The sequence below is a fragment of the Chenopodium album genome, chromosome 2, assembly GCF_948465745.1.
Source record: "Chenopodium album chromosome 2, dcCheAlbu1.1, whole genome shotgun sequence".
Lineage (NCBI taxonomy): Eukaryota > Viridiplantae > Streptophyta > Magnoliopsida > Caryophyllales > Amaranthaceae > Chenopodium > Chenopodium album.
The window spans coordinates 81,074,774-81,353,787 of record NC_137835.1 but is presented as its reverse complement, the minus strand read 5'-3'; the positions used below and the strand labels follow the sequence as shown (position 1 = coordinate 81,353,787).

Genomic DNA, 279,014 nt, shown 5'->3' with positions numbered 1-279,014 from the left:
AATTGTTCAACAATTAAAACTTATAATTATGATACACTTATTGAATAGCTCGTAACAACAAGAATTATAAGCATTTTTAACAAAGATTTTGTGCTAGATTGGGGGGTGAAGGGGGGGGGGGATCAAGAGAAGGGTGAACAAGTACTACCTATAATTTTATTTTATATCCAATTTTTAAAATAAAAAAAAAAGGAGAGAGGGAACTACGAGAAGAATAATTAGTAAAAAAAGAGGGAGTTTGGTTAAATAAAGGAAGGAATTGTGAAAGGTAAGCAAGTGTATATCAATAATTTTCAAAGAAAGAGTAAGTAGACAAGGTCAGGGGAAGAGAAACAAAAAAAGAGAGGAGAGCTTTGGGACAATAGAAAGAGTAGGTGAGAATAAAGCACTTTAAGAGATCATTTTTAGTATTTAAAATTAAGATACAACTGTCACAAAGGAGATACATAAATGAGAGAAATTAGGAATGTGAAAATGAAAAAAAGAAAAACAAGGAGGTGGTTCAATGACTATTTTTATAGATTGTAATCAAAGAAGTGATAAAAATTACTTTTTTAAAAAGATTCTAAGATTTTAAAAACCATACAGGTTAAGTGTAAAAATGTTAAGGAATATGGAAAAGGAGAGGAGAACAAGTGAGGGTTGGAGAAGTGGTTTGAATTGAACGCAAGTAAAGATTAACTTTATGAATTTTGTAAAATTATAAAGTAAGGAAGGATGGAGTAATGGAAGGAAGGAGTGAGGAAGAGAGATGTGGTCACTTAATTGCCAATTTTATGTGCTCAAACTCAATATTTGATACTTTGTATAGAAAGAAAATTGATCAATAATATTATAATTAGGAAAAAAAATCAACCTTAATGTAAAATTGTGATAGAGGGGGGGAGAGAGAGAGAGGGGGGGCGGAGGGCGGGGGGGTGATGAGGGAGAAGGAGAGAACATTAAGGGACATGCGAGAGAGCAATAGAGGAGGAGGAATAGAGGTATGTGTTGTTGGAGAAGAATCCAAGTTAGAGAAGGGATGTGGAAGAGAGAGGGGCCGAGAGAAAAAAAAGGGGTCAGGAGAAAGAAAAGGGCCAACGTAAAAAGGGTAGGCCAGGAGAGGAGAGGAGAGGAAAGGAGAAGGCATGTTGGGAGAAGTGAGGAGTCAAGAAAGACGAGAGAGCGGACATGAGAGAGATCAGGAGTGAGAAAAAAGACCCAAAGTGAAAAGCTACAAAAAAGAGACAAAGAAAGTTGAGGAGTTGGGAGAAAAGGAGAGCAATATTAAGAGACTAGGAGAGTGACGACCATGAGAAATCAAAAGAGAAAGAACTAAAGCAATACAGGAAGATAAGGGTTGAGAAAGAAAGATAGGTCGGTAGAAAGAGGGAAGGCCCGAGAGAGAAAGAGATTGAGAGAACAAAAGAAAAAGGGAGATAGAGAGAAGGCCCGAGAGAGAAAGAGATTGAGAGAACAAAAGAAAAACGGAAATAGAGAGAAAAGGGAAAAAAGGGAGAAAGTGTACACTACAACAAAAGTGACATAAGGTAACAACAATTGGTAAAACTTTAAAAGTTATAAGTTTAATCAATAATTGATGTTTATTTTTTAATTATTGAATTTCAATTTTAATTTGGCAAATTGGATGTTGTCAATCTTCCAATCTCCCTAATCGAAACACCCGATCTGCAATCTTCTTATCGCCCCGATCGCACTACTCAGTTCGCTAATCCTCCAATGGCCTTGATCGCACCACCCAATTTGTCATTCCTCCAATTGCCTTGATCACACCACTTAGCTTGTCAATCCTCCAATCGCCCTAATTGCACCACCCAGTTTGTTAATACTCCAATCACCTTGATTGTACCACCCAGTTTGGAAAACCTCCAATCGCCCTGATCTCAACACCCAGTTTACCAAATTTCTCCAATTGCCTTGATTGTACCACCCAATTTGCCAATTCTCACATCCTTTTTATCGCACCACCTAATTTTCCAATCCTCCAAACGCTCTTATCTTAACACCCAATTTGTCAATCTTCTAATCACCCTGATCACAATACCCAGTTTAAATTTACGAGGTGAATGTATGTATAGTGTTACAAAAGAATATAAGCCGTAATATTTGACTCCTAAAGCTGGAATGTCGTGACTCCTGAATATATTTCATTTAGCAACTCGGAATTATCAACCACTAATGCTTAGATGAATAAGTCATGTAAGCCTCAACATAGCTCAACCTTCTATATAAATAAACAATCTATAGCATTTAACGTTAATCAATCAATTTTATTCATAGTCTCCATTAATATTCCTATTGACTATATATTTCATTGACACTTTACTAACCAAGGTTGGTATTGTATTAAGTGAATGTTGACTCAATGTGTAATTGTTACATGAAAATTGAAACACCAATAGATTTGTTGCACAATAAGAAATTGAATTCATTTAATTCAGTCAACACAAACAATTGGTAAAACTTTCAAAGTTATAAGGTTAATCGATAATTGAAGTTTATTTTTCAATCATTAAATTTCAATTTTAATTTGGCAAATTGGATGTTGCCAATCTTCTAATCTCCTTAATCGCAACACTCAACTTACAATCCTCCAATCTCCCTAATCGCACTACTCAACTTTTAAAGTCATTCCTCTAATTGCCTTGATCGCACCACTTAGTTTGCTAATTCTCCAATCTCCCTGATCGCACCAGTTTTTCAATCCTCCAATCACCTTGATTACACCACCCAGTTTGTCAATCCTATAATGGCCCTGATCTCAACACTCAGTTTACAAATCCTCCAATTGCCTTGATTGTACCACATAGTTTGCCAATCCTCACATCCCCATCATTGCACCACCCAGTTTTCCAATCCTCTAAACGCTATGATCATAACACCCAGTTTTCGAATCTTCTAATCTCCTTAATCATAACAACCAATTAAAATTTATGAGAAGAATGTATGTATAGTGTTACAAAAGAATAAAACCCTTTTGATATTTGATTCCTAAAGCTGAAAGGTCTTAGATATTTGACTCCTGAATATATTTCATATGGCAACTCAGAATTATCAATCACTAATGCTTAGATGAATAAGTCATGCTCAACATAGCTCAACCTGCTATATAAATAAACAATTTATAACATTCAACATTAATCAATCAGTTTTAGTCACAGACTTACAATCACCATTAATATTCTTAATGACTATTTCATTGACTCTTAACTAACCTAGGTTGGTATTGTATTAAGTAAATGTTGACTGGAAGTGCAACTGCAACATGTAAGTTGAAACATCAATAAATTTGTTGCATAATAAGAAATTGAATTCATTCAAATTAATAAACACGCCCCAAAATAACATGTTTCCAAACAATACTAATTGTTCACAATATATATATATATATATATATATATATATACATATATATATATACATATATATATATATATATATATATATATATATATATATATATATACATATACATATATATATACATACATATATATATACATACATATACAATGAAGCCTCTGTCTACAAAACTGTAATTTATAATCGTATAATTTACTAAATCAAATTGTTTAGAGAAATTGGATATATATACACATTATAAAGAATTACATGTTCGATGATTTTTCAAAAATGTTTTAGCACTTATAAATACACATAACTTTATGACAAGTAAACTAATAAAGTAGTGATTAACATAAAATATAAGCTAATTAGATGATAAAAACCAATCAAATATCGCCAAATTGGGGGATCATACGCCATATTAATGATGATGCAAATTGTTGACAAAAACTTTTTGTATGCATATAGCTTTTCCATTTGAGTTAAACTGCTTCAATTTTAGTTGCATCATTAGTTTTGTGCACTTATTTATTAACTATAGCTAAAGTGATCATTATACACTAACCAATCAAAGCAAAGAAAAATCAACAATCAAAATGAGACCAATTACATGAACAGATAAACAACAACTAATTACACACTAATCACCGAAGCGAAATCACCATTGGGGGACCGCGCGCGTAGCGCGCGGGCCAACAACTAGTCAATATAAAAGTGTATGCCAATTTTAATATGGTATCAAATCCCGTTCACATTACAATATTTTGCGACTTTGTTTACCAACAGTCCCACACAAAAGATGCATGAAAAGGTAGAACACCACTAAAACATACCACGACACATTACTATTAAAGCAAATTAAATACAGTGCAGTCATCCCTGTAATTTGGTTGAGCCTGATAAACACGTTGTTTGTTTGCCTTGTAAATACTATATTGGTGGAAAAAAAAACCCTAAGAAATAAATCTGTCGAATCAGTCAAGGTAAATAGATGTCCCTGCGCCCGTCACCCAATAAAAGAGTAATCAGATTATAAGAATTAGTAGACACAAGTTATTAAATAAAAATTAGAATCGAAATATAGTTCGTATTATAGTCTCGTTAATTAGCATTATCAATTTCATGAAGATAATGATAGATGAAGATAATGATAGAGTATAATCCAATTTCATCCACCCTTTCTTTTAAATTGAAATATTTCACGTAGAGTCATAAACTTAAGCTGATTGGTGATGTCTAAAATTAAAATATGTTTTTTACCCTGTTATGTAATGAAGTATATTCGATTTGAAGAGAAAAAAAAAAAAAAAAAAAAAAAAAAAAAAAAAAAAAAAAAAAAAAAAAAACCTGGTCGAAAAGGCTGTAAAATCGAAAAAGAGGTAAAAGAAGTAGATGATGGTGTGGTGCGAGAATCGCGGAGACGTTGGAGTAAAATGAAGTTGGTTTTGATGGGGCCAATGCAAATGCAGATGGCAATGGTGCTGGTTTTATTTGTGCAGGGCCCAGATTATGTTAGTCTTTTCTTTGCAGAGTGGTGTGTAGTGTGTCCCAAAGATCAAGGCATACACTGCACTCACACAACGTACGCCAGAATCAAAGCACACCAGCACTTGGGACCCACTCCCAAAATTCATTAAAATGAAATATGGACCTACTACAACACAACTAGGATCGATCGGTGAACCGTAGGGAGCTTGTTTAAAGGGAGTCCTTTTATGCAAGAAGCCAAAAACATACAAGAACAATTGCATAATGAGGAGTAATTGTACGTAATTTAGTACTTGATTTTAGAGTAGTATCATTGGGTGATCAAATAGTACTATTGAATATTTCAGTGGTACTATGCATGCATTCATTGGTATTATATATGCATTAAGTGGTACTAACTACGTGTTTATATAGTATCACTAAATAACTAATGGTATTATATAAACTTTTAATGGTACGATTAGAAGTAGTCCCACACATCTTTCTCTTTCTTCCTTTCTCTCTTTTTCCATGTGACTTTTAATATTTAGTATTTGTTATGCATTTGCAAATGCATAACAACACTAAATTAGTACTTCTTCGAACCATAGCTACTAGCTACTCTCTCCCTAGTAGTCCGTCCCTTATTATTTTCTCTACTCCCATAGTGTTAAGCTATTAATATCTTTGATTATACTTTTGGCAAATTAATTTATAAAAAGTTGATATTTAAAAAGTAAATTTCGAGAAGATTCGGCCTACTTGATTATTATTTTTCTAATAGATAAATCACAAGTGATGGTTAAAGAAGATTTAGTGAATTGTGTGAAAGTCCTTACGGTACAATAAAATAAAAACGGAGGAAGTAGTAAAAATGAAAGTGAAAGAGAGTTGTGAATAGTGCATGAGTTGAAGTGATGTGATTAAAATCATGGAGAAGGTATCAAATATTATGATGTTGGTAGAACAATATTGTACTAATTGTTGTTAAATTTCGAAACAATATGAAATGGGCCTGGACAACCCGAACAAGGAGGAGGAGAGTTTGGTCCATAAACAAGGCCTTGGAGCTTCCATACTAAAACCAATTGACAATGGTAGGAGTAACTCCTCTACCTTATAAAGTGGAACCACCTCTCCTCTTTCTCCAATGTGGGATACTCACAAGTGGGCTACAATGGGTTTCAACAATTGTCCATTCAATAAATGCTTATTTTATCTTCTACTTGTATTTTCTAGTTTTAAACATAATGATTTTTTTGAAAATAATGATGGATATCGTATTATTCAAGTCTCTCACTAAAACAAATAGAGTCCATCTGAAAGATTTTTTTTTAGGGTCTATTCTCATATGTTTATTTTCTGTTCAGTTCAGTTCAGCTCCTAAATTCCTTTTCTTATAAAATATTCAGTTTAGTTCAGCTCAGCTCAGCTCAGCTCAGTTCAGTTTAGTTTAGTTCACCTCAGTTCAGTTCAGCTGAGTTCAGCCTATGAGAACAGACCCTTAATGTAGGATTTATTGTCGGCGATAATGTGAACAAATATGACAAGAAAATTTATAAAGAAAAATGAGACAAACTTTAAAAGACGACGTGATCAACATAGTAGGTAGTGGATGGCTAGTTGGTGCACAAGCATCAATTGTGGTGCGACTTACCGTACAGGGATTGATGAGTGACCCCTTTGATCACTCCTGTCAGCTGCCTATTTAATTTATTTATGTACAAGAGTGAGTAGTCAGTCACTTGTATCATTTCATTTCATTCTTTTTCCTACTTTCTTGCTTTTCAGTTTCCCTTCCCCTTTCTTTACGTTCTTTTCAGGAAATACTTCTCTTTTACTTGACTTTTCTTTTTATAGCCTATTTTATTTTATTTTTACAACCATTTTCTTTTTAATTTATTTAAAATAAGGAAGATTAAGGAAATTACCAAACACTCACATGTTAATTTAATCTATTGTTTATGAGAAATTCAAAGCACAAACTTAGGTTTAATAAACTGAGCATAATTATATTCAAGATTTACCTAGCACCGTGTGTGTGTATATATATATATATATATATATATATATATATATATATATATTCATGTTAGATTAGACTAATTATTAGGTTAGCATGTTTTATATGTTAATACTACATCCGTTACAGGTTATGTGCAACGTTTGATATAAAGCAGAAAAGAAAAATGTCTAATCGTTGCACATAACATGTAACGGAGGTAGTACATTCTTAAAACATTAATTGGATTTCTCTAGTCTACACATAGACCCTTAATACAAGTAGAAGATTAAATAAGTCATTTTGAAGTTAGTGAACAAATAATAAAAGTGAAAATGATAAGTTATTGGCGATGAGATGGGAAGCATAGTTGCTTAATACTAGCTAGGCGTTGTGGTAGTATCGTGTGCTACTCCATTGTCGATCTCCATATATAATATTTGCTTGATTATTACAAGTTGTTAATGATATACAGTATGCTCTCTTCTGTTTTACTCGTAGCAAAAAATTAATATATGCTTTAATTATATTGTTATAAGGGTTGCATATAATACGCTGAAATTATAATGCGTGATTATGTAAGTTTTTAATAAACATATGAGTATACCGTTTACCTTTAAGGTGCATGTAGAAAGTAGAATAATCGAAACCATAACATCTTATAATTAGGTTGGTAAAAGAAAAGAAAAAAATTGGGATAGATGTTAGTTCCAAGTTCCAACCGACACCCCACCATATATAATATACACGAAAGAGAAATCAGAAATGAAGCAGCCCACTAGTGTGTCCACGCACGCTCCCCCCACCCGCAAAATAATGAATGACATCAAAATAGACACTACCAACTGTTTTGCTAACAAGCTTCTCGTGATCTTATTTAGTCAAGAATCACTTTAACTTGCCCCATTCTTTATGTTCAATTCAAACTTGCCCCACTCTAAATTCCATCAACTTTGTGGACTGACTCTATACGTATAAGTGTACAACGTATCGTGGTGTTGTCATATACATAGTACTTTCTTAGTCCCTTTTTGTTTATTGCGATGTAATTACTATTTTTTATCATGTAGAGTTATCGAGAAAGAAGATTAGTGTAATCAAGTGTGGTGAATGCGAAAGTGAAGTAGTAGATTATTATAATTATTTATTATATAGGACTTTTTTTTTAAAAAAAAAAAACGATCAATAGAAAATGCGATATTTTTTAAGAAGGGGGTGGATGGGGGGTACTTATTTGCGGGTAGGGCATCAAATTTGTTAGGGTCAAAAACTAAAAATTCCAACCCGGCCTGTGCTGCACTCCTGCCACCCCACAATATGAGAAAAATGTAGCAAAGACCTGTTAATAGTTAGGTGAAATTTCGAAGTACAACCAATTTATTCCAAAAATTAAATAGAATTCCTTAAACATATACGGAGTACAAGCAAATTCAAGCTAGACGTAAGCAATAAAGTAAATATGGAGTAAAACATACTTCGTATATGTATTATAACATATATACGAGCATACAACGGTAACAATATTGAATTATTGACTTTCAAAACGTATATTTTTTTTTTTACACTAAACTATTACCATATGCGAAGTAATTGAATAATTATTACGGATGTATGCATAGCTTGGTAAGGCACATCAACTCATTGCGTAAGTGTTATTGTGCGTATACATATTCATGCACCAAGCAAAATTGGCTCGATCACTCAGTGAGAGACTGCTTTAGATCCCATGTTCCCTCCATTTTTTTTGTTCTTATTAAAAATTGAGAGAGGAACAAATGAAACTATGAAAGCATTGAAGAATGACAAGAATCCTCATTTTATATACGTACTCCGTAAAAAGGAATTAAAAAAAAAAGGTTTGATTTCAAATATTGAAAAGATAAAATTGAATTTGATACAATTTAAGATTGTAGATAACATAGATAATTAGAATGTTATTTCAAAATAAATACGAGTAGTATTTAAAACAAACTAAGGTTATTTCTATTAAAAAAATACGTAATATATAAAATTAGAAAGATTGATTGGAATAGAAGATATAGGGAGAAAAAAAAAAAGAAGTTAGAATATCATTTTTATGATGGCTTTAATGTATACCTATTCTATTTAAGACTTTGTGATTTTCTTTTTGACTTAATTTTATTTTATGCTAATGCATTCATATTGTTTTTCCCATGATGTTGCACTTGATATTGTTTCCAAATCTGTGAAGATTTTGTTCACATTATACACCCATTAGGCCATTATTATTTTAACTATGGCTTTTCTAACAATTATCAATGGGCAACTACATGGATTTGTATAGATAATTTTAGGTAATAATGGAACGGTGAGCACAAAGGGAAATTATTTAATTAATCTCTATTGACTTTTTAAAAAAAATTAACAATTTATAAAAGCATTTTTATATCTTTCAAAAAAAAAAAATTATAAAAATCATCTCAATGTGTATACATGAACTTTATTTTAAAAAATTATTCTTAATACTTATTCTTAGTACTTACATAGTATATATACTTGTTAATATCAGAATTAATTAGAAAATTTTAGACCACATTAGATCAGATTTTCTGAAGTTCGCTTGTTTTTTGTCATATTTATTTAATTTCACATTTGTAAAAATTATGAAAATAAATAGTTGAAAAATGCCCATTGAGACAAATCAATGAGACCTCCTTGATAATTTTTTTTCTTATACATTGATATACAATTAAGGTCAAAGTTTAATTAAGATCCTGTTCATTTCATCTTAAAAAAAAATATATGCAGTAAAAATAATTTCATTTCAGTAAAATAATCCAGTTCTGTAAAAATAATTTCAATTCAGTAAAAATATAATATAAGTTCAGTAAAATGTAGTAAATTTAAAGTAGAAATATAATAGTAAATCAGCAAAAATAATTTTAGTTCAATAAAAAATAATTTCAGCTTAGTAAAAATAATTTCAATTCTTAAAAATACGGGGAAGTGAATAAGGCTAAATTAGAGAATCCGAGTAAATCAAAGTAGAAAAATTCTAATCAGCCCAGATAAATAATTTTAAAAAATTAAGATTAAAACACCTTAAATTAAATGAAGAAAACATACCTAAAGCCAATTACGGTCAAGGTTTCGTCAAAACTACAAAAGCGTTTATGACAATTAAATTAAAACGGGCGGGACCATATGACACCCATCATGTCTAAACGTTTCTCCATAGCAGCAGTTAATTTCTCTGTAAGACAAGAAAATAAAAATCGGATAGTAACTGAAAAAATAGGAAAAATGAAAAGAAAGTTGCACAAATAAAGATTTCGTTCAAAAAAAGAGGAGAGAGAAAATTAGATATGGAGCGAATTTGCTTCTTCTCCCTTTCCTCCCGTACTGTGTGTTGTACAACTCGGATTTTCAATTTTTTTTTTTTTTTTTTTTTGGCACAATCAAAGCCCACTCCCTCTTCCCTCAACTTTTGCTGCTACATTCTGCTACTGCAGACGACAGTTTTTATTTATAATTATAATTATAATTTATTTATTTATTTATTTGTTCATAAATTTCTTTAACGTTTTGTTCTCTCTTTTTCCCCTGAAATCCTCCCGAAAAATCCAAATGATTCTTTCTCACCCTCCCTAATTTCTCTCTCTTCCGTACTACCTCTCCCTTAATACTTTAAACTACTCCTTACCCACTTCTTAAATCATCCATTTTCATCATCATTCGGTTGGTTTTTTCATTTCAAGGTGAACTTTTTCTTCCTTTTTTTTCTGGGTTTGTAATGAAATTATTGATTTTGTTTGTGGTTTTTGATGAAATTATGTTGTGGGGTTGTTTTGTTTTGATGTTTTTTAGATGGGTATCTTCTGTTTTCCTGTTTTTTCTCCTTAATCTGATTATGGTTTGATTATTATGATTGTTGGACCATAAATTTTTGATTTATATTGTTTTGCTTTGATTTCATTTTATGATGTTGAGAAATCCTGCAAATTTCGGAAGGAAATTTGTAATTTCATGAATGTCATCAACTTTAGCATAAGTTGATTAAGTTTGATGTCTTTGAGAATTGTGAGAATGCTTGTGATAAGGGTAATCCTGCTTTTTTCTATATTTCTTGAGGTGTTTATTTTCCTGGATTCTTAGTTTGTTTACTGGTCTTTTTGGTTGATTGATTTTCTGTTGAACTATATGAAGTTATTCATATTTACATTGTTTCATATGATACGTAGTTTTTGAGTTTTACTCATGAATCATGATATATGCTATGCTTTACTCATTTCATGATTCTTAGTTTGTTTACTGGTCTGTTTGGTTGATTGGCTTTTTTGTTGACCTTAATGAAGTTGTTCATATTTACATTGCTCTATATGATACGTAGTTTTTGTTTTGTACTCATGATATATGCTATGCTTTACTCATTTCATGGTGCTTGATTATAAGCACAATCAAAAGGTAGTGTGCAAATGGGTGTCACCGTTTCAAACTGTGTTTCTTTGATGGAAGGGGGGATGGTGGAGGCTGAGAGTTGTTTGACCAGTTCTGTTTTGGGTATTACAGCACATGAATCTGCAAGTAGCTCTTTCTCTTCCATTTGATGTAATGTGTTTGGAATATATCATAATATGTCCTTAATAATTGAGTATTTGAGTTTTAATACTTGTTTGGATGGATTTCGTGCAGGAGCATGTTTGGAGCTAATGATACAAATCCTATGCTTCCTGTTCATATGGAGAGTGTCAGGATGCCATACAATGCCAATGTAGTGCCGTCAATGCAATTGGATGGTCAGTTTCGTTTAGCTGATTTCTGTTTGCCTGAATGCTTGTTGGTATTCTTTATAATCGGATTACTAATATTTCTTGTTTAGTTAGACTCTTGATATGAGTGGTGAAGCGGTTGGTATTTATGTCTTATTCGTCGATTGAAGATTTGCTTCCTGTTGGTGTTTATGTAGGGACTTGGTTAAGGAGATAGTGGCTTTTGGTAGTTAGCATACTGCCGTTGGGTTAATGCTTGTATATTGATGTGATTTTCGCCCTCTATGCTTGGGTATTGGGAGTCAGTGATTAGTAGTGAGTTGGTTGTTTTTGTCAGTTTGCTTACTTTGGTTGGGGTGTTGGATAATGCTTGACAAGTAACCTTAAAATCACAATTGTCTTGTTGTTGATTGACAAGTTACCTCTAAAGCACAATTATCTTGTTGTTGGTTGATTGACAAGATTGTCACAATTAGTTCAGTATAAGAACAAAGTGGTTTTCAGTGTGGTTTTGCTAAGGTTGATGTAGTTGGTTGGAAGACTTGCAACAGCTTTTAATGGTTTTCATCAGTGTCATTTACATTTCACTGTCCTGCTTTAAATTAGATTTGCAGTTTTATGAATAATCCCGTTGTTGTTCTTCTGGTTGCTGCAATATTGGGATTAACACCAGTTTGTTGCATTGATCTATATGGCAGCTCTCTTTGGCTGTAATGATATAATGAACTTGAACATGGCTGGGGACAAGAACTTGTCCTTTGTGAATCTACCTGAGAAAGTAGGAAGGGGTACACCTGTATTCAGCCAGCAGCATAAGCTTCCTGTGACATCCTATGACAATTTTTGCCAGAATGAAGCAGGGCAAGCCAGGAATATGTTGAAGCAATTCCCTGTCTCCACTGGGCTCAAGCTTTCATATGGAGAAGAGGAGCACAATTCTTCCATCACATCTGCTGGTGAAGGCGTAGTTGTTAATCTTTCATCGATGCTGTCCCATAATGATAGTCTGCAAACAGAGCTTGTGCGGCAGAGTGATGAATTTGATCAGTATATCAGGATCCAGGTGCATTTTGCTATTCATTTTGTGTTTATTTAGTGGTTGCCACGTAACATCCTCCCCCCCCCCCCCCCTCCCCACCTCCTCCAGAATAAATTGTTACATAATCAACTTGGTTGTTATAATATTTAGCTGAACATAATGTATATGTCTGTTGATTGCTGATTATTAGTCAGAGTGGATGGTATACACTATTTTTCTCTGGTTGAACATATTTATAGGCATATGTAGTTAATCAAGCTATGTGCTTCTTTGATTGGATAGTGTTACACAATCAAATTATCAAATGGAAATAATTGATCAGATTTATGGTGTTATTATTGATTGCACAAGTAATAAGTTTTGGCGCTTTAGAAACACGCATGTACAATTTTTTTGTCTGACCATTATTTGTTCAAATAATCTGAGTGTTAGCTCTAAGTTTTTAACTGTTTGCCATCTTGAAAATCACATATAAGTTGGTTTGTACTTCAGGTCAGAAATTATCAGGAACTTGTGTGCTAATTGCTAGGTTTATGTGATTGCATTATATTATGCCTAATCTTGCCATTTAAAACAGGAGGAAAACATCAAGAAGGGCATTGCAGAACTGAAGCATCGGCACACAGTTTCTTTATTGAATGCTCTTGAGAAAGAAGTCAGTCACAAAATACATGAGAAAGATGTCGAGATAGAGAACTTGAACCAGAGAAACAAGGAGTTGATGGAGAAAATTAGGCAGATAGCTTTGGAAGCTCAGTCATGGCACTTGAGAGCAAAACAAAACGAGTCTCTGGTGAATGTCTTAAGGAACAACATCAATCAAGTCGTTCTACAAGGCGCTACCTTGATGAAGGAAGGTTGTGATGAGAATATGGCAGATGACGCTGTTTCTTGCTGTAATCAGAACCTTCAAGATCCATCAGCCAACCATCAAAACCATCTCCCCTCAGTGAAAGAGCTGGTGCATTGCAAAGTATGCAAAAGTAAGGAGGTTTCTGTTTTGTTGTTGCCTTGCCGGCACTTGTGCCTTTGTACAGATTGTGATGTTTTCATTGACATTTGCCCTGTTTGTCGAGTGAAAAAAGCAGGAAGCTTACAAGTATACATGTCTTGAAACTGAAAAAATAGACCTGATGAATTTGTTGATTAACCAAGTTATATATAAAAAATTCTTGTAGGAATTTTATTTTATACTGTCTTCTCATGTTGAATTATGGCGGCCTAAAGTCTTAGTCTAGACCTTCATTTTGAGTGATTTCTGTTGTGCATAAACAAATGATGATATACTTGGGGGTATCATCTTGTGCATTTTTAGGTATAAATACATATATAGTTGCATTGTATTACTAAAAAATGAGTGTCTGATTTGGTTCTAACCATAATTTCTTGCTAGTTGAGATAAATGGGAAAAGGTATATGTTAAACTGAAATGGGAAGATTGAAGTACTTTTAAGCTACTTGTGTGATGGTTCATATTCATGTCAATTGGCATTTTCAAGTTAGTGTTGACTATTGAGAAATAGATTTGCCCTTAATACAACAAATTTAATTCCCAACAAACATGAGACAATTGACAATAGATTATTTTGGGAAGGTTTTACCATTATAGAAATTGTTTGTGCATTATGAATTTTCATATTAGTTTGAAAAAGATAGACAAACCATGATACTCCTATTGATTATGTTACATTTGTTGTTATATTTATACTCAATATAACAACAATTTAACATAATCAATATTGAGTAATATACATGGTACTATTCTAGCATGAAATGAATCATTTTTGTACCACAAACATCGAAAATTATCAATCAAGATATGATTTTAAATGAAACAAGTGTAATTTTTTTCATAAAAATGGAAATACATTGTCATTAGTGTAATAATATTGTAAATTATACAAGTTTTTAGAAAATATATTATTATTATATGATATATCAATATGCCACTAGATGTCGTGGTGGAGTCAAGATAAAGCTACATTATAGGCTATACATTACTTATTCAGAATAAAATGATACTTTTGGAGTTGTTTTCAATTAAAGATGACAAATTTTTGTATGTGGCTGGCCACACCGTGTGGCCAGCTACAATAATTATTATTATTATTATTTTTTTTTTTAAATATCACAACTTTTCTCTCTCTTCTTTTCTTATCTTCTTCTCCAAACCATACATCACCAACAACCATATCTCTACTATACCCATTTTCTCTCTCCTCTTTTTTTAGCTTCTTCTTCAAGCCAAACCACACATCACCAACAACCATATATCTACTCCACCCATTTTTTCTCTCCTCTTTGTCAAATTGCTGCAATTAAAGCCGGAAATTGTAGAAATTGGGTGTTAAATTGCTGTGAAAAATTGTGCTTAATTATCCTTAAAATCATCAACAACATTTGAAGTAGTGAAATTGATGAGAACCAAAGAAATGTGAGCTCGTTTTCTTCGTGGAATCTTAAATCAAACATTCTACGTCAAAAATTGTAGGGTGTTACTAGTTTGGTTATGGGTACTTGTAGGTGTTACTGGTTTGATCAGGGGTTACATGTAGGGTGTTACTGGTTTAATTTGGTGATGGTGTTACTGGTTTGGTCAGGGGTTACATGTAGGATGGTCAGGGGTTACATGTAGGATGTTACTGGTTTGGTCAGGTGTTATTGGTTTGGTGAGGGTGTTACTGGTTTGGTCAGGGGTTACATGTAGGATGTTACTGGTTTGGTCAGGGGTTACTTGTAAGGTGTTACTGGTTTGGTCAGGTTACTTGTAGGGTGTTACTGGTTTGGTCAGGGGTTACTTGTAGGGTGTTACTGGTTTGGTGATGGTGTTACTGGTTTAGTCAGGGGTTACATGTAGGATGTTACTGGTTTGGTCAGGGGTTACTTGTAGGGTGTTACTGGTTTGGTGAGGGTGTTACTGGTTTGGTCAGGTTACTTGTAGGGTGTTACTGGTTTTGGTTAGGGGTTACTTGTAGGGTGTTACTGGTTTGGTTAGGGGTTACTTGTAGGGTGTTACTAGTTTTGTTCAAGAGTTACTTGTAGGGTGTTACTGGTTTGGTTAGGGATTGCTTGTAGAGTGTTACTAGTTTTGGTCCTGGGTTACTTGTAGGGTGTTACTGGTTTGGTTAGGGGTCACTTGTAGGGTGTTACTAGTTTTGTTCAAGAGTTACTTATAGGGTGTTACTGGTTTGGTTAGGGATTGCTTGTAGAGTGTTACTAGTTTTGCTCAAGGGTTACTTGTAGGGTGTTACTGGTTTGGTATGGGGCTTACAAGTAACCGTTGAATAAGTAACAAGTAACCCTTGAATAAGTAATTCGTACAAGTAACCTTTGAAATAACTCATATAAGTAACCCCTGAATAAGTAACTCATTCAAGTAACCCTTGAATAAATAACTCATACAAGTAACCCTTGAATTAACTCATACAAGTAACCCCTGAAAAAAATACAAGTAACCCCTGGAAAAAAAAATACAACTAAATCTTGAAAAAAAAAAAAATACAACTAAATCTTGAAAAAAAAAAAAATACAAGTAACCCCTGAAAAAAAAATACAAGTAACTCTTGAAAAAAAAAATACAAGTAACCCCTGAATAAGTAATCCATATAAGTAACCCTTGAAAAAAAATACGAGTAACCCCTGAAAAAAAAATACAAGTAACCCCTGAATAAGTAATCCATACAAGTAACCTCTGAAAAAAAAATACAATTAACATCTGAAAAAAAAAAAATTACAAGTAACCCCTGAATAAATAATCCATACAACTATACAAGTAACCCCTGAAAAAAAAAATACAAGTAACCCCTGAATAAGTAATCCATACAAGAAACCCCTGAAAAAAAAAATACAAGTAACCCCTGAAAAAAAAAAATACAAGTCCTGAAAAAAAAAATACAAGTAACCCCTGAAAAAAAAATACAAGTAACCCTGACAAAACCAGTAACCCCGTTATGCGAGTGAATAGTAACCCCGTTATACTGTATAATCCGTTATTTTCACTGATTTGGCAGCAGGCCACACGGTGTGGCCTGTTGCACCAAAAAAGCTCTGATTAAAGATTAGTTGAGAGTTAGCTCAAATGATTAGAGCTTTCCTTCCGATTCAAGGGGATTTTGAGATCAATTCTCATTTCCTGCCATTGTGGCTCTCGGGAAAAAAAAAAGAATAAAATAATACTTGTACAAGCCTATTACATTAAAAAATTCACCTTTTCTTGTAGTCTATAATATCACACACACACAAAAAAAACCCATCTAAAATCAGCAAAATTCCCTAATTTAAAAGATAACTCGATAACTAATAATCATAATTGCATGTTTAATTATCAAACTTTTTTTTAAACTCCTCATTTACCCCATTTATTTAACAACATTCAAAGTATTTCTTTTTTTAATCAAAATATCCACTCATTCCTTATTACACACCAAGTCACCAACCCACCAAAAAATCCCATCCAACTCCAAACCAAGAAAAAAGTAGAAGTATATTCCAATTTCCATATTGACAACACCATTCACCAACCCCAACAAAATAGAACCAAATTCATTTTATTCCTTCTTTCCCTCAAAATTAAGTCAAAATCTTACCAAAAATAAATCAATTAATCCCACATAATTTGGACATTACCAAAATTAATTAAATTAAAATTAAAATTAAAATTACTAGTAAATAAAAATAAAAATAATATTATTGTCATAATTCATAAATAAAACCACCAATAAAAAAGCAGAATAAACTCAACCATTTTTCATATTCTCTCTCACTCACTCCTCCTCTTCGGCGGAGCCTCCAACGCTTCTTCTTCATCTTCGTCTTCCCCAAATCTCCCAAAATGCAGAGCTCTGCAATTTCAATCTCACCCTCAATTCCCCACCTTAAACCTCTTCAAAACCCTAATTTTCAAAATCGTCGTCTTTTTTCGATCAATTCCCTCCCAATTCGACCTTCTCTCTCTTCCGCCGCCATTTCAGCTTCACGAAGATTAGCCGTTGTTAGCAGTTTGAGTGATGAGTCCAGTTTTGATCTGAGCCGTCGATCTTCTTCGTCGAGATTTGACGGGTTGGTTTCTTTGCCGTCGTTGAAGGGTAAGAAGCCGTCGGATGAGTTTGTTGTTAAAGCGACGTCGTTGCCTGAGAGTGCTGATGCTGATGAACCTCCTAAAGCTATTTCTCGGACTTTGGAACTTGGGATTTTGTTTGGGCTTTGGTATCTTTTTAATATCTACTTCAATATTTACAATAAGCAGGTTGTTATTTTTCGCCATTTTTGTTCATATTTGTTTACAATATGTTAATTTTTGTTTGATTTTTACGTGATCTTTGTCTAGTATATGCTAAATATATGAAAATTTACATGTATTTTGATTGGCTGATATATTTATGCTCATTTATAGAAAAGTTTTTTTTTAAAAAATAAAAATAAATTAATTAATAAGGAAATTTTAGGTTTGAAGTTGTTGTAATAGAAGGTGAGAAGAAAATGATGTGGAGGTTATACTGTTCTATTGATTTTATTTTCTTGTAATAAAAATTTGGGTAATGGAGTGAAATGGGTATATATATGTCAATACAGTGATACTAGATTGATGGGTTACAAAGCAATTTAGATAGCAATGATGGGTTTTGTTGATAGCAGCATTGTGTTCGGTGCTGCTCCGATGTGTACATCTTGGATTGTTCTTAAGTTTTGAAGCTTCTTGATGATTGCTTAAACCCTGTTTAGGTGTTTGAGTGGTGTTTTCATTTGGGTTTTGAAATGTAGGATTAATGGTTAGTTAATGTTGGTGGGAATTTGAGACTGTGACCGCGCTAGTTTAGAGGGTATCTCCTTTGAATGTATGGATTGTTAATGTGTTATATGGAGTACTTCGTATTGCATTTGGGTATTTGATGGTGTGGTGGAATTGTGGAAATATTTGGAGTGTTTGAGGATATGGTGGAGCTGTGGAAGTATGTGGCATTTAGAGTGCAGGATAAGGTTATAGTAGAGTAGTGTTGGTGATGTTTCCATTCGCTCCTTTTGCATTAGGTGATCAACTTAGTTTGGTAGTCTGGTTGAAACTTTGGATTTTGGCATCTTTGAAAAATATACAGCATACTGAAAATCAAGTGTTAATGATTAGTTTCGCTTAAATAATATGGATAATAAAAGTATTAAAAAAATGTAGTGAAGTGCTTTGAACTTTTGAAATATGAATCTAATCGTATATATTGTTAAAACTTTTCACTATTTAGAGAAGTTAATGCTCAAAGTCCATCCTTAAAATTATTAGGAGCCTTAATCATGAACTGGGGGTGTATAGTTTAAACTACAACTACCAAGTAGTAATATGGGCTTAATTTACATTAATTCATTTGGAGTACATGTTAGATTGCTTCTTTTCAATGAAATATATTTGTTTGAGACTTTGAGTTAGAGTGCAGGGATGCTCCACTTTGTTCTGCAGATTGTAAGTGGTCTTGTTGTATGTAATGTTAAAAATTCTCTAGTTAGTACATCTTTCATGGGGAAATATATTGATCTGAGGTACATTGGTATACAGCAGTGGCTCTCTACTTGCATCAGCTTTTGCTTTAGTAATGTATGCTGTTCTTTCCTACAGGTTCTGAAGGCATTTCATTATCCCGTGACTGTCACATTGATTCAATTTGCTGTTGGGTCAGTGCTCGTTATCTTCATGTGGATGTTTAATCTCTATAAGAAACCAAAAGTTAGCGCTGGGCAGGTAGTTTATCAGTCTGTTTGTAAAGCTATTAAGCTATTCTAGACAACTTTATTTTTGGGCTGCTGTTTTATCATGTTAAATATGTTTTTTACTGCTTCTCAGCTAGCTGCTATCCTGCCATTGGCAGTTGTACACACCTTGGGCAACCTCTTCACCAACATGAGTTTGGGTAAAGTGGCAGTATCGTTTACTCACACTATCAAAGCTATGGAGCCATTTTTCTCTGTTTTACTGTCTGCTGCCTTTTTGGGAGAGGTATACTTCACGTATTTGTCATTTGTTATTTTTTTACATACATAGAAATGTTGAACTGTGAAAGATTATCTGATGTGTAGGATAATCTACTATTCAGCCAGCAGTTGAAGTCTTTTTATGTTTTCGCTAGTGATTTTGGTTTCTGTGTTGGTTAATTTTCATGATTCTCATTGCAGAATCCGACTCCTTGGGTTGTGCTTTCACTTCTTCCCATTGTTGGAGGGGTGGCTCTTGCATCTGTGACTGAGGCCTCTTTTAACTGGTCAGTGAATTTACTTTCTGACAAGATTTTGTGCTTCCTGGTTCCAAGGGTCCATCTAGATTTTCAGCATGAGTTTTTTCTGAACCATTGTTCAATATGTTTTTGTTATAAAGGGCTGGTTTTTGGAGTGCTATGGCTTCTAATGTCACAAATCAATCCCGTAATGTCCTTAGTAAGAAGGTCATGGTAAAGAAAGAGGTAACTCTCTCTCTCTCTCTCTCTCTCTCTCTCGGGATTAATTTTTCATCCTTACTGAGAATGCTTCATGATGGGAATTATTGACTTTTTTTCTGTTGCTTGGTGTCAAAGTACTTTTCTTTATTTTGCACAGTTCATGCAACACATTGGTATTCTGATTAATTTTATTTCATTGATGTGTGAGTTAATTTCAATTATTTTCTTTGACAGGAATCAATGGACAATATAACACTCTTCTCTATTATAACAGTTATGTCCTTTATACTTTTAGCCCCAGCGACTATTTTCATGGAAGGTGTCAAATTCACTCCTACATATATAGAAGCTGCTGTAAGTTTATCCTTCTGTATCTTTTCTTTTTGGCCTGTTGGATTTTACAGACTAATCCTTGAAATGTATTTGCTTATATATTTTTCCTGTTGTGGCAGGGATTGAATGTCCAACAATTATACACAAGGTCCTTGTTGGCTGCTCTTTGCTTCCACGCTTACCAACAGGTAATACTCTGTCCATCCCCCTTCCTCCCTGATGTTGTATAACTGTGTTATGCCTTTGCTATTGCAGAATTTTTTCCATATTAAATGTAATGTTCTTATGAGTCTTGAAACGCTTTCAGCATCATATTTATACATTCTGTGTCTTAATCTCATGTAATTGATGATTTGCTGGTTCATGCTTATTGTGTTGACTTTTGTAACTTTTGTTTCTATTTGTGTCAGCAGAATTAGTTTTCATGGTGGAATGTAGATTGTAGGAACTTATAAATTGTTTATAATAGAATATAGGAGTATCTGCTTGGCCGGTCTCCGTATCCCTGTTGCTTTTAATACATGGATGCTATATGTTATTTTCCTTATTTTTACATTCCTGACTGTTGGAAGCTCAATGGGAGTAGGGATATATTCCCATGTTCCTGCCTCTTTGTATATCAGAAACCTTTCATCGTCATGCTCATCCTCCAATCTCCCCACTGTAGTAAATGATTATAAAGAGTGCCACTGCTGCCATTCCCTTCTCCACCTCCGCCTCCAACAATCAACATCCCTTCCCTTCCTTCTTGGTAATTCAAGCCACGTATATTGGCCTTGGGCCCTTGGCTTCAAAGGGGGCTTAGATGCCAAATTGCAATGCATATTGGTGATGGGAATATAGGGATCTTGCATCAAATGTTTGCTTCCCTTCTGCCCTTTGGTGTTTTGTAATCTAGCTAGTTAGGGTATCTGGTCCTTTGTCTAATTATATGATATTTGGAGAAAAAGAACTTTAGACAGTATACAGAGGATCACTACTTTTTTTTTGGTCCTCACTATAAAGTGTTCTTTTTATCATGGATGGCAAATGAGGACATTCTTTCATGGAATTTTCTTTGGCAACTTTACAGCCTTGTACTTTTTGGTGAAGATTAATTTTTGTTCTTTGTAAAATTTCGTTTTACTCTGGGGTTAAATAACATGACAGTTGCTTTATTGTCAACTTTGAAATTTCTATGTAATATGTATCACAAGGTCTTTCATCAAGTTCCTGAGAGGTAGGTTTAGCAGGGAAATATTCTGTTGTTGTAAATCTATAGTCATTGACCGTCCTAATTATTGTAAAAAGGGAGATCTAATTAGTGATTAAATGATAAATGTTGAGTGATCCTCGGGGATAGTTCAATTTGGTTTTTTGGAATTAGGTTTTGAAGCCTAATCTCAATGAGTCTAATTTTATACTTGACAAATTCCCAAGTCTAATCACCCTGCTTTAGAGAGACTATCAGTTGTCTTATGTTGTTTAAGTTTGTCTATTTTTTGTTTGAATCTTTCAGGTTTCTTACATGATATTGCAAAGGGTTTCCCCCGTTACCCATTCCGTTGGTAACTGTGTGAAGAGGGTGGTTGTCATTACCAGCTCCGTGTTATTTTTCAAGACACCAGTTTCACCTATCAATGCTCTGGGTAAAGTTTTGCTTTTGATGTGTTTATCATTGTTTTCTTAGTCTACTTACTTTTATAGCTGATTTCAAAGTCTGTTAGCATCCCTCATTCTTTTTCGCAAGAGGAGAAAAAAAAAAAAAAACCTTGAGTTATCCTTTGTCCGTTATGTTAATGCGTTGGTTTTCCCCAGTGCTTACATGCTCTGCTTTTATTTTTCTTTACAGGTACTGGAATTGCACTTGCCGGAGTTTTCTTGTATTCCCGGGTAAAGCGCATCAAGGCAAAGCCAAAGACCGCTTAATTTTGACTATTGGGAGTGGCTATTAACTTTGTCTCATACTGTCTTTAGGCAAAGATTTTCGTTTTCTAATTGGAAGGACTAAGTTGTAGGTCAGATTAGGCATTTGAATTTCTTCCTAATATTTTCCATTCAAATGCTTACGAGTTGTGTTTATTCCTTGTTGAGAATTCTTGAAATTTCTTATTGGCAAAATAGTCAATCTTGTAGTTTTTATTATTCATTTGAAAGTAGTTTTGATATGTAGAGTCCAAAGTGTTACACGCTGTTATTAATCGGAATCTATCTATGTTTATTCTTGCTCACTCTTTGCTATTCCTCTATGGAAATTTAACTATGTTGTAATCAAATTTTGATAAATCTATGTATCGTGATCGTGACAATGGAAAACAGACATTGTTATGTTACACTTAGTGCAAATCAACTTCTAATCAGGTCCATTGAAGCTCGTATTAGTTGAAGCCCTGAAGTCAGCACTGGTGTATTTGCATGTAATTTTCTGCTTTATATTCCCATTTTTGTGCTTAGGAATTTATGAAGATCAGTATTGCGTGGGATGATTCTATGGTAGTCATTTTTCAAACGATTAATATAGAATTTTCAGTATTGCGTGTTAGTTTTAAGCCTTCCACTCTTGTTTTAGATTTTTCTATGTTCATCTGGTTGTACCAAGTGCATGGTAGGGATGGTGAAATGTAGGTTATTCTTTCTTGCTCATATGCTAATAGGCATAATAGCATATAAGGACGAAAACATTAGCATTGGTTGCACCTTGCCAGTTTACGGCGCTCAATAACGAGCTTTGATCTGCTGTCATTAGCCTGCTATTTTTCCCTAAAACTGGGGCTATAATCTTTGTTCCCGAAGTTTGTGGTGCTGGTGGCTACTGGCCGGGCATCCAGAGTCTAGACCACATTGGGCGTAGCTAGAAGCAGAACGATTTGGGACAGGCTGGTGGTGGTTAGGGGCTTACGCTTTTTGGTGCTACAAGCAGTCTGTAAGAGGCAGTCATTAATCAAACTACTACTCCCGTTTCTTATTATAAGCTACAAATGAGTATTTTATGTCTCACCTTTGTTGTATATTAATAAGAAACGGAGGTAGTACAAGAAATAACAAAACCTTAATTTAAGTCTTAGTGATCTTACTCCATATGATGTAAGATTGCAAGACGCTCTTTATTCTAATGTTGAAGTTTGCGAATTAATATTAATATAAAAAAAATTATGAAAATTACTTGATTTATTACTAACTACAAATTTCTTGACATATTCGAATTAATTATTTTTAAAACTTAAAAAATATAACCTAAATGAAAAATGACGCAACTCTTCTGTAATTCAAGTTGTATTTGCTAATGCCTTACAGTATCATTTAGGAAAAGGGAAAAGATTTAGGTATTTAAGTTCATCAATAGGCTACGTAGCACCAAGAGGGATAAGGAAGTTGATCATTTATGATTTTATGAAGCATCTAATTTTGCGTATATCTGTCTTTAACTGGCTAATTACTAATTAGTGCTCCTATCTTGGCTGTGAATGAGGCACTTTGACTCGCTATTAAGTTGAGGAAATAGAGCTTAACAATGTTTAACTAATTTATTTAACGTAATTAATATGCAATTAGTGCCACATTTTAATCACAGTGTTGACTTATAAATTAATGAGACACTGTGAAGTACTACTACTAACATGGGAAAGGCTAGCTTTAAAGAATGGATTTAGTATTCAAGTGTATAATAGTGTGTTGAAATAAATAAAAATTTAATTTTAGTCATTAGGTATAAACGTATTCTTGAGGGAAAGAGTCCTAGAAGTGTTATGGAGTATTTGTTTGTTTTAAGTTTTAATTAACTCTTTTGTGTCAATTTTAAATACCAATGCAATAACTGACATCTTTTAAAAACTTGTGCATAACCTTAAACGATAATTAATAGAACCGAAAAAGGATCTTATACCTAATCTTACCTCATAGAGTGCACAACAATAATCTATAACATATATTATATTAATATTTTTTCAAGACAGCTAAAGTCTTGAACCATATAACAGAAATAACAACCAACAGTTTGCCACACAAAACAACACAGTACAATACCAGTCAAGACTCAAGAGTCAAGACTATCCCTTAATACATGACCATTGTTTGATCCACCAAATTTAGAAAATACTTATAAAAATAAAAGTTTTAATACTCCATCTTAATATAACATAATCACTTCTTTTAGAGACTAACATGATTAATCATCTCCACCAAATCGAACTCCATCTTCACCCCATTTTGCATCATATTTGCAACCAAATGACCCTCAGATTCATCCACAATCTCAGCTAAGCCATGTCCAACACTGCCGCGGTTGTCGCCAGGTGGTGCATAGTCAAGCAGGGAGTCAATGCTACTCTCCTCAAACATCTGAGCATCAAAGTTGAAGTCAGGAACTTCACTGAAGTCATACTCTGGCTGCACCAGCTCACCCAAGCTCGAATTCGAGGACCCGCCAGTTGGATGCTCAGTTGGTGATTCAGTATTAGTTTCCAAGGCAGCAGTAGGAGGATTGGCATAAGAAAGTGGCCTCTTCCTACAACCAGCATTGATTTTCTCAAGAGTTAAGCCTTGGATGTATTCTTGCAACAGATAACTCTGCTTTGGGTTCTTGGACTTGCATTTTCTCTTGGAAAATTGCTTTCTTTTGGTTGCATTCCAATGGTTTTTGATCGAGTTTTCGGTCCTTCCTGGTAGCAGCTTTGCAATTTCAGCCCATTTGTTGCCTATCTCTACATGGGCATTGATCAGGATCCTGTCTTCCTCTTCAGTCCAATCGTCTTTCTGTGTAAAATTAACAGTCACGCAGGTTATTTAGAATGTCCAGAAAAAGTTGTCACGTTTTAAAAAAAAATGTTACAGCATATATTTCTGTAAATTTATTTATTTAATTACTTTGTTAACCTTATAGGCTAAACCCAAATCTCTTTGTATATATTGTGAATAATGTTTAATGAGAAGCATGGCAAATATTTCTTTCAACTAGTACATAATATGTAAAATTAAAGATTTATGATTGTATTTAACTAAAATGTATTCCCTTATCAAGATCGAGTCACATAAAAGTATGTCAATGGTCCAACTATTATAAAAGGTCGTGTAAAATCATGTCATCATATGCTACAATATTAGATCAATATGGTCATTATTATTTCCCTAACATAGGATTATATGATTTTGAGGTGAAAACTATCATGCATGTTTCCTTATCTTGCTAAGTATGGTGAATCAATGTTTATGTCTCTTAGAATGGGTTTATTTGCTTGCTTTAAATGTCAACTTAAAAGATTGTCAACTTTTGCCATTTAAATTATAGAAGTATTCTATGTCGTTTGTAAGGGCACATATAAATTTGAATAAAATATGTACTTGCATTTTTGTTATTGCTCTTAAGTATGATTTGTCTTTAAAAAATAAGCTTTAGAAGAAAAATAAATTGCTTTAAGCTAGCTCAACGAAAATACATGTGGTTGGCAAAACCAGTCAAAAGTCGGCTGTTAGTATTGGAAACTAAAATGCTTTACTTTTTATAATTCGATAATAATCCGTGATAATAATAATAATAAAATCCGTAATAATAATAATAATAATAATAATAATAAAATAATAACAATTTTTTAAAAAAAATAGTAATATAAATAATAATAAATATCATCTCGACCTTTTATACCAATTTATTATTGTTTTGTTACATTTAACCTTAAGATTTATATCATTCAACGGTCCAAATATGTTTTTATTTTAAGGTAACTTTTATAATTATTTTTCATTAAATGTAATTATGTAAAGGATGACTCGTCATGAATAATATTCCAGTCTTAGGCTATAATAACAATAATGAGGAAAAATGATTCACGTTTTATTTTTAATTTTTTTTGTAAAAAAAACTTTTGAATTTTCACATTTTATCATCCCTAAGTTGACACTTGGCAGTATTTGAATAATTTTCGGCCTCTAATTGGATTACATGATAATGTGTGAATTTAAAATTTCATGTGAGATCTTGTAAAATTGGCACAATAATGTATATTTTTCATAATATTAATTTTCGTAATTTTTACTTTTTGAAGCCATAAATTATTGAACTTGTACATTGACAAATGCAATAAAAAAAAAAAAAAAAACGCGTCAACTAAAAAAAGAAGAAGAATGTATAAAAAAATGTTGTTTAATTTATTATTGTGCTGTTCCATTTAAGATCTATATCATTCAACGGTCCAAATTTGTTTTTATTTTAAGGTAACTTTTATAATTATTTTTCATTAAATGTGATTATGTAAGGATGACTCGGCTCATGAGTAATATGCTAGTCTTAGGCTGTAATAACAATAATGAGGAAGGATAATTCACATTTTTTTTTAATTGTTTTTTGATAAAACTTTTCAATTTTTACATTTTATTATCAGTTGGTTGACACTTGGCAGTATTTGAATAATTTTCGGCCTCTAATTGGATTACATGATAATGTGTGCAATTAAAATTTCATGTGAGATCTTATAAAATTGGCACAATAATATATTTTTTCATAATATTGATTTTTGTAATTTTTACTTTTTAAAGCCATAAGCGGTTGAACTTGTACATTGTTAGGTGCGATAAAAAAAAACGTGTCAACTAAATAAGAAGAAGAATGTATAAAAAAATTGTTTAATTTATTATTGTTCTTTTACATTTAACCTTAATATCTATATCATTCAACGGTCCAAATTTGTTTTTATTTTAAGGTAATTTTTATAATTATTTTTCATTAAATGTAATTATGTAAAGGATGACTCGCTCATGAATAATATGCCAGTCTTAGGCTGTAATAACAATAATGAGGAAGGATAATTCACGTTTTTTAAAATTGTTTTTTGATAAAACTTTTCAATTTTTACATTTTATTATCAGTTGATTGACACTTGGCAGTATTTGAATAATTTTCGACCTCTAATTAGATTACATGATGATGTGTGCATTAAAAAAATTTCATGTGAGATCTTGTAAAAATGGCACAATTTTTATAATATTAATTCATAATTTTTACTTTTTGAAGCCATAAATTGTTGAACTTGTACATTGACAAATGCGATAAAAAAAAAAGGTGTCAACTAAAAAAAAAGTATCAAAAATATATGGTTTAATTTATTATTGTGCTATTACATTTAACCTTAAGATCTATGTCATTCAACAGTCCACATTTGTTTTTATTTTAAGGTAACTTTTATAATTATTTTTCATTAAATGTAATTATGTACAGGATAACTCGGCTCGTTAATAATATGACAGTCTTAGGCTGTAATAACAATATTGAGGAAGGATAGTTCACATTTTATTTTATTTTATTTTATTTTTTTGTAAAAACTTTTCAATTTTTACATTTTATTATAAATAAGTTGACACTTGGCAGTATTTGAATATTTTTCGGCCTCTAATTGGATTACATGATGAATTGTGCATTTAAAATTTAAAATGTTTTACTAAATACCAAAATGCAAGGTTGAAAACATAGCATGCATGGATTTATTGCATGTATATTCAAACTGTTTTCCTCTTCTATGCTCTATATAGTAAAAAACTTAATTCCCTAAGTTCCCTAGGATACCATTTTTGACATACACTTGCACTTATTTTATATGGGTTTGTAACGTTTGTTGGACTAAATAAAAGGCGACATCTTATGTAGGAGGAAACAAATTTAGCAAACTTTCAAAAAAATAAAATAAATAATGTAATAAATGATTAATTAATTTCTTGTAAATTTAAATAAATGGTGAGAAATTAATTTACCTTAATATTTGGTTTTAAATGATTATGCCATCTCTCTCTACATTGTTTTCCTACTCTCCCATTGAGCAATTGAGCAATCTGAGACCATTTCCTTACGCCATAGCGGTCCACCAAATCAGTCAAGAGGCTACATTTGCATGCATAAAAAATCATTAAAAATGATAAATTGATAAATAAATAAAATTAAATTAAATTAATACCAAAAAAATGTACAGAGTTTAAAATTCATATTCAATTCGTAAAATAAAACATGTATACGTGCAAAAAATCCAACATAAATTTTATAATGAGAACGATAGAAGTAAAATTTTTTAAATCGAGTACATATATTTTTATTTTTTTTCCGTAAAAATAATCAAACATAATTTTTCTTTTTACGATAATCAAAATTAATATATTTTTTTGAAAACAATTTATATATGCTTATAGCGATTGAATAAAAAAAATGCACATTTGTTCAAAATATATACGTGTATAAAAAAAATTGAAAATAATGACAAGGAAAAAAACATGAAATATGTTGATCGCTACTTACTTATCCTCAGCCTTAGTCCATTGGCCCTTGACTGGAGTAGACTTCTTTTTGCGCCCCTTTCCTCCCTTTCTCACCACGGTTGTCGTAGAGAGGCGGTCCGAAACCAAGGTGGTTGTGGTCACCGGAGTTGTGCATGAGTCTTCATCCGAAGGCCGGTAATTTGTTGGCCCTAAATAATCATAGTAACAAAAAGGGTTAAAGCCTTGAGCATTAGGGCTTATCATGTTCATGGGGGTGATAATAGGAGAATGCCCTAAGACACCAATTCCCCCTTCATTTTGATTGAGGTTATCTATGAGAGGAACCAATGCAACATTATTTGTTGCATGATTCACTAAGGGTTTAGTCTCATAGAAATCAAAATTTGGAACACAATCAAATGGAGAATTATCATAGGGTTCCAAACAATTTGGTTGATGAATGGGATAAAAGGTATTTGAGGTTGAGGATGATCCATCATGGAGATCAAAGTTGAGATCAAAAAGGGGGTGAAGACCTTGGAGGAAATTGGTACCACCCTTTGATAACAAAGCACCCTCTAAGGAGAATTGATCATCTCTTGGGTTTGAGTGATTATTTTGAGGTAAGAATAATGAGGGATGAGGAGAAAACTTTTCCCTAAATTTTGCCTCAAAATCCATCAAAGAGGGTGTAAAGGGGTAAGAGGGAGGAAGAGGAGGAGCAAAAAGGAGAAAGTTTGGGTTGGTTTTAAGAGTTGGTTTCTACTATGCTCTTTTTTATTTCTCTCCTTTCAGCTTAAGGCAGAAGATATATAGAGGTGTTTATCTGGTGTGTATTAGGATTGAAGAATTGTGACTGTTGATCTCTAATGCATCCAATGGCTTAGCATGCTTATCAAATGTGAACATATTGAGATATCAGATGATTCTAAATCACATACAGTGCCTATTGTAATGTGTCACGTGGCAAAAAAATTTTATATATTTATATTTTAAATATAAACAATTAATTACTTTCTATGTTAATAAATGGGTTAATAATGGTTATTGATGTTATGATCACACTAAGTTTATTTTCCATAGCATTATGGTAATATTGGTCAAACAGAGTCGTTGACGAGATTAATTGCATTATTAAAATGATTAAGGATGAACTTGGTTAATTAAAACCGGCTAATGATAAAATAATATGATCGGTTCATTTTTTTAATATTAAAACATGTACATAATAAGTCTTTTAATATCATATCTACAATGCAAACATAATTTTTGAAAAATATAATTTAATCAAACACAAAAAATATTTTTCGAGAAATTGTAAAAGAAAAATAAAAATCATATAAATGTAACTAAAATATAGATATATTAAAAAATGTTATTAATACTACTCCGTATTTTATACCAAACTAAGAAATACGGAACTTGTTTAATTACTTAAAGAAAAATAAGTTAATCATAAACAATGTAATTATTAAAGTATTATGATAGTCGTATTTCAATTCACCACTATCAAATTTTTCACGGTATGGTATGCCTTTGCCTCTTATGGTTACACAGCAACACTAGCTACAAATACAGTGCAATTATATTTAATTTGCTTCTCACCTAAAAAAAAAAATAAAAAAAAAATAAAAATAAAATTGTTAAAACTTTAAAGTGCTTTTATTGCCCGCAATTTCCAAAATCCGAGAAGCAAAATCATTATTTGAGTTAGTGCCACAAAACATAAGGATGGAGATGAGATAAATTACGTATGACATTTAAGTTTTTACTCAAAGAAGTCTTCAAAGCAATTTTTATATAATTACAATATTACCCTTATTTATGCATTTAGTGGAACTTTACAAAGCTCCCTTTTATAGTTTTATAGGGTAGGCAATGGAAAGAATAATACAGATTGAAGAAGTGAGCACACAAAATAAAAATGGAAATACAAATACAGTACAACTAAAATTTAATAAATAGATGCGTTTTAAATACAAACATAAAGTAATATTTCGAGTTTAATAAATGATTTCTTTTTTCCCATAACAACTTATTTTCTTTTTCTAATATTTTCTTGTTTCTTTTAAGATTTGAACCTTCTAAAATAGGACGAAAGCTAAATATGGAGTAATAATTTTAGAGACGGTTCAAAGTAAATGTCACTTACAATTAATATAAGCAAGCAAAATGTTAGGAAAAATCAATTACATAGTACAAAATATAAGTACAAAGTTCAAAGTTCAAAGTTTACTTTATAGTTAGCAATATAATCTACTTTGAACTAATTAAAAAAATAATATAAAATTTTAATAAATACTACTCCGTAGTAGGTAAAAAAAAAAAAGGTCAAAAATAAAATAAAATTGGTATTACAAAAAACATTTGATCAAACCCGTCTCAATCAGCACGCTTAATTATATTAGACAGTTAGACCTTTTAAGTTATATACGTACTTAATAAATTAAAATACTTGTACATGCTTATGTTTATTGCATGGACATTTTCCACTTGACTAATATTCTTTCTTTTTATATACTATAACTTAAAAATTGTAGTTAGTTATTCAGTTAAAGTAAAAAAAGCTATCTTTATTCTTTCCCATTTTTGGTGTAGGAAAATCCAGCATAATATTGTTTCATAAATGGGGATACAACTCAAGTTTATCGGACATTTTATTCCTACTACGAATAAATGTCGAATTTACTAAATTAAGTTGTCAAATTCACGACCACCTTTGTCTTAAGTCAGCAAACATGTTAACAGAAATAATTAATGATCTCATTACATATACTTATTGAATCAAATTTAAAAGAAATTAATTATCTCATTACATATACTTATTGAATCAAATTGTAATGAATGCTTTATTTTTTCTTACGTTACATACTTACAATTTTATGATCTTCAATGCTCTATAAAGTATCAAATATATGACGAATTATCTTTGAATCACTTTCTTTAAATTGTCTTAAACATTATAACATTATTTATAACTTGTTAATGCACAACTTTGAACATATTTATCTTTGTTTTGATTTTTTATTACTCCATATTATTTATTTATTTATTTATATGGTTATTTTTTTTTTGGTGCAAATAAAGGTATATATACTGTGGTTATACCTGATGTATATAGAAATTACGCTTTGAACAAAGTTTAGTGATGAATAATGGAAGAGGATTTACGATTTGATTTAGTTGGTCATGGTATTTTTTTTTAAATATTGCTGAAAATTAATACTTTCTTTGTTTATAAATAATTGCAACACTTTGATTAGCAGTACACTTGTCAATGCACAAATTTGACCTTACATATTAATATATGCAATACTTATGTATTCGCATGTTAAAATTTTTATTTGTGTAGTATAAATTGAAACTAATGCAACATTATATCACAAGGTAGCATACTAGCATCTAGTTCTTTATACTCGTAGTTCAAAACTCGTTTATATATGACGTAGAAGACTAGAAGTCATTTAAATTGTTTGCACAAGTATTGAAAAATAGAGGGTGCTGACAAATTTTTTAAAGTTGTCAGTTTGTCACACAAACACACCGTATAACTTGGTTAGATTTGAAGAGGGAAGGAGGGAAAAGTATCAATTTTTCATTATATAAATGTTACATCGGGCAAGGGGAAAGAAGAAGAATAAGAGGGATCCTTTCAAAGCAAAAACAGCCTCAACAACGCCAACTATAAATTAGGTGCAATAAACAATACCACTTTTGACTTATCGCCAAAATAGCACCAAGTTTATCCCATGAGTGTACCATGATTTCTAATAGCCACAACAGCACCAACTATGTCTATTTATAGGGTTGATGGTGCATCATAAAGGTGATGATGTTTACTTTATTATAGTTACCAAAATCCTCACAATATTGAAATAATATTAAAGGAAATACCTTCATTTTTTCTTCCCTATCAACCAAAAAAAATTTAAATTACGCACAAGAAATCCTTAACTAATACTCTTTCAAGACACTTGTCATATTCAGGAAAGTATGAAAAAATACTATCAGATTGAAATGATAACTATAAGTGTATTTTTAAACCTCATGATCAGAAGTCATAGTTCTAGATACTAGTCAAAGAATATAATATAACCATGAAATATCCACAAAATCTCCATACACCTTTCCAATGAATCAGTGTAAAGAAAATACAATATTCAAGTTGTTGCAAATGAATGCATATACAGAGCATTATGAACACTGTATGGTAAAAGCTTTCTCAGGGTTCTCTGAATCAATTTCTGAATGATGAGGGAAATCATAAGGCATACTTGGAGCAGAAAGACCAGCCTGGTTAAAGACGCGAACTACCTCTTTATACACAACTGCATTGCCTTCGGATGTCAAATGCAACCCATCACTGTCAATGAGAGAAATTACTAAGATCAAGTATTTACTGTATATATATTTCAGATATAATTCCTCAAGGAAGGTGTAAGCATTGGTCAAAAAACAAATTCAAAATGAAACAGACCTCAAGTATTTTCTTTGCCAGCCCTCATTTTCTTGCATCTTGGACCATAGATTTATAGAGGGAATACTCAGTTCCTCCGCTAATGTAATACACTGATTTGCATATTTACCTGCTGTTTCATTTGTTCTTTCTGGAATCTTCATTGCCTTTTCACCATACATCGACCTAGCAGAAAAGTAAAAGTGCTGCTTTCAGATCCTCGTAAACTTACATGACAGATACATTTGCAGTTTGCACGATGTGAGTATAATAAAATTGAAAATAAAATAATAAAATTTGAGCCTAGCTGAGGAACAAAAGAAACAAACCAATACACAGTCTGAATACAATATGCCATTTCATCCTGCAAGTTAATGATCAAAGCACAATACAAGATCAAGCCACTAAAACAAAATATTAAGAAACTTGACGTTATTCCTTCTTCTACTCTTTCTCTCTCCCATAACTTGGATTACTTCTGGTAGGTCATCACACAAAAATTCCCGGGATTGATAAAATAATAGGAAACAAAGGAATGGATTTATAATCCAAAAGACACAATTTATTCATAAATTTAGCTTCCTCTTCCTACATAGGGCCATAGAGACATAAATTCTACATCACAGATGAGTGATTTGAATACAAGCTTCACAAGCATGAGTTAAAACTCGAAATTTAAGGCTTGCAGATTCATGAGCTTGAGTTTAACTTAAAAAATAAAAAAAATTTAAAAAACACTCAAGCTCTACTCATCTCAAATCTCAATATCACCAAACGCCCCAGGGAGAAACAATTAAATAAGACTTTAAAAAGATGGAATAGAGAGGAAGACAAGAGAGCAAAAAGTAGGTAAGTTTTATATTTCCCTAAGATACGAGGAAAATAAAATACGGCATGTGTATAACATTTTATGAAAAAAACCAGAATAGCCATTTAATAATAATAATAATAACAATAATATATATATATATATATATATATATATATATATATATATATATATATATATATATATATATATATATATTGAAAAAAGAAAAAATAAAACTGCATTTTAAGAATAACCAGAAGCAGAACAGGGAATATTTTTATTCTATCAGTAACCATCATTTGGGATAAAAAGACATTCTAAATTCTGGAGGGCTTATCGCCAAAAACTTCCTTGGACAAACAACCATTTTGAAAAAAAAAATCAGTGTATAAGTCTATATCACCTAACTCACAGTCACGACAAGTGAAGGAAAAAAACTTGCAAAGTGTGAGATAATATATACTAAACGACCTTGCAAGATTCAGTTTGGAAACAATCAAAGAAGCAAGATTAGAAGACGAATTTCCTCAAGTCCAAGGTGATGGGTCATACGTAAAGCGCGGGCTGTCCCTACTGATAACTATTCTAATATGGCCATTCGGCTAAAGTTAAATGGCTGCATCAAAGGTTAATGTATAATTTCTGCAATTTCAGCAAACAAGTCTACACCTAGAAAGGAATGAAATACAAGAATCTTCACAAACATCTAGAAGATGAGTAGACTTACTGAGCATATTCCATGCGGCCTTCCTCGTCAACAGGAGGAGGAGTTATAAGCACCACTAACATGTTAGGTGAGCATTTCTGCAATTTATTGAGACGGATTATAGAAGTAGACATTAATAAATCATACATGCTAGTCAGATCAAACAAAGGGAAAATTAAGAAGCAACTTATGAGAATGTTTTTAACAGTAATGGACATTTGACCTGTGTTGATAATTTCCAAACATGGAGTTACAAGCACTGATTACTCTTTGTAACCAAAAATGATACCTTCTCAGAGGCAAGGATACATTTCTAGTGACAGATACCACATATCTTAGTACTAAGGAAGATAGCACTATCTCTTCCACACAAATCACTTATGACAATCAAACAAAAAAAAAAATTAAAATGCAAGGATGAAAGCTTTCTAAGCAGACAAAAGAAAATGAGACCAACTGACTTGCAACAAATAAATAAGTTCATCAAATTTAGGAGATAAGATAACCTTCAAGTGCAGAACAATTTTTTTAAGGTTCTCCTTGAACTCCTCGATAGGAACATGTTGCCTTTCACCATTCCTCCCAAGCAAAGCCGCATCATTAGCTCCAAAAAATATGGTGGCAGCAGCAGGAGGACTAGCCAAACCCTGCAGGAATAATGGAGGCAAAAAAATAAAAGAAATTTTATGGTCATTATGAAGAATTGAAACAAGTTTAAGCTCAATCACAAAGTGTAACCACACCTTCAACCAAAGAGTTGGTTGATTATGAAGCATTATGTACTTAGGACTTAGGAGCCACTTATTTTCCCTCATTTTGAGTACCAACCCCCACCCCCCCTCCCCCCTTTCCCTTCCCTCTCAAAATCAGCTTAACATGAACTAACACCCACCTTTCACACACATTATTGATTACTCATATTGTTCTATGCTTCTATCTCATCTTAATTCTCATATATCCATGATAAATGCTTTACATCCCAACATGAATTTGAACACCGCAAGACTTCATTTTGGGTCAAAAACATGCAAACTTTACGTAAAAACTCAATGGTAGTCTCACATCTCAACAGAGAGTCAGAGAGCCCAAAACTTATAGACTCATAAGTTGTGTGCTTCAAAAATAACAAATAACTTAGCATTATGACATACTCTAATACTCTATACAATTCACATTCTGGTATTTCCAAATGCTCACCAACAAGCTCCTACTTTAAGGAACTGCAACAGTGCTACTTTCCAAAATCACAAGTAAGATGAAATCACTTTTCTTGATGAACCCTAATCTAGATTTCTCATGTAACCATTTTAAATTATACTCTAATCTAAAATACCTATTGACACTTAAAACACTTTCAATTATACCAAAACCCAAAAAAAGGATAAAGGGTTCATCGAAAATAACTCGTTAATGTGCAATCCTATCATCCAGACCAATTAACATAACAAAACTCTTTAGGGGTCGTTTGATTGGATCATTTGGAACTAATTGGAATAGAGTTAGAATCCATTCCATCTATTTTTTTGTTTGATTGAGTTTTTAAGTAATGGAATCTTATACCCAAGGGATTCTAACTCCACCCCCATACCCACCTCCCTTTCTAAAATTCACAATCCATTCTATTAATGAAGAATACAATCCATTCCAACATTAAACGAAACAACTTTAGGCTAGTATGAGTTTTAGAATCCATACCTTTCTAGTATGAGATTCCATTCCAATCCATTCCATATACTTCGTATATTGAACCAAACAACCCCCAATTTCTACAAAAAAAAGTCCTGAAGTTCAATTCTTTCACTACATTTACCCAACTCCATAACATGTAAACATAAAATTTAATTTGGGCACATTCAATTGTGTGCAAGTTTTAGACATACCCATCATTTTATTTTTTATACAGAAATTTAACTTTTCCATCATCAATCCTCCACCTTCACCAACTTCCACCAACATTACAATTTACAATTACTCTTCTCTATCAAAATTTCCATTTTTTTGGTTTTATTAGGATATTCAAACAAAAATATCACCATAAAAGATAAAAAATTAAATATAAAATTTAAAAAATCAAAAATTTAATAGAAACCCAAACTAAATCTGGGTTATGAACATACCAGTGGAAAAATGTGATGCAAGAGAAACAATGCCCATCTGGTGTTGTACCCACCATAGCCTCGATTCAGTATATCGGCCTACAAAGATAATTAATTAAATTAAAATGAGGAAATCTGAAATGTAGAAGAAAACATAGAGAAAATTAACACAATTAAAAATCAGGGAATTGTGCAAGAAACAAGGAATGATAATGGGGAAGAAAAAAAAAAATACCTTGCGAGAGAAATTGTCAGCAAGAGCAGAACCCCAGCCATTAGGAGCGAAGGATTGTTGTGTGATGGAATCCCCAAATAGTATGATCTGCGGCCTTATTCCCATCATTTTCACTCCACTTTAATAGAACTTCAACACAATTTAATGGAACTTGGATCTCTACCTACAATCTTCTTCTACTTGTGTAATGTAAATGTCAATGCGTTGATTATGGGACTAGGTGTAATTAGTTTGAGTTTTTTTTTTTTTTTTTTTTTTTTTTTTTTTTTTTTTTGAAAAATGTTACTTGTATGACTTATGAGTAGGCAAGAATATATGAAGTATAAATCAAGTTCCGCTAAAAGTAAAGATTTAGGCCCTATTCTCATCAAGTTATTTTCAATTCAGCTTCTAATTTCCTTCTCTAATAAAATATGCACTTCAGTTCAGCTTAATTCAGTCAATGAGAACAAACCCTTACATAAACGGATTCATATACACTTATACAGTAAATAAATTTCGAGCAACCACGAGTATTCAATCTTGCTATAAGGTGGGCTACTGTATTATCTGTCCTTTTGATAAGAAGAAATAAAAACAGTAAAAGGAAAAAAAAAAAAAAAAAAAAGACTTAGATAACATGGTAATATCAACATAAATTAACCAAATTGGTAAGAGACATCTGGAACAGTTGTTGACTGCAGGCATGCAGCACACATAAAAGAATAACCAAATTATTTCAATTTAGTAAAAATCAATAAATTTAAAGAAGAAAATATAATAGAGAATCAACAAAAATAATTTCAGTTCAATAAAAATATTTTGAGTTTAGTAAAAATAATATCATTTCAATAAATAGTTCTATTTCTCAACCTTATTTTTGTTGAAGTGAAATTATTTAGGTTATTTTTATTAAACTTGTATTGTATTATCTTACTGAATTAAACTAATACCCTTGAGTGGATGAGCATATATGGAAACAAATGTACACATGGTGTAGTTTTACTCATTTGATACTGTATTTTTTTTCTCATGTTAGAGTAGTATTTTAAAAATGAAAAAAAAAAAAAAAAATAGTAAATGAACAAAAATGCCTTGGGTCATACACCCAAGTATATGCTCCATCTGCCCTATTTTTTTTTACCTAATTACAACTAATTGAGTCAAATGTTTTTAAATCTTTGTTCGTAAATTCCCATTAATCTATAAGAGATAATATAATCAAGTAGGATGGATTCGTCTTATTGTATATTTTATAAAAATAGTTTTAAATTTTTTTTACAAGTATAGAAATGGAATTACTTACGTTTTACGACGCATTTTAAAGACCGTAAAATGTCAAACGAGGCACAAAAAAAGGAACAAAGGGAGTACTAAGGCCTAAGGGTCTGTTCACATTTACTGAATTGAGCTAAATTAAACTAAACTGAACTTAACAGAGGTGAAATGAATATTTTATGAGAGAAGGAAATTAGGAGTTAAACTGAACTAAACTGAACTGAACTGAAATTAAGCTGAAGTGAACCAGCCCTAAACCCCTAAAATTATTTTGTGGTTGAATCTTGTGAAAGGGACTTTTGGGTTTATGCTTAACAACTTCAGTGGTAGCCCCTAATATGGATTAATTCTCTTATTATATAGTGGGCTTTCTTTGTAAGAGGCCTAGAGTGGGAAACCATTTTGTCGAGGATTTCAAAACATTGTCGAAGGTACCATTCATTATCTTTGGATTTTTTTTTTCAATCAAAATTATGCATTACAATACAACTATTTTGTCTTGATAAAAGTTTGGGTCTCTTGAATCTTAATTTTAGCCAATTCATGTCATTTTGTTTGGCACACCAAATTGCTCGAATGAAGATGGTAAAATTTATACAGAAAAAAATATCCATACATTATTAATACTAACATCTTTAACCAAGGGAAGCAAAAATAATTATATCAATGGTGAGTATCCACTTAAGTTTAACTTAGGTATGAATTATGATAATGAGCAAAATATTTGCAAAAATAATTATATCAATGGTGAGTATCCACTTAAGTTTAACTTAGGTATGATAATGAGCAAAATCTTTTCAATGGGTATGGAGTCAAATTTGCATATCAAGAAAGAAATTACTTGTTGGGATAAAATTTGATCCTTGAGGCCTTGAGTTTAGCTAACTAGTTTAGTTGACATCATCAACTTGTTTAAAAATATGTCAAAATGAAAACATGTTATGGAGGTGACTTATGTAGTACTCCATATTCTTCCAACTAATTTTTATAAATAACACAGTAGATCTTGCATACAACGAGTGTATTGTATATGATAAGCTATGCATCTTTTGCATGCAAACTTCCTCTCTCCCTCCCTCACTTTCACAAGGTGTTCCTATTAATTATTGCATGCATTTTAGAGTAGCACACACAAGTTAATTAAACAACACATAAACACAACACATGCCTTTTTCACACGTGCACATCTTGCGCACATGCCAGCATGAGAGCACCATTCCCGATACTCTAGGATGCAAGTTAGACAAAGACGAAAACTATGAAACCCAATCAACAAGGAAATGGAAATCTAGTAAGATGAACATAGCTTAAAATAAGCAGCAAACCAAAGATAGGGGTTTATCCTACCTCACTCAAAGAATGACAAAAGAAAGACAGTTCACCAAAATAAGCTCAGCAAAGACCCTATAATGTAATATGGGGCTTCCTTAGTGGTTACCAATCTTTGTCACCACATCAGAAAACTATAGAATAAAAAGCAAATTATGGTGGAAGCAATGACATACGATGATACAATCATATTCCACTATTATGTGTTTCAATTGTACGATGACCCCATAATTTATCTTTTTTGTACATGTCAAAATCTTTAAGATTAATGTGACCCCTCTTTAATTATGTGACCCCTCTTATATTAGGTAATGGACCTTTTTGTACGGACCACAATCTTAATCTAAAAATCTTAATATTAATCCTGCATCATAACAGGATTACTGCACTTCAGTACCTAACTACCTACCGAACACCCAAGATGAGTGATGATCATCTTTCCGAGGAAGGGGCTGATGGGAGTAGATTGTAATAACTTTCCCTGCTGGAGAATGCTGTCGCGGCAAAGCAGTACACAACTGCTGCAACTGGCAAGATCTGGGGAAGTCCAAAAAGTATGAAAGAGACTAATTCAGGTTTCACAAAAATAAAACAAAAATTTGGATAGGATGTACAGTGAGGAAAACTCTACTTCTACATTCAATTGCACTGTAAAAAATATCACAATACAGAAAGAAAACTGGACTTATCTAATTATTGCATGAACATCAGGATGCAGTAGCCACTAGCCAGTAACTATCTAATTTGAAGGAAATCCAGGACCAGTCATTTACTGGCATCACCAAAATACAGATTCATGTATCACTCATACTAGATGATGATAATCTATATGTCAAATCATGGATATTTCAACCAACTACCCTGTATTTATTGGGATCATGTCAATATTATATCAAATACGAGTATAAAACTGAAGGAACTATTGCCACATATACTCAGTACAAATCATACGTTCATACTCCTAGGTGTACCTGCACCCAAGGTGGTGTGTGGCATGCAATTGCACGCGTTGCACGCGTTGCACATGACGTGTGAGGGCATATGCCGCTAGTGTACCTGTCCTTAAGGTATAACAAGGTGTCCAGGTTCATGTAGAAATTTGTGTTACAGCTATTTTGATCACTACAGTATGAAATCAATCATTCTAAGGTGAAGACAACTACAACATTCACAAGAGAAGTTAACATTTGTAAAATTGTAATCATGTAAGTATCAATAAAACAAACCAACCTAACAGAATATAAAAATATTAGGTCAGAAGAGAAAGAAACTATCAGCACATAGCTAACAAGATCAGGTAGGTGACAGATGCAGTGCATAGATATATTCCTTAACATTTGTCCTTTGCTTGTAATCATAGAAGGCTATGTAGGGCAATTTGTACACCCTACTCTCATACCTGGTTGAAAAGTTTCCCATGGTGTAGCTCATAGCCATTATTGGATAAATCATTCAGCAACTTGAAGATGTTTCGCCTTCCTGAGCACTCACTACAAAAGGGAACACATAGTCTTTGAGAAAAGATCAAAAAAGCATGAAACAAAACAGACAAGTGATGAGTAACGAGGCCAACTGATAAGACATGAACAGATTAGGACACGTATAGGACAATTATTTATCAGACTCACTAACTAGCATAACAACTTGCAAATGCCATGATGATGTTCTGAGTTTCGGGCTCCAAATGTTGTCTCCACCAGGTATTTCTCATTTGTCTGGTCACTGATTATGGAATTCATAAGAGTTCAGATAATTTCAGTAACAGCAATCAGCAACAGAAAGTACCAATGATTAATTACCTGAAATGCAAATACTGAGCTCATCAGGGCATTTTACCTAACACAAGGAATCAGGTCATAGTGCAATCCATTTCATGATCATATTCTTAGACTGCTGCATTTTTTTAAATCATGGATATGAGAGTAACAATTTAGATATTCAATCAAATCTTTAGGTAAATTTAACATATCTTATAGAAGATATAGTAGAAGCTAATATTCTATTACAGCATCTTCTATCATATCTTCTATCATTATCAATGCTGCTTACAGAGTTTCCAGACAAGAGATCATGTTTTTCTTTACATGATTACATCACAGGAAATCTTTTTAAGAAGTGCTTCTAGTAATACACAATGCATATTTGCGCATTAAAAATGATAGGCAGCGATTCTGATCTGTCATTCTGTGATATGTTATGCTAAAACAATGGTCGGAATTTTTGTAATGCAACTGCCACTCTCATTCTTCAATTCAAGCATAGCCAAACAAAAAAACGTAGGAATTCAGAATTCTTAGTATTAGGAGAGGTAATTTTGATAATTGCTTCTTCATTATCGTAATATTGACTGTCCATCATCCTTTTGACACAACATTACAACAGACAATCTACACAAAATGATTGGTTAGAATCAGAACTACAAGCACAAAACATAAATGTATATCTATATTTAATAGGCCTCTCGAGCACTTTCACAAACGGCTATACTATCAAGGGAAATAGACTTCTTAGCTTGAAGATGAAGCATGACCATTCCTTCCAAGCGGTGAAGGTCGAGAACTGGGAATTTCCATTATCTCAACCCCTTCTGGGCTCATTCCAGGACTTTTCCCCTTCCTTGGTTCAGTGATTCGAGGACTGTATACTCTATGAGACAACCCTGGGCTAGAAGCATGCCTTAAATTCTCTTGAGAAACTGGGGTAGAACTGCTTAACTTTGGACTTTGAATGTGGCGGATTTCACCTCTGCTCCTGGTCATAATATCGTCAAGGAATTCTCCTGATTCCATTTTAGTCACAGAAGCCTGGGGATCTTGATCCTATGCAGATAGTAATTAGCAAGCAGAACATAAATGGTTATCTAATTAGTCTGAAGAGAAAATCAGGTAGAAGGATTGGAAGAGCTTACTTCAAATGACATTTTGTAGGAAATGGCAGGTGCCTCTTCGTATTCAGCTGCATCCAAATCCTGAAGATGGGCTCCCTTGAAAAATCTAGGCAATACATACTGTCTTACTGGGACAAGTAGCATAATCAACAAGGGGAAAAGAACTCCTGCTATTGGGATCCATGTTATGCCAAAACACAGCAACAAGTATACAGTCTGAAAAATTGTAAAGAGTGCAATTGTTTTGAAGGGAACTGTCTCGATGAAGGTTGCATGCTGCTCATCAAGCAATCTGGAAAATGTCAACAAGAAATAAATGTAAGATAGCAAGAATAATGAGACACTCTGCATGAAAGTTGGAAGTTAGAAGTGCATACTTATATCGTCGACCAGGAGCAGTGAAGAGTAACAATATTCTATCCCAACACTGATTTCCAGGTAAGCTTTCAATGGCCATGAAAGCAAAGTATCCCCAAAGAACTGCTGTGGGGATTCTCTTTATGACAGGCATAGCTGCTACACAGCCACCAACCATTACAGCTTGAAGCAAATTGCTGAGGCGTTGCTCTTTTACTTCAATGGGTAAAAGGTCATCTACGTCCTTGTCTACATCAAAAACAGTTTCATCAACTGGTGTGTCAATGCTGCCACCCTCTGAGAACTTCTGTACTGTTGATTCTTTCAACTCCTTAAGCCCCTGTTAGGAATTCTGAGTTCAACATAAAGGAAGCAACACTATAATCATTGTTATTACTAATTAACAGATTTAGGTCAGCTAGTTTACCAGAGAAGATGGTATCTGATAGACAAGAGGTGTCTGCATATCCTGGTAAGCGTCTTGCATGTTTCTGTATAACTGACCCAAGTTTGAATTCTTCTGTATGCTATCTCTTGCTGCTGCTACAAGCTTGTTCCTTAAAAGCTGTTTCAAAAGCCAGTAAATCATCTTAGAACTGCATTTCATATACGTAGTAAACAGGTTTCAAAAATGTTTGTGGTAGTTTAACTATTAGCCAAGTTATGAGCAAATGATACCCGGTGTTTGAGAGTAGCCAAGCTTCTTGTATGCATGGGAGATTGAGGAATAACTCCATTTGAGGGGGGAATACCAATAAGACCACAGAATATGACCTGTGGAAGGTCAATTAGACAAATAATATTAAGCTTTATAAAACTTTAAACCAAAGTAGACAATTAAATTTTGCTTCAAACATCATAAGGAAATTAGTTCAATCTTGGGATAGAATGCTTACCAGAAAACCAAGGAGAAGGAGATCATAATGATAGGAGGAAGGTTTCTTCAGGTTAAACTCCTTTTGTTGAGCCAGTTGAGAAGCAACACTATGATCGAAATAATAGAGGACAGCAATCATGGTGGCTGGGATAAATGCTCCAACAATGTACAATGCAGGCACTTCCAGCATTTCCTGAAAGACAAGAAAGATGTACTTCTTACAAGGATCTGCAGCAAGGAAGCATAGATAAAACTGTGTCTTCATTCCGAAGCAAACACACTTTTATCATCTTTTCTATAAAATACAAGATTCAACACTCTAAAAACACCTTGATGACAGTCCAATTTGAATAAGCACCAGGAGACCATGGATTTGGACTGAAAAGACGCCTAGGAATCCCATCCGGAACATTATGAGTTGGTATGTACGATATAGCAGTCCATACCAGCACCATAAGTGGCACACCATAATCAGCGATTAACCCTCGTAACCAACCTGCTCATTTTGAATCAAGCAAAGATGTAAATGACCTAATAGAACTGAAGTACGAACAAAATTCAAGGTTATTCTGCATATAGCAGAAAACACCCAGCAGCAGCAGATCTAGTAACTAATGCAGGTAGACACTGGCAGTGAGAAATGTTAAACTACAACCAACAGTTAGGTTGGACATAGGAGAATAACTTACCGTAGCAGAAAAGTTTAATATTACGTCAAAGGACAATTTACATTCAGTAAACTTAAAACACCCTTTTCTATCCATGGGATCAAGAATAGAGATCCAAAGAATGAATGTATACCTGCACCATAGCGCCATGATCTAGCTTTACGACTTTTTAGTGCAGTTAATAGAAGGCCAAATGACAGAACCAACGCAAACATTCCATTGCCAAAGCGCCAAGAAGGAAGAAATGCAGTCTGATTAGGATTTTCCCTATCAGGTATACGGAACTCTTCCACCGCTCCCTACAATGAAAAGTTTGGTCAAGATCAACAAAGGTGCTTCTTCCAATTAAATATATGTGGGTTTTGTTTAAAAGCTGTCCTAGAAAAGTCAGAAAGGATCTGTACAGCATTGAACATGTCACAATGTAGAAATTCTGACAGAAAGCATTTTTATACACTTTAGATTGATTATGCTCTTAAAAAATCAATAAGAAGATATTACAAGCATATCATACTCACACGAATTGCCTGCTGCATGAAGAGCATTGCTATAAGCAGGCCGAACAGCTCACCGGCTATGCGTGTAAATCTATTGATGATAGAGCATGCTCCCAACACAGCCAACAAGAAAAGCAGAAAGGCTGTCCATACACAAACCCTGCATGCACAAATACAGACATTTGACAATAATTCAGCAAAGCTCTTCTCATATACTCCATATATTGTAGTTGAGCCTTCCAAACTACCTACCAGGCGGTCCAAGCTAAGTAAAGCTTGTGTCCCAATTCTGTCCTCTCCTTGGCAAAGTTGTACATAAATGTATACATAATAACTGTTGGTTCAGCAACGCCTAGAATAAGCAACGGTTGTCCTCCAATGATTGAATGGATGATGCCACATATTGCTGTTGATGCTAGAGTATGAACTGCTGTCAAAGATCCATCTGCAATAGTAATTGAACAAATCATGTCATTTTAAAGCTTGATTGACACAGCATCAATAAGGAATGTATTTGTTCCGCGGATAACTTAACAGTATGCCAGTACCAGTAGTTCTTTCCAGCTGTTCCCCAAAAGATATGACTGGAATTGAGGAAGCAAAGAAAACATAAGTTGTTGGAGCTAAAATCCTGAACCAAGAACATGGGCAGAGTGAATATAAGCTTCCTATTGAATTATAACTAGCATGTCTTTGATAAGTAGTATTACTCAGACACCCCCTAGTTGGAAATGACTATCAAAAGCACAAATAAAATGGCACAAGACCAGTAACTTATGGCAAAGAATAGTGTTACAAACCTAATTCCAGCACGAAGTCCCCCAGTCCAATCTTGCTTGTAGCAAAGAAGTCTTGCTTTAAGATCATTTTTAATTCCGCGAAAGGGAACAAAAGTTTCTTCCATGATCGATCAATCACGTCTACAAGCCCCCCCTCCTTCTAAGGGTATACTATAATATCCCAACTAGAACAAGGACACTTAAAAAAGGACTAAACTCACTCAAAAATATGGAAGTGACTCGAGAGGCAAAAGAATAATCAAGTTTCCATAAGAAGAGATAGGCCAAAGATTATTATGGATAGAAAGCTAATGGTAGGTGATCATTAATCAAGAAGCAAAATATTTGGTTCATCTTGCTCATTGGATGTGGTATAATGGTGAACTTTACATCTTAATGAACCTAAACCTATGCTCAAAATAGATTTGGTTAGTTGATATACAGCTATAAATGAATGAAAGAATAGTACTTGATCAAATTGATTTAAGAGGAAACAAGTATCTATTACTTACTTGAGCTCCATAACTATGTAAACAAAGATGACTAGCGAGTCGAATCCATAGATATACAAGAGTATATTTTAGCGGAATAGACCAGCAAATTCCATCAACTAATATACCAACTAGCGGCTAACTGCAACAGATTTCAGATTCATTCTAAAACTGATACTGAAAAATCATCCACAGAAAGCCCTCATCAACAACCACCCACCAAAAAACCACTCAAAACACAAACAATCAATTACATAATCAAGCTTAATACACTCAATAACACTGCCTCAAGTTCAAGAACACGAGTTTATAGGCAACAAATTTAACGAAACCCCATTATCTCAAACTCAATTAAGAATGGATTATGACAGCTTTGAACAAATGAGCATCCCACAAACGAAATGACAACTCATAAAAGAGAAATTAGCGAAACCCCATGACTGAAAAACAGCAATAAGGCTGATTTAAAGCGGATTTAGGCAAATGAGCATCACTCAGAATCAACTTCAAAGTAAAAATTAGCGAAAACCCATGATTATAAACTGCAGAAAGAGTACTCTAGAACAAGTTCAGGCAAATGGGCATCACCTAAACAAATGAAAGACAACTAAGAAATCAAATTTAGCGAAAACCCATGATTATAAACTGCAGAAAGAATGTTCTAGAACAAAATTAAGGGCAAATGGGCATCATCAAAAACAATCACAAAACGATAAATTAGCGAGAACCCATGTACGGAAACTGTATAAAGAAATGATTTTGAAGAGAATTTGGCAACTGGGTACTAAAATTGAAGCAGAAAAATAACAATTGACTGCAGAAAATGTAAAAACTGACAAATTAGAAACGGCAATGAAGGCAGAAAAGAACAGGGTAACACAGCTAATGCAGGCAATAAATGAGCAGAAAGTGAGAGTGAAAGAGAGAGAGAATTGAGGGAAATGAAATGGGGATGTTTGTGTTTGTGGTGAGAGAAATAATGTGAGCATAAATAAGAAAAGAATTTGAAAGAGTTGGGACTTTGAAATTGAGTTTGAGAAAAAATTAAAAAGAGGGGCCAAATTAAACGCAAGCTTATTAGGCGGGGAGAGAGACTGATTGAATTATTAAATCATAGAGTAAGCATAACACAAAATGAATGCACAACCAATGTGACATCCACTTATTTTTTTATCATTTTCTTTAGGTTTTAGGCTTTTGTGTGTAGCCTTTCTAATCACTTTGCTGAATCATTAAAGTTTTTTTTAATGATGATTATCTTTTTATTACTAAAACATCGTCATGTGTTGCAAAATATAAATGGCTTATTATTGTGGATCAGGTCCATATGCTAATAAATGTGATATTATTTGACACCGTTAAAAATTAAAGGGACAAATGACATTTTCGAAGTTACGGATAACCATTTACTATATGCTTAACATCAACCTATAATTTTATAGTATGCAAAGTTTTGTCTAGTATGTCTATTAACACCCTATATCGTACCATTCTACTGTTCTAGTAAGATCTAATGCATATGTAGATATAATTGCATTCAATTCACACTTCACATATATTTATAATTTAACCTAGAAGGCTTGGTTGATTTAATGGGGAACTTTTCTTGTGATTTTGTGATCACAAGTTTGAACCCCACTAACTATATTTACTTGAGAGTAGGTAGGACTAATCACATTGAGCCCAGCTTGCGGACTCAGTCCGATTTTGGGCAAAATTTTTCTGCCTGAATTTTAAAAAATTTTGGGTTGACTTGGGAAAGCAATTTTATGCACTTTTAGTTGATTTTTTTTGGCCCAGCCCACATGGCTCGGCTAGTTTGGGCACATATATTCCCGCCCGAAACTTGGCCTGGTCCGAGGAATAGCTAATTTTTTGCCTTGGCCCAACCCGCCCAATGATCACCTCTAATAGTAGGGGATTTCCCTAGAGGTGATCAATGGGCAGTTCGGGCCGGGCCAAGGTCAATAAAATCTGCCCATTCATTGGGCCGGAAAATGTGTGCCCAAACCCGCCCAAACTAGGCAGGCCATGCGGGCTTCTCTGGCCGGGCCAAAAGAATCAACTAACATTGCATAAAATCGATTTCCCAAGCCCATCACGGTCCCGAAACTAAGTCGGGCCAAGTCCTACCCGAATTTGGGCCGAAAAAAACTGCCCAATACTGGGTCGGGCTTAACTTGATTAGGTCAAGATTTCCCTATTGTCTCCTTTACTCTCAAACATTGATCAAATTGTAACATAACTAAGCTAGCTTAACATGTGAGAGGTGTTGGTGTAATAAGATTATTCATCTTTCGGTCTTACAAAAAAATCACAGATGTCTATTATTAAGAGTTCGTACAATATACCACCCTAGTATTGAGTTTGGGGGGCGGCCAAAGAGTGGGGGATATGCTTATGCGAGTTAGTAGTATTCTTATAGTTTAAAATTCCCAAGGTAAGTAACGGCTACCCACTCCAATCAAACTAAACACCGTACTTATTATAAAATATTATCGCATTAAAACAAATATATGATGCAAGTACTTGGATGCCTCATGCAAAACTATCTACTTTCTAACTTTCGATTTCTTATGTTCTTGTTTAATATTGTTTAATGATAAGTTGATTTTAACATAATACAAAGAACAGCCTAGCTTAGATAATAGTTAGTTAGATACGTTTATACACTTCAAACCAGCTTATCTTATTACATTGTCCTTGTCTTTCTCCACCTCCTTCTCTTTCTTTAACTTGCTTATGGGGTTATTTAATTAAGGTCAAATTATGACCATGCATCTTTGTTTTAAAATAGCAATTCCGTTGTCGATATATCATTGGATGTTCAAGGTTTTGTTCCCCTCGATTTATTTTTATTGAACTTAGCTTATTTTGGTTAAAGAACGAAAAAATAGACTTGATCAAATAATGAGTTGGATTTGTTCCAAACTCGTTAATAGGCTTAAAAACCATACTATTCCAACCAATAAATTGATGACTAGCTCTTACTAATTAAAACTCTATTGTTTTACCGCTCATACACTCGCAGGGTAAAAATAATCTAGATTGCATACCACACATCCAATTTAAATATAAAGTTTGTCTTCTAATTAAGATACTCAAGGCTCTTTTTTAGGCCTTTTGGCCGCTCAATCGCTCATACACTCTACAAGATACATGTAAAAGGGTAATAAAATACCCTAGAATTGTTCAACGCACAACCGATTGTAAAAATTAAGATTGTATTCTAATACGAAGTATTAAGATTGGCCACTCATATACTTACAAGGTAAGGTAGATGTAAACGGGTAAAAAAAAAATCTAAACTTACACAACACACAACTGATAGATTATAAATAATACGTAGTAGTATTAAGATTGTCTTCGAATATACTCTGTATATACTACATATAAATTAGGTTGTTTATGTCACAAAGGATTATTAATTATACTACATAGTACATTTGGACCCAAAAAAATGCATACAGAGAGACTTATGCAAGTTGAATTCTTTTTCTTTTTGACAAAAAAAAAAAAAAAACTTTTTCTTATCTACAAAAAATATCACGTCATCGAAGTATAAGTATGAAGACATAGACATGTTGCATGAAGATAAGATTGACAAAAACATGTACTCCGTACACGAATTAACACAATGCGCACATTTATCAATGGCATAGTTTAGTACGTCTTTCAAAATTCGCAACTCAAAATCTAGCTAAACCTCGATAAAGAAACCTCTAAAGATAAAAGATTTTTTTTTGGAATTGTTTAAGATGTTGTAAACTCTTTTTTACTCCATGACTTTTAAGTGCTTGAATTTATTTATATGTATCTCAATGTTGGTTAATCATAAACATGAATTTATTTAGTAATTAGGGCATGTTCACTCCATCTTAATTTTAATTTACTTCAACTCCAATCAGTTCAGTTCAGTTCAATTCAGCTTCTAATTTTCTTATCTCATAAAATATTTATTTCACTTCACTTCAACTCCAATCGATTCAGTCCAGTTCATTTCATTAAATGTGAGCAGGCCCATACTTCGTACTAAAAAAAAAAACGTGGGAATTTGGTATGGTGATGGACAACCAATCCTGTTTTGTTTGGTAGCTGATTATATATAATAGTAATAGCAATGAATTAGAATGTGAATTTGGAAGAACATTAATGATCATTCCTATTAATTATTACTCAAGATGACCCCTAACTTTGTCTAGCTTTCTTCATAAATTTTCATCTCCACTACCTCTCAAGTGGTAATGAATGATAATGGAACAATAATGAAGAAAATGCAAGCTCGGGGATGAAATTGTGCTCCCATAGCCTGATAACCCCATAGAGATTATATAGTTTGCTTCAATTTCCATATATTATATACGCAATACTAAATTGTATTTAAAATTTATTCCCTTTATCGAAATATATTATCAGCTACCAAATAGACTGGTATGTAGGTCATACGTCGTACAGTTGAGAATATGTTATCTTCATCTTATATAAGGTATTCAGATTCCATCTTATTCAACGAACTTTAAATTAGTTGACCTATTCTATTATAACATGGTCTAATACTATAATTCTAACAAGCATAAGCAATAAGAACAAGACAAGATCACAAAGCCAAAACCATGGTCCAATATAATGACAAAGAGCATCACTATTATTCTACATACGAACGTCAAGTACCTATTTACATCTCCCCTTTCTTAAAGAGGATTTAATTAAATTCAAGTATACATGCATAATAATCAAGCTTATGTAAGTCCGATGGGCAAAGTGAATAGTTTATGCCAAATTAATTAAATAAATTGGTGCTATAACTATAAGTGGGAAACAATAAAGGCCATAAGCTTGTTGGTAGTTTTTGGAGGTACATATAACAAATTGACATGATAATGATTTATGAATTGAATTAAATGAAACCTAATATTCTCATCTTCATCAACTTGTACTATAATAGTGGACTACCTTAGCTTAGTTTATCTTCAAGATAAGAGGACTAAAAGTGTATTGGTGCAAATCCCATCTAACCATCTAATCAAATTATAAAGAGCATGATAAACATTAAGCCCATGCAATTTCATCTAATAATTGATATTATGCATGAACCTAAACTTTTATGATGCATATATAAGACAAACCAACTACTTACATTGAGGTTCTTCTAATCTTCTTACATCATTCTTTTTTTTTTTTTTTTTTTTTGTTGGTTCCATACCTTATTGTTTATTACGTGAGTATACATCTATACTCTTAAATATAGTATGAAGTAGTTCTTTAATTCCACAAATATTGCACCATAGATGAGGGGACAAGAAACTTGATAGGAAACGGAGCGAGGCAAAATGACAAAAGTGTTCTTGTCTTCACAAAGAATTACTCTAATTAAAACGAAGTAAGTATATGTGCAACAAATTATATGCAAGTGAAGTGGGGACACTTCATGTAGTACACAACTTTACATGTGTTTAATTAAGGGCATATTAGTAAATGTATAAGGCAAAAGCTACATAAAAAGGAAATGGTTATAAATATGATATGAAATACTTCCTAAAAAGGTTAACAATACTTGAAATATTTGTGTAGCGAAATAATTAATTTTTTAATTAAATGGTTAGGACTGTCAATGTATCTATAGGTGATCATAGATCAAGCTTGACAAATACGTGGTACATTTTAGGTCAAGCTGTCGTATACTTGTGTTAGCTAGCCTTGTCGGGCTAAAAATGCATGTCTAAATCGAGTTTTTTGCCTGGCTGAGCTATGGTTCAAAATATGTTTTGGTTTATGGCAGAGTTGACTTGTAGGCCTAGTTGATATTTCTTCTTTACCTTCATGAAAAACAAACACGATTGTAAAAGTCTTAACGGAAACAAATATCTCGTACAACTCAATTAATAACCAAAAATGAAAAAAGGTCGTTTATAAATTTGTTTAATTGACACCAAGAAAACATATAATGAGATGTTTTCCCTTAGCAATTGTGACCACATTGGTAATAATACGTGTTTATGACCACATCAGTTAAATTGACCACCCAAAGGACTCCATTTGTCAGTAAAAGCTGCAGTTCTCCGTGAAGGAATCAAAAGTGCTATGACTATTGAGTGCAATATAAGGAACGATTTGGTGGTGATTAGCTCTATGAACTAAGTTTGACAAATCCTTTGTGAGATTAATGGGCTAATTGTGGATGCAAGGAAAGACTTTACAAACTTCAACTCGGTCTCGGTTACTCACCAGGAGATTAATGGGCTAATTGTGCAGCCGACAGGCTTCTTAGCGGCGAATGGAAGCTACTATAACACTTTGTCACTCTAGTTTTCATCTTTTGACCTCTCCTTCTCCCTTATACCATCCATAAGCATGAGTTAGATTCATCATTTCATATAGCTTAACCTAGATTTTCTTTCCTTACACCAAAAAAATAAAAATAAAATAAAAATATTGACAAATCATAATTCATATTCTCTTTCAACAAATAGTTTATGTCAAGCATATTGACTCTCTTTAAACAATTATTTTGACAGCTACCTCGATCTAATAATTTATTAGGAAACCGCTAATATAAACTCTAATCTACCTACACAGTTACCAGATGTATGGATGAAATTATCAAATTTAATTGAACAATGCCTACATAGATTTAACAAAATTCCACTTTCCACAATTCCAAATATTTGGGCAACATTTAGACACTTGGAGCAATATCCATAACCCTTAACACACCGCCAAATTTCCTTATTCTTCCAAACAACCGACTTACAAATATCTTCTTCTTTAACCACCCAAAAACCCCCAATTTCTCTCCTCCACTCTTCTTTCCACCAATTTTCAATCAACAAACATAACCTTTCACAAACCCTAATTCCTAAAAATGTTGCGTCAAACTTGCAAGAAGATCCTAGCGAATACCCAATTGCAGCCTCAGCTGCGCGCATCATCGTTGGGAATCGCGCGCCATTACCATGAAAGGGTTGTCGATCACTACAACAACCCTAGAAATGTTGGGTCTTTCGATAATAGCGACCCAGATGTTGGAACGGGTCTTGTTGGTGCTCCTGCTTGTGGGGATGTTATGAAGCTTCAAATTAGGGTTGATGATAAAACTGGGAAGATTGTTGATGCTCGTTTTAAGACCTTTGGTTGTGGGTCTGCTATTGCTTCTTCTTCTGTTGGTATGTTCAATTTCATGATTTGGGTGTTTTATTTTTTCATTTGAGCTGATTTGTGTTGAATTTGTTGGGAGTTTTGTTTAATTAGCTTGATTAATTTGCGTTATTTTACTTTATTTTATTTGTTATGTAGTTTTATACTTGATTGTTTATAATGTTATATACAAGGATTGATTTTATGCTAGTTATTGACTTACTGTGGATTTAGCTTATTTGAGATTCAATTAGATGTATGGTTTGTTGTGTTGAATTGTGTTCTAGGGTTTTGGCAAGGAATATACTTATCATTTGTATTTGGTAATCCTTATACTAATGGTTTCTTCTTTCATAATGATTTTCGGGGTCTGAATCTGTAAATCGATGTCGTGTTTATCAAGTATTTATAGCTATTCCCATGAATTTACTCTGTAGTTGTAGATTTCCTGTGGAAGTTCGTCGTGATTTATTAGCTAGTTTGACATAGAATATTATTGTGGGGATTGAAATTTAGGTTTGTGAGGTGACTTTCTTAGAGATCTTGCTCTCTTAGTGATTCTTTAGGTTTGTGAGATTTTTTTGTGGAAGTTCCTTTTGATTTGTTAGCTAGTTAGACATTGAATTTTATTGTGGGCCTTTAAATTTAGGTTTGTGAGGCGACTTTTTTAGAGCTCTTAATCTCTTAGTGATTTATGAAGATATCTAATTATTGAGCGTGCTATATTTGCCAACCAACCATCGCACATATCTTCCTTCATTATTTCCTTTTAAGATATGTTGAAACAAAGAGGAAATTGTGCTCTATGTTGTATCATATACACAATTAAGAGAACCAGCTAGCTCTGTCTTAACTCTTGAGTGGCATTTCACCCTTAATAATCAGCCACAACTACATGAATTTGTAGCAAGTAGCACTTTAGGAGTTAGGATGGCATAATATCAAAGTTGAGGGAAGGTTCAAGGTGTCAAGCCTTCTCGTTTATGTAAACTCTTGGACAATATCCGTAATTTAATAGAGACAATATCCCTATTTTAATCTGTTTCGGTTCATGGCAAATAGGGACAATCCCTATTTTAAATTTCATTGATGGCAAATAAGGACAATATCCCTAAGGACTGGATTCTGGAGATAATGTTAGATGCTACAAAATTTTTTATAAGTCTATCACTTGAGGATTGCTCATTGATCGTAAAACAATTGAGCAGCTAGTAGTCATGAACATTAATGTATAAGTATTTCAGGGCTTGCTCAGTTTGTTTTGTGGATTGAAGATGGATTTTTTTATTATCACACTCATGGGCACTGATCTAGTTGCTTTGTGCTGTTGTGCACTTGTGCATGCCCTTATTTGTTAAGAAGAGCTTAATCTAGGGCAGATGTTGAGTTGTCCTTGTCCCTACAGATGCTATATATAAAAAAGTATGTTGTAGTGGGTTTTGTATGCCATGATTTATTGATAGAGATGCTCATATCCGAGCTTGCAGTTGAATATGTGATGTGCTAGGATTTAATTATTTAGAAATGTCCTGGAGGAACCCACATAGGTTGATTTATTACATCCATAGCTTTATGAGAAGTTAGAATGTTGGAGAGTTATGCTTGGATACTTCAAAATGCAAGGTAATCTTCAAAAGTTGGAATTTTGCAAAATATACGCTTTTAGCTAGTTGATAATTACTTTGAAAGTCTGAATTTCAAGGCTTGATTGCGCTATACCTTTGCTAAGGATGTAATATTGTATACTTTGGTCCTACTCTTATATTAATGTGGATTTTAAAGTTTGAAACTACCTAAGCAGCCTCAGACCTAGGAATTAGTTACTCTGGAGTTTATCTTTTTGCTGTTTGTAGTCTATGTTACCTTGCTATTGAGAAATGGATAGAAAATTAGAGAGTTATAAATCTTATAATAGTTGGAGCCGTGGGTGCATTTGGCACCATCCTCCTTGCTTGTCATCTTAGTTAAAAGAGGCATTATTGTATCTGTCAGGCTGTCCTTTATATTTGAGGTCTAGTATCTTCTGAATATGTATGTTGAGAGTTGTAATGGTTTTGTAGAGAAGGCTCAAATGCATTGAGCTTCACGTGGATTAAGAAGCTAGAGTTTTAGAGGCAATTTTTCCCTTAAAATGCTGCCCTTATTTTGCTGATGCTGTTTTTTTTTTCTTTCTTTCTTTCTTTTTTTTTTTTTTTTTTTTTTTTTTTTTTTTTTTTTTTTTTTTTTTTTTTTTTTCTCCTGTGAGCATGAGTTGCTGTTCCAAAGTCTATTTGCTTTATTAATTAATTATGTGTCTTATGGAGCTTGACAAATCGTTTGCATCTATATAAAAAAATTCTGACTGGTGACTTGTTTTGTCTCTTTTTCATCAGCTACTGAGTGGGTCAAAGGGCAACAGATGGAGGATGTGGTGTCAATAAAAAACACGTAAGTTACACTCTTGATCTTATGTATTTATTGTGATCATATTAGACCCTTGTCTTATGTAGAGTATTATCTGCTTATCGGCTGTACTTGTGTGGAGTGAAACCCTTTTTTCCCTTTTGGGTGGCTGACGTTGGGGGTAAAAGTTTGGACTTGGTTGTTCTTTTCATTCTTTTGTACCACTTCCAGTCAGTACTCGGTACCTCAAATCCATCATATAAGCATTACAATTTTCACTGTCCCAAATATAATAGATGACCTATTGTGATGGCTATCTACTGTGATGGTGTGATACATAAAAGCCCATCATTTAGAATTTCCAATTTTGGATTAAGATGTTTCTGACCCAAATGTTAAAGTAAACTGTCATTTATTCCCCTCACCCCCTTGAAGTAGTAAGCTAGTATGCCTTGGACTTTGGAAAAGCCTCTGGCAGGTCCTGTTCATAGATGTGTAATGGCTGTGATGGGTGTAATATTAATATGCCAGGTTTGTGGTGTTTTTACTGCAATTTCATATGCCCCACTTTTGGGATTAAGGCTTTGATTGATTGATTGATTGATTGATGTATGCTGCGGAATAATAATTCGATAATTTATGCTTATATTTTTGGAAGAATAACATCTACTTGTATATAACTTGGCATGCTAGAAAACATCGTTGATAAATCAAGACCTTTTAGTGAAGTTTTCCATGTAGCCTGAACATGCAATCATATGTCATGACTAGGCCCCATATGTAAAATACAATGTAATGCAACATTTGCCTAATTTTCTATGTATGGGTTATTGAGAATTCAGTTTGTTGATCTACAATTATATGTTGTGGTCTTGTGGATATGTCTTTTAATTAAAATGGATGTTTACAGGGAAATTGCAAAACATTTGTCTCTCCCACCAGTGAAATTGCATTGCAGTATGCTTGCTGAAGACGCAATCAAAGCAGCAGTTAAAGACTACACAGCAAAGCGTGCAAAGTTGAATGGTAGCAACACAGAGGCTGCATCCAGCGAGAAGGCCGCTGAGGCTTGAAGTGGATGCATGCACCTCTGAGTTACTGCTAGAGTGCTAGTGTAATATGATTACCACCTTGTACTAATAAATGGTTGTACCAGCATTAGTTGGGTATACTTTGGGCATAGTTGTCTTCAAGACTTGAACTATTTACCTTACGCCTATGTAAATTAACTTTGCTGTCACTGATTGTCTTGTCCAAAGTTTTTTTGTTTTCCCTTTTGATGATAATGAAGAAAAACACATTTGGAACTGAAGATTTGTATCATTGTGAGAGTTGCTCATGTGATGTTTAATTAACCTGCAACATGAAATAACTTTGTAAGTGGATCTTGTATTGTGCTAAGCATTTTCTTTATCTGTCTACTTTGGGCGTAGCGGCACTCCAAAATTCAGGATTTGCTGTTAACCTGGTATGGTTAGCCTCTTGGTGATCTTTCCATACAAGCTGTGAAGATTGCTATTGCTGGAATTCAATCAAATATCCCCTTCTGTTTCAATATTATTGTTGGTGCACAAGATTTATGTGATTTATATATGTCATAAATTATAATTCCTATGTACACTGTAAATGAGAATTCAGATTTTCCAAGTTCCAAGCTTCCAAGTTTCAACACAAAACTAGTTTTTGTGCCATAATTTTGTGTGTTTTTTATATAAAGTATTTTCATAGGCTGAAATATTTTGATTTTTTACATTGTTTACATATTCAAACTTTGTTAATTCTGTATAAAAATAGATGGGAAGAGTTATATGGAAGAATGGAAGATACTAGCAAGAATGATTGTTTGTGTATGATCTTCTGAAACCGAGTAGAAAACTCTAATCACTTGTGTTATCCCTCACTTATGATTGTTTGTATATTGTATTTGAAACATATCACATCTTTGACCGGTGTGAATATTTGGAGAATATTATCTTTTACTTGTGTAAAGAATTGAGTATATTATTTTAATTATATACTACAAAATATCCCTTTACAAGGATATTATTCCTTTCCATTGACTAGTGTTGTGTGACGACCATGAGCAAGTTATAAAAGGAATCATGACACATTTAAAAAAGCAATTAGAGCACCTCCAATGATCAATGGTAAAGGTATAATATCTTGTATCTTGGTTTTCATATCAACTTTCAAAAATACTACACATTTCAGATACGAAGTGCTCTAATGTCATGTCTTAGTATGATTAGAACTCACTCTCACTTACCCTACTAAATTTTCTTCCCCAGTACCATCCCGAAAAGAGTAGCTCGTCACTCACCAGCCACCAACACCGTCAACTGACACCCACTGCTCACATCATGGTCAACAAGTATCACTACACGTCTACACTCTTTCCCCCTTATAATGCCCACTCAATCACCACCACAAGCCACATCCATCGACCAACATTTAACCTTCCGATGACCAATTTCTTATATCGTCAACTTATGCAGGCCGTTACACCGGAGGTACGTGACTGTACCTCAATTTTGAATAATCTTTTCTTTAACATTTGAAAAGTACGTAAAAGGCTAAGTACGGGGCTAGAAGAATACAGTAAAAGACTAAAAACATTAGTCTTATTGCATGTTTGATCATGATCAAATTCATTGACCACCAAAACATGACCAAAATTTAAAACAAAAGATTAAAATTTTCAATTAAGTGACGTATTTACCTAAAATCTTCATAGTAATTACGTAGTACTCCACTACTCCGTGCTTATTTTCCAATCTCCATCATTATCATTCATCAATAATTCTGACATTAGTGTGTACTGTGAAGTCATTGATTTCCGCAGTAAAATTGGAGACTTTTCTCAATCTAATCTCAAAGTCAAACACCCAATTCAGCCATTTATTCATAATTCACTTCAATACAATACAATTCAATTCAAAGCCCTTTTTTTTCACAATTGGGCAAAAAATTAAGAAATCATCGGATCTTCCCATAATCCATTTTCATCACCAGTGACTAAATCAATACTGTATGAATAAATAATTCATAAAGTTTTGAAATTTGACCCAGATAAAATTATGGGTATTTCTTGAAACAGGACAAAATCTTGAAAGTGTGAATTACCCCAGAAAAATTATTGGTGGGGGTTAGCGGGGAGTTGGGGTTGGTTGGTGAGAGAAGAGAGAGAGAGAGAGCAAGTTTATTGGGAAACTTACAAGTATAAAATTCAGTGATGGCTGATTTAATCAAAAACCCAGTTGATGGTATAAAACCAGAGATTGAAGATAGAACTTCAACTAAAACTGAGGAGAGAGAAACGGAAATGGCTCCTCCGGCTGCCGGAAGTTCGATTCATCGTTCGGGTTCGAGGCCGCAGCTTGACCTTAGTGGTGCTGCAATTCAAGGCAATTTTGAGGAGAGAGACCCAACTATTTTGCTGCCTAACCAATCTGATGATATTTCTCATTTGGCTTTGGACATTGGAGGTCAATTCTAATGTTTCATTTTGTTGGCAATTTTTGCCATTTTTGGTTGTTTTTAATGTTTTTGCCATTTTTGGTTGTTTTTAATGTGGGTTTTGATGGTTTGATGTGAAAGTTTGTAAAATTGTGAATTTTTAAAGTTGTTGATGTTTATGGATTTTGAGTTGGTAGGAAATGGTTGTGGGATGTCATATTGATCATTTATGAGTGCAAGCTTCTTTGTAGGATCTTAGTGTGCTTATTGCTCAAGTGCTTCTTGGTGTTGACGGTTGAGCTTAGTTTGTTGTATTGCATGTTAATTAGTTGATGGGAATTGTGATCAGATTACTGTGTAATGTAGGTTGAAGTATGGAGGCCAAATTATACTGCCAATGTAGTAATACTAGTTGAAGTGTGTATCATGTATCAAGGATAAGGATATGAACTGGAGTTGTCTCTTGTCTGCATGTATGTGGAATTGTTTGTTTAGTGTGGATAGGTAGTGAGTGGATTTTATCAAGATCTCGCTCGTAGATTAGGTGCATTGTTCTATTTGATATTGTTTGATCTTGCAACCCTTTCCTCAGAACAACATATATGTTGTAACTTGTAAGGGCCTTGATTGAGAGAACCAAGTGAAAGAGAGTTGCATGTATATCATTTCTTTGGATGGATATCTTTGATAAGTTTAAAGTATTTTGCTCAATTTTTTCATTGTGCTGTATTTATAAAATTTAGTGTTGATGAATGATGATACTTTGCTTCCTATCACTGCTATATCAAAGGGTTTGCTTTAGGTTGCAACCACCAAAATGAAACCATGGCCAAAGCTTTTTTGCATGAATTTTAAAGCTTATTAATCATAGAATATCTCTATTCAGTTGGATCCTATAGATAGATAAAGTTTGGCTGAATGCTGTCTTCAATTCTTTCATTGTGATAATTGACATTCCTTTTATTTACTGGTCACTATTCTTGTATTAACTTGATCCTTCTCCATTGCATTTTATCTATTTTGATGTTAAAGGATCTGAATCCAGCTCACTAAAATGACTGATTGGGAATTTAATTTGTTGGTGTGCCAGGATCCCTCATCAAGCTTGTCTATTTTTCAAGACATGAGAATAAATCAGCTGAAGATAAGCGTAAGAGGTCAATGAAGCAGAGATTTGGAATCTCTAATGGTAATAGGAGAAGCTATCCAATACTTGGCGGAAGACTTCATTTTGTAAAGTTTGAAACTGCAAAGATAAATGAGTGTTTGGACTTCATTAAGTCAAAGCAACTACACTGTGGAGGTATCTGATTTTATCAAGCCTGGTTCCCCCCCTTTTTTTTTTCCTTTTGTTTTTCTTTGAGTGTGTGTCCTTAACACTGCTGTGGCTCTTTAAATAGCAATGCATGACTTTATATAACTTTTTTTGCTCGTGATTTTGTTGGAGGCCTTGGAGCTGCTGTATTTTTTTTTCACTATGCTCTTTAAGATGTATTAGTTATTATATTAAATGTCTTCCTTATGATGCAGGGATGGTTGCTCGCTGTTGGCCTACTGATGCTTTGTCAAATGAAAATGTTGTAGTCAAGGTAAATGTAGCTTTCGATTTGTCTTCAAAAGTACTCTGTATAAGAATTCACATTAGCTTATTGAGGATGTTGCACCTGTAGATTTGTATGATCCTTTTTTAAGGATGCTAGAAGTGGCTGAGTTGTGGAATTTCTTTGTAACCAAGCCTCAAATATCTTTCTTTTCGTCTTTTATAGACGAATAACAAGATAATTTGATCATCAACAATGATCGGCAATTTATGCTCTTTCATAAACCCTTTTTATTTAAATTACTTCAGCTCTTCATGCATCGAATTAGTGATATTTGTATACGAAGTATAATTTTCTATATTTGCTTGCATATGGGTGAAGGCCACAGGAGGTGGAGCATACAAATTTACAGACTTGTTTAAAGATAGACTTGGTGTTAGTCTTGACAAGGAGGATGAGATGGATTGTCTTGTTGCTGGAGCGAATTTTTTGCTCAAGGTGAACATGTAGTTCCTTTTATTTCTGCTGATTCTATAGTTATAAATCTCATTGCCAATGATTTGTATTTATATATAGTATAGACTATATGGGTAATGTGAGCGATAATATTTGTCTTTGCTTATTCTATATTATTTAGATAATTTGCTGAAATGGCTGGATGGCCTCCCTTGCTCTATGTCAGTGTAACTTATGGTTATTGGACAATGGAGGGACATTATCTAGTCTATAAGCATGTGCATAGCCAGATTGTTCCAATAGAGGGGTAGAAAGAAAAGTAAAGAAAGGAAATCATTCACAGTTTTATGTGAATTTTTTAGATCCAGAACCCATGTCATGGTTACCATCAAATTAGAGTAGTTGATATAAATCTACGGTAAGATACTAAGATATTATAAGGTTTAAAAAAGTATGTAGCTAGTTGTCTCAAGTAGGTTAAGTGCAATTATGTAGTTTCAAGATTTTACTAAATAATTTATGATGTGTTAAACATATTGTTATGATTTGCATACTTATGTTCCTGTTTGTTCAATAAAAAGAAAGGGGTACTTGGCATGCAAGTGTCTATCGGTGCATGATATCCCCTTAACATGTGTAAAATTAGATTCCATCATGATTGTTGAGATAATTGTATTGGATTAAAGTGGTTCAATCAAGATCCAAGAGTAAATGCTCTGAGTATTTTTTTGCTTTCTGCATAGGCTATTCGTCACGAGGCATTTACACATATGGAGGGTCAGAAAGAGTTTGTGCAGATAGATCAAAATGATTTATTTCCTTACCTTCTTGTAAACATTGGATCTGGTGTTAGTATGATAAAGGTAAAGCCATTTGTATAGACTACATTTTATTTAAAGTTTAATGTCTCACTACAATATATATGTTCTGATCTGGAATTGATATAGGTTGATGGTGATGGGAAGTTCGAACGTGTAAGTGGAACAAATGTTGGAGGTGGTACATATTGGGGTTTAGGGAAGCTTTTGACCCAATGCAAGAGGTCATATTGGGTGTATTCATTTCACTTTCCAAGTTCTTCTCATTTACGAAAAATTTCCTAACCTTTTAATTTTCCTCTTACTACAGCTTCGATGAGCTTCTGGAGTTGAGTCAACGTGGAGATAATAGAACCATAGACATGCTTGTTGGAGATATTTATGGTGGTATGGATTATTCCAAGGTAACATTAAGGTGTTCAATATCTTACTGATGTGCTATCTGATATTGGTACTTACCTTTCACTGATTTACTTCTAATTTTCACAGATTGGTCTATCTGCATCAACAATTGCTTCTAGTTTTGGCAAGACAATTTCTGAAAACAAGGAGCTTGAAGATTATAGACCTGAAGATATTTCTCTTTCACTCTTGCGAATGATTTCATATAACATTGGGCAGGTAGGTTACAGTGATCATTGAATAAGGATATGGATCTCTTGAACTGAGAATGATGTGATGGATTGAAAGTAATAATGTAGGATTTGCCTTTTTATGTAAAATAACGAAGGATTAGTTAAATTAGTTGCACTTATGAGGTCAACTGTGTGAGGGTTATGAACAGAAATCTATATTAAATGTCTGATTAGAAAAGCTATACAGACAATACAGTGGCATAACTCCTTGAGTCCTGAGCTGTAATAATGACCTCAGTTTTCATTTTATTACATCACTTGAAATATCTGGTGTCCTGAATTTGTTCTTTGCGCTTGGCTTGGCTAGTGTTTATGATTCTCGGGCTAATTCTTTTAATGCTGGTGAATGAACTTCATTGGTTGAATTTAAATCTACAATAACTGTGAACTCCTTCATTCATAGAGTTTTATAGTTTGGTTACAATTTTAGACAGATGTATATAGATATCGCTGAACTTTTGCTTTCCTGGGTAACTGAATTTCGTACCATGTGTGGCATTTTTCAGATAGCTTACTTAAATGCTCTTCGCTTTGGCCTCAAACGCATATTCTTTGGAGGCTTTTTCATCAGAGGACATGCATATACAATGGATACTATCTCCTTTGCTGTTCAGTTTTGGTGAGTAACTTAATATTGCTTTACTAGTTCAGATTTCAGAATGATTATTGTCTACTTACTTAGGCCATCTCCTCTTCCCTGCTTACCTGGCCATAGACAGGAGCCTCATGAAAGGCACGAGGGTGATGTTTATGTATGGCATGGTCATTTTGATAATTCCATTTTATGATTTTCATCTAGGTCTAAAGGTGATGCAAAAGCGATGTTCTTGAGGCATGAAGGATTTCTTGGAGCTTTGGGCGCATTTATGAGTTATGAAAAACATGGTCTTGACGATGTGATGGTCCATCAATTGGTGGAACGGTTTCCTATGGGTGCACCATATGTTGGAGGAAAGATCCATGGCCCACCTTTGGGAGATTTAAATGAGAAGGTAAATAAAGTGCAATACAAAATCTGTGAGACAATTTCATCTTATGCTTGGTCATGCCATTTTTTCCTCCCCCATGCTGATGCTGTTGCAATCCTTGCTGATATTGGAAGTAATCTGTTATAGGTGTACCACTTTATGTCTAATACCTTTTGTTTTGCCACATTATTCGTATTTATAAAAAAAAAAAACTATGTTGGTAAAATGGGGCACAATCTTGATCTCAACCCACATGATTAAGTCAGTAGACTGTGATGGATCGTCCTATGCAAGTCTACAAGCGACGGTTCAAGAGCAACAAGTCACAAGCACAAGTCAAGGGAAGTCAGCAGCAAGAGACTTGAGAAATGTGAGTCAACTAGCAACAAAGAACTAGTGACAAAAGTAATTAAGAAGAAGAGAAGGAAAGGAAAACAATCTCGGTATTGTAAGTGTAATTCATGTTGTTCTAAATTAGCTAAGTTCACATGTAAGTTTCAAGGTCATTGAGACCATCTTAGTATAAGAGTAGTAATTGTAGTAGTAGATGGTATCCAGAAATTGAGTGTTAACAATTGTGAGAGTAGTAGCCTCAAGCTACTTGGTGAGATTGATAGCCTCAAGCTATTGTTGTAACACTTCTATCATTAGTAATCAAGAATCAACCTTCCTTCTCTTATAATACTGTTCCAATTACAAGTAGTCTGTAACATAGACCCATAAAGCTTCATCCTTAATGCTCTCAGTTTGTTTTCATTTTTTTCAAGATTAGAGTTCAATTGTCAGCAGATTTCCTAGAAGCAATCTTTGAAGCATTTCTCTTTTTTTTTTTGGGAGTTGAGCCTTTAAATGTGAGTGAATATAGACTATATAGTAGCTAGCCATGTCCGGGAAGTTCTTTCGGTTTGGCGTTATGTTATAACTTTAGTTGTTAGTAGCATTAATTAGTGAAAATATGTGAACATATATTTTTGTAGGGGTATAAATGTCCACACACTATTCTTTAGAGTTAAAAAAAAATCAATTAACATTAATGAGGGCAAATATGTAAATAAATATTTTTGGGATATAATTGTTTCAACACTATTCATAAATTGTGGTCATACTTTAAAAGGGGTAAATACATTAATAAACATTTTTAGGGGCATAATCATCTCACACTATTCATAAAAATTTACTCGTGCTTTTAACAAGGTATTTAGGGGTATAAATGATTAAATGTCCACACGGCACACGCTATTCTTAAGAGTGAAAAAAAAATTAACACAAGTGAGGGCAAATATGTAAATAAGCATTTTACGGACATAATCGTTTCAACACTATTCATAAAAGTGTGATCATACTTTTAAAAGAGGTAAATACGTAAATAAACATTTTTAGGGGCATATTCTACTCAACATTATTCGTAATATTCTTACTTTTAAAAAGGTAGGGAAGCGAATCTGATTAGAATGCTTTTGCCACTTTTAACAGAACTCCTTTTTTAGTTTTTTGTATTATTCTTTGTAGTACACATGAAATATCATGAACTTAAATTCTTAGAATTATTCCTTTAGCTTTTTAACATTTTCTTGGCTATAAAATCGCAGATATCATGGATGGAAAAATTTGTACAGAAAGGAACTGAAATTATTGCTCCTGTTCCTATGATTCCTCCTGGAACGACTGGACTTGGGGGCTTTGAAGTTCCTTTATCACGAGGAGATACTCTGCGTTCCGATGCAAGCAGCTTGAATGTTGGAGTTTTGCACCTTGTTCCTACTTTGGATGTGTTTCCTTTGTTGGCGGACTCAAAAATGTAGGAGTAATCTTTAAGTCATCTTTGCTGCTGCTGAGTCAATGTTGATCCTATACAATTTTTAAAATTAGAATTACCTTTTGGAAGTTGATTTTTACTGGCGTGATTTAGGTCAATAGCTCTTGCTTTTCTTATTTAGTTAAAGATAATCTTTGGAAGCCTCATTTTGATACTAATTCCAAGCTTCAAGATAGTAGTTACTCCATATGGCTTGTTTGTGTTTCGTGCCAAAAAAAAAAAAAAAAACTTGCACTGATTATAGTTCTATAATATTTGTGCAGGTATGAACCTAACACCATTGATCTCTCAGACCATGGAGAGCTAGAGTAAGTAATGTGCTATAAATCCCTTCTTATCTGGTCCGTCAATCCAGATAACATCTCGAAGATTAGTATGTTAATATCACTTTTTTTATTGCTTGTATTGTAGGTATTGGCTTACAGTGCTGTCTGAGCATTTACCAGATCTTGTTGACAAGGTAAGTGGTTATAATTGTTAAGTGGTCTTTATATAATTATTGTCTATGCTGTCATTAGGATTCAGTGTCCCTAACTTTATTTTTTCCTCTAGATTGACAAAGAATATATATATATATTCATTATTTTCTGATTACCATTTTAATGTTTGTTCATAGGCTGTGGCAAGTGAAGGAGGTACTGATGATGCTAAAAGAAGGGGTGATGCTTTTTCTCGTGCATTTTCTGCCCACTTGGCCAGGTGAATATATTGAATGTGCGATGGTTACAAGTGGAGTCATATATTATTACTCTGGTCCCAAACTTGTGCATCAGGTGCTCCCCTCATGACGAGGGTCTCCTGTTCCTTTTTCCTTTACCCTATTTAAATTAAATAACTAGCGAAATGCATGTTATTTTTGAATTGCTTCCATGAATTTGATACTTCATAGCAAAATTTGTTAATATAATTCTGTATGTTGGATGAATCTGTTATGATATGCGTCTTTGGTTAAGCTTTTGTTGGAGAGCACAACTTTGTTTGGCAAGTGTCTTGGTTTCTACTGACACTGACACTGCTGATACTGATGTCAGTCTTCTGTTCATCCCCTCTGCCCAGGAACATTTAATGTCACTAGAAAGGAAATATCTGTGATCACATGTTACACTCAACCAATAAAATTTATTAGCAATAAAAAAGTAATAAAAATTAATGTGGAAAAAGGCTTCAAGCTTGTGAAAACTGATGGCTTATGGTCCTGTAAATAGGAACACAGTTTTAGCTGACTTTTGAACTTTTCATGTTGAACTGGATGAGTTGAGTTGCTTTTGGATCTTTAATTATAACCATTTCCAGTCATATCTGGCACAATTGTTACTATTGTTGCTCATTGTATGATTAGTATGCCAATATGCTCTCCAATGTTGTTCTTGAACTCCTTCTCATAAGTCATAACAGAAATTTTTGTCTTTAGCCACCTAGTAGGATAGTAGGTACTTAATCATTAGTCATATACTTGTATATTTCAAGATTGATGATTCTCAGATACTGAAGATTTTATCTGACAGTTTTATTTGTGAACTCCTTAATAGGTTGATGGAAGAGCCTGCTGCTTATGGGAAATTAGGACTTGCCAATCTTCTGGAACTGAGGGAGGAATGCTTGAGGGAATTTCAGTTTAATGATGCGTATAGAAGCATAAAGCAAAGGTACCTGCTTTCGTACTTTATCATATAGAAGCATAAACATATTAAGGTTAATGAATGGAATTTAAGAGCATCTAAATCTCTTAATCAATTATTGTCATCAACCAAATGATTATAATATTGCTCAGACCAATTCAAATGCTCTCCTTTATGAATCTTTATTATGCGTTCATGTATTGTAGGGAAAACGAGGCTTCCCTTGCTGTTTTACCTGACCTTCTTATGGAGCTTGATAGCATGTCTGAGGTATGTGTGACTGTGTGAGCCTTAGTATGATCAAACGTCATAGAACAAGAGCATGTGTGGTTTTTATAATGGTAATATTAATGAGTGTTTACCTTTGCTCTAGATCTTTGTATATAATACTCTTACTTATGCAGGAGGATAGACTGTTTACCTTGATTGAGGGAGTCCTTGCAGCAAACATTTTTGATTGGGGATCTCGTGCATGTGTGGACCTCTATCACAAAGGGACAATTATTGAGATTTATCGAATGAGTCGGAAAAAGATGCAAAGACCATGGCGGGTAAGTGTACTGATATGATTTTGATCATATTTAATTTTTTTATTGTGGCTAATTTCTACACCGCATTGTGTCATTCCTCACTTTATGGGATAGTCCTTGGATTGTTTTCCAATGTGCTGTCTGTTAATGATGTGATCTCATGTATCAGGTGGATGATTTTGATATGTTCAAGGAAAGAATGCTCGGATCAAGTGGCAAAAAGCCACCACCTCATAAACGAGCATTGCTCTTTGTGGATAATTCTGGTGCTGACGTTGTCTTAGGGATGCTTCCCCTTGCTAGAGAGCTTCTTCGACGAGGAACTGAAGTAAGTGTGATTGTAGGCTCTAGTAAATAACACGTACATTCGATATTTAGAGATGATAAGTCTGATTTTTTAGGGGGGGGGGGGGGGGGGAACCCTAAGCAGATATAAGTCAATGAAGATATTGTATTGCGTTTTTAGCCTTTATTTATCTTTCTGTTGCTGTTTGTATCAAGTACTGAAGCTCTTCATTCTTAAGCCAAATTGAATGTTTAAAATGATATTCTCGCTTTTCATTATGATTTTCATATTCATTTATGTTGGACGTTTTAATGTGATTCCCATAGCTTCTCCTTTTCTCTCTAAGTATTTGGTGTCCAGTCCTAGTAAAAGTTGTTTTTTCCTTGTGCCTTTTCATATAACTGTTTATGTACGGTGATTGCTTTGCAGGTTGTCCTGGTAGCAAACTCACTCCCTGCTCTTAATGATGTGACTGCCATGGAGCTTCCTGACATTGTTGCAGAGGCAGCAAAGGTATGTTTTTAATCTCGTGTTTGATTTGAGCATGAGGTCCATTGTGCGTGTTCTAAGTGAATTCGTGTTTCAATTTTCTCTTCCTAGAATTGTGATATTCTCCGAAGAGCAGCTGAAGCTGGTGGGCTTCTTGTGGATGCAATGATAAATGTCCAAGAAAGTTCTAAAGAAGAACTGCCTTCCGTGCCTTTAATGGTTGTTGAAAATGGATGTGGAAGTCCATGCATCGACTTACGACAAGTGAGCTCTGAGGTTGCTGCTGCTGCCAAAGATGCTGATTTGGTACGTTTACTGCACTTATTTTAGAGAGTTTATTCAGTTTATTCATAATTTGCAATGTCGTGTATCTATTGTGATGTTTTGTCTTGTTAAATTTTCTAGGCCTATAGCTTAAAATAAAAAAGAAGAATAAACATAAATAAAATAATAAATGAAAACGCAAATTTCATGAATGAATGATGTATGTTTGTGGCGTGTAGGTAATTTTGGAAGGCATGGGCCGAGCTATTCATACTAATTTCAATGCTAAGTTCAAATGCGATGCTCTGAAGGTGAGCATTGTAACCCTGCGTCTTACAAAGTTTTCATGAATAGAGGAATTTCATCCCCTTATCGAATCATTATTAAGTTATTGTGAATAATATTGTCTCACAGCTTGCAATGGTGAAGAACCAGAGATTGGCAGAAAAATTACTCAAGGGGAACATTTACGACTGTGTCTGCAGATTTGAACCAGCAAGTTGAAATGACATTCTGTTGTTCGAATAATGAATTGCTTACTGAAGCGTTCTTTAGCGCTAGAATACTGAGATTTCATGTAGATGTCCGAACTTTTTGGTTTGAAGAACATAAAATTGAGAATTATGTGATGTACATATTCATTGGATGTAAATTTGACATAGCCCATAATAGAGACTTCTGCCTTTTGATATAATTATGAATAATGTGTAGTTCAATTGAGCACAATTGAGATTATTAAAAGAGAACTAGCTAAAGTTGGAATTTATAAAACCATGCCATAAAGTCCCATCACATTGATTGGAATCCATTAAACATCTCCAATTTTTATTTTTATTTTTTTTACAAAAGCAAAGTAAAACCGCCCCCCTCCCTTCCCCCACCCCGAAACCCTCCACCTAGGGTGGGCGAAGACAGGGTTTGGAATGGCAATTTTGAGGGTCGGGGAAGGGAGGGTGGTCGTTTAACAGGGTTGGGGAAGGGACGGGGGTTGTTTGGTTGTGAGCTTTTTGGAGCAAAAAGAGCTAGTCACAAAAGGACAAAATAAAATAAAAATAATATTGGAGCACTTGTTAGACCAAAAAACTAAGTGCCAAACCTGTTCTCATTTCTCAAGGGTACTGATTTGTTATTTTCTTCCTGGTTCTTATTTCTTATTGTTAAAGACAGGAGTTGTTGGACCAAAAATATCAATAATATTCAGAACTTAGAAGAGAATCCCAGTTACAGCACAACTAACCAACATCAAAATCCCATCGAAAAATATGCCAAACTATTAATCTCTTCATTTCTCGTAGTAGCCGGAATAATTGTTGTCTATTAGAAGCGTAAAAAACACCAGAAGCTCCTGAAACCTATCCTTTTTCTTAATGGGTTTTGCTTTCTGTCTTCGTTCTGTTTTACTCCATTATTGCAGCTCCTCCAGCAGCCTTTATTTTCTCAATTATGCCTTCTGCCTCTTCTTTTGTGAGCCCTTGTTTAAGTACTACTGGTGCCTTTTCCACTAGCTCTTTGGCTTCCTTCAGTCCTAGACTGGTCAATGCCCTGACTTCCTTGATCACCTTAAGTTTGGAAGTAGCATCAAACTTCTCCAACTTCACGTCGAAAGCAGTTTTTTCTTCCTTTTTCTCCTCAGCCTGAGTGTTGGTTCCAGCAGCTGCAGCACCCAAGTCTAAGCCTTCTGTTGAAATCTTCTCCAATTTAGGATGTTTGAGAATCTCTCTGAGTGCTGGACCAATTTGAGCTCGTTCTTCAGCAGTTAGGGTAATAATTTGCTCTGCTAACTGATTGACTTTTTCCGATGGTGCTGGTCTTGATCCATATGGGTCGTAGACCGAGGGATATTTGTACTTCTTAGGCTTGGTATTCTGAGATACTCCAGTTTGCAGACAGCGAGCTTGAGACAAGACGTACTTTTTTTCAAAAATAGACCTTACATGTAAGTTTCTTAAATGCTTGATGAAATGCATATTCCACCAGAGAATTAGGAAAGGCAAGAAAAATTCTTCACAATAAAAAGAGCTGCCTCTTGGGAAGTACAAACACAGCTAATCTTGATTAATATCCTCTAACCTGAGAAGGAACAGCAGAAAACAGAAGGACAAAATATCACAAATACAATAGTAAGTCATGGAAAAGATATTAAAAAGTTTAATAGACATTGCATTTTAAAGTGTACACAGATTAAAAATATTCCCAACTCAAAAACTAACGAAGTTTCAGATTCAGCTAGAGTTCAAGACCAAACAACTGCAGGTCCCAGGCTCGGCTTTAGCAAGAACTGAAGTACTTTTTTTATTTATGTGTGCGTTTTTAATTTGTTTCCCCAAATCATGTCTTTCTCATTCAGATACAGCAAAAGTACAAATAATTCCAATTTTCCTGCTTCCTGAATTTGATTTAAGAAATTTTAACGTCTCCAGATAACATCATAAAAATCAAAGCCTCAAAGGCATCATATGTTCCAACTAATTCAAAGAATACTTCCCTAGTAAATGAGAATAGTACCTCTGTTTCATAATATGTGCAACAAATTAGCTTACACAGAATTCTAGGAAAAATTTGTTTGTGGGTATTGAATGGAAAAATAATAATGCATGTGATGAGGAGAGCAATAGAGAAAAATGACAGCTTAAAAGAATTCTTCCCTAGTTCAAAGAATCAAAGCCTCAAAGGAACGGAAAATAAGAGGAAAGATGCTTTCTGTTCAGGGCAAAGACAGTGGCAAAAAGTCGCTATCATAGTAGTGTTTAATCTAAGCAGACACAAGGCATAGATAGTTATAAGATGTTTCCTTGCCGAGCCCGTAGGTTGTAGGCCATTCACATATGATCAGTATATATAGCACTTTTTAGATTGGGAAAAAGAGCACAAACTCTTGGGTTGTACAAAGTCAATGTTCACCTCGTCAAAGGTGTAGCCTAATAATGCAAATATAAAGAAGCAAATAAATAAAAAATAGAATGAGGTATAAGCCTCCTACAAATGCAATCAGACGTTCCCCTCCACCACTTGGCTAGTGCAAAGTTAATTTTGATGCAGCTGTAAACTTTAAAGGATCGAAAGTGCAAGATTAGGCTTCACTAAATGAAACGAGGTAAGAGATATTCTAGTGACTGCTTGCAAGATGAACTTGGGTACACCACAGATCAGTGAACCCTCCTAAACTCTGCAAGTAGAAGCAAGAAGCAGAACCAGATTACGTTGCACCTCCAATATAATACACTGCAAATTACCAGCTTCAATTTCTCTCCTAAGATCGACATCCACACCAACTTTTCCACATTTTTAAACAAAATCTCTCCATAAGCCTCTAACATAATATTGACTTCATTCCAAAAAGAAAATGAGGGATCTTTTTATCATTGCCAAACACCTCTTTGAGTAGTTGAAGGCTTAAACTGAACAAAAAGGAATATATAGACCAACATCAATCGTTGAGTAAAGAGGGGTATCATGCATTGAATAGGTAACAGTGAACTTCAAATGATCTGTACTTCAATTAACAATAACAAACAAAGCAGGATCCCTTTTACATATATTGACCCTCTTCATCACATAGTGAATCTTAAACAAACTAAACACCCATTTTCAGATCTAGTAATCTTTTTGTATCAAAGTAACTCTATTCTCAGTATTCTGCCTAAAGGGACCCTCCGACTAAGAGGGGTCACTCTATTTCAAAAATTAACGAAACATAATATACAGTGACCTTTTTCTAGTTAAAATCACATTATCATTCAAAACACAAGATATCAGGGTTGCAACAGCCGTCATCTGCTTTATGCACCTATTGTGAGTTTCTCTCATAATTGTCATTAAGCATTGTTGAGAGCAGTGTTACCTAATTCACTAAAACCACCCCCCTCCCCCCGGGAACCATGCAAATCGGGACAAAGTCCACTTTTGGAGTAGTTTAATACAATCACTCAGCAAATTGTGTTTCTAGAATTTGTCCATGTACCACAACATAGATAACACTGGTTGAGAGCAATCTCTTTGTATTAGTCTAAATAATACTTTAAATAAAATCTATAACAAACAAATGTTAACTAGAAAGCACAAACAGGGGAATTTTGCAAACCATACTCAAAGTACAATTTTATTAAAGCCCCAATGAACTACTAACTAGTAACTGTAACATTATTAGTTGGAATTATAGGTAGTTAGTAGCAATGTCACATCAAAAACATCATAGATCACAATTTTTTCACCATTAGCAGCAAGCTATATAAATGCCCCTTCTGAATCAGAAGTTACACAAAAGAACAGCAAACAGCAGTCAGCATATCAAAGAGCAAAATTGGACAGACGATCCAACATTCTCACATAATTAAATAGTAACAAAATCATAGCTTTTATCATTACCATCAATCAACAAAAAAAGTAACCCCCATTTTAGCCAACTCAAATTCCTATAGCAGGTTCGAGGTTCTACAGCATAACAATGGAGCATCTACTTTCTTCCTCTCCAAATACCCCTATGCTTGGCACATATCATCGCCATCACCCACACTATATTCAGCACACACCTCTTCTCAAAGATCTCACAACTCACACCACTCTCTACCAATGAAATTGAAAAGACCAATTAAATTGCATTGTTCATAAACGGAAACGAAGATAGAATCTTGAAAATTCAAACCCCAGGAAGAACTTAACTAGCAGCATAAATCACAAATTGCAAAAAAAAAAAGGATTACAAATCACAGTAAGCTATGTTAAACGAAGGGAAATTTAGTTCTATCCGAAAACAAAAAATCGAAAACATCCAAGCTGGGGAGCTCTTTACACTTAAAAGCAACTAAATTCAACACCCAAATCACCAAATCACAAACACCATTTTAATCCAATCTGCTTTGATTAGCTTGAATTCATCCACACAAAACCCAGTTTCTAAAACACACTCCCATCCAAAATATCAGTAAATAAATTCCCGAAAACTAATTGAATCCAGTTTCTAATAGACAATTACTCGTCTAAATGTCTAATTGTAAACCAAAATAAAGTTACAGGTTACCAAATGAACTTACAGATTATCAAATATCCTTCTCGCTTAATGAGTAGCAAAATTCTAACATTGTTATAATCTTTCAGTAATTAAATTATAAGCAATAGTTCAGTAATCCACCTTTAGAGAAACCCTAAATTGAATTAAATTACCAATTAACACAGATTGTGAAATTGATTTCGATGATAGGCTAAATAAATAGATAAATAAATTAAAAAACATTTTACCTGAGAAGCTGCTTCAATGGAGGAGAGAAAGCTCACTAACCGCTTCAATGGAGAATTCAGAGTACGCTTCAATGGAGTAGAGAAAGAGGGAGGGGTGCCCGTGAAAATGCTCCAAAATCCTTTTACGGAGTAATTCACTTTCAGCAAGTACTCCGTAGTAAAATTGATTTACTACGTATTTTTTATAAAATGATGTACAGTACGCTTTTTTTTCTTTTTTTTTTTTTTTGGGGGGGGGGCTAAAGAGAAGAGCCCTACCGAACCGGAATCCCTCACAGAGTCACAGGTCTTTCCGACCCGAGTTAGCAGGTTAGACACTCTGAAAGGGAGGAAAAGGACAAGGGAATTTCCACCCCAAAGTGTCTGTAGTGAGGTTTGATCTCACACCACTAGACCAAGTTATGCTTGGTTACTATAAACCTTTAGATACAGAACGAGTATATATCTTTACGGGTAAAAGCTTGTTCATACCGTAGTTAATAATACTTCGTACAATAAACCCGCTACTACTCTGTATAATAGGCATTTCTATGACTACATTTTGCACTTCAGTTAATTTATTTGGGGATTCCTATACTCCATCTTGTATTCTTGTTCATTTTATTTTTTATGAACTTTTTGTCTTTTTAATTAAATACTACACTCACTAAACCATTTTATTCACTACGGAGTATTGTTTTATTATCTAAATAAAAACTTGTGCAAATGGCTATGATCAATACTCCGTAAATGGTAAAGTTTTGCACCAAAATATGTATGAACACTGAAACTCCAATTATTTGAAATGTTTGGCATCAAATATACGGAGTACAAAGTAATACTCCATACAAGAATATGAATTTGATTTTGTTCCTACTCAATTGAAAATAGTTGCTTCATTTTTTCCATGCCAACTTATTTATCCTCATTGATGTTTTAGAGGCCCTTTTTCACTCTAACAAAAATTCATCTGAAGTAAATAAATTGAATTAAAGAAGTGACTCTTTTAGAACGTTATCTTGTGAAAAATGGTAATGCACACAAGTAATGTCCGCCAATTATTTGGTAATGACATCCCCGAAATCTATATCTCAAATCCCCTTAAACTAGTGTATACGTGTTCAAAGGCTCAAAGTTTCATCATAGAAGTAACAAAACTCATGCATAGTTGCATAAACTCACAACAACTTCTATTTAGCAAAATAATCAAGGTTCAATCATTTTAAAATTTGTTAAATTAACAACAACTCAACTCATTATATCATTCAAAACTCAAAAGGAAATCATGTAATTCGTCCCAAATGATTATGATTTAAAGTGGATCTATAGGCTGAGGGTTGTCTTTTGACCCTTTGGCCCAACTAATTCACTTTTTGGCATTATCTTATAGCATGCTAAAAAGAGAGAAATTAATGGTTTACAAAACCCAAGATATTTGATAGATCAAACCTATAGGACCATTTACAAAATTTGCGCAAATACTACATTTTTTTCCTGGATTTAAAGTGTTTTTGTAATCACATGTTATTATGCTTTTGTACTCCTCATGAGAATTTTACTTTCTTCTTTCTGAAATTCTTGCTTTCTCTTTTTATTTTCCCAGGTTTCAAACTCTAACCACATTTAGGTCAAGTTACTTTTGTAATTTAATTAATTAATTAATTAATTATGTGTTGTAGTAGTAGTTCCCATCATTATCATGTTCACTAGCTGCGAAAAGAAAAGAAAGGTTGCATATTGTATATATATATATATATATATATATATATATATATATGGTCAAAATAAGATATTGTGATTACAAAAACTCAAATCAAAATGTTTAAGATATTGTGAGATGGGAAGAATATGCAATATAACGTTGGTGCATGAATTTAAATTGAGTATAACAAAGCACTATATATTATATAAGCACTATATATTATATATATTTCACATACGTAGTATGTATATATGATATGCCCTCGTGTGACAAACAAATCCCAACAACCTAAGTTTGTCTTCGGATCCAACCAATCTAAGGTAGACAACAAAATTGAATAAAAGCAAATTACATGGACTAATTATACTACTCTAGCTAAGGCATGCTATTATAGTGTACTCCCTTTTTGACTTAATGAAGCTCCCATAAGTCTCATTCACATTATCATGACATTTTCTTGCTATTCAAATTGGAGTACATCCATGACCCAGGCCACGTCAATATTACATGCATTTCATTAACCTTGCTCTTGAAAAAACTCGAGTTTACATTGTTACCGGATTGGGTACGATAGTTAATCAATACTATATTTAAAAGAAGGAAAAAATACCTAATTTACGCTATAAAGCGTTTCAGGGACAAATTATGATCATAATACTCTCAACATACATCAAAGTAGAGTCCGTCATGATTTTTTTAAAAAAAAGACAGGTCATCATAAGTAATAGCTATAACGATATTAGAGATCGAGTATATGTAAAAGTTAAGTACGACGTATTACTAAGATACTCATCATGAGCGCCCTATCGGATGCAAGCTCCATCCCTTGGTGTAGCTAGACTAGTGAATTGGTGGTAGGAGATTGAAAACCACCACCCATCAAGCCGGTCCACGAGCCAAGACTAGCACCATTACTATTCATGTTGTACCCAAAAGATGAGTCCTTGGCACCATTATGGTCAGAAGTTGTAGTAGCACAACCTTGGTCTTGCCAATCAAGGGACAAAAGCTTAGGGTTAGGCTTAACATCTACCCCACTTTGATGATGATGATGATGATCATTATTGTTCCCATCAAATGGGAGCAACAATCTTTGATCCATGAAACTAATTCCTGAACTTTGCATATCATTAGTATTAGACACTCCAAAAGGTGATGAATTAGAAGAATAAATACCACCAAAAGAAGTAGTAGTATTATTACCATTATACCCTCCAAATCCACCCATTAGACCAAATTGTTCATTAGTATTAGAATTGCCCCCCATAAAATCATGCCCTCTATTATTACCTCCTCCTACTAAACCCTCATACTTGCTTTCCATGAAGTCTATTGGCCTCATTAGACCACCACCCTCCATGAAACCACCCCCACCGGCGAGGCTCATTTGCGCGCCGATGAGGTTAGCAAGGTGAGGTGGGAATTGCACCTCATGAGGGAATGAGAGGTGGAGGTCAATAGGGTTGTTAGGGCTCGAGTTTGGTCCAAGGATGGAGTTACCACCACCATGATGAAGATGGACATTCAAGGGTTGGTTTTGGTTGTCATTGTTTGATTTTTTCGAGCTCGATTTCTTGTTGTTCTTTCTACAACCACCTCCAACAGGGATGTTCCTTAGGGTTCCTCCCTTAGTCCAATACCTCCTACATGTCTTGCAGAAGTACCTAGGCTGTGATAGGCTGTAGTTGTTGTAGTAGCAAAATTTGGTGTGAGTTGAGTCACACCTTGGACATTTCAGGTGTTGGTCATGTGGTGGCCTTAGCCTTCTCTCCATTAATGGCGCTCCCGCCCTCGACGAGCATGCTGCTGCTAGCATACACTCTGTTGTTGTTGTTCCTCCTGATGGCGAGGAGGATGAGTCTAGCCCTGTTGATATTTCCTCCGACATTGTGCCCTGCTAGTACATTATAGCATGTTACTACCTTCGTTTCTTATTATTTGCAATAAAGAGGTATTATCTGTCAATGCCACTCCAGCACAATGTGGGAGCACTAGCAACATCATGAATTTAGTGTACAAAATAAATTTAGTTAAACTACAACCAATTATAGTACAAGAGCAAGTTCTTACTACAGATGTAACACATATTGAGAAAACAGCATAAATTACACCAACATTTAAAAATTGAGTACTAATTATTTATTCCCTTAATAAGTAATCTTCTTATTCACTTTGCTTTCCCTCTTTAGAACAACAAGAAAAATTTTACAATTATACTAATTAATTAAATAGATATGTAGTATCTAATACTCCGTATAACATAATAATTGAGATTTGAAATTTCTTCATTTTAACATCTTAAAACAAATGTAAGAGAAATGACAAGATAAATTTATAACATTCACAACATTTAAAATGGTGAAAATGTAGGTGATATAAATAGACCTATAATGCTAATTATCATATAGTATTGGTTAATAAATTATGAAATAAAAATAAATAAAATGTATATACCTGAAGCCAGTCAGATGAATCCATGCAAACTTGCAAAGAAGAATGCGCCATCATCAAATAATATGAAGTATAAAGATAATATAAATTAAATTCTCAAATTTTGAAAGTAACCGAATTATAAAAGCTTGATTGGTGAATATATATATATAGTAGTACAGTAGTAAGAAATAGTTAGAGAGAGAAAATTGAAGAAGAAGAAGAATAGAAAGAGAGAGAAAGAAGAAGAAGAAGTGAGGAAAGGTGGGAGGTATTGAGTGGGTTTGGTCGTGAATAAGAAGGAAGAAAAAGGTGAGGTTTTGGGGTTAACATCATCATTATGGCCCACTTAACTATCCTTATATTAGCTGGTCCATTTTATATGTATTTTGTACTTGTAATTTATATTCTCATCAATCATCATTATTTCAGTAGTTTTCAATTATATTATTTCGTATAATAATTTATTCCATGATCTTATACACTACGACTACAAATCTACAATTATAACGTGTCTCTCTTGGCTAGCTCTTCTGGTACATGAGTGTACCAATTGATTGTTACTACAGTGGTTATTGGGACTATACTTGTTAAGGAGGACCTGTACGTATTCGACCCCCCGCAATAATAATTGGGAGGGGAGTGGAGTGGAACCTAACCACCCAGAACTAATCTCCGAATTCAGATTATTAACTCAAAAGGTGAACCGGGTTGAACACAAAAAAAAAAAATGTTAAGAGTGTTATTATATTCTATTTGTTTACTTAGTCTCTAGTGAAGCAAATTGAGCTACTAATTGGATTAAATTAGTAGGCGAATAGTTTTTTATAGCTCGATTTTTGATAAGATTCACTTCCAATATTGTTTTTATACAATGGATGATAGTAATTAAATAGTTAGAAGGGTTATTTAAGAATAGTACTATCTTTATTCAAAAGTTTAATTTATGAATTTTTCCATATATCATTATCAATATCTATTGTCGATCGTAATGCAAGGTGAATAGTGTATGTTTACAGTACAAGCAATAAAGTAAGTGAATGAATTTGCTACAGGGATTTTACATGGAATATGTACAGTTAGGTAATGAGTTATTTTTGTTATAATAATCTAGGGCAGCTCTCTCCTCTATTGTAAATGGCAACATATAGGTTAATCCCTTCTACAATGAGACACCTTGTAATAGAATATGTACCCCTACTATACCTTATTGTAGTCTAACATGCACATTCTACATCATCATTCATTTAGAGGGAATGAACACATGAGGTAACAAAATGGACTATTAGTATATGGTACTCGATCCGTAGATAATATATATGATCACTAAACAAAAATGATGATAGATTGTTCAATGTCAACGGTCAACTAATTATATAATTGTTTTTTTCTATATTAATTGCAACATACATCTTTTTTATATGTTTAAAATCAACATTTTTTCATTGACTATATTCCATTAGTATTGAATTGAACAATTAAATCTATTTTATAATTTATACTATCTATTCCATAAAATTCTTTCCATTCACATATCGTTCGTAATAGAGTATAAAATATATTACTAGACCTCAACCATCTAGGAATATATTTTATACTTTATCAATTTCATTCATACTCGTATAATTTAAATTTAAATTTTTATCGAGTATTATTCCATCTATCCATTATATTTTATTCTGTAAAAATTTTCAAAAGAAAAAAACATAATACTGCCATAATCTAATTTCAAAGTAGCCCACTTAAAACGCAGGGTCCAAAGACATGCAAATTAGGTGGTAATGATAGATATGGAGTGACTGTCCCAGATATGAGTAGCCCCTCTAGGGACCTTAAACTACGGTGTTCTTCGAAGCGTCGGCGGTGTGACATCTTTTTTGCTGGGTCCCCTATTTCTTGTCCCTGTCCCAAATAATTCTGGTCTATCTACAATCTCTTGGGTCCCACTCTCTTACATCACCTTGACTCACCTTTGTTACATTTTTGACGGCTGCGATGTCTTCATTACTACTTCCAGTGTGAAGTTGATTCGTACGATTATTAACTTCACATCACACCACTATCCATATTAACTAAACGACATGCATAGATTACACACCACATTAACAAAATTATTCTTTGGTCTTTGAATTGATTAATGTTTGTCTTGAATTAAACTCAATTGAATTGAACTAATTCGATTATATATACGAGTGTATGCACAATATTACACATTCAATTATACATTGATGTAACACATTCAGGGTAATTCGAAAATTAAAGAGCATGTTCATATCTTAGTGTTGCCTGTTATTTTTCAAAATGTACATGCTATGTGCATTGATCACAAATACATGAAAGCGATGGATATTTCAGATGGTTAAGGGATTTTAGAATCGATTTTCATCATCCATCCTCTCTAAACACCAAAAAAACAAAACATAATAAAACAAAACAAAACAAATATACACAATTCATTGCTCGAGAGCATGATGTGCATTTATACATCATGTCATTAAGCGTAAGATCACTTTGCTTCACCTTAATTCTAAGCTTTCATTCTTGGTACTAAAAAATATAATAAACAAACAAATGAATGCCTAGCTAGGTGAATAACTTCACATTTCGCTACGATGATTAAAAAAAACATGTGTTAATGATAGATCGTAAATGACATCTATCTTGATTCATTTGTATATGAAACTTAGAGTATGTTCACTTCACCTTATAATAATTTTCCGAAATACTATGTATTATTATAAATGTACCTAAATAATCTTCGCACAATGTATTAGACTTAAGAGTGCAAGTGTTTTAAGTTTAGTGGTTAAAATTTGTACTCGTAGACATAAAATTTATCGTTGATAACCTTACCCGAAAGAAAGGGGAAAGAAATTTTGGTGGTCGTTGTCTGACGTGACTTGAGCAAACGCATCCAAGAAGAGAGAGAATATTTTATCTGATGGGCTCCTCGTTCTTCGATAAAGAAACAGAGCCCAAATGACCGACCCAGGAGGGCCCAATCTTGTGGGGCCCTTATGGTTGCTTCTTACAAGCAAGGGATATATTCTCTCTTAAATCACGTGCCTTTCCACTTCACTCTTCACTTCTTCTATTAACACGTGATTGGCTCCTCAAATTTTCAACTACGAGAATCAACCATTAGTAATTTCATACGTATGCAAATGTGCAAATACGCAAATGGTGACGTTAGCAAGTGAACAACTACTACTTCCGAATCTATTTTACGTCAAATCATTGTAAATAAATGAAACGGGGTAGTATAAGTTTATAATAGCATAATTTAAGCCTCATTAATTGTATTTTGATTGTTGATTTCCATTTTTTCAAAGACGACAAATTTAGCCTTGTTAAACACTTGAAATCTAGGTATGTTTTATAAATGTATATCTGCGTGTGAAAATCAGTCTATTCAAGAATTTGAATAATTCGGAAATACTTAAGTACACTACCTATGAATAAATGCGTAAGATGATATATTACGGGGTATGTGGAATATAGAATATAAAGTAAGTTACAAGCATATAAAAGTTAAGATTTTAGTCAAAAGATTATATTACAATTAATTTAGAGAGGGATCAAACTAGCTTCTCTGATACCATGTTAAAGGACTAATTCAACTAAAAGTTTAAGTTGATGGTTGAATCTCAAAAATATGTTTTATTCTATATTATCGAGTATCCGGTATCCCTAATTAAGTAAACAAAAGAAACACTAAATGAACAACTCTAATTATGTGACAGCAATTTGACATAAGTTAATTTTTTAAAAAAGGTCTAAAGTAGTATGCGTCAAGGCATTTTAGTTGAAAATCCTCTCTTATGGACTTATGGTCATTAAGAAATACAAATTAAAATTACTAAAAACGTGATATTGATCGCTTAACAAAAAAGGCAAAGGCACATTAAGCAAACTAATAACAGGTTGAAAAAGGCCAATCAGATCTCGATGTGATGATCAAATTCAATTTTTTTAATTTTTTTTTATTTTAATAATAAGTAAAGCACACATTTTGATAGAGTAACTTAATCAAGAAATAATAAACATTATCATTTACAAGATTCCAAGTAATATACTACCTCTATTACATATTAGTTGCAACTTTTGGTATTATTTGTGAGAGATAAAATATTTCAAAATTGCAACTAATATGTAACGGAGGTAGTAACATAATAAAAAAAATAAAAAAAATAAAGTGAATGGCTATCACTTGAGCTAGCATGCATAAAGGTTAATGTAGTCTTGCTGTAAATAATAGTTTCATTAGATCCAATGTTTAAAATCTTTATCCTCCGATCCCATTGTAATTCACCCTTTTAATTACTTAGTAGCTAGAAATAATCAAAATAATCATGGTAATATAATTTCAAAATTATTCTAAGTTAAAGTTATTACGAGTATGATATTATACATACTATTAAATGAAAACTACTTTTCAACATACATTCTCCGTCTCTCCGTATATTTCTTTTGTTGATTATATTTACGATCATAATTTATTTTAGTACCCATACATAATACATACATGTTCGATATTTATATACTGTAATTGTAGATGAAGAGAGTGTTTAATAGTTTGTTTATATACTTTGTACAAAAAAACTCCCGCTTAAAGCTCCCATTATGCGTCTAATATAAAGTCATCATCTTTGCATTCAATTTGTTATACTGGCATATATTACGTATTATATACACACTACTATTGTATTAATTTCTTTTTTTCCTCCTTTTCAAATTTATAAATTGTTATAAAGTACATAAAATTTTGAGATCATAACAAAAAGAAAAAGATCAAAGTAAAATGTAAAAAGGGAATGGAGTAACGGAATATGTATAAAATACGTAATATTTTGAAAAATAAATCTGTCTTATTATGCATGTAATTTACCAAAGATTTTTTTAAGTTAAAAGACATGGATCAAAAGAGAGAAAAGGACATTTGATGTAAAGAAGGTTATCAACCTATAGCTTCTTAATCACATTACATCTATCCATTTAAATAATCAACTAGAGTTATTTTCAGCAAAATATATATCAACTTTATTTTTACAGAGTTCTGCAATCTGCATTTAGTCGGTAAATTAAAATTCAACTGTAAGTAACTTGTTGGGAAAGTAATACTACTCTTTTTAGCACAGATATACATGCAGTCAATATATACGAGTGTACTAATGAAACATATGACTACATGAGAATTGTACATCAGTACATGTGTTGACATTGTTATGGAATACTGTAAGTTTAAGCTCTAGAAAATTTAATTTTAATATTTCGAGTAGTTATTTAATTAAAAAATAGAGAATGAAATTATCTTACGAGTAGATACGAAGTAGTTCAGAAAGATATTCTTTCTCCTGTAAGTCCTACCCAATAAGCTAAGTAACAACGGTAACATCCTGAGTTTCATTTTAGTACTCCCTAGACCCTACCTATCTATTTGTTCCTCCTTTATGCCTTAGTTTATACGAGTACGAAGATAACAATTTGTGCCGGTATATTATATACAAGTATAATGTAATTATTGTCTAACACATAAAAGAAAATGTGACATCACAACCAAGGAATACAAGGTATGTAACAATTTAAGTGTGTAATATGAGGGAAAAAGTATAACACCAATGAGAACGGAACCATATACATAATACGATCGAGTACAATAAGTAAATGACAAGAATATGTAAGCGTGTAAAATGATGAAATCTAAGTACAATGAATGAACCCTAGCTACTATATACTTTTATTTATGATGTAATAATTCTGTAACATTATAACAATCAAGAACATGATAATGAAAATATTGAGTCTTGACTAATGACTACCAACAATTTTGGTCGTATATGCATGCAACGTGTACAAGTAGGGAAACATTGTTTTTGGTTACTATGAACAATTTGCTTTGCATTTTGATTTTGGATTTCACACATACAGTTAACAGTTTTGTACTGTACAAATCTCTTCTTCACTTTATGCAGCATTCTAGCTTTTGTGTCTTTATTTATAAATGGGGCCCATAATTAGTGGGCCCAAGATCCAACACTCTTTAAAGTGGGCCCACATTAAATTAAGGCTAGTGTAGTAGTAGTAGTGGTGGTGGCTTGGAATTGGACTATATCGTCCATTAGTCCGTAGATTGTAGGACAGGTGTGATTAGCAAGCTTCTATGCATCAAAGAATGTGCTTTATGTCTACACTCACCTTAATTATTACGGATTATTAATATTACTTGTGTGAATTCAAGATACTTTCCTTCTACTTTAAGAACCATTTTGATCCCTTGTTATCCATCTACTGTATGTAACATTGTAATTTATATGCACACAATTTTAATTTTTTTTAAAGTTTGAAATTTTTTAGCTTAGTATTGTAAGATAAGAGCATCTTCAATGGTATATTGGTATGCAAAAACAACTTGTTTATATTTATATTGATTGAAAATTACAAGAACATAACGGAGCTTAAAATTGGGGTGGAAAGATTGCTCAGTCAAGCTACATTGCTTGAATTTTCAAAGAATACATTGTTCACTTAAATTATGACATGTGTATGATATAAACATACTCAAACTACTCCCTTTGTTTTTATTTAAGTGCTCTCGTTTGACGGCACACTTAGCTTGCCAATTTACAACTTTGAATAATGATAGCTCTAATCCATAAGTATAAATTTATTTGGTCAAAAGAGTGTCAAAGTCAAACTGAGCACTTAAATATTTAAATATTAAGTGAGGGAGTACATTATTTACGAAGTATTTTATATCTATACAATCAATAAACTAGCTCATAATTCTAATCTTTCGAACAATCAAAATTATGATTATGAATATATATTAGTAAATTTGTATTCTTTTATAATTCGCATTAGTATTTGATGTTCCACTATAAACTATATAGTGCATCAAACTCATTCCAGCCCAACTATCTAGCATTCTAGCTTCATCAGCTCATATTTGCGCATTAATATATTTATTTTCATACAAAATTTTATCTTTAACATGTTTTTCCATTATACATACGTTTAGGGTGCTCAAAGCCCAAGGAATCCTAGTTCACTTGCTCGCTCTTTCTCAAATGTCTCGAAGTACTGATAAATGATGGTCACTGCAAGTAAAATTCCAGTTCCTGAGCCAATGGCACCCATGAGATCTGCCAAGACTGTCAATGCACCAATGCACATGCCTCCAAAGGCGGCAGCAGTGGGAATGTAACGGTTGAGTTCCTTCTGCAAGTTTGAATCACGGTGTCCAGGCATAACCATACCTTGCTCCTGCAAAGTCACAACTCAAATTAATAACACATTGCTGGAAAATTTAGAATATTATTGCAAGGTCAATGGATCATCTCACAATCACACGATATACCATGAGATAATCTTTCAATCAAACAGACTGCTTTTAACAGTCTCCTCTCCGATGACACCAAAAAAATATATAAAAATAAACAAGAAACAAATTTCACTGTTATTCTATATGTTACCTTGAGTTGTTTAGCCACATCCCTAGCAGATGATCCAGAAACCTCAATCCATGTCTTTGAGAATAGAGCACATGCGGAAAGCATGAAAATTATATAGAACATAGCATGGAAGGGGTGTGCTGCCATGTCTGCTAAGCTGCAAGTTCAACAAATGAATAATGAGACTTCTAATCAAACAACTGGCAGACATGAAACTAATCAAACTAAAATGGGAGCGATACACACCTGGCTGGGGCAGTAATATAGTAAGCAAGTCCACCAATTGGGATTGATTGACCACCATATTCAGACTCCTTCCACATGCCCAACAAATTTACAAAGAAGTTCCTGCCGTATTTCCTGTATAGCAACTGCACAAATCCACAAACATTTAAAATCTTGGGAATAAATCATAAGATAAGCAGTGAGAACATAATCAATTGCTAACTCCAGTACCTGTGAGCAGAAGTAAAGGTTGGACACAAGAGCAGATACAAGAATGATGGGCATGTTGGAGGTGTAAAACAACTTGATGGGATATGAGCCCTGTTGGCCACGAGCGCTCTTTGACCGCACAGCCAAGACAACACGATATCCCTGGATGTAGATGACAATAAGGAAGACCAAGACAGTGGCGAGCAAATTGGTTACATTGGGAAGGTTCTGCCTAAAAAATGCCTCACGAAGGGCCCTAACTTTGTCAGTTCTGGTAATTAAGAGATGGAACAAAGCAATTAAAGCACCCTCAAACTCAGGTCCACGGCCAGCATTGATGGTGGTTGGGCTGAATGCTTTCCAGATGATGTTCTCACTACAAATCAAGAAAACAAAATGTTTTAGCAAAAATAATCTACACCTTAATGAGATAGAATACCACAACACAATAAAGATTAAAGCTCACCAGATGTTGGTTGCAATGAAAAGTGAAATGCCAGAACCTAGACCATAACCCTTCTGAAGAAGTTCATCAAGGCAGATCACTACAATACCAGCAAAGCATAGTTGAAGAATGATAAGAATTGCGTTGCCAACACCAAGTTGTCCAACACTTCCATACATGCCAGAAAGAACATATGCTAAAGCCTCACCAACAGCAATCAGAATACCCAACAACTTTTGTGCACCATTCCTAAGTTTAAATAAAACATTATAAAGATTAGAAATTTATACAACTCCAACGAAAAAAAAAAACAAGCACAACTCACGACTAGGATACACAACTCATCCAATCTACAAGCTCCTGCAGCTAAAGGTTATAGTATTATAACAAAAACACTACATTCCTGCTGAAGTATTCAGTACAACTTGAGAAAAAAAAAAAAAAAAAAAAAACAGTCACATAACTTAAGACAGTCGTACATTTGCTCACACAATCTGAAATCAAGATACAGGAAGCTGTTGCATTTGCATGAATAAACAACATATTCCTGCTGTATCGTCTTTCACCGCATAATAAAAAATAAATAAATAAAAAAAATAAAAAAAAAATAAATCCCCTCCCACCCTCCAAGTTGACATTTTATAACAAATCAGTTATTGATACCTACAAGTAGATTACTAAATATGAAACTTGATAATTCTAAAAGAACACAGACACAAACCATAGCATTCAACAAAAGGATACAAAAGCAGACTATGATACTTACAAAAGTGCACGATCCTCTCGGACATTGTTGTCGACTTCAATAATCTTACACCCGGCCAAGAGTTGCATGACCAAGCCAGAAGTGACAATGGGAGTGATACCAAGCTCCATGACGGTTCCACGGTTGGAAGCAAGGATGACACGCATCCAATAGAACGGGTCAGCCCCGGTGGTGGAGTGTATTCCATAAAGCGGAAGCTGACTACACACCAGAAATACAAACAAGGAGATAACAGTGTAGATCACCTTTTCTCTGAAGGGTACCTTCCTGTCTGCTGTTTGCACCTCAGGAAGAAACGAAAGAAACGGTCGCACCAAATGCAATACTCTGAATCCTCCTCCCATTCTCAAAACTACTCAATTAAACCACAATTCTTAACACCTGACAAAACCAATTCCTTAAATTAGCCAACAAAATCACCTTGATACCTCATCAAAATCGATTGTGCAACAAACACTTATCACAAGGCATTTCCGTAAATAAAGGGTGATGCAATACATTAACAAAAACCGTTTTTATTCTATATGACAAGCAACACATAATTCAATTCTAACATTAAAGGTTTTGTAACACATTAGTAACCAAAATTGATTCAATGAAAAGATACATAAATAATTTCAGATAGAAAAGGGCATAATTGATTCAATCATCAAATTAGGCTCATAATTTTCTTTCTATCAACAATTTTCGCTGGTTATTAAATTTCATAAAACCTTAGTAATTATATTCGAACCCTAAACTTATAATTAAATTAATTTAGATCAACGATAAACCCTAGATTATGATGACATGATGATTACCAACAAAAAAAATAAAAAATAAAAAATAAAAATTTACCTCAGAAGCTGCTTCAATGCAGGATGCAAGTATCAGAAGACGCTAAGTTGAATGCGCTTCAATGGAGAAGTGAGAGAGAGGAGCGAGAAGAGGAGGAAGTCCGTTTTATGTTATTTCTTATTCACAAATCACAATTAAAGCTGATCGATATTAATTTGGAAGAAGATGATACGGAGTATATATTGATATGGTAGGAGAAATTTTAGGAAATAATGAAGACTATGTTGACTAGGAGAAGGAGAACATTCTTTAAATTTGAGGAAATAAAATCTTTTCAAAAAGATTCTCCTAGTACCAAGACTAATGTTGACTAAAGATTTGTTCGCATTGACAAAAAGACTTGTGTGGACATAGTCCATAATAATATTATTGTTGACTCGAGATTTATACACACGTAACTGACATTATATTGAAGAGTTAGTGACCCTTATTTTTAACATAGTAACCTTTATTAAAACTTGTATGACGTTTAATATTATTGTGAATTTTGAATACGATGTTATGTTTCTAATTTGAACATAGTGACCTTTATGATTCATATTAACCAGTATATAAAATATTTCATTAAAAAAATTAACCTCTTATAGCGTATATATTACTAAAATGACTTTTATTTCAACATAGTGACCTTGTTTTTATTATAGTGACTTTTTTTTATTAAAAAAACAACCATATTTTCTCTAATATTATTGGTCCACAATAAATTAGTGTGAACCAGGTTCATTTAAGAATTTGTGTCTCACTGATTGAACTGAACTGAATATTTTATAAGAGAAGGAAATTAGCACCTGAACTGAATTGAAAATAAACGAATGAGAATAGGCCCCAAGTTGGATGGAATATACTTATTTCGGTTCGTATTATATGCAATTTTGGAACTTTTTATATTATGTATCTCACAAATCTAATATATATATATATATTAGAGAGCCACGTAGGATTTAATTTTTTCAGTGCGCCATGTAGGATAATAAATTTTAATGGTTGCCAATTAAATACGAGATTATTAATTTCTTTTAGAATTAAATAATTTAAATGACACGACAAAATTGGCGAATGAGATTTCCCAATTTAAATTAATGAAATATAAAATATTATTTTTTAATATCAAGAATTTTATCTAAATATATAACAAATTTTAGCACATAAATATATATATAAAAAAAATATTATTTTACAAAATTCAAACAAACCGTGCATCGCACGGGCTTCATCTAGTAATACATTAAAATTGAATATAATACAATTTAGAAGTAATATTAGATATTCTTTAGGCTTTTAAATTGGGTCTTGTTGGGTTGAATCTATTTTTCCTTCAACGTGAAATTTCTTAGGAAATGGGTATTTGTTGTTGTGTTTGGTTAACCAAAAGAAAATAAAAACTGGAAACTTAAAATTTTAAAGTAATTGTTATTTTCCCTTTCCTTCTAACATTGAAATAAAGCATGTTGAGTCGAATTTCTTGTGTCAAGTTTTCAGGGAAATGACGATAATATCCTTAAATTTGATTAAAACGTGAAGTAAAAGTAGTTAAAATAGATATATATAATGTCATAGGAAATAGATGTCTACGCCAAACAGAATAGGGAAAGTGATTTCCTAGGCAATTAAATTTCTTACAATGTCAAACAAACAACGTTAGCCCAATTCCAAGGGGAATACAAAAGGAAAGTATTTCCCCGTAAAATTAGAATTCCCATGGGAAAATTATTTCCCATGTGAAGCAAACATCGCCTTAAGATTGCTACATGCCTTGAATTGATCTTGAATAAAACTGATTCTAAATCCAATTCATTCGATCGTGTGATGCAATTGAGGACTCCCATCAGTATGCGCAACAAGACTTTGAGTTGTATGCATGGTTTATTACATGATGCAAAACACCATTGTAATCAATGTCTCTAACTATGAAATGAAAATTTTCAATCCAATTCGATTATTATTTGTATTGGATTGGATTTCAGTTACAACCTAAATAATGGACACCCCTAGGCTCAACTCAACATGTTGAAGCTTCATGTACCACGATCACACCTAATTTCATCAAGTGAATTATGCTTTCTAACTAAATTTAAGCAATCAAATATTCGAATGCAATATGAAATTAGGGTATGTTCAGATTTACTGAAACTTAATTGATTGGAGCTGAACTGAAATGAACAGAGTTGAAATGAATTGTTTACGAGAAAAGGAAATTAAGAGCTGATCTGAACTGAAAATAAGCCGAAGAGAACAGATCCTTAGTGTTCCACAATAATATGAATAATAAACACATTAGTTTAGAAATTTTGTACTTCGTAAGTCATATGATTTTCAATTGCATGCACACCACCAAAAAAGTAAATGTGGATTGTCAAAAATAGTTTCGATTGAATTTTCGAGCCTGAGTGCCGGACTACCAATTTATAAACGGTTTTTAGATAATCTATAATACTTTTAGGCCAAAATGTGGTCAAAATTGAAAAATCCATTATAATAGTTTTAGGCCAAAATGTGGTAAAAATTGAAAAACCCATTCTATCCTAGACTGTTTTTGTGACTTTAAACATGCATATTTTGTCCGAACTTGACCTGACCAGACCCAACCTGACTTGATCTGACCCAACCTGACCTGACCGATCCCTCAAACCAAACTCACCTTATTCCGAAGCTAAGCCTGGTTCAGAGTTCAGACCATGCATTCCAATGTCAAATTACCCATTTACCCATGCAAGAAAAAAGAGAAATAATGGTGGACTTGGGACCCACCGCATGACCTCCAATTTGCAAACTTGCAATATTCAATTGAGAAAGGAATGTAAGGAATGTTCTTCACTTTCTCAGTCTAAAACCCTCACTAAACCCTTCCTTTCCTTTCTTCCTTCTTTCTATTTCCCGCCATTTCTCGATCTTCCATACATTCTTTGCAGTTACCAAACCACTCTCTTCTTCTTCCTCCTCCTCTCAATCGCCATTGATGCAACCATGGCGACAGTTAGTTCAAGAGACATACATGAGATCGTCTCCAAACTCTCTTCCGATAAAACAAAAATTCGAGAAGTATGTAAAACCTAATTATTCGTTGAATTTTGCTTATAATTGTTTGATTATGCTTTCAATTTGATGTTTTTTGATTTCAATTTGATGATCGGATGATTTTAGGAGGGGATGAAATTGTTGAATACGTGGTTAGCAGGCGAAAGGTCGATTAATTTCTGTCGATTTCTCAGTCGTAAGACTGCGATGCTTAGACCAGATGAAATTCCTGGCCGTAAGTCTCGTGTTTCGTCTTTCGAGTTCGTGTTGTGTCGTATTTTTGAATGTTTTAAGGTTTTTTAAGCGGTTTTGAATTTCAATGGTGTGTATGCAGCTGAAACTTGGCCGTTTCTTGTTACTTTGCTGATTGATTGTACAAATAAAGAGATATTGGCGAGTAAGAGGCGGTTGCCGAAGGTGATGTTTGCTAAAACTCTTCGGATTGTTGTGCAACGGGCACATGATAGTAAGAGTTATGGTAAGATTATGGATGGAAGTATAATATATCTATCATCTTTGTAGTGTATCATTAAAATGTTATGAATTTACGATCATGTTTGTGAATTTTGGAATTATAGACCGTTGGTTATTGGAATTGCATACTTGCATTAATGCATCCTATACATTGTTAGGAAGTTATGTTTTATTGTGTGGAGCAATGGTAAGCTTTGACAATTGACATGGTACACAGAAAGAGGCAATTAATCTGTTGTTTTGGATACTCATTGTGTGTAATTGCGTAGAAATTGTAAAATATATGCACCAACAAATGAAGCGCTGTTCACTTTGTTTTAGTCTTTTTATGCATGATCAAATATACAGTGTCACTGTCATACTCCCGAGGGATTCCAAAATTTGACCGTTTGCTCCCTCTTATTTTTCTATCTCCAGTAAATAATGCTGTATTTACGCTTCCATTGTGGAAAATAGCTTTAAGATTTTGATGAATTCTTTGCAAAATTGTCCTTATAATATTATATGACTGTGGTACTTATTGCAAGCGGAGAATTGTCATATTCCTTGCCTCCTTGGATGTGAGATAAATTTACTTTTACAGAACAACTTAGTCCAAGGGCTTGACCTATGTTTCTCTACTTTTATTTTGTTAGTAGTCTATGTATGTGGTGCTTTGCAGTGGAAGTAAAATTGTGGACTTGTTCCTCTTCAAGATTTTATTTATGTGTTCTTCGGGTGGGACAATCATTGTGTATTCAGTTTGGAAGTAGCTGACACAGAATGCTGAAGGCTTCTAATGATGTGTGTTCATGGTGGATGGTGATTATGTATGCTATTGCATGATTAGAGTTCACCAATTTCCATTTTTTTTTCCGTCTCTTATAACAGAATTTTCTTTATTTTTATGGTATAAAAACTTGCAGTATATATAAGGAACACCAATAACTCTAGGATGTATTTCTAGTGTGCATGTATGTATATAAACATGCAGGTCTTTACTTTTAATAGTAGAAATATAGAAAAAAGGGGATTATAGTCTAGTTTAATACTTTTTTTTTTCCACCTATTCACAAACACGCATAATTAAAATTTTTACTTGCTTCTACTCTTGCTAGGAAACAATCTGCCACTTATTGCAGCTGTGAAGTCTCTCTATAATCACATTTGGGATGTTTTAAAAGATGTTCCAAGCTTTCACTCTGAATACTCTATTATCCTGCGGCATATTCTGGCAGTACATGAATATTGTTTTCACATGAGGAATCGTGTCTACTCTGGTGAGTTGCTTTGTATCTTATTTGACATCTGTATCTCTCTTCAAAAAGATGTGGCCTTGTTTCTCTAGGGTATGTGATTTTTGTTATCTACTATATATTGGAAGGGCTTGTGCGTTTGTACATGGAAAAAGTTGAACCAAGTGTAATGGAGGAGGATTCTTGTCATTCCAATAATCCCAAAGAAGAAGTCTTTCGCTGTATCTTGACACTCCATTCTCTAATTGAAAATCCTCCTGGTGATTTTCCTGATCATCTAAGAGAAAAAGTAGTTGAGTTCTTTATCGAGATCTTTAAATCAATGAGGTACATCACTCAATCCTACAAAAATGCTTCATATTGTATTTGTTGCTTTATCTTATTTTGCTAGTGTCTCCCAGAATGTAGCCCTTTACCTTAACTGAAATTTGCAGGGAGGTTGGGAGGATTTCACGCAAGCTAATTGAGTGTCTGAATTCGTATTTGTTAAAAGATGGTCCAAATCTAGGCCGTCAGTCCCTGGATGTTCATAAGTCTGTGAAGCGATTTGTATTTGATAATTGGCATATTGCTGATCGTGATCTCAAGGTCTCAAACTAATTAACTTATGCCCTCTGCAACATTTACATGTGATTCCTTATATCTGCCAATTCAACTAATAGATTTGTATCTATTTTGTAGGATGGGTTTATTTTGTACATGAAGTTACAGCTACATTTGATGAGAGTTAATGAAGATGAAGAAGATAAAGATAAAAATAAAGATAAAGATGGCATCCCTTTAGTAGAACAACTTTTAGAGCTACTCAGTAAGGAGCTAGATCAATACAGTATCCCCAGCGTTTCTGCATCACGGTGAGATTTCAGTAATTTCTGTCCCTATTCCTCCTCTTGATTCTAGTTGCTTTAGTATTTTGAGGTATATGGAAGTGCTTGTTAGAGATCAAGAGGTAGATGGTCTTGTTTGTTAGAGGCGATTAGATTTCTTAGTGGAGCTTGATATCTGGATTTTCCATGGACATGCAAAGCCTCCAGAAAAATTCTGACTAGATACTGTCTAGAATCTCTAGATGTTATCTAACAAAATATTAAAGTAACATTTTGACTCACTTGTTGCTTTTCCATGGCTTCTTTGTCGTGGAAAGAACAATTTTTTTTACTCACCTTGGAAAAAATACCCACTCATGTATTATATCTAGGATTGATATTAGAATTGAGAAAATATTGTTTGCTTTTCTTTTGAAACAGGAGTAAAAATTTGATCATCTGTCAACCTAACCACAGAAACAATGCTGATTTAGCAATAAAATAATAATGGTTTATTGTCAATCTCAGGTCTGACGCATCAAAAGATGAAAAGTTCGGAATGTTAGCTAGCTCTTATCGTAGTCTACTGGAGCTAGCAGCACTTGTTTTCTACAGGGTAGTTATCCTGAAGCTCTCTTATTTGTCATACTACGCTGCATTGATATAGCTGCCACTTTTCTTGTTTAAATGATTCTATCATGTCGAGAAATTGTTTCTAGATAAGGTAGAACTTTTGATGAATTTCACTGTATATATTGAGGGACAATATTATTCCCTCTCTCTCTGTCTCTCTTGAAGTGAGAAAATTGACATTATACTCTTCCTCATTCATAATTATGTAATTGTCAATCTGTCGTTCAAGTGCTGTCAGCCTCATTCCATTGTGCTTAGACTCATCGATGAGTATTAGGGAGACGTGGGAGATGAACCTTTAAATCATTTATAGTTTTTTTTTTTCCCATTACTGAAATTTGTATTTGGAGAATGTAAACCTTAGGGCTCAAGGTATCCTGTTTAAAGAATCTAATATTTGAAATTAGTGCACCAACCACACAAGTCATCATCTTAGAAAAGGCCCAAGTTTAAACCTGGCCAAGTAAGGTAAAGTACTCTGTCCTGCAAAAAATCACATCACAGAAAAACAATCCTTATTTTTCCCTAGTTACAAAATTAAAAGTGTAGCTGGGCATGCTGATCTCCAAAGATTTGGATTAATTGCTCATTATTCCTTTCATAACTATACATAATTACATAGGCAACTAGCAAATGAGCCAATTTAGAAGGAAATGAAGCCCAACAAATCCCCATCTTTCAATGGATTTAGGGAAAAAATAAAAATATCTTATATCATGTTAATTTGATTGCTGCCTCACTGGACTAGTAGAAAATATTTTATAGACATTTTCATCCCTGCTATTTTTTTCAATATTCACTTAGAGAGTAGAGACAGGCTTGTAATCATGCCAGTACTATCTTGTTTGCTCTTCTTTGCAGGCATGTGTTGGTGTAATTAAAAGACCAGTGGCTGAAAAACGAGCAAGGAGGGAAAATGCTGCAGCCTACTTGCAAGAACAGTTGACAAGAGGAAAATGGCTGTGGTAAGCTTGAATGCTAAATTTATATATGCTTTATTGAGTAAATATTGTTATTATGTATATTAACGTGGCCTTTTGGGGATATAAATACATTTGTTTTTTCTTTTCGCGGGGCTATGTTGTTGACTATTTGACTTGTAAATTGATAACTGAAAGCAATGACATGCAGGGGAAGTGGTTGTTGTTACCTCCTATAAATCTACTCCCTCTTTACTACATACTACGTATGTTGATTCATATATTTAAGTAAATAGTGTCAAAAGATTGATGTTACCCTATAGCAAATTTATTGAAGTTTGGCCAGTTGGGCTACCTTTTAAGGCCCAGTTCTGTTAAAAAATTATTTTGATTAAAAGTTGAATCAAACAAATCCTAGAGTGTCTTGAGTTAATTAAAGCTCTCTCTCCGCAAGATAATTAAATAGTCTACTTAAGCTTACATTTACTCAGTAAACTCGAGCACAAATAACGGGACTATGATAGTTACGAACCTATAACTAATTGACCACTCAAGTTATTCAACTTAAAGATGACTACCATCTTGTCAATTTTCTACAACTTAAGCTACAGAAACATAATTTAGTCATTTGTTTTTCTCTATATCGCAATTTGTTGACATGGGTTTAGTTCATGCAATATCTCTTTGCATAGGACCTTTAATTTCATGATTTTTGACTTAAGTGATTTTGTTGCAATAAATTTTCTAAGTTTATCTTTGCTTCGTGTTTTGATTAGATTTAGTTCCGTTTTGTGCTTGTTGTTAATAAGGAATTATATACTAGCCTAATAACACATTCTTGTTGGTTAAATTTTTGTACTAGTATATATAAAAAATGAATATCCTCTTACTATGACTTATTTTAAGTAAAGTTTTGCCTACTACATTAAGAACTTTGTAAGACTTGTTTTACTGATCCAGAATACATGGCTCAATATACTTATACCTTATAGAGTTAATTTTATATGGAAGTTCAAGTTCAAGGTCTAGCACATTTTAACTTGTGATCTGATAACTTGGACCCAAATAAATGAAACAGTTCCAAAGTTGAATCAGTTTTTAGTCTCTGTATCCAACATGACCAATTCAATTGCCGGATCCATCTATGGTAATCATGGGTCAAGGTGGGTGAACTTTTATTAATGAATCTAATTAATTGCAGAGATTTGAAGAAATAGGAAGGTTTGTAAATTTTTTGATTTCTAATATATGCTTATGATGTTTGTTTTGATGAGTAATGGGTTCCTTGTGATTCTTATATACTGAGTGTACAATCTGGAATATATAAGATTCATATATCTAATGGGGATTTACAACAGGCATGCTGTCTTTTGTCATCTATGCCACAGTCACCAATCTCGCTTACCTAAGGAACTTTTTGCATATTGGTTTGACGGCATATGCTCCAGTTTGGAGAGGTATATTTTTTTTCTTCTTGATTCTCTTTCTTGATCTTTATACATCCCTCTTCCTTACCCCCTCCTGCTCTCCCATTTGAGAACTTATAACCTGGATCACTGGACAGGGTAATTCAACGGTTTTTAATTATGAACCCCCCTGCCCTGCCTAGAAATGGTCAAATCTTTGTTACGAAAAAATGGAAGATTGACTGCATAAGAATTCCACATCAAGGGCATCAACCCTGTTTTTCTTCTTGCTGACGCTCTCTGATGTGGTACTTCACTACTTTGGGGTTAGTGTCAGCCACTGGCATTGTTGTTGGTAGACTAAGCCCTTGCTGGTTTCACTAGGCGGATTTGTCAAGATTCCTCTCTTCACCTGCATAGCCACCTTCGAAACAACAACAAAGCCATTGTCCCAAAGTGACATGGGGTCGGCTAACATGAATCTTCATAAGGAACCGTCCACATAAAATGTAATAAAGACAGAAAAAAGATACAATGAAAGAGGAAAAAAACAAGAAATAACACAGCGAGCAAAAAATGGGGCGGAGTAAAGTGAATATTTTAAATAAAATCGAGAAAGTTTTATAGAAGGGGTTAGGGGAGATAAAAAAGAGAGGAAAAACATGTGCTTAAAAACACCAAACAGTTTGAGAAAACCTTAAAAAAGGAATTAAGTATAATTTGCAAATGAGTTTAGGTACGAAAAGTATGTATTTATATTGAAAGTCTGACATGTCTTCTACATAGAATTTCTCCCTCTACTTTTCCCTATCCAATGCTGTATTTGATGTATTGCAATAAGCTGGCTGCCAGATCTTGAGCACTTGTTTTGTCGTAGACTTCAGCAAGCTCTATGCCTTTTAATCTCTTGATTTTTTTTTTTTTTTTTTTTTTTTTTTTTTTTTTTCTGTAATGGTTGGCTGTGTACTGTTAGACTTAACCTGATTCTTGTTTGTTCCAACTTCTGAAATGCCTGGGTGTATCTTTTCTCTTTTTGAATAATCATCTTCTCATTTATCTTCTATATTTTTCTTCAAATCATTGTATCAGAATATTGGCTAAGGGGTGTATCTTAGTAGAAGCTATTTTCTTTTCGTTATTATACATCGTATATAATATCATTGTAATCAATGTATAAAAAAGCTGTGCGCTAGAGCGAATAAGTGATTAAGGTACGCACCTCATGTGCGCCTCATTGATGCGCCTCTCCTAGGAAACATGCCTAGGCGTGCTTTTATATGCTGTTCATAATAAATTAATAATAATACATTATTGCCTTTTCAATGTCTTTTTTGGGCTAGTTGGTTAGAGTTAAAACTGCAGTTACTTGGTCCACTAAGATCCAATCAATGGAATGGATGTATTCATGTTTGATTTGTTGCCATTATATTGTAATTTAAAGGTAAGGTAACAAATATTTAGCCTTTTTATCTCAGGGATAAACTTGAGTAGTTGCAGTTGTCAATGGCCTTTTAATATTTTTTTTTGCCTTACGTGTTGACTGATTCTTTGTTTATCTGGTCGTTGTTACATGTGCTATGTTGTAGAATCCTGTCTGATGCTAATGTGGAGCATTCTTATGATGGTCTGCTGTGGACACTACGGTATGCTGAACATAAAAAAATATCATTTAGCTCTGTGATCTTGTCAAGTTTCAACCTGGAATCTTTCTGTCAACTCTTTCTTAGCTTAAATTTAAGAAGTCTTTTTACAATTTTCACAACATATCTTCTTTATTTGTTTGATTACAATTTCTTTAATTTTCATCCCATGCATGAAGGAGCTTACATCACCTCTCAATTGTGCTTCTGCCCCTAGTGTCTGTGGAGAAAGACCTGCTGGAGTCGTCTTCAATCTCAAACAAGGTATACTATTATTATGATAACAATTCTGATTCTGGGTATAATCAACTGGTTCAGTCTCATATAAGTTATCTTTTCCTCTGTTCGAAAGAGAGCCTTTGTTTAATAAATAAGGGCTTACCTCTTCGCGTCCAATTTTTCAACAAATAATTATACGTAATCTTGTGGTGTAAGAAGTCAGATGTGAAAGTGAATCCTTGATATGTATATATTCTTTTTTTTAATCAGATATTTAATGAAGATAGGGCTTGACAAAGGGATGTATTGTGTATGAGCTACATTACATGCCTACATGGTCCTTTGGTCATAACGCATTGAGAACCCTAACTCCCTAAGTGAAATAAATAAAACAGAAATATTAAGGGAAAATTTTCTTGATAAACCCTAAGCTCTTCGATCTTGATCAAAAAAAGAAAAAAAGAGAAAAAAAAAAGATGCTAATGGATCTAATACTTGCTATGAAAGTGATGATTGTTCTATAGTGGTTCAATGATGATGGCCTGCTTCTAGATTAGCTTATAATTAGTTCATTTTCCACATAATCTATTGCTCAACAAGAATGCATTGGGGTCCTAAAAAGAGCCTCAAGATGGTTCTGGTTTAGCTTCTATGGATCGGCTGTGTTGCATGTCAATTGGAAATGAGTTGGGTTAATGTGTGTTGCTGGAGCATAGAGCTTTGACTTTTAGGAGTTTTTCGTAGTAAATATGCGAACTTGTAGATAGGTGTCTTATGTGAGTAATTCTTTTCTTTTGGTTGTATTTTCTCTTATTCTTTGCTATAACCACAAACTATTTTCCAAAAGGAGATAGGTTCAAACATTGTACGCTGGCTTACCTATGAGGCTATTAACCAAAATTAGCTGAGTGGCCATTTCTTTTATCTGTTTTTACCGTGATATTATAATGTGAGTTCTGAATTCATATAAGACACTGAGATTTTGGAAAATTTCAAACTAAAGCCATAGTTTAGTTCATACGAATATTTCACTTCAATTATCTAGTCTGTATTCATTGTTGGAAAATGGTGATATTGGTTGCATTCAATTTGGCAGATTTTCCGAGGTTGGCAAACAGTTTGGAGCTGCCTTGTTCATGGTTTCCCAAAGCTCAGCAGCATCACTTCTGTTGTAAGTACTAATTTGTAATGTAACAGACTACTTTACACAGTTACCTTTAATTCTATGGTTAATTTCATTAGAAAACTAATTTGTATAGATAGAAAACACATGATTCCGGTGTGCAGTTATTTATGCTAGAATAGTTACTAAATGCATGCTGATGAAGCAAATTTCTTTCTTTTATTATAAACAACGCGTTCTATACTTTTAGTAGTCTTAAATGTGCACTGCAAAAGATAAAGCTTAGCTGTCAAAAGTCCTATTGAAGTTACGAACCAATAAGTTGTTTTTTCCCCCCTTCTACAGTAGTCTATAGGGAAGTCACTATTTTTTCTTACATGTTATAGATTAGAACTCTTGGTTTCTTTAGCATTGCTCTTTATAACATTTAAATAAATACCCCTTTCACTAACCCCTTCTGGACCGACTTTGATGATGTGCAGGCAGACGCTGCGTTCAGACTGCTTGGATATTTGGTCTCACATGTGTGTCTGCATTCATATTACCTTAACATTACTGTTGAGAGTCAGCATTCTGCTATTGGTTGTTAATGGAAATCAGATAACCTCAGCAATTAAACTATTTAAGTAAGCTGCTAATTATCAATTTTCCAGGATATGCTGAATATGACAGAAGTACCGCAGGATGTTTGGGACCTCCAATGCTTCAGATGTATCTCATCTCCGTAAGCTTTTTTTACTTTTTAATAAGATTTTGCACTGCTACCCTCAACCCGCTAATCTACTACGAATTAGTGTATAATTACTTGACTCCTATAGAAAAAGCTGATAAAAAGGGTGTTGAACCTGGACAATGGGGAGCTCTACCCTTGATAATCCATTGGCTCTTTATTTCCTAGTGCACCACCAGATTGTGAAGGGAACATCTTCCATACTTAAGCTAGCCTAATGTTGTCATTGGGGCTCTACCCTTAATAATTAGCCTTTCTTAGAGTCAAACTCATGGGGATCCCCCTGGCTTGTCTCTTTCAGGCATAATTCAATCTTGGTGCACTTTTTTCCTTTTTGTCTCCTTTTAATCTATCTTTTGTTTTTAGTATGTATTTATATTAAAAATTAAAACTTTTGAGAGATAAAGTTGAGAGTGTTTTTTTAGGAATCAAGTGAATACATTGTGAAGTCAGTGTATAAAACCTAGTCCTGAGTAGTTTAGTGGCAAGTTATTAGTGGCTTTAGAAATTAGCAATTAAGCATATATTAAAGACATTAGACATAGCTTATCTTTGTGCTGCACTCTTCCCCCCACCGCCCTTTTCTTTCTATGCAACCTTATTTGCAGATTTATTTATTATTTAAATTTTTCTACAGGTCTGCTCTGTACTTCATTTCTTGTTATTTCTCCAGAAAAGGCTCTCAAGTAAGCTTGTTATCCAATAGTCTCCATGTTTTCATTGTTGTATTTTGTTCCTGATTCACATGTTCTTATATGGGCATTATTGCCATGCATCTGTCAGCAACTGTTTTATTATGCTCTTTTGCTATTCCCTTCTCTGTTTGTCAACATACTTTAATCTTGTCATGCCTTCACTGGGTTTGGAATTCTATTGCAAGCTCTAAAATCTTTTGTATTGGCGATGGTTACAACATTAAGGCTCTGTTTGGTAGGGCGTAAAACATTTTCACTCAAAAGTGTTTTCCCATTTTACATTGGTTGGTTTGGTGTAAACATTAAAATGTAAAATTTGGGGTGGAAAATCATTTTCCACCTTACTGAAAGCATTTTCCCCCCAATTTAGAAGGAAAACATTTTCCATCACAAGTGGAGGGAAAACATTTTCCTTCACAATTGAAGTAATTGATTTTCAGTTCAACTAAACAATGAAAAATATTCAAAATGAAAAATCATTTTACATGCAACCAAACAACGAAAAACCTTCATAAAAATGAATTTTCCAATGTAAAAGGTTTTCCATGAAAAATTATTTTCATCTGAAAATGTTTTACACCCTACCAAACGGGGCCTAACAACATTTGTCAGTTTTCACTTTCTAATTTCAATTTGCTAGAAGATCTACCATGGATAGTTCTGTGTAAAATGAGGTGATGTGCTCTTCTTTAGGGTGTTAACTCATACTCCTCTGTTCTAGTAATATTGCAACACCTGGACTTTTACACTATTCATCGCGCTTGTTTGACCACATATTATGATTTATACGTAAAGTAAAATATAGTCATGTGGGGTCTTGTTAGATTTGTCTCGTAAATTCTTTCACAATATCTACTTTTTATAATTTTTACTCATATAATTATAGATATTTAACATATAAAATGTGTTTTAGGGTGCGTAATTTCATCCTTGTTTCAATATTTGTGGAACAGAGGAAGTATATTGTATGCATACCTCAGCTGTTATTGTGTAATTGAGATAGAGAACTTGCAATGGTTACCAAAAGTAATATTTACTTACAAATAAGCTTCATTGAAATTACTTTGGTGGTAACAAGGTGACTCATGAGAATTTTGTAATGTGTCATCTTTTTTTGCAGGGTGATCTACGTGACAACTTATATCTCAGACAAAATATTTTGAGAGGAGTTATGAGTATTATCAACACAAGGGTTAGTGACATCATAGTAGCTAAACTTCAATGAGTGTGAATCATTATAAGCAATCTGATTAGTATCTTTATACTCCATATTACTGTATTGTGCTAAACACTTTGTCACGTAAATTTATTGGAATATGCTATAATGGAGTTTTAATTTATCTTGAGATGCAGGAGACTCTCACTTTGGATGAGCATGTGGTTATATTATTGCCAGCAGCACTGTATGCAATATGTGTGGGAGTTTCTATAATCAAGGATCATCGTGGAGGGTTTTCATCTTATTGTGATGATGAAGCTGCTGGAAAGGAAGTTGACTGGCTTAGAGTAATCTATGTAAGTGTATATCTACGGAAAGAAAAGTTGACTGAATTTTTCTGATACTGATTTCGAAAATTCTTCCTCCCAAAATATTATCATTCAATAAATGTGATTGCAACCTTTTTTTTTTGAAAATTTAATAAGTGAAATGCACCCTTGGCTGGGTATGCTAAATAGTTGAAGGATTTTGGTGCTATAAAATAATATATGGGAGCTTCTTTCCTGTATGTTTTCATGTCACCATTGTCATATCTGTCTGGGATGAACATATTGAAAAAATTTCATTGGTTTGGGCAATTAATATCTCAAAAGTTGCTATGATGGATTCCATTGGTTTTTAAGATCAAGTAGTTAATTTGAATTGTTGAGTGATCCTTGAATGATGATCATTTGTGTAGGGAGATCAACAAAAGCATGAGGAATCTGATGAATATTTTGATTGTTTTGTACATACCCTTGCAGAAATCAATTTTGATCACCAGGACAAGGTATCTGAATCTTACTTTGGCTATTGTTTGAGTTCTCTATGTGTTCGTAAACAATCTTTGCGGTTTGCCTGATTGATATGCATTGATCAGTTGATCCCTAGGACCTTGTCACTTTTTGTTGTAAATATTCAACATAATTCAACTATAATTTGGATTCACAAAACACAACAGTGGAACACGAACACCATACAACTTGGGTCCTATTTCTAATCTAAAACACTAACTTAGATATTAAGAAACTTCTTAGTGGCATGGGCTGTGAGATGGATCAGAAAAATTATAATTCTTGTAGGGTTCGGCCTAACATTAGTGATTCATTGCAGTAAGCGGCTGGTTCTGCTACCTAAGTGATAATGGTTGGACTATTTCCATAAATTTTTACTAATTTCCAAGCTGATGCTAGATATTTCAAAAGGTCCCATTATAGCTTGATAAGCTAAAAGATCTTTTTTGAAATCAAGCAATTCCCATGAAAGTTTTTATGCGCACCCTTTTAACACCTACTTTTAATACACCTATATATTATAAAGTAAGATTCGGACTTAGATTACAATGTTCGTGTACAACATGTACTCAAATAGTCTGGCTAGGCTAATTTCACAAAATTTTGATGTCTGAACTTTAAAGTGCTGTTGCAGCAAGTTTTACTGAATGTAACCCATTGAACTCCTCTGTTAAATTGGACAAAATTGAATTCTTAGAATATCGTGTAGTAGGGGGTGTTGGGAGTTAAGATTTACTTACTAATGGGAGCTGGCTGATAAAAGGACGTGATTGTATCATTATTAAATGAACTAGGCTGTTTTAGTTGACACAAGTGCACTAGAGGTAATTTTATTAGTGATTCTCTGTTTTTAGGTGCCATTATCTTGTAACTCTCGAGGTGTGCGCCTCCCACGTCAGCTAAGAGATCCATTGCTGAATGAGATGGAGAACTGCATTCTTTATGATTTGCTGGATAAAAAGACAGAAAAGAATCTGTCTGACATCTTTCTTCGTTGCTCGCTATTGTCTAATATCCTTTATGGCTCTGTTTTAACCAGGTCAGTCTCTCTCCTACTTAACAGTGTGTACCGCTTTTTGATCGCTTCTACTATTTCTAGAAATAGATTTCCACGTGTTGTTAAAATCAGCTGTTTATCTCCTTTTTGATGTTATTGTAATGTGGCATAGTCCAAGTGTTTCAAATTCTTCTTTTTTACTTTTTCATGTTGTGCATTTTTTAACATAAGATATTGTTGAGATTCAATTCTTATATTGTGGGCCTAGGATATCCGGATCCCTTGCATATTCTTTTTAGTATGCCTACATGTTCTTTATAAACCTCTTTGGTTTTTTTAGCATACCTTCATAATATACAATTATATTTCCACACTTCATAGTTTGCAGCATTTGACTTTTGCTTTATTATAACTTTAACTACATATTTTTACTTAAGTGTGAGGTACATATAATCTATGTTATTTTGTGAAATGTTGTTGGATTAAACTCAATGCCTATATATAAGATATCTAATTTTGTACATAGTAATTATTTTGATAGACAATCAAGATATTTATGGTCCAAGTTTTGTGTGTGGATTTAAAGAATTAAGGACGTAATTTTTTTTTCTTTTTTTTTTTTACAATATTAAAATGCACGTTCTGACCCCTTATGCCTGCATGTTGTTTTTACCATACATTCAGACTATGAATTCAGATTCTTTGAATTAGACATTCTTATTGTAAAGCGCATTCTGTTCTGTTGCATAATTTCTCATTATACCTATGGTTATACCTCTATGCTCATAATCTTTGAATTATATGTTCATGCGTGACCGGTAGATACATTTCAATTGAATTTTGTTATTCCATGTTCTCAGATATCTTTGACAACCAAACGTTTTTAGTAATTTTTCCCCATGTAAAAAGGGGAAAAAAAAAAGTAAGAACATACAAATTTCCATATATTGCTAGGAGTTAGCTATTTAGGTGCTATGTAATTGTAATACAGCATAGCCCAAAGGTTTCAAATTCACTTAGATCTTCCTATTTATTTTCAAGCTGTTCCTTTTCTACCAAATCTATTGTTGAATATTGTCATTTTTTGTTTTTGACTACATTTTCTTTGAACGTATGTGGAATTACTTCATTTGTGGGTAAATTTGATGGTATATACTAATGCAGACAAAAAGACGAGATATCCTCTTTCCGTGCAAAACTTGGCAACTGCCTGTCAGATCTGCTTGAATCAGCTGTTGCAATAGTTCAAGGATCAGTAAAGGATGTCAAAACTCATAGTTTCTGGAGTTCAAATCCCAGTCTTGATGGAACTTCTTCTGTTGTCTGCTTCAAGAGCTTTCTTAGCTGCCCAATTTTCAGCGATGTTGGAAAAGAAATTGCAGTTGATCCTGTATTCCGTAGTTCAATTGTTCTTTGTATTGAAAGGCTATTAAAGGCCTTTTCTAATTTGTACCTAGAATTTTCTAATGGTGACCAAAACCTACAAGGTGAGACTGTCTCCCCAGAGGTTTCCAGTTTTAGCTCCTCTGGTGATAAACCCTTTTCGTTGGAGGGAAGCAAAAGCAGGCTAATAGACATGGAGTTGGATGTGGCTGATGAGTCTAGTGATGTTGTTATTGATGGGACGACTGGGGCTGGAAATTTTCTTACTGGATCAAAGTTGAAAGTGGACACATTATCGTTAATGGCTAGTTGTTTCTCAGTTTTGCCTATGGCTACATGGGATATTTTGTTTGACATTCTAAGCTCCGAAAGAGATTCCAAGGTATTTTGTTTTTACACAGTATTCATTTCAAAATTTGAGGAAAGTTCCCTCAACCCTTAAAGATCTATGCTAAAATAATATTCCTGTTATTCTCTATGTTTTGGGCAGGTATGTGAAAGGATTTTGTACAGCCTTTGCCAGAGTCCTCACTGGTCTTCTTTGGCGAAGCTAACTAACTTGGTAATCTATTCTCCTCATTATCTTTATTGTAACAATACATTGTAAATTAGAGAATATATGTGCATTCATATCTTAGTCTGCAAAATAAAGAATCCCACTTTGAAATGGTATATATCTTCCTGGAAAATGTTTGTGAACTAGAAAACATTGTAATTACTTTTTATGAAAGTGGAAAGTGCAACCTTTATCTTGAGAGAGAAGGATCGCTTATTGTTTTTTACAAACTTTTTGGGTCAGGTTGCCTTGGTGGATGAAATCCTTGAGCTGAAACTGAGCCTGAGGCTTCCTTGCGTTGATGTCCTAACTACAATATGTTGCTTATTAGCAACCTTGCTATACTGGCGTTCCAATGGGAAAGATGAAGATGGATTTCAGTCTATGAAGGAAAGATTTGATGAGAAGGTATTCATAAAATTTGATCCTTTGCCTGTAAACAAATCTTGGATAACCCCCATTGGGCAGTGGAAATCTTATTGGCTTGATGATATGTTTGTCTTTGTCCTAATCCCTTTGTTTTGTTAAATTTTCTTGAGGATGCAGCAAAATATCCATTTATGTCGTTTTAGTAATTTTTTTCCCTTAAAATGTTCTTTTGTTTTGGGATTAAATGGGTAGAAAATGTACAGAGCTCCATGGGACTACATCAGGATGGTGTAATTTCATATTCTTGTTCAAATTCAGTTCTGCCCTTCTGCTGTAGTGGGGGATCTAGCTGAGCTGCTCTTTATTGCTTTGTTATTTATCAGCTCCTGAATGGTTGGCAGCTCTTTTTTTTTCCTCAAAATTGCTTGGTATGCTGTTCACTGATAGTTGCTGTTTTTTTTCTGAATTTGATTCATCTTCTGAAGTCTTGGGCATAAACTTATTTTAGCAGGTAGGTTTTTTAAGTTTACTCAGGAGATTACATGGAAAAAAATGCCATTTTTGTTAGTGTGGGAACACCTCAGTTCTTTTCCTCCTCCAACATCACCTCTTTACTACTCCTCAGACTTCGCTTCTAAATAATACATCACTTCTCTTCTTTCTCTCTCCTTGCCTCCACATGATTTATTACTTCTCGTTCTCCTCCAAATTGCCTCTGCATGACTTACCCCTACTCATGCTTTTATGACTTTCTGATTTCTGCATTGGAGGATAGGGGGGAGGGAACTGAATGAGTGATTGTTTATAGTGGTTCAACCCTTTAACCAAAATAACAAAGCGGGCTCCTTTTGAACTCAAGGGGTTTAGTCTATGTTCCCAAATGCTCAACTGCCCATTAGGTGTTTATTACTCAAAGTGGGTTGCTGAAGTGGTTGGATGTTACAATTGGTATCATTGTTTGACTTAGCCACATTGCTTTGGTAGAGTTCCAGGGGTTTGCAACTTGGTTGTGCTAATTTTCTTGAGTTTTAGTTTGTAAAACCTTTATGCTTGATACAGAAAATTGAAGAGAACTAATGATTTATTAGAGATCTAACCCTTCTACCAAAACTGAACCTCTTCTTTTTAAGAATACTCATCGTAGTGGGTTGTGTTGGGGGAAGGTATTTGGTTAAGCAGTTACACTTAGATAGGGAGTGGATCAGCACTCAGTACCTGTGGTTATTGGTTTAAATATGAGGAAAGTGAAATGGTGGAGAAGAGTTGGAGAGCATGTATAGAGTTGGGGTGGAGTGGGGCTTTGTTAAGCTAGATCAAATAATTTTTTTTCAGTCATTGTGTTTTAGGGATGATCCATTATAATTCATGGATTTACTCTATTATGTGATATGTGATGCAAATTGATAAACCAAACAAGAGCTTGCTAAATTGAATTTAAATGTACTTCCTTCGTACTTTTATCATTTCAACATTGGGTTTGTCACGCTTGCTAATGTACACTTTATACCATGAGCATTTGTCATTACGCTTCAGAAAAAATTATAAAAACTAATAACATATACATATATATCGAGATGAATTTAACTAGACTCTACGTGACTATGCTTTTTCAAACTTATTATTCACAAAAGATGGTCAAAGGAGTTTGTTTGAGTAGTGTAAAATTTCCAGCATTGCAATTTAAAAACAACGGAGGAAGCTTGATTGCTGAACAAAAGGTTTCCAAATCATGATATTCATATAAAGGAAGACATCCTACATATTAGACTACAACATGGCTTGTGGTACATCTAATATTTGCTGAGTATTGTCTTATAGAGGTGCTATGGAGACAATGTAAAATTAGCTGATATGTTTTCTTCCCCTTATTTTTGGTGATTGAAATATTTTTTACTAAATTGAAATTATTTTTACTGAATTGAAATTATTTTTGATCAATTTAAATTTTTGTTACTGAATTGAATTGACTTTTACAGATTAAAACTTAATTTACAGATTTAAACTTATTTTAAAATTATTTTTATTATTATTATTATTTTTTTTTTTTTTTTTTGGAGGTGAAGAGAACAGCCAAAAGCAAATTGAATTATTTTACGTATGCGGCATCTCTTTATTTTATTTATTTTTTCAGTAATAATATTAAGGAAAATTTAACAACAACAAACTAGCCTTTGCCCCATTCTCCCAAAATGGACCAATCTTTAAATTTTCCCTAAACAAACAGAAGTTTGTATTTTTTTTTTTTAATTTTCCTTTAATTATTTTTTTTTAATTAAAAACCTTTAATTATTTTTTACAAATTAACAAATAATTAAAAAAAATACAAATAAAAAAAAGACCACTCTCCCCTTACCCCACACTCCCGGCCACCCCTTCCTCCACTTCTTTGGCCACCACTCTTTCTCCCCCTTCACGACTCCACCTCCTATTTTCGACCATCCTTTTCCGGCCACCACTCGCCCTCCCCCTTCCTTTGCATTTTCCAACCGCACCTCGCTCCCCATGAAACCCCAAACCGACAATCCCTAAATCGTAAAAAAAAAGTGAAAAATTGATGTAAAAACAAAAGAAGAATTGGAAGATTGAAATATTAGACCATCTCCAATGGTGAGACTCAACTTTGAGTATTGAAATACAAAATGAGTTGTTTTTTTACATCCAATGGTGAGATCATACCCATTTCTCAATTTAGCAACTCATGTTAAGTCTAATTTTCCAATGGTGAGACTCTCTAAAATATAAAAATGTCACTTTCAATTTATGGCCTATAAATTATTGTAAGATTAAAAAATAATAAAAAAAAGGGGTAAAACTTAAATAAATTACAAAATATATTAGAATATTGACTTGGGCTCACACTTTTTGTCAAATGAGACTCAAAGTTGAGTATCTAAACTTAGCAATTTTCTTTTGGAGTTGCTAAGTTTAGATACCAACTTATTGGTATACATTGCAAAAAATACTCTCTCTCCTAAAAATACTCACTTGAGTCTCACCATTGGAGAGGGTCTTAAGGGTTTCGGTGGGGTGGGTTTCGGATCTTGGTGGTGGTGAGAGCGAGGATGGTTATGGCAGGCTTGGGTAAGGGGTTTTTGGATCTTGGTGATAGTGGGGTATGTGGGTTGGTATGGTGGTTTTGGTGGTTAGTATGGTGTTTTCGGTTGGTTGTTATGGTGGTATTGGTATTTTAGTGGTTAGTATGGTGTTTTTTCTTGGTTGGTATGGTGGTTTCGGTATTTTGGTGGGTTGGTAGGTGGTTCTGTGTTTTCGGTGGGTTGATATGGTGGTTTTCTTTGGTTGGTAGGGTTATTTCGTTGGTTGGTAAGTGGTTTCTATGGTGGTGGTGCAGTGGGTGGAAGTGATGGTGGTGAAGGTTAAGGGGGTGGCTGATTGGGAAGGGGACTGGCTGTGGTGGGAAAGGGTGGTTTGGTTTTTTTATTTTATTTTATTTTATTTTTATTTTTTTGTAAAAATTATCAAAATTAAAAAATAAAAAAAATTCTTGACCAATGATTTAATGACTAGTGGATCTTTACCTGGTATAACCGGTAGTGGTTCATTTTGGGAGAAAAAAATGCAAACTTCTGTCCATTTTGGGAGAAAAAATGCAAACTTCTGTCCATTTTGGGAGAATGGGGCAAAGGTTGGTTTGTTGTTGTTAAATTTTCCTAATATTAATTCATTAATAAAAAGTCATATAACATCTACAAAATTTTATATGATCTGTTTTCCTTTTTTGAATGATTCTGTTCAGACAAGAGATTCATTAATATGAATTATTCATTCATTGTGATTACAGAGCTTGTTGCCACTTGGAGATTTGTTGAACAAAGTTGCCGAGTCTAATTTGCTTGATTGGTTTGGACGTCGAAAGCTGGTTGATTGCATTTGTGATTTTATTCGTCTGAATCCTTTGATTGGTCAGGTAATTAACATTTTCATCACATATGTTAAAATAGCTGAACTAAGGAAGATTGGGAATGTATGTTGCTAAGAAGGGGTACCATTTATTTGCTTTTTAGTTCTCCCCTATTTGTTTTGTACTAGTATGATGACCTTTATTTTGCATGGGTACAATTTTATGATAAAGATGATACATTGAATTATAATGTATCAACCTTTCAATTTTCATTATCTCCAAGGCACCTTATCGACCATAAATAGTTTAACTTATGTATTAGTAAGAATTGTAAAAAATCGTACTTTGAAAACATGTTTTTTTCTTATACATTAGTGAGCATATGCGATATAATCTAAGTTCCCCCTAAAGTTCAAAGTGCTGCAATTTTTATGGATCGGATGAAGTATGTTTGTTCTTGGAAAAACCTAAATTTCAATCATCTAAATTAATGTTTGGGAAAGATATTATGAAATATAATCTCAAAATACTCTTGATTTCTAATAATAATAACTGAATTGTTTTAGTTTCCTTGACTGTATTATTCTGTGCATTTTAGCTTCCTATAATATGGTATGACTTATATGAACGCATTTTCCTAAAAAAAGGACAGGCACTTGGCTTTGAAAGGATAAGAAAATTGTTGATACCAAGGAACATTTTGTGCTTAGGTCCTTTTAGGCACTTGTCTGACTTTAAATTGCCATTAGCCTAAAACTTATCCCTTTTTTATTTTAACAGACTATGATCCAAAGGTTGTTTATATTGCTGAAGGATCCTGATTATCGAGTGAGATTTATATTGGCTAGAAGAATTGGTATTCTTTTCCTCACATGGGATGGTCATGATGTGCTTTTTCAGGATATCTGGTGGGTTTGCTTTCTTTCTTCTGATTGACTAATGCTTAGATTTTTTTTGTTTTTTTTATTTTTTTATTTTTAAATTTTTTTTTTTATTTTTATTATTATCTTTTTGTGGGGTTGCATGATTATGTGGGATTGATGTATTGTTGTAGTCCAAAATTTCGCAATGGTCTTTCTCACAATGGTAATTTAGTAAGCTTATGTAAGTAAATCAACTATATAGATACATCAGTGGTGATAGAATGTATAATTAAATCTTTAGCTATTGCGAGTGTCTTAACTAAACTGTTAGAATAACTTTGTCTTGTAAGTTGTTAGGAATCTCCTGTTATACGTATAGAAGTGTTCGCACTTTATAAAGTATGTATATGTAAGGTTTGATTGTGTCAAATCAATCTGTTGATGAAAAATCAAGGCCAATACAGAAAATTAAATAAATAAGCATAATAATTTTTTTTAACTACTTTAAGAATTTTAGCAAGCAGACATCATATTAGAAGCTGGAGCATGTCAAACAGAAATTGTGGATACATTAACCTAGGGAGTATATTTGTTTCAATAAAGTCAATCTGGTTTTTATCATTCACTTACCCTTCAGAATATCCACTCTTTGGAAACTGAAAAATGTAGGGAATATCCCAATTTAAGTTCTATCACATTGTTTGGGTGGACTAGTTCTAGGTTTTAGTTTTTTTCTTGCTAGTTCCTTTGTCAAATGCTTCTATCACATTCTTATTTGTTGGCTTTTTTGGCAAGTTTACTAAGACAATTTTTTTTTCTTGGTTTTCCTTGTAGCTCCAACTTTGGTCCGAAATTGATTATGTGTTCAAAAGAGAAAATTGTTACTGAAAAGGAGGTTTGGCCTGATGATTATGCTTCTCATCCTATTATGGAAACCATTGTCATTACTCTCATGCATGCTGCCTTTCACAGTGAGAAAGTAGAATCAGAGGTATTTATTATGCAACATTTATATATACAATTTATCTTGGATTTTTTTATTTTTATTTTGCCTTCTATAACCATGATAAATGCAGGCAATTTTCATGATATGTGTGATTTCTGCAATTGGTTGTTGTCAAAGGTAGTTATTGCTACCTTCTTTAAATTTACATGAAGTACAAGTGGGCAATCTTATGACTACAATTTTAATTCAGGCAATTGGTCAAAACAGTGTTAGATAATCTTGCAAGAAAGCTACATTATGCATGTCGGTCAAAGGTAATGATTGTCTTTGCCCTAGTAATAATTTCTGCTAGTGATTTTTTCTTTTTTTTTTGTTAAAATTATATTTATATCTTTTTTTGCATGGAATCAATGCACATTCTTGTTTATACTGTTTGATTTCCCCTTATCAGTAGTTTGTTAGTTACTTGCTTTGACAAATTATTATAATCAGGCTTGCATTAAGCTGGTTCGGTTCTTCATCTTTTTAAATTTGTATTTCATAGATTAATGTCTGCTTTCCTGCAGTACCTGGAAGAACTTATGGGTCCTATCTTATTTAGCTGGGTTACCTGTGGCATGAGCTTATTTGCATTTGTACAGGTGAACATTAAACTCTTATCTTCTTTTCCCCATTCAGTGTATCAGTACTTTTATGTGAGATGTAAGTATTTTACTGAGTATAGGTCATCTTTCATCTAACAAAGAAACTAAGGATAGCGTGATTAAAAAGGAAAAAAAATGGTAACCACAAAAGCCTTTTCTATTATATGTTTGTTGAGTTTTGCCATAATTTTAATTAGAAGATAAGTGATATGCCTTTTTCTGCAACAATCACGTCACAGTTAAAGGGTTTTCTTTTATAGTTTTAGTGTTGTAGCTGTGCTTTCTAACTTTAAAAATCTATCTTTACAGATAATGGATCTTTTTGGTTTAGATATTGAGCAAAATCATTTTCTACTTTTTTGTTGTCCGTGGCTTCTACCTGCCCTTGTCTTGCATGGTGATAGCGCCAACCTACAATGTTTAGCTGAGGTAACTAACCTATCCCTAACTTTTTTTCCTTGTGGTACACTTTTCTTTTCTGTTTGTCTGGGGTACCTCCTTCAGTTCCAAAAGCTTTAGGACATTCATGATGAAACTATCCTTTGAGCTTCTGACACTTTCCATCCCTTCCCTTGTTATTTAGGGTTGGCTTTGTTTGATTAGAATATATTATTATTTTTGTGATATTTTTTCACTTCTTTGTCTAACATCACTTTCTTTGTGTAAGCAGCTTACCAGGCAATCTGTACCTGTATTGGTTAGAAGTCACTTTGTCCCAGTCTTTTCTATCTGTATGGTGTTGTATTGTAGCAAAATGGCTGGCTGGGAAAAGGGTTCCGCTGCACTTCAGAGCAAAATTCTGCACTTTGCTGAGATTTCTGAGGATGAGAGAGACATGCTAATAAAGAAACACATGGTTTGAATGTTGTTTTTGCAAGTTTGCTTATCTTGTATTTTTAGTGATTTGAATTGTTTTGCCATACTTGTAGTTTTCATCAGTGCTTTAGAAATTACTCTTATGCCCCGTTTGGTAACTAATTATAAACAATGGTAATGGGAATGAATTACATGTAAATTTTAAAAGAAACTATATGTTCATTCCCATGGTCACTCAAGATTATCCCAAAATTGTCTATTTTTCTTCTAAATTTCCATTTCCACCTAATACTATCTCTCAAGTGGTTATAGAAGGCAAAATAAAAATTAAAAAAATAACTAGATTTCAATTAAGTATACATTGAAGGAAATCTAACAAGATTCAACATGGCTATGTTTTTTATGTATCTGTAAATCACAAATGTTAGTCAAAACAAAGTTTATGAATAGTGTCAAAAGTCAAAACGTGTCATCTAATTTGAAATGGAGGAAGTATTTCTTTTCTACTTTATTTTTGTAATGTGATAGAAATAATTGAAAATATTGATGTTTTAAAGTGGTGCTGAACTTATACCTACAGGTTACTATAGTTTGTCAAATCCTCAGTCTTGCTTCCTCTGCATCAGACACTATGGTTCCTCTGTTTTCCAGAAAGGTTGTTGAACTTGCAGTACGGACTGTAGTTGATGGTTTTATGGAGCTGTAAGATATCCTATTTGAGTTAGTTTTGTTTGTTCTTTTTTTGTTTGTTTTTTTGTTTGTTTTTTGTTTATATTTTTAAGTTAAAACATATCTGGTTATTGCAGTGATAATCATTCTTCAATTGAGGGTGTTGTTGATAAGATTAATGTTTTTCGTCCTGATAGAGTATTCATGGTATTTCCTCTTTCATTTCTATTTTGAAAGTTTCCTTTATTTGATGGTAAGAGATGCATCTGTTGGTTAATGTTTACTTAACACACTTCAGACAAGTGCAATATATCCAGGTAATAAGGCTTTTCTGTCTGACTGCTATTGCCAAATTTGCAGCTTTTGGTAGAGTTGCATTACAAAGTAACTGCCGCAGTTCATGGAAGACATAGGTCACACCGTTTAGCTGGAATCGAGGTGCTTATTAGTATCCTTGGCCATAGAGTAGCAGTTCCGAGCACATCATGGCAAGTTCTTATGGACCTTATCATTTTTTTATATTCATTCTATCTGTTAGAATCCTGATTTAGAATCTTCTCTTCTGGAATTTTGTCTGACAAATCTTGTTTTTGCTTTTGATTTTTCAGTTACCTGTTCAATTTGATCGGTCAATTAATCAGTTCTCCAGCTTTACAAGATCAATGTTGTCATATGATTTCCATTTTGCTCAAAATGTTTAAGACTAATCCCTCCAGAGAGACTACTCACATTCTTGGAGAACAACTGCAGGTTTCCATCTTTTTTTTTTTTTTTTTTATTTTTTTATTTTAAAAATTTTAATTAATGTGTTTGACTTGTTTCCAGAAGCAAGAAGTTTAACACATAAGCATTTATTCATGTTAAATTGCTATATGATTGAAACAAACTTACTGACTAGGCTCTTTGTCGAAGATTGTGCTTTTCACATTTTGTAGTGATCGAGTCTTTGATGTTAAAATCGTTTAATTTCATGGCTTCTTTACAGAAGCTTGTTACAACTGATGTCCTCTGTACCAGGGTTATTGTGGTGTTCATGTGTTGGGTTGGTGTCTTGACTTGTCTGGGTTGCTTGTTTTGTCCAAGGATTAAAATGGAATAAGAGGAATACGCCTTTTGACTTTTGAGAGTATTGTGCATCATTTGGTTTAAAATCTCTTTCAGATTTTAAGAATTCATAAGCGCTTGGACCTATGTTACTTGGACTTGGATACCCATGTCCAACCCAAATATGTGTCCAATTGGCTGACCTGGTTATCTTGTGAAATATTTCTTTGATTTTAGCCCAAAATAAAGTGTCGAAGTGTCCTATCCATGTCTGAGTATCAATGAGGATCCGAAACGGGTACTTAAGGCGAAATGAAGAGTTCAAATAACATAGGTTCAGTCTTGGAGTTACATTCCAAGTTATGTTGTATTTTTTGTTTCAAATATAAATGAGTTCAGGTCGTGTTGCTTACGCATTAATGTATGGTTTCCTTTTTAAAGATTTGTAATAAATCTGACTCATCCTTTCTCCTAGAAACTATATCTGTACATCACTTGAGGACAACAAATTCTGTAGGATTAGAAACTAATGGCAAACTGTGTTTGCTAACTGATACTCACACAGTCATAAATATCCTGGAGGCATAAGACCAAATAAGGTGAAGGGAAATTTATGTTATGATTGTTCATTGGTTTATTGTGGTGATGTTTAATACAAATTCTCAATTGGGCTTTTGCTGTTTTAACTTGTTTGAAGATTGCCTTTGTTTATTTATTATTATTATTATTTTAATATTCAATATATTGCATATCTTAACCCAAATTCTAGTGGTATCAGAAGCTTATGTAGCTTGATGCATCTCTTGGTTCTCTGCAGTTTCTGGTGTCAAAATTGGTTGCCTGTTGCATACCCTTGGGGTCTAATACAGATAATTCTTGTACTCCTTCATCCCAAGTATTGTCGTTGCTTCACCTTCTGACAGTGGATTCTGATCCATCTCTGCATGATTACATTAGAGTAAGGCTTTTTCCCCCCAACATTGTAGCTTTATTTGGTGTTTTCCTCTTCTTCTTTGGGATTTTTATATTGCTTTCTGTTGGTAGGGGTGTTTGTTGTTGTTGTTGGGGGGGGGGGGGGGGGGGGAGTTACTGTGATAATCTGATGGTTAACTGGGGTGCCTGCAAATTGCTGGTTTTTGTGATCTTTGGCTATTTGGTACTCTTTGGAAAAAGTATGCAAAAAACATGAAGAGTGTTCTGACAGAGTTTATATCATTACACTAAGGTCTTAAGGAGCAAGGATGTGAAATGTGTGTCTCTTGTAAACTTGTTGTTCATAGCATGTTTTCTGTTTCTTTATCTTTCAATGAAGGGCAGTGGCCTGCCATAAGGTAGGAGGTGGAAAGCTCTTGGCTGAAGCATCTATAATTATATATCATTGTTGTTGTGAATTATAATCCCCATGGTTTTAAATCGGATGTGGTCACAAATGCGGTAACAGTCACGTAACCACTTTTGTGGGCAATGTGGATTGAATGCGGATGTTGCAGGCCTTGCAGCTTAACTGCGGCTTAACAATGAGGTGATGCGGCTGAGATCTAATACCATGATGCCCCCTGCTTTCGTATTGTGTATTGTTATTTATGAGGATTTTTATAGCATGGCCAAGTACTGATAAGAATATTTAAAAGAAAAAAAAAAAACAAGTTCTGTGTCTTTTCTTCTCCTTTAATGAACATAAAGTTAGAATAAATTCCCTTTAACTTTTTGGTTTTGGCCCCCCCCCCCCCTTTTTCTAGGAATTTGAACCATTCCCCGAGCTAGAGATCTTTGACAGGATTAGGACTTTCCATCTTGAATTATGCAAAGATTACTCACCAAGAGATCACTTTTTGAAGGTACAATCTGCCTTCTGCTCTTTAAATATGTTGGTCTCTATGATTTTCTTCATGCTCATGCATTCAACTTCTTGGTTTACTACTCACTGGTTTGACGTATTTTATTGCAGTTTGTAAAGAGATCTTGCCATCTTCCACCTAGATTACTTCTATGGAGGTATGCTTTATCTTGTATATATTGGCTTTTCTTTAGCTGTCATGTGTGTGTATGTGTGCGTGCACGTCAAAGTGATAGACTTCTCCAACTTCTTTATTTAAAAAAGAGGAAACTGCCAAAGAGATTTAACCCATGGACTCAAATGTATGAGATGATAAGCATCCTCTTTCTTTTAGCAAAGGCTACAAACTTGGCAATTCTGTTATTTATACTTTTTAAAGATTGGCCCAGAATAAGGTGCTGAGTGTCCATACTTATGTCGGAGTCTGAAAATTTGATGCTAGTACTTGAGATGAAATATAGATTCTAAGTAACATAGTGGATAGCCAATATTTTTTTGAACCCTGTAACTTTTAGAAAACAAGAAAACCCTAAACTATATCATAAGTACATATTATTATTATTATTATTATTATTATTATTATTACTACTACTACTATTATTTTTATTATTATTTTTTTATTTTATTTTATTTTATTTTATTTTATTTTATTTTTTATTATTTTTTATTTTTTTTAGGATTGCTAGAGAATCGTATAAAGAATTGGCTTGTATGTTTAGTGTAATCAGATTCTTGCATTTTTACGCAACCTCTTCAACTCATTATTTGTGTGAAATCTTGTGAAATTTCTGAAAAACACCCTTTAATATTTTACAAGTGATGAAATTTGAATACAAGCACTGCAGTTTAACCTTCATTATTATGAGCATTTTAAACTATGTTTAAAATATTGTTGCAATGTACAATGTTGGTGAGCACTGTATCTCAAATAACAAATGCTGGTGATCTGAAGATAAAAATCATGAGGATGTACTATACTTGTATGGAAATACTATAGATTTCTGTTTCCACTAAATTTCCGTTAACATATTTGGCAGAATATTGTATTCTAGTAACAACTTGGTCTAATTGGTTCTTAAGCCATGTCTGTTGTTAGAGTGAAATCATCTGTTCTGTTTTGACACTCCTTAGATTTTTCAAATGCTATCAGATGTCGTGACATGAATTATGTCCAGAGGAAAGATTGTAATGTCATGTTTGAAATACTCCGTAATTAATCTGAAGTCCAGCCAAGTTTGATATCCTTGTGTCTGATTAGGAATGATTTTTGTATGTTGCTTGACTGATATCTATAGTTGATGGTAGGGGGAGTAAAAGAAAGGGAAATAACAGTGGAGTTAGTTACACTGCAATCCTGTGCTAATTTCAAATTGTTTGAAATACTTGTAGTCTCCAAGCATTTCACAGGAAGCTACTAGGTGGGGAGAGCTTCTGTGTTGAGGAGAATGGTGGAAGCAAATCTGTAGATAATTGTTGGCAATCTGACCTAGAGATTGTACAAGCTGTCTGGTCACTTGTTCGGATATGCGGTTCACAGGATGCGGATGCTCGGGCATTGGTGTCCGATCTGATTTCTAAGGTATTCTGGTTGGTTTAGCTTCATACTGTTTTTTGGCTGATCTGGATTTTATGTTTTTTTCCCCCCTGCTTTTAGGTTGGAATTGGAGATCCACGTTCGGTGGTTTTCCATCTACCTGGTAACTTACGCCATGTACATGTTTGTGGAGCATCTGATGGAAACTATGCCACTGTAATGAATTTTGAGTTGGATGCTGTCACATCTGAAGAACTGTTGATTGTCCTAATAAGGAATTTGAAGAAATATTTGATGGATGATTCAGTGAAAATAGTTGATTTATCATCTAGAACTCTCCGTGTAAGTTTATCAGTCATCTCTTGATTGACATATGGTTTAGCTGTATATAATCTGTTGTTTCATCTTTTTCACTTCCCTCCAAGTTTTGATCCGGATAATTGATTGTTTACAAGATGTATTGTTGGTCCATCTGAATCTTATAAGTTTATCAAGTTCTTTTTCTTTATTCAGGGTTTACTTTCAACAGAAAGAGGCAATAGAATTTTAGGATCTTTTGAGTCTTATGAAAGGTCTCTTATTGAGGTTAGTGCAGTGCTAAAACTTGTTTGATTTAGTGTCTGATTAAATTTGTACTAGTTTATATGGACTCTGGTCTTAAGTTGAAACACTGATTAAGTTCATATGTCAGATAATAGTGTACAGAGCTTACGATTATTATATTTTGTTATATTGGGCCGTAGGTTCATTCGAAGGGATTCAATATGCAACTGGTAGAGAGCATATTATTGGATCTGCAAAAGAAGTTTACTGGTAGGCTTTTGATCTAAGCTCCTCCTATGAAGCATATACCTCTTAAATCATCTACTTGTAGATTGTTGATGAATGCATATAGGGATCGTGCTAAATATATTGATTGATTATCTGATGCATCTAAATATTAACCTAGAAAACGAAATATGTTATCATTTATTTTCTGGCTGTGTGGTTACATGTTCTTTACTTGTACGCTTCACTCGTGGTGGGCCTTCTTTTACTTTTTTTACAAAAAAAGAGAATAGATACTATTGGCGGAAAAGAGAAGTACATAGAACGTGGACAAGATTTTCCCAATTTCCTTGAGCCTCCCAATTGAGTAATTCTTAAGATCCCAGCCTACTTATTGAACAGTGAGTAGTGACGATGGATAAGGTTGTGTTTCTTATTATTTGCACTTTCTGCTGTTCTGCTGCATTTGTTAGAATCTGGTAGATTATAGTTAGCACCATATTTTTTGTTCTATGATGCTATATTTTTTTTTCTTTTTTATGATACTGTTTTATTTATTAATTTGCACTCTAAAGCTTGTTTGTTATTTATGTGAAATTACTAGCTGAAGGAAAATCGTTAGAGGAGTCATCACTATGGAAAACAAGTGACAAAACGTTTGACTCCTGGATATGTCCACTTGTTTACTCACTGATTGGTCACTGCAGTGATATCACCCTTAGGTAATTTTCTGGGCCTTCAATGTTTAAGGCTTGAATTTACCCAAAACAATGACCTGTGGTACTGTATATTTGGCTTTAAGTCATTTTATATGAGTTGATTGCTGGCAGGTTATGTCAAGATATTGTGTTGCTAAAGGCTGAAATTGCTGAACTTTTACTGCCAAGTATCATGATCAATCTGGCTGGAAGAAAGGATTTGGCAACTGATTTTTGCCATCTTATCTCTGTCAAGGTTTCCTATTCATTCACTAAAGCATGTGTTTGTGTTAAAGGCCACTTCTAAGCCAGTAGGGCTAGGCCTCTCCAATATCTGTACTTTGTTTAAACTACAATAATCTCCAACTGAACGTGCAGGTAGAGCAGCATATACTTGTTGAGACGAATAAGCTAACCAAGTCTATTCAGGTGATGTTGGAAGTATTAAATGAATTACGACTGTGTCATGTGATGGAGAGAGCCAGTACAGGTTCAATATCTAATAAACAAGAAAATTCAAAGGTGAACTTTTAACTTACCTCCTTGTTTATTTGATTACCCCCCCCCCCCCCCAAACTTTTTAGTGGACAACCATCAAAGGAGGGTGGTGGAAGAGAATATGTTTGAGTGTTTAATTTTGGCATCTTCATGTAGCAAGTATTTGATGTCATGTAGGCTTCTCGGTCTTCTTCTGCACAAGGTGCAAAATCACGGGCATCTATGAAGGCCCAAGGATCATCCACCGCATTGTGGCATAAGGTACGGGATACATGTTGATGGGCAATTTTTATTTTTTTATTTATTTTATTTTTTTATTTTATTTTTGGTGAAGATGTTGATGGACATTGGAGTCAGTTGACTTAGTTTTATCCAAGATTTTGTCAGAATTATAAATTACAATTTAAACTTAAGTGTCGTTTGCCTTTCTGGTTAGAATGGTTGACAGGATCTAGTCGTATCACCTAATCAAAAGTAATTCCTAAAACCACTAACTAAAATAGATAAAGAAGTAGGGTCAAATTTACAGGGAAACAATATTCTTTTATTCTTAATTAATTATTATAATCTAAATTATCAAGTAAAAAAAAATGATTCTATGTGAATTAAAGTAAGGGAATTGATTAAACTAAGCAATAAGACTAAGAGAATATCAATAATATATAGTGCATAGGTTCACCAATAAATAATACTCCGAGATGAAAGACAATAATAAATTGTTAATGCATACATTAATCAGATTCTAAAGGGCTTTCGCTACGTATTACAATCACAGAATTAATCTAGCGGTATTAAATCACATCACTTGAATCTTGACTTAACCATTTATAAATTAACCAGCCTATTGAAACTAAGCCTAAACATCAATTCTCATATATCGAATCTCGAATCAATATTGCATAAATCATACAATTAAACCAATGCTAATCTAATTGCACAACATTATAACAATCAATAAGAAATTAACCCAAAACATTAATAATCAATAATAATAAATCATCCCTTGATATTATTCATGGATCCCAAAGGCCCTAGATAGTAAACTACTCACACATAATTAAATCTAAACTAATCAAAGCAATTAAAATAAGAATAATTAGAAAAATAATAATAAAACTAATATGAACGCAGTAAATTAAATAAAATAAAAGCATAAGAAAAGTTACGAAATCTAACTAATGAAAACTAAAAGAATATTACTAATGAAAAATTAATTAAATTTATAAAAGAACAAAAGCTAAAACTACCTAACCTAAAACAAAGCTTAATCTACCTACGTAAAAGCCTCCTTTAATAAGAAAGGAAATAGGAGTTTGACTCCTAATCAACTTCTAATCCCACTAAACAATAAAAACCAACTAAACAAAACCCAAATCAGCAACAACAACCCATAGCAGTAGGCCCAATAGTTGAAGAAAGTTGACAAATGAAGATATCCTCCCAAATCAGCCTATGTACCAATAATGGGCCCGAAAATCATTAAACTGACTTAATAACATGCTTGCATCTTTTTTATCCGATCGGGCATTGGGCCGCCTGATTGGGCCTCGTTAGCTGGAGCTACGAGCTGGGTTTCAAACCTACATTTCCCTTTTGTTCTTAGACTTGGTCTTTTAGAGTTTGTTAGCCCAAGTTTCTTCACCTGCTTGGTCCGTATTTCGCGTGGGAACTTTGGACCTCTTTTGCTTAATCGAGCCCTTAATCGTCGGACTAAATCTCTCTAATTAGGCTTTGGGCTTAAAATATCCGGTCATAAATTTCAATCTAACTCCAATATCTTCGCAGTGGCTCAATAAGCTCGGGATTTATCATAAATCTGCAAATTTTAACAAAATAATATCATTTCTACAAAAACACTAGAAAAGGTATATTAGTAATAAACTCCAGAAAATGTATATTAGTAATAAAAATTGCTCTCCATAGCTCAAATAAGCATAAATATGACTGGGACGGGGGATAAAAATATATATAAAATAGACTCATCAATGGTCAAAGAAACCCCTCCCCCCCCTAAATGGATTCTGTTTTGGTCATGAGAGAGTTTGGGAAGGTCCTGAGGTGACCATGATTGCTGTTATGTTTGCCCATTGAAAATATGTAGTCTATTTTTATATAGGTTGATAAGGCTATAGTGGACAACCCCACATGGCATGCATTTCTCATTAGTCATATGGTTATTAATTGCTGGAAAGCCAGGGCTTGGATTCATACCGGGTGAAGGATGAAAACGTCTGTTTTGGCTTCTTATGGATCGTATTGACTATTGTAAACTGATACATAATGGCCTTAGAAAATTCAAATTGGTTCACTAAAGAACTGATGTATCCACTGGTGCGTTGTGTACTTGTGGATAATTGTTTATCTGATTAGAAGTACTAAACCAATAAACCATTACTTGTAATAATGGTTATGGTAGAAACAAATAGTATCGATAATGTTAGTTGTATTTCGATTTGAATAATAGAAAGAACAAAAGAAAAAGTGGGGAAAGTGATCATGCTAGATGATTATTATGTCGTCATTCCCTTGATTTCGTGTTGAGAGGTATTGTTCTTGATATTGGTAGGTGTACTGGCTCAATGTTGATTACCTTACCGTGGCGAAGTCAGCAATTGTGAGTACCAATATAGCAATTTACAGAAGCCTTTTCAGTTTCTTTATTATTATTTTTTTAATATTTCTCCTAGCTAATATTGCTGATAAAAAACAGCTCTGTGGGTCTTACTTTACCGCTATGCTGTATGTTGAGCACTGGTGTGAAGACCATTTCAAGAACCTTACACTTGGAAAGCCTGACTTTTCCCATGTTGAAACAGTGAGTGAATGTTATAGAGATACTGCTTTAAGTTTTGCTGTGAAATGCATGAATTAGATATAAAAAAAAAAGGGATGAGAAAGAATTCTTTAATGTTAACCTCTTTAATATTTTGACATGCAGTTGCCCAAACATATTGAACTACTTCTCTCAGCTCTCACACGGATAAATGAACCTGACGGTTTATATGGAATTATTCAATCCCACAAGGTCTGTTAACAAAGTACATGGTTGCATAAAGTCTCTGTCTTTGAGTTGTATTTGGTTTGAAGGAAGCACAGCATGCTGCAGCCTTTGATAGTTTTTTTTTTTTTTCTTCTAATTTTGGAAACTTTATAACTGAGCTTGTTAATTCTGAAAATGTTTGTACTGCAAAGAATGCTGCCTTTTGTTTAGAGCATTGTTATTAATTAAATAGCTTGAGCTGTATTAGTATCATGCTAGATTATAGGTTTCTCAAGCGAATCGTTGGAGGCAACTGATGATCTTCCACTAATCTTTAGTGCAAAATTTTTCATCCATTTGTCAGAATTATAATTATATTATATGACTAGTGCCTCATTTGCTTATTGTGTTTGTATATATTATAGCTCGTACATACTAAAAGGTATGCTATACATTATTTCTTCCATTCAGATGTAAGGCCCTGTTCTCTTCACCTGATTTATACTGAACTGAAAAAAAGCTCTACAGAATAAACTGATTTCTGCTGAATAAAACTGGATTTTATTGATCAGAGCTAATTTTTACTGATCTTCAACTGTATGACATGTACTGCTTTACTGATTCAAAACTGATTTGTTCTGATCAAGACATTCTTTTTTTACTGCAGTGATATTATTTAGTTGAAGAGTACAGGGCCTGTGTTTTAGGATCTTTTTCTTTAGTTCAAATTAGTTTATATTTTCCAAGAGATTTATGTATTCAACCTCAAACAAAATCTCATAGCATGTCTCCCCCCCCCCCCCCCCCCCCCCAAACAAAACTGACCTGATTGAATACGGGAAATATGTCCTTTCCAACCTCTCATATTATGTCTTAGATTTGGGCAGTAATCCTAAAATTGCACTTATCTTCAACTGAAGGGAGTATATTGCTCAACATATGCATCTATTCTAAGATTAGAAGGAGAATGCTCATTATCTTTATAAGAAGCTTTGTCACAATTCTCACAAAACTTTGGCCTTACCTTTATCCAAAGATATATACTGGTAGAAATTGAAGAAATTGCTATGATGAAATGCTTTTTGATTATCTGAATTCTAGTTTAATCTCTCTGCCACCCTGCCTTCAATGTAAATTTCAAATACTGATGAAAGAGTGCAATTAGCTCATATGTAGAACTGATAAATATTTCCTGTTGTGGGATTTTGTGAAGCTGACCTCTCAAATTCTGACCTTCGAACATGAGGGCAACTGGAGCAAGGCTCTCAAATATTATGATTTGCAAGTGAGGCTAGAGTCATTGGAGAATTATCCAAAGTACTCAACTGATGAAAGCTGTAGGGCAACTTCTTGTGTGTCTTTATCGGAAGCAGAATTAGGGGTGAAGCGAAGAAAGCCATACAAAGGGGTCATTAAATCTCTGCAACAAATCGGGTGTGCCCATACACTTGATTTGTATTGTCAAGGGTTGGCTTCTTGTAGAGGGGAATTCCAACATGATTTGGAGTTTGTGGAACTGCAGGTTGACTGATTATATGAAGGAACTTGATGAGCTTTGAGATTGTTTTTAAAGTTGTTCTCTCATTATGCTTATTAATGCTAACTCTTTTAATTGATTTGCCTCTTTTAATTATATGTAGTATGAGGCTGCTTGGCGTTCTGGCAACTGGGACTTCTCTATGTTTAACATAGGAGACACTTCAATAGCTTCAAACCAGTTTACTAGAAGTGACCGTTTCAATCAAAACCTGCATAGGTAACTACTTTTCATCAAACCTGATAATGAATGTGAAGGTACTTGAATATTCTATATGACACCTGTCTAGTTTTTGGCGAATTGATACCCAATGATTATTACTTTTCACATGGTACACTTGGATTTGGGCTTCACCATGTTTTGCTGGTACTCATAATCTCTTTTTGCGCCGATTTATTCAAACTGTTAATGAAGTTGAACAAACAGTCCTCATTCATGTATTGGATGTCCAACATTATTGCTGAATATTCCTTCATATAGTAGCTAATAGAGCCCTTTTGGCATGTCTCTTGCAACTTCATCCAAGCAACAAATCTCTATTCTCTGGGTATAATTGTGTATTTGAGTTCCTACTTGAACTCAGCCCCTGTTTCTGTCTTCAATCTTCTTGCTTTAAAGTCAGTGTGCTTCGTGCACCGCAACTTAGCATCGTCCGATTAGTACATGACTGAGCAGTTCAAAAAAAATTGATGGGCTGATGGATGAAAGAGAAGCGCTCCGTGAGCAATTGAACATTTTTTAGGGGAAATATGAACAGTTCAAAGGGGTACCATGAGAACAATGTATTTCAGTTTGTACAAAATAGAATTGCCTTCCCAGTGAGACCTTTTTTTTTTGGTACAAGGATTCGTCTAGGCAGCACTCTTTAAAAGCCTAACTCAGGCCCCTCTATAAGCACATATTATTTCTGATAAAGTTCTAGGTATACATATTTATTATCTTAAGATTTTTTTTACTTTGGTTCTTTCCACCTAACTAAAAAGTTAATGAATATTTGAAAATTTTTTATTCCTTTTTCCTTATTATTTAAATATCAACAATCTTTCTGCTCATCAATGCAATAATGCATGCCATATGGATTTCTCTTTTTGATGTATTCAGTTGTGCACCCTTCCACACATGCACCAGCACATGCACACACTCATCATTGAACATACACACCCACTTGCCGCTCAATTATTCTTTCGATGTACATGTGTTTGTTGTAGCTACATTTTAACCCAACAGACTCTGGAATGTAAGATTTGCACAACCGTATCCTATATATACTGATGGGGTGCCCTGATTTGCAAACAAAGAGTAAGAGTTTTCATTCTCTTGATTAATGTTGTGCCTCTACTTTATATGATCAGCTGTTTAAGGGCATTGCAAGAAGGGGATTCCCGTGAATATTTTAAAGAACTGAAGGATTCCAAACAGGTCATAATTATGTCTGATTTTCTGTTATGACAGGCAGCATATTAATGTAATATAGGAACATAGGCAACTCACTTACGATTTTATGTGTTTAGGAGCTTGCATTGTCTCTTTATCATGCAAGTGAGGAGAGCACAGAGTACATCTACTCGACAATAGTTAAACTACAGGTATATGCTCTGGTAAAGTTAATTTACTGTTTTAGGGGCTGCACATCATAGAACAGCAGTTACAATGCCAAGTGGTATATACCTTAGTTATTTGATGCTCATCTTTCTTTCCATTTCCAATATTTCCACTGTTGTATATCTTCTTTTAACCCAATTTTGCTTCAAAGGTTTAGCCTCGTATTGTTGTGAAACTTTAACTAAGTTGTGCACATCGCAGAGTTAAAATTCCGTATTTTTTTTTATAAGTAGTTGAAGAGGAGAATTGGATAGACCCTAATATATGTATTCCCTATTCACACTATGCAGATCCTTGATCATCTGGGCATGACATGGGATTTGAGATGGAGACCAATGTGTAACAGTACAAGTTCCTGGCAAGATAAGTGTAATGTGCTTTCTGAACCCACTTTTCCAGTGCTGGATGAGGTACTTGAGGCTATCTTATTGTTCATTTTTTGGTTCTCTCTCAGACAAAAAGGTTAATGTGTGTGTTATACTCACCGTCAGTTCTTTGTAGTAAGATATTCCTGAAGACAATTGTTATTATAGCTTCTCGTCTATCCATGAGAAGTGTGAATGAAAGAATTTAGATGGATTAAAAACACATCATTTTCATTTAAACATATTATCCCGTAAATGTAATGCTTTGCCTTGATACATCAACTAGGTTCTTTCTCCTCTATACCCCCACAGTCTTCATCCTCATAGCATTATAGCTACTATGACTTGCAAGTCCAGCAATGCCTTCATATTAGGACACTCAGTGTAAACTATTCTCTCCGTCACTTTTTATTCTCTACGCTTTGGAGTCAACGGTCTCTAATGCTCCTCTTTGACCGTGTATTTATTCAATATGATATGAGTAAAAATTTTGGAAAATTGATATTTAGAAAATTCATTTCAAGCCGTATCTAACAAGATCCCACATGATATAATTTTGATATTTATAATAGTGAATTTTTAAAGTCAAAGTACTAAAAAGTTGAAGATATTAGTCAAAGCATAAGAATGAAAACTGGCGGAGGGAGTAGCATACTTTTGGAGGAGCATTTTTAACTTACATAATTTCTTTGTAAGAAAAGGGGGATCTTTTTCCAACTGGGTTGTAGTCATATATATGGTCATAAAACTGGTGATCACACTTTTCTATCTTATAATGTAGCTATCAAGTCTGAATGCACAGTGGAAGTACATTGTGAAGCAGACACAACTGCACATGAACTTGTTAGAGCCATTTGTAGCATTCAGAAAAGTCCTGCTCCAAATTTTGGGTTGTAAGGATTGTACAGTTCAGCATCTTCTGCAATCTTCATCTGTTCTTCGCAAGGTTTTACTCGTTAATTAAAATACTATGTTTTCTTGTCAGGATTTTTTGTCAATTTGTTTACTAACAATTTATTTATTGATAGGGTACTATGTTCTCTCAAGCTGCTGCATCTTTACATGAATTCAAATTCATGTGCATGGAATTGGGTGGCCAAAATACAAGTTTGTACTGGCATGGCAGGGTAAAAAGTTTAATTTACTCTTTTATTAAACTGAAGTGTTAAATGTGATTTGAAAGAAGAAAAAACACCGTATCAGTTTAGAATTTGCCAAGAAAGGAAGAGGGGGGGGGGGGGGGGGGGGAGACAAACTGTTGACTATTTATTAGATGCAGTAACTCAAAAAAAATTTGGAAATTAAACCCTTCACTTCTTCAACAGTATGTAGGTTGGGCTGGTTCATTTCTAAACTTACCAGTTACCGCTTGTGCTGAGAATTTGTTATAGAGACACTTTTCCTGATCAGGACCTAACCATATATCAGCTTAACTTTTGGAATATGGATAGTTGTATTGCCAGGCAAGAATGATGTGCTTGTTCTTATTAGTTCAAAAATATGAGAATTTGCCAGAGATACACTGAGTACGAGGGACACAGGGCAGTGGGAATTCTATGATTATGGGCAAAATAAGAAAATATATTTCCTGGGTATGGGAGAAAAAAATGTTAATAGAGTATATCATTATTTTATAAACCAAAACATGGGAAAATTGATTGCCCACAAACTTCTAGCCGACCTCTTTAAGTGAACATGGCAAGCTTCACAGGAGCTAGTAAGCATTAGGTGACGTCAAGAAGCATTATGAAGCTGTTAATAATAGAATTTTAACCATTGAGAGAGATGTTTTCGAGAGGAATGATGACAAGCATTTAATTGTGTTTCTCCAGAAGCCCTTAATGGCCTTTTTATGCTATTATTAGGCCTTGTTCTCTTCACTTTAAACATATAAAGCTTTTAAAAATATCAGTAAAAATTACTTGATCAGTAACTTCAAAGAATATGGTAACACTATGTCACAAGGTTACATTCGGGGACAGCGTGGAGTCTGATACCAAAAATCTAAGGTGTCATTGAAACCTGAAAGGTCATTACCTACAATTGTGTTTGCAGCTTGAAGAGGCCAAACTTCTGAGAGCACAAGGTCGGCAAGAGATGGCTATCAACCTTGCAAAATATATTGCAGAAGAGAACCAATCAAATGAAGATGCATCAGATGTACATCGTTTGGTTGGCAAGTGGCTTGCAGAAACTCGATCTAGCAAGTCGGTCATAATATCATGCATGTATCTCCTGTATATGAACATTTTCTATAATGTAGGCAACTTATAGTTGAACTGGATGCAGCTCAAGGACAATATTGGAAAAGTACTTGAAGCGTGCTGTGACATTTGCTGAGGAGCTCAAAGCTATCAACAGGAAATCTGTGGACAAAAAATGCCAGGCACATTTCCATCTTGCACATTATGCAGATGCACTATTTAGAAGTCATGAAGACAGGCTGAATTCCAGCGAATGGCAAGCTGGTTTGCGTTTAAGGAAACACAAGGTACTAATTTAATCTTGTTAGAACTTAAAATGCAATATACCAAGCAAAGTGAATTAACTCGTGAAATTTATCTTAATGCAGAAAATGGAATTGGACGCTCTCATTAAGAGATTCAGGAGTTCAACAAAGGCAAGTTAGCACTGTTTACTGGTCTATTGTACATATAGATGATAAATATAGAGTATAATCGTTCATTATCCCTTTCCTCAAGACTTATTTTTTCTGCTGTATAGGGGGAGAAAACAGACTATTCACTAAAAATACAGGATTTGCAAAAGCAACTTGCTTTGGACACTGAGGTTGCTGAAAAATTACAGGTATGTTGTAACCGGAAATTTTCAGATTTTTGTTTCTTCTTTGTCACTAAATGCTGTATGCTGTCATAACATGTACATGCTGTATTAATTCCATGCTTATAGTCAGAGCTTAAGGATATATGGAATTTAATATTGAATGTGATTAACAACTCATTTCGAGCTAAAATACTTTCCATTAGAGCACATCAAACACTCTTGTTAAGTGCAATTTGATGATGTAACTTGGTAGAAAAAAATGGATGTATTGACAATAGCAATGAGATGAAAGGAAAAGTACGTACACTCTTGTCTAATGTGAAAGTTCTACAAATATTTTCACTGTTGTACTTGTACTTCATCAGCCATATAACAGGTGGTTGTAACTATGAATTCCGCCATTTAATCTTCTGTAGTAATTTTGTTTCCGCCTTTATAAGCATAAACATTTGTATAGAAAGTGTGATTCATTCTCAATATCCAGCTTCTGAGACATTTTTATTTTATGTTTCAGGATGACAGAGATAAATTTTTGAACCTGGCACTTGATGGATATAAACATTGCCTCATCTTAGGGGAAAAATACGATGTCAGAGTGGTTAGTTTTCAATTTGTTGTGCTCTGGTACTTAATGCTTGGACGTTTCTATTCTTCTCTTCTTTTGTGATAAACATACATGTCAAACCCTATAGGAATTTCCGATGCTGGAGCTTGCCAGTGATAAAATTAGAACAAAAGATAAATATACTTTCTTAAATGCTATCTGCATAAATTTTATATATAAATGATACTCCCTCCGTCCCATAAAGATGTCCATGTACTCCTTTTCGGGTGTCCCAAAAGTTTTTGCCCATTTGTGAATCATTTCATTTTTGTCATGTGGTTTTAGACAATTATACCCTTAAAAATCTTGTCCTACCCTTTTGTACCAAAAATTGTACTATAACAAAGTTGTTGTTAATGGATTTTTGCACCATTTCACATTTTTCCATTTGCACCATTTCACATGTACCAAAAATTGTACTATAACAAAGTAGTAGCACATGTACTTGTCATTCAATGCAAACAAAGGGATCTTTCTTTTCCTTATTTCTCGTGCAAAGTGAGAAATGAACACATCATTATGGGACGAAGGGATTAATATAATTCAATTTATATGGTCTCATTGTTTTTCTATTCTTTTGAAAGTTTGATCCTGTAATTAAGATTTGTTAAGTAAATATACCATAAATAAATCTTGTTTCTAAATACATTTTAAATGAATCTATGATATGATGTAGAAATTATATCTGCTAAATGAATTTAAAGATACAAATAATTCAATTGTGACCCAAATTTTAGTTATAATTATATCTTAATCATTATCTAGCCTCTAATTATTACAAAATTATTTATATAGTTGCTGGCATGTTGTGTCGAGGCACACACTTTATTCTTTTCTCGTATGCCTGATTGACTCCTGCGTTAGCAGTAATTTATCTAGTTTCTATCATTATCTCAGGTATTCCGACTTGTTTCAATCTGGTTTGGCCTCTCTTCTAGGCAAAATGTTATTAAGGCAATGGTTAACACTGTTAATGAGGTATGTAAATGTTGTTGCAAAGCAAAATTAGTGTATTAATCATATGTCAGTGCTTAGAAGCTAGATGTTATACAAGTGAATGTTTGATTGTTTGACATCAAATCATTTCTTCTGTCTGGTATTCCAGTTTGTGCCCTCTCTTCCTAAGTTCCAAGGCCTGCAAATGGTGTAATCATGAGGGATCTAGACTTGTGCTTTGCCAGTTTTTTTCTGAAAACAATTTAGAATTCTCCAATGAATATCTGGAACTCAAAAGGTTAATTCAAAATGTATTAGAATCATTAGTTTTCATTTTATTATCTATCGATAGGCTGTCACAGTAAATATTAATTAACCCATAGAAAATTAGAGGGAACAAATACAAAAATGATCTGAGATGGCTACTTGTCTGTAAAATGGATTGTTTCAAATCATGATGTTTTATTGGCTTTCTCTTATTACCTAATCTCTCCTCTTACTAGGCCCTTTTGCTTCATCTCCAAGCAAATCCTAAAAGCCTTATCTGTATTTATGCTCAACTGAAATCATCCCATCCCCTATACTCAATGCTACCTGGAGATAGAAAGCCTACACGGAGTGAAAGTGATATCAAGAAAGACAGTTTCATTTTGCGTCGTTGTGTATCCATTCTTGTCATGATTCATGTGCATTGTGATTGACTGCCAGCTTTTTGATTTTGTATTTCAGTTTCCACAGGACTATTATTCTGTAATTTTAATCTGTCATAATTTGCAATCATATTTGTTAATTTTGAAATTCATGTTTGTAGGTTCAGTCGTACAAATTTATACCACTTGTCTACCAGATTGCATCTAGGATGGGCAGCACAAAAGAAGTTCAAGGTCCCCATAGCTTTCAGGTATACCAGAATGTATACTTCAGCAGCAACAACACTGTCTACTAGTTTTTTGGCTTTTGCAGATAGATTTTTGTATAATTGATGCCACAAGTCCTGGAGAGACCTATGATGCGAGGATATTTGATATCTTAGATTAATTTAGAGATTTGAACACTTCAAGGGAAAGCATCTTTGTAGAGATGATCAAAGGGTGAGTCAAAGAATAAAAAATCGTCTCACTAAATTGGGCCGGGCAGGGTTTGGACTGAAAATGTTTGCCCAAATAAGTCCAAAACCCATATATTTAGACCGGGCTTTTGGGCTATTTTGGACCAGCCAAAAGTATTAGATAAAAATGTTTAAAATGCATGTCCATAGCCCGCCAAAAGCCCGGCCCATCTTGATCACCTCTAGAGACTTGTAAGTTTGAACCATGCCCGCCGTACTAGGGTTGAGCATCATAAAGAGAGAATGATTCTTTGCAAAACAAAACAACCCAACCTTTGGAGAGACTTGTATTTTCAACGTGCATAGAAAAAGTCAGCTGCAATCATAATCACAGAAAAGGCTTCAGTTGAGTTAGTTCCATTAATGGCATCGTTGGGGTTACTGCATGTTATTAGTGATGCTACTTTTGCAGTAGCATCCCTTATTCTTTCTAAAGTAGCCGGTCTTTCTATTGATAACTTTGTTCAAGAGTGTCTATTTATCCTGATAACTTTATTCAAGAGAGTCTATTTCTAAAGAGAGAGAGAAAGTAATGTTAGCTGTTTAAATCTGCAGAAGAGAGAGGGCAGAGTAGAGTGTAAGATAGTTATGGCGATGGCGGATGTGATTTGATAGAAACTTCTGCTATGCTCTTAGTTTCATTATATATAAGGATTAATAGATTTGTAGATTCTATTTTCACTTATCTTACACTTCGCGCGCAGCATTGTTTAGAATTAGAACAGTCTCCTGTTCAAGTTAAGTCTAAGTATATGCTTCTGTTCAAAATCCAAATACAATTTGGCTTAATAAATTCTTGATGCGAAAGCTCTTTTTACGATATAGCTGACTGACTACCTAATAAATCATGCAGTTTGCTTTGGCTTCACTAGTGAAGAAAATGGCCATTGAGCACCCATATCACACCTTACTGCAGGTATATTGTATTTTGTATCCAGTATTCTCTGTAATGATATTATATAGGTTCAGGGAAAAGGGCAATGTTGTTTTCAGCCTTTCCATTTCATAGCATATTCTCAATTTCATATTCCTCTTTTTTTTTTTTTTTTTTTTTTTTTTTTTTTTTTTTTTTTTGGAGGGGGGAATAGGGAGGGGGAGGGGGTTCAATAATTTCCACTTAAGGTGATCACTTTTTTTTTTCCCTTCACCTCACCACTGCATCATTTATCTCTTGGAATCAGCTTTTGGCTCTTGCAAATGGTGACCGGATAAAGGACAAACAACGTAGTAGAAACTCGTATGTGGTTGATGTAGATAAAAAGGTTGCCGCAGAAAATCTTTTGAAAGAGTTACTTGCACATCATGGGAACGTTATTAGACAGGTAAACATGTACTATAATTAAGTAATGTAGGCGACCATTTTGTTGTTGGCCCTTTCAAGTTGCCAGTTTGGTTTGAGCTCCAAGGTTTGATTAAAGTACAATTATGTTGATGGCCACTATACAATAATGACCTGCTGTTTTGATGATCTATGTGGTTATTATGTGTCACGTAGATGAAACAACTGGTGGAGATTTATATTAGACTAGCCGAGTTAGAGACAAGGAGAGAGGTTAGTTCTTCTTCTTCCCCTTTGATATCCTAGATTTAAACCCTTGAATTTTTTGAGCCTTCTAACAATCTGAATATAAATTGTAATGGTAGCTTTTTATATCTTATTTTGTTAACAGGATACCAACAGGAAGGTTGGCCTTCCAAGAGACATTCGAAGTGTCCGGGAACTTGAACTTGTATGTTCAATTAGTCAATACCATGATTTTTTTTTTTTTTTTTTTTTTTTTTGAAGAAACAATACCAATACCTTAATCCTTGGTTGCATACAGTAAATATCATAGTCTTAGCACTTTATGTGGTTATAGGTTTGCTTAATAATAAATCTGCTACGCTGAATTTCAGGTACCAGTGTTGACATCCAATGTCTCTGTTGACCGTAGTTGTCAATATAGTGAAGGGACGTTTCCCTACTTCAAAGGATTGGGTGATTCTGTTGTGTATGTTCAATGAACTTTAAATCTCAAGTTTGTTGTTCCTGTTACTTCTGATCAGTATTTGAGCAATGTGTATAATCATTTAGTTGATGAACTTGCCTTGTGTAGAGTGATGAATGGTATCAATGCTCCAAAAGTGGTTGAGTGCTATGGTTCTGATGGTAAAATATATAGGCAATTGGCAAAATCTGGAAATGATGATCTGAGACAAGATGCGGTATTTTGTTTAACCTGAAGTTTCAGTTCTTTATCTCATCTTTTTGTACATCTTTCACTCGTAATTTATTGTTATCTTATCTGCTTCTTAAGTCTTGATTTGTCTATTTGATTTTCTTTTTCGTTCATAATTGTTTGCATGTGATGATGCTCTGTCCTCATCTCTTATCATTTAGCATATGTTTTCCCTGACATTGTCTTTTCTGTCATTGTAACATTGTTCCTGACTTCCAGGCTACTTTCTCAAAAAATAATTTGGGATTTTGTGTAGATAAAGATGAAGATAATGTTGGACTGAAAATCTTTAATTTTCGGTTCTTTCAGGGAAATACCAAGTTATTTCTCATAGTCCTTTATTGTGTGGTTGTTTTCTAATTTTGCAAAATTGTAATGAGCTTTTGGCAAGTACTTACAAAGTATATAATTTCCTGTTAAAAGAAGAACATAATATATAATTACTAATTATCCTTTTATCTCTCCTCTTCGATGTTGTAATTTGATTAAAAACAATCTCCTGTTTAATTAGGAGCATTTTGTCTTGAAATTTTTTCAGTTCTAGAAACATATATATTGGCAAACCTTGCTGAAGCAATCTTTGATACTAATCATGGAATCTGAAGTTTCTGCTGCAGATATCATTTACTTGCTACAATTCTTATTCCTGTGTTTATATATTTATTTGGTTTTTATTGTTAGACATCATTTTTTCTGTGGCTAACAGGTCATGGAGCAATTTTTTGGCTTGGTCAACACATTTTTACATAATAATCAAGACACGTGGAAAAGAAAATTAGGAGTACGCACATACAAGGTATGTACCTTCTATTCTAATGTTTCTTCTTCTCAAAATCAATGATATCATAGTGAGTCTCTTCATGAAGGTGATTTAGCTCATAAAATGACTAAAAGTTGAATGTAGTTGGCGAAGTATCTGGCTTACTGGTATCCGTAAGTGCAAAAGTTTAAGATGAGGTTCTCTTTGACTAATATTGGGAGGGCTGTGCAGGTTGTCCCTTTTACTCCTAGTGCGGGTATTATTGAGTGGGTAGATGGTACTCTTCCCCTGGGTGAATATCTTATAGGAAGGTAAGTTTGATGTGCAATAGATTATCCTACTCCATGTATGTTTTGAGTTATGGTACTCAAATGTTTATTGCTGGTCAGCTCACGTAATGGAGGTGCACATGGGCGCTATGGTGCAGGAGATTGGTCATTTTCTAAATGTCGGGAGCACATGATGAATGTAAGTCTTTTTTGCATCCTATTCTAAGTTTTCCTCCAGTTTCAACTTTCAAACGTTGAACATCTTGATTAAATCTATGTAATTGATTCTCATAGGTGAAAGACAAGCGCAAGGCATTTCAGGAAGTGTCTGAAAATTTCAGGTACTGGTCACCTTCAGATAATCCGCTTAGAAATTGGGGCTCTATCTGGCTGATGTGATGATTATTACAGGCCTGTCATGCATTTCTTCTTTCTGGAAAGATTTTTGCAGCCAGCTGATTGGTTTGAGAAAAGATTGGCTTACACTCGGAGTGTGGCAGCCAGCTCAATGGTGAGGAATTGAGGATTCCAATTTCTCGTTTTGGCATTTAAAATAAATTGATTAGTTGATAAAAAGTCATGGAAAATCAACAAGAGATAATCTATTAGCTACCTATCAATCAAATCAAATTTAAAAATTCCTTTACTGCAAAGCTACGATCATTGCAAAGCTACAATCATGGCCTAATATTCTTCATACCCTCTTTCATGTCATGTTTAATTGCTTTCTTCAACAAGGGGGTCTATAGCTCTATTGTATCAGTGAAGATGAACTCTTTCAGATCATCTGATTGTAGTAGAAAAAATTAACCTCTTTTTCTAATCCACATAAATCGTTACCGTATAAATAACTTAAGCCATCATAGTAACTATCTTTAGTTGGGCCTTGGCTTCAAACCTTAATGAAAATCAATTGAAATGGAAAAATTCTCAAAAGATTCCAACAGAGTTGAAATGAAGGTGACATCATTGGATGAAAACATGTACGCACCAAGATTTTTGTTTTAACCCTGGGCCCTACCAGTGGAGTTGCTGATAAAAATAGTTATTATATGTTCAATCAACCTCTTAACTGCATTGACCTGATTGGCTTCAAAATATCTGTAGTTATGAAATTTCTATATACTTTCTAGGGTAAACTTCCACCAGACCAATTAAAAGATTAAGGAGATTCTTTCGCTTGCAAGTGCTGCAGTACACCTTAAATTTTCTCTTCGTTTACATACTTGAGTGTATTATTAACAATCTAGGCTGCTAATTGCTTCAGCTGCAAACAGTGAGTTTTATCTTCTATAGAGAATTTCCAATGCTCACAAAGTTTCTCTTTTATAGGTAGGCTACATAGTTGGACTGGGGGATCGACATTCTATGAATATATTAATTGATCAGGCTACTGCAGAAGTTGTTCATATTGATCTTGGTGTAGCTTTTGAACAGGGCTTGATGCTTAAAACACCAGAGAGGGTTTGTCTATGAATTCCATTGCCTTTTTTTTCATTAGTATGGTGTTACCTGTGTTACAATTCTCTGCTTGATTGTGTGAGTTCATCTATCTTTTCCAGGTACCATTCAGGCTTACACGAGACATCATAGATGGGATGGGCGTCACTGGAGTTGAAGGTGTTTTCAGAAGATGTTGTGAGGAAACACTTGCCGTGATGCGAACAAATAAAGAAGCTCTCCTGACTATCATTGAAGTACTGCCAACTCATAAATTCTCTTGTCTTCACGGATTTTAATAAGCAATTTAGTATTTTATAGTTACCTTCTTATCACCATCCAGGTTTTCATTCACGATCCTCTTTATAAATGGGCTCTATCTCCACTGAAGGCACTACAGAGGCAAAAGGTAATTTCTCTTATGCAAATCAAGAAAGCAGTCCAAAACTAAGTGAGGAATAGTAATAGTAGCTTTCAACTTTCCACAACTAAGTTAAACGTGCAATAGATAGTTTCATGGATGACATCAAGATCACACTTGCTAGTGCAATTATTAAGTTTTTGAAAAAAAAAAAAAAAAAAAAAAAAAAAAAAAAAAAAAAAAACTGAATAACACGCATCAGTTGATAAGGACGACCTGGCAAGAGGGTCATTCAGACTTCAGAGTCGTCATGCTGGGCTTAATTCAATTTGTCTGATTCTGGTCTTATCTGGGGTGATCAAACATTCCAGTCTTTTGTCAATTAGGTTATCGTAAACCATTAGTCAAATATTAGGCGTTTTAATAAGGATCATGTCATTTTTAAACTATCATCAGTTTGCATCAAATTCTGGTTATAATTGTTTGGGACAAGTTTAAATTGAGTAATTGGGCATGGATCATTTTTACCGGCTCTAAAAAAGACCATTTTAAGAAACCCCCCCCCCCCCCTAAAAACAGTGTTCATCACAGATGTGCTCACTCCCTAAATACCTTAGACTGTATCCTGGGTGTTCTGGCCTCCTGGGTGGGAACTATGCCTGATGTCGAGTGGACATGAGGTAACTGGCTGCTATTTCTGGTCTAGCTAACACTCAGAGTCTCAGACAGAGACCACATGTAACATAAGCTATCATCTTTTGTGAATCTTATCTTAACGTATTGTATCGTAGAAATCCTTTATACTTTGTATAAAGTAACCTTTTATATATTTATTTTTCCCCTTTGCGCAAGCATGTGCTGAAGTATAAATAAATGAAAAATATTGATAAATTAGAAATGAATTTGTGCATCAGTGTTTACAACGTGAAAGTGATGCTCATCCATCATGTATTTTGCCTTTGGCAGGAAACAGATGAAGATTTAGAGACTAGCTGGGAAGACTCGCAAGATGAATGCGAGGGGAATAAGGATGCTGCACGTGCACTGATGCGTGTTAAACAAAAACTAGATGGATATGAGGATGGTGAAATGAGAAGTGTGCATGGACAGGTAAATTGAGTTGGTAATAATTGACAATGTAGATCGATAATCAAGTATATTTACATCCATCCACTGTTGAGCCCAATCTTTCAGTCTTTCCTCCATATTCTCAGTCTTTCCTTTGTTTGTCTTATTCTTTTATATGAAGTCCATACTATTATATCCTTAATGCTGAACTTCCACTAACAAATCAAAGGCTAGTACAAGAACATCACCAAGCAGGATTTTTGTTTTTAATTTTTTGTGCTTTTATAAGTATAATACCATTTTCTGTTTTGTAACCAATTGTGAAATCAATTAGTGGGGTTCATTAGCTCACTGACATAAGTATTGCTAAATTGATACAGTTCATCAGAAACCTACAAGTTAAATTGCATCATGCCTTATGCTCAAGCCTCAGTTAATGTAGTTTATATATACGTGATACCTGCCTCGCAGATGACTTTACAGTCTACTTTGCATTAGATTATACTGAATATGTTCGGAAACCTTCTTTCTTAATAGAAATCAAAGGTTAGCTAATTTTAGGTCATTTGAAGATGGTTATGTCTATTAGAAATCTTAACATTTTGTCTCTGTGTTTTAGGTTCAACAGCTGATACAGGATGCGATTGACCCAGAGAGGTTATGCAACATGTTCCCTGGATGGGGTGCATGGATGTGAAGAAACAAGTAATTAGCCCTCAAAATTCTCTGTATAGTTGGTCTTATGCTCTCTCCTCTGTTTTTTCCTTTCTCTGTATATCCTTTGTTGTCGAATACTCGAATGTGTCCATATTGAGGCTGTACATGACTATATGTATATCAAGGTGTTGTGTTCAAGAATTGTACAGTGCGGCTCATTCAGTTTTGTGTACAAATCTTGTATCTGATATGTAAATGAATGCATAGTAATCAAAGTTAGTTTCTTCAAGAACGTTGTCCTTGCCTTTGTAACTTTAGACATCCTCAGTTCTAAAATTCTAATATAGTCTTGCAATATTTGTTCTGTAACATGATATTTTATATGGCAAAAAAAAAAAAAAAAAAAAAAAAATTGTTGCACATTTAAGTTAAGCTGTCAAATTAAAAAGAAATATTTATTTGGTTAATGAGATTAAAATACAGCATAATTAAACTTTACTTATGACATAAACCTTTTTATTGGACATTCGACCCTTTTACCTTCATTTTAGTATCGAATGATCTTCATGAACCGTGAGTTTGACGCTCCAATGTACTGTACATATAAAAAATGTGAATCTTCCATGATATAAAGGAAGATTCTAGATGGTTGGAGCTGCAACATTCTTGGAGAATAAGATACTTCAATAATTATATGGTGATCATGATATATATACATTTATACTATACAATATACATTTATATAGTTGGGAAAAGAAAATTAAAAAGGAGGGTTTGGAATATTTTTGGATGAAGCTTATGGTAGTAAGAAACACCTTAATGGTGAAGTATCCAACTCACCATAACAATGAATAGTTTGATTGACCAATTAAAAAGATTTTATTTTGAAAGAAAAAGGCTATGAAAATTTAAATAATGTCTAAAGAAACACATACAACATTTAAAAGGGAGGATGAAGATTTGATGTCCCTTTATTATTCCTTTCTCCTACATTCGGCTTTTGATAAAGTCTATTTTGGAATTCTTACCATCCTAAGAATCCAACGATGAGCGCATTTGGCTTAGGTTTGGCTATAATTGCAATATTTACAAGCTTTTCAAATTCATTATTATATCTCATAATTTTTTTTGTACGATTTGAGGTGTGGTTGATAGGTCGTAATAATTTATGGTAAAGATAGATGATAAGATGATTGGGCGTAATATTCTTTTAACATAAGAAAATGATAATGTCCATGGTGGTGTTATTCATTAATAATAATTCTTTCTTTATTTAGCTTATTATGAGCGTCTTAGCTTGTGCTACATGTTAATGGAAATTTTCAAAAAAAAAAAAAAAAAAAAGGAACATTATATTGCATTGCAGATACCATTATCTATTGCTATTGATAGGATGTTGGAATCAAAATTAAAGGAAATGAAGTTCAGTATATGTGGCCTAATTAATGTAATATACTACCTCTGTTACATATTATTTGCAACGATTTCACATAAAGTAGAGAGAAAAAATGTCTAATCGTTGCAAATAATATGAAACGGAGGTAGTACATATATTTATAAAAATAATGTCACTTTCAAAGTATAAATGGTGTAATATGAGTAATCAAGTTCTTTGACTATAAATGAAATTAGGTATGGACTATTGGACGAAGTACAGAGTTTATCACTTACAGAACAAGCTTGTACTAGCATTAATAATCCTATATATCTAACAAGTAAAGATAAATAAAGGCTCAAGGTTTAGAGAGATTAATAATGATCTACACCTACTAATTTAAGAGTAATACGGAGTAATTATGAAAAGAGAAATCAGATTACTTTATTTTCTTGGATGAGCTTATTACATTACATTTCTTATTGCTAAGTTTTGAAACTCCTACACTGTATGTTACAATTAATTTAAAAAGAAAAAAACATGATCTTTTCTGTTTCTGTGACCTCTAATTTCTTGCTGAATATATGATTATATTAAAATTAAGTGAGTCAATTTAACATTATGTTTTTCTTGTACAATCTATTGCTAACAATTCTAAGTGGTGAGAAAAGTGATGCTAAATTATCCGATCCAATCATAATCCTAAAAAAATAAAAACAAAAAAAAAGGATGTAAAAGAAGAAATAATACTACATATATAGTTTCATATTATATTATGATTGCATGTTAGACCTTTTAAATCCACTCAAGCCTAAATCAGTAACTGTTTGTTTCAGTTGGTATGCACCAATCATCCATCTAAATGAAGAAAAATAAAAATAAAGGGTGAATATCAGATCATTGCATTTTGGAAATAAACTTCACTTGGAAATTTCTTGTCCCCTACCTTCCACCTTTAATTTGGTTGATAAAGCTTTAGAAAAAGGTTAATTTGTTCACTTATATTTCAGACAATTAAAGGGGAGAAATTTACTGCAAAATCAGAGCATTATAACTTGTTTTGGAAGATGTCTAATTAGGGTTAGCACGCCTAACATTAGTTTTGGTATAATAAGAATAGAATGTACTTCCTCCGTCCCAAAAAGAACGACCCATTTGGCAAAAACTTTGTCCCAAAAAGAATGACCCATTTGCATTAACACACCACCAATTTGCAATAATATTTGTGCAAAATTAGCTTCCCCATATAAAAATTTGATTTTCCATGTTATTTTATTACTTTCTCTCTCTATTTCTTTACAACCCCATGTAAATTTATATTTCCAATATACTTTTACTTTTTTTTACTTAACTTCCTTAATACCCGCGTAATCAACCCAAATGGGTCGTTCTTTTTGGGACGGAGGGAGTAAAATGTTATACTCGAATATTGCTAAACATTTACAAAATAATATTGTCACGTGATTTTGTCATAAATTTTGGATTTGATATCAATGTTATATGTCAAAGGCTTAATTAGCTAGGATCAATGGATATAATTTGATGGATGGTACAATCAAAGTGATGATATGATATATAATGATGTTTCAATAAAAAGGGTCAAGTCAAATAATGCAAGACCCTCATGTGGTTTTTGCTCTTTGTTTCTTTCATGCATGAAAGTTTTCTCGTGTAAATAATTTAAAAGTAGATTGTATAAATTGATGTATCTACAGGCCGGGTAGAATGTCATAAGCAAAATGAATATAATACGGAATATGTATATTTTCGTAAGAAAAATGAAATTTTGTGTTATATTACTAAGTACTTGTAGTTTGTTTTCCAATCTTCCTTGGCTTCATTCATACTATATGAAGTATAACAAAATATCATGCAATCTAGATAGAGATCTTCGAGAAGGATTAAGGTTCGGTGGCGGTTACTATGATTGTGTCAGTCGGTGATTGTGACAGTGACTGTGACTGTGTCAGTGTCAGTGTCGGTGATTGTGATTGTAACTGTGTCGGCGTCGGTGACAAAAAGAGAGAATACGTATAAGATAAGTTACTTACCATATAAACATACGAGAACAAATCATACAAGAACAAAGATTATACTTGGAGCTAGTAAATCGGATTTACATCTTTTATGCCCTAGCTAGCTATCAATTAGTAATTTACTATATCAATAAATGACAAATAAAGATTTAAAGAAAATAATAATAAAATGACTTCACCATGTCACGAAACCTACATGAGATTTGAACTTTTTTTCTTGGAAGGTCAACTACTACCATGTTAAATCAACAAACCTAGCCATTATGTGGGCCATGATAAAACACTTAATACTTATTAATCCTTCTTTAAAAAAGGATTTTCAACGACTCAATTGCACAAAAACTACAAATTGCAACAGTTAAGTCACAGCTAACCCTTTTATTTTTTATCTATGGAATTGACAACATACGTGATAGATCATAGATGAAGGTCATGCCAAAAGAGCATCGAATCACATACAATCCCAAACAGTTTTTACCCTAAAACAATGGGTAATATGAGTAGTATACGTAGTCCAATGATATAGTAAGTTGACTACCATTCCTTTATTGTTTCAATATGGGAAAGGCATTCTCAAATTGTAGTTGAAAATCAAGGTTGGCCTACTGGTTGGAGGCCCTCCTTTCAAATCTGTGAGAGGGGTTCGATTCTCACCCCAAGTAAGTTGGATCCCTTATTTCCCCCCAACTCGCAAGGGAATTCTCCTTACCTTAAAAAAAAAAAAAAAAAAAAAAAAAAAAAAAAAAAAAAAACTCAAATCGTAGTTACATATTACCAATATTTCATTTGGAGAAACTATTATTAAGTTTCATTTATATTACTCCGTACTTAGTAATTTGGGGTGAGCAAACTCGGTATCCGGTTAAAAGTTTAGGAGATCCGAAATTGGTTGGGACCGAGTCTTAAAATTCGAAATTGGAATTTAAATCTTTGGACACCGATTTCGATTTCGATTTCGGGTACCCACTTTAGTACATAAATGTTAAAGTTAAATACAAATATACAATTATAATACTAGAATTTATTTTGATCCATTTTCATTTTTAGAGTTTAATATATATATATATATATATATATATATATATATATATATATATATATATATATATATATATATATATATATATATATATATATATATATATTTGAAACAAATTCTTATATTTATATATGCATAAAACTATTTTATTTATGTTAGGTTTTAATAATATACGGAGTATATTTTTATTTTACTAAATACAATATACATTCAACATATTTTTGATTTTTTAAATATATTTGGTTTAATATATAATGGGTAATCGGATACTTAACCGATTTTGAGTCCATAAAACTGAGAATTGGAATTAGAACCGATTGTTGTCTTGCAACCTGATCCTTAATTTATTACTTGGAATTAGAATCATCAGATCCATCAATTACAATTCCGGACCTGTCGGTTCCTAAACGATTCCGATTCCAATTACAGGTACCCGGAATTTTTGCTCACCCTTATTGATTACGTATTACTAGCTAGATTGTTAGAGTAATGTACTAATGTCATAATATTGTGCTCTTGAAAAAAAAAATATATGATAATTCTTTTAAATGCTTTGGTAAATCATGATATGATTGACATTATATTATTGGCATCTTTCCTCCAATTGTGTTACACGATTAACTTTCTTTCTTAAACGTGAAATTACTTGTTTTGCAATCCTATTTGTTTTCAGAAAAGGTAAAAGCTAGGGCTTGTTTGGCATTGTTTTTTGTTTTCAGTTTTCAGTTTTTTTTAAAACAAAAAACCAAAAACAGGAAACAAGAAAAAGGTGTTTTCACTTTTCTATTGTCAGTTTTCAAAATTAGCATGATTTTAATAAGTTTGACTAATTTTTAATTCATTATATGACATATATCATACACTTTTAAAATACAAAAAACCAAAAAACTGAAAACCGCAACAATGCCAAACGAACCCTAAGCTTCATTAATACTATACTAACCCTAAAAATAGCTCAAAATAAACGAACAACGCAAAGTCGGAAACCCACTGAATACCAGCCCCACGTTTCCTACGTGGCCATACTGGCCACAAAAAAAGTACGATCATTATTCAGCTTATATACTTCTTGTGCAAGGCAATTCTTATTTAATTAATTTGACTTAATTACATACCTTTTTTTAATTATTAATTAGAAAATTTTCTGCTAAAGAAGGCTATGAAGATTTAAAAAGTCTTTCATATTTGACAAATTTTCATTAAGTAACATAGCCAAATCTATGAATTAGGATCTGTTCTACACTCCAATGCTAAGCTACGTGCTTGTAATCTATTATACTACCTCCAATCCACTTTAGTTTCAACTTTGGGGGGGGTTTGCGGAGGCCGAGGCAAAATTTTCTAAGCATGTTTAATAAAAGATAAGGGTATATAATTAAGTATTAATCAAGTAATAAAAAAAAACCCACCACCACCAACCCAGCCACGACCACCAACCCAGCCACGACCACCAAACCACCGACCCCAAAAACACGACCCCCAACCCACCGATTCCACCAGCCACGACCACCAAACCACCGACCCCTAAAAACCCACCGACCCCAGAAACCCAACGACCCCCTTACCCACCGACACCGAAACACCAACCCCGAAACCCACCGATTTGAAAACCCAACCACCGATTTGAAACCCACCACCCCCAACCCACCAATTTGAAACCCCAACCCACCGATCCCCGCCGATTTTAAACCACGAGGAAGGAGAGGAGAGAGAAATCGCTGATTCACGCTCAATTCTTCGCCGTGAAACTTTGGAACTCGCCGGAATCGCCTCAATTGGACTCGATCAAGCGACAGGTTGAGGAAGAGAGAGAAAAAAAATTGGGGATGAGGAAGATTATGTAGAAATTTGATGAATAGTGGTGATGAGGAGGAAGATGAAGGAGGGTGAAGGTGGCTGGAATTTGTTTCGGTGGCTAAGGGGTTGATTTGGGTGAAAATAGGTAACTTAATTAATGTTCGGGTTTAAGCTAATTAGATAAAATCAGTTTTGTAATTAGGGTGTTTTTAAAAAAAGTAAGGGTAAAATGGTAATTTTACCACTAAAAAGTTACTAAAAAAGGAAAGAAATGGGAAAGTTACAAGTAATGTGGACCGGCCCACAAAGGAAATTGTTGCAAGTAAAGTGGACCGGAGGTAGTATAATTGCAGAGTCATTTTTGCAACACTAAACCATATCACTCCAAACCTCCAACTCTCAATTCTCATGCACTCCCTCTTTTTTTTTTTTTATATGTGTGTTTAATAAAATAATTTCCAAAAAATTGCATGCTATAACTCCAAATTAACACTTGTCAAAAAAAAAAAAAAAACAAAAAAAAAAAACACTTATTTATAACTTCCTTATAACTTCTACTTATACTCAGTACTATTTTTTTCTAAACATACATAAATCACGTGCAGTAACACGGGTACATTCTACTTTTAATTAATTTATAAGCGTAATACCTTTATTGTTAGTGTCGCTTAATCACAACATATTTAATTTGACAAATGGCAGCCTTACAATCTCATATTTGTTCGGTGGTTATGAAAATAAGAAAATCAAGCAGTAACGAAAATAAATACTACGTACAAAAAATACCCCGTATAATACAACCATTTTATGACTTAATTCCGACAATTTTGCGTCAATCGATCTCATGCATGCAAAACTTGCACTGATGTACGGTGAGACGGTATAATTGAAATACTAATTTTAGTCTTTATGAAGTTGCATGTAATATATTATCAATTTTTAGCTGCTATGATTAACAAATCAGTATACATCCAATGTATAATAATATTACTCTATATATTGAGATAACTTATATCAAATTTAGGATAACTTTTACAATTTTTGGATAACTTTTGTCAATAAATCATAGATAAATTGTACATCGGATTTTTATAAATGTTTATCATAGAGTATTCCATAAGATTCAAACCTCAAATCATATATAGATAAACATCAACATCGTCATTAAACTAATGTTTGATTTATCAACGTCTTAATTCCTAAAGTGTATACTACACAAATTAAACAACCCATTGTTTACTTAGCAACAAAGAGTCCGTATTTTCTCATTTACCATCAGGTATTCAGGTATTGAGATTCAAAGTCGTCACAAAATACCATTAAATCGAGTTGACAAAAACAATAAATTTTGCTAAAATAATTATGCAACCAACAAAAGTATTAACCTTAATCCTTTACACACCCTTGCCCCACGTTTCGTACGTGGCTCTAACAACATACAATTATCAACCAGATTATTCAACTAATTTACTTCTCATGCAAGGATGCATTATTTTCCAATAAACAATTATTTATCAAGTATAACAGTTGATAATTAATACGAGTACGTATTTTGTATATTTATATACTTCTCAGGCAAGCTAAGGATAATACATTATTTTCCAAGTATAACATACGGTTAATAATTACGGAGTTATACTTATTCCATGTATATACTACGTATTTTATTTACTTCTTATGCAAGGATACATTACTTCCCAATGAGCAATAAACAATTACTTTCCAAGTATATAACAACTACGGAGTAATAATTACTGAGTAATAATACTTATTTCTATATTTTATTTACTTCGCATGCAAGGATACAATACATCCTAGTTAATACGGAGTATGTACTTTCTAAGTATATCATTTAATAATTAATATGTATTTCACATTTATTATTAAGCAGTACGAGTATTTTTTAATTTCCTTAAATGTATTCTTAGAGTGTTACTCACTTTTCAAATTTGAACTATTTCCCATTAAAGACTTGATAAAACTTATCTATACCTGATTGCCTAAGCTAGGACTAAATATTTGATTTAAAACTCAAATTATACCCAATATCATTTAATTAATCTAATTCGATCTGCTGGTTTAAATTGACTCAATAATCAGTGAATATAATGATGTTATTTTATTAATTAGAACCAAACATATTTCAACTATACTAAGACTAGAAATAATATTTTGAATGAGAATTACTTGAATTTGTCCAAACCAAAATCATCTTATGCAAAACTAATCCAAATAATCTAATTACCACCCCAAAACTCAATTAATTTACGTAAATCTCTTAAACTCATGTAACCCAATTAATTTACTCATATGATTCAAATTCAATCCAAATAATCTACATAAAATCTCATAAACTCTATAACCCAGTTAATTTATGTAAAATCTCAAAACTCTATAACCCAATTAATTTACGTATTACTTCCTCCGTTCTTTATTACTTGACCCGCTTTGACTTTTACACTATTCACCACCCATTCTTTGCCTATATTTTGTGAATAATATGTAAGGAAAAATATATTCATGTACGATCTTTTTGGATTCGTCTCAATATGTACTATCATAATATATAACTTTTATAATTTTTACTTTCGGAGAATTTAAGTTATTGATTGTTAAAGTTTTGCATTGGCAAGCGTGATAAAAAAAAAACAGGTCAAGTAAAAAAACAGAGGAAGTATGCTATTAAATTCACTTTCTTAAAACTTACATCGTATTTTTTTTTTTTTTTAAGAAGTAAAATATAGGAATATTTTACCTTACCAAATAAAAAAAAATAAAAACAAGGGTAAAATAGTCAATTCACCTCAACCTCTACAGAGGCCCTACTAGAAAGTAGATACCGCCTCCCTCCCCAAGTTTCGAAGTCCATAATATTTTATTTTAAAACAACACTTTCTTAATTTAGTAAACCGACGGCAAACTCAGAGTTAGATATTTCCTATTATCCACCCAAAAAAAAAAAGAAACAATTTGCGAAATTAAACCGCCTAATTTAAAAAATCCATAAAACCGCCTCTAAAAAATAAAAACCGGAAACCAGTTACCTTTGAAGTCGGTTGATCTGTTACGTAAATTCTTTCCCTTTCTCTCTCCTCCTTATATAAATACAACCCCACTATTTTCATTCTTTTATTATTTCCGACAAATTCATATTTCTTTTATGAAAACTAATTTTCTGAAATAATCACAAATTTAGATGAAAATTTTTTGAATTTTATTTCATCATAAATTCTCAAATCAAAACTCTTTGATTTTGATTTTCTGCAAATTTGATAATAATGGAAGCTTACAATGTCCAACACCTTGAATTCCCCAAGAATTTCATCACCATCGATTACGACAATGATTCCTCCTCCGTCTCCGATTGCGAAAGCGGAATCACCGGCGGAACCGGCGGCGGTCCGGAGGCGGTGACGTCATCATCTTCCTCCGGTGACCGCCGGCGAGGAATCTTCGACGAATCTCTCGCAGTTGAGCTCAGTGACGATGAAAGATCCTCCGAGGTGATTCGCCGGAGATTCCTCTCGGCAATGGAGGATGAGACGGAGGTGGTTTCCGTTCATCGGAGGAATTGGTCGTCGGATTTTTCTGCTCAAGCTAGGGTTCAGTCGTTTCAGTTTCACTCCAAAGGTTTGGCTGCTAAGCTTGGCGGCGGCGTTAATGGCGGTGATTCAAACTCCGCCATTAAATTCGCTTGGTATGGCGGTTCTAAAGAGAGGATTCAGCGCATTTTAGCTCGCGGTTTTAGCTTCCTTGACCTCGAACACAACAATAATGCCGCCATTTTTCTCTCTCCTGATCATTCCCCTGCTCCAAGGTAATAATCAAAATCAACTGTTCATCTTAATTTGTACAATTATTACTCAAATTAATTCAATCCAATCACAATTGATTTCTAATTTTTCTGTTTATTCATTTTGATTGAATTTTGTAGTGTTGAGAAGGCGATTCCAGACGAAAATGGAGTTCGACATTTGCTACTATGCCGAGTTCTTCTCGGAAAATCGGAGTTAATTCTCCCAAACTCAGCTCAAACAGAACCAAGTTCCGATGAATTTGATTCAGGGGTTGATGATTTTGAGAATCCAAACAAGTACATAATCTGGAGTACGAATATGAATTCACACATTTTGCCTGAATATGTTGTTAGTTTCATAACTCCACCGCCTTCTTCTCCTTCAAGAGGTAAATCCCACCGCTCCTTTTTCGAGTAATAGTCACGTATACTATTTTGGGTCGTATTAATTAGATTTTCTTGTGTTAATTTATAACAGGGAATTCGCAAAATCGGGTGAAAATGCCAGCATCCCCTTGGATTTCTTTTCCAGCATTAATCTCAGTTTTGGGGAGATTCTTGCCTGCTGATGCTATTTCCTTGATCAGCAAGTATCATTTGGAGTATAAAGTATGTCTTTAACAACTTTAATTATTTATTTAATTTAATTAAATTTAATTTAAATCATTATTACTCTGTTTTTTTTTTTTATTAAGCTAATTGTATTTATTTTGTTGATTTATAATTTCCAGGAAAAGAGGATTTCAAGACCAGAGCTTATAAAAATAGTGAGACAGATAGCAGGGGATAAGCTGCTTATTGCTGTTATTAAATCTTGTAAAGGCGCTAAGGTAAACTTTTTTAATTTTCGGTCACTTCGGATTTATAGCTTATATCGAAATGCATGATAAAATCAATTAAAATCTTAATTTCATAAGTGGAGTCGACTTAGAGGTTAAGGAAAGCGTGATGAAAATATATGTCGATTTTTATGAATTCGGGATTACACGATAAAATCATGATTAGAGTTTATGGGTATTGGAATGTTATAATAAAATCATGTGTCATTTTTAACGGATTTTTGATATACGTGTATGTACATGCCGAATATCATTTAAAGATCCTATGTTTGGATTAAAAAATTGAAGTCGGTTAAGAGACGTTTAAATATATTAATAATAGGTCGGCATCTTGTTCATGTTCATTCAAATCCGTATAAAAATAAGTATTTATTATTATTAAGGGATCAAATTCGGGGTACTTATTCAACACACTTTTAAGAGTAGAATCAGATTCAGATTATATTTGACAAATGTACATGTATTTTTATAAATTATAGTACTCTCAATTTGACAAATTGTGCAAATTGGGAAAATGCGTAATTGTCGTGAGCCTGATACACCTTATCGATTACGTTTGGTGGTTGCTGCTTGCTTGCATGCTTTCCGTGTTCCTTTCGTTGTTTCGATCATTTCCGATTTTTTTCCCCACGTCTATATTCGGCGCGTCTTTATAATACTTCGTATAGAAGATAACTAACTTAGCTGGTAAAGTGTTGGGTGGACGAATGGACCAAATCTCATTTGTAACACCGAATTATATACATAGTATGATTTCATTATATTTGTTGGAATTTTAAATAAATTACATACAACCTACACTCAAATTATTTTGAGGTAGCCTGTATTTTGTGATTATATGCATATCAGTTATAAAAATCGCGTCATTATGAACTATGATAGTTTAGACCGTATTTATCAAAAGAAAAAAAAAAGATTGTTTAGACCGTAAGATTGCATATATTTAGACTTAGTCTAATAGAGTAAGATTTTTCTTAATTTTTGTACTAGCCAATTTGGTTATACATGGTCAATATGGAATTATAATAAGCTAATGTTTTTTTTTTCCCCTTCTTACGTTACGCAGGAATTGAAGATGCCATTTGGTTTCTTTCGCAGTAGGAACACTAACAAGGACTAGAAATTGAATTTTTTGGGGGGAAGGAGCAAAGTTGTAACGCATGAAGAGTGTTATAGGGTTTAATTCATGTCATTTTGATTTGTTACAGTTGTAAATTTGTATTTTCGGAAATGGGAGGGGCGATATGGATCGGATATGATATAGAAGAAGAAAAAGAAGAAGAATTAACATGAATGGATACATGATTAGCATTAGTTTGTAGTGATCCTAAATGCTCAAAGAGCGCATGATGTAGTGGTTGTTTTTGTATTGATAGATTAGAGCATATACTTGTTTCAAATCTTGTAATAGAACAATCTTTTCACTACTGTGAAAGAAAAGCAATGAAAGGGGTGGCTTAAATGATAACTCTTCAACTTTCTTCTACTTTCGTTTCTCATTTTTTTGGGTTTTGGCTATAGTTCGTATCTACTTCGTACAAGACAATTAATACGCGAAGTATTAATTATCTTACATTACATAATAAATAACGAATTTAAATATATACTCCTTAAGATTTAAGATATTCTCATTATCTTGCTATTAGAATGTCCCATATGTTGATTGAGATTGAGAAAACTTCTTGTATCTCAACTAAAGGGACTAAAATGATACTTGTACATGGTATTTGCATATCTTATATGAAACGATACATGAAGCATTATTATAGATTTAACAAATCTTTTCCAAGATGATACATACATAAATTATTATTGCATTATTGATAGACAAACATCTGTTTTATACGGCGATACATGAAATATTATGAGGAAAAAAAAAAAAACGTATTTGGTAATATCTTATCTAAAACGATACATAAAACATTAGTGATTGACAAGATTCACAAGAAGAGTCAATTTGAATAAACAAGACACATGACACTGCCATACAAGAGCATATGGGAGGTTTAACAAATTAATATAGTAATAGATAGAAGTAGACCTCAACACTTAAAGAAAGGATGATTAAAAATGTAGTAATATTATTAAAAGAAGTAAACATGAAAAAACGGTGAATGAACAAGCTTTACTCAACTCAAGGGGCACGTGAAGAGAGAGAGAGAGCAATGGCACTTGCACAACGGCCTGAGAAAGCGTCCACAATGTCGAGCCCACTACAACCCACCCGCACCCACAGCAGCTCACCAAAACCGTGGGTGGGGTGACTCGTGTTTCCCTCGTGTTAAAACCGTGTGTTTGTGTTAACTAGTTTTTTTATAAAAAAATTCATTGTTTATATTTTACTTGTATATTGTATGGTATTATTAGATATGAATATGATTTTTATGATTATGATCACTTGTGGTGTGGTCCAACTGAATCTAATTTTATTAGTTTTATTGGAGGGATCTAACAACGTCAATTATTTGCCCAACTTGGGTTGTCATATGTTCAATTGGATTGTTGGATAGCTGGATTATTAGCTATGCTTATTTATTGTTTTGTTGATTGTTCCAATATGGTATTGTAGATTTGGAGAATATGCTTTGTATGAGAGGTTTTCTTTTTTCTTTTTTTTTTCTTTGGCAATTACTATTAAAAAAGCAAAAGAAATTATTATATCGTGAAAATTCACTTATTTAATTGATAATCTTAAGCGTTTATGCAGTCACAAGTTTATAAAGTGGTGAAAATACCGTTTTAAAGTACATTCTATTTTGCCTCAAAAAAAAAAAAATGTACATTCTATTCACCTGATTCTCAATTTTTTTTTTTAAACTTATCTCAATTAACTAAAAGTTGTCACAACTTATTTGAAATTAAAATTTTTCTCTTCGCTTATTTATTACGGAGTAGAAGATATTAATCCTTACTTAAGGTTGTTCATCCTAAAATAAGTGATTGGCATAAACAGTAATAGACTTTAAATGATACACTCTCAATTTTGGTACAAGTGGGTTCATTCTTTTGCCTTTAATCTATCATACTCCGTAAATTATACTTTGTATGTGACAAACCATAGATAGATGATATGGTAATACTCAAAGAGGAGAACCAGAATTGGAGAGAAGAGATTACTTGGTAATTGCTATGAAGCCAACTCTAGCAAATCAATTTATAACATTGGGCTGAAAAGTAGACAATTATTCACATACAAGCCCATTGATACTTATAAGCCCATTCCAATTATAATTCTGCATTTGATGATTGGGTTTTCATCTTTCTAGCATAATATGCAGGCATGAAGCTATATTTTCTATTCTAATCTCTAAATATGTGCTCTTTTATCTCACATATTCTTCCACAATTCTAAGGACTAAGGAGAGCTATATAAAACCCTTCTTGTCCCTGAATTCAGAGCATAGAAATTTAAATTTTGAAAATAATGGATGAGTTATGTTAAGAGAGTCATAAATTATACTCCTATAACAATCTTCTCAACGTTAACTGGTACCAGTGAGAGCATGTGATAGTGTCTTCAAGTCCTTCACAAGGTGGATGAAATTTTTCAAAGAGAATAGTACTCTTCAAAGAAGCCTTGCAAGGTCAGCCTCAAAATCATTCAACTCGAGAAACCAGGTGTCGGCCATGGTTCAGGGTTCAAATTAACCATCTTGATTCTCATAGATGCTTTTAGGAACTGTCAATGAATCAGAACAAGATTAAATGAATATTTCTCAGAAAGCTAATTTGACAAACACATGAACTTGTTAATGGATGATTAATATCGTTTGATTATACATATGCCAACATTACAATAAATCGTGTATTCCCCTTCCTACTTTAAAGAAAATTTCACTTTACAAGTTCAATTGGTTCGCCATGGAAAAATGTAAAAGAAAAAAAAAAAAAAAGAAAAGAAAAAAAGAAAAGAAAAGGTATTGAACCAATAAAACTACTGCTTCAGAACACTGGGTACCTAACATAGTTGTGGGTTTTCCTAACTGTTTGCATTGTTGTTGATGGATTCTTTCTCCCTCCAAACTGCATGTACTTCATCAGTTCGAAATCTTTGAGTAAATGTTGATTCCTCGAGGGGGGTAGATAATCCATGAGCATAAGCAAGAAGACCAGTGTATGCAATCATGGCTCCATTGTCAATGCAATATCTATCATCAGTAGAATATAACCGCCCACCTCTCTCAGAACACATTATCCTCATCATTTCTTGCAATCGCTCATTACAACCAACACCCCCAACTATGAGAACATCTTTTGCATCACAATGAGCCATGGCTCTTTCTGTTATTTCAACAAGCATCGCGAAGAGAGTTTCCTAGTATACCAACCACCAGATACAAAGAAATTAATTCACAGATTTCAAACTTTGCAGATATAACAAATTTTTTAAAAAATAATAATAATAAAATAAAAAAAAAATTATGAGCCATCAAAGCAGACACGAAACAAGTACTTACTTGCAGAGAGTAGCACAAGTCAGCAGGTGTGCATTCATTGCTTTTAAGTTTCTCCTCAGCTGTAGTTTCAATGAAGCTCAATATGCCACTAAATGAAACATCCATTCCCTTTACAACATATGGTAGATCTATGAATTTTTCACCTTTCTTAGCAAGCTGGGCATAAACAGAAAAAAGGCCAGTTAACAATTTACAGATACAAAGCACAGAAAATGACAACCACATCCAGTTTGGACCCCTCTGTTATATTTAGAGATGTCTAATTGTATGCAATTTCACCCCTTAACTAATCAAAACAAAAACAAAAATGACTAAAAATTCAGAAATTAACAACAGAATAAAAATAAGATATCACGATGTAAAAGAGGAGCATGGCAAGTTGATTTTAGTATCCGAGTATCATACCACTCTATCTAGAGCACACCACCAAAGATGAGAATGCACGTCTTTTGCATATGCATGCAAAAAATTTCTTTGCTTCCATTCTAAACTCTCCTATTTAATTTGAGGTGGGAAAGTGTCTTGAGGAAAGTATTTGTAAATTGTTAGCATTCTCTGTTCTGTGCAAGTGACCACATAAAGTTGAGCAATGCAATAATGAAATGTTAATACAATGCTCAAATATTACACCAAAACTAAATACTAAAGTTCAAAACATTTGGCCACTTAACATGCAAGATAAGGAATCCTACCTGTAGATGACCTTATAAACTACAATTACTGTAATTCCACTAATGCAGTGTTGATATTTATCCATACAGAGCAACTAACCAACAAAATAAATCACAAATATTGACTATGTTAACATTATCACTAATAATGCGGTTGTTATACTCCTATATATCTTCAACACAAACAAAGAATGGGAGATAACACAATCAAGAGACATTTTGTTAACAAGAAGAGCGCATTCTACCTGTTCAATGTTATATCCTGGACTAGGATCATTTGAAAGTGTCAAAACTCGAGCAAAGCGATCCAAGCAATTACCAACAGCAATATCAATGGTCTCCCCAAAAATCCGATACCTGCCCTCACTATACGCGATCACTTGTGTATTACCCCCACTAACATACAGCACAACAGGATCAACTGCTCCTGTAACAATCCTCCCCATCTCAATATGTGCAACACAGTGATTAACACTAACAATCGGCTTCTTCCACAGCTGCGAAAGAACCCTTACCACAACCGCGGAAACTTGCAAGGGAGCACCCATTCCCGGGCCTTTGGTATAACACAGACAGTCAATATCATCTGGGGTAACTCCAGCCGTCGTAAGAGCAGATTTCACAAGGGGCAGGACATGTTCAAGGTGATGGTGGGCGGTTTCTCGGGGAAGAAACCCATGTCCTGGTGGGGTAATGTAGGTGTGTCTAGGGTTCGATAAAATGGTTCCATCTAGGGTTACAACACCAACACCAATCTTATTAGCTGAACCTTCAAAACCAATGGCAATCATTCTTTTGCTCATCTTTTACCCACAAATTAATGCCCACTAGAACCCTAAAAAATTGAAAATTTACACAAATGAGTTCTTCATCAAATCAATCACTGATAAATTACTCCACATTAGTTCCATAATTTGCAAAACACAAACAGATTAATTGCAATAGAATCCGGGAAAATGTTTTTTTTTTTTTTCCAAAATTATCAATCTAAGTTAACTGTTGAAACATCAAATCATGGGTTTAGCACCAATTTAAAGCAGTCAAGTTAAAAGGATGATTCTTGTGAATGAAATTATAGTACCAGATTACAAATTCAGATGATAATAAAACTAAAAAATGGAATGAATTATAGAAGAAAGATAGAGAAAGTAAAATACCCAGATGAATTGCTGAGCAGAGGAGGAGAAATGTGGGACGATAACGCCGCCGGCCAACTGAAGTGGTACAAGGCGGAGAACTGAGGAATGAAATTATGTCCGTTCTCTTTGGCTTATTTTCATTTCATTTCCATTATTAATTTCTTCTCTAGTAAAATATTTAGTTCCGTTCACTCGTTCAGCTCTAATCAGTTTAGTAAATCAAAACAGGCCCATAATAAATAAAATCTATGAGTAATTTGAAATTCAACTCTACAAGTGTCAAGTGTGGGTTACTTATTCTATTGGGAATATTCCCATTTTAGCTAGTATAACTCAAACACGTTAGGGTAATTACTAACCCCTTAAGCCCGTATTAACTTTGTATTGGAATCTCAACGACCACCCATCTTGCCTTAATGACCTAGCGTCTTGTCTAATTGCCCGTCAAAATACGAATCACATCGTGTTAACCTGAAATTTTGACACTTATAATCATCCATTACGAGATTTAATTTCTTAATACACCATTGAACTAACCAATAATGGAATCGATTATTTTCTTCTCGGAATAATTATTTTAGATTTATTAATTAATTTACATCATTCTAGACAAATTTCCATAATAGAACTTCCATTGTGAGGTGATTAGCATCGACCCAACCCACTAGCCTGGTCCGATTCGTCTCGAAAATAGGGTGGGTTTGGACTAGCCCAAAACGCATTTTTAGTTAAAATTCAAACCCGGTTCGAAAAAAACCGCTTTGATCCGACAAGCCCGCTACTTTGTGCGGGCTCGGACACGAGATATTATGTTAATGCCCGGCCTGACCCAATTTTTTGTTTTTTACCTCCATTGATGTATCGTTGGAGATCAAACTTGATTGTCCTCAAAAGCAACAAATTTGCAATATTGGAGTTTTTCAAATCAACATGCAACCATACACCAATAACAATCAATTCCGCAAATCTGCAAGATGAATCTTTTTCAAATTAATTTGTATCACGCGCGCACACAATGAGACAAAGCAACACAAACAAACAAATTTTACTAAACTAATTAATATTCGTCCCACCATGACTAACATAAACAAGGAAACTTGCTAATCAACTTTACTAATGACACCCCATGCCTTAGGTTTACCTATATGTAGAGATGCCAAAACTTGACCCAAGTGACCTAATTCGAAAAATACCAGATACAGATTTTGACTCGCATAAACACAATAGTTTAGCATAATTCAACTTTAATATAGACCCGATCTTGCCTTGCCTCACTAAACCCAAACCAGACACCTCTAAGGGCATGTTCTCTTACGTTGAAATGCAGTTCAGTTCAGTTCAGCTCCTAATTTCCTTCTCTTATAAAATATTCATTTCAGTTCAGTTCTTTCAGCTCAGTTCAGTATGTTCAGTTCAGTCCAGCTCAGTTCAGTTCAGTTCAGCTCAGCTGAGTTCAGTCAATGAGAACAGACCCTAACTTTATGATGTTTAGATTTGATGAGAGATTAGATTAGGGTTCCTAAAGTTTGATCATAGATTGGTCTTATCATGGACAAATTTATCGATGGTTTCCCTAAAATGTGTGCAATAGCTAGATCTGAAGAAAGAAGGGTCCAAAAATTAGAGGAGAAGTTTGTTTTTTTTTTTTTTTTTTTTTTTTTTTTTTTTTTTAAGACCGACAAATTATTGACAAATTTATCGATGACAACCTTATATGTGATTCGATTTAATAGAGAATACTCTAGAAGTCTAGAAGATAAGTTTTTATAAGTTTTTTTTTATCAAGTTTGATTTAGGCTAAATTTTAAAATTTTAAAATACAGTAATGAATATTCCTAATGACAATTTTTTTAATATAATTTATCAAAATTAAAAAAAATAATAAAATAAAAGTTTTTTTTTTTTTGAAACAAAAAAATAAATAAATTAGGAAACTAGAAGTTAAAGGATTTGGTTATTATTATAATCATATCATTATTGTATTGTTAATTATACACCAAGTATTTTTGCCTTCACATGCAAGTATGAAACTTTCTATATATATGGTACAGAACGTTAAAACATTAATCAATGACGTGTAAATTATTATACAAAAATAAATAAAAACAATCCGACAATTAGGAAATATTATCAAAGTCGGTCATATATGTCGACTTACGTGGTCCCACCGTTTCCTATTGGATAACCGCCTTATATAAATGCTTATTATTCGTATCGTCCAAGTCTAACTCGAATTGCATGCCTATGCTATGTATATATATATATATATGTTCTAATCTACAAATATGTTACAATATCTATCTTTTATGAACTTTGTAACATTTTGTTAACCCCTTTAAACGATCTAATACTTCTGTTTTTATTCACAAATATATATGGATGCTGAGGAAGTTCAATTCTACTACGATGATGACCAACTTTCGGATTGCGAAAGTTGTGTTAGTGGTGAATCCAACGATGAAAGCAACGACAACAATGATGGATCGTTATTTGGTGATGATGTGGTTAAACTGAATGACGATGTCGCGGTTTTTGATATTATTGGGCATAAGTTTTTGTCGACTTTGGTCGATTATGACCATGAAAAGAGAAGTTGTACAACTATTTCCGCGATTTTTACTATGAATTGGAAAAATTCTCGTATCAAGCGTGCAAGGTTTCAAAGTTTTGATATTTATCGCAATGCATTAGTGGGAATTAATAATAATAATAATAACAACAATTATGAAGATGGTTGTTTTGTGAAATATGCTTGGTATTGTGATTCAAAAGAAGAGATTCAAAGGATTGTTTCTGATGGTTTTGGTCATCATCAATTTCGTAATCGTGCTGGGATATGTTTAGCTCCCCTTAATTCTCTAGCAAAAAGGTAACAGATTTTTCCTATTTTTTGCATTATTTTTTGTATATATTTTTTTTAAGGTAGCATAATTTTTTTATATTGATTCTTGGATAATTTATTAGTTGTATGATAAACAGGGAAATTATGATTTTACCAAGATTAAATTATAAACTAATTCTTGATACTTTCAAGTATTTACTACTTTTGGTTTTCCATTAATATTTACTCCGTATAATAAACAGTAAATTTGTCAAAATAAATAAGTTTTTTTTTTTTCAATATTTATCTAACTTTTATCTACTCTTAAGTGTCCTAGATATTGTCTCAAAAAAAGTGTCCTAGATATAAAACAGATATAAGGCATTTTGCTATGTGCTTTTAGGATTGTTACTCTTAGATTTGTGAAGTGGACGGATTCTCTCACTTGGTTGGTGTGGCAGCCCAAACTCCTATTCATATTTGATATGGTACAAGAGATCAGACCCATAATTTGATAGCTTTACCGACTTGAATTGTATGATTTTTGAGCTAAAGATACCTTATATGTAAGGGGAGTGTTGAAATATATTGTACTCAAATAACACATATAAGTGTCACATGTTGATACAAGTTTAAAGCCTTAACCCGTATTTGACATGAAAAAAAAATAAAAATAAATCATAATTATATATATTGTGTACAATAATCTATATATTGTATTGAGTACTCATTGAAATTATTTTTTGTTATGCAGTGTGCAAAATTGTATAGTGGACGATGATGGGCTTAAACATGCATTACTTTGCCGAGTTTTATTCGAAAATGTGGGTGATGAATCTGATGATGATGTTGATGTTGTTTCTCAAAACGAGTATTTTGTTTGGAGTAACAAAATGAATACACATATTTTGCCAGAATATGTTGTTTCTTTCACGACTGTTCTATGCTTGGAGGGTAAGCAATTGACCCACTCTTTTATTCTTTAAATATTGTCTATTTGTTTTTATTATGTTCTCAAAGAAGTGTACAAATCTTTATTGATTGGAAAAATAATGGTTAGAATTTATTTTAACCTATTGGAATTGATATTTGGTAGTTGAAATTGATTGTTATATGAGATTATCGAGTTTTATAAAAATGTTGTATGCATATCAGAATTGATTATTAGTTGTCGAAACTTTATTTTTACTTCTTATGCATATTTGTTAGCGATTTGAAAGTTGAAACAATATAGTTGTAAACTTGTGACTCTTTAATTTATGTTGTTTTATATATGCTTAGGAGTTCCAAAGGATGAACACATACGGAGGAAACCGGAAACTTCTCTTTGGATGCCATTTTCAACTTTGATATCAGCATTGTCCAATGTCTTACCATCATATAGGATGGATTTGATTATTGAACGTCACAACGATTTTAAGGTAAAATTTGCAAAAAAGAATTTGTGTGTGGTTATATTGTTTGTTTTCTTGTTCTAATAACTTGTTACATGATTATTTTTGTAGGAAAGAAAGATATCACGTCAAGAATTTATAGGAACACTCAAAGAATGTGTTGGACGCGATTTCTTGATCAAATTACTCAAACATTGTGGAGCAAAGGTAGTGTTTTCTCATAAGAAAGGCGTAAGGCATCTAAAGATATAGCTACGCAATATATATATATATATATTTTTTCTCTAGTTTTTAATTGAACAAAAGAGTATTTTTGATAAATACTTCACCATTTTTGAAGAAAAAAAAATGAGTTAATTCTTCGATAGATTCGTGGCTCATTAAGGGACAAGTGCAAATTTTGGTCTCAATGGTTTGCAATTTTGCATTGTATTGTATGGAGAAGAACATGTAATATGTATATTTATGACATATTGTGTTTGTAATGCATATTGTATACAATAAATTATTATTTGTATAAAGCAAATTATATTGTTTAGAGTTGGGAAGCACACGAGTTCTTTTTTATTTTACAATCTCTTTGTTTGTTTGTTTGCAGGGAATGAAAAACACACTTGATTATAAGTGGAAAAAAGGTTTATTAGCGCTTGAAAAAAAATGTGGCTAGATGAACTTCGATGATGGACAACGAGAGAGAAGATGATAGATAGTTTTACTTTCAATTAAAGGTCTTATATAAATTTGTTAATGTTAGTTTTTTTTTTTTTTTTTTTTTTTTTTTTTTTTTTTTTTTTTTTAATAATTGTAATAAACTTTACATTGTATAATTATTGAATTCGTATCTATAGTTGAATCTCTCATTTTTCATGTATGCACTTTAGTGCAATTAATTTTTTTTCACAAGTAGTGCAAATAATCTTGATAATCTTAAGCGAGGATTTTAATTAATATATATATATATATATATATATATATATATATACGGGTGGTTCCGCTGAAAACAAGACTTATGTTGAAAACAAGATTTATGCTGAAAACAGCAAATCTCAACCATTCATTATTAGTACAAAAGATCAGACGGTTTAAAAGCTCTAAAGATCTTTCCAACCTTACATATAACCAATTCAACTGTTTTAAAGGGTACTACATACTAAAATAAGGTAACTTTATCTAAATTGACAACATTCACATAGAGTCACTATATATAAAAATAACGTAACTATATCAATTTTGACGATATTTACACAAAGGTCATTATATACAAAAATAAGTTAACTATATCAAATTTGACAACCTTTACATAAAGGTCACTATGTACAGAAATAAGGTAACTATATCAACTTTGAGTTTTCGACTCCATTTACATAAAGATCACTATGTATAGAAATAAAGTAACTATATCGACTTTGAGTTTTTGACTCCATTTACATAAAGGTGCTACACACAAAAATAAAGGTCACTATATATATAAAAATAAGTTAACTACATCAATGTTACAATATTTACATAAAGATGGCTATATACATATAGTAGCTACGCATTCCCGCAACAACCACGAGCCACCTTCATTCGCCTAGCCATTCATGTAGTTCATCCACCTCGCAACCTTCAAATACACAACCAACCTCCACCATTTCACATGATCAGTTATCACAATAACCACCGCAACACAATATTCCAAATGAAATGAATCTCAAAGAATGCCATACCATTAAGTTGAATCACACATAATTACCCAAAACCTAGGCATGCTAATCTTTCTCCTCCTATACTCAACACAAACACAAACACAAACACAATACAATCCATATGCAAAGTACTCTGAAATATATATTTGACAACCCACAACTTCAACAGAACCTTTGTTTTCTCACTGCTGCTTAAGATCATAATATTATTGGCAACAAACACAAAAATGTGCTCCAAATAAGGTTAAGAACAACATGAGTAAGAGTATCGAGAAAAACTTACGCTTACAACCTAATCTACCAAAATCAAGCAAAATTACACAAAATTCAACTCAAAACTACTACTGCAAAACTAAAATTTTAGCAGAATTACACTAAAAATTAACAAAATTCACACTGATGCAAAGAATCTAAACATCGCAGGAATTGAACAATCGACAAACAAATTGATTAACAATCAAAGGAAAGAAACAAATCGATTAACAGCGAAAAACAAATTGATCGATAAGTACGATAACCAGTAAAATCAAATTAACATGATAGTTAACCTAACCAAAATCGAAAAATAATTACAGAAAAAGAGGCGGATAAACTTACAACACTCTGGAAGTTAAATACAAGTTGAATCACAACAATCGCAGATAAAATTGTAGCAAATTAATCGCAAAATCGTACTCCAAAATTCTAGAATGGGTGAGGAGAGAGAAAATGTACAATTATATCTGCATAGTACTCCGTATATAATATCACGCTCAATAAATTCAGTTAAGTGATATATTAGCCATCAGATCATAATATACGGTCAGGATTTAATGTTTTTAGTTTTCAGCTTAAGCCTTGTTTTCACATGATCCACTCCCTATATATATATATATATATATATATATATATATATATATTTTTGAAAACAAGTAAGCATGATTATATTAAATCAATCTCCGCCAAAGTTTGAAGGCTTTGGGGAAAAGAGTTCGTACACACAACTTCCGAGTTAGGATTCGTAGCCCATCGTACAACTAAGTGAGCTAGAGAATTCCCTCCTCGTTTAACATACTTACATTGAAAAAAACTAAATAAAGAACTCATTCTAAATATGTCTTCAAAGATTAGAAAAATATATAGGAGCAGCACCTTTCTTTCTCGTCTGAATTGCCCGAGTTACTTGCAACGCATCACACTCTAAGATCACCTCCTCATACCCCATTCTTCGACCAAGCTCCACCCCAAATCGAGCAGCCCCTGCTTCAGCCATTTCAGGGCCCCAACGAGCCTCAAGATGCTTGACAGCAGCCACTAAAATCTGACCCCCAGTCCCTCTGATCACGGCACCAAAGCTAATACCACAACCTTGCTGAACATGGGCGTCAACATTAATCTTCACACGACCACCAGGAGGAGGACTCCATGAACTTCTCAGAGCAGGAGCTGCCCCATTACTTGATGGCAGAACCTTTACATTGTAAGCACAATAGTCATAGAACAATTTCACGAAGCCAACTCCCATCCTTACTGCATCAATACCAGCAAAACCCTCAAATATGTGCGTATTTATGCAATGCCATATGGCCCATGATAAAGGCGCAAAGATACTCAGCCTTTCCTTGCTCACCTTACTGGCCATCCACACCAATCTATCCGCAATAAGGTCTCCAAAGTCACTACTATTCCACACCCTCAATCCGTATGTACAATCAAACAAAGAGTGTATAATCGATTCCACATCACTACCACAATTAGGACACCTGCTAGAATCTCTAATATGGCATCTATTCAACTCACTCATAACAGACAAAGAGACCTTACACGCTGTCCACAAGAAATGATTGAGTTTGGGTGGTCCCCCAACACTCCAAATAATTTTCCACAGAGAGTTTGTGCTATCCCCATGGAATAAATCCCAAGCTCTTAACCTGCCTAATTGAAGAATTAGAAAGATAATTGCTTGATTTCTCATTAATCAACTTGGGAAATATATAGAGATACAATTCCAAGTCCTAGTATCATAAGATATCTTAGGATCTTTGGAAAAATAGGAAAGATAAATATATGGAAAATATTCTACTAAATCATAAAGATATGATATTATCTCAATACCCCCCCTCAAGTTGGAGCACTAGGATCGAAAGTGCCCAACTTGGAAAGAAGATAATCAAACTGTGCCTTCCCAAGAGCTTTTGTAAAAATATCCGCAAGCTGTGAAGAAGTCGGAACATGAGATGTAGAAATCCACCCATCTGTGATTGCATCACGAACAAAGTGACAATCAATCTCAATATGCTTTGTCCGTTCATGAAAAACCGGATTTTTCGCAATATGCAGAGCCGCCTCATTATCACAAAACAACTTAATTGCCTTTGGATGTTGTACACCAAGACTCAACAACAAAGCCTTCACCCATTTGAGCTCTTTAGAACACGAAGACATGGATCTATACTCGGCCTCTGAAGAAGAGAAAGAAACAGTAGGTTGCTTCTTTGTTTTCCAAGAAATAGGAGATTTTCCAAGGAAAACAAGCCAACCAGATAAAGAACGACGAGTCAGAGGGCAAGCAGCCCAATCTGAATCACACCAACCCTGCAGATGTAAATCACAATCAGAGCTCAATAAAATACCTTGTCCGGGAGTCCCTTTCAAGTATCGAACAACCCTCATTGCAGCATCCCAATGTTCACTACGGGGTTGTTGCATAAACTGAGATAAAATATGGACTGAGTAAGCTAAATCAGGACGAGTGACAGTGAGATAAATTAGACGACCAACGAGACGCCTATAAGACTCTGGATCAGGTAGAAGGGCGCCTGTGGCTAGGCCTAATTTGTGATTTTGCTCCATGGGAAAGCCACTAGGCTTAGCCCCCAATAAGCCTGCTTCAGAAATAATATCCAGAGTATATTTTCTCTGGCACAAAAATACACCTGCAGAACTACGAGCCACCTCAATTCCCAAAAAATATTTCAGCGGACCTAGATCCTTCATCTTAAAACAGTCACACAAATAAGCCTTAAACACAGACAATGCAGCGGAATCGTTCCCAGAAATAATGAGATCATCAACATATACTAAAACAGTAATCTGAGAATTACGAGTAGTATGAGTAAATAGGGAATAATCAGAGTAAGATTGGGTGAAACCATACTGTTTTAAGGTTGTGGTGAGTTTAGCAAACCAACATCTAGGAGCTTGCTTCAAACCATAAAGGGATTTCCTCAATCTGCAAACCAATGAAGGATCCGAACTCTGAAAGCCAGGTGGAAGCTTCATGTAGACTTCTTCATCCAAGTCACCATGAAGAAAAGCATTGTGAACATCCATTTGATGAATTTCCCAATTCTTGGCAGCCGCAATAGCAAGAACAGTGCGAACCGTTGTCATCTTAGCAACCGGAGAAAATGTCTCATCATAGTCCACACCTGCTTTCTGATGATTGCCATAGACCACCAAACGAGATTTAAGACGTTCAACCTCGCCATTAGAAAGAAACTTGGTCTTATAGACCCATTGACTACCCAGAGCCTTTTTACCCGGAGGAAGATGTTCCAAAGTCCAAGTATCATTATTCGCTAATGCTTGAATTTCTTCATTCATGGATTTTCTCCATCCTTCATATCGCATAGCTTCTTTGAAGGTGGACGGATCCTTGGTTTGAACAACTGCTGAAATAAACTTCTGATAATTTACAGAAAATTTATCACAATGTATATAATGCGCTAAAGGATAAGGAGTACCTGAAGAGTGATTGGAAGACGGAGACGGAGACGGACTATTGGCAAAAACCGAGTGCGTTACATAATCACGGAGCAAAACTGAAGGAATTTTGTCTCGAAAACCACGTCCCAAAGCTGGCTGCTGAGCTACGGGAGACGTGATGACAGTGGGGGGTTGCTGCGGGTCACTATGCGGCTGCTCTGTGGGCTGCTGTGACCCTGCACGCTGCTGCTGTGGCTCAGCAGTCTCGGCAGTAGCAGCGGGCTGCTGTGCAACCTCGCCAGTAGCTCCGTGCTGTTGTTCGACGTGCTGGGCAGGAGACTCCGCAGCTCCCCTGTGGCCAGCATCATGGTGCCGCAAGGGGGTTGCGGAGGGGGCTGCCTCAGTGCCTTCAAATGCTTCGACACCCTCAAAAATGTCCAAAAAATCACCATGAACATCATCTGACACATCATGCATACTCACATCAATATTAATGTCATCCGGACTATCAAACGGAAAGATTTCTTCCACAAATTTGACATCCCGAGACACAAAAAATTCTTTAGTTTCAAGATCATACAACCTCCAACCCTTCTTCCCAAATGGATACCCCAAAAATACACACTTTCGACTCCGACTAGCAAATTTATCCCCTTTAGTCTTTTTATTATGAGCAAAACACAAGCAACCGAAGGTACGAATGGCATTAAAGGAAGGGGGTTTATTAAAAAGAATTTCGAATGGGGTTTTGTTTTGAAGAAGAGGAGTTGGAGTACGGTTTATTAAGTGAGCGGCAGCCAAAACACATTCACCCCAAAAATAAATAGGCAATTTGGCTTGAAATCTCAAGGCTCTCCCAACATTAAGAATGTGTTTATGTTTTCGTTCAACTCTCCCATTCTGTTGAGGGGTTCCCACACAAGAAGTTTGAAAAATAATTCCAGAAGCAGTAAAGAAATCAATCAAACAATTAAATTCGGTACCATTATCACTTTGAATAGTTTTAATGGTTTGATTAAATTGTCTATCAACCATAGCAACAAAAGCCATAAACATCTGAAAAACCTCGGTTTTATCGATCAACAAATAAATCCAAACAGCCCTTGAATAATCATCAACAATGGTTAAAAAATAACGAGCCCCACAAGACGAAACATGACGATATGGACCCCATAAATCACAATGTATTTTCTCAAATATTCTAGAAGATTTATTGTCACTCAAGGGAAATTTGTCTCTAGAATGTTTAGCACGAAAACATACTTCACAACTTTTATTTAAACTTCTTGCATTGTTACTAACATGCGGAATTAACTTAACTACTTTCTCCGAAGGATGCCCCATTCTTCTATGCCAAAGTTCCAAATCTGTCGTTGCCTCAACAGCAGAAACCCGTTGCACCACTGTCGGTTTGCCAAAGAAATAATATAGTCCGTCTCGCCTAATTCCCGTTCCAATCAGCCGCTTCAGTCGGTCCTGTATAGCACACATATATGAGTTAAATTGAACAACAACTTCTAATTGATCACTGAGTTGAGTAACAGAAAGCAAATTGCAATTAAGATTAGGCACGTAAAGAACTCCAGTGATAGTTATTTGATCGGACAATGTGACCGATCCTTCCAAAGTAGCAAGCACACTGTCACCGTTTGGCAATCCGACGGGGCATTCAACATAACGTGTGTCAAATAACCAAGATTGATTACCGGTAACGTGATGAGTCGCACCGGTATCAATAATCCAACAAGAATCATCAAACTTACCATGTAGGCGATTGTCAGGAATTTTAGCATTACCAATAAAACCCGACAGTGCCTTCCATTGCTCGGCGGTGAAAGCTTGAGACGAAGAAGATGTGGGAGACTGAGAATCGGCTGCTGTCAGATTAGCCCGAGGCCCCCCCTTGCTCTGACCAGGCGTTCCGGTCTTCGGGCCTGCTGTCCAACCCGCAGGAAACCCAACAACTTCAAAACATCGAGATGGATCGTGCCCCTTTCTCTTGCAATGTGGACAAGGAGCCTTGAACCAACAATTTGAGAAATCGTGTCCCTGCTTTTTGCAATGAGAGCAAATAGAACCACGACCACTTGTATGAGCCCGTAAGGCGAAACCAACAGCATCGGATGTCGACGCTGCAGCCTCCTTCCGAGCATTGCGAACCCGCTCCTCTTGAACGGCTAGCTGATAAGCCCTATCAAGAGTAGGTAAGGGATCTTGAGAAAGAATATAAGACCGGAGAGAAGAATAGTAATCTGGGTACAAACCCATGAGAAAATCATGTAAGCGTGACTGATCTCGGCGTTGCTCGTGGAGACGACCTGCCGTACAAGCCGAGCAACACGAGCAGGAGATTAAAGGCTCGTGGTGATCTAATTCGAGCCAAAGAGCGTGCAATTTACCATAGTATACAGAGACTGCCATGGACTTGCTCTGTTCACACCGCGCAAGAGATGATCGGAGTTGTTGAATTCGAGGGCCATTGGTCTGAGCAAAACGTTGTTGTAGATGGTCCCAAAACGGCTTGATTTCTCTAAATTTTGACAGGGAAGACTTAATCTCAGGGGCAATAGTATTGGAAAGCCAAGAAATTAACATAGCATTCAAGGCTGTCCAATCGGACTTTGAGCAGGGGGGCTGTGGTACCGTAATAGTACCATCAAGAAACTCGAATTTACGTCTGGCTTCCAAGGCAGTCCGAATATCGGCCGCCCATTCATCAAAGTTGTCGCCTTTGAGACGAGTAGGAGTAATGTAATCTCCAGGCCTGTCTTGAGGACCTAGATAATAAGGTGAATTTGATTCAATTTTGGTCGGTGGTGGTGGCACATCATCACCAGCCATGGTGGTTTAGAAAAAAAATCAAGAAAAATATCCTGCTCTTGATACCATGAAGAATTAGAAAGATAATTGCTTGATTTCTCATTAATCAACTTGGGAAATATATAGAGATACAATTCCAAGTCCTAATATCATAAGATATCTTAGGATCTTTGGAAAAATAGGAAAGATAAATATATGGAAAATATTCTACTAAATCATAAAGATATGATATTATCTCAATACTAATCGACCCAACCAATAACCACTTTTCACAGAATATACACCATCATTTGTCGGCCACCAATAGCGAGAGTCCCTTTGGGTAGTATGAGGGAGGGGGATTTCAAGTATAGTCATTCTGTCCGATGCACTAAAGTTCGACACCAACATCGAATCATCCCAGCAATTTAGAGAACTATCAATTAGATCACTAACCTTTAAGTTCGGACCGCTTCCACTAATAGGCAGAGGGACCCCCGGAGAACCTAAATCTAGCAGCCACGCATCCTCCCACACCTTAATGAGAGAGCCATCACCAACCCGCCACCTTAAACCATCAAGCAGTAAATTCTTTGCACCCCAAATACTCCTCCAACTGTAGCTCGGATCAAAGCCCCTTCTCGCCTCAATAAAATCAGAATGCTTGAAATATCTTGCTTTCAAAATGCAATGTAGCAGCGACTTATCATCCTTAATCAAGCGCCAACCTTGCTTAGCCAATAAAGCATGGTTAAAAACTCGTAAGTCCCTAAACCCCATGCCTCCTTTTGATTTCGGAAGGCAAAGATCATCCCACTTGTGTCAATCCATCTTCCTTTTCGCCCCATTCACCCCCACCAAAACTTGGCTAGTAATGAATGAATTTCATCAATCAAACCATCGTGAATTTTAAAGATGCTCATCATGTAAGTAGAGATAGCTTGGGCCACCGCTTTGATCAAGATTTCCTTCCCCGGACGAGATAGCAATTTTTCTTTCCATCCTTGAAGTTTCTTCCATATTCGCTCCTTCAAACATGCAAAAATCACTTTTTTAGATTTACCAATAATCGTCAGTAAACCCAAGTACTTTTCATGCCTATCAACCTCTCTAACGCCAAGGGTCGCAACAATATCACTTCTCCTTTCTGCAGTCACACATTTGCTAAAAGCCACCTCCGTCTTGCTTAGATTAATTTTCTGACCCGATGCTCTTTCATAGATACTGATAATATCAGCAATTTTAGAACATTCTTGCAAAGTAGATTTCGTAAAAAGAATACTGTCATCAGCAAAAAATGCGACACTCTTGGAGTAAATCATCAATTAATTGCACATTAAAAATTAAAGAGGCTTTGACGACCTATTCATGGTCTGTAATACTTTGCTATTGCGAGTGGTATTTTACATTGATAATACCTTTTTGGTTTTAAAGTAGCCCAAATTCCGTAAACCTAGAATTCCAAATAATTCTAAAACTAATTAATGCCCGAGCCATGCTCGTATTTTTCAAATATATATTTATTGGGTTATTATTATTATGTATAATATGGTAAATATGTATTGTATTTTGATTTACTTAGTTCTTTTTTCAATTTGATCAAATTGAACATAGGATTATGTATGTTAAAATTGAAATTTTCTAGCTTATCTTGTACTCTGATAAAATTAATTTTTAGTTATTGATTGCTTTTAAATTTCAAGCTTTATAACTAACTTTAAATTATTTATTTTTTAATGAAAAAAAAACAATGTTTTTGGCGGAATTTTTTTTTATGTGGTGTTGACATGTGTAATCTAAGAATATTCCTGGAAAATACTTTAGTATAATACTAGTTTTTGACCCCGTGCATTCGGTGCAATGCACGGATTTATAAAGATTTATTAATAATAATAGTCAATTGAAATAGAGTTAATTGAAATTAAATGAGTAACATTTTTTTTTTCAAATTTGAATTTATTAATGTATATCATTTAAATTATTATGTGTTTCATATTATATATATATAAATAAAATTTATTAAAAGAATTTATTAGTAGAATATTTTTAAGAAATTAAATAAATAACATTTTGGAGGGAAATTTTTTTACAAAATTGTGCCAAGTGTCCCCTTTGGTGATTATTTTAGTATATAGTATAGATATATATAGATATATAGATATTAACGTATTATTGGCAGAAAAATATGGAAGAATTTAAAATTGGTGAAACCTCATGAAGATTCCAGATTTATATGACAATTTATATATAGATATTTCTACACACTTCTTCCACCTCCATGTGTCGTGTATAAATATTTTTCTGACCAGAAGGAAAAAAAGGTTTCATTATTAATAAACAATAGCTAAAAGGCACTTACAAACAAAACCTAAGAAGCCTAAAATTCCTAACCCAACGATCGTTTTAATAAAAAAAAAAAAAAAAACTTCATCCAAGATTGCTTTAATAAAAAAAACTTCATCCAAAGCATTATAGTACAATTTATGAGTTAGCACTAATTCAGCTTGAAATTTGATGCATAAAAAGAGTGAAATAACTTTTTTTTTTTTTAAATAAAAAATCTAGCAGTGGAGGCATAATTTTTAAATCTTTAATCCTCGTCTATAAATATTAATGTAATCATAATTTTTTACTTTCCAATCTTGATATAAAATCAAGCAATGACAAAGTTTTCATGCCTATTAATTAATGATGAAATTTTTACGTTTATATATGACGAATTATTTTGCAATTTATAATAACAAAGATATACAAAGTGAGTGAACTTTTTTTGGATACAAATGAGGCAAATAAGTCAGAAGAAGAAAAGCAAAAATAACAACTACAAACTAACAAACAAAAACAAAGTCTACGGAGATACTAAGCGTGGCAAGGTTACACCTCGAACATCCTCCCCTAAAATACTATTAAAACCATCAGGAATAAAATTAAGAATATCTAAATTGGTGACTTCGCGCCTTCGCGGTTGGCCAACCAATCCGCCGTGCGATTTCCCTCTCAAAAAACATGAGTAATTTTGACTTCTCATCTATGATTCTTGAGCATGTTGATGCATCTAGTAAGTTCATGGTATCTCGAAAAACATGAGTAATCTAGTATCTAATTTCTCCTGACTCTCATTGTTAAATCACCATATAAATACATATATTATTTTTATTTTTTTATGTTACGATCATGAGATTTATGGTCTTTTAAGATAAAAATATAATTCAACTTTTTTTTAAAACAAATTATAATTTAATTTGTATATATAAAATATTGTTATTTTATTGAAATAAATTATAAATAACAATAAACCAAATTTGATAGAAAATAGAATTCTAAATTAACCTTTTATACTACAAAGTCTATTTATATCTATCCAACGTGTTACAACACTTGACAAAAAGTTGAAACGCTAAATGTTGTCTTGACCTAATTATAAGTTTATTATTTGGTATTTTATCGAAAATAAAACTCTAAATTAACAATCTTATTCTAAAATTCTATCCTAATTTGATTGAAAATAGAATTCTTAACTAACTTTTTTTATCTTATGAAATCTATCTAAATTTGTCCAAGGCAGCGCGACCTTGGTGAAAAGTTGGAATGCCTAGTGTCGTTGTCTCGTGACCTGGCTAAAAGTCTTGCTTGTACAATAATTTTTGTTCAATCGTGTGACGAGATAAATCCTTTATGCTACTAAACTTAATATGATCTCCTATAAATACCGTTATAATTATCATCACCTTTACATGGTAAATGAGTAGAGAAAGATCTAAATTTTTCCCTCTCCCCTTTTCACTCAAACTCATCCTACCACATGGCTTCAAATACCCTGCTTAGGCCCCGTTCTTTAGAGCTGCTCTGCTATGCTCTACTCTGCTGAGCCCTGCTCTGCTCTGCTCAGATCAAATATGCTCTTCTCTACTCTGCTCAAAAGAAATCTGCTCTGCTCTGCTCTGCTTAATTTTCAAATAATAATTAATAATAACAACAACAATAATTAATATTCAATAATAATAATAATTAATATTGTATTGATGATAATAATTTATTATTTTGAATAATTATAATAACTATTAATATTAAAAATAATTTTAATAATTAATAATAATAATAATTTTAATAATTATTATTAATAATAATAATTTTAATAATAATAATAATTTTGATAATAATAATAATTTTAATAATAATAATAATAATAATAATATTAATATTAATAATTAATAATAATAATATTAATAATTAATAATAATAATAATAAATATTATTAATAATAATATTAATTAATTAATAATAATAATAATAATAACAACATTAATAATAATAACATTAATAATAGTATTAATAATAATGTTGAAATCGGCTCTGCTCTGCTCGGCTCGGCTCTACTCTGCTCGGCTATCCTGAAATCTGCTCTGCTCTGCCCAGAAGCTCAAAAGAACAGGGCCTTAGTTTGACTTGCCCTAGTAATACATCCGTAATAAAAGTCAACTTAATTAGAGATGATGTAGGAGACCGTGTTTACACATAAAATAAAATAAAATAGTTGTGCCATGAGGAAGAGAGATGGAGGAATTATTATCCTCATAATGAGAGTAATAATTACCCACCCTCCCCCTAATGTAACTATTACCCAAAATGAGTTATTAGTTTCTCTTTTATTATCTCATACCACAAAATCAGTACATAATTTTTCTTACAATCACACCATCAGCCAACATTATGACTAGTGGCTTTTTGATACCGGCATCACTCATCATACAACATGACCAATCTATTAACTATTACTAAAACAAAATATTGCTGAAATCATCAGCGTCTAAACTATCCTATGTGTCATTCTCACATTAAAAAGTTTCCTTCCATTTCTAAGTATGATGTCATTAATTATTATTATTATTATTTTTTAATCTACACTATATTTTTCAAACACAAAATGATTGCCACTCTTTTTTACACAAATGATAAAAACTAATTTTATATATAATAATACTCCGCAAAAAAATTTAAATCGTGCACGCACATGTCTAATCTAGTTTATCTCTACAACAACCTTATAATAGCACCGAAGAAATTGCACAAATTTACAATTTCTTAAAACTATTAAGATTCAAAATAAACTGGACCCAATCAATTAATTATAGCCGAATCCAACTTCATATTGAATTGGGCCAAGGAGATAACGCTTCGGCCTTTAGCCCAAATTGCTGGCATGTTGCCCTTTCTTTTCTCTAAACTATAGGTGTAGCCATCAACATCAAGCAAGGAGACTCCTTTTATATTCCCAAATATCGAATTATGATTCTACTATACATCCGTTTCATATTATGTGCAACAAAAGATTATTTTATGTCTCACAAATAATACCCCTTTGTTGCACATGATACGAAACGGAGGTAGTATTACTCTATTAGTGACTTCTAGTATTTGACTTAATTCTATTACCCTTGGCATTTTTCAAGGGTACTCCGATGGCCTACCGAACACTTCATAAATCTATATAACATGAGCCTAACCGGTAAAAGTACTTTTTGACGGGAATCATATGCCATGTTCAACCACCGCTGTACTAGGCATTACCAGACGCAAAAATAAATATTCCGGCTACACGTGAATTGTGTAGTGATTATTATCTTTTAAAAATGATTTGGGCATTCATTTTCAGGTCGTGTCTAACCAACACCAAAACATTACTAAGTACAAGCACAACACATTATAATAGCTACTCCCTTGCTTCGTTTTGGGATTAGATAGGCATGTTGTATGACCTCTTATGAAGTCATCAAATCACTCACTAATGTTCTTTGAGTTTTAATTTAAACATTTCCCTATATTTACGAATGTGTATTTGTGTTGGTTTGAAAGGATTTTATTAAGTTGTTATCACACATTATAAATATTATACCCGCTAAAAAAAATTATCCAGGTAAATTAATTAACATACTATACACTTATAATTGATTCAAACTACACTTGTATTGCATTAAAAAAAATAATAATAATTAAACACACACTTGTTTACTCAGTGATACTTATTTTGGGGCTAATTAGTAGTTTGACTATTGAACACAAAGGTGTGAGTGTGTGTGTGAAACATCTATAAATGGACAAATGGGAATGTTGGGAACTTGACTATGTATGGCATCAACATGAAATTAAAATTAAATATACTGTGGTCTACCTATTCCATGACATATTTGGGTTATTATACTGTTAGTGACATCCTTAAAATCATAATTTCTTTTTGACCTAGAATGGATCAACACCTATTCTGGAAGACTTGACATAATTTTTTTTTTTTTTTTGGGTGTTTAGAGAGCCACAAGGGCGGGGGTGAGAATCGATCCCATGATCTCCCGGAATCAGAAGGGAAGCTCTAAGCCTCTAACCACTTGAGCTGTCCCTCACTCTCATACTTGACATAAGATATTACACGTATTTAATTTATACTTAATTATTTTGTTTATATGTAACTTTATTTTAGGAAATTTTGTATTACTAATATACCATAAAGAAATTTGACAATGTTTATAGATTGAGCTAGAATATCTTTTGTTATTAATATACTCCGTATTATGTAATCATATGAGATTAAATGTATGAGCGAGTTTATTCCATATTTATCCCTTTTTCATCACTTAGTTTATCAATATATACGAAGTACTATACAAATAAATGTAATTAATTATATAAACGATTACAGTATTACATGCTTTACAAATTAAAGAAACGGTACATTTTCTCGAGTATTTGTGTCCATCTAACTATGTTAATACTAGTGTTTAAAAGATGTTATAATATAAACCCGTGTAAAATTGACTCAAAGCTTGTGAAGTATGGTTTGAAAAGACTAGTAGGTGGTCGCTTAATTCCTTAACATCCTTCTCGTATGGTTGCGGACTCATTCTTCACAATTCACATATTTTCCTTGCAAAATTATAAAATGAACTTCTAGAAAGGTCAAACCTAAATTAAGCCGTCAAATATAATTATTAGGTAAACGATAAGATTTTTAAGTAATGTTTTTCAATTATTCTATTGGTTTGGCAATATGCATGACATATATATGTAATAAATAATTGTCGAAACTATTAACATCATAAATCTTTTTGGCCAAGCAATAAGAATTTCTTGGGGACAAAGATTTGGCGTTTTTCATTGACTTTGACATTTTCATAGCCTTATGAGCTGCTCATCCTTGTATCTAGGAAAATATATCTCATGCTAACAACAAATAATATTCCAACTATAGTTTATTGTTAATTTTATGTGCTTAAAATGGCTAAAAAAAATTGTAAAAAAAATATTCGGGGGATACACTGTTTTCTTTTATTTTTAAAATGAAAACTAATCTTCCATGAAATAGATATGGAGAGAAAGTGAGCAATAATTCTCTAACAACAATAAATCACCCAATCAAAATAATTATTTAAAAACATTTAATAAGATTTTGACACATCCTAAATCTTTAGCTGTGGAGTATAAATTTAATTATTTTTAACAATAATAATGAGTAAATTTTCAAATAATTTCAATATTTTATTTTATAAGTCAATTTATGAATACCTTAATTTGGTGCCCACCTAGCTAAAATACAATAATTGCTTTTATTACTCAATAATTGTTTTATTGAGTAGTAGATGTTGGTAGTTGTTACGATAGAAATATCCTAAAAGCAAGCAATTAATCTCATACATACTCTCACCTTGTATTCAGGTATAAGCCTGAGGATCAAGAAGTGAAAGGATGGTCAGTCCCTCTATCCTCCCCCCAGCACCCCGAAGTGTCGGGGGTTCAATCCTCTCCCCTCTCATAATAAGGAGGGCCCTCCGTATCTTACGCTTAAAAAAATCACGTATAAATCTAATATAACCAATTAAAAATTTATATTTAATTTATATTTTAACAACATTTTTGTATTCTAGAACTCGAAATCGAAACTTTTAATTGATCTAGAACTACTTGACTATTTTCCTTTCTCTTATTCTTTACCATCTTATCCAATATGCGTACGTTGTAGTTCATTTGGTCTCACACATACACATTGAACAACAATTGAGCATTACCTACTAATTCCATGACTCGCAGGATATACTCATACTATTGTAGTTAGGGGTGAGCAAAAAATCAGGGTACCCTGAATTGAAACCGAAACCTGTTAGGAACCGCAGGTTCCGGAACCAGAACCTATACAAGAGGTTCCGGTTCCGGGTAGCAACCTGGAGAACCTGTTGTAATAGGTTCCGGTTCAGGTTCTCAATTTTTTGGAACCGGAACCTGTAGGGTACCCTGTACCTGATAAAAGTATCACTTAATTTCAAATTATACACTAATTCTTACTCAATTTTTAAATAATAAATATCAAAATTACAATTATAAAAATATATATATTAAATTTGTTAGACAACTACTATTAGTTTGTCTTATTTGCAAGATGCAAACATTATAAATTAGTGACCAACCAGTTTTTTTATTAAAAATTCCGCGAAAAAGTTAGTGAGTATATTATAATACAGGGTACCCTGAATCGGAACCGAAACCTACAGGTTCCGGTTCCAGTTCCCAATTTCCAGGAACCTGTTCAACAGGTTCTGGTTCCGGTTCTCATTTTGAAGAATCTATTGCAACAGGTTTCGGTTCCTGAAATTTTTATAGGGTACCCTGTTATGCTCACCCCTAATTGTAGTAGGAGATCGAATGAAATATTCATTCATTGTCTTCACAAAATAAAATTAAAAAAAGAAAAAAAATATATATTCATTGATTACAGATTTACAAGTGTTTGGCCAATTGGCATCACACGTGCGACATGGCCAACAGTTGTAGGTAAAGCTTAATGTTGCATCCATTTACAAGTTTCATGGAAATTTAATTTAGTGGCCAGCTCACCGTCCAATCCCATGCATCATGATTAACATATGTTGCGTTAGTTATTACGGATTTCTTTTGTTGTCCGTTCATCGAACCATCTTCATGTACTACATACCTCTAGCTAAACAACCACCTATTTGCACACATTATGTTCTATTGCTCTAGCTCTATGCCTCAAATCGGAATCCCGGCTGTATATAAACATTAAATATATTTCGTGACATGAAATTAATCTTTTCTCTTTAAGTGGAGACAACAACATATTTATTTTCCACCGAACTTAAAAGTTAATGTATCAAGTTACAAATTTGATTGCACCTATAATATTGTTGTGGCATACTTATATTTAGTTAATTCTAGTTAGTATGTGAAATACTTGAACCCACGTGGAATACTCAACAATCTCCTACTCGCATGAATTCTTTCACCTACTTGCCTTTAAATAGTTATATCAGTGATACTCATCAAGTAATGATTTTAACTACCTAGTTATGGGTGATTATTTTTAATAATAATATTAAAAACATTTCCATTATTATTTATGGATGATGAGATGAACATGGTTCAATAGCTCACATTCCACCTAACCACCCACATAATTGCACACCTAAGTTGTTTCATTGGCTTTATGGCTTTTGTTGAGCTCTGTTGGATATGCCCTGGCTATCTAACTTACTCAGTACTGTATTACATTACTACTTTTACAACCACATTCATGTAATTTATTTAATTGTTTATGTTTAAAATTATAGGCCTTTTTGTTGTAGATCGATGATGAGCAATCGACCACAAAATGATACAAATAACATTAACCATTCTAATAATACAACTTATTTGCGTATGAATAATACGCCACATTTATTTAGTTGTATGTTATTTAATTTATAACCTAATTGTTCTTTGTCAATAATACAAGTAATAAAAAAGAAAAGAAATGACAAGAAAAGTTCATAGATGATAAATCATAGCAAGTGGCAGAAAAATAAAAGTAAAACGTTTGATAAATAACGTTCTACAAATTTCTTCAAAAAAAAAAAATAACGTTCTACAAATGTTCTAGATGGATCACCAAAACAAAGAAACTGAGTTCATACATAATGTGAATAGCCCCCTAATTAAATTATAAAATTAATGTATTAAATAAAATTAAATAAACCTTAATAGTTACACCTTACACTTTCAACTTCTAACCTAATCAATAATCATCCTCTCTTCCCCTCCCACCCAAATTGATTCTCATATCTCAACCCCACGTGTCACCGTATAAACGAAGCAATATGTTTTGGAGTTTGCATATGATCGTTGATTAAGACGTCTACTTCTAAAAGTAACTCTTGCAACTTGCCTTACACACTCTTCAGAAAATTGTACTAGGATTTTTTTTTTTAAAAAAAAAAAATTAATTAATACAATTAACTTCAATATCATATTATTTGTAAATATTGATTCAGGGTATGTTCTTTTCAGCTGATTTTCAGTTCAGTTTAATTAACCTCCAATAAATTCAGTTCAGTTTAATTCTTAATTTCCTTCTCTCATAAAATATTCAGTTCAATTTAGCTTCAATAAGTTCAGTTCAGCTCAGTAAATCAGAATACGCCCTTAGACTCGAAAGATTCGACATTTTCAACAAAACATTCAGAGTAACAAATTAAACTTTATTCTTAAAAAAATATTGAGTAATGTTATAAAAAATCCTAAAACATTAAGTATCAGTTTAGAGATAAAATCACTCGAAAAACAATGTAATTAATGAACATTTTATTAATAATTTTTGTCTTTTTTAAACATAATCCTTAAGGTTATGTGTAATATTTTTCTTAATGATTTTATTTTATATGTAAAAATTTATACTCCATAGTGAACAGAGTTCAACATGAGTTTAATCGGGTTGGACCCGTTGGAGACTTTTCTTTCCATAGTTTGTTTGATATGCCCTATCCAAAATTATTCGTTTTTTGCTCCAATTAATTTATCTACCAAATAGGTTTAGCTTATCCTATCCAAAACACACATATATAGATCATTAGGATGTAACTCATTTCAGATAACTTCCAATTACTATCAAAACTGTCTAATATCGCATATTTGATTTATTGGTGACAAAATAGGTTACTAGTCGATTTATTAATTGATCAAACACAATAAGACTAGTAGACTACATTTAGTAGGTCATTATCACTCAAAATTACATGTCCAATTAAGTGTTCGAACTATTCCGTAACAGCATAGGATGTCACACCCTAAGGGTGAGTCATATTCATCTAACTCTTACTTTATTTGAACTTATATTAAAATTTATTGTATTTATAATTTAAAACTTCATGATCCTATATAATCTTTATTAACACTTATTTTTTTCCTTAATTAAACATATAAAATAAGTAAAAATAAAATGAACAAATTCGTATCTTCTTTTTTAGGGAAACAAATCCGTACCCAAACACATGAGTACACAACACAACTTGAGTGTAGTACTCCGTAAATTTTAGTATTTTTTTTTACACAACAACAGTGTAGTAAATTGTTGGTACATTAGTAAAACTAGGAATTCATCGAATATTACTTCTTCCGTTCTATTAATATCGTAATAGTAGACTTTTTTGCACTATTCATCACTCTTGTTTTACCATATAATATGATTTATACGTTAAGCAAAATATATTCATATGAAGTCTTATTGGATTCGTCTCATAAAATACTTTCACAATATCAACTTATATGATTTTTAATCTTACACAATTATAAATACTTAACATATAACATGTGTTTCAAAATGCATAATTTTATCCTTACTACAATATTAATAGAACGGAGAAAGTATCGGTTTGTCATTCTAAATTCCACCTCCTTAGTTCCATAACCGCGTAATAATTCTAACAATTTCATCATAACTTGTTTAGAAATGGGAGTCTCGCGTCATTGATGCCGTCCTCACCTTTTTAATTTTCTCTCTCATCCACCAACCCTCTATAAAACCCCCACTTTACCCACTCAAATCCTTTCAAAAATTAATCTCTCTCTTCTCCCATTTTCTCTCTCCTAAAAAATACTGTAAAAATGACCACAAAAATGCACCCAAATATCGGCGGCGCGTCTTTCTCACTCTCCTCTCAATCACCCAGTTTCACTTCTTACTCCTCCGAAAACATCGCTGATATTGCTGCTCGTGTTGTTAAGGAGCTCAATTTATCTCAAAACGACCCGTTTGATGATGATTATTACTCCTCCGTCACCTTCAACGACGCGTTTCATGATACCCCTCTAAACGACACCGTTCAACCCCAAAACGACAACAACAACAATGACGATGAAGTCGATGACGATGATAATGATGATGATGAGGAGAGTGAGTTCGAGTTTGCGATTTTGACAGGGGAAGAGAATTCATCCCCAATTTCAGCTGATCAGATCTTCGACAACGGTCAAATAAAGCCGATGTATCCAGTATTCAACACCGATTTAGTTTACGGCGAAAGTAGCTGTGGTTTTTCGACTACAACTTCTCCTCCAACAACCATCCGCGTACCGCTGCGGAAGCTGTTGGAGGAGAGGGAAACGAGCGGGAATGGGGCCGCATCGTGTTCGTCATCGGAAGCGGATGATCTCGAAGGGGTCCCACCAGGTACGTACTGCGTGTGGACCCCAAAGAAGAAGGAAGAGGTGATGATGATGAAGAAGAAGAGTAAATCAACGGGGTCTTCTAAAAGGTGGAGGTTTAGAGATTTGTTACATAGGAGTAATAGTGATGGGAAGGATACTTTCGTCTTTTTGACACCCTCAAATAATCATAAAAGTATCGGTGTCGGTGTCGGTGGTGGTAGTGGTGGCGGAGATGGGAGGAGGAGAGAGAGAACGGTGACGGTTGGAGGGAGGAAAAAAAGTGGTGTGGAAGCGGGAAAGATGAAATCGTATTTACCGTACCGTCAAGATCTTGTTGGGTTTTTCGCTAATGTGAATGGGATTAGTCGGACGGTTCGACCTTTTTAAATTTTTTCCGGAATTAATAGTCACGTTTGATGTATTGTGGTTGATAGCGGTAAATATTTGGGAGTTTTGGAGGTAGGCAAATTTTGGGATGACTTCAGTTGTTGTTGTTTATGAGTATTACTATATTTGAATGTAAATATTTAAAATGTTACTTGTTTTTATTGAAAGCCAAAAAAAATGAAAAAAGATTCATGGAAATGAAAAAATTGTTAATGTAATCTTCTTTCTACTCATGGTTTGATTTCGTTTATTTGATCCTAAATTCCAAATAAGTGAATGTTTATGAAGTTTGAGCTCAACAGATTTTCGAACTTTATAACTACGTATTTGAGTATTTCCGAGGTCTTACCGCTTCCAATATTACCTTTGGCTCATGTCTAGCCAATCAAGCATATGTATGTTAAGATTGTTAACCTCAGGCAAACAATAACTAAATAACATTTAAATACGAGTCTCAAAATTTTTAAAATTATTTACTCCCTCCGTCTCTATATTACATTCCTCTTTTTCTCTATTATGTGAGGAATAAATGCTAAAAAGAGGAATGTAATTTAGGGACAGAGGGAGTACGACTTTAGTGGCTAGTTTGTATCAAACAGTCCCATCAAATATCAAGTTCTAATACTCTGTAACTTGCAAGTAGGGTCTGTTCTGATACGATTATTTTCACTTCAATTCAACTCTAATTAATAAGTTCAGTTCAGCTCTAATAAGTTCAATTCAGTCCAGCTCCTGATTTCTTCTCTTATAATATTCATTTTAGTTAAGTTCAGTTCCGCTCTAATAAGTTCAGTTCAGTTCATTTCAGCTCAGTTCAATCAATGAGAACATGCCCTTCGTATCAAGCATTATAAATTTTACACTATCTAATTTTACCAAATATATTCAATTGAGCTGATTACAAAAAGTGAATCCAATTGTAATAACATCATTATCTCCAACTATTACCTAGAATATTGGGCATAAGATGTGATATTTAAACTAGTTCCTATAGTGGAATTTTCTAAACCATGTTTTATTTTAAAAAGTTATAGAAATAAAAGTAAAAAAATAGAAATTTTTAAGAATGTTCTCATCCATAAAAGTGGGTGAGATAAATTAAAAAAAGGGCTGCCTAATTACTAAATTAATTATCTCTAATAAATATTTAGCTGTCTTGATTTGGACCTTCCACTTCCCCTTTCCCTATTGATTAACCAGTTGATTTATAATAGCGAAAGATGAAAAAGGTTTAAAATTCCATTTATTATATGTAAATAATCTTCATCTTATGATTAATTATGTATAATATGAGAATATACTTTGTACGAGTACATATTATATACTCTCACATTTTTCACATTTAAAATTAACTCGAAAAATCTTTGCATTTGAATATTATACTTGTATACAATAGTTTTTGTACATAGCTATTATATACAATATACTCGTGTTACATTGTCGGTAAAATTAACCTATTTGACACTTACATAATAATGTAATAGGTTGAGAGTAGTGAATAACAACACAATAAATGAGTCTTAGCAATTGTAAATCTGGATCTACTCCACACACAACATCAACTATAAGAATAAGTGCGTTATGTAGTATTCAAGAATACTTCACCAATAGTTATGTTATTGTGTACTAGTCAAATAAAAACGATGCAACTATCCAAAATATCGTCTAAATCACTCATTACTTCTAATCTAAAAATAAAGTACGAAAAAGAAAAGAGCTCCTACTTAAATCGAGTTATGACAAAAGGCATAAAATGCACCTAGAAACAAAAAGAAAAGAGAAGAAAAGTATTAAAGTATGAGTATGATTTTTTTTAATATTTTTTTTTTATATTTAACTCATAGGGGCTTAAAGTCTTTAACCCCTGAATATAACCATAGATAATGCAAGGTGATTGGTACTAGGCATGCTTTTCAAGTTCTTCCTAGTCATAATGTGTTGAAAGAAAATATCAAAGTTAGAACCCCATTACCTTAAAGATCAAGTTAAAGATGACTTGTAACTATATGCAATTTTTTCTAAAAAAAATTTAGATTTAAAAATATTACTCCCTCCGTCCCTAAATTACATTCCTCTTTCTCTCTATTATGTGAGGAATAAATGCAAGAAAGAGGAATGTAATTTAGGGACGGAGGGAGTATTATTAGAGCTGTCAAAAGCTGACCCGACCCGAAATACCGACCCTAACCCTAACCCGTCTGAACCCGAAAAAAAGGGTGACCCGAACCCGAACTAACCCGACCTGAAACCAACCCTAGACCCGAGTTGACCCGAGTATTTGAGACCCGAACCCGACCATAACCCGACCTAGAGAGGACCTGACCCGAATGTGACCCGTAAATTATTGACCTGAACTGAACCCGACTCGAACCCGAGAATGACCCAAACCCGATTTAACCCGTCAAAACCCGAATTCAACCCGACCCGAGGTCAACCCGACCCGTTCCTAACCCGACGTCCCGACTCGAATTTAAACCCGACCCGAAATCAACCCGACTTGTTATTGATCTGACCCAAATTCAACCCGACTTGTTATTGTCTCGACCCGAATTTAAACTCGACTTATTACTAACCCGAATTTAAACTCGACCTATTACTAACCCGAATTTAAACGTATTTGAGGCTATATGAGGTGAGTGAGGTGAATCGATGATAGTGATTTTGTCTTATTAAATCAGCCAAATGATTTTTTTTTTCTTTTCTAAATTTATCTTCAAAATAAACTTCCATATAACTACTTATAGTGGTTAGAGCTTCTCTCCCGGTTCCAGGAAGGCCTGAGATCGATTTTCACCCCCCGCCCTTGTGGCTCTCTGTACACAAAAAAAAAACATATAATCCTTTTATTGATCCTTTTTTTCAAATTTTAGTATTCACTTGTTTATTTTAATATTTTTTAAAATGTTTTAAATTATGCAATTTGATTTGGAGCTTTAAAAAAAAATTAAAAAAAATTTATTGACTTGAACCGAACCCGACTCGAACTCGAGAATGACCCGATTAGGAAATGACCTGACGTGATTATAACCCGCAAATTATTGACTTGAATCGAACCCGACTCAAACTCGATAATGACCCGACCTGATTATAACCCGCAAATAATTGACTTGAACCGAACCCGACTCGAACCCGAACAGGACCCTAACTCGTTTAAACCCGTAAAAACCTGAATGTAACCCGACCTGTTTTTCACCCGACCCGAATGTAACCCGACCTTTTATTAACCCGACCTAAACCCGACCCAAACCCGATAAGATGTATGACCCGACGTGACCCGACTCAAGCATGATCCAACCCGAACCCGGCCCGCATAGGTCCCGACATTAACCCGTACTGACCCGACCCGAGATGACCCAACCCACACTACCCGACTCAAACCCGACCCATTTATCCGAATTGACAGCTCTAAGTATTATTATTATTATTATTATTATTATTATTATTATTATTATTATTATTATTATTCCTATTATTATCAAAAACAAAAGTCATACAACCTACAATAAATTATTATTATTATTATTATTATTATTATTATTATTATTATGGTTCAAACGAGTCACTAGGCCGAGACCTCACTAGTCTAAAATAAAGCCATTGAAGATTGATATGGTGCGATCGATGCTAGTTCGAAAATAAGATGTTGAATGATGATATGGCATGAGAAAGGGTACATGTGGCACACTGCGCATCAACATGAGAATAAGATGTTGAATGTCTGATTGGGTCTGAATGATATTATGACGTGAGAACACTTAGTACATTAACATTTTTAAAAACGCTTTTTAATATATAAGTATAGATAAAATGTGGTTTATACTCTTGCCTAGTTGCCTTTCTTTTTAGGTGGTGTAGCCACAATGTCAATGTCAATGTCAAACAAATTAAAGCGGGTCTTTTCAGATAAATTAAGAAGAAAAATACTATGCTTTGATCATCTAGAAATATAGCATCATTCGTATTAGGTGGGATTGAACTTGGAGGTCACAAGTTATATTATCTAGATTTTGATAGTGATTTCCATAGATAGATACCCCGTAGGGGCCGTAACATAATGAGCTTGCACATTAAAGATATTTTACTATACTAATATGAAGTTCTGTTTTTTTTTTTTTTTTTTTTTTTTTTTTTTTTTTTTGGTGGTGAAGATAGATAAAGTTTTAATCTTGAGTTAATGTGAAATCACTTTACAATAGAAGTCATTCTCGTGTTGGCCATCTATGATAAGAAATAAACTTCCTTGTTTGAAAATTGAAAACAAACATTAATCACTACTAATTTTATTTATTTATTTATTTTTGACAATTATGATATTTATATGCTTGTTAGTTCTTTCGTTTGGCTTTATTTTTCTTGAAAATGAAGATCAATAGAGATTATCTAAAGATACCAAGAAAATAAAGAAAGATTGATTATTTCTTCTTTTTTTTTTTTCTTTGTGGACAAAGTGGGTAAAGGGAGGAAAAAAAAACCCTAGCAATAAATAAAGGGGGAAAAAGTGGTAGGAAAAGTTAAAAAATAGAGAAGGAAGATAATAATGAGGGAATATAAAAAGGATTTGTATTTTTGTAAAAAAAAAATAATAACAATAAAAAAAAAAAGGATTTGAGATTACACAGAAAGTCATTTACTTATTTGTGCTCAAAAAGTGCAAAATTTTATGTTTAATGGAAAAAAAGGCAACCTATAGCATTTTTAACGAACGAATTAGTATCTACTCCGTACATTACTAAACACAAACTTGTATACATGTTACCAAACTAGCCATCATATATTTGTAAGTTACCACATGTTATAAAAGAACATCAATTAATATTATAAAGATAACAAAACAATCTTTAGAAAAAAAAAAAAAAAAAAAAAAAAAAAAAAACTCTACAAGGTTATATCCCTAAAAAAAAGTTACCCCATTTTTATAAGACACTCGTCATATACAAGTATTTCTAAAAAAATATATTGTACAATTTTCTTTTTACTCTCGCCTCACATTTGGCACAAAAATAATTAGGAAAAAGAAGTAAAGCCATAAAGGTAAAGGGGAGTCTTAATCGAAAATTAAATGGTGTAGGGGGCCATTACCTTTAATTTTATCATTCACTTTCAGACAGCCTAAAAGCATTATTTGATACGTAAAGTACATGAGAATGAAAGTGAAAGTTTTTTTTTTTTTAAAAAAAAAAAAAAATGTGACGTGAAACTCTTGAAATAAAAGTATGAAACCCAATCTAGAAAAATATATCGTTGTTACCCGCTTATTTTCACAATTATTTCGGGCGCCACTAATTCCATAAGAAGGTACTACTACATACTAACATACCTAAGATTGATTAGGAATCCGAATTTGTGATTGATAAAAGTGCAAAATCTCTCTTAGTGGAATTCAGAAATTCCTAGTGGGAAACTACATTTAGTGCATACAGTTTTTTTCACTTTTCTTGTCAAGGTTGCCAATATGGCTAAGCTTGATTTTTCCATTACTTTTAGTGGATCGTGTTGTTATTCTCTTAGTGGATCGTGTTATTATTCTCTCTTGAGAGGACGATGCGCATTATATATTCTTATATGTTCGTTTTAGCAAAATTTACAACTGCATGTATATCTTTTATGCATGTGTGGATTTCATAATTAAATACTCCATATTGAGATTTTAAGGATATGGAGATAATGTATGTGCTTTAATTTGAAATTATATGCATGATCATTATTCTGAACTGTATGTTCTGTTTTATTATGCATCATGCTCTTGCGTGTAGGATCTCCTGGAATCGGCCGGGAGAGAAACTCTAACCACTTGAGCTATCCCTCACTCTCTATATCTTTATTAATATACAATAATTACTATGTAAAAAACTAAAAAATATGCATTTATAATATTTGATCACTCTAATTTCCATTGGGTATTTCAGTATTTGTTAAGGGATTCAACAAATTAGTATATATTAAAGACCAATAAGAAATACAATTATTTCTTAGAAATTTTAAAGTGGCAAATACTCAATGTGTATTTTTGTTTTGTTTTGTTTTTCTGCTTTACAAAGATTATGAAGACAATTTTACAAACTATACATATTTTTTAAAAGAATTGTGTCTTTTGTCCATGTACGATATTTGGAAACTAATTTAATTAATTACGGAGTAGGTTGGAAAGACTAATGTACACTTCGTAATGATAGAGATTATTAGAAGTTAATCTTGTCATAGGATATATTTGTGTGTATAGGATATATTTGTGTATATTGTATCCTTATCTTATTGTGTGTAACTCTATATATTTGATCAATGGAATATACTCCAGGCTAAGGAGTTTTCTCATAATCTAGCATGGTATCACAGCTTAGGTTTTAGGATTTTTTTTCCTCGATTTCTCGGTTTTCCTGTGTGGTTTCTTGCTCCCTCGTTTCCGCTCACCACACATTGTTTTACCTTTCCTCTGCTCCTATCCGTACCTCGCCATGACTAAGGACTCAGATTCCCCACCGCCACCACCTCCTCCAATGGAGTTTCACCCCGCTTTATCGGTTAACAATATCAAGAATTGTATCCCTATAATTCTTGACAGGGAGAAGGTTCAGTACTCAAGCTGGGTGGCATTGTTTGTCACGCACACGCATACAACGTCCTTGATCATATTGACTCAAAGACACCTCGCCCCGATGGTATCTCCGACCCTATGTGGCTGAGACTTGACTCGGTTGTCAAGTAGTGGATCTACTTGCCCTTCGTAATGTTCTCCTTGCCCCTCAAATTATTCTGTCAAGGATCTTCGCACGGGGAACATAATAACGAGATGCAATAGTTCAGGGGAGCTCTACCCAGTCACCAACTCTAGTCCAACCTCATGTCTAGCCACCTCCCTCTCGGCCGTCTCTCCTTCCACTTGGCACGATCGTCTAGGACACCCGGGGGCACCTTCTTTAAGCTTTAATTTCTTAGGAGTAATAATTTTATTCATTGTAATAAGGAGCTTGACTCCAGTTTTTGCAACTCTTGTCAAATTGGAAAACATATTCGACTTCCTTTTTTTCAATCACATAGCAATACTACTTGTGCTTTTGACATTATTCATGCTGACTTGTGGACATCCCCTCTTGTGGACATCCCCTATTCGTAGTGGTCATGGCCACAAATATTATTTGGTTTTGCTTGATGACTTTACTCATTATGTATGGACTATCCCTCTTAAGTATAAATCTCAAGCTTTCCAAACTTTCTTGGATTTTCGCCAATACGTTCTTACCCAATTTGAGCGCCCCATAAAATCTTTTCAAAGTGATCATGGTCGTGAATTCGACAATGACCCCTTTAAACTCTTTTGTTTTCAAAATGGATTGGTTTTCCGGTTTTCTTTCCCTCATACCTCATCTCAAAATGGTAAGGCCGAGCGAATGATCCGTACTCTAAATAATGTCACACGCACTATCCTATTTCATGCTTCACTAACACCATCCTATTGGGTCTATGCACTTGAGACAACCACATATATGCTTAATGTTTTGCCTACCAAAACACTTAAAAATATGACTCCTGCTCAAGCCCTTTTCGGGGTAGTGCCATCTTATGATCACATTCGTGTCTTTGGTTGTCTTTGTTTTCCAAACTTGACTGCTACTACTCCTCACAAGCTTGCCCCCCGTTCCACTCCTTGTGTTTTTCTAGGGTATCCGCCCAATCATCGTGGGTATAGATGCTTGGACTTGACTACTAATAAAATTATTTTATCTCCTCGTCATGTTACTTTTGACGAATCTACTTTTCCTTACAGCAATTTGGGTCACTATAAATTAAAAGATTATGAGTTCCTTGGTGAAAGTGAGCAAAGTCCACTACTTACTCACACCATTTTGCGCCACTGTCAAGCCCAAACACAACCCACACCAGCAGGCCCACCTACCCCCCCAACTAGCCCACGCACTCCTGCTGGGCAGATCAGTCCGCAGGGGACTCGCGGCCCACACTCTCCCACTGCGGCAGACCCACGGACCCCCCCGCCCTCCTCATCTCCAGTCCACCGAGGCCCAGCTGCCACACCGAGCCCAAACCAACCCCACCAGCCCACTCCTACACAACGGCTCACCTATTCTCCACCTCCAATGCGGGGCGTTGAGCCCATTCGTCCCACTAGGCCACCCCCTCCTTCCCCACCGGTTACTCGTAGCCAAAGAGGGATTTTTAAACCAAATCCTAAATATACTACGCCCCATCCCACATCACACATAGCTCTTCAAAAATCTCCGCTACCCAAAAATCACAAAAAAGCCCTACATGACCCTAATTGGAATGCGGCGATGAATGATGAATATAGTGCTTTGATTAAAACAGAGACATGGGATTTGGTGCTTAGGCCCGCGGGGGTGAATATTGTGAATTGTATGTGGCTTTTTAAACATAAATACAAATCTAATGGTGACCTTGAAAGGCACAAAACTCGTCTTGTTTGTGATGGCAGGTCGCAAGAAGTTGACATTGACTGTGATGAGACTTTTAGCCCGGTTGTCAAGCTGGCAACCATTTGCACTGTTTTAAGTATCGCCATGGCTAAAAAGTGGTCCATCCATCAACTAGATGTTAAAAATGCCTTTTTACACGGTGAGTTACAGGAAACTGTCTACATGCATCAACCCCCTGGTTTTGTTGATCGTCGAACACCCGGTTATGTATGTCGTCTCCGCAAAGCATTATATGGTTTAAAACAAGCTCCAAGAGCTTGGTACCAACGCTTTGCAAATTTCCTGTTTCAAATTGGCTTTTGTGGTCTCTAAAAGCGACACATCTCTTTTCATTTACCAAAAGGGGGATGACATGGCTTATCTCCTACTTTATGTTGATGACATTATTTTAGCCCCTTCTTCTGACAGGTTAAGACTTGGATTTATTTCACAGTTGCAGGTTGAGTTTCCCATGTCTGACCTAGGGCCTTTGAGCTATTTCTTGGGAATTGCGGTAACTCGAAAACCATCTTACTTACTTCTTTCACAGGAGAAGTATGCACAGGAGATTTTAGAGCGTGCGGGCATGGGCTCTTGTAAGCCCGCAACTACTCCGGTTGATACAAAATCAAAGCTCAGTGCAAATTCGGGTTCCCCTTTTAGAGATCCTACTCTATATCGAAGCCTGGCAGGTGCTCTTCAGTACCTTACTTTTACTCGTCCTGATATTTCTTATGCAGTTCAACAGGTGTGTCTTTTTATGCATGATCCTAGGGATCCACATTTTGAAGCATTAAAACGCATTCTGCATTATATTCAGGGCACCATTGATCATGGATTACACTTATATCCTTCTGCTCCGACTCGACTTATTACTTATACTGACGACGCTGACTGGGGAGGTTGTCTCGACACTCGTCGCTCTACCTCGGGCTACTGTTGTTTCCTTGGGGACAACCTTGTTTCCTGGTCAGCTAAGCGTCAACCTACTCTCTCTAAGTCGAGTGCAGAAGCAGAATACAGAGGCGTCGCTAATGTTGTTTCGGAGGCATGTTGGCTCCGTAATCTATTACTCGAGTTACATTGTCCGCTACGGCAGGCCACCATTGTTTATTGTGATAATGTTAGTGCAATTTATTTATCTAGCAACCCGGTTCATCACCAACGCACCAAACATATTGAGATGGATATACATTTTGTTCGGGAAAAGGTGGCTTTGGGTCATGTTCGGGTGCTACATGTCCCTTCACGATATCAGTTTGCAGACATATTCACTAAGGGTCTACCGCGAGAACTCTTCTTGGAATTCAGATCCAGTCTTAGCGTACGTCCTCCTCCCGCTACGACTGCGGGGGTGTGATAGAGATTATTAGAAGATAATCTTGTCATAGGATATATTTGTGTGTATAGGATATATTTGTGTATATTGTATCCTTATCTTATTGTGTGTAACTCTATATATTTGATCAATGAAATATACTCCAGGCTAAGGAGTTTTCTCATAATCTAGCCCGTAATTTTCTCTCTTCTAACCAAAAACCAACTCTAACTTAATTGGTTCATTAAATAAATATCATGCCCATAAATTTGTTTAGTGTTTGTTTAAATTGTTAGACATAGACAATTAGTAATAAAAAAAAATTAAAAATACTATACTATTCAATCCAAATTTTAAATTGTAAATTTAGAATTTTGAGAGATTATAATGCACATGCAATCTAATACTATAAATCTAAAATAAGATAAATAATATATTCGAAAAATATAGCTTCTCGAACATGTAAGGTCTTGTTCGATATATCTTGATAATTTTAATTTACAATTATTAAAAATGTTTTTTTTTTTGTCCACTATCTAGAGATCGGAGAAGTATAATATTGCATTACAAGAAAATACAAAGAAATTATGTATAATTATACAAAGAAGAAAATCGTTAGTCTAATAACTAAAGAAAGGGAAGATAAGTGGAATTTGAAGCCAGTAAACAAAGCTCATACTCAATTTCTCCACAAGTTAACCTACTAACTACAAGTATAAACATCGACTAAAAATTGATTAGATTATAATTTTGTGATCAATAAGCTACATATACAATAATGTTGGCACCATTTAATCTTAGTAAATTAAAAAGGAGACGGCGGTGTAACTCTCGTTACGGTCAATTTATGTTATTTCAGGTCAGTGTAACAGCTGGTCAATATAATACAGTTGACCATGTAGCCCAAAATACCAAACAATTTAGGTCCAACACCACAATTCAACCAACATTATTTGCAATTTGCTTCTAGACGTCCCAAAATATTCATTGTCAAAGTTGCAATGCATAGAAATTGAAATGAATAATAGCTTGATTAGTTAATTAGGATCCAATCCATTTCTTACCCTCCATAATAATACATCTTCTAGAAAAAAAAATCCCATGTTAGAAATTAAAATTAAAAAAAAAAAAAAAAACTTTGAATCTATTGACTATTAATAAGTGAATGAATGTAGAGTGGATGCATATATATTAAGGTATGTATCTACACTATATATTGTTCTTTTTACCAAAATCATATGAGATGATTACAATATTTAAACTTATTAGTTTAATTTATATCTTAACTTTATAGAATTCATCTTATCTTATTTTATTGGACCTAATTAAACATTGTTAGACCTTAGTGAAACATATTAACCCGTATTAGATCTCATCAAAATCAATCTACCCTTGGTATAAACTTATCATTAGCTCATAGTGTCTAGAAATAAATGAAAATAACATAAGGAGAACATATCCTAAGAGTTACTTATCCGAACCTGAACTTACTTATAGTTTCTTCTAGACTTATTAGACCTCTTAAACTATTAGCAGAACTTATCGATCTAAGCTTTATTTTCCTGACAAAAGGGTACATAATAAATTAATAAGACCTATTATATTGCCACAAATTGGAAATAAATTGAAATTAAAGCTCGATTCCATCTTCAACCACATATATATACAACTTAACCAAAAAAATAAAGATGGGAGCATGGGACCATGGTTTAATTGAACCTGTTGAGGAGAAACTATGCAAACTATAAACCATAATTTCATAATTAATGTAACAACTTTTCCTTTGCTGAGAAGATAATGGCTGTCACGTTAATTAGTATATGTACAATTATTTAATTCATAATAAATAACATCTGCCTTTTGTCTTGTTAGCAAAAGTTTTTTTTTACTACCCGCCATTTCTTAATCTTTTGGATTTGATTAATAATTGATCATTATCTTCAATCATTTGGGAATAATTGGAATTCAAGTCTCATTATATTCTTTAGCACATGTCAAACTGCTTCAACTTTTTACTTAAATAATTTGGTTATCAATACAAACTGTCATATTAATCACAATCTTTGGAAGCTAGTAGCATAATTGAGCTAAAATATCATGAACTATATACATTATAATAATATAAGTACAAACTAAGTATAATATGAGCTACTAATCTTTGAATAAAACCCATAAATTTTAATATGCTATTGTTATTAATTAGTACTTATTGTATGTTAAACAACATGCTTCTAGAAAGTTAGTCGTTTGGTGGATAGATTATAGTGCATGCATATTGGATTTGTCATTTTAATTATCTATTATTATATATAATATATCCGATTCTAAACAATCTTTATTATGATGAACTATTTGCTCAAAGGTTAAGACTTAAGAGTATTTAATTAAGACAAGAAAAGAGCAAGAATGTGTTAATGTGAGATAGCATTTGGGCTATAACAAGTGACGAGTCCTTTTGTGTTCGGGTATAGTAAAGGGTAAAAGTGTAAAAAATTATATTTTAATTTTCAAGTATAACAAAAATGTAAATAATACTTGTAAAAGTAACGGTCAGATGTAAAAAGTGTGACCAAATGAGAAATGAGCAACAAATATTAAAGCACATATGTATGATGTAACCGAATCAGAAATTAATATGGGTTAAAAAATAAATAGCACTTCCTAGTTGATTATTTTTCTCCAATTCTTAAAGGCTCTGAGAAAATTATTACTCCGTATGATTCACATGTGATATGTTTACAAGGACAGTAATTACTAATTAAGTTACAATTACACTGATGATGAGGCCCCTTAAACTTAAAGACTAAAGTAGTGGTGGAATATTGTGACACAAATGAGGTGATACCACTTTACGTACGTCATTAACGGCCAATTGGTCATAAAGACCTTAAATATTTAAAGTATTGTACCTAATAACATTGACTGATGCTCAAGGTGAAGTTATGTACTCTTATTATGTATGACCCAGATATTTATTCCTTCTAAACAATGGTGATGATGACATACATTACATGAACAACAATTACACGGTATCCTCTTTGGTGCAAGGCCTTAGGTTAGTCCATGACATAGTATAGATCAATGCAAGAACCTATCTACGTGCCTACATATGGTCTCCTAGATTTTGTTCATACGAGCATATATGTTGAATTCTAAAGGATATGAAACGGACATGGGAGTTGAGAATATAAAACGGGCATGGGCAATGTATAAGAAAGAGGATGGAGGATCCAGTCCACTTACAAGCTCAGAGGAGGTTCAATAGTAAATTAAAACTAATGACGATAGGAGAACTATTTCCTCTAGCTTATTAGGTAGTAATTTCTCTCTTATTTCTCGGTTTCTTCAATGTAAGATAACTTGCACATGATCAACAATAATTGGGTTTAAAAGATAACATAAGACAATGGGAATCCATCTTTGACAAGTGCAAGAGGAGTGAGGAGTCTTCTTAGGTCATCTAATTAGTAGCAATTGCCTTCATGATTGACTTAAACTAAATTTCCACAATACATATCATAGGTTATGGACTTTGAGGACATTTGCTATGGAATATATATGTAAATTTCGACAGGATTGGAGGACTTAATGTGGAAGTTTCCGACATTATCTACTGTATGAACAAGAAAACTTGTTTAAAATGTTACTGATGGTTTTTTTTAGTTAGTATTCGTTGTAAAGTCTAATAAGAAGATAGTAATCAATTTAGTATTAGTAGACTAGTATGAGTATTAAAAAAAAAAATAAATAAATAAAAAAAATTAGGGTATAAACATCCTTCTCATTAAATAAACTTACCCAACATTTCCTACACAAAAAAAAAAAAAAAAAAAAAAAAAAAAAAAAAAAAAACTTACCCAACATATTTGCGTCATAGGTTCACGTCTTTTTAGGTATGCAAAGAAGTAATTGGAATGATAAACATTATCACAATAATTTATCGTAAATAATACAAAGTGACTTGTTTAAGAATTAATTATTAAATAATTAATCGTAAATAATACAGATGAATTTAGGGGTGTTTAGGACCTGTTCTCAACTTCTCATTGATTGAATTGAGTTGAACCGAACTTATTAGAACTGAATTGAACTAAACTAAACTTATTAGAGCTGAGCTAAACTGAATTAAACTAAACTAAACTTATTAAAGTTGAACTGAACTGAACTGAAAATAATCTAATGAGAACAAGACATTAGTTTATCAAATTGGAATGGATTAGTATGGACTATAGAATCTCTTATCCAAAAGGTAGGTATTCTAAAACCTATACTAGTCTAAAGTTGTTTGGTTTTATAGTTGTATGCTAGAGAGAGGTAGGTATGGGGTTCTAGGGGCATGGGGTAGAGTTAGAATTCCTTGATTATGAGATTTCTAAAAGACTCTCAAACAAACATATAAATAGAATAAATTCTAACTCTATTTCAACTCATTTCAAATGATATAATCCAAACGACCACTAAAATAGTGTGAGATGGTAATACCAGATAACAAAATGAATGTGTGAACAAGAGATACCTTAGAAATAATTTTTAAAAAGAGCTTAAGCTTGAATATATGGTTGTTGGAATTTACTTCCCTGAGTTGAATTAAGAGTTAAGCCACTAAGATTTCTTTTCTTCTTTTTGAGCCAAGCTAAACCACTTACATTTGATCACGTATTAACACTCGTGTTTACGCAAAAACGCAAAATACTTAACGTACGACGATTATTTCTTTATAATATAAGGATGACCCAAAATAATCCTTTGGCATATTCTATTAAGAAAAAGTGATGCATATTGCTTATTTATTCGGTTATTTCTTTTCGAGTAATGGTGCTCACAAGTTACCATGTTATTGCTACGAAAGTTCATCTCCCTGCGAGTTATTGTACGTAATGGTATCTGCCAATCCATCTAGGCATCAGGCATTGCATAGATTCTAACAAGATCTCACTTGAATTTAATCATGTCTATCCCTCGTATGTTCAATAAATGCTTGTTATATTAAAGGATACAATGGTAGCATTAGTAGGACAAAAATTAGATGACACTAAGTTGAGTTGGTCTAAGATAATACAGCATTGAACATGAAACAATACATGATATAGCACGAGCATGGCCAAGTATGAAGCACGACACATTAATGTGCGTGCCAATCCGTGGACTAATGCTGCATTTTTGTTGAAAAAGCACAATAAGACGCAGGACAACTAATTTTAATTTTGTTGAAATGGTTTTGGGCACCAAGTTGGCATAACGACATCCTACTAGGGCCATTGGGGAACTCTAGAAATGCCTAATCTTGTTGTATCTGAATAACTATTAGTCTAAATTTGAGACTTTAATGCACAAAATCAAGCAATATTTGGAGATTTTAGGACTCGATGTCAAAAATTTAAGCAATGGTATAATGATACCGGATGCCTTATATAATGTTTTTGGAAATATATGGAACTACTTGTTGGCAACATAAAAGTTCATGAATCATGATGTTCTTGAGAATCAGATACTGATACGTAACTTGCTACAGATATGAGTAGTATATAAGCAAAGTGAATGGCTTCAATCCCCCAAATAGGCTCCTAAAGTCTCCTGACGTTCATGGAAAGCACCTCATCGTCTTTCCTTTTCAAACTCAATAGAGTTGAAAATTGTCTCGTGAAAATCACATTTCAAGTTAATTTTAGATTTTTTTTTTCCAAAATTGAAATGAATATGACTATGTCAATGGTGTTCCTTGAGGTTATAAAAGTTAATTTGAAACCATAACAAATCTACCTATAGGTCAATAAAGTTCCAAGAATCAGTTATGTTGAAAGTTCTAAGAATCCGTTATGTTGATTTACCCCGCATATAGCTATTTCGCCAAGACCACGTTTACAAATTATGACATAACACATAGTTATTGGGCTAAATTGTAGTAGGCTAAGCCTTACCGATCCAAGGCACTCCTACACTTGATCATTTTCGGTAGGTAAGTGAGAACTTGATGAAGCTTTCGTGATAGCCTTTTTATTTAGAAAACTACCAAGAATTTGAAAAGAAGTTAGTTTCTATTTCGTATGTTTAAAACAACATTATTAACATAAGTTTGACTTTTTTAATTTCAAATTCATTATACAATCTACATCTACCACATATATCATGTAAGACTTTTACAGTTTCAATATAATATTAAAACAAAACCCTTTGACTTTATTCCTTCTACATTAACAACATTACGTCCTAAATTCACATCTTAATGTGTTTTAAGTCACTGCTTGCGTATTTGAGCTAAAATTAACTGCAATTTTTTGACTTTCTTTTTTGAAAAAAAAAGGCTTACCATAGAAAATTTTATTCTTCAATCTGGATTATAGATTATCAAACATAAATCGGAGAGCATTGCACATTTCAGCAGAATGCAGGCTATGTAATGTTATTTTCTCCGTAAACCTCAAACTCGGAGAGCATTGCACATTTCAGCCTGTTCAACTCATAAATCGGCTTTTCTAAGCAGGATTTTATTCTCTACAACTTTGGGAAAAAAAAAAAAAAAAAAAAAAAACCCAACTATGCACAATTCTGAGACTGGACTCCAAGTAATCTGTATTTCATGAAGTTGTTGGTAGTTTTAGACTAGGACTGGGCTCAAGCCTTTGGAGGACACCAAACTGGCAGCATAATCCCGTGCCCAGAGGTCATAATGCACGATTTCTTCCAATGAAGGTGAATTCACCAACTCATCCCGATGTTTTGCGCAAGTTAGCTCCACAACTTTAAAGATATCCAAGTAGGCTATCCTGCAAACCCACGATACATATTTAATTGTTAGCATCACAACAGGAATGCTCAGCAAGTCGAGAAGACACCATAAAAACTCGAGAAGCAGTTAATATTAACAAGCAATTACGGCTAACAAGTATACAATCAATTTCCTGAAATAATAACAACGAAGTAGAAAGGAAATCACCCAGCATAGGAAGTGCACACGCACGCAACCTTAATATCCTATCATGCCAATCTTTCATATTTTTGTAATCAGAAAATGCAGGAGTGACATAAAAGAGGGCAATTAATCATGAATGATAAAATGAATGTAGTTTTTTCGTCTTTGTTGTTGCAGGCAACAAAGTTTCCACTTCAGAAAGCTTGCTATTCAATTCCCTACTAGATTTGAAATATTTTTACTAATTAAGAAAAAGGAATTCACTAAAAAAAGTTCAGAAATTAGAGATAATTATAGCTACAGGTGAAATTAACATACTTCTCGGCAATGAACATCTCTACGGCTTTCTCATTAGCAGCACTAAGAACCCCAGTCATAGTGCCTCCAGCACGTCCTGCAGAATAGGCCAGATTCATAGACGGGTACTTTTCATTGTCCGGAGCTTTAAAAGTCAAGGGACCACACCTGCAATATAGCATTCAACGCATGACTTTCAAAATAACCAACTGAGAGTAAGTAAACAAGTGTTCGTTAATAAAAATCATACTAAGCTTTCTATTCAATATATTCTCTGATTTACTTAATACAGAATTATATTTACCGCTCTTTCTAGAAAGAACTAGATTTATGAAAGTTGTGATGAAAAGCATCGAATAAATTTTTAAAGCTAAAGCTGGTAAATCCCTTTACATGAATTTTAAAAGCTCACCTCATTCATAATTGATCCCTGAAAGTAAAGTAAATTAAATTTTACAACCAATATCTATATGCATTCCCATTACTTTATAAATATTTGCTGACTGCTCAAGCTTATATAAATGGTAGAGCATACTTACTTGACGAAATCAAGGCGTGGCCAAGTTAGTTCTGAGCAGTATACTCTATCTGGCCACGACAGTGTGTACAATATAGGTATCCGCATATCAGGCCAACCCAGTTGTGCAATAATTGATGAATCCTGTAATGGCAGAGGTTAATGAAAAATCGGGAACATTTAAGGCAATTGATAAGGCATCTAGGCATCTAGTGCTTCCTATATTATTAATTCTGACTCCCTCACTTTCACCTTGACAGTCCTAACTCCTGATTTCCACCTTGGGATATTGACAGTCCAAGACTCTAACCTTTTGCAATTAGGGTGTATTAGATACATGCAATTATTGGTCATATTTTGGCACTCCATGTGCGTGAAATTGTCAACTATCAGACTCAAATTGATATGAAAGTACATCACGGACATCTAATATAGGAGACATGTGCCACATTATGTAAGAAAAATCTTTTGACTGCATTATACTGATCTACCTCAGAATGTAGACAAAGTTATGACCGCAGTCTGCATGGGACTAAGCAGCCCTGATCTCAGCTAAGCTAAAACATAATTGATATTGAAAATGAGACAAACCTGCGTTTCAATCATTGAATGGATGATTGACTGTGGATGAATCACGATGTCAATGTCATCATATTCGGCCCCGAATAAGTAATGGGCTTCAATAACTTCTAGCCCCTGTCAATAATTTAATATCAGGAAAAATAACTCAAAGCAGGAGGGGTTATGGCCCATCATTTTTTTTAAAGTACACTGTGCTCCATACAATGCAACAAGAACAGACCTTATTGAACAAGGTAGCGGAATCTATTGTAACCTTCTTCCCCATATTATTCCAGATAGGATGATTCAAAGCACCTGCTACCGTAACCTCTTTTAGCTTTTCAACAGGCCAATCTCTTCAAAACAGAAAAAAAACAAAAGGGGACAAAGGTAAGTAACTACATAACTGCTGGGAATATTTGTTGCTGACAAGCAGTCTCTGAATCCCTCCCCCCCCCCCCCCCACCCCCCACGCACGCGCGCACATCCAAGATATGATAAAACTGAAAAAATAAATAAATCTAACCCTGTCCTTCCCCCAACCTTCAATAAAACAAAATGAGGTAAGTTGTCGTTGCATGCACAGCAGGGAACGAAAAAATATCTCACACCCACATTCATCATATCTAGGTAATTGAGATCTACAAAACTACATTGTTCACAAACCTAAATGATCCACCAGATGCAGTCAAAATAATGCGTCTAAGAGATCCCTCTGTCAATCCTTGGATACACTGAATATAAAAAAACTTTTTGTCAGTTGGACTTCTTAACAAATTCAGAACCACATATAGAAATTCAAAATCTACAGAATGTGAGAAAACTAGAAGCAGCCACCAACTAACACACCCAAACATCGTTGATGATCAAAGTATCTCCATATAAAGTCATATTTACATGCAAGAGCAACAATAGAAACTTACCTGAAATATGGCAGAATGTTCAGAATCAGCTGGGAGAATCTTCACATTATGCTTGCGTGCAAGAGGAAGCACAAAAGGACCACCAGCAATGAGGGTCTCTTTATTAGCTAGGGCAATGTCTTTGCCTGATTCAATAGCTGCCACTGTAGGCTAGAGAAAAGAGAACCGGTAAAACCTCAGAGCTGTAAGACTATTTAACTTGTTCAAAGATTAATGTATGAGAAATCTAATACCTTCAGCCCTGCACAGCCAACTATCCCTGTAACTACTGTAGCAGCATCTGGATGGCGTGCAACCTGTTAGGATAGAAGACAAATACTACTTTAAAAATACATTATCAACAATGATGCACCAGCCAGAGTGATTGAAGTCATTATTACCTCAACTAAACCCTCCTCGCCTGGAATAATTTCTGGCTTGTGCTCAACATCAGCTATAGCTTCTCGGAGTTCATCAATTAAGGCCTCATTTCTAAGGGAAACTAATTTGGGTTTGAATCTCTTGATCTGAAATCATAATTATATGTGATAAGTAAGACAGAGGACTTGAATTAAACGGGCACCCAACAACATAGGGGGTTAATTACCGCTCAGCCTCTTTTTTGTTACCAACATGCTTGTACTTGAGAGAGTTGCTTTATGTTCTTCATTCATGGAAACCTTTTCATAAAACTACATTCTATGAGACACGAGAATACATATAGTTTATTATGTTTTTGGGTACAAGTAAGAAGGAGACCAAGTGAGGCTCCAGTAAGGAGACTAAGTGTAGGGATCATGAAGGGTAGGGGAAGAGGGTGATTAAGAGTGATATGAGTGCTTTGGGAATTGAGGAAAGTATGGTGTTGGATAGGGCGGTGTGGAGGGAATAAGTTCATCTCAACGACGTGTCATGATTACATAAATGTACTTTTGTTTATTTTATTTTAGTATTCTTTGATTATTTCATTACCCAAATCGTGTTTTATGAACTTTATTGATTTCCTTTGCTAAAGGTTTTTCAAACCATTATGATTTTTTAACTCACACGTTTTTACAACTCGTTTAAAACTTTCTTGAATTTTATTCTTGGTTCTCTTTAATTGGATGTTCTTTCTTTTTTCAATTTACACACCTTTTTTCAAACACTTTCAAGTGATTATCTTGCTATGTCCCTTTTTCCTATATCAGACGGTTCCTTACGATGATTCATGTTAGCCAGCCCCAAATCATTTTGGGACTAAGACTTCGTTGCTATAGTTGGTACATGTGCTTGTTTGAATATTAGTGTCAAACCTATTAAACACAATTGAATATCTCTAAAGCTGTTAAATTTTTTCAATAGTATGAGAGGGCAGTTTATTACTTTACTTAGGGGGTGTATGTTTAGAAGAGGTTTGTGGCAAAAAGAGAGGTTTGCAGCCATTAGAGAGAGAGGTTTGAGGCAAAAGAGCCGCTTGAAAACTCAAACCTCAAACGTGATTGTTTGGTTAAGAAAGGATTGAGAGAAAGTTTTGAGTCCAAATAGCTAATCTTGAAAAAACTAGTACTAGGAGCTTTTTGTTGAGAAAGGTTTATTGTAGGCCCCATTCTATTCACCTTAAAACAATAATATTCGGTTAAATATTTCAGTTCTAAAAAGTTAAACAAAAATAAGATTTTTTTAATTTTTATTTTTATTTTATTTTTATTTTTTTTTACATATGCTTAATAAACTGAATTAAATTATTACAAACTACACTAAACTACTTAAAGGAGCCTTACTAGCTTCTTCATGAATAGGAGTATCAATCAATCAATCATCAATAATCAATAACTAGTTTGACACACCAACAATGACACGTGTTATTTCCTGTGCTTAGGGTTTTTTTTTTTTTTTTTTTTTTTCCAATTTCAAAAATAAATCTTTATATATATATATATATATATAAAGTATAATTGAAGATTTGATGTATCTTTCCAAAATATACATATTAACAACTATAAACTTAAGCAAAATATATGAAAAATAATATTCTTAACATCATTTGTTAAGGACTATTTTTTTTTTTAGGAAAGACATAAATTATGTACAACATATGTTTATTATAACAAGATTATATAATATTTTTTTATTTATTATGTAATAGAAGCTACAAGGTTAAACAATGAAATGCGAATATCTAATCAACAAATGATATTTTTGTTATTTCCTTGAATAATTTATGATTAGAATTTCAATCAATTAACACTCTATGGAAACTTCAATAATACTTGCTAAAGATGACACACGTTGATGATTCTTAGTGTGAATTTTTTTTTGTCATTTTTGTTGTTTTTAAGCATTCAATTGATTCAAATAATGATCCGAAATAGTGTATTATAGCCTTCAATTTTGGACAATTTTTCACTTTTTTGGACCCGGTAATAAAAATTGCCGAGATTCTTCCCATGGACCCTAATACACCCCGAGAGTCCATTTGGGTGTGTTAAACTATCCAATATACCTTGAAACTCTCAATTTACCCGTTTAGAACTTGTTTACAACTTGCACTGATTTCATAAACTCAAGGCTACCACGGACATTTATGGCAACATATAATGATCCTATATGGTTCCAAACGACATTATATGACCCTGGAATGTATCCCCTAATATCTTGAGACTTTTCGACACCGGGTCCCGATAACTCCGAAATTGGCCAAAAAGTGTGTATTATAGCCTTCAATTTTGCCAATTTTTGACTTTTTTTTACCCGGAAACAAAAATTGCCGAGAAGTTACCTATAGACCCTTATACCCCCCGGGAGTCCAATTGGGTGGGTGAAACCATCCAGTTTGCCTTTAAGCATCCAATTTACCAGTTTCCGTACACATCACTTGTATTGGCTATAAGTTTCCACGGGGCCTTTATGTAGCTGAGTTATGGTTGTATATGGGTCCAAACAACATCATATGACCTCGGGATGCATCCCGTAAAATTCCGTGAATTTCTGACACCGAGTCCGGATACCTACTAAATTGCTCCAATTTTGTGTATTATAGCCTTCAAATTTGACTTCCGTACATCATTTTCTCACCCGGCAAGATTATGAATTGAAGTACTTCCATGGGTTCCCAAAGGGCCTTAGGAGTCATGGATGATGCCCAGAACCATCTCAATCATCCTTAATCACCATGTATTAAGGCAATGATGGCATACCCTCAAACGACAAAACTAGTTGTTTGTATGCCTTGTCCTTGGGTGCACATGTCTTGTACACATGCCACACGCCCCCTTGCACCATCCCACACCCCAACAACTTTGGCTTTGTCACTTGTCTCAATCCACTACTTAACATTTTTTAGCATATAAGAAGCAACGCTAACCTCGTTTTGAATGTATGTAGCATACGAAAATATTTAATGTTAATTTTACATATAGTTATTGAAAATTACTGTGCATGATTCAACTTCTCTGTAAAAATAAGTTTTAACCAATAAATGATTCAATTTCAGCAAATCTTTCCTTTTTTTTTTTTTTTTTTTTTTTTCAGGTTCAGCAAAAATAATTTTAGTTTAGTTAAAATCCAGTGAAGAGAACAAGGCCATAGTAAGAGGAAATGACTCTTCTACCCTAAAGTTGAACAAATTTACACCCCTTTACCAAGTTTGCATAAATTAATAATAAATTATGCATATGCTTTTATTTCTCATTCTACACAATAAAGTAGCCATCAACTAACAACTAATTATCAAACACTTTTATAGAGAACACAATTAGTTACTACAGGTAACTACTCAAACCAGCTTATGCAAACAACTAACAAAACTAGTTAACCTCTCACTGCTAAACAAGGCCTTAATATAAAACAATTTGCCAGAAATCTCCATATCGCACTTGGTATTAAATTACTCATTGAGGGTTTCTTTTAGGCACCCCTAAATTGTGATTGGATAAAGAAAGCATCTCAACGGTGGCATAATATTCCTATTAAAACAGTTGCAATCACACTTTCATTCATAGAGTATTAACAGATAAGATGAAAGCTAGCAGGTAACGATGGTCCACATTATTGATAGACAGATCACCTGATCAGCCAGAAGAGTCACATTTGAACCAGCAGCGAGAGCTACAACTTGAAACTTATCTGGGTGTTCTGCAACAATGCTTAAGGTCTGCAAAGCACGAGTCTTAATTAGAACAACAAAACATTAGACAAATTAAAAACATATCGATCTCTCCTAACTGTACACCATATTTCCTAAAACATACACAAGTCAAAAACTCAGCATTGTGAAGACATGACACTTTCAAAACATACACAAGTTTCAGGTGCCAAAATGTTGCACAAAGTTCTTTAGCAATAGTGTGATTACCTGAGTACCAATAGAACCCGTAGATCCAATAATTGAAATAGGTTTTGGGCCATCCCAAACCTTACGATCAGGCTCCGCTACTGCTCTTCCTGGCCAGGCTGGAGGTGGTGTCTGAGCTGAACAACAGATCTTTTTGCTAAACGTTTGAATGTCCTTCCTTTTGCAAGAGAGATTACCTAAAAGTACTTGGAATTAAAATTAATTCTACAATACAGAAAGCAACATTGAACTTATATGTTTGATCTCAAATTCGGAAATTCCCAATTTACTCCCCCCCCCCCCTTTTTCTATTTCATTTGTGTTTGAGGGGTGGGAGTGGATGGAGGTTAGACAAATGTTTAAGAGTCACATAGCTAAAAGAGTAGAAAATAAAGAGGTTCTATAAAAAATAAAAATAAAAAATCTATGTCGACACTTGAAAGCTTAAAATAGTCCACTACTTTCTGAGGCCTTTGTGGAAGTATAGCATACACCTATTTGAACTTTGAAGTGTGTTTGGAAACTCGATAGAGCCCAAGGAAACTCATTTGATTGCAAGTGCTTGATATCATAAATATTTGCACACAATACTAATAATATGCTCTATGTGAGAGTGAGGGATAGCTCAAGTAGTTAGAGCTTCTCCCCCGATTCCAAGTGATCTTTGGATTGATTCTCATCCCCACCCTTGTGGCTTTTCAAACACCAAAAAAAAACAAAATATGCTCTATGTACAATAAAAAAGATAGCAAAACTAAAAGATGTTTCACTGTCCCCCCAAGTCCTCTTAACACAATCTTAAAAGGCATCTGCAAGTCCATGGAACCAATTTGATATATTCCTTCGCAAAGCAAATAGTACGTTACACAAAATGAATTAGCAACAAAGCTCCAAGCAATCCAACTTCACAAAGAACTCTCATCAAATCCATCGGCTCAAAACTCATAATCTAATAGCTTTTACAAATAAGTCCCTAAAGTCATGGAAAAATTAAAGGTCTAAACAGCAATCTAAATTTTGTACAGTAGATGCATTTCAATATTTTCTTTCAGAGTATTAAATCCTGCCATAATCTTATGGATGGGTACAATATCAAACTTGAACTCAAGCATGCTAACTAAGTCTCTATTAGCACTCCCAGGGTCGTAATACACTCGGCCACTCGGGTGCACCATGACATGTGACACGGACACACGGTACACCCACACTCAATTTTTTATCATTTGATCCTATTTAAAAGCTAAAGTTCTCCCAAATGCGCAACGAAATCCTTCTTTGTACAGTACACCCCAGTGCATAACAGAAATTGCGTAACAAGCCCGAGATGGCCTAGAAACTAGACAAGGTTCCATAAAAAGTACACTTAGTAAATAAAAAATGTTGACCCTCCAAGATAGGATTTGTAACCAACAGTTCAGCATAATCTAGGCTTCAAGAGCACAAAAGCATAGTCAAATCAAAAAATTCCTATATAAATCCCAGCTTAGTGATAATAAAAAAAAAAAAGAAAGCATGAAATAAAATATTCTCAACATGTTAAGCGTTATAAACAATACAAGTAAACAACATTTACTAGCAACAATATACACCAAGTCACCAACCCCAGATAAATAAACAAGAAACTGCTACTCAACAGCAACTTAAACAGTCAGAAATTCTTGACACCCAGATCACCAAAACAGTAGCAGAATCAATTAAAATCCATTTAAACAAAGAAAATGAAAGCTAAAATTCCACAAATTAATAGAACATTAATTGATAATTAAAGTTTATACCTTTAAGTTTAAGATGCTGAGTTGAAGAATTAGAGGAATCTAAAAAGGAGATAGCTCTTATCTCTGCTGTTGACAAGAAATTTAGAGCCATTGGAGCTCTGCTTCAAACTGTACACCCAGAAAGAAAAAGAAAAAAAAATTCTTAGATTAAATTATTTTTTTTACAATTTCTTTTTGTAATGGGGTAATGCAATAATGCCCCTTTTAATTGAATTTATATTGGTGAAAATTTACAAAAAAAAAGGGAAGAAATTTGAGAGAATAACGTTAATGGGGCGGTGTTTTTAAATAGGGAAAATAACAAGGATTGGCCTTGGATAAGAGTACAATTGTGGCCCAGCAAAAAACCCAAGATTAAACCCAAAAATGGGGGAAAATAATTCAAAAACAATCCAATAAAATTTGGGATTAGTGGACGACTGGTCGACTGGACGGGATTACGTAATTCGTATGTTTCTAGATTTGAGATTCAGCTTGTACTCGTAATATATACTCTTTCCGTCTCTTTAAGATTGTTCAACTCATAATATTTTATAATTTTTCGTTAATCTTATCGATATCATAAATGTTTTTTTTTTACAGGATCATAAATGATATTAAGGGATTCTAAATTCGTGATCTTATTTTCATATACATGTACTTTTGGTCATATTAAATTTGTTTACCACCGATTGCATCCTTTTAAAACATTTTTTTTTAAAATCATGTTCTAGCATGACAATTTGTAAAATACAAGTTTATGACCTCAAGAAAATTGAGTGACAATTACAAATATCAGCAAGTTTTAGTTAAATATAGGTCTATACTTGTTGATTTTGTTACGAAAATGTCATGCTTATTAGATATTATTGTTGACTAATTTACCATTTTACCACTTGATTATAGAAGTATTTTGTTTATTAATAAGGTGATGAATTGAGACAATGAATCTCAAGACAATCTTATAGGAATGGAGTTATAAGAGTAGCTATGAGAATAACTTATAAGTACTACTAATATGTAGTTCCACTCTTTTAATACATATTTAATGATAACTACTCATTCTCCTTGTTCAAAAGTTATACTCCATATAAAATAATAAGGAAATACGAAATTAGGATACAATAAATGATGTTTAAAAATGACCCAATCTAATTCGAATTGACGCGTTTCAGAATTTGATCTGTATAGACACAATAAGTAGCCTAATCATACCCGAAATGACCCTCCGAACCTTGTCGATGACCCAAGTTAGCATCTCTACCATCACAATCTAATTGTTGGAATTAATTCAATTAAACTTGCACCATACATTTTATGTGGAGTACTTATAGTCTTATACTTGTAATATTGTGAATGGAGTATATTGATCTTACTTATGAGCCTGTAAGGATTATAAAAACAAGTGTAAATAAAACAAAAAATATATATATAAATATAAAGTAAAATAATTTATAATAAAAAGAATAATCTGTGATCATAAACTTTCAAACTAATATTTTTTATTTTTTTTTTTGGAAAATGATTGCCCAAAATTATGATCATACATAGACATCATAGTCGTTAATTTAAGTTTTTAACTAATTCAAAACTACTTATGCTAAAAAAAAAACAAAATAAAACTGATAGAATTAGCTTACAAATATCTCTGAGTCTGAATAGAATTAGGGCTTACCTTCTTTTCTTCTACTTCTTCTTCTTTTTTCTTTTTCCTTTTTTTTTTTTTTTTTTTTTTTTTTTTTTTTTGGTGAAAGAAAAATTATTATTATATGCACTATTGGTATAGGTTTAATTAATAGTCTAATAGTAATACAATGGTTCATAATGATCACAAATATCATTTTAACATTTTTGGACACATCCAACACAATATTTTATAACATGAATGATTGTGATTTTGTGAATAGTATAATGATAATTGTTGATATCTTTCTTTTTTTTGATGGATTTAGTTAGAAAATACGGAGTATTTGGTAACAAAAATAATTTTAGTGACATTTAATATGGGTTAGGATTTAGGAATGAGGTTTTATCCCAAGTATCTAGTAATTATCTGAATTATTCAAAAATTTAATTTATTGAATTTGTTTCCTTTTGCAATGATTGTAAATGATATACAAAAGTAATGGTTGATATCTTTCCCTTTTATTTATTTATTATTTTTATGGATTTTTTTTAAAGAATTATTTTTATGGATTTAGTTGAACAATATTTAGTGACTCAAATAATTTTGTGACAATAAAATGGAAAAAAAATACAAGTTTATCTCATTGATAAAAAAAATATATTTATCAAAAATGTTGAAATATACTTTAGTGACAATATAGTGTAGGTTGAGCAATGAATTGTTTTTTTTTTTTTTTTAAACCATGAACTCAATTTTTCATAAGAATAACTTCATGTTGTCCATAAAAGTAACCCAAATTCACCTCATGTTGTCCACAAAAGTAATCCAAATTCATTATACAAGTGAATTCAAGTAATTTATAAATAAGTAACTCTATTTGGTCATTCGAATAACTTTTATTCTTTTGTTTTAAAAAATGAAAGAATAATTCCACTTATTTTAGGAAGTAACCCCTATTTATTATTTAAGTAACCTACATACTCATTAAGGTAATCCCATTTACTCATCACTGTAACCTCCCTATTACTTAATTAATCGTCTTGTATGTGGTTATGTGAGGTGGCCACACCATGTGGCTAACCTGTATAAGACTTTGTGTTCTTTAATAATATTGATATGCTTTATTTTTTGTAAAAAAATAGTCAACAAAAGGTAAACAGCTAAATGATTAGCCCTTTTTAATGGAAAAAACCAAAAAAAAAAAAAAAAAAAAAAAAAATGGAATCCCCAGAAATATGGAGTGGAAAAAAATAGAGAAGCTGACTACAAAATGTCATAGATCATAACAAACCTAAAGTCTGGTACTTTGTAATTTGTACAAGGGATCAAACCTGATCTGAGAAGAAAGACTTCCTTCAAATGAAAGTAAAAATAAATGAGCCTATTAAAGAATAAAAATTAATAATTGACAAATATTTTTCCTCAGAAATCTAAATTTATAAAGCAACCGGAAATCTCACTCATCCTATGTACTTGATGATGGTCGAGGCTTTGTATAAATAGAACTTTTTACTAGACTTTTTCATCATCTGTGGAATCTTGTCCATGTCTTTGCTTGGGCGTTGTATGGCTCCGACGCTCTTTTCCACCGGGCTTTGATGAGGCATTTCCATACCAGATCATCCCTAATACAGCTATCATCATACCTACTACCACCTGTAAGTTCAGACCTTCTTTCCCGAAAAAGACAAACCCTAGAATTAGAACAAGGATGGTCTTCATATGGCCAAGTACTTGGAAGGACACAGCTGTGAATCTACCGATGCAGATAAACTGGCTCAGGTTTGTTCCAATTGCAATTATGCATGAAAGAATAATTAACACCTGAAGGAACCAAGAAATGGATATATGAATATAAGAAAATAAAAAGCTGATATCAGCAGACAGTAACAAATTGATATACATCACAAACAGTTTCTACTCCAATATGGATATATTACATCTGCGTTAATTCACTCCAACATTTAAATGATGTTTCAAGCTTGTACAAAGAGCCAGTAAAAAATTATCTTAGACCTAAATTATTCATCAGTTGATCAGTGTGCATTTGGAGCATCAAAGTTTTGCAATATAGGTGCAGCAGGATAAGTAGAAAAGGCGGAACATTTACAGAGTAGAAAATGTATCAGACTGTGAACTCAGTCTCACACTAGCACCTCAGTACCCCACTATTCCCGGGGGCAAGGTAAGCACAGATATACACTAAAAAGAAATGCAAAAAATGGTGCACAAAATCAGCAGCACAATACTGAAGGAAGTTTTCAGATACCTAAAGCCACATGTATGACATACTGCACATAGCACAAGTTATGATAGTCCAGCTTCAGCTAGTATAAAACTATTCCAACTAAACTGTCAATCATAACTTTACAGTGGAATTAGCTACAGGCATCCTAGTCAAATAGAGTCGAGCACATGAAACTACAAGGAAACTCTTGCCAGGTTCCACAACATGCATGCTTTCTTAAGCAGCCCATAAAGAAGGATGACAAGGAAAGCGCCCATCAGCAGCCGCCAACAATGAAATTGAAATTTGAAATGGCCCCCTCTCCAAATTCAAATGAAAAAACAAATGTTTTGAATACTGATTAAAAGTCTACTTACCACAGATGGTGTAGTATAGTTGAATGCATCAATTCTCTTATCTGTCAGCCAGTAATCCAGGAACGGACCCAGTAGAAGCAGGGTTCCAGCCTGCGCTGGTGCAGTGTGGCCCAAGAGGTTGAATGAACTGAGTGAATACTTCTTTTGGAGAAAATGCACATACTGCATACACAACACAATAAAGTTTAATAATAAGAGCAATAAAGAAGGTATGACAAGGTAGAAAGCCTACATTCTGTCAAAGCTTCCCTAGTAATAAGAGAAGAGAAAGCTAAAATGGAATACAAATGATGAAAAGAAACCATTCTTGACTTGACAAGCAGATCTCATGCAAGCCTGCTCCAATACTTCAATAATAAAAAAAAAAAATGCTATCTTTTAAGAGTAACATAAAGTAAAATTAATTGACAAGAAGCCTATTGTCCATTGTCTGCAAGTTGATGAGTCGACATGATAGTGGAAAACTTACTATAAATCCAACATATGATTAGCTTCGGCAAATGAAATCTAATGATTGAACATAAAGATCAGAAAATAGGAACAAGCATAAACGATACTAGATCTGCATCTCGATAAGCCCCAATAAATCATGCCTTGGAGAAAAAAGAAATTCCTCACAAAAGCTATGAAATCTGCAAAGCCATCTGTTAAAAAAGTTAACACCAAAAGCTTCCGTCTATCTAATTAAATCTATTATTCCAAAAGCATCTGGCCAGTAAAAACAAGCCTTCTGAAACCTTGTAATATATTATGAACTGACAGATCTACAATAAAAATGAAAGGAAGAAGAATGAGATTTAGATTGAAAATCCTGGAATTGCAGAAATAAAAGGATAGAATATCTTTTTTTTTTTTTTTTTTTTTTTTTTTTTTTTTTTTTTTTTTTTTGAGAATAGAATATCATGTTTTTGAGTGGCCTTATCACTCCCAAAAGCTAAACAAACCAAGGCTACCAAGCTATCAATGCAATATTCTATATGCCCTCTTCTTTTCATACTCTCCCTTATTATAGCATTTTCGATTCTCCTTCACCTCCAAGTCTCCAACTACCTTCCTCCTCAAGATAGAGTAGATATTACTAACAGAATAATATTGGAGTATTGAATCACCTATAACGCCACTCACCTTAAGCCAGTTCATAACGTAATTACCGACATACAATACCATGGGTATTAATAAATAAACTAATGCCTCATATAATTAAAGTTCACTTCATCACCATTTCCAGCTAAAAAGCTGTATAAAAGCTCTGATTAATTCCCAATCAGCTTCAACTAAAACCAATAACAACCACCCCAATCTTTTGTTCATATCACCAAGCAAACAATTTCACTTAAAATATGTCAAATCATTAAGACTTTCCTAAGCTGATGTGTGACAAATCTGTTAGAGCCCAATCACTGAAAAGAAACCATACATCTAAAGGAACTAGAACTTTGTTGCATTGTAACAAATTGCCAATATGAAAGGAAAAAGGAGAAAGCAGAATTACTGCCTCTACAGATTAATCCTGGCTTTTCCACTGAATCAGTTTGCTACATACATATTACAAAACATGACTCTAGACTATAATCCTCTTTCTGATGTATACAACATAGAGCACTACCATTAGTACCATATCCAAACAGAACACAGGACTCAAAGAGAGTTGTTGTGAACAGATTGTGTCGCCTGTCCTTATGGCTCAATTGCCTAAAACAGAATATATATATATATATATATATATATATATATATATCCAGTAAATACAATCAAATACCCTATCAAAATTTTAAACCATCAACATGGCTAGGTCACAGTCAGAGAAAACTCTGCATTCATCAAGTCTTTATAATCCCAGAAATATAAAGAACATCATTTATACAGCCACATATCAAGCATCAAACCACAAGTATGTACTGTCCTTAACTGTTGATGGAGACTACATGGCAATGGAAGTAATTTTGAACTTACATATTGCTGCAGAGCAGTACTCCACACTGCAATTGATGCTGCTACAAAACCTTTCATATTTACACTCACGTCAGTAACAGTACAGACACCAACACCTATCAGCACGAGCCCAATGCTGAGCTTGGTGTCTCTGGAATATCGCATGCTATCAAACACGATCTCAAAAAAGCACAGTACAGGAATCATGCTCAACTTTGCTATCTGAGAATTAAAAGCTTAAGTTTACTGCAGGAATAATATGAGAACTAAAAACAGAAGATATAACCTAACTGATCTCTCACCTGATAAAAACCTACTGAATTCCACATAAGACTAACATTCATGCCAACAATTGAAAAGTTAGCAAATAAGACAAATTTCAACAGCTCCAACAGAGGTAAATGGGAAGGTTGTATAAATCCAAGCCAGCGAAGAACGATCGTCATCAAAGTAGTGGCAACAAAATGCAACCCAGTCAAGGTTGTTGCTGCAAAATGTTGTTAATAAAGTCATTAAAATGAAAGGAAAATGATGATACGAAAATATGAAATGCATATAACATATATGCAAAATCATGAATATATAGGCAGCTAACATGAACCTTGAACCATTGACTCTGTCAGAAATTAAGAGGTTGAGAGAAAGAGGAGAACAAGAACCAGAAGCTTGCATATTCTCTCACTCAAATAAAGCATCTAGTAAGCATGGAAGAGCATATACAATGACAATAAACAGATGGCCTATTACAGAAAAGTGAAATGGGTTTGAAAAACAGGAGAAATAATGACACTCTAGGGTAATACACTCCACAAACAAATCTTTCCAAAAGCTCCAACAGTGCCTTCTCATTTCTCAAACATTACTGATAAATCATCATTAAAAAAATATCTTCATGAAACCACATTCTTACACGCAATGCTCCTTTTAATATGATGTACTTCTACCATAACAGATAGCTCAACCATGACAAGTCTCTGAAGTTTGAACACATCCATATTGATGTCAATGAACTTCAAATCCAATTTCTCCACCCTACCGAAAGCTTTGTCTTTTCATAAAATGCATGTACAAGAGTGTTCATTTATGAGAATACATGTGTATGAGAAGTCACAAATAGAACACCTGCCAAACAATTCGATATTGAGAACAGCAAATAATCTCAGACTAGAATTCAATTGATGGTCACACGTGCATTTTTCACATGTGTTGAGCACGTACAAATGTCATACTAATAGTTTTGTTCACATCTAAGCAGTTAGTTGTTAGAAACACGATATCATAAGGCAGCAGGACTTTTACTTCCTTGCCTTGATAAATGCCGTTATTCAATTGTAATATGAACATATCCCAACACCAATATTATACAGTTTGCAGTCGCATAAACACACATCACGATATTGCTAAAGCAAACTTCATAAAATTTTCATTCATTTCACCATAAGAAGGATACATAAAGGAACTACTAACCAAAACTAAACTCATAGGTAGCCATCAACGCCTTGTTAACAATAATAACTCCCACCGAAGTAACAACATTGAACATCCAAGCAGCCGCGTCAACTGCAGCTTTCGTATCCGCCTTGCTAGCTGCAGCCATCTCTCTAAATTAAAATATCAAGTTATAAAATCCTCAGCCCACAGCTTTGTTAAAAAATTGGCAAAATTCCATGTGCCAGAACAAGCCTCTTCATATAACACTATTCTGCAAAAATAGAGTGTAACACCATAAGATTACGGTAAAATTTCCGAAAACTCATACTTGTACTACATTGATCATGCTTTACTAATAATTAGCATAGTAACACTTGTGGCATCAAAATGCAATAATGTATCTTCAGTTCTTCATAACAATTATATGATACACGATCATAACCGACAAGTAATAGTGCATTGATATTTTAAACGACATATAACAAATAATTAAACTTGAACATGTGATTTACGGGATTTAACGTTGCACTAAAAATTTAGGAAATTTTCATCATCATAAAAGGTCTAAGAACCCTATCACCCTAAATTTCCCCCAAATTAAACCAAAATCTCAGGAAAACCCTAGAATTTAATCAATTTCAACAATGAGGATCAATAGAATTTCTGGAATTTCAAAACCTTACAAATCAAATTAAAATTAACTCAATAGAAATACATTTAGAAAATCAAAGGAAAAGTAGAGAGGAGAGAGAAAATCACCTCAAGCACAAGCTCAATTGCAATGGTGTTAACCATTGAAGAGGAAGTTTCTGGAATGAGGGAGGGAGAGTGATGGAGAGAAGAGGGTCAGTTACGAGTATCACTAGAAGTGATAAATGTTTCCATTTTTTTTAAGTTTTATTAATTAATTAATTTTATTGTACCAAACTATGTTATCAAGTGCATAAAATAATTTTCGACACATTAACACATGATAATTTATGAAAAATCTATTGATAATTTGATATTATTTGTTAATCTAAGTCAGGTTTTACGTTTTTCGGTCTATAATAAATTATTGTAGACCCAAAATTTGACGCTTTCAAATAATATAATCACATTCTGAATGATATAATCACTTTTTTAGATGATATAATTATCTTTTTGTGAGTCATATTTTGATCTCATATTAAACCATTTAATGAGATTATATAACTATCTTTAGGATGATAAAATTTAAAAATCATCTTTTGAATGATGTAATTTACTATTTGATACTTTTTATAATGATAAATTCACTTTTTGAGTGATACATTTACATAATAGTTTCAAGATGATATAATCACTTTTGTAATAATATAATCATATTTCGTATGATATAATCACATTCGTATGGTATACTAGGTTAGGTCTACAATAAGTTATTGTAAACCGGGTCTATTCTAGTCTTAATATTTACCTTTATGTTAAGTAGGAATCAAAAAACAAAGTATATGTTAAGAATAGCAAAACCATTAACATAAACGATACTTAAAATTATATGAACAAATTAAAAGGGTGATAAAAGATAATGATAAGCGGTACTACACATGTAAATTTGTCACAAAGGAAAACCATGACCCTCTCAAGAACTCTAATGTACATACAAAGATGAATATAAACTTTTTTTTTTTTTTTTTTTTGAGAAAATCTATTATAATCTTTATCTTGAATTTAGAATTCAAAAGATAAGTATATATTATACAACTATACAAGTACTTCATTAGATAAAATTTCATCTGTTTTTTTTTTTTTTTTAACAAAAATAAAATGGAGATAAAATTTCATCGGTTTAAACCGCCACCCAAAAACTATTTTGTGCTAGCCTTGTGGAGTTGTGGTTAAGCCAGGGGGGTGGGGAAGGCTGCTCAAGTTGGCCATAGACAAGCCATGGTCTTTGCTGCCTCCCCCTTTGAAGTCATCTTTTTGCTCATCTACTTCAATTCTTCATTAGGTGAACTCAAAACCCACCTCATGTCTCTGAGCCATATGAACCGTGTTGGACTTATAGGTTAGTCAACTCTAACACTCTCATATGAATAACAATATGCTTGTAAGATCCTCTCCAAAAAAAAATCATATGTTTGTGAGATGGCTTTCGATGAATGTCAAGTTCTCTGACTTATCATTCCATGAGTCACTTCATAATGTGCAAGGATGCATAAACGGCAACCCAACAAAATGCCTCATAATCCTGTCAAAGTCTTAGATAATCAATATGAAAATAGGTTCAAATTATAATTCAACCTCATATTGTACTTAATTATTATAATTTGATCATATGTACAAGTAGAGACAACTTTGTAGAATTTGACAAATAATCGTTCAAGACATCTGTTCATTATTAACAATTTACTTGAGCCCGTGTCCTAAGAATTTCGATTCTAGCTAGACAAGCCACAATCAAATGAAGTAAAGACAATGAAGAGACAATTCTAGGAGCCAACAATGGAATTGTCCTAACAAGATGAAACCTGGATGATTTGCTCATCATAAAATCGACTTACATTTGGTCATCCATCTAAAACCAAGAGGAATCAAAATCCAAGCGCATATTATCTTTTTATTTCGTATTGTAGAGTGACTGCAACGAAGATGATCCACTGGAAATCTTTGATTGAACTATATTAAAGAATGCATAACCCTATACTGTGGATACATCAGTATACTAATTACTTGGTAGTCACCAATCTGTTATTCTTGATATACTCTGTGCTCCACATTACATATTAAGCACTTGAGACATGTGAATACGGTAAGATTTAGAATCCATCTGTTTGCTTCTCTATTCACATCTCAGTAACTTGCTCTTCTTCTTGCTCTTCTTGAATCTCACTAGAGAATGTTTCTGATCTTTCCCCTTCTAGATTCAAATCTAATTTACCAACAGTTTCAGACAACTGTGTAACTCTCTGCAACTCATCAAGCCCCTCCACAGGCTGTGGTGCTTTGTCAGCCCCCAGATTAAAGTCCTTTGGAATTGATTTAGCCTGTCGAATGGCTGCAGCAGCTTCTGGCATTGATACAGATGGAGGTTGAGGTGGGACCCACCTGCGTTCATGTACAGGATTACTGTCCTCCATCTTTCTGGATTCAGCCATTCTATCTTTTTGCTTCCACCAGCTATCATACCAAGGCGCGGGATTCTCATAGTTAGGAGGCAGACCACCTTCCCAAGGCTAATTACATAGCACCGAGGTGATAAAAAGAGGGAGAAAACAATTAACAGTTAGATTTCAATTAATCCAACTACAAAAACTCAAATGCATTGACATTTATTCACCCTTGGTCATATTCCTGAAATTCCTCACATAAGAAACATACAGAAGCAATTTATGCATCAACCGTCAAAGAAAAAAATATTTGAAGCATGTGATAATATATGTTTATGAGATGATAAGCATAATTACTTGGAGATTGTCAAGAAGCAAACTGAATTATATCAAATTTCAATACCTTAGCTCTAGGAGCCAGATTTGGGTTTGATATGGGTTGATTAGGATTCGGGGGTTGATCATCAATTTCCTGAAGATTAAGCCAATAAATAAGACTAAAATCCAAATTAGTTGTTAAAAATGTAGTGATATGATATTCACTTACTCTGACATTAGGTGGTCTTTCCCCTCTCTGCACCATAGCCATGATCTGCAACAATAATCAAGAATTAATAACCAGAAGTTGGTAAATGGAGAAAAATAATAATTCTGCATGGAGTACAACACACTATGCTGAGACAATTTATGCATAAGAAGAAGAAAGAAAACAAACCTCCCCATAGGATTTTGGATGAGGAGGCTCAGCTGATGCAGGTGGTGAAACCGACCTCACTGTACGAAAGGAAATACACATATTAACTGAAATGCACATTGAAAGAGTTCAGCATCAACAAGTGAAGCATAAAAATGGCCTCACCTGATCGCATGTCAAATTCAGAATTCCTGCCCATTGGTTGCTGAATATGTAAAGAAGAAAACAAAGGGTTAATATGAAAACTGCAAGCTCATCCAACCTTAACATCAAAATTCTAGGCCAAGTGTCAACTCACCACTGAACGCGCTTTAGAGCCATCTAGGTATCCTTCCCTGACATTGCTTCTCACACCACTGTGTGATTGCCCTGAATATAGACAGGCCAAAGGCAAATGAATATGAACAGCAATATGAGATGATATGGCAATAGAAGAATGCATCACAATCCTTATACATCAACAGATAGATATTCAAATTTATGTAGGATTGAAATGAGCCTACGCAACACTAAATCCAAGTTTAATACGAGTCGATGCAACATAGTGAAGGTTGTAATAAAAAAATAATCAGCTTAAAGGATATTTTGCACCAAGCAAAAGCGAAAGCATAAACTCTTTCTATTAATGATCAGCAACTATTCAATAAAAAAATTATCACAAAGTCTCCAAATTTTTTGGGAGGATGTCAAGGACAATAGAAACAACTTGTTCAAAAGAACATAGATGGCTGGAGACTGGAGTAGTTTAAAGATATTTTTTTTATGAGGAAGTGAATACAAATTTATGCATGAAGACATTCTGTTCCACCATTAGATTCAGAATGTGATCAATGAATCAATGAATCAATGATCAATATAGTACTCGTCATTTGTAAAGAAGAAAGCAACAATATTTAAAACTAGAGATGATAATAATATATTAATAATCTTGAATCAAGAGCGACCAATGGAAGATCAATAAAGTACAGAAATAAGTTGATAGCACAAAAGCAGTTGGTATGCTAAATTGTCAATCAAAATGTGTAGCACACTATGTTTAGAATCTTAGTACACAACAATAGACAAATGAAATCAACCTGAGAAGGATAAGAGAAAGTTATTTAGATATTGAGTGGTTCTAAGCTTCTAAATGAGTAATGACAGAAGCCATCCAACAAAAAGAGTGCTCAAAGTCATAAAACATTTGCAAAAAAACTCTTACATGCTGTTTGGCTAAACATTTATGGAGTAATTAAGTGGAATTAAAACCTTAATATAAATTAATTTTTACTTATCAACTTCTCATTCTATCTTTTAACTCGTGACAAAAGGAAAAAGTCTTTGCAATTCCAATATTATACATAACATGATAATTATGATTAGAATTTAAACACGGTATTCTCATGCTAACTATTTAAAATAAGGTATTTGCATGTACATAGAAGAAACAACTCACAACCAAACATGAACACAAAATAAACTCTAGCAGATTCATAGGTCACCTTCTAATCTTGTCATTTCACTTCTCATTGACCTGAGCTCCTGAACTTGCACCTCCAACAAGCTCATGAAATCCGCAAAGCGTTCCTTTTCTGAGATGGTTAAAAGATATACAATTGGAAGAGGTAAAATCAAAAGAACGGAAAATTATAAGTGGGATAAAGCTTTAAGTAACAAACCCTCATTCTTTGAGATCACCAATTCTTGACTGGCCTTTGCAACATCAGCCGCTGCAGCAGCAGCTGCTTTTGCAGCTGCCGTGGCTTCTTCAGCCAAACTCGGTTTTTTATCTGTTTCCTCTTCATGGGAATCTTCATCCATAACAACCCCACGAATCCAAGACTTCAGCCTAGGAATGAGAGAATTCTGCAGATGAGACACATCTCACATTATTAACAACATATTGAAAGGCTAACAAGAAGAAAAAATAATAACAACTACGTAAATAAATAAAATTCTACAACCAAATTAACTAACACAAAGGGGAAAAGGAAATGGGAAATGTAGAAGATAAAGAATTAAGACACTTGAAAATTTTAAGAACTGCTACAGTACTCAATTACTCATACCTTAAAAACTATAGCTGTTCCAGCACCAGATATGGCCAAAAATCCTACAGCAAGCACCGCATGCGACCAGTGGAATCTTCTAGCCATTGTCGACATGACACCGGATTGAACTGGAGCCACAGACTGCACAGCTTGCAGAGGGACTTGAGCTTGAATATTCGTAGCAGGAGTTGGTTGTGCAACTGTAATGATAGAAAAAACATGTAATTCACAAGGTAGGACATGTCCAAACAACCTCTTAGATTTATACACATTATAAAGCTGCTTCAAGGTTGCTAAACTCATATATACCAATGTATATTACCTTGATTTGTGCTACTTTGACCACTGGCAACAGCAGGAGATGGGTCCTGTATTTTTTACAGAATGTCAAGCTACATGACAAGCAATAAAGGGCCACGAAGAAAGACAAACAAGACAAGTCGTGCACACAGACACAAGGACTATAAGTTTTCTAACGCATCTTGAACTTTCTTTTTACCCTTTCCCTATAAGATTTCAGTACAAACTACAAGTGAGTTACTTACAGGTACACGGCGGAATGCTTCATCGATTTCCTCTTTTGTGAGACCTTTCTTCTCGAGAAAATTTCTTCTGTGAATCACGGGAGATCCTTTAACTCTTGGGTGAGAGAGGAAATTGATAGCATTCCGTACCTGATCCTCTCGTATAGGTTGAGAATTTACAAATACAGATTTTGGTGAATTTTCTGCAGGAAGCTCCGGTGTTGCTGGGGGTTTATTCTCTACTGATTGTGCAGGTTCCGGAGCTGTAAATGTGAACAAAAGGAATATGAATAATATGCAACTGTAGTATGTGTACAACATCCACACATCAAACTGAATAAAATCCCTGAAAATCGGTCAGAAAAACTGAAGAGGTCCCAGTGATGCTATATTTGTTCCATTGGGCAGGATAATTGATTAGATGTCAAAACACTGATAATTAGATGAATAACATGTAATTCCAAGTAAACATTCTTTGAGCTTTTGAAGTACACAAGATCATAAAAGTGCAGTGTTAATTCAGACAGTAGTTTTGTCCAAGATTACACAAAGATGCACTAAATTTTCATCCCCAAACAGCTAATGCAAAAGATATGCACATTCACTTTCTTTTTTTTGGAACAAATTAAGAAATTGTTTTTCATTCGCGTTGAATATAACAGCGAAACTACAGGTTATGCTATGCATCATCCAGAATTCTGATATCTAACTGAGAAATTTTAAAGGAATGCTAATTTTCTGCTGAAACTGAAAATTTTACAAGCATGAATCTCCTTTTCAGGCCCTACTAAATGATGATTACAGTTTCCGATTAAATAAATGCTAATTTTCTGCTGAGCATGAAAATCTTTCTACCATGCTTCACTTTTACTAGACACAATCTTGATATAATTTGACAATTTTGAATGTCCAATGTTCATTAGTGGCATAATAACTATAGAATACATCATATACAATAAACAAACCAATTACAATACCGTAATTAACTAACCCCACCAATTATTACAACCCACCAAATGAATTGTTCAAGATTATAATTACAGCAAAAGATTAATTTCAGCTAAATATCAACAACTTACAACAATCCAAATTCAACAATAAAACTTCCCAAAATCCCAGAAATTAGAGCATGCAATCTTGAATAATGAGCACTTAATCTGATTGTAAACGAGCAGAACAAGTAGTTTGCAAACGATTCGGATGATTATTCTACTCAATCAAATTAAAATCTAACTGGGTATATTTCAAATTGACAAACAAATGATCAAGAACAAGTAAGAAAGATAGAGAAAGACCTGGATTAGAGGGGTTATTGTCGGAGGGATTTGATGGGGGTGCTTCGCTCGCCATTTTACACCAACCCTCAAATCATGAAATCAAACTGTAACAAAATTCCAGTGTAAATTTAGAATTAAACACGAAAATCTTGAATCATGAAATTATCTGTGAAAGCTATAGTTTGGGAGGAGAGAGAAAGAGAGAGCTTACTGGGAGAAAGTCGAGAAAGAAAGAAAACGAAGAAATGGAAAGAGTTGAGAAAATGAAGGTGGTCTTCGAGTGTAATGAGGTGTGAAATTTCCAGTAGACGCCAAAATTCAATCCCTCATACAGTCTTTAATTATATTTTCGGTTTATCCCTTTTTTTTTGTGAGATGGGGGAGCTAAGGTCAATTGATGTGTTTTCGAGACTCGGGAATATCAAGAATGGTGCTTTAGAGTTTAGACCGGCATTATACCAAACGCATGTTTAAAGGTGAGAGGTTATCTATGTTCGACAAAAATATAAGATTCACGATGTATAAGTACTTCTAGCTACGTATAAAATATTTGTATGAGAAATTCCACGTGTTTATGTGAATTTTGCATACAAATATATTATAAGAAGTTGAGTATGTTTTCATTAAACCAAAAACTTTTTAATCAATTTGCATTCAAACTTCAATTTTTGTTGTAAAATTAAGGTGATTTCTTCAAGACTTTATGTATCGTAAGGAGGAGATGATGATCATTATGTAAGAGGATAGTATTGCATACTTACACAAATCAATGTCGAAATCCTCCAATTCCAAGCACAAGTAAATTATAAGCTTCAAACTCAAAGTCAATAATCAAATTTGGTTCATGTTAGCCGACCCCACTTTTGGGATTAAGGCTTTGATTGATTGATTGATTGATTGAAACTCAAAGTCAATAATAATAATTAAAAAAAAAAAAAAAAGCTTCCCTACATCTCCACCAACTTTGTTAATTAATTAGTAATAGTATGTTATAGTATTATTAGGTCAGTTTTAGTTAGGCTAATCATATGGACGTTTTTTTAAAGCCTTAAAGCTAGATTTTCACTTGTTGTAAGCTAAAGGCCTTTCTTCAAAGGCAAAGGCCAAAAGTACCTTTTCCAAAAATCATAGCTCTATTGCATATTTGCACGAGTAAACAATGTAATGACCGAGTTACTCACAGATACAAGTTACAACAATTTCTCCACTAAGCAAAGCTTGGTCTAGTGGGAACATTTGCATCTCACAACCAAGAGGTTGTGGGATCAAACCCCACTAGAGGCACTTTGGGGTGGGGATTCCTTACTCCCTCCCCACCCACGCCTAGCCCGCTAACTTAGGCCAGGAGGACCTATAAGAGGTTCTGGCCCGATAGATCCCTTCTCCTTACCAACCAAAAAAATAAATAAAAAAAAAAAAAAACTACAACAATTTTCCATCTACTCAGATATCCATGAGGCAACTTGAAAGAAAATTTCACTATATAATTTTAATTCATATGAAAGATGAACACAATCTATTTAACCAGAGTATTCGTTCTACATAGACCACAAATAATAACACCCCACCTCTCCCTCTCTACCAGAAGCAAAACCCGAGACAAAGCTTTACAGATGAAGCAAGAACCTGTTATCTTTCAAAAACAGAGGAGAATCAAACCTAACACAATTTTGTAACTAAAAGTAAGGATGACATGACAAATACTCCTTATCTTTATCAATACTGCAGATCATTGTACTCTCTGAAGCAGTTTATCTACAGTAATCTTTTGTTGTGCGGCACTTAGAGACTCTGATTTCATGATTGCATTACTAACCAAAATCACTGTTGATGGAGATTCAGCATTCACCTGGAATGGAAATGACATATTACACCACAGGATAACATCCACAACTACCAGTAAAAGAGAAACGAAAGATTCTAAATCCAAAAAGAAGACGATAAGATTTATGCAGCAAGATAGGAAAAAATTAAAACCATAATGATCCAATACTACAAATGGCAGCAACCACAATGCCAAATAAAGCATGCTGTTAAGAAAAGAAATCTTCCAAGAATAATACCCAAACTCGGCCATTTAAACCAACAGCAATCTCGAAAGACAGCTTCTTTCCAAGACCCTCAAGAATTGGGCATGTGGGAGTACTCAGAAGCCTACATATACAAAGTAAAGGGCATAAATAATTAACAAAGCTGAGCAAAATAATTTCAAACTTTAAGCTAGTTTAAAATAATATTTTATCTTTACTCGAATAATTTAAAAATAATTAGTTTAAGACAGTAATTTATCTTTATCGGATAATATTCAGACAATAACATGTCTATCTACTAATAGAAAGAAATTCTTTTATTTTATCATAAGTAATACTACGTAGATTTCAAGTTTTTGATTGCCAGCAATTTTTGGCATGCATATTTTACTTTCATACAATGTTGTGATATTCCAATATTATTTTGACTTTTCAGCCAAACTCACCAAGCATTAATAAGAATGGCAAATTACATTTTTTACATACTTTTTGGTAAGGAAATTTTTAAATTCAATACAAAGGACATAATACCAAATTATGAATCAACACAATTGACTGGGAAGGAGAAAGCGCTTACATTCGTGAAAGCCCAGTTGATGTTTCAATCATGTAACCTTCCTTAAGTGGGCCAAATTCTGCTGCTTTACCGTTTGCTATATATAGACACAAAATAACAGAAATAAGTAAGTCGCATCATATTGATTCAGCTGAATGCATGTAAACTTGAAATGACCAGAACCCACCATCTGTGCACGATAGCTCTGGGTTCATGCCAGCATTTGTCTTAACAACACGAGCATAAAGCAAGGTTCCAATCTGAAATAGAAAACAGAGACTGATCAAAACAGAAGGAAAAACAAGGGAAGGATGTAAAGTATTTTTTTAATATTCATATCAGAAGGCAGCTTCACAATCTAACAGCACACTCAACATCTACATAGACTATGTTATCGTATAATTTGGTAGTTCTTACTCACCTATTGTCGCCTAATAAGATAAGGCGCAGAAAGCAGCCTAGAAAAAAGTGCATAGGCATGCACCTTTTGTAGGTCTTTGCGCCTAGCAGAGCCAAATGCCAGCTCTCGTGCCTGACTGTGCCTTGTGCCAAGGCGCAGAAAGCAGCCTAGAAAAAAGTGCATAGGCACGCACCTTCAGTTGGACTTTGCACCTGGCAGAGCTAAGGCACCAGCTTTCACGCCTGACTGGCGTTGCACCTAGGCACGCCTAATGCACATTGTTACAACTAAGCAAAGCACTTCATGTTTCAATCTCAAAGCATCCCAATTTTCTCCACAATGGTATCCTCACAAATTTGATAGTCAATCACGAGTCAAATAAAGACCATGGTAACTGATCATCACACTGCTCTGTTATCCAAAACATCAAAGGCAAGAATTTCAACTGTCAGGATGTTGTATAGTGACATCCTCAAAATTTGGTCACAAAATTTATAATATTATAAATTAACACTGGAATGGTCCTCAAAGAGTTTTCTTGTGTTAAGAGTGAGTTATGTCGTAAACTTCGTCAAGAAAAGTAGGGTCCCTCCAATAAACTACGACTTCGAAAATCAGGTTTGCTACAACATCAGATCCTTAACAACTTAATCAGTCAATCAAGTCAAAGTTCATTTAGGATTTAAGAAATAAACAATAAACAACAAGCTTGAACTTGACTAAACCAAACTATAGTATGATAGACTAGCCTAAAGGGAAAGGTCGGTTGTGGTAATGCAAATTATTCATTTAGGGTTAGCTAAGGAAAAGGGGGACAGAGAGTTTGTCATATGGAAAAGAAATCAGAATGTATAGAGGTGATTAGAGAAGGATGAAGTAGGCAGATAATAAAGAGAGCAATTCCATTTTGTATAATATAGCTTTTAATTTGAGAGTGTCCAACAACTCAAAGGACTGGGTTGTAATTTTTCTACTGTAATCCACCATCATCATCTTTATCCGCCTGATTTTCTCCTTATTCTAAAAATTTAGTGCTTAAGTAACATGCACCGCCTACCTCCAGAAACATTTAAGCTTTATTCACAGTAGCAGCACGGAATGAGTAAATACAAAGATATCAAAATATATCTATAGAATTAGAGACCAGTTTCTGTTGGTCACTACTTGGTCCACATTGGTCTAAACCAGTTCTAAGCACCCTATAAGATTCCCTAAGGTACTTTGACGAATGAGAGACTATTTGAGCAGTTCTTAGAAAGCAATTTCTACAACTCCAAAAGGTATTCAGCCTTCATACCTCAAACCTTGGAATATTACGCCTAATTACTCCTTCAAAAGCCATCACAGGCAAAACTGCCAATGTGGGTCCCTTGATGTCCACAAGAAAGTTCTGCACATAACAGGAACAAAAGACAACACATTTAACTCCATATAGATTTACCAGTCTTATAAGGTTTAAGGGAAGAGCAATGTTGAAGTTCTCAAAAAAAAAAAAACTTAGAAGGAAAAAAAAAAAAAAAAAAAAAACTTCTCAGAAGAGGTACATCAGCCAGATAAGGGAATGATGCATACATTATAATGATAAGACTACCTTTGGAAGCATTTTCTGCAACTGCTTTAAGAAGAAAATCAACTGCTAATAAAAAAAAATTATACCACCAGTTTACAATGTTCTAATATTCAAGCAATTTGTCCATCAAAATTGTCTTTTTCAACAAAGTTGCTGAATAAATAGCAAATCAATGCTAACAATGACACCCAAGGAAAAAACCATAATCTTCTCCTCTGGTAGAAAATAAAACATTGATAATAAGTTTAGTGCCTTTAGTTCAACTTCAATTTTTATAAAGATAAACATGAGATATAGTATGGTCAGGTCTCCATACTTCAATAAAGAATATTGCAAATTCAGCATATGATCCTTATCAATAATCAATTTCTATCTGGATTTAATTGTCAGATTGCTCGCTCATTTATACTATCAATATTAAGGGCACAAGGAGTAACAATTTTCATTAAAGAATTTAGAAAAGGTTAAAATTCGACAATACCAAAGTCAACAGCACAAGGACATCATATAAACTGATAGCTAGTAACAAAAGAATGGGATGAAGCAAACAGAGATAAATGCTTACATCAGCTCTGCATTCCACCACTATGCCAAGAACATGATCCTCCACACACGGTACATACTGCAAAAAAAGAGATAATCAAGAGCTTTTATGATCATATAATGCATTTTTGCGCCGCATTGCACAATGTTGTGTAATTAATCAAAGCTGACCAAACAAATTAAGGAGTAAAGTGTATAACCATTCATGTAAAAGCTATGATCAGTGATACGGAACCATAAGTTACATACATATGCACAACATCAGTCACATATTGTATTAAAAGCTTAATTGACAACAATTAGCTAATAATTCTTCATATCAATTGGATTTCCTTGAAGAAGTTATAGACATTATTACTCATCATAGTCCAAACTACTCGGATTTCAATCACAGTCCATAGTATATAAAGAAAAAAGAAAGCCTTGCTCTTACCCTTTTATGTGAGCCTTCAACCCAATATTTATTAGGCTTTGTGAATCTCAATTTGCCAGCTTTCGTGACAGATATTACATCACCATCCTGATAAACATTCAAACAACATAGCTAAAATCAACAACCAGCAAACTTTCTTAGTAATAGCCAATGCCACTCAATTTCATCCGTTTACGGTGACAACGTTGTGCCTTGTGAGTATCAATATAATGTGTGATAGATGAGTAAGACGACTCGCTCCTTATAAACTACAAATTAGATTGCAGAGTATAAGGAGAGCTTTATGCATAAAAAAAGACCAAAAGCTCCAAGATATTACAGCAATATGTGTCTTATTCCAATCATGTACAAATTAACAATTTCAAATTTTCTTCTTTAAAACCAAATTCGATAAAAATACCGGAAAACTCCATCATATACAATCAAATTACAAATACTGTAAATATCTTCTTAAGTCCAAATAATCAGTAATCAAGCACTAAAGAGATCACATTAACACCCAATTAACCAAATTGAATTGGGTATTTACCCAATCACCCACTCCTCAAACAGAAACCAAAAATGAAACCCTAGGAAAAAAATTGAATCAAACATAAACCCTAAAACCCTCAAAAAATTAATTGACCTGACGAAGACCACTCCCGAGTTTAATGGTAAGTTCCGCCATTTTTGAGAGATCCAAGACTACATCACCAGGAACCTGAAGAGGACAAAATAGAGGAGACAGATTAGAATAAGAATTGAATTGAATTGAAAGTGGACGAAAGTAATGATAAAGGGATAAACTTACAACAGTTTGATTGATTAAGGATTTGGGTGTAGTAGATGTTTTCTCTTCCATTTTTCAGTGTTCTTCGATATCAAATTTGCAATGGAACTGCAACTTCGATTTTTTGGCGCGGGAAAAGTTTTGGTCTGAGAGAGAGGAGGGAGAGTGGCGAAAGTGCAGAAGAATGCCTGTGAGTCTAAAAAAGTAAAAGGTTAAAGACGGTGAGAGTAGGCGCCAAACTGCCAGGTTAATGATTTGTTTAGCTTCCCCCTATGGACAGGGGTCGGGTTAGTTCAGGTTAGCCTTTGTGCCGAGTCGAGTCAGCCTGTCTCGTGATTTTACAAAATACTTTGGCATGGAACAAAGAAAAAGGAAAATAATTTTGGCACATCCTTAATTGATTTTAACACATCCTTATGTAATTTATTGGATTTTCCCGAAGGAGGCTCACGCAAATTTCAATCTATGTGTTGGTTCATATCGATACGTATTTGACTGATGAATCCCTTAAATACTTAACTATGAAGTAGTTACGAAGTATTTTGTATGTATTGATGAGTTCGCACACAAACCACATATTAGACTTGTGCTTAATTGTGTAAAATGGTGTTCATAAACATCCACAACCCGTTGACATACCTCTAGTGTTGACGTACTATGTTAAGCTTACAAGTTACAATAGGTTTCGTTGGACCTAACGGAGTAACGTGGCCCATGTTTAACAACAGCTCCTAGCATTGTCAAGGTAATTCATATGACCACATCAATTATTTAGGCTTGTTAGTTATCTTTATTTGTTTACTCAATGAGTATTATAAAACTAATTTCAATTATGTAAAAATAATTCCAGTTTAACAAAAATAAGGTAAAGAGAATGTGGCTTCAACGGTAGAAAACTAGAAACGATTAATACAAAAAAAAATTCCATTATGTTAGGGAGTCTAGTTAAAGCACTACTATCATTTGGTTATGCATACATATTACTTCAAATTTCCTCTGATATTGCTAACAAAATAAAATGACTTGTAATTTTTTTTATCATGTAGACAATTTAGCTTTTTATGCAATTGTTAATTCAAAGTGAATCAAGATAAAAAGTTGCTATAGTAGAGTAAGGGGGGCTATAGAACCATTTTTCATGGCCACTTTGTTATTAATTTTTTTAAAAATAATTTAAAAGAGGTTTTCATGGCCACTTTGTCGATGTAATTATTGGTGTTAAGAGCTTAATATGATTATTTGCATCATTTATCAACTTTTTTCCTTTACAGTGAATATACAGTTATGTTGCCGGATGATCAAACTCATCAAACACTCAAGCACAATTGAAAATTCACTTTTTGTTCAAAATTAAATAACATTGATACATCCCCTCATTATCAAGGGTCATGTACTACCATCATTTGATTTTACTTGATCAGTTCTCCGTTAAAAAATAACATTAAAAACACGGAACAATTAAAAACACAGATGCGACTATTAATTCAAGACACAGGTTGTAGAATGAATTTTCGTTTCATAACAGTACAAAAATGCATTCAAAATTTGACTAGCAGGTTTATTACATTCAAAATGCATTCAAGGAGAATACGCTCTCAATGATAAAACTAAGAACAGATGGTCAAAAGAGGATGTTACTCCGCATAATTCGGCTATCAAGAGCCAGAAATTTTCAAAATTGGAGGGAAAATTTGCTGAAAAAGGTATAAATGGGCATAAAATGGTGGGGAACTACTGATTTATAAGCTGTTATTGGATACCCCATTTCACAGTAAAAATTAGGCATCATTTCAAAATCAAATGTGCAAAATAAAAATATAACAATTGCTTTGGCGTGCAACAAGGCTTACAGAATTTTAAGAATATGATGTTCGGACAAAATAAAAGATTATGCATTAAGTGAAGGCAACTGTCTGACAGCACTAATTTGTCCAACTGCCCAATATAATGGTTAACAGACCAGCAGTAGGCCCTAATGACAAAGAAACTCTTACTACCATCTCATGCAAGAGAGGGTCCTTGTTTGTCTTAGGAACGAGTAAGAACAAGAACCTCGAGTAGGTCGAGCCTGAGTTACGAATCCAAATGAAAATACATTCTTTCAAGATACAATGATATTTTGTGATCAACATAAACCTAGCTTGCTCACAAACTATTTAAGCTGACTCGAATAGCTCATGCAAATCTTGAACCGAGCTCGAACAAGTCAGGCACATTTGAGCCAAGCTTGACCAAGTTGAACTCAAGTAGCTAGTGAAGTTGAGTCACGCCCCTCACGAGCAATCTAGAATCATTATCACCCCAGACATACCTATCAATTCTATGATTTCTATCGATCTCACAACCACCACATCATAAATGCAGCTGTATTTCACTCCTCATACCAAATATCAGAATTGTTCTGTTTCTTTTCTCTAGAAAACAAATATCTCTACTCAAATAGAACAAAAACTCAACTAGCAAGACAGCTAATTGTCAGTAGATAAGCCCGCTACCAAAAAACGATACATGGTTGCAGTTCAAGAAGTGTGCTCATAGAGCAAGAAAGTATTCACATTAATCCGAATCGTTACAATATGACATGAAATTTTCAAGAACATATACATACAAATTGCTTGTGTATCACTTCTTTAAGCAAGAAAAGATTCAAAGGTACAAAAGGACTGCCATTTATACAAAGTATGATATCAGAATCTAATAGAGAAGATCAACAGCTTTAGACAAATAAGAATGATTAAGAATCAATATCACAACAAGATCTACTAAGCATTTTATTTTTAAACCCTCCAAAATAAGAATCTAATCATTTCAATACCACCTTTTTCTTTACTCTTTTACTTTCTTATAAATAAATCCTATACTTCTTCATACCTTAATACCATTATCATTAATTTGTTGAGGGTTTGCATCAAGAAGATTTTCCAGAGATCTAGCTTTTCGGTTGCGAACTTTGCCAGCTTCCTTTAGCAGTTCAGCCAACCTCCTCTTTTCATCATCCACATCAGGATTTGCTGTTCCCAACTTTTCCTCTCTCATTCCAACTACATATTCTAATATTTCTATGGCCTCATCCAACCTGTAACACGTTCAAAGAAGAAATTTGGCAATCAACTATGGGATTTTCTATAGGGTGCCCATGAGCATACAATAACAATAATCAATAAAGATCAAATACTATATTGACAGAAATGTAACTATAAATATTATACACAGGAAAAGAATCTTTCCACAACAATCGTATCTAAGAATTAATATATCCACTAGTCCAATGATTAAATCATATATTACCAATTGTTTCTTTAATTCTAGTGGCAAAGCCACCAGAAATAAATATTAAAATTTTATCTATAACTTAAATGCACTTATTAGTTATTACTAACAGTCTAACACTATCTACTGAACATAAACAAAATTGAAGTAAATTTCAGACGTAATGTGCACATCACAAGGGCATAGAAATCATAAGGCAAAAGCTTTTCAAAGTAGAGACTCAAAGTTTAAATTATAAGGGTAAGCAAAATAAGAAACATGGGTGAAAAGCATATCATACCTTCCAATTGCATCATATGTCCCTGCAAGATTACTGTAAACACCAAGAGTATCGGGATGATATGGACCATATTCTTGCTCCAAAATACTCCTGGCCTCTTCGAATAATTCTGCTGCCTCATTGATGGCATATCGTTGGACACAAGTGAGCCCCATTTGATTAAGAGCTATTCCGAAAAAAGCAGACTTCTTCTCTCCACTAGCACGGAGCTTAGTAACAGCACTCTTGAAAGAATTGTAAGATTCAGTATATTTCCCAAGCATGTAGTACATGACTCCCATCTGTGCTTCAATCCCTGCAACTGTACTTTGTTGTCCAGGGGAATCACCATATATTTTCAGAGCCTTTTGTAGCAGCTTAATAGCCTGATCAAGCTCATTCATAGATTCATAAATGGCAGAAACGTCAGTGAACCCACTTGCAATTTCCTCCTGAGGGATTCCAGGAATAGGTTTGCTATAGATGCGTAAAGCATTTTCACAATATGACTTGGACTCTCTAAGCTTACCAGTCTTATTATACAAATCAGCCAGGCGAACAAATACTGAAGCGATTGAAGGATGGTTCTCTCCTTTAGTTGCCTTGAAACTTGTTAAGGCTTTCTCGTAGGCAAAAATTGCTTCATCATATCGAGAGAGAGACAAGTATGTATCTCCAATGCTGCAATCAACAGACGCCACCTCTTTTTCTTGACCATTGGCTACCATTGCCATACTAGCTAATACCAAGTGCTCCAGAGCTTTTTCATGGTCACCCTTTGTTTCGCAGATTAAACCCATAAGCCTTCTATCTGCCGCCTCTTCAAGGGAAGCTGGTGAGCCACTCTCTCGATGAATATCAAGTGCCATCTGACAAAGCTTCTCAGCCTCATCAAATTGCATTGCTTGAACATGGGCTTCGGCCAAATACCTGCATGTTTCACCAACTCGGGGGTCATTTTCACCAAGGACTTGTCTTTGAATTTCCAGCCCTTTAGTATAGCATGATATTGAATTCTCAAGTTGTCCAAGCATTGCATAAGTATCCCCAAGTTGCATATTCCCCGCAAATTTAGCAAGTGCATGATTGTCACCATCCTCAATAGAGGGTATCTCAATGGATCGCTGAAGAACTGGAACTGCCTCGTCATACTGGCCAAGGCTACAATTTACTGCTGCTACAACATGTAAAGACATGACCAGGTCTAAATTGGGTTTCCCATCAGCACATATTTCAAATGATTTTGAGGCTCGAAGTGCGAAATCAAGAGCCTTGTGGAGATTATCCCCTGAAGAGATCAAATCTCTAGCTTGCTTTAGCAAAAAAGGTCCAAGATCTGGGTTATCCAAGGCAGAATCAGATCCTGCAAGTGGGAAATTCCTCTGCTTCTTAGGAGGGGTTGCCTTTTTCTTCACAATTTTGCCATTCTGTTTCTCAGTTTTCTTCTCTGGACTAGGTTTTGTACATTCCTCAGGTTCTATTTGCAAAATAGAAGCCTTCTTAGAATTCCCTGAAGATGCAGATTTTGCACTCGAAGATCGAGTCTTTTCCACCAAACCCGAATACTCACCACCAGAACCATCCTCTCCCTTATCAGACTCACCATGAATTTCCTCCTCCGCTACTTCCTCTTCCATGATCTCCACTTCCCTCATTCCTCCACCCACAAGATGTCTCAACTCAGAATCAATTCGAGACTCATTATCATCCTCGGTCATAAAACTACGCCTCGAAGGCGACTGATCTGAACTCTGCATATCACACACATTATCATAAAGTTGCTCAATTGAGGTGTCAACACCCCCCTCCAATTGACCTTCTTCCTCCTCAACACTCCTGGGACTCTGAGGGCTCAATGTACTTTTTGGAGACCTCATGTTCTGAACAGAAGTTTCCTTACTGGGTGTCACATTTACTTCTAACCCATCTTCATTTAATCCCTCCACAACAACCCCAGGCATCTTTACACCCTCAAAACTTAAAATTCTAACTGTAAACTTTCTTAACTTGGAAAGTTATTCAATCTGCAGTTTCCATAAAAATCAAAAATTACCCAACAAAAAACACATGAACTACTTCCAGTAACAATCAATTTCATGCCAAAAACGTAACAACGCATTCACAAACGGATCCAAGAAAAAAATTTGGTTCAGACATTAACACAAACACCTTATATGCTAAGTTACTAACAAGTAAAACCTTACTATCACCTCTAAAAAAAGAAAGGAAAAAAAAATACCCAGATCTATAATTGACCCAGAAACGCAAATTGTTGTAAAGATAGTCTTAACAGTCGAAAATCAAGTATATAATCAAACAAATATACAAATAACATACCTTATAAATCGACCATTGGGGAGAATGTGAACGAGAATATGAGTGGAAAATGAAGCGTTTTTTTTTGGGGGAAGAATAGTTACAAGAAAAAGTGAGAGAAAGGAGACAATTATATAGTAGGGAAGAGAGAGAAACAGAGAGAGGAAGAAGAAAGTGGGAAATACAGAAGAAAAATAAAAACTGCAATTTTTATAGAATAACGGAAGAAGACAGAAGGAGAGGATATAGGATGAAAGGGAGAAGGGTAAAATGGGAAAAAAAGGGAGAAGAGAAGGTAGAATGTCAGAGGAGAGAGAAGAGGACTTCTCCCCTAACCCCACTCACTCGTCGATCAATCGCTGATTTATCTCTCCCTGTCTTTGCAACCGCCACTACGTATGCTGTTTTTATTCTGCATTTTTTTCTTCTTATTGCCGATTTTTCGGGTGCGAACTAGAATGATCTGTTCTTTTCAGCTTAATTTCATTTCAGTTTAGATCTCAATTTCCTTCTCTCATCAAATATTTAATTCAATTCAACTCCAATCAATTTAGTAAATCAGAATAGGCCCTCACTTGGTAAAAATCTTACGAGTATAATTATTAAGGTTTGAATCTTACTCATATCAAATACAAAGTGGGTATTCTCTTACCTCAGCCTTCTACTTCCAAGTATATGGCTTGTAAATAATGAATCGAAAAAATTTTGAGTCTTGAGCTTAAGGTAAAGGTCCTTTTCCTTTAATGTACACATGAGGGTTTTATCCTTAATAAGTGTATATTTTGAATGTCAAATTGCTTAAATCACTTTATTTTTACTAATATGAATTTATTAGACTTTATTAAATTATAAATATACACTCCTATCAAACTTTAGATAGTTCTTTATTACTCCATACTACCAAAACTAGTTTTTTAGATTTTTGTTTAGTCTTAAGTCAATTGGCTCCCTAAGACTCTAGGTACATGATTAGATTTTAGATCTACAACATGTTGTTAGCGTGTTTTTTTTTATATATATATATATATATATATATATATATATATATATATACATCCTCAAATAACACAACTCATGGACCTACGGTCGAAAAATATCATTTTGTAATTACAGAGTTCGTAGGTGAGGAGTACAATACGTCTTGTATGCGGCTGATCATACTATGTGACCACTTGTTAAATAACAAATTAACCCTTATAACACTGATCCGGTAACCCCTTGTGATACTGACAAAGTAACCCCTATAACACTGACGAAGTAACTCCTGTAAAATTGAACGAGTAACTCCTATAACACTAACAAAGTAGCCCTCATAATGGATTGTCACACCATGTGACCGGTCACATATAAGACTTTGTAATTGGTATTATAATAAATCAAATACGAAATAATATCATAAGAAAAATGAAAAATTAGGAAGAAGACTGTGTAAACAATTAGGGTGATAAATAAAAGTCCACGTACTCCATTGCCCAGAATTACTAGGGAAGACTTGACCAACTACTCCAAAGCTCTTTCAGTCAATCATATCTGTAATGGTATATAGTCATCATAAAGACCGAGGTGGCAAGCTAAGAGTTGCAACCGGCAAAGTAGTAGATAGTGTTTGAAGACAGTGTTAGTTGAACAAATTTGAAGTTGAATTTTCATCTCCATTATTTATACTACCAAAATTGTGGTTTATAATGTCTGTATCAACGCAATAATATTAGTTCAACTTATGTAATACGACTAATATCATACCGAGTATGCATCTAGTAATATTCTTGTATAGATCTCTAAGTCGTATGTCATATTCTACTTCAATTCATATAATTTACGTACTTGTATGTATGGTACTGGTTTATTAAATTAGATTGCTTAAGATGGATGGAAAGAACGAGTTATTATTATGATACATATAATACCACATAAACAGATAGTACTATGTATGTATGATGTATCTAATCATCATTAGTTAATAATTAATCAATCCTTTTAGTGCTTCACTTTAGTACCCCCTTGATAATAATGGTTTACCTAAAGGAGATAATTCAGGTTATTTCTATTTTTGGTGAATAATATGATCGATTTTGAGTGTTACGGATCTTATAACTTTATTTGAGTTTACACTAAGGGTCGCACTCTAAGAAAGCTCACTTTCATCATCCTTAATCTTGAATTCTAAGCCATTGGTGTCAAAACTCACAAAGATCACAAGTCTTACCATACTACCAAAATCAAAGTACTATGAAATGATAAGTAGGAGGGGCCATGCATATCTATCCATTATTCTCTCCATTAAACAAAAATAACCATTGTCTATAATACAAGTCAAAGTATTGGGTAAGACGGACTCTCTATACATTTGGCGAGCTATAAATTCCAACAATTTTAACTAGCACTTTTATAGTCATTAATATTCACGCAACCTGATTAACCCTTATAATTTTTCTAAACGTTAGTAATCCATATTCGTAAAGTTGACAATCTTTTATTTTCACGTTCATATCATACACTTGTAAAAATTTTGTCCTTCCTTTGCCCGTCAAATTTCAATCCAATTTGGAGCCTTCAACTTAAAAATCTCAAACCTTCATATTGAATTTCAAAACTACTAAATTAAAGTATATGTAACCATATTGTGTTAAGGCGTCTATATGCTTAAGAGAATTATGTTGGTGCATAATTAGAGTTACTTGAAATTCACAAACTTCTTGCGATCGATCTTTTCTCGGAGTTAATTACATGTTAAACATGTTTTTCATGATACTACATTTGAAATGCCATTCTAGCTAGAAAATAAATGCATACACTATGAATGAGCATACTTTATTCACGATTGTATTATATACGTTTGGTATTGTCATGAATATGGGATGCATGCATTCATTGAAAGTTGAAACGTTATTTTTGCACATTAAGCAATTTGTTGTATGCACAAATCACACGTAATGTATGTTAGCTCCTTTAACTCCTAAATATGCTTGTAGCTTGTTTGATGACTTTATTTATCACGGAGCGTATGTTTTGGTATATTATAGCGGTTTTTCATATATATATATATATATATATATATATATATATATATATATAGGAAAATTTGTTAAAAAGGACCTTTTAATTGCATTTCTTTGTTTAAAAGGACCTTTTAAAGCCAAAGTTGTGAAAGGGGTACAAATTTTGGAAAAAAATTGTGACTTGGGACCACATGCCGAAAAGTGGAATTTGACCCACCAACTCCGGCGTTGACCACCCTAGCCCAAGCCCTCCCCCTTCCCCTTTCACGGCAGACCCCCCCCCCACCCCTCATTAGCCCCCCTCTTCCGCTCCATTGTCTAAGCAGCACCCAAGCCTCCCTTTCCTCCACCCCGAGTCCCCGATCCTTTTTCTCACCCGATTACCCACCCCCTTCGTTTTCAACTTACTCTCCGGTAAGGGTTCTTAATCTCCAAGATCTCAACTTTCCCCAAATTCGTCACAAATTAATCCAATTTTAATTCATACCCTAATTTCATTAAACTCATTTAGAAATTTGATTCCATCTTCTCTCTTTGCTCCATTCTCTCATCCCTAAATTATAAGGTTTGGGTGTAGGAAATTGCTTGAAGATTATACATTAATCGAGGTGGAGGAAAGGGAGTGGAGGTGGGGAAAGGGGAGAAGTGGGCTGCTGTGAAAGGGATGGGGTTTCGGGGTTAGTGTCGGCAACGGAGGAGAAAGGGGGTGGCTTGGACTGTCGACTTGTCGTGAAAGGGGAGGGGGGAGAACGAAGGAGGCGATGGGGTGGAGGAAATTGGTGGCTGCAAGTGTTGGTTAACGTCGGAGTTGACCACTCAACGTCGACATTCCGACATGTGGTCCTAAGTCACAACTTTTTTCCAAAATTTGTACCCCTTTCACAACTTTGGCTTTAAAAGGTCCTTTTAGACAAAGAAATGCATTTAAAAGGTCCTTTCTGACAAAATTTCCATATATATATATATATATATATATATATATAATCTTAATTATTGGTGTATATGATGCGAGTTGAGTTTGAGTAGCATAACTCGACTCACCAACAACATTTGAGTCAAGATTGAGTTGACTTGAGAGGTGGATCTCGAGTAGCTTAGCTAGCTTGCAAACTGTATCTCCCAGACTCCCTCGGTATGCAATAGTACCCCTAGCTATATCGAATAAATAATATGCTAGAATATTTTTCTATACTAAATAGTATGTAGGATTAAAAAAATAAAAAATTCCTTTAGTATGGAGTGTTTATGCCATTTGATATATGCATACTAAGCTAATTTATAATTTCTTTTATATCACGGAGGATATTAAATAAACTTGAAGGTTGGTCTTTGAAAACTAAATGACTTTCTTAAATTCTTGTTGTAATTTTAGGCCTACTCTTTACATTATCGAAGGATAACATAAAAATAAAAAAAAATAAAAATAAAAAAATAAAAAAAGTGATAATTATACTAAAGTGAAAATTATAATTAGTGCATGTGACCTACAAAAGTTTTTTTTTTTTTTTTTTTTTTTTTTTTTTTTTTTTTTTGACACATACAAAAGGTTAATTAGATGCTTCTATAATTTATAATTGACAAAATAATTTTATTTTTCAATAAAGATATAGATAAAGAGTAAATAAAAAAGAGTTGAAACAGCTGTTAAACCCTGATTGAAGCAAGCTACTCGTAATTTTCATGAATTCATGATGTATATAAAATCCCTAAAATTGGTGCATGCATTAGTGCGGCGTTACGCTCTATTTTAAAGAGATCAATTTATACGGTTTCCTACACGTAATGATTTATTTAATTAGCTCGTGATGCTTAAGAATTTGCATGGGCATCAATTGACCGTATACTACTACGAGTACGAATACAATATACCAATTAAGTAAACAAAAGCGTTAAAAACGTATAAAGGTTTTTTTTTTGGTGTTTAGAGAGCCACAAGGGCGGGGGTGAGAATCGATCTCAGGATCTCCTGGAATCGGGAGGGAAGCTCTAACCACTTGAGCTATCCCTCACTCTCTTAAAAACGTATAATGGTACATACGAAGTATAATTTATTTATTTATGAAGTACTACTGCTTTGTATCGTTTATTTTCCCATGACATTGAACACTTTTTTTTTAAAGGTAAGATGAAATACCCTACTGAACCGACATCTCTCACAGGTTTAGCCGGTCAGCCCAACTCTGCAGGTTAGCGCTTAGCTTGAGAGTAGAGAGGGGATCGGAGGTAATAAGGAAATCTCTCTACTTCCAAACATTTTGTAGTTAGTGGGGCTCGAACTTGTGACTTTGTGTAGTTAGTGGGGCTCGAACTTGTGACCTCGACGTCACAAGTTGAGTTAGTTTCCCACCAACTCCACAAAGCTTTGCTTGGTACATTGAATGAATTCGGATCCTAAGTAAGTGCGTAGTATATTACTCCGTATAAGATTATGACAAAAAATTTAAATAAATGGTCCATTATTGATAGATAGCTACTTCAATTCATAGTTGTTTGGAAATTAAATAAATGGTCCATTGATAGCTACTTCAATTTGTATGTAGTTATTTCTTACCAATTTAGTAATAGTTCAAGAGAAGATATAGTTTTATAAGTTTTTTAGTATAATATTTATTACAAGTTATTGGACATATATACATCAGTTTGCGATCCTGCAATAATAATATTTCAATTCGGTTATCGATATTCTAAATATTTTATCTAATGTTAAGTATTCTATTTTCTAGTCTTAGGGCCTGTTTATATTTACTGAACTGAGCTGATGAACTGAAGTGAACTAATTAGATCTGAAGTGAAGTGAGCTGAATTAATTGGAGCTGAACTAAACTAAACTGAATAGAGCTGAAATGAATATTTTATGAGAGAAGGAAATTAGGAGCTGAACTGAACTGAACTTATTAGTTATTGGTGCTGAACTGAACTGAACTTATTAGTTATTGGTGCTGAACTGAACTGAACTTATTGGAGTTGAACTGAACTGAAATTAAGCTGAAGTGAATGCCCTTAGGCCCTGTTCTCTTCAAATTATTTTCAGTTCAGTTCAGTTATTAATTTCCTTATCTCGTAAAATATTCAGTTAAGTTCAATTCAGTTCAGCTCCAATAAGTTAAGTTCAGTTCAGTTCAGTTTAGCTCAATTTAGTCAATTAGAACAAGCCCTTAGTGTGTAATGGTACGTAAGTAATTGATGTACTATATATATTGTGTTCATGATTAATAAGAAGGAAAATTGGGTTAATTAAATTTATCAATTCTGTATAATAAAATTTAAAAAAAATTAAACCTTCATCTATAATTGCTAATCCTATTTTTAAAAATAAATTAACTACCTTTGTTTTTTGTGAGTTTAAGATTAGTATCAATGCCATTAATGCAGCAGCATAAGCCATGAGAACTAAGCCAAAATTATTTTATGCACTCGTGCAGAAGCCAAGTTGCGATAGTATGATAAACAACACACTGTACGAAATAGAAAATTTCCGCTCGTTTTGGCTTAAAAAAAAATAGAAAATTATTATGATGGTAGCAAAATTAAAATTACTTTGTGAGGATTAATTTTATAGGTCTCACACTATTAATAGTTGTACTCTGTACTAATTAAGTATGCATGGGACAGTACACATTGGACCACTAAATTAATTAATTAATATGCTTAATTATTATTGACTTTATCATAGTCCTTTCATTAATTTATTTTGGGTAACGTTATATGTAGCCCTAAGGGCTTTATATAAGCATTAAATATACCCTTAAAAATAGTATAAAATTAGGAATTCATGACAAAAACACGCGTAAATCAGTGTTATTAGTGTTTATATTTTAATGATTTCTTAACTTTTTGCGATTTTCAAGGGTAAATTTAATGCTTATTTGTAGCCCTAAGGGCTATGTATAACATTTTCCATTTATTTTTTACAGCAGTATTATTCTACTTGTATATACTTGTAGTCTCGTACGGAGTATTATATACAGTAATAACAGTATACATGTACTGTCAATTACCTGGAAATAATTAATATAAATAATCTATTGTTGGGTGTAAAATTGGATTTAATATTTAATTCAAGTGGATTAGAGATATAGCTTAAGGTGGACTGTCCTTTTGCACCGTAGCTTAAGCTGTCATTATTCAACTACCTTTGATTATTTTATTCTATAACATCTTAATTACTTAATAATGCTAATTGGATTGAGCTCAACTATACATATATATGAACAAGTAATGATATATATTTTTTTGTATAAAAAAAGGTAGGATTTGTACCTTCGAATGACAATTAACATATGTAAGCCAGCTAGTATATGTACAAACTTACTCATTAGCATATGGGAGTTTTTGGGATCCTATGTACTTTTGATGATGATCGATTACTATGTTACACCAACTTCTTAAAATATATCCATCACGAACACCTACCTAGCATAGTTACGGCGATTATTTTTGAGGTATCGATTATTCGATTGTTCCTAAGTTTAATTAGGTGCTGCCACAATGTTAGTGTGTCAATTATCGCTCTCTCTTTAATTGTTTTTAGTTTATGTCATCCACGCAGTCAGTCAATTAATTAAAATAATAGAAAAAAAATGATTTGTACTACATTATTTTGATACCATGATTTTAAGATTATAACATTAATGTCTTAACTAATAAACCATAAAAATTTGAATGTTGTTATAACTACATGGGTGACACTCTTCTAGGAAGTTCAGTTTTTAAATACATGTACAAGTACATTCAGCTTTGAAGACACTCTTATCATCTTATATTCTTATGGCAATAAAGAAAAAAGAAAAGAAAAAATAAATAAAAAATAAAAAATAAAATCATTTTTATGACATCTAGACCGGATATTAATGATAATACGGTTATGAGTTATTGAATTTGTAGAAAGGTGGTCAATTTATCAAATCTATTTGTCGGTTAGGGTGAATTACAAGCAAATTAAAGGAGCTAAACAGTACTTGTAACTTGAAATAGACAACTATACAAGTATAGATGGAACAACTTCACTTAAATCTTCGTCTTACTTATCATTATGATGTAATTTAAACTAGTAGCGTGATAATTTGATAAATTTAAATGTAGATCAGAGTAAATATGGAATTAATAAATGAAACATAGTGCCTTAGAACCATAATTTTAATTTTACCATCTATTGATGACGTTTTATGACCTTAAATTAATATCGACACTCTATTTTCAAAATCCTGAATCTACATGTTAGAGGTGACGACCGACAAATATACATTAATGAACAACAATAATGTATTCGAAGCTACAAAATGAAGATACGGCACACGTAGAAAGATGTCAACTACTCAAAGATTGTAAATTAGCGTAATGATTCCTTAATTTGTCGTGGGTTAAGCAGACAAAAATCTAATCAATACCAAACTCTATATTCGTTGTGATAAGGATTTAAAGTAGGCAGTCAATTCATCATTTGCTTGACCAGTTAAGAAATTAGGACTCCAACATTCAGGTTAATCATTTGGTCAAATCCAAATTTATAAACTTGTAACATATCATAGAAGAAGTAATACTTGTATACAGTAGTTGTATTAGGTAGTAATAATCCTATAATTTGCTACTTATCAAGGAGTCATCATCATTGTTCTTTCAAGTACTTAATAAAGTTTATGTAACTTTATGGTTAAAGGTTAAATTACATACCATTCTTTTTTTTTTTCAAAAGGTTTACCAATATTATACAGTAATAAGCACATTCCTCATTTTTATTTTTATTTTTAAACGAGTTCCATTTTGAAAATATTATTCTTAATATATGTTAACTTATCCAAAAACCAAGTTGACAATGTACTTTGTATGTATCAAGTTAAGCTTGGTCTAGTGATAAGGATTGCACCTTTTAACCTTGAGGTTGGAAGTTTTATCTCTACTAGAGACACTTTGAGGGTGGGGATCCCTTATCCTTCCCACATACTCTCAAAGTGTTTAACGCGTAAATATTAGAAGAAGAAAAAATCGTGAGGGTTGAGTTACGCTCATTTGCAAGACAATTAATATCTAAAAATTTGAAGTTTTAGATAACCTAATAGTAAAAAAAATACTTCAATGCAACAAATTAAACCTATAGCTCCTATCGGCCCTGAAATTTGATTTTTATATCATTGGCAGGCCCAAGAAACAAGTCCTTTTGGTAGGCCCAAGAAACAAGCCCTTTTGGCAGGCCCAATATGTAATTAGAAAAAGATAAAAATGTTTTTTAAAAAATGACGGCTATGGGATTTGAACCCACGCCCTTTCGGACCAGAGCCTAAATCTGGCGCCTTAGACCACTCGGCCAAACCGTCTTTTGATGCTAAATTAACTATATATTTTGTATATATATATTAAATTGTGTCTCCCCGTAATCCAATAAAGCTAAAAAGTGAAAATATAATCAAATGCTTGTATTGTACTAGTATATGAATCTGAGAAAGAAAAAAAACTTGTACTACCTCCGTTAACGGTTATTTGTAACATTTGCTATTTTCGGTTGCTATCTATTATGTGCAACATTTTTTTTCTTTCCACTTTTAATAACTTTTTGCCAATTAAATGACCATATTACCCTTACTTAAATAGCTTAGACATCTAATCAAATCACTAACTTGATTTAACTCTTTACCTAATGAATTTGATTATTGTAATCTTTTTCACCAAAAATCATTCATCTTCATCAAAATCGTTCATCTGCCTCACCATTCATCTCCATCAGAATAATTCATCTCCCTTACCCTTCTTCAATTTCATCAGAATCATTCATCTCCCTCAGACCCGGCCTCACCCTTCTTCAATTTCGTCAAAATCATTCATCTTCATCAAAATCATTCATCTCCCTCACCATTCAATTTCATCAAAATCATTCACGTTCTTGCGATTTGGGTTCGTGTGGTCGTGGCCCGTGGGTTCAAATTCGTGGAATTGCGTTCGTCTGGTTCGTGGGTCCGAGTTCGTAGGGGTGGTTTTTAGGGGTTTCAGTTCTAGTTCGTGGGGGTGGCGTGAGTTTCGTCGGTGGTTTTGGTGGTTGTCGATGGTGGTCTGGTGGTGGTTTGGTGGTTGTCGGTGATGGTTCTGGTTCTAGATTATGTGGTTATGGGTTTTTGTTTGTTTAGTTATTTATTTTTAGGTAGGATTAATAGTTAACCAAGTGCTCTTAGTTTTTAATAATCATCCTTTAAAAGTTTTGTCTAGGAGTCCGTGTTACCCCCTTTGTTGCAAATAACTGTTAACGGAGGTAGTAAATGATTTTTTTCAAAAAATTATAGAGAGCTAATATTAGTACGGATAGTATTTGTGTATCTTTTCAATTAAAAAAATAAAATAAAAACATAATAGGTTCAACCGTCATTAGATTAATTCATTAGTTAGAGAACGTGATTAACACTTTGTTTGCATTGAAGGAAATGGAGGGAAAAGAAAGGAAGGGAATTGAAGGTAAATAATATTTCATTTGGATAACAAATGAGGGAAGGAGAGAATTGAAGGGGAGAGAAATGGATCTCTCGAAGAATGGAGAGATTTGAAAGGAAAACTCCTCCTTTTATCCTCCCGTCCCCTCCCCTTCTTTTCCTTCTCAATCACCTATCTCTCCCCCTTTCTTTTCCTTCTCAATCATCTATCCAAACACACTGTAAGTGAAACATCAAATAGAGATTAGTTGACGTCTGATCAGACAAAGTAAGTCAAAAGTCAAACGATACCCTGTATAGCTTAATTTAATTTTCTACACAAAATACTCCATATATTATGACATTTTTTTTAACCTTTATTCTCAACTTAGAACCTATTCTTTTATACGTAATTAGTATGTACTCCCTCCTTTTTTTTTTTCAAAAATACATCACTTGACAATTGAGATCTTGCACTGTGTATATGTTACTTTTGACTTAATTTTTTACTGCTATATAATTTATAAACATAGTCATATAATATAAGGTCTATTTCATATTATAATTTTGTTATAATTTTACTAATATCTATTTAAAATATTGATGGTTAAAATTATGCCTCAACAAGTGTAAAATTCAAGTGATGCATTAAAAAAAAAAATTTAAATATTCAACTAACTATTTCATGGATCACTAGAAGGCTACACGCCTACCGAGTTCACTTTTACACATTTTTCACCAAATCTCGAGAGCCTATTCTGTACACTAGGATGTACGCTGTACCCGGATGCATATAACAAATTCTACCAAATCTCTGCTGAGCCGAATATAAGTCAATACTCAATAAACTTGATAAAAACTCAAGTTATTGATGGGATAATTAGGGGGGTAGAATTTGAGAGGTGAATTTGGTAAAATTTTGGGAGAGAGCCATTTTGGCCCTAAATAGACAAATTAGATACAGCATACAATACAGCACATGTTCAGTGACAAGCTGACAACATGAATCATCTGGGATGATCTACTACAATATTATACAACTCTATTCACATATATATATGTAACTATATTCACGGTTTCAAAAGAGATTATACCCTCAATCACTTAACGAAACAGGCTTACGAGAATTAATACATGTAGGTAAGCAGCGCAATAATTTCCCATTATTGGGTTTACATGATAAAAAGAATCCAGGATCGCGATTAAAGGACTCCAAAAACCTTTCCAAAATCGCGACTATCTCATCAAACTGTGGCCGTTTATAAGGTTTGCTCGACCAGCATCGCTTCATTAGGCGACTCAATGCTGTTGGGCACTCTGCAGGTATTGGAGGCCTTGCTTTCTGCAAGATTTAACCAAGTATATATGTCACATAAATTTTCAGTCAAAAGATGATGCAGTCTATTGCAGAGGTCAATAAATAGTCATGACTTTTCCTACAGTAAAAAATCTACTTGTACAAATTAGGATATATCAGGGGAAAATTACTTTCATACATTAAATCGATTTTAGCCTCCACTTTCATCATTTCCTAATTTTAACTCAAGTAGCATGAACTCTCCTACCCTTCAAGATTATATTCAATCCTATGATTCCTATCACCAATTCCTCGTTACCCTTTTTGAGTTACCTCCCACTCTTTCAAACACGAAGAGCTAATTTTGATAGCTGCAGTACATCACTTCAAGCATAAAAGTAATATATCGGACTTTTTCAAACAAGAAAAGACATCAAGATTAAGCTAATTGATCAGTTAGAATTCGGATTAGTCATTCTAAAGTTCGGTTTCAAGTGTTCCACGGTCTTGTCATGTAGGGTTCTACGTTTACAAGCTCAAAAGAGCATATAGGACACAATATTTACCCCTCTATAGCATAGTCAAAACAGTTGTTCAAGCCTTAAAGGCATAAATCCACACCAATAAGTTGATCAACCTATACACAGGAATGCAGAAAAATCTTCATTAAATTGCATTCATGAAGCGTAACAGCATAGTTACAGACTTTCAATGGACAAGATCAAAGGTTACAAATTGATGTTCAATTCAATTCTATATTCGTATTAAATGGCTACTTATATAAACTAAGAGAACAAAAATGATAACGCGGATCAAGTATATCCCACAAATGGCACAACAAATAGGGTCCCAGTAAAGGAATGGCTGAAACTCAGAGATGGAAAAATCCTTCAATAATTGTAAACACATGTGAAGTTTGGACAAGTTTCTCTTTAATTTAGCATTCATGCAGAAACAAAAATCGACAGCATTTGCTCACATACAAATAACAAAAGCAGATTTCTGCCAAAAGCATATGTCTTACCCTACTGCCTTTAATGAACCTAGATTTCTAGCGCCAAATGAAAATATTTGATGTTAAATTCTAACATGCTATCTTCAGTGACAACGCACAGGTTAAACACACAGCATTCGAAATCTAACATGTTGATTTAATATGAGTGTTGTTCAATCGGTCAGTCAGAGCACCACCCTGTCAAGGTGGAAGCTGCAGGTTCGGCCCTTGGTAAAATATACTTCGTATATCATTTGTTTTTACTTGTCTTACAGCCAATATGGTTTATAAAGGTCTTAAAGTATCATACTTCCTCCGTTAATGGTTAATTGCAACAAAGGGGTATTATTTGTGAGATATAAAATGTTCCTTTGTTGCAATTAACCATTAACGGATGAAGTATTTCAAAAACAAAATGGTTTCTTACTTTTTCCATGGAATTTATTGGCGATTAGTATTACTTAATGAGCTTTTCCTAAGAAAAGATGATCCAAATAACAAGATGTATAATCCCTTGCGTAGGAATAAAGCATCCTCCTATTTCTCAGCTAAGACCAAATTTGACATCCCGACATGGATATAGACACTTGGAACTTCATTAGATACAAAATATTTGTAAAACAGCCAGAAAGGTGGGTTTGCCTGGCATGACTATGCAAATCCGAGTTAATGACTCAGAGTTGCACCTAGGACAGAGCCATTATGTGAATTATTAATTCTTGCATGATTAATAAAAGGCCCCTCCTATCCTTCACTCGACGATGTCCTTATGGGACCATGAACCAATAATCGATTATTTTGCAAATATAATTTAGGACCATAAACCAATAGTTGATGTTGTTTAGCCAAGAAATTACATTCTGAATCTTTACCCCACCAATTACACACTATAGATGTCTATGTGAAAAGGAACAAAGCTATTCAACAATGTGAAATATAATGGTAATCTAACCCCACAAAAATCTGCCCATTTATTACACAAGATCACTGTCTCAGATTTCATTACTGTGGAAGGTGCGTTCTGAGCTAGGTGAAAACAATTAAACATTAAGGCATCCAAGAACAGCAGAGTCATGTGGCAGCACAGGTCACAACTTCAGCAACATAGATTTTAGACTCTTAAAGAAAGACATTACCCAACTCACAGACCAGCTAGACCTGTTGAACGGGGCCTCAGGTCGGCTTTCTGCCAAGTCATTTAGATTCAGGTCATAACATTATATCCAAAACCGGTAATATTGAGGGTTAGGGTTGGTTTTAGTTATGGATGGATCATAATACAGTGTTCCAAAACCCAAATTTTCATAGTAGATTTTAGTCAGTTATCTAAGTCAATTTCTTTACAACTCTCAAAATAATTCAAGGCTTCAAGTGACACATATTCAGATCAGAAAAACAGTTGGAAAATCACAAGAAAGAGTGAAACTTGAAGTAATTATAGTTGATCAATGTAGTAAATACCTTCTGGCAAACAGCAAAAGCAGCCTGTTCTGGAGTCATATCATCAAAGGGTGTCAATGCGGTCAAGATCTCCCACAAGACGATGCCAAAACTGTAAACATCAACTTTCTTAGTATGGTGCTTTTCTCTTATCATCTCGGGAGCCATCCAGCGATAGGTACCAGTGAATCCTTTTGCACTGCCAGTTTGAGTTTCTAAGCAAGAGATACCAAAATCAGCTACTTTCACACACATATCATTTCCGAGAAGAAGATTTTCTGATTTCAAATCACGGTGAAGTATTCCCTGAGAATGAAGAAATTGCATTCCCCGAGCAATGTCAAGAGCCAACTTCAGAACTAGATCAAGAGGGACAGAATATGGCTGCTGCTGATGAAGATATTTTCTCAGTGATCCCCCAGCCATATACTCCGTAATGATACAAAATACAGGAGGTTTCTTACATGCAGCGAAAAACTGCAGGAAGCAGAATTCAAAAACATTGATCAAAAACTTGCATATTTGCACAAATGATTCTGATTTCTGATGTAGAATAGCATCTAAAATAGATGAGAACATGCTTTCCTTCCTAAAATTTGGCCTTACAAATTTAAAATAACAGTTCTGATAGCTGACTTCCTCAGATGTATTTGTTCTTGCTGTTTTGGAATGTTTCCTATTATTTGTTCAGCAATTTTCTTCATGCAAAACAACAATAAAATCCCATACACTTTAGATAGCGAATACTTTACATTTAATGGACCAAATGAGTAATTAAACATTTTATTGCCTAACACCTAATATGTATATATTCTTGAATATAGTTTTAAATACAGTTCATCGGGTAAAATTCTTTTAGAATGTTAGCAAAAGCAGAAACAGAACCATGATTCAAAAACAGTAAATGTGAAAGTCAAAAAGATAAAATATTGATCAATTTGACGAAAGAAGCTTAAGAGCAACTTAACTTAGTGTGTACAAATTAATTCATCAACTGAGGGTTCAAAGTTCAACCTTGCTTGTAGCAAAAAACTTAACAGAATATTAGAGTTTTTTTTTTTTAAAAAAAGGGTTGGTTCACAAACAGGCCAATAAGCAAAACTCATAAATGCCTAATAAAAGAAGAGAGAAATAGAGCACGTTACAATTGCATCAGATAGACAAAGAGAAGCATCCACCTCATTTAGCAACCAAGCAAAGTGGTACCAGTACATTAAAACTCAATTGGACAAGTGTGTGGCAATTATTCACTTAAAACTGAAGCTACACTGATAAAGGAAGAATCATAAGGACACAACTGCGACTTAATAGTGAATGCATATTATACATTTTCTTGTCCCTGATTCTAGAGGAACCAGCCAGGGCAGCAACCATGCACCATCCATCACTGGTAGGGAACCTCTAGATAATTAGAAGGGAGAAAAAGTCGATATGTATGAATGTACGTAAAAGTATTAGAATCTTGCATACTCAAATTTATTAATTAAATTTCCTAATTTTCCTGAAACAAACTATTTTTGGGTCTACATTTGATTCATTTGAAAACAGGATCCCCCATTATGCGCGTCCCTTTGGCATTGCAAGAGCAAGACAAATAGAAATCACTGCTTATTAGAATCTAAATTTTCCATCCATAATTCACTTTTCAACAGGATGACTAAAGAAAATGATTATTGTCCCTACTCCCTAATCATAGAATGCTAAGTTTGTGCATAGAAAGATCCAAATTTACTCACCTTAACACTATATTACTACTCCCACAACCACAAAATCAACCAAAATCTTCATAATAGCGACTTTTCAACTCCAAATTCTAGTTACTAAGCCACTTATACAGTTATACCCAAACCATGAAAGCCTTTACCAACTAAATGGGGTCAGTGACAAATTTCTTTGCTATGCTTATGCAGAATTAGAATCTAAAAGAACAAGAGATGAACATACACAGCAAAATCTATGTTAATTGTGGGATTGTGGGCTAACTGATACGACGAATTCTTCCCAAAAGCAACCTTGTTTCGCAATCAGTCAAGACTCGAGAGAGATATCAAGTTCCATTCCACTTTTGCACCCTTGCACGTAGTACTCAGGAACAAGAAAGGTACTAGGAAGCATGTGAAATTGATAGTTCCATTCAAAATTTCCTCAACACACTCGCACTATAGTACTAAGTCCTGTGATTCCTTTACATTTGTTATCCTAAAATCAATATTAGAATGTCAACTTAAAATGTTTAAGCAGAAAAATTGTGTTAACTTGATGTTAATTTGCATTCACATGCTATAATTCCTAGATCTGTTGCTGGTTATAAGGATAATAAATTGCTACAGATTCCTATATACGAGTATTTCCCTATTACAAACCCGAACCTTGAGTACAACCTACTTTAGTAACAATATAACGATTTCTTTCACACACACATGAATGTACCTATTATACGGAATACTTGTACTTTGTCCAACTAGATATAAGCGTCATAGAGATAGTGTGATATGAACTAATAACGTGATAACTAAAATCCAATCCTAACAATATTATTCCACACCATTTAACCACATACTAAAATTATTGCCCAAAAAAGCAAAAAAAAAAGGGAAAAAAAAAAACAAATAATGGGAAGCAAGTTGTCACAAAATAAACAAGGTACTCCCAATCGTACTCAATCCAGATCCTTTATCTCGCTTTATGTCTGATCATCACCTTTTCTAAAATAAACAATCATTTTACGTCCGAGAAAAATAAATACTCTATCATCATTTTCACTTATTATCTCGTTAACCCCAAAACAAATAAACCCCCATAATGTAGACACGATTCGATCCAAATTCTCATATATCACACCATATACTACCTTCGGTCCAAATTACTCTCAACTTTGGGTATTATTCGTGAGATATAAAATATTCCAAAGTTAGCGAGTAATTTGGACCGAAGGAAGTAATTCATTTCACTGGAAAACTTTAACCAACTAATTTAACCCGGCCCGTAATCAGCATCCAACTCCGTACTAACAAGATTAACAACACCAAAAAATCATCATACAAATAAATACTAACTTGGTTTCCTATTATTTGCAACAATTTGAGATAAAGTAAGTAGAAAGGAAAAATATGTAATTGTCGTAAATAATATGAAAAAAAGAATAAAAAGAAAAGAAACTTACAGTGATAATATTGGGATGATTCAAGCCAAACAAAAGAGAAACTTCAGAAGCAAATTCTTGTTCAATCTTAGAAGCCAAATCAGGGTCTTCTTCAGGTTGACTAATAAGTTTAATAGCAACATCTTTTTGTTTATAAATACCTCTATAAATCCTACTATGTCTTCCAGATGCAAATTTATTGCCTATATATAATTGTGACATATCTGCACTCCATTTTTCTTCACCTCCTCCTTTTATTTCTGCTCCTGATGATACCAAATACTTTGACCATGATACTGCTCTTCTGTATTCCCCAAATGATATCTTCCTCTTCAGCTTGTTCTTCCTCCTTTTCCCGTCTCTTGACGACGGGGTTTCGTTTCCGTATCCGTATCCGTTTTTGTTCTCTTCTTCGTCGTTACCCCTTGACGACATTTGTTTCAACCATCTCATATTCTTCATTGAGTATGAATTTTTGAGTAATCAATCAATCAATAATAATAGAAACCCAATTCCAAAATTTTAAAAAAAATTAATAAATAATGAAAAAACAAAATTTGTTTGGGAAAAATGGGATCCTACATTTCAAAGTATTTTTGAGAAAGTGAGGATTATGGTGATATATTTCCTCCAAAAAAGAGGGATAAAAAGTTTCCAAAAAAAGAAATTATTAACTTTACAAAAAGAGAGAAAAAAAAGGGGTATTGTAATGGTAAAAACGACGTCGTAAGAAAGAGAGAAGAGAAGAGAAAGAGGTTTAAAGTTAGGGTTTTGAGGAGAGAGAAAAGAAGAGAGAGGAGGAAGTAATGGCGGAGAGAGAGTATTAAAAATGAAAATGGAAGGTGGAGTTAAGAGAGGGAGTGAGGGAGATGACTGGGAATGATAACGTGCGAAGATCCTGGCATGAGGGGACAAACTGCCCTTCTCTTCCTCCTTCAAATTCCGACTTTCTCTCTCCTCTCTTTTTTTTACCTTATTTGCCCTTTTCTACTGTCCAAGAGATCACGTTAACATAAGTTTCTTACCTCAAATTCTAGAAGTTTGACATTTGAATTTTGTCTTGTGAGGTCCTGTTCTTTTCAGTTTAATCTCAATTTAGCTCAAATTTATACACTTTAGTTCCTAATTTTATTCTCTGATACAAGTAAAATATTTAGCTCAGTTCACTTTTGAATTTCCTTCACTCATAAAATATTCAACTCAATTCAGTTCAGCCCCAATCAGTTTAAGTGCCTATCCTGTAAATTTTGAATAGGTAGGACTTAGTATCATTTTCCTCTGTTTTTAGGGTTTTGCTACTCTAATCTATGTGCAGCATGACTTAAAATCCATAGCCATCTAGTAATGGAATATGGATCATATGGTCATAGGACCATTGAAAAAAAGGTTAATAGGGTAGGTGTAAAGGATGGAACGTTTTTTCATACCCTAAACGTACTACCGTGTTTTATACTCCGTACACAATAATACAAGTTACAGCGTTGTGACTTGTTAGAACACTAAAATCACTTTTAAATTGAGAATTTTTTTGTGCGAATGAGGCACTAAGTCCTAAAAAAGACAAAACACGTTAATCAACTTCGTAGTACATTTGGATAGATCTGGTTAAACATTTATCGTATACAGAGTAACTATTTTGACAATCACTTAATTTACATTACGTGCGGAGTAATACCTACTTCCTTCTCTCCAATAACCTCCAATTAAAGAAGCATAAAGTACTTCATAAATTAAGAATCCATATTACAAATAAGCTAAGAATAATAACCTATAACTTGGTTAAATTTTGACCTTACATTACAAGAAGACAAATAGTTAATTATGCATTTATTTACCTATTTATTGAATTAGTTGAAGCCTTTTCTTTTTAATTGAAATCTCCCTTTCTTTTGATTTTATGAGTTTCAAAATGTTGCAAGGATCTCGATTCTCGATATTACTCGTATTGCATTTGACAAGTTTATTTATTTTCCAATTTGAGAGAAATCGTACAATGCCAATATAAGGGGTAAATGGGTAATTAGGAGATATCATACTATATCAAAGGACAAAAAAAAAATAGATGGAGGGTTAAAAAAGTGAGGCCATGAAATGAAGGCAACAACAAAAGAGGTATCCGTGAAGTTGTCGGACAGAGCCGTATAGTATTTCCGTATACGGTCTTGGGCTTTTTTTTTTTTTTTTTTTTTTTTTTTTAAATAATCTGTTTTTATACTGAAATTTAGAGAAAAGCAAAAATATTCTTAAAGAGGGCTGTAAAGTCATAATGCTTTTGACCACTTGTCAACTCCAATTCACCTTGTCAACGCGTGCTGTCACGCTCCTTACCCGTCATTCTCTTGTCAACACCTCATTCACAGGCTCACAATTATTTACCAATTCACCACTATGTAGTATTTTCATTGGAAGTACGCATACTTGTGACTAAAATAATTTTTATACGGAGTATGTGGCTGTTCAAACTATGTGACCGAGGTTATTTATTTAGGGGTTTTTACAATAATTGATTTTGGCCAGAAATATTAGAAAGGTTGGATTTCAAATTTTTTATCTCCCACTCAAAATTAATCACTATATCCTGATATGTTATGAGTAACATAAATTAATTTAAGTTCATTGACTAATTGATTATAATAACTCACCGGGGCCTAGACCCCAAATGGCCCCGATTGAAGGTTGCCTCTGCTTGGTTAGTTAGGGATTACTTATTTAGGGTTACTCGGTCGGTCATAGGTTACTCAGCTGATCGAGGTTACTTTCACACGGAAAACACGTTAACCAACCGAATGAATAACCCATAATAAGTAACCCCTGACCATTTGAGTAATTCCTAAATAAGAAATCCTGAATAAGTGACCCCGACCATACGATGAAAAAACACTAAAATGAAAAATTATTAAAGTTGATGATAAAAGTCAAGTGTGTCAATTACTTTAAAATGAAGGGAGTATATATGAAGGTAAATGTGTAAGATGATTATCGAAAGTAGACACATAACCAAAATGTAATCATAGAAAAGAAATTGAGGGAATACTTCGTTTCATATTATATCACAATATTTATAGTTATTTATTCTATTTCACCCTGTCTGTTGAAATCCATTGTTGCCTACCTGTGAGTATCCTACATTGGAGAAAGAGAAGAGATGTTTTCACTCTATAAGGTAGAGGATTACCTCCTAATATTACCAATTGATTTTAGTATGAAAGTTGTCAAACCTTGTTTGCGGACCAAACTCTTCTCCTCCTTGTCATTTCATATTATTTCAAAATTTAACGATAACCTATATCTCGAAATATCTCAATTGTTAATTATAAAAGGGGTTGAAATTTTTGAGAACAAATTATTGATTGATATGCATGCACATTGGGAGAGCGTAAGATTGGGAACATAGCCTTTGGAAATTCAACTTTATTTTTGTCTTGGGAGTACAATGGAGAGTTGGGAAATTAATAACGTAGAAATAACACTTCCGTACTTGTAAAGTACGTGTACCTCGACTTTAATCACTTTACCTAAATAAATTAAAACAAACTAAATAAAGTACTATTGTTATTTGTTCATAGTAATAGAGCCAAAAGTATGAAAACAAAAGAGTACCCTTCTTTCCTTATAATTCAACCTTTAATAATCACAAGAATATCTTTTAATTAATCTTGTAAAATGTAATTAATCTTCTAAGATTTGGATTATCTTGGTTGTCCTAATACAACACCAAAGTTGTACGGTCATAAAAGTTGTGCATGCTATCTGGCATGCGCAGTGGTTAATTAATCTCCATTAATCATTAATCTTTGTTAATTATATGGAGCATGTGGACTCACTTATGATTCTTATATAGGTATCTTGTAGATGTGATTTTGGATATGGTGGGTAATTATTTATAATGATGTTCAATTACAAATTTAATTTAGTTGTATAATACAGAATTTGTTTTGGTAATACTAGTACGTGTGTATCAAAAGTTGGTGCTAATGAATCTCTTAAACATCAATTATAGCTGTCAAAATTCAGTATTTGTTGATACAATTCGATGTGTTAATAATAATTAATAAGAATGCATGTACAATATATGATAATTGCTTTTGAAATGAAACTTCGTTTGTAATTGTTCACATAGGACATATGTGAGACCTGATTTCATATTATACGAGGTATATTCTTTCATTGCTACCTTCTCAAGTATCATCGAAATATAATAAGAATCAATTTGATGACGGTGAAAAATCAAACTTTCAAGATTTAAAAGTTTTAACACGAGACATTTTAATATGATGAGTACGAATTTCTAAAAAACCACTTATGAAGTGATTTGGTATTTTTCTAAAAAATAACACGAGACATTTTAACATCTACAAAGAGATTTAGATCTACTGAATAATACATAAAAATATTCTTCATACATTGTTTTATATCGTTGTGACTTACAACCTTTTTCGGCGAGGGGGTCTATCGATCTGTTGTAGCCGTGTAGAAAATTTCCGTCTGATTCATTAGATTGCAACGGAAATATTAATCTCTTTTTCAATCTCACACAAATTTTTACCCATGAAACAACTCTATAGTAATCCATGAAATAAAAGGCAAATCCTCCATCAAAAGAGAGAAGAAAAATTCGATCTTTTAAGGAGTCAAATCCTCGTAAAGAAGAAGAAAAAAAAAACCTGTCTTTCAAGAGAGAAACATTCCTCTAAAAAGAAAAAAGAAGAGTTACTATAAACCTAGAAATAGAGAAAAAACACACAAAAATAATGATTGGAGCTTTCCATTGGTAAAAACCAATGAAACCCCTTCCAAAATTCAACAATAAAGGTTAGGGTAAAGTGATTTGGTATTTAATACGGAGTAACCTTTTATTTAAGGAAAATGCTATACATACCCCTTAGGGCTATATATAAGCATTAAATTTACACTTGAAAATCGTAAAAAGTTAAGAAATCATCAAAATATAAACACTAATTACACTGATTTACGCGTGTTTTTGTCATAAATTTCTAATTTTATATAATTTCCAAGAATGTATTGATCTTTTATACTCAACACTTGTACGAAGTATTACTTTGTACTCCATACTTCCATACTTGAACATGCCAGCTTTGGGTTTTCCAACACAATCACATGCTTAAAGGTAGGCCTTTTTTTTTTTTTTTTTGGATAAAATATGCTTAAAGGTAGCCTAAAACTCATGTAATTGCATATTATCAAACATATTATTCCGTATTAAAAATTTAAATAATAATTCTTTCGTCATTCCTTATAAAAATATTTTCATTTGCATATCAAAAATACTCTTCTAAAAATTGATACTTGTTGGATCTTATATAATTTCACCTGGAAATCTATGTTTTCATACACATGTTGATAATCTAGTATAACTAACAAAAACTAAACTTTGACCGTATTTTATTTTTTTGAATGCCTACCCAATTCATTGGAGCTTAACTCCAACTATATCTAGATCAAATTATGGTCGCATGTCTGGTTTATACCTTATTATGGTGGGTGAGTCTCTCAACAATAGTTTCTACATACAGTAAGACTCGAATTCAAGACCTCAAGATTTTTAAATAAGGAAGGCGGTAAAACGCAAGAATAAAATAAAGGCAACAGCCAACAGAATTGGAAATAAAAAAAGTAGGCCCAAAAAGAAGGTGGGAAGGGAAGCGGCAAAGGTGCGGGGCCAAGACGTTCTCGAGCACAGATCGGTGGACTGCAGTGAAGTGTGGCCCTGTAAAATGAACACAAACACAATCAATTGCAGTACAGCCTCAGCACGGACGTACTCGTACTAATTTATTATGGACTTTCTTCCTATGAACCCAGCTATCCATGTTCACTCGCTTAATTTATGTCCTTTACCCCATTTTAACAGATACTATCATAAATACTTTCCGTACGATGGAGGAGACCTTTGCGTCAACTATCTTTGTGTCATAGTAACTCTTATATCATATTAGAGCAACTAATTTAATCAAAATATTAAACTGATGGTTAAATTAAGTTTAGTACTCATATTGATTTATATACTCAGGTAGTCCTATTAAATTTTAAGTATATACCTACTATTATCCGCAACAACAATTGGGAGGGGACTGGAACCTAACCACCCAGAACTGATCCCTGAATCCGGATTAGCCCAAAGGATGAACCGGGTAGAACACCAAAAAAAAAACATACTCTTTATTATTCGGGGCATTTACTTTAATTTCTAGTTCTTGTATTTTTTTTTTATAATGGGCTATTGGGATTAATTGATACTGCACTTAGGGCCTGTTATTATATACTGAATTGAGCTGAGCTGAGCTGAACTGATTGGAGCTGTACTGAACTGAATTGAATTGAATAGAACTGAAATGAATTGTTTGTGAGAGAAGAAAATTAGGAACTGAACTGGATAGAGCTGAAATGAATTGTTTATGAGAGAAGGATATTAGGAACTAAATTGAACTGAAATAATTGGAGATGAACAGAACTGAGTTGAGCTGAAATTAAGCCGAAGAGAACATGCCCTTAATTGAATAAATGGTTTTTTTTTTTTTTTTTTTTAAAGCATCAACCATTACTTCGTTTGTTGATAAATAGCGATGTCGGTTGCGGATATTGTTTAAACTTAGAGTACATCAAATGTGGTTTTTGGCTCAGTAGATCAGGAATTTTGGGTCGGGACACTAATTACGTTGCGTATGAACTTTAAATATCCTTGATTGATGTTGTTGGATTAATTCTTATTTATTTTCTTAGGTACAATGTTTTAGTCGTTGTGAAATTGATATTTGATTTAGACAAGATAATTCCACATTATTAAATTAATTGTCACAATAAGTGACCACATTGTATTGAGTCTCATCATGTAGTAATTATATGAAGTCACCCTCCATTAAACCTTAGAAAATCTCTTGTGCGTCGGTGATAGATATCTAGGGAATAATAGTGATTAGTTAATGGTAAATAATTAATTAAATAAATTCATAGATATTGGTAGGTAATGAACATACAAAATGCACCACTAACGCCAAAATACAAACAAGCTAATTGGCCAATTTGTTAACTTTGAAAAAACAACGGATATGGACGTCGAGTAATGTCTGATTCCTAATATATCCCATAAATATTTGGCATCTTCTTTCAATTTGAGCATTCAAGTTTAGCATTCAAGTTACATGAAAGATAAAGAAGCAACGTGCATGTTATAATAATATTAATTTTCAAATATAAGAAAATTAATACAAAATAATAAGTAAATAATAAATATTAATTAAAGATATAATATATGGATATAATTATGATGTATGTGGTTGGGGAAATAAGAAAGAGCCGCCTTAAAAATAGCAATTTTGGTTTTTGGTTGCTCTAAATTAGCCAACAATTTTAATCAATATGATTCAAGGGCAAGGCTCACATGATATTGCCTAGGCGATTTTAGTGAATGAAAGAGATGTTGGATCTACCATTTACCATTCATATCAAGCCATTCTTTTTTTTTGAACATACTTCTATTATCTTTGTCTTCATGTTTTGTTATTCTTAGTTCTTGAAATTAACTAAGGTTGGTATATTTATGTTACATTATTGCGAGTTTGCGACTTGATGGATTTAGTTAGAAAGATATACAAGTTATAAACTTGAAATGCAATCAAGTGGTAAACTTGTAAATAAATCACTCAATGCAGCAATGCTCATAGATAAAACGACTAATATTTTTAGCAGGTTTACTTAAAATATTACAAGATTACCCCTTAATTTACTCATTTGGTTATCACAATATCAAGATTTTGCACTTTTAAGATAAACACATCTCTAAACATCAAACAAATGCATATGACAATTTATAATGTTATTATGTATTTACGTGACCATGCTTTCTTGCTATTAGCAAGTTATAGCAATTTATAATGTTATTATGTAATTTTTAAGGTGTTGATTTACAATTGAAGTATATGATTACATTATGTATTCAAATTCGTGCACACCTCTATTTCGATTATATTTACATGTAATTTGGAATTGTAATTTATAAGGTATTGGTTTACAATTATTCTCACCTTAGGTCCAATAAGTGTGTACATAGTACATACCATTTATCTTTAAAGGAACATCAATTAGCAAACTAAGTTGTCAGGCTTTGTCTATAAGCTTTGTGAAGGGCCCAAACCAAACACTAAACTGAAACAATTATAGGACATCATGGGCCCAAAGGCTTCTTATCTAAGCCTCCAGTTCAATCTCTAGTGCTGGCAATTTAAACATGGGTCCGACTCATGTTTTGAAGTACGTTGAAAGTTCGTTATGTCAATAATCAATTCATCAAACCAATTAAATAATCACTTTGTGAACCAAATTGATCACTAGTTGTTGGTTAAAGGTAGCCATATTTTTTTGTGGTTGTGATTTTGTTTGGAATATTGATGATTGTTTGATTAAACAAGGTACTAGTTAATTGTTCGGGTTCTTATTAGGGCGTGTTCGACAACAACTTTTGAACTAACTTTCAATGTCTCACTTAAGTTTAAATTTTAAATAACTGTCTTTTCAAATAATAAGGTTTGACACATCTGTATGATCCAAGCCACTACATCATATCGAGGACTTAAAATTCCCGCACACTTATGATCCAAGTCACTATATCCTGGATAAATATAGTGATGTGTTGTGCTTACCATGTTAATGTTGTTCTATATGGTGTATTTGCATGAAAATTGTGCACATTTTTGGGTTTGATTTTAGGTATTGTGTCTCTTATCTTTTATAGTTATCAATTGTGGAAGGTTTGCACTTTTGATTGTGCATGAGCGTAGCTTATTGTACAATTATTTGTGTAAATTAAATCATGTAAACATAGAGCTGTCAAATCATATGCGTAAATCAATCCTAGTCAAGTTGGGTCATTTTGATGTTAAGATAGTGCTAGGTGGATCGAATTTTGGTTGGAATCACTTCGGATTGTTCCCAAATTCAACCTATATATCATAGCACTATGTAAGTGTGGGATTATCTGTGTGTCGATATATGTGCAGTTGCGTTCATGTACACGTACACAATTTCACATATTTAAAAGTCTACGAGGCTACGATGGTCTTATAATCTTACCTAGCCGGTTAGCCTAATACCTTGGCTAAGATACACAACATATGATACATGAACCATAAATAAAACCATTCACAAATTTCAATTACATGAACTTAAGTTTGTAAAATAAATTTAACTTATTGAAAAGTGAGAATTATTTGTGTATCTAATGGCCAGGTATCTTATCGTGCAAGTATACTCAACAGTAATCAATTAGACAAGGTCCTTTTCAACACTTAACCCTAATCACCTACGAAGAATTAGCTAAGCGCGTATTAGGGCCTGTTCACATTTACTTAATTTCAGTTCAGTTCAGTTCAGCTCCAATCAGTTCAGTTCAGTTCAACTCCAATCAGTTCAGTTCAACTCAGTTCAGCTCTTGATTTCTCTCTCTCATAAAATATTCATTTCAGCTCAATTCAGTTCAATTCAGTTTATTCAGCTCAGTTCAGTAAATGTGAACAGGCCCTTAGAGGATAGTTAGTAAATAAAAATTCTCAATTATTGAAAGGAGAAAAGAAAGAGAACCCAACAAGATTCAGTAGACATTTTATAGTGGTAGCCAAAATTATCATCAATGTCACCTTGACAACATAATTAAGAAAAACTAAACAAAATTATTTGGAAAATTATCTCTAGACTTCATTGCCATTATTATTGTCGTATAGACTTATTCACAGATTGAAAATCACCTCTCTATTCCATATATTTCCTGTACAAATTCTATAGCTAGCTAAAAAAAATATTGCTGGTTGATACAGAAATGCCAGAACTGTGGTAAATCACGGTAAATCACGGTTGCAGAGGTTGTAGCCTGAAATTAGAGAGCTCATGGCAAACCCCAAGAATGCCAAGAAGGCCATACTAATTGATGCACTAGCTTTCTCTGTAAACTCATCTTTCCCCCAATTAGCTTGCCAGTCATCAACCCTCGAGGCTGCTGCTGACGAGGCTGATATCAGAAGGTATGCAAGTATCTGCAAAGTTCAAAGAAGCATTCTTAGTAATCAGGCCAGAATGTATTGCTACATTAGTTAAGAAAGTTTGATATATCAAAGATATTTGAAGACTGAATTCTACATATACATTTGTAGATGGTGTTGACATTTCCTTCTCAAGATCTGTGCTCCAAAAATCAACATGCTCAGGACAAGTCCTCAAATTACAAAGCTATCATAGAGTGTGAAGATTGACATACTAACCCTTAAAAAATTTGGTCATCTAAGCCACACAAAATTACGATGATGACGAAGTTCAGTCCAAATGTTCTCTTAATAGTAACATATCACATAACTATTTCTTCTTCTCTTGAACGATTGCATGGTGATCATTCTGTAAATTACCTGCCATCTAAAATCTTTAAGTTTTCCTTTACTATCGGAGCTGCTGCAAGTAGTTTGAAGTAGCAGCTCAGGCAGGTTCATAATTCATCTGCCACTAATCATCATCTCCCACTACCATATGCAAATAGGTTCATCTCATTGAAGAAAATTTAAATGGTCCATACTGTCTTCCATCAGAATGTAGACAAATGGAACTTTTTTCTATCTGCTACGACCTAATCATCGATGCTAATGGCAACTCCTCACGATCTGCCAAATCCAATCCATACAGAATTAATGCAACCAAACAGTGACCTCTAAAGCCTAAATTCATCAAACTAACTGTGGCTAATCTAATATACTCCATAAACGACTATGACGACTTGAATCTTCATATTGTGATAAAGCATATATTCACATTTATGAATTTAATAACTTGACAGAACATATACTGTCATAACAAACATATTATGAGTTATATAAGTTTACAAGAAACTACTTGCCTGATCCATGACAAAATCAAATTGATAGCGGAGATGATGGGTGATCACATGTTTTCCAGAGACCATATGGCTGGTGACATCATATGCCTGAAATGCTGAATATAAAAATCCAAGAATGTTCACAGATAAACAAAACCTGCAATGAAAAACTACAATGTCACTTTCCTTCAAAAAAGAAAGAGGTGTTTGGCTGATAAATTTGGCTAATTACTAAATTCAATAAAAGGATTGATCACTCACGTGTCTAATTAAAATTTAATGATATGAAATTTGGAAGGGGACTAAGGGAATTAATATTACAAACAATCACAGACAACCCAATATATGCAGGACTTAAGCCATATATTTACAAAACTGCTGTAGCATCAATCCACAAAAGTGATAAGCAGCTTTGACGTGGATGTATTGCAGGTCACGCAGAATCAGACTAGTCTGCCCTGCATCAATTACATGGTCTTAATGAAAAAATGGGGCTAAAAAGTAGTAATTGGGAACAAGAGCAGTACTTGATCTAGGGGATTGTAAAGTTGTAAGCAGAGAAGGATGAGTGGCAAAGCCATAAATCATGCAGGCGCCCAATTACGATCAAGTTTTGAGTGTTGAATGAAAAACAAATTCTCTTGCAAAATATTTCTCTATTTAAGTTCTTTAAACTAGTTTGAAACAAGTCGATGACTTAGACTAAGATTCTTTCCTCTACTCTTTAAGTGTCCATTAAGACCTTTCTAGAATTTGGTGGTGGTTCATGGATTAAGTCCTGAATTTAAACCCTAAAAGGCAATTCCAACTTTTGGGAGGAAGGGTTTAGTTTTGTTGATGTATTGTGAATTCTAATAGCATTTGTCCTTAACACATTCAGCCAGCAAGCCACCTATCTTTATTCCCTAAAACTCCAAAATTAATAAACCTTCAGCCATCATAATCAAAATTTTAACCAACATTTAACCTATCTTCAAAACAAAAGCCCAAAATATCCTGATTTAGTCCCATTTAAAGCCCAGAAGCTTCTCAAAGATTTTTTTAAAGTTTCTAAAACCCTCAAAAATGAATCAGAATACTGGAACTCAACCAAACTCATCTTCCAACACCAAAAAAACAATAACACACAGCTTGAGCATTAACTTTTTTCTACTCACATGCATCAGTACAGGAAGAGAGTTAAGAGGTACAAAGGTGAATTAAATTGGACAGAGAGGACTAGAGGAGGGTTAGAAATGACAATGAAATGGGTGTGGTTTATTGAAGTGAGGATTGATGATAGAAAGTTGCTTCTTTAGGAATAAAAAGAGGAGAATAATGGTTTAGAACACTCTTAATTGTATGGTTCGAAAGGTGAGAACTGAGCACACATAGTTAAGGCTACTCACGATGGCATATATAGCCAATCAAACCACAATAGACCACCATTGTAAGTTCTATTTAACATGAAACAACTAATAATAAAAAGAAGAAAAATTGATATCAGGTTGACGGTTGACCCCATTCGCGCAAAGAGATGTAAAGCTCACACACAATACCATGAAAATAGATATCGGGCAAGAACCTTAACAAGCAAGTAGCAAGTGCTTCAATAGCCTAACATGCTACCTCAATTAAGATCAATGCCTCAACTACAGACTGTTATAAAGCTTTGGTTTAGCAAGCTAGACAAATGGCAAACTATGGCTGACATATTGTGATGCTTATAAAGACAATGCCCCTATGTAAAAAGAAGATTTTTATTATACTAAAAAAAACATACAGTCCGTGCAAGTAAATGACTTCAAAGAACATACAGTCTGTTTGGTTAGTGGTCATAAATCATGGGAATGATAATAAATTTGTGGGCAATTTTATCAAAAAATCCCCATGTTCACTACCATGGTAATAGAACTCCATCCCCATACATGTAATTTTCTTTATGAGTTTCCATTACCACCATGCAAATGGTAATGGATGGTAATAAAAATTTATGAAGAAAATGAGGGTATAAAGACGAGGCACACTGCACACATTACCATTGGTGATGACAGGCAACTTTTTTCACAAATTACGCATAAATTCATTATCATTTCCACGATTCATAACCATCTACCAAATGTGCCAATAGGAAGACAATTTCGTACCCAATTAATCAGGTTTAATTTAAGCTACACGGCATTGATAAAACTATCAATTACGAGTAACAAAATTTGTAAAGAAGGATGCTTGATAACCTTTCCCAAGAATCCAGGAGATATTTAGAGGCAAACCAAATTAGGCATATCCTAAGACTTTGTTAAGAAAAACATTTACCAATTCCAGCTACCTTCAACGAAAAGCACAAGATTCAAACTTAGAGAGGAGATTGATACACAAAATGATGAGAAAAATGTACCAATCTCAATCACAGCAAATCTATGCAATATCACTAAAAATAGGGGAAAAGAACTTTTAGAATATATAAATCCTAGAAAATTTTACAAATTTACAACATTATCACCAATCATGAGCTCAGATTAAGTTTTCTTAAACGAAGAAAGTGATACTACTCCCAAAATTTTAAAACACAAAAACCACCCAAATCATTATCTGAACACTACAAAATTCACCCATTATATAATTTTTTTATCCATCAAATATATAATAACAGTCAACGAGCTTAGCTATTGTTTAAGCATTGGTGGTGATGACCAATACGCTCGATTAAATCCCGTCTATATCATTGTCCTTTACTCCCTTTGACACCACCAATTTAAATAACCTCAATAAAAATTTTTAAAAAAAAATTGAAATTGAACCCAATACACCAAAAATGCCAAATAATTGAAATTAACACCAAAAAAGATAATATTTTATGTAACAGAGCAGAAAATTAAAAAAAAAAGAAAAAACCTGTATTCTTTATAACGATCAAAGGAATCACCACTCCAACCCTGAGTTCGATCAGCAGCCATAACCGAGAAAGAAATCAAACAAAACACAATCTCAAGAACCCTAACCCCTAAATTCACTTTCTCAACAACTCCCTCTTTCTTCGATTGCCTCCCAATTATATTCTCAACACCCGGAAACCTAACTTTTCTCTCTCCTCCAATTCTCCCCTTTCTCCCTCCTCCACCCTCCCCCAAAACAACGCCGGTTTGCGGTGGCTCTTCTTCCCGGCGATGAAGGTTGACGTTGACGAGATGGTGCGGAGGAGATGGGAAATTACCGGCGTCTTTGGGAGGTGCAGGAGCAGGCGAAGTTAATGGTGAGTAGTACTTTTCGAGTGCTAAGATTGGGCTGCCATTTTTAGGGAAGTCGAGGTCGTTATCGTCGGATCGGTGGGGTGACTCGGATCGGAGTGGGGATTGGGGTGACTCGTTCGACTTGGGCTTGGGCTGAGTGTTGTTGGGCTTCAGTTGGGCTTGAGGTTGGGCTTGGAATTGGGGTTGGGGTTGGGGTTGGGCTGGTGGTGGTGGTGAGGGTGGTTTGGAAGGTTGAGAGACTGATAATGGTGGTGGGCGAGGTGGTTTATGGTGGGTGTTGTTCTGCATTTTTTAGAGAGAGAAAATGAATGAAAGAGTGTGAGATGGGGCATAGAGAGAAAGAGAGAGAGAGGGAGAGGGGAGAAGATAAAGGGTGGGAAGAAGAAGAGAGTTATGGTTGTTTAAACTTTGAAGCTTTTCAAAAAGGAGTTGATGATGGAGGTTTTTGATGGGTCCCTTGTTTTTCTTTTAACTTGTTTGACAATTTGACTATTTGACTTAAAATTGAAGTTGTCTTAAAACCTGTTTTAATTTACTTTACTAAATTAAATTGACTGGAGCTGAATTGAAGTGAAATGAATTGTTTATAAGAGAAGAAATTTAGGAACTGAAATGAAATGAATTGAACTAAACTAAAATTAAGCTGAAGAGAATAGGCTCTTAGGCTATTTCTTTTCATTTCCACTCTAATATTCCCTACATTTGATATTAAAATTTTCACCTAATATTAAATTATTTTAATTTAATATTCCCTAAATTTTCTTAAAATTTTTAATATTTATTGGTATTAATATTTTAATTTTTTTATAAAATAATTTCAATTTAGCAAAAATAAAATAATTTCAGTTTAATAAGTAATTTAAAAAAATAAACATAATAAAATACCATATAAAATAAAATTTGATCAACATAAGTAGGATTCCAACTCCATAAACCAAATATACTACACATCAAACATTCTGTCACCTTAGTTTAACTTATTTCAGGTTTAAATAATAGGTTCAATCCAAGAAAAATAAATTCTGATTATGGATAATTAACTTCAAATTACATCTATAATAAGTTCTACGATTAATAAGTTTAGATAAGTAAAAATGAGGTGAATAGAACACATTATTCTCTCTTTTTCCAATTACCTACACATAATTTATTTTCTATTATTTAATGCTCTAACTAACATTTTCGTTCATTTTATCTGATCTTTAGCTTAAAGGGTTTACCTTATGGCTACCTGATGCATTTATGAAATCATAAGGGTATCTAATGCATCTTTATTAACCCCATTGCTCCTTATGAAAATCCCTATAAATAATTTATAATTCATCAAAAATATTTAAGTTTAGCAAATATAAAAGTGTCAAGAACTATATAGAACAATTGAAAATACGAATAAGTTATTTGTCCTCGGTATTTCCTTTAATTTTCCATCCATATATATTTTGCATGTTAGTCAATCATTTAATTAATCGACTATAAGCCACCTATACAAATTACCTACCAAGTAGTCTATTTAACATCCCTATAAATAAGAATTTTAAGTACATCATGGTACTATAAGTAGATGATTATGTGATTTGCAACTCTTTTCACCAACACAATGCAACACGGTTAAGTAAAACACAAATGGTATATGGTACCTTACCTTCATCTTAGACCACATGCTTCATTTTTAATAAGCTACATTGTATATACCAAAAGGCACACGAAAGAAAAGCATCATCTTCTTTACTTTTTAGCACTAAAATCCTCTAGTTTTTCCCTTTAATTAACCACTAAAAAGTACAAACAAAAACAAAGAGTAAGAAAAACTGCTTTTGATGTCTTAAATTACAAAAAGAATCCAAAAACCATATTGTTTTGCTTTTCTCTTATTCTTTCCACTTAAGAAGTTGAGACTATTTTTGCATGGTTTCCCACTTTGTAATATAGATTCACAAATCACAAGTTGCTTTTAACAAAGTTTATACCAACTTCTTTTGCTGTGTCTATATATATGATTACACCTTCAATTATTTGATCATTTTTTTGTGCTTTACATTTCTTTAGTCTACCAACCAAAAGACCACAAATATCTCCACTCACTCATTCGAGAGGTTGGGCATTATTATTTAGAGTATTGTGTTCAAACTTAGCGTACATTTGAATCCAAACCAAAATAATTCAAAGAGAAATAACAATTATTTAAATGGATACAAGACATTAATTTTATCACCTTAGTTTAGAATCTAAATTAGAAATGTATACGTTGTTAAGTTGTTTTAAATATCTCAAGGCAGTAATATTGTTTATTGCAACTTTTTAGGTCAACAACACTGGTCAAACTCAGACCCTGTTATGTCATTGTCCCGCTGCCACCGCATCTCCGCATACAGATCTTCCGGTTCTTCCAGTCGCCGGAGGTTCACCGCCGTGTTCCTGAAAATGTAGCGATCTGGAAGTCCATGAATTAAATTAGTATAAAAAGGCTGGTTCATTGGGCCATACAGGACTCTTAACCCATTTTGCTCACGCGCAACCAGCCTTTGTCGCAGACCTTCTCAGCCACGAGTTGACTCATGTTATCTCTAGCACGCGAATCAAGGCCCCTATGGCCGCCTTGAAGATTGATATGTCTAAGGCCTATGACCGAGTCAACTGGACTTTTATCCTCAAAATTTTTAAGGCTTATGGTTTCCCTGAGAAGTGGGTTCGATGGGTTGAACAGTGCATTACTACTGTCTCTTACAAGTCTCTAGTGAACGGAAGGGTCACGGAATCTTTTAAGCCTGAGTGTGGTCTGCGTCAGGGGGATCCCCTCTCTCCGTATCTTTTTCTTTTCTGTATGGATATTCTGTCTAGGATGCTCCTCCTAGCGGAAGATATTGACCTGATCAAGGGGATAAAAGTTACGAGGCGTTCTCCCTCCATCTCTCATTTGTTCTTTGCAGACGATGCGATGATTTTCTTTAAAGCCACGTCCTCTTCGTGTGGGTATTTAGCTGATCTTCTAAGGAGGTTTGAAAAGGTCTCAGGCCAACAACTGAATCTTCAGAAATCTTTCATTCGCTTCAGTCCTTCTACGTCAACTCAGGACAGGCAAATTTTCAAAGATATTCTGAAAATGGACCAGAAGGATAATTTGGGTACTCATTTGGGATCCCCTATTGATTTCACTAGTAAAAGGGCGGATAACTTTCGTTTCCTGGTGGATAAAGTGGCCAATAGAATTCTACAGTGGAGTTCGCTTAAGATGTCACAGTCGGCTAAGCTTGTCCTGATCAACTCCGTCCTTATAAGTATCTCCTCCCATGTGATGAAATGCTTCAAATTACCGGCCTCTACGACAAATGCGATCGACTCCATCATTGCTAGATTCTTCTGGGCTTCGAACAAGGAGAAAGGGATGCATTGGGTTAAGAAGGATATTCTGCATCTCCCAAAAGGGATGGGGGGCCTGGGAATTAGAGCTATGGGCACGCTAAATGAGGCTATGCTTTTCAGACAAGTTCAGAGAATGCACTGCAATCCCCAACTTCTGGCCTCTAGAGTGCTATACCAAAGGGAGGAGAGTCCGCTTACTACTGGTCGTAGAGGCTCAAAGTTAGGCCTCTCTCCTTCGTGGGGAAGAAGGGGTATTTTCTCTGTTTCCAACACTCTAATTGATGGTTTTGCTTGGAAAGTGGGTTCGGGTGAAAGGATCAAGTCGGCGAATATGAAATGGGTAAATGGTAAGGTGCCCATTATGGCCTCCAACCAACCGTTGAGAGGAGTGGGGGCAGAAGTCGTCAGTGAGTTTATGCTCAATGATCCTAGGAGGTGGAATATACCCTTGGTAAGGAAAAGGTTTGAATGGGAAAGTGCGAAGGAAATCCTGGGCATGGAACTGTCTAGTAACCAGGATGAAGATCTACTTTACTGGCCGCACCATAAATCAGGGAGATATACGACTAAGACAGGATATGCCTTCCTTCAGGGCTTAAGAGATGTGGAATCTTATCATAGAAGATATAAGGAGGTGTGGAAGATTCTGTGGCGTCTTAATATTCCCCCCAAATGGGGCCTTTTTCTCTGGAAGGTTTTTTTGAATGGTTTGGCGGTCAAGGCTAATCTCCATCATAGGGGTATTCCAGTGCAGGTAGGGTGTGATTTGTGCGGAGAGATGGAAGAGGATTTCCAACATCTTTTTAGAGAGTGTGTAGTGGCACGGTATGCGTGGGATAATTGTTCGGTTATTTTCAACTTGAATCTTGCTGAATCTACTCCGGTGCGACAATGGATTCAGACATATATCCTGCTCTTCTATAGCGAGGATGGCATTCATAGCGATAGGATCACTAAAATGATAGTGACTCTATGGAGCTTATGGTTAACTAGAAATGGACGGGTTTTTAGAGGGGAAGATGGTGACGGGGAGGTGTGGCTCCATCATATGAACAAAGCAATGCAGGAGCTGGAGACATTCCGGGAGAAAAAGGGTAGGTGCCCTCAAGGAATAGATGATGTGATGACTCCCGCGAATAATCATCCACCGGGGTTTCTTTATACATCTGTGGGTATAGAGGACTATACTATTCTCTACTTGCCAATTACAACGCAGGGGGTGACAGTTCTTGTTGATGGTTCTTGGACGAAGAGTAATGGCAATGCAGGGTTAGGGTGGGCTTTATCTTCAGATGGGTCCATCTTCGAGGATGGTGGAGGGCACTTCTGCAAGGCAGTTTCGGCTTTACATGCGGAGGCTCTTGCCTGCTTAATGGCCTTACGATGGGTTGTTTCGAAGGGGTTCCCTAGGGTTTTCCTATTCTCTGATTCTTCTATTCTGGTTAAAGCTCTAGGTAATCAGCTGACAGCGGATATCAGTATTCTGTGGACTATCCGGGACATCCAGAGGATGGCTGCGAATATTAGGACTTGTGTTATATGGAAGGTTAGCAGAGACCAAGTGGCTCAGGCCCACGCTATAGCTAATGACTGTAGAATTAATTTTTCCTCTTTTGTTTATTAGTTTCTTGTGTTTTGCTGTTGTCAAAAAAAAAAAAAAAAAAAAACATTCGTGTTGTTGGCCCTAGGAAGTTGCGAAGTTGCCTATGTTGTTTTTCAACTATAGTGTGATTAGTTTCAAGTTCAGGTCAATTGCTACAAAAACTTCATGTCAATAGATGCCCGCAATTCTCCTCAATTACTCTTAAAGAATTTATCGCTCAATCTTTTATTAAGGGGAAAAAAAAAATGTGTCCGGACTTCCCTGTTCAAAAATTAGAAAAGTGTTCTAATCATGAGCCTTCCTAGATCTTTAAATTTGTACAGTAGCACTCAAAAATGTTGTGGCAGTCTGGCAGAGGCTCCCTGTTACATATAGAAGGGCTTAAAACATGATCTATTGATAAAAAAAAGTAACATAAAGTAGTGAAAGTAAGCCCAATTACGTGTGACTTTCTAATTTGGAAGCCAAAGTTGATAATATCAGCACATAACAGATAAATTGGTAAAATGGTAAAGGTTATCTCAATGGAAAATAATAAAAAGAAAGCCCTAATCATATGAAGCTTTTGTATGATACTAGTATATTACATGCCCAATATAACTGAAACTTTTATCACATCTCTGAAAGTCTGAAATCTACCAAAGGGAAAAAGAATTGAAGAGGATAAGTCATCTAAAGTATGTATATGAGGTTAAAGTATCACACCTTATCATAAAAGCAATATAGTGTAATAGTTAAAGACTTTATGCACATACAAGATAAATAAAGACTAGTGTGCTGTAAAGTATCCAGAGCGCTGAAGATGTCCGCAGATGGGAGGGGAGGAGCAGTAGTGGCAGCAAGGGGGTGCAGTGAGCGGCAAAATTGTTCATGATGTGTACCAAGGCGCAGAAGCAAGGGCAGTCATACCAGCCTTCATGTTCTCATCTCTTTCTATATCTTTTTCTAAGCTAAGGGTGTAAATGTAAGACAGTAAAGATGGAAGTCCAATAGCTCACTCAGGCAGATTTAATCTGTTAAACAGAACGAGGAAGCTTTGCTCTGGGACAACATAGAGAAAACCAAGATCTGCTCCTCGGAAATAAGGTCCCACACCCTGCATAATCAACCTCATAAGCAACAAAATCGTTCAAGAGGAAATAGGATGAATGGGCAGTACTTTTGGTTCTCTTTCAAACAATATTCATGGTATAAAACCTATAATAATTACCTTGCCATTCAGTTGAAGAAGTTCACCCTCAACCCACTTGGGGTTCTTGAATCCAAATTCTGCAATCCTTCCTTGCCCTTTATAGCTTGTTACCTTTACAAAAGCAGATTATAGATCAACGAATTTTTAATAGTTGACCAACCTGCATGAGCACAAATTTCTTGCACATCTTATGAAAATATTACCACTCCGAGTTCATCTGGATAAATGCTCCGATTGGAAAGACGACTCCCTCTCCCAATTTTAGCACGGAAAGTCACCTAATAGGAGCACAAAACATATAACCAAGGAATATTCATACAGCTAATACAAGAAACAATAGACAAGTAGTCAGAGGAAATGACAAAAACATCAATGGTACTGGGAAATTGACAAACCTGACCAGCGGGAACATTAAGGTCTCCAGTAAGCTTAACAGCCTCAACATATTCGAAAAACTCCATACCTGAGGAGTCCTCTAGTTCATTCCCATTGTTCCAGTGACCAAATTTGCGCCTTAATTGAACTATCTCAGTTCCATAAGGTCCAAAAGAACCAACATATAGTCCTGCATGCCATGATAAAATTGTATCTGAAAACACTATTCCAACTTGAATATGCTATGTTGCTAAGGGTGAGGAATAGCAATCCTTACCATTAAAAGGATCTAAATTGCCTCTGGGAATCTGTATTCTATTAAATTTTGTGAATTCAGAAAGTTTGCTCTTCTTTTGTGCCTGACTGACTGCAAGCTTAACAATTTCACGCACATTCTTGGATACCTAAGGCAGGTGCAGCAGTGTATAGTTAGTCTTCATCTCTTAAGGAGAAAGTAGATAACGGAGATTTCAAGTCTTTTCTTGGTAGGAGTGGAAGCAGGAAAGAAAAAATGAGGAGTTAAACTCTAAGATACAATACAAATTTATCTTTTTACAGGTGTAATGGGAAATAGTTAATGCAGTCTTTAGCTAACCTTGGGTGAAATTTTCTCACTGCCCAAAAATGCCTTGGCAACATCAGAGGGCATGAGATCAGAAACACCTTGAGTTAAAGCAGCTACTTTGACATTAGATGCCATACTTTCTTCACTTCCACGTATACCAGGAATATGTAAAATGAAAGAATCTTTTTCTGTGTCACTGATTTCAGCTGGTGAGCGGATATACTCCTCTTTAGATAAGACATCATCCTCATTATGGACAATCCCACCAACAAAAACCTTCATATCAAGATCTTTCTCATCTTCACTAGAATCGCTATCTCCTTCCATCCTAATCCCATCGCTCTCATCCTCAACCTCATCCAATTTATCAACTTCATCATCATCAGAATTTTCATCATCTTCCTTAGAATCTTCCTGTGTCAATTGCTTCACAGCATCACTGTCCACGACTTGGTCTCCGATGCTAATGTTCATGACCTTAACATTCAGTCCTGGAATTTTATCTTTAAGAAAATTAATCACACTCTTTATTCCTTCCTCAGTAGCCCCTTCAATGTTCAAAATTTTCTCTTCTTGTTTCTCTGTCTTATCTTTGTTAGCCTGATCATCCACTGCAGACGAATTTTCAGCCTCACTATTTGGTGATTCTCTTGTCGGTTTTGGCTGCAAACTAGCAGAGGTCATTTGATTACCTTTAGATTTCTGTAAGTGCACAACCTGCCACAGAAACATATCCTCAGTCATATGCAATAAGTTGAAGGGCTCGATTGCACAATTTTTTTATTTTTCCCCCACAGCAACAAGCCCAAGATGCTTAGCCATGTGGCTGGATTACATATGCGAGCAGGATCAAGAGAAACCGTGGGAAGGAGAGGTAGTGGAGCAGCAATTTCAGAAGGAAGAAGACAAATGCTGGCAGGGGTAGGTAGGATCTTTTTGACAGTTTTTGTTGTGAGAGTGTGTACATATAAAAAAGGAAGAAGGGTAAGGTATAGGTAGCTTTTGTGTATTGAAGGAATTGTGAGAGTAGAGACCTATAGTCACCTTGTGAAGATTGGTGGTCTCAAGCCACTGTTTGTAAGAAACTTTGCTCATCAATCAAGAAGCCTCCTTTATTGAGTTTATTCCCTCAATCTGCTCTTCTTATCTAAATAATTTTTTCTCACTGTGACTATTGGTAGTAAAAAAACAACAAAAGAAATGTAAAGAGAAGTATAAAAAGAAAAATAGAATATTATAAAATGATTAGAGGTTTCATGCAGGCATAATTAGGTGGATGGGATGAGACAACAGGGAGGTTGTGAAATTTAAAGAGATGCTGAAGTTCCTAGACCCTCACTTTGCTATTTTAGAAAGATATGACCCAAGCGATCTCAATCAATTGTCCATATATAAAATATAAGCACCAACTGTTCATGAACTACACGATATAGAGATAAAATAAATCTTACAACTCACTTGCATTGCATATGTACCATCAGTGTCTTTGACTACATATATTTCAAATAATGTGGTTCCAGGAGAGGCAGTTACAAGCTGTCTGTCATCAAGTAAAAAACCAATAACTATTAGTCATGATTGAAAGCTTCAGTATGTCTTCATAGATTACTAGCACAATGTCTCCTCACCTTGGCGTGTAAGTACGGCCAATGAATTTGCCAACACCAGGAGTGATACGTACAAGCCGGCCAAATGGATCATCTGAATCCTTTGCATTGCCTATCCACCACCCCACCTGCAATTATACAACAAAGAAAATAAGAAAGAAAAAAAAAACTCACAAATATAAATTCACTAAGGGGCTGACACACAACATTCCTCAAGACCACCAAACAGTGTGTTGAGATCTAACCCTTATGTCATAAGTATACATTCTACAACGGTCTATTTTCAAGTTTTAATAGCACAGTCTAGTTTTAAGTTCAACTATTACACAATTCCAGTAATCAATTGCATGTTTTGGTAAAAATTTGACCTATATACTTTACACTGGAAGTCTTGAAACTCTTAACTACGCCAAGGATTCAAATTGACAGAAGCAAGTCACTCAATTCCATCTGCAATCAAATCGCTAAAGCAGGCCTCCGTCAGTTTTTGTTACTAATTCAAAGCCCACTAAATTAATTAAACAGTCATCAAGTCAGAAATGCTAACTTATGGCCATCACTCATGATCCAGAATTACAGGCTATATTGTAAGGTCTTTAACAATGCTCATGATAAGAGAAATTTTCAAGCTATCAAGACCACTATCATCACCATTCATCACCTTATATTATGTCTTGTATCCATTATCGCATACTAATTTTTTTAAAGTCAAGATTGTCTTCCAATAATCAGAACAACCAAATGCACGCCCCCCAAAATACCTTTGACTCAATGATGCCCTAGTGAAATACCACTACAATGCACAATTGTTAAAGTCAGTTACTAATCTTTCTAGCCTTCCTTCTCTTCTACCCCTAGCCCCCTACCCTAAACAAAAAACAAGACAAAGGAGGCAAAAAAGGGAAGTAGACTCTCCCAGATAAACCTGAATAACACTCAATTGTATGTTCTATAACCTAGGAATCTCAAACAACCAACAAAAATAATTAAAACAGTGGTGACTAAAGATAGCATGACATATTGCCAACATCTAAAGGACATAGCCTAACCGACTATCACATACACACCATAACAATCTCCCTCAATATTTCTTGAGTCATAAGCAAATATGTTTGAGGACAAGAAACATATTCCTTTGGTAAAATTTCACAGATTTGTCCTGTTCTAGTGCCCCGTGAGGGTGTAACCATCCCTTTCATGTATGCCAAGCCTGCAGCCACATAAGATACTAAATGCCACCACTTATACGTAAAAAAAAAAGATATCAAATCACCAGAATCAACAATCATAGAGCTCAAAATTTCAGAAAACATAACAATTAGCAATACGAAAGTATTTTAGTTGATAGAAATGGGTTGATTTATTAAATGTAAAGCTAAGAGTCTAGCCTGCTCTTGATTTTACAGTTCTTTTAATACAGCTGAAATTTTTTCTTAAGGCATGTGACCAATTGGGCTAGAGCTAGAGTCAACAGATTAGGAGTGAGCCTTGATCAAGCTACTTGGCTTCACAAAAGCAAATTAAACCATTAATTTCTAGATAATCAAGATTAAGTAGTGTGCCAAACTTCATATTGATCTTCGTAGAAATCCAATATAGCCAAGTAAAAAGCCTACTAATACTCCAGGTACCTACTAATACTCCAGGTTAGAAATGAGCTTCAATTGAGTACCTACTAGTACTAGTTTTTTGCTATATAAGGTAGAAGACAGTTAAATGCTCAAAATTTATATTGTACTTTAGCCAAAGTTGAGTAGCAGTCCAATCTAGCCAAGTAAAAAGTTGAGTCTAGATGAAATTTCCAACCTATCATTGGTCCATCACTACATATTTAATCAATGCCACCTGACAAATAAAGGTCACTAAAAGATTGTCCCTTAGAGAAGTAGAGATATAGCACGGAACAGAAATCACAAATGGCAAGAAATATAATGAACAAATAACTGTAAACTAAAATTACCATAGAACAGAAAGCATACTATACGTAATGAGCTCCAGTCATTTCACTTTCAGCACTAAGTGACCCAATATAACCCAAAAGCCTTGGCAGCAAGCCATCAAGCTTCAAAATCAAGAATCTGTCCGCAGATTAAATTCTACCCAAGACAATTTCTAATAGGCTTAGTCTAGCACTATCATGGTAAAAGTCCACAAGAAGACACCAATCAATCAATCAATCAAAGCCTTAATCCCAAAAGTGGGGTCGGCTAACATGAACCAAATTTGATTATTCCGTGTAGTCATCAACATAAATCTTTCTCCTCCATCCCTTACGATCCAAAACTTCATCCTCACGTAAATCCATGCACTTCATATCCTTCCTCACTCCTTCCAACCAAGTCATCTTTGGTCTCCCTCTTCCTCGTTTAATCCCTCCATGGTCCCACTCTTCCACTCTTCGCACCGGTGCACCCTCGGGTCTCCGTCTTACATGTCCAAACCAACGCAGACGATTTTCCCTTAGTTTATCTACAATGCCCGCCACACCTACTTTCTTGCGAATAACCTCATTTCTGATTCTATCTCTTAAAGTGTTTCCACACATCCACCTTAACATGCGCATTTCCGTAACCTCCATCTTTTTAATATGCTCTTTCTTAGAAGCCCAACATTCTGTACCATAGAGCAACACTGGTCGTATGGCAGTCCTGTAGAATTTTCCCTTCAACTTTAAGGGAATGCTGCGGTCGCATAACACTCCCGTGGCCGCTCTCCATTTAAGCCACCCTGACTTAATCCTGTGGGTCACGTCTTGATCAATGTCACCATTCTTCTGGATGATCGACCCTAGGTACTTAAAACATTCACTCATGGTCAAATCCTTTCCATCCAAACTCACCACTTCATTGCGTGTCCCCCTCTGAGTGCCAAAACGACATACCAAATATTCAGTCTTACTCCGACTTAGCTTAAACCCTCTAGATTCCAACCTTTGCCTCCATTGCTCCAACTTGACATTAACCCCATCCTTAGTCTCATCCACCAAAACGATATCATCTGCGAACAGCATACACCATGGAACCTCATCTTGAATTGGTCTAGTTAATTCATCTAGAACCGTTGCAAAAAGAAAAGGGCTTAATGCAGACCCTTGATGCAATCCGATTGTAATAGGGAAATCTTTTGTCAACCCTCCGCATGTCCTCACATTTGTTGACACATCCCGATACATATCCTTAACTAGGTCTACATACCAACTTACTAAATTAAATTCCAAAATTAAAAGGTAAGGAAGCAAATTAATGTTGCCTTCGATATAAGATTCTAGTTCAAATGAATGAAAGACAAGAGGTGAATGACTTTTAGTATCATGCATATAGCATTCATGGATGCATAGCTAGCAGCTAATTGGGACTGAAGACAGCTCAGGATACCAAAAATATTACCAAACCACTTCCTGTGCTTCTTGAAAGCATCGAGGCATCATGGTAACGCTCTTCAGCAATTGCATTCTGCAGCCAAAGAACAAAGATCTTGATCAAAATGAACAGTTTTCTGCATGTGTCTCAACTTCAGCGATTACAAACCTAAGCAGTAATGTACCTTCAACTCAGACATTATCTCAGCCACAGTGTCTTTTGAAGTAGCTTCCACAATAGCAGCTTTCAATTTTGCAGCTTCTTCAAAATCCTCCTTTTCAACAGCTTCTTCAAGCTGGAACTGCAAAAAGGAATATAAATGTGTAAATACATGCATTTCTTGAAATACAATCCACCCTATTTAGAAGGAATTGCTGCAAAATTAGAGATCAGTTTCACAATACTAGAGGGTTTTTGGTAAATATTGCATTGTAGGATACAAATAGATTGGGCTCATATGATAGATTTACCATTTGGTGTTACTCCATAGTAGAAAAGAATAAGATATATACTATTTCAAAATACCTAATAAGAGGTTCATTTTAAAACATTTGAAGATATATTGTTGCAAAAGCCAATAAAAAAACCCTAAAAGAGTTAGCAGATGAACTGATGAATTTCACGAGTACTGCTAATTTAGAAAAACCTAATAATTCTGCCACCTAATTGTCAAATTTTCCACCATGGTCTGTTATTTCCTAATGGTAGCTTCTAATTGCAAAACAAAGCCTACGATTCTAGACAGACGGACAAAGCCAGATAAGGATATTACCATTAGGTCTGTTATTTCCTAATGGTAGCTTCTAATTGCAAAACAAAGCCTACGATTCTAGACAGACGGACAAAGCCAGATAAGGATATTATCCTTTATGGTGACAGGATCATTGGCTTACGCTGTATTTCTTAATCTTGTAAGCCTAAATTGAGTCTAATGAGAGTAAACAATACGGATTACCTAGTAGTCGCGAAAAGAAAATATGAGACAGCATTTACAATCACAAGATGACTAGACCCAATCAAAGTCCCCTCTCACAACTTCTGCTGCCTAGCAGACAACTTCAAAGCTTGAATGTATAGAATTCTAATATGATACAAACCTCTTGCAATCATTACCATCATCAAACTGGCTGAATTCGCCATTGAACCAAACAACAGCACAATGAAACTCCATTCTTTTACCCTATTCTAATGACTTAATTTTAATTTATTTCTTGAATAGTATCCAAAATAAGACTAATTGCAGTTACAAGCTAAAAATAAACAAACAAACAAAAAACACTTCAAATTCCTTTATAAAAAAAAAAAAAAATTCTATATTAGCAACAGGGCAGCACTGATCTTCACCCATTCAACAAAAAATAAAAATAATCTTTTACATAATAATTCAACAAAATTAAAGCAAAAAAATCCCACAAAATTCAAGTAATTCTAATGATTACACAAACTAGGATACAAAATTCCCCAAATAGTAAACAACCCAGATAAAACAACAAAAATCGAAAACACCCAATTGATAAATTTCCACTAAAAGCCAGAATTCAAATTGACACCATAAATAGAAGGAAAAAAAAGGATAAAGGGTAATAAAAAAGTACCTTAAGAACAGAAGAAAAGCTCTCAGCTTGTTCAATTTCAGAAAAGTGACGATTCCATCGATTCCAATCCCAATCATTGCTACTATTATTGGAGTTACTAATACTGGTATAATTCTCATTATTGCTGATATTACAACGGCAACACAAATTCGACAAACTGAAAAATCTGGGATGACCCACAAATTTTCTGAGAGAAACAGTGTTACTGCTGCTGTTAATATGATGTTGCTGCAATTTCTTCAAGAGGAAATTGTACGAAGAAGATGGAGATGAAGATGAAGATGGAGGAGAAGATAAAGAACCAGTAGTTTGGGGAAGAGGGATTGTGCGGCCCATCCCCCATGGGCTCGTCATCGCCATTTTTTCTTCTCTCTCTTCTTGATTGTGCAGACTGCAGAGGCAACTCTGTAGGATCGATGAGTTTGTTCTTGGAGAGAGAGAGAGAGAGAGAGAGTGAATGTTGTGGGCTTTAGACCTCTTGTTTCTACGTATGTGGATAGATCCTGTGTAGGATTTAATTTTCGGCTAATCACAAGTTGCCACCCCCAAGA

General features: G+C 33.9%; 24 protein-coding genes, 1 non-coding gene and 1 pseudogene across 32 annotated transcripts; 8 read left to right on the top strand and 18 right to left on the bottom strand.

The window, feature by feature from the left end:
• The first annotated feature begins 10,127 nt into the window (after nt 1-10,127).
• LOC145589624 (E3 ubiquitin-protein ligase BOI-like) lies at nt 10,128-13,771 on the top strand. Its single transcript, XM_081646286.1, has 4 exons — nt 10,128-10,533; nt 11,468-11,571; nt 12,243-12,607; nt 13,161-13,771. Exons 2-4 carry the CDS (start codon nt 11,472-11,474, stop codon nt 13,695-13,697), a joined length of 1,002 nt encoding a protein of 333 aa, XP_081502412.1. The 5' UTR covers nt 10,128-10,533; nt 11,468-11,471; the 3' UTR covers nt 13,698-13,771.
• A 3,507-nt stretch (nt 13,772-17,278) lies between these two features.
• On the top strand, nt 17,279-22,541 carry LOC145603126 (phosphoenolpyruvate/phosphate translocator 1, chloroplastic-like). Its single transcript, XM_081659261.1, has 9 exons — nt 17,279-17,828; nt 19,185-19,307; nt 19,410-19,562; nt 19,739-19,824; nt 19,938-20,022; nt 20,233-20,352; nt 20,451-20,519; nt 21,830-21,959; nt 22,163-22,541. The coding sequence occupies exons 1-9, from the start codon at nt 17,415-17,417 to the stop codon at nt 22,237-22,239; spliced, it is 1,257 nt and encodes a 418-aa protein (XP_081515387.1). The 5' UTR covers nt 17,279-17,414; the 3' UTR covers nt 22,240-22,541.
• Nucleotides 22,542-24,459: 1,918 nt separating this feature from the next.
• LOC145577568 (transcription factor MYB98-like) lies at nt 24,460-29,223 on the bottom strand. Its single transcript, XM_081635065.1, has 3 exons — nt 28,583-29,223; nt 28,048-28,174; nt 24,460-25,062 (listed from the first exon to the last, which is right to left on the bottom strand). The coding sequence occupies exons 1-3, from the start codon at nt 29,221-29,223 to the stop codon at nt 24,460-24,462; spliced, it is 1,371 nt and encodes a 456-aa protein (XP_081491191.1).
• A 3,301-nt stretch (nt 29,224-32,524) lies between these two features.
• Nucleotides 32,525-37,063, bottom strand: LOC145589617 (GDSL esterase/lipase At5g62930-like). The gene is made up of 6 exons (XM_081646274.1): nt 36,847-37,063; nt 36,633-36,710; nt 35,022-35,162; nt 34,537-34,613; nt 33,020-33,184; nt 32,525-32,905 (listed from the first exon to the last, which is right to left on the bottom strand). Exons 1-6 carry the CDS (start codon nt 36,952-36,954, stop codon nt 32,737-32,739), a joined length of 738 nt encoding a protein of 245 aa, XP_081502400.1. The 5' UTR covers nt 36,955-37,063; the 3' UTR covers nt 32,525-32,736.
• Nucleotides 37,064-39,506: 2,443 nt separating this feature from the next.
• Nucleotides 39,507-41,565, bottom strand: LOC145603104 (uncharacterized). 3 transcript variants are annotated; one of them, XM_081659250.1, is made up of 4 exons: nt 41,232-41,565; nt 41,061-41,154; nt 40,832-40,922; nt 39,507-39,969 (listed from the first exon to the last, which is right to left on the bottom strand). In XM_081659250.1, the coding sequence occupies exons 2-4, from the start codon at nt 41,141-41,143 to the stop codon at nt 39,865-39,867; spliced, it is 279 nt and encodes a 92-aa protein (XP_081515376.1). In that variant the 5' UTR covers nt 41,144-41,154; nt 41,232-41,565; the 3' UTR covers nt 39,507-39,864. The 3 variants fall into 3 exon arrangements, with proteins under 3 accessions (XP_081515376.1, XP_081515370.1, XP_081515362.1); XM_081659244.1 differs by having other exon boundaries at nt 41,061-41,565; XM_081659236.1 differs by having other exon boundaries at nt 41,065-41,565.
• Nucleotides 41,566-41,709: 144 nt separating this feature from the next.
• On the bottom strand, nt 41,710-46,994 carry LOC145603093 (putative boron transporter 2). 2 transcript variants are annotated; one of them, XM_081659215.1, is made up of 12 exons: nt 45,519-46,994; nt 45,267-45,349; nt 44,971-45,163; nt 44,740-44,878; nt 44,355-44,520; nt 43,883-44,049; nt 43,573-43,746; nt 43,355-43,450; nt 43,104-43,241; nt 42,697-43,016; nt 42,341-42,611; nt 41,710-42,251 (listed from the first exon to the last, which is right to left on the bottom strand). In XM_081659215.1, exons 1-12 carry the CDS (start codon nt 45,620-45,622, stop codon nt 41,940-41,942), a joined length of 2,163 nt encoding a protein of 720 aa, XP_081515341.1. In that variant the 5' UTR covers nt 45,623-46,994; the 3' UTR covers nt 41,710-41,939. The 2 variants fall into 2 exon arrangements, with proteins under 2 accessions (XP_081515341.1, XP_081515349.1); XM_081659223.1 differs by having other exon boundaries at nt 45,254-45,302; nt 45,519-46,993.
• A 5,733-nt stretch (nt 46,995-52,727) lies between these two features.
• On the top strand, nt 52,728-56,816 carry LOC145603083 (iron-sulfur cluster assembly protein 1-like). The gene is made up of 3 exons (XM_081659205.1): nt 52,728-53,151; nt 55,495-55,549; nt 56,415-56,816. The coding sequence occupies exons 1-3, from the start codon at nt 52,851-52,853 to the stop codon at nt 56,575-56,577; spliced, it is 519 nt and encodes a 172-aa protein (XP_081515331.1). The 5' UTR covers nt 52,728-52,850; the 3' UTR covers nt 56,578-56,816.
• A 1,468-nt stretch (nt 56,817-58,284) lies between these two features.
• LOC145603072 (pantothenate kinase 2-like) lies at nt 58,285-69,076 on the top strand. Its single transcript, XM_081659196.1, has 22 exons — nt 58,285-58,989; nt 60,051-60,263; nt 60,491-60,549; nt 60,883-60,999; nt 61,701-61,820; nt 61,905-61,999; nt 62,086-62,179; nt 62,265-62,396; nt 62,917-63,029; nt 63,210-63,402; nt 64,968-65,176; nt 65,458-65,502; nt 65,606-65,654; nt 65,811-65,893; nt 66,724-66,840; nt 67,020-67,083; nt 67,218-67,364; nt 67,513-67,671; nt 68,059-68,142; nt 68,230-68,424; nt 68,622-68,693; nt 68,797-69,076. The coding sequence occupies exons 1-22, from the start codon at nt 58,737-58,739 to the stop codon at nt 68,884-68,886; spliced, it is 2,703 nt and encodes a 900-aa protein (XP_081515322.1). The 5' UTR covers nt 58,285-58,736; the 3' UTR covers nt 68,887-69,076.
• Nucleotides 69,077-69,470: 394 nt separating this feature from the next.
• On the bottom strand, nt 69,471-73,769 carry LOC145603061 (large ribosomal subunit protein bL12c pseudogene; annotated as a pseudogene). Its single transcript, XR_014104680.1, has 2 exons — nt 73,618-73,769; nt 69,471-70,452 (listed from the first exon to the last, which is right to left on the bottom strand). The product of XR_014104680.1 is annotated as a large ribosomal subunit protein bL12c pseudogene (transcript).
• Nucleotides 73,770-75,795: 2,026 nt separating this feature from the next.
• Nucleotides 75,796-77,982, bottom strand: LOC145589603 (dof zinc finger protein DOF5.6-like). 2 transcript variants are annotated; one of them, XM_081646255.1, is made up of 2 exons: nt 77,753-77,982; nt 75,796-77,195 (listed from the first exon to the last, which is right to left on the bottom strand). In XM_081646255.1, the coding sequence occupies exons 1-2, from the start codon at nt 77,804-77,806 to the stop codon at nt 76,134-76,136; spliced, it is 1,116 nt and encodes a 371-aa protein (XP_081502381.1). In that variant the 5' UTR covers nt 77,807-77,982; the 3' UTR covers nt 75,796-76,133. The 2 variants fall into 2 exon arrangements, with proteins under 2 accessions (XP_081502381.1, XP_081502388.1); XM_081646262.1 differs by having other exon boundaries at nt 75,796-77,192; nt 77,753-77,981.
• A 6,366-nt stretch (nt 77,983-84,348) lies between these two features.
• LOC145589597 (uncharacterized) lies at nt 84,349-87,860 on the bottom strand. Its single transcript, XM_081646244.1, has 7 exons — nt 87,663-87,860; nt 86,826-87,206; nt 86,081-86,308; nt 85,636-85,990; nt 85,426-85,550; nt 85,201-85,336; nt 84,349-84,991 (listed from the first exon to the last, which is right to left on the bottom strand). Exons 2-7 carry the CDS (start codon nt 87,167-87,169, stop codon nt 84,752-84,754), a joined length of 1,428 nt encoding a protein of 475 aa, XP_081502370.1. The 5' UTR covers nt 87,170-87,206; nt 87,663-87,860; the 3' UTR covers nt 84,349-84,751.
• Nucleotides 87,861-90,509: 2,649 nt separating this feature from the next.
• On the top strand, nt 90,510-139,013 carry LOC145603050 (serine/threonine-protein kinase ATM-like). Its single transcript, XM_081659182.1, has 79 exons — nt 90,510-90,701; nt 90,804-90,912; nt 91,012-91,155; nt 92,249-92,410; nt 92,515-92,713; nt 92,821-92,974; nt 93,068-93,240; nt 93,721-93,808; nt 94,687-94,790; nt 96,104-96,202; nt 97,738-97,794; nt 97,971-98,055; nt 99,107-99,181; nt 99,616-99,657; nt 99,787-99,857; nt 100,501-100,549; nt 101,679-101,750; nt 101,912-102,073; nt 102,457-102,546; nt 103,405-103,589; nt 104,712-105,312; nt 105,421-105,492; nt 105,730-105,894; nt 109,655-109,780; nt 110,495-110,622; nt 111,412-111,568; nt 111,654-111,700; nt 111,774-111,837; nt 112,090-112,164; nt 112,477-112,596; nt 112,838-113,023; nt 113,564-113,685; nt 113,790-113,859; nt 114,013-114,140; nt 114,261-114,402; nt 115,514-115,654; nt 116,436-116,534; nt 116,645-116,691; nt 117,923-118,112; nt 118,188-118,409; nt 118,581-118,652; nt 118,811-118,880; nt 119,440-119,557; nt 119,666-119,789; nt 119,912-120,055; nt 120,209-120,292; nt 122,598-122,645; nt 122,742-122,846; nt 122,970-123,056; nt 124,225-124,533; nt 124,652-124,767; nt 125,901-125,967; nt 126,060-126,134; nt 126,441-126,560; nt 127,297-127,461; nt 127,544-127,642; nt 128,571-128,722; nt 128,805-129,006; nt 129,088-129,135; nt 129,240-129,323; nt 129,814-129,897; nt 130,801-130,881; nt 131,651-131,740; nt 132,801-132,863; nt 133,129-133,269; nt 133,443-133,499; nt 133,618-133,677; nt 133,844-133,938; nt 134,044-134,152; nt 134,873-134,962; nt 135,158-135,237; nt 135,316-135,394; nt 135,490-135,536; nt 135,607-135,706; nt 136,528-136,659; nt 136,758-136,892; nt 136,979-137,044; nt 137,963-138,106; nt 138,684-139,013. Exons 1-79 carry the CDS (start codon nt 90,627-90,629, stop codon nt 138,759-138,761), a joined length of 9,117 nt encoding a protein of 3,038 aa, XP_081515308.1. The 5' UTR covers nt 90,510-90,626; the 3' UTR covers nt 138,762-139,013.
• Nucleotides 139,014-148,116: 9,103 nt separating this feature from the next.
• On the top strand, nt 148,117-151,071 carry LOC145603041 (putative inactive poly [ADP-ribose] polymerase SRO5). The gene is made up of 5 exons (XM_081659172.1): nt 148,117-148,785; nt 148,903-149,153; nt 149,243-149,373; nt 149,496-149,594; nt 150,670-151,071. Exons 1-5 carry the CDS (start codon nt 148,247-148,249, stop codon nt 150,721-150,723), a joined length of 1,074 nt encoding a protein of 357 aa, XP_081515298.1. The 5' UTR covers nt 148,117-148,246; the 3' UTR covers nt 150,724-151,071.
• Nucleotides 151,072-153,331: 2,260 nt separating this feature from the next.
• On the bottom strand, nt 153,332-156,002 carry LOC145589589 (uncharacterized). Its single transcript, XM_081646234.1, has 4 exons — nt 155,889-156,002; nt 154,977-155,566; nt 154,061-154,216; nt 153,332-153,918 (listed from the first exon to the last, which is right to left on the bottom strand). Exons 2-4 carry the CDS (start codon nt 155,532-155,534, stop codon nt 153,583-153,585), a joined length of 1,050 nt encoding a protein of 349 aa, XP_081502360.1. The 5' UTR covers nt 155,535-155,566; nt 155,889-156,002; the 3' UTR covers nt 153,332-153,582.
• A 2,117-nt stretch (nt 156,003-158,119) lies between these two features.
• On the top strand, nt 158,120-160,852 carry LOC145589582 (putative inactive poly [ADP-ribose] polymerase SRO3). Its single transcript, XM_081646222.1, has 5 exons — nt 158,120-158,739; nt 159,446-159,645; nt 159,973-160,112; nt 160,197-160,292; nt 160,684-160,852. The coding sequence occupies exons 1-5, from the start codon at nt 158,246-158,248 to the stop codon at nt 160,750-160,752; spliced, it is 999 nt and encodes a 332-aa protein (XP_081502348.1). The 5' UTR covers nt 158,120-158,245; the 3' UTR covers nt 160,753-160,852.
• An 8,255-nt stretch (nt 160,853-169,107) lies between these two features.
• LOC145577543 (uncharacterized) lies at nt 169,108-169,581 on the bottom strand. Its single transcript, XM_081635032.1, has one exon. The coding sequence runs from the start codon at nt 169,579-169,581 to the stop codon at nt 169,108-169,110; it is 474 nt and encodes a 157-aa protein (XP_081491158.1).
• Nucleotides 169,582-180,178: 10,597 nt separating this feature from the next.
• On the top strand, nt 180,179-181,108 carry LOC145577533 (uncharacterized). The gene has a single exon (XM_081635021.1). The coding sequence runs from the start codon at nt 180,179-180,181 to the stop codon at nt 181,106-181,108; it is 930 nt and encodes a 309-aa protein (XP_081491147.1).
• Nucleotides 181,109-197,194: 16,086 nt separating this feature from the next.
• LOC145603030 (1-deoxy-D-xylulose 5-phosphate reductoisomerase, chloroplastic-like) lies at nt 197,195-206,387 on the bottom strand. The gene is made up of 12 exons (XM_081659163.1): nt 206,130-206,387; nt 204,376-204,551; nt 204,088-204,174; nt 200,441-200,566; nt 200,294-200,356; nt 200,061-200,210; nt 199,804-199,871; nt 199,379-199,493; nt 199,168-199,272; nt 198,599-198,720; nt 198,081-198,227; nt 197,195-197,616 (listed from the first exon to the last, which is right to left on the bottom strand). The coding sequence occupies exons 1-12, from the start codon at nt 206,218-206,220 to the stop codon at nt 197,448-197,450; spliced, it is 1,419 nt and encodes a 472-aa protein (XP_081515289.1). The 5' UTR covers nt 206,221-206,387; the 3' UTR covers nt 197,195-197,447.
• Nucleotides 206,388-209,072: 2,685 nt separating this feature from the next.
• On the bottom strand, nt 209,073-214,602 carry LOC145603020 (UDP-rhamnose/UDP-galactose transporter 6-like). Its single transcript, XM_081659154.1, has 6 exons — nt 214,462-214,602; nt 213,739-213,973; nt 212,574-212,758; nt 212,293-212,493; nt 210,340-210,501; nt 209,073-209,559 (listed from the first exon to the last, which is right to left on the bottom strand). Exons 2-6 carry the CDS (start codon nt 213,866-213,868, stop codon nt 209,248-209,250), a joined length of 990 nt encoding a protein of 329 aa, XP_081515280.1. The 5' UTR covers nt 213,869-213,973; nt 214,462-214,602; the 3' UTR covers nt 209,073-209,247.
• Nucleotides 214,603-216,010: 1,408 nt separating this feature from the next.
• On the bottom strand, nt 216,011-221,684 carry LOC145602953 (peroxisomal membrane protein PEX14-like). 2 transcript variants are annotated; one of them, XM_081659094.1, is made up of 13 exons: nt 221,510-221,684; nt 221,317-221,402; nt 220,043-220,284; nt 219,820-219,865; nt 219,516-219,697; nt 219,126-219,312; nt 218,949-219,038; nt 217,766-217,836; nt 217,633-217,672; nt 217,489-217,547; nt 217,321-217,365; nt 217,177-217,245; nt 216,011-216,899 (listed from the first exon to the last, which is right to left on the bottom strand). In XM_081659094.1, the coding sequence occupies exons 2-13, from the start codon at nt 221,369-221,371 to the stop codon at nt 216,510-216,512; spliced, it is 1,476 nt and encodes a 491-aa protein (XP_081515220.1). In that variant the 5' UTR covers nt 221,372-221,402; nt 221,510-221,684; the 3' UTR covers nt 216,011-216,509. The 2 variants fall into 2 exon arrangements, with proteins under 2 accessions (XP_081515220.1, XP_081515227.1); XM_081659101.1 differs by having other exon boundaries at nt 221,317-221,684.
• Nucleotides 221,685-222,761: 1,077 nt separating this feature from the next.
• LOC145603001 (uncharacterized) lies at nt 222,762-227,802 on the bottom strand. 2 transcript variants are annotated; one of them, XM_081659140.1, is made up of 9 exons: nt 227,621-227,802; nt 227,456-227,530; nt 226,831-226,917; nt 226,420-226,476; nt 225,582-225,674; nt 224,072-224,144; nt 223,906-223,981; nt 223,362-223,452; nt 222,762-223,147 (listed from the first exon to the last, which is right to left on the bottom strand). In XM_081659140.1, exons 1-9 carry the CDS (start codon nt 227,669-227,671, stop codon nt 223,028-223,030), a joined length of 723 nt encoding a protein of 240 aa, XP_081515266.1. In that variant the 5' UTR covers nt 227,672-227,802; the 3' UTR covers nt 222,762-223,027. The 2 variants fall into 2 exon arrangements, with proteins under 2 accessions (XP_081515266.1, XP_081515271.1); XM_081659145.1 differs by lacking the exon at nt 225,582-225,674.
• Nucleotides 227,803-229,469: 1,667 nt separating this feature from the next.
• LOC145602932 (protein KINESIN LIGHT CHAIN-RELATED 3-like) lies at nt 229,470-233,797 on the bottom strand. The gene is made up of 3 exons (XM_081659078.1): nt 233,466-233,797; nt 231,150-233,152; nt 229,470-230,675 (listed from the first exon to the last, which is right to left on the bottom strand). The coding sequence occupies exons 2-3, from the start codon at nt 233,087-233,089 to the stop codon at nt 230,465-230,467; spliced, it is 2,151 nt and encodes a 716-aa protein (XP_081515204.1). The 5' UTR covers nt 233,090-233,152; nt 233,466-233,797; the 3' UTR covers nt 229,470-230,464.
• Nucleotides 233,798-242,674: 8,877 nt separating this feature from the next.
• TRNAL-UAG (transfer RNA leucine (anticodon UAG)) lies at nt 242,675-242,754 on the bottom strand. Its single transcript has one exon. It is a non-coding gene; the product is annotated as a tRNA-Leu (tRNA).
• A 1,987-nt stretch (nt 242,755-244,741) lies between these two features.
• LOC145602981 (serine/threonine/tyrosine-protein kinase HT1-like) lies at nt 244,742-251,693 on the bottom strand. Its single transcript, XM_081659118.1, has 3 exons — nt 250,729-251,693; nt 247,587-248,042; nt 244,742-245,176 (listed from the first exon to the last, which is right to left on the bottom strand). Exons 1-3 carry the CDS (start codon nt 251,167-251,169, stop codon nt 244,931-244,933), a joined length of 1,143 nt encoding a protein of 380 aa, XP_081515244.1. The 5' UTR covers nt 251,170-251,693; the 3' UTR covers nt 244,742-244,930.
• An 8,604-nt stretch (nt 251,694-260,297) lies between these two features.
• Nucleotides 260,298-265,198, bottom strand: LOC145602992 (CASP-like protein 4A3). The gene is made up of 3 exons (XM_081659130.1): nt 264,452-265,198; nt 261,599-261,734; nt 260,298-260,750 (listed from the first exon to the last, which is right to left on the bottom strand). Exons 1-3 carry the CDS (start codon nt 265,093-265,095, stop codon nt 260,556-260,558), a joined length of 975 nt encoding a protein of 324 aa, XP_081515256.1. The 5' UTR covers nt 265,096-265,198; the 3' UTR covers nt 260,298-260,555.
• A 5,107-nt stretch (nt 265,199-270,305) lies between these two features.
• On the bottom strand, nt 270,306-278,944 carry LOC145602942 (protein EXECUTER 2, chloroplastic-like). The gene is made up of 11 exons (XM_081659088.1): nt 278,464-278,944; nt 277,053-277,169; nt 276,896-276,961; nt 273,531-273,637; nt 273,361-273,442; nt 271,933-272,619; nt 271,615-271,741; nt 271,358-271,527; nt 271,166-271,240; nt 270,981-271,073; nt 270,306-270,866 (listed from the first exon to the last, which is right to left on the bottom strand). Exons 1-11 carry the CDS (start codon nt 278,821-278,823, stop codon nt 270,765-270,767), a joined length of 1,986 nt encoding a protein of 661 aa, XP_081515214.1. The 5' UTR covers nt 278,824-278,944; the 3' UTR covers nt 270,306-270,764.
• Nucleotides 278,945-279,014: the final 70 nt, after the last annotated feature.

Coding starts and splice junctions, on each gene's coding strand:
- LOC145589624 (XM_081646286.1), top strand. CDS start 11,472: ATGTTTGGAGCTAATGATACAAATCCTATGCTTCCTGTTCATATGGAG. Junction 11,572..12,242: donor GCCGTCAATGCAATTGGATG/GTCAGTTTCGTT, acceptor TCTATATGGCAG/CTCTCTTTGGCTGTAATGAT. Junction 12,608..13,160: donor ATCAGTATATCAGGATCCAG/GTGCATTTTGCT, acceptor CATTTAAAACAG/GAGGAAAACATCAAGAAGGG.
- LOC145603126 (XM_081659261.1), top strand. CDS start 17,415: ATGCAGAGCTCTGCAATTTCAATCTCACCCTCAATTCCCCACCTTAAA. Junction 17,829..19,184: donor TCAATATTTACAATAAGCAG/GTTGTTATTTTT, acceptor TCTTTCCTACAG/GTTCTGAAGGCATTTCATTA. Junction 19,308..19,409: donor CAAAAGTTAGCGCTGGGCAG/GTAGTTTATCAG, acceptor ACTGCTTCTCAG/CTAGCTGCTATCCTGCCATT.
- LOC145577568 (XM_081635065.1), bottom strand. CDS start 29,223: ATGGATTTTGAGGCAAAATTTAGGGAAAAGTTTTCTCCTCATCCCTCA. Junction 28,175..28,582: donor TGGACTAAGGCTGAGGATAA/GTAAGTAGCGAT, acceptor ATGCAAATGTAG/CCTCTTGACTGATTTGGTGG. Junction 25,063..28,047: donor ATTTAAAACCAAATATTAAG/GTAAATTAATTT, acceptor AATTTTACACAG/AAAGACGATTGGACTGAAGA.
- LOC145589617 (XM_081646274.1), bottom strand. CDS start 36,954: ATGATGGGAATAAGGCCGCAGATCATACTATTTGGGGATTCCATCACA. Junction 36,711..36,846: donor CTGACAATTTCTCTCGCAAG/GTATTTTTTTTT, acceptor TTATCTTTGTAG/GCCGATATACTGAATCGAGG. Junction 32,906..33,019: donor TGGCAAAGAAAATACTTGAG/GTCTGTTTCATT, acceptor TCTCATTGACAG/TGATGGGTTGCATTTGACAT.
- LOC145603104 (XM_081659236.1), bottom strand. CDS start 41,171: ATGAATTCCATAATCAGTGACCAGACAAATGAGAAATACCTGGTGGAG. Junction 40,923..41,064: donor ATTTGCAAGTTGTTATGCTA/GTTAGTGAGTCT, acceptor TCCCTTTTGTAG/TGAGTGCTCAGGAAGGCGAA. Junction 39,970..40,831: donor ATGGGAAACTTTTCAACCAG/GTATGAGAGTAG, acceptor GGACTTCCCCAG/ATCTTGCCAGTTGCAGCAGT.
- LOC145603093 (XM_081659215.1), bottom strand. CDS start 45,622: ATGGAAGAAACTTTTGTTCCCTTTCGCGGAATTAAAAATGATCTTAAA. Junction 45,164..45,266: donor ACAGCTGGAAAGAACTACTG/GTACTGGCATAC, acceptor TTACTATTGCAG/ATGGATCTTTGACAGCAGTT. Junction 43,017..43,103: donor ATCAGATACCATCTTCTCTG/GTAAACTAGCTG, acceptor AATTCCTAACAG/GGGCTTAAGGAGTTGAAAGA.
- LOC145603083 (XM_081659205.1), top strand. CDS start 52,851: ATGTTGCGTCAAACTTGCAAGAAGATCCTAGCGAATACCCAATTGCAG. Junction 53,152..55,494: donor TATTGCTTCTTCTTCTGTTG/GTATGTTCAATT, acceptor CTTTTTCATCAG/CTACTGAGTGGGTCAAAGGG. Junction 55,550..56,414: donor GTGGTGTCAATAAAAAACAC/GTAAGTTACACT, acceptor GGATGTTTACAG/GGAAATTGCAAAACATTTGT.
- LOC145603072 (XM_081659196.1), top strand. CDS start 58,737: ATGGCTGATTTAATCAAAAACCCAGTTGATGGTATAAAACCAGAGATT. Junction 62,397..62,916: donor TTTCATATAACATTGGGCAG/GTAGGTTACAGT, acceptor GGCATTTTTCAG/ATAGCTTACTTAAATGCTCT. Junction 67,365..67,512: donor AGATGCAAAGACCATGGCGG/GTAAGTGTACTG, acceptor CTCATGTATCAG/GTGGATGATTTTGATATGTT.
- LOC145589603 (XM_081646255.1), bottom strand. CDS start 77,806: ATGATGGCGCATTCTTCTTTGCAAGTTTGCATGGATTCATCTGACTGG. Junction 77,196..77,752: donor ATTCATCTGACTGGCTTCAG/GTATATACATTT, acceptor ATAATGTACTAG/CAGGGCACAATGTCGGAGGA.
- LOC145589597 (XM_081646244.1), bottom strand. CDS start 87,169: ATGGGAGGAGGATTCAGAGTATTGCATTTGGTGCGACCGTTTCTTTCG. Junction 86,309..86,825: donor CGAGAGGATCGTGCACTTTT/GTAAGTATCATA, acceptor ATTTAAACTTAG/GAATGGTGCACAAAAGTTGT. Junction 85,337..85,425: donor TATATTACTGCCCCAGCCAG/GTGTGTATCGCT, acceptor TTGAACTTGCAG/CTTAGCAGACATGGCAGCAC.
- LOC145603050 (XM_081659182.1), top strand. CDS start 90,627: ATGGCGACAGTTAGTTCAAGAGACATACATGAGATCGTCTCCAAACTC. Junction 114,141..114,260: donor GCAGTTCCGAGCACATCATG/GCAAGTTCTTAT, acceptor TTGATTTTTCAG/TTACCTGTTCAATTTGATCG. Junction 119,790..119,911: donor GCCATCTTATCTCTGTCAAG/GTTTCCTATTCA, acceptor CTGAACGTGCAG/GTAGAGCAGCATATACTTGT.
- LOC145603041 (XM_081659172.1), top strand. CDS start 148,247: ATGGAAGCTTACAATGTCCAACACCTTGAATTCCCCAAGAATTTCATC. Junction 149,374..149,495: donor AGTATCATTTGGAGTATAAA/GTATGTCTTTAA, acceptor TATAATTTCCAG/GAAAAGAGGATTTCAAGACC. Junction 149,595..150,669: donor AATCTTGTAAAGGCGCTAAG/GTAAACTTTTTT, acceptor TACGTTACGCAG/GAATTGAAGATGCCATTTGG.
- LOC145589589 (XM_081646234.1), bottom strand. CDS start 155,534: ATGAGCAAAAGAATGATTGCCATTGGTTTTGAAGGTTCAGCTAATAAG. Junction 154,217..154,976: donor CAGGATATAACATTGAACAG/GTAGAATGCGCT, acceptor GTTTATGCCCAG/CTTGCTAAGAAAGGTGAAAA. Junction 153,919..154,060: donor ACTTGTGCTACTCTCTGCAA/GTAAGTACTTGT, acceptor TTGGTATACTAG/GAAACTCTCTTCGCGATGCT.
- LOC145589582 (XM_081646222.1), top strand. CDS start 158,246: ATGGATGCTGAGGAAGTTCAATTCTACTACGATGATGACCAACTTTCG. Junction 158,740..159,445: donor CTTAATTCTCTAGCAAAAAG/GTAACAGATTTT, acceptor TTTGTTATGCAG/TGTGCAAAATTGTATAGTGG. Junction 159,646..159,972: donor GACTGTTCTATGCTTGGAGG/GTAAGCAATTGA, acceptor ATATATGCTTAG/GAGTTCCAAAGGATGAACAC.
- LOC145577543 (XM_081635032.1), bottom strand. CDS start 169,581: ATGATTTACTCCAAGAGTGTCGCATTTTTTGCTGATGACAGTATTCTT.
- LOC145577533 (XM_081635021.1), top strand. CDS start 180,179: ATGACCACAAAAATGCACCCAAATATCGGCGGCGCGTCTTTCTCACTC.
- LOC145603030 (XM_081659163.1), bottom strand. CDS start 206,220: ATGGCTCTAAATTTCTTGTCAACAGCAGAGATAAGAGCTATCTCCTTT. Junction 204,552..206,129: donor TCAGCATCTTAAACTTAAAG/GTATAAACTTTA, acceptor AAGTACTTTTAG/GTAATCTCTCTTGCAAAAGG. Junction 198,721..199,167: donor ATTCAATGATTGAAACGCAG/GTTTGTCTCATT, acceptor CTGCCATTACAG/GATTCATCAATTATTGCACA.
- LOC145603020 (XM_081659154.1), bottom strand. CDS start 213,868: ATGGCTGCAGCTAGCAAGGCGGATACGAAAGCTGCAGTTGACGCGGCT. Junction 210,502..212,292: donor GTACTGCTCTGCAGCAATAT/GTAAGTTCAAAA, acceptor TTGTGTATGCAG/TATGTGCATTTTCTCCAAAA. Junction 209,560..210,339: donor ACTATACTACACCATCTGTG/GTAAGTAGACTT, acceptor TGGTTCCTTCAG/GTGTTAATTATTCTTTCATG.
- LOC145602953 (XM_081659101.1), bottom strand. CDS start 221,371: ATGGCGAGCGAAGCACCCCCATCAAATCCCTCCGACAATAACCCCTCT. Junction 219,039..219,125: donor GGTGATCTCAAAGAATGAGG/GTTTGTTACTTA, acceptor TAACCATCTCAG/AAAAGGAACGCTTTGCGGAT. Junction 216,900..217,176: donor ATCTGGCTCCTAGAGCTAAG/GTATTGAAATTT, acceptor CTATGTAATTAG/CCTTGGGAAGGTGGTCTGCC.
- LOC145603001 (XM_081659140.1), bottom strand. CDS start 227,671: ATGGAAGAGAAAACATCTACTACACCCAAATCCTTAATCAATCAAACT. Junction 224,145..225,581: donor GTAATATTCCAAGGTTTGAG/GTATGAAGGCTG, acceptor TTTCTATTTCAG/ATTGGAACCTTGCTTTATGC. Junction 223,453..223,905: donor TCAACTGGGCTTTCACGAAT/GTAAGCGCTTTC, acceptor TTGTATATGTAG/GCTTCTGAGTACTCCCACAT.
- LOC145602932 (XM_081659078.1), bottom strand. CDS start 233,089: ATGCCTGGGGTTGTTGTGGAGGGATTAAATGAAGATGGGTTAGAAGTA. Junction 230,676..231,149: donor ACATATGATGCAATTGGAAG/GTATGATATGCT, acceptor AACGTGTTACAG/GTTGGATGAGGCCATAGAAA.
- LOC145602981 (XM_081659118.1), bottom strand. CDS start 251,169: ATGAAGAATATGAGATGGTTGAAACAAATGTCGTCAAGGGGTAACGAC. Junction 248,043..250,728: donor ATCATCCCAATATTATCACT/GTAAGTTTCTTT, acceptor TGCTTCCTGCAG/TTTTTCGCTGCATGTAAGAA. Junction 245,177..247,586: donor CTTTTGCTGTTTGCCAGAAG/GTATTTACTACA, acceptor TAAATCTTGCAG/AAAGCAAGGCCTCCAATACC.
- LOC145602992 (XM_081659130.1), bottom strand. CDS start 265,095: ATGCAGAACAACACCCACCATAAACCACCTCGCCCACCACCATTATCA. Junction 261,735..264,451: donor GATCGTTATAAAGAATACAG/GTTTTTTCTTTT, acceptor TTTTCATTGCAG/GTTTTGTTTATCTGTGAACA. Junction 260,751..261,598: donor TTGATTTTGTCATGGATCAG/GCAAGTAGTTTC, acceptor TGAACTTTGCAG/ATACTTGCATACCTTCTGAT.
- LOC145602942 (XM_081659088.1), bottom strand. CDS start 278,823: ATGGCGATGACGAGCCCATGGGGGATGGGCCGCACAATCCCTCTTCCC. Junction 272,620..273,360: donor ATGGTACATATGCAATGCAA/GTGAGTTGTAAG, acceptor TTTCTGTGGCAG/GTTGTGCACTTACAGAAATC. Junction 271,528..271,614: donor CAATTTAGATCCTTTTAATG/GTAAGGATTGCT, acceptor CATGGCATGCAG/GACTATATGTTGGTTCTTTT.